Genomic DNA, 221,930 nt, shown 5'->3' with positions numbered 1-221,930 from the left:
AGGTGTTAATTAACTATTGTCAAATTCTTGCGATACAGCGACAACTCAATCACAAGGTACGTAAATATCCTTCACATTCCCGTCACTTCGCTCGACCACCGCCTTTCGCCTTGTTGCCTGTTCATCACCTGCCACACGCGTCTTTCTATCAACCGTGTGACTCACCTGTTGTCGCGACTACATAACCTCTCATGTTGCATTGTTTCATTCCATTCCAACGGTTTTGTGGAAAGCTATCCCCATATCTCACCCTCGCTGAACCGTGTCGCCTTGCCCCGCCCCGGATACGTCCACAGGCACCTTGCCAGTGACGAGCACAGACGAACGCGAAAGCTGACCTGTTTCCTCTATCGCAGTCGACTAGTCTCCCTTAGACATCCTACAGAACGCAAGATCCAAAGAATCAAGATGGCCCAAACACGTGGCGCAACTGGCAATGCGAAGCCTCGCATCTTCACCACTCCATCTACCGAACCAGTCCGCAAGCGCAAAGCCGGAACCACCACCAAGAAGCGCACTGCCAAACCCAAGAGCACCACCGGTGCAGGCGTCACTAAGAAGCGCGCCCCGGCAAAGAGCAAGTCCAGTCTCAAGGACAAGGTCGAGGGCGCAGTCGAGAAAGTCGCCGGAGCTGTCGAGCGCAAGCCCGGCAAGAAGGCAGCAGGCACAAAGAAAATCAAAGGAACAGACGGCAAGACTAGCAAGGCAGTGAAGATCTAGACACTGTTCAGGTATCTCCTGGGATCACGTCTATTCTCCTGCCGTTGTTCATTGTCTATCCTCTCTTGGTGTGAAGGAATTGGGTCGGCGCTCGAGATGATACAAGATATTGGGTTTTTCCTTTTTTTTTCGGAAGTGATGTGATGACGATGCAATGCCATGCAATGGTGTTGTGTGTGCGTGTGTCGTATCAGGCGTGGGAAGATGTGCTTGCTCTCCCTTTTCAGGAATTGAAACTACATTGGGACTTGTGGTCGGAGGCATTCGAACTGTGCCTCTTTGTTTTCTTTTTGGCCGACTGCGAGGCTGAATCACTACGAGTTCAGACGATGGATTGGGGGTTTTTTCAGCATGTGTCGCAGGATCTTGTGGTTGTCATCCGGGAAACAAGCACACTGATAGTTACTAGTCGAAATACCTGCGTTGCAGTCATGTACATGCGAATGCAACCGATTCCAATTCGTCGTCTTTCCACGCCGTTTCTCGTGAATAGACCTCTCGAGTCCATCCCTCAGAGGTCGATATCCTTCTCCTTGGGATGTGCGCTCTCCGTCTTGTCTGGTATTGATGAGACAGACAACAGCACAGGTCCCGACGAGGCTACATCTAGGTAAGTCGAATCTCGAGCCCGCTTCAGTACACCTTTACGAAGATTGTTCCCCAGGTGTACTCACGATGAGTACGTCTTCCTACAACAGTACCAGAGATACTTCTCACCCCCTCGTACTCCAGACGGAATGTCAACCACCCATCTGCACATCTGTGCGCCCCGTGGCAAGCCAATAATGTGGGCAAGGCCCGCCCGGAGCGACGGGGTCGTGGGCTGGTGGGCTGGTGGACCTACTTGGTGGTATAGATACTCGTCCCCAACCGCTACGGAGCACGATTAGTACAATAGTGGCCTCCCCATCTTCTCCAGTCTGGAGCACAGTATGTGACCCTACTACAAGTATTATGGGAAGTTGGACGTAAGGCTGTGAGAAGCGGCCTCAATTGCATCGATGTTTTCTTGTGCTATTTACACAGAAAAGAGGAAAGAGTCTAGGATGCAGACCTCTCCGTGACTCTATCGGACCTCACCCAGATTGATTCGATTCTTTTTTCATGTCAATATTCCCGAAACTTCCCAGACCGACGCCCTGTTTTCATGCCCCATTTCAATAACGCTTTCCATTTTTACACTTTGATGATCATCACATTTCATTCCTGGTCCATTGTTCGTTTCTTTTCTAAAATTCTTAGTGGTCGTTGTTCATAGTAATTTGTTCAAGCTTCGAAAGTCAAGTTGCTATATACAACTGCTTCAATCGTCCAAGCTATCCCTTCTGTCTCGACGGTAGCCACCAGCCTTACCCTGTAAGCTTGGGATGGGATGGTGGTAGGCTTTGGTGTGTTGACTCTGCACGTCAAAATCCAAAGGCGTTGTGAAGGAGCCTGGAACAGTTCGAACTGGGCGTTGTGAAGGTGCATACTTGTTGGGTGAGTTGTACCGTGCTGGGCGGGAAGCACCAGTGTCTGCGTCAGACGCGCCTACACTGAACCCATCCTCCTGGCCGTATGAGAAGTCCCGGCGAGACTGGCGCTTTTCCGGGCTGGCTTGTCTGGATCGATGAGCAGGAGGTGGTGGAGGACCAGCGGCAGATGCTTTGTAGCCATACTCGCTGTTGCTGTGCATGTCACTTGCGCTGCGCTCGGTTGCAGTGTAGTCGGTGCCGTAGAATTTTGCGTCAGAGTCTTTATTCAGACCACCGACTCGAGCGGCCTTCTCGTGACGATAAGCTCGCACATCGTTGTCATGGCCTCCTTCCCACTCTGCTTCTTTAATTTCTCGCAGCTTACGTTCCTTAGCCGTTTCCTTCTTGTTCTTCTTGGACTGCTTCTCCTTGACGATGGGGGCTTCAGATGACATGTCTGTCACCGTCATAGTTTCAGTCATGGCTTCAGTGTCTGCGTTGGTGTGAGCATCTTTGTCAGAGTATCCTTCTCCAACGACACTTCCACCTCCCAGAATCGTGGATTTAGTGGCGTTACTGAGTGTGGTGCCGTTGGGGCCCTTTCGACGAAGGACGGTCGATTTGTATTCTTCCCAGTCACCTTTACGCCATTTGAAACCCCCATTCTTGGCCCAGAAGAAGAACCAAATGGCTCCCAGGACGAAAGCCACCCCGATGATAGCGAAGAGGGCTTGAAGACCTTTCATGTTGATGTCATCTGGCGGAACAGATCCAGATCCCGGGTTGAACTTGTCAGTAGGCTTTGAGTCTCGTGCCGTGAGGACTTTGAACGTGTCCATTGGGGAGAGAATATTAGAGTCATCGCTGATCGGAAGGAGAGGGCTGCTGAGGGGATTCGCATCTCGTTTGTTGAAAGCGCTCGCGCTGAGTTCTGCTGCTGATCGGGCGTCGAGTTCGAGGGAGGAAAATTTGAGGTCGTCGATGTCAGGGTATTTGGAAAGAGATGACACTGGTGCCATAATGATGACGAGATTAGAGCTCAAAGCCCCTCGAGCAATACTCTGGTCAGTGCGAAGAAGTCGAGTGGTGCACAGATGGGGTCGAGGTGGTACGGGCAGAGTTAGGTTATAGCGCACGCTGGCTTCGGGTCTGTGTGCTCTAGGTTTGAGTTTTGACAGTTGTTAATGAGATGTGTAGATTAAGAGTTTGAGAGCACTCACACTGACAACACCCAGAAATATCCACGCAGTTTCTTGCCTTCACTGTAAGTTTCGTGGAGGTTGGTGGTGTGGCTGGGAGACATTAACCAGCGCATGCGAGGCTGAAAATGGAGTACGCGGAAAATGACGTTGTCTTATTTACATTCCACTTCAAGCCTAGCTTAATCACCACGACAACACTCTGCCAGCGAATTAATGCCGCGACTCATCAATCACAGCGATCATTAATACCTCTATGATTTACCAGGCTCGTTTTCGATGCCGGGGGTCGAATGATATATGCAGCTTGGAACGATACGAAGAGCACAAACCACTGGTCAGCGTTTGTCATGACACCAATCGCACTCCTTGTCTAGTTAGGCACAATATTCTCTGCGTGTCAAGATAGCTCTTAAGGCATGGGACAAGGTCTTTGCAGAGTGCATAGTCGTTATCTGCTTGGTGCTAACATCTAAGGTCTCGAGCTTACCTCCTCGCCCATCTCGTGTCCTAATTTCGTACCCTCCAACTGGCTCTCATTCAGTCATACTAGAGCGTTGACCTTGGTGATTCCAGCAGCTACGATCAGTCTCATCTTGAAATCGAGGCAACAAGTTCTCATTCCCATCAAGAAATCGGCGAACATACGATCCCTTCAGGGAAAGCCAAGCCAGCCAACATACTCAAACACACCACGAATACAATTAGCCATGGACACAGGTGGCAATAGCACGGAGCCGAACATGAGTTCCAATGCGATCACGTTACAGACCAGCTTTCTTCAGTCACCCATTCAAGAACGCCGTAGTTGGGTGCTGGTCTCTTGGAGTAGACTGCCAAAGATTCGTGCACCACCTTGGCTTACTTCAACTAGTATTTCACTGAGAAGGAGAAACGCAAGATCACGAGAAGAGAAGTCTGCACGTATGAAACTCTGAACAAGCGTGGGATATCTTGGTTGCGGCTTCATGCCGAGAATTTAGGTCTTTCAGCTTGCGGGATAGACGGGGATATGGTGTGAGTGCTGGTACCTGTGCTGGCAGTGTTATTAATCTTCTTGCGATGATGCAAATTCCACAGCGCTCTCGAGCATGTATGCTTTATGATATAAAAGGAGCTCATCCGGCAAGTACTTTTGAGATCGGCCCGGAGATGAGTTGCGAGGATGGCATAGATATCCAATTGTAAGTCAAGTCATGCAAGCCGCACGCTGTCAATGATGCTTGTGCTCAATATCCATCTATGTGCCTAGACAAAGATAGTGACAGTGAGAAAGTCATCCTGGCCGATGAAACTTGCTCGAGGCCCATGCGAGCAACAATCTGCGAATCATTTACCGTGAATGATGTAGGCGGGGGAGGCGTTCGCAAGAGTGTCGCTGAGCTCTGGCGGAAGAGTCCCTCTGCCAGGTAATTTGGCAGTCAAATGCTTTCCAACAGTCCCAAGTCTCGATACGAGGCTTGATAGCAACGGGCCCACTGAACGGATGTAGTGCAGCCTCGTCATTTATTGCGCTAGCCTATAGTAGTTAGTCTTCTATGCCAAGGTCAGCCTCGTGCCGCGTCTCTGAAGTGCATTGCGCATCGTGAAGCTGCCTTCGCTTTGGCCAGTCCAACATCTTCGATCACGCATTCTCGCCCACAATACATCTTCAAAACTCCTGCATCCCTTCTCATAAATCTTTTGACGAGCCTGTAATAATCACAACCCTCCAATACCCTCGCGGACTAGAGAAAACGCAGGCTTTGTGCCCTCGCCGCAAAGATGCCCGGCTTCGATTTCAGCAATTACAATCGCAATGCTGCCCTCCATGCTCGAGGAGTTCCCCTCCCAAAAGCGACCAGCACAGGCACAACCATCGTAGGATGCATCTATGACAATGGTGTTGTTGTACGTCGATGCTACTCAATGCTTTATACACTATACTAATCCTCTTTGTCATAGATTGCGGCAGACACAAGAGCCACCAGCGGACCCATCGTCGCCGACAAGGTATGTCTTATCTTCAGCTTCTGCGAAGCATTCTGACTGACCTCTCTGCAATAGAACTGTGAGAAGCTGCATTATATCTCTCCCAACATCTGGTGCGCTGGCGCGGGTACCGCCGCGGATACAGAATTCACGACCGCCCTCATCTCTTCCAACCTCGAGCTACACTCTCTATCCACGGGTCGAATGCCTCGAGTAGTGACTGTGATGACGCTGCTTAAACAACACTTATTCAGATACCAAGGTCATATCGGTGCATATCTCGTGGTTGCAGGCGTCGATCCAACAGGAGTAGGGTTGTTCACAGTTCATGCCCATGGATCAACAGACAAGCTCCCCTACGTAACGATGGGTTCTGGGTCATTGGCAGCAATGTCAGTGTTTGAATCAACGTGGAAGAAGAATCTCACCAAGGACGAGGCCGTCAAAATATGCTCTGAGGCGATTATGGCTGGTATCTTCAACGACCTAGGATCAGGAAGTAACGTGGACGTTTGTGTCATCGAGAAAGACAAGCCAACGCAGCTGCTGAGAAACTACATTAAACCTAATGAGAGGGTCAAGAAAGAGCGCAACTACAGATTCGCCAAGGGCACAACCGCAGTATTGAACGAAAAGGTCATCACCAAAGAGGAGATTGGGCGGTATGTGACGGTGCATGAGATTGGCAGTGGCAGTGATTCTGACAGTATGGTTGTGGTGGAGAAGATGGACGTGGATGAAGCGTAGCGGCAAGCAAACTGAAGAATCTTGAAAGATTCCTCTTCGTCATTGTAATATCAAAATGGCGCGCGGGCGTCGAAAGGGATATTGATGCTTCTCGAGCCAGGATTAGGTTCAGTGTATCAGCCATTGCTATGGCAGCATATTGCGCTTTTAGACTTGGGCGCTTCGAGACGTGAAGAATGCACCGTTTGATGGATGCGGCCTTCATTGTCGGCCTTGCCTCTGGACAATCAAATTATGGCGTTCAGGACTCTGTAATCATTCCAACTTGGGCATACCCGCGAGAGTGCTGTAGAGATCGCTTCCTGCTTTCCCTCGTCTCCCCTCTGAAACGTGGTACATCTCGTCCAGTGGGTATCTCCCACCGACGCTCCTAGCACTGCAAAAAGATATGTCTCCGATATCATGATGGGAATGGCAACTTGGCAAGAAGAAAGCGAGGCTTGCGCCGAACTGTTGATAAATGCAATTTGCACAGACACGTGGCCTCCTTCTGAGTAGCTCCACAAACGTGATTTCTTTGGGATATGAATGCGTATTGAGAATTGAAAGTAGACGAGCTACGGGTGATCTACAGAGTAGGACGAGGCGTCTACTAGGCAGGACTGAGAAAAAAGACATATTAACCTCACTGCGTGTGGTGCCAAATCCAACACTACCTCCTCGAGCTTTGGTGGAATATTGGTAGGAGTCCATCCAACACCAGACTCAGGATCGGTACAGAGTCCTACTCTCCAAGTCAAGCTATAGTCGAAATGAACGACCCTGGTGAGAGTCCGCAGGGTGGTAGCGCCACGATACTGCTCATAATGATCCAAGTGGCATCCCGAGCACTTACATTCATCGGCAACCAGTTCCTACTACGCTTCCTGTCGCCTTCACTTCTCGGAATCTCCGTCCAAGTCGAGCTCGTCTCTGTGACTAGCCTCTATTTCGCTCGCGAGAGTCTTCGAGTGGCACTACAGAGACAGCCTGCAACCACATCGTTTTCGAATACCACCACCACCACCAACGGCCAGGCTCAAGGAGGACGAGCAACGCAGACGGTCGTCAATCTCGCGTACCTTGCTGTCCTGCTGGGCTTCATCATCTCGACAGCTTTTGGCTACTCGTATCTACGCGGAGCACCTTCAGAGGTCCTCGACAGTCCATACTTCATCATCTCATTTCAAGTCTATGCTTTCGCAACGCTGACCGAGCTGCTCGCGGAACCTGCGTTCGTGGTGATCCAGCAGAAAGCGCTGTACGCCGACCGCGCTCGTGCAGAGACGCTCGCCGCCACGGCACGTTGTTTGGCTGCATGCATTACGGCCGTCGTAGCTCACGGGGAACAGCTCGCGCCGTCGATCTTGCCATTCGCCGCGGGTCAGTCGGCATATGCATTTGTTTTGTTGGCATTGTACTTCCTGCCCGTGATACGGATCTCGAGAAGTGAGAAGTTCAGCCTCGCCCCACGCAAGATCGTCGAAACTTCTTCAGGAGGACCAACGAGACCTGGCAATGAAGGTGTTGACAGATACTATGCACGGCGATTCCACAAGGCCATCCTAGGTCTAGCCGCGACCATGTACATGCAGTCCATCTTCAAACTCCTACTCACGCAAGGAGATACCCTGATAATGTCGTTTCTCTCCTCTCTCGCCGACCAGGGGGCGTTCGCTCTGGCCTCGAACTATGGAGGGTTACTGGCCCGTCTGGTCTTCCAGCCCGTGGAAGAGAGTAGTCGGAATACATTTGGACGATTACTTTCGTCGCCCAGCACCTCAAGTAATACGATCTCCTCGAGCAAGTCGGGTTCTAGCTCCGCCTTGGACGACGACTCGAGAAAAGCCAACATCCGAGAAGCACTCGCCTACCTATCCAAGACACTACGCTTCTACACCATCCTAGCCCTTCCTCTGGTCAGTATCGCTCCACACGTCCTCCCTTTGGTCGTCGGCCATATCGTCGGGGCAAAATGGTCCAGCACGTCCACGGCGTCGTTGCTCTCGACCTATTGTTACTATATCCCTCTCATGGCGGTGAATGGCATCCTGGACGCATTTGTCACATCTGTGGCCAGTCCGGCACAACTGCGCACCCAGTCCGCGTGGATGCTGCTCTTCACTGGCCTCTACGGGGTCGCGGCGTGGACGATGCTGAAGCGTCTCGACCTCGGTGCCGCGGGCCTGGTGGGCGCCAACATGGTCAACATGGCGCTGAGGATCGTGTGGAGCATCGTCTTTGTGCGGCAATGGGTGCAAGAGCATGACACTGCCGGCAGCGACAGCAGACTAGTGAGAACGACGGTCAGGGAGGGCCTGCCAGCGTCGGCTTCCGTTGCAGTCGCCGGGCTTGTCGCCCTGACACTCAAAGTCCACCCAGCAACCGGAGGAAGAAATGGAAAACTTGATCTGCTGAATCGAGAGCCTCTCGGTTTACTCGGTGCAGGGACTGTCATACTGGGATCGACTATGTGAGTCACTCTATTCTGATTTCGTCTATTCATTCTCCGTCTAGATGGAATCTAACTTTTGATTGTAGAATTTTGGCCGAACGGGCATTCTTACTGCAACTTGTCGAGTCAATCATACCACAACGCCTTGCTGGAAAAATACCAGGTATGACTACAGATCGATCAAAAGGTCAAGCACCGGCCCAAGCTCCAACACCAAGTCATGCAGCGAAAATCAAATGATTCAAAAACACGTATCAGTCGTCAAAGGTGATCTTGGTGGCAGTCTTACCATCCTCGGCTTCTCGATAGAAAGCACCGTACGAATCGTGTTGCTTCTTCTTCACCGTCGTCCCAAATTTCAACAGATCCTCGGGAACATCTTGCTTCGCTGCTTTCAAAACATTGACCAATGCTCCTGCAAGAGGCTTGTCCTGTTCAGTGAACATGGTGATGGCCAGGCCGTCCTTACCAGCCCGACCGGTTCGGCCAATTCTGTGGACGTAGTCTTCAGCAGTCAGGGGGAAGGTCACGTTGATCACGACCTTGACCTCGGGAATATCCAGCCCTCTCGCGGCAACGTCTGTGGCCACTAGCAGGCTGACAGAGCCAGACTTGAAGGACTCCAAACTAGCAATGCGAGCGGACTGAGACATGTCGCCATGAATGCCGGCAACGTTGAAACCTCGTCCGCGAATGAAATTTTCGATCCGCAGGGCCTCCTTCTTGTACAAGCAAAAGACGAGAATGCGATCGTTGCGCTTTTTGCCAGCGGTGTGCTCTTTCAATAATTGTAACAGGCGCTGCTGTTTGAGAGCCCCGTCCATGACTTCGACCTTTTGTACGATCCTCGCATTTGCGCGGAGTTCACCAGAGTCATCGGTGTCGTCCCGGCCAATCGTGATCTTTACAGGCTGTTTCATGAATGTCGCAGCCAACTCGCGGATTGACTTTGGCCATGTGGCTGTGAACATGGCTGTCTGTCGCTTGCTGGAGGAGGGCATATGTGAGATGATGTGCTTGATATCGTCCTCGAAACCTTTGTCGAGCATGCGGTCGGCTTCGTCAAGAACCAAATAGCGGCATTTCGACACATCTACCGTACCGTCGGACATGAAGTCCTTCAGTCTGCCAGGCGTAGCTACAACAATGTTGGCGCCCTGGAGTGTCCGCCTCTGTTCATCCTTGTTTGTTCCACCGTACACACAAACAGGTTTTAACTTGTGGGCTGTTTTGCACAGCTTGTCAATCTGTTCGTACACTTGAATGGCCAACTCTCGTGTTGGTGCGACGATTACTGCTCTTATTCCCTTCTTCTTTTTCAACGCCGAAAGGCGGACAACAAGAGGCAGACCGAAGGCGATAGTTTTGCCACTTCCCGTTTCCGCCACGCCTACGAGGTCTCTTCCCGACAAAAGGAACGGCCAAGCGGCTGATTGGATAGATGAAGGCTTCTCAAAGGATGAGAACACGCTCGAAAATTGGCTGCTCAATTCGGCAGGAAGGTGTGAGAAGGAGAGAATAGGTCTTTGGTTGCTGCTCTGAGGATCATCGGTCTTGACGGACTGCGACGTGAAAAAGTTGTCGACTTCCGACTGAGGAAGGGAACCGAGGGCAGGGTTTGGCCTGTATGTCGCTCCGTCGGTATCATCTTCTGGAGCCGGTGTAGACTCTGCTGTAACATCTGTGGAACTTGGAGTGATATCCTCCAGGCGAAGGGCTTCTTTTCTATCCTTCTTCCTTCGTTTCTTGTCCTGTTTGGCTACTTGAGCCGCGGAGTCGTCGAGTTTGTGTTTACTCATGATGACTGACTATAGCGTATTCGAGCAAAGAGAACGGGTCCTGAGATATGGTTCTGTTGAAAATGGGAACGCAAGAATGAAGCACAAAATTCGTCGGTGCCAGGCACTATCTCCATTGGCCGGTCTCTCTTGAACTTTTTCTGCCGGACAAGTTGAAGGCGGTGAGCGGAGAATTTCTGTGCGGGTTGTGATTGTTGCTCGGACAAAGCCGAGCTTCTGATGAAAATCATTTTCTTTCACTACCTGACTCGGAATCATAGAGCACTCTCATTCTTTTGTCGCTGTCTCTCTCATCGTCGTCGTTCTCTAGCGTTGCCTCTTGCCTAGCCCAAGACACTCCCTGGCTGCGTCCCCGTTTGTACTCGCTCATTAGCAACCTCGTTGCTTGTGAATTATATCACCGGCTTTTCATGATGGCCACGACTAAAACTCCTCTCGAAAGCGTGCAGGCATGCTGGGCTCGCATCTCACAGGCCTCGCCGATCTACCAGCTCACACTCTCTGATGTTGTCTTTGAGGGCGCGACAGAGGGCTCTATGGTTGCGAAGCTCAAGGTCACCGAGAATCACATCAACTCTAAAAAAGGTCTACACGGCTCTGTCTCGGCGACCATAGTCGACTGGGCCGGGGGCATGGCTATAGCTTCCACCGGCCTTGAACAGACTGGCGTCAGCACAGATATACACGTGTCGTATGTTTCGTCTGCAAAGGTTGGCGACACCCTGACCATAGAGGCCAAGGTATCAAGAGTCGGAACGAACATGGGATTTACCACGGTAACCATTTACAAAGGAGAAGGAGATAACAAGAGTGTTGTTGTTCATGGCACTCATTCCAAGTACATTTTGCGTGATCGCCAGGCGAGCAAGACTGGCTGAGAGTGAGAGTCTTGCTACCTGAAAGTTTTTTTTTCCGTTGGCAGGGGCTTTGTGGCCACGGGGTCCTTAAGGGGCATGGAGCATCACATCCAAAAACCGGAATCTTCTTTGCATCAAGCACGGCTCACCTCCATCGTGCTATCTGATTCACTCGGATACCGGAGAACAGCATCACACCTATTGCTTTAGATCTCTATCAATCCCTCTTTCTCCCTGGGTTAGATAGAGAATTATGGCGTGAGACAAGATCCATTCGGCAAGACTTCCCGGCTCGACCTCCCTAGTCAGCATATAATGAATCCAGAAGCGCTGTCTGTTTTTCAATCAGATCTTAATTTCCTAGTTCAAGGTGACAAACGGCCTTGATTAAGCCAATCCGTCCACGGTCCTCCAACCTCTTTGGCCAAGTCGAGTGGCGTCTTTCCTTCGCTGTCCTTAAGACTCCGGATGTCCGGGTTGGCGTTTCGATCTTCTTTCTGCAATCCAAGTCCTTCCATAGCCTGCAAAACTATTGAGGGGAACTTCTCCCAGGAGAGCTGAGATCCCAGGGCCAGCAACAACCAGGCGACTTCTTGTTGTTGATAGCGAATGGCAACGTGTAGACCAGACCCTTCAATACCCTCGAATGTCCCGCGGTATCTTAAGATATCGGAGTGCTCGTCAGTCTCATCATCCTCGTCGACATCCTTGATCATATGGACAATGGCATCAACGTCGCCTTCTCTGCAGAATTCCAGGTAGGCATGACCTTTTCTTTCTTCCGGATACGCTCGGAGGTATGCTTCTTCTGTAGCGGCCGGCAGGATATCATAACCCTCCTGGACACCGCCTTCGTTGCGAAGAGTAACCAAGACTTGTTGCGATCCGCTAGGAGAAAGAGAGGAGATGTCCTTGGAGCAATTGGGGCATTCAGTGATTGTGTAGGCGTCCAAAAAACATTCCCTGGAGAAGGTTAATGTGTATACAACAGCAGCAGTAGTAGATCGTAAAGTCATACCAGTGATAGTGACAACCACAACTCAATTCGACATCGTCTGGTACGCTTGTAACTTGTGCTGCGGCTTTTGAGTCCTCGACGTCGCTGTCGGGCTCGATCTCAATGAAGAGGGACTCCTGACAACTTGAACAGATTTGTTCTGCCATCTTGAGAGAGGTGTGAAGACAATCGAGGTTAGTTGATGGTGTGGCCTGTGAGATTTCTCGTAGTCGCCAGTTGAAAGTACGAAGTGGTTATCGATAAATTATTGCGCCAAAAACTTTTTTGACAGGGATGTTGCGTCTGCGTGTTCACGGACCCGCATTGTTTCATTTCACATGCGGGCAAATCTTGAAGAGGACAAGCTTCAGGGCACCCTTCACTTCGCGACCCAACACCCCGGCTTATGCGGACGGACATATCAAGAGGCGATCCTGGTGACCTTGCCATTGATCATCTTGCAGGTATCGCAACAGCGCCGTATCAACCTTGGTCGCCCTTCTGATCAGGATGCGCCATGGTAACAATGGAGGGACAACCTGACCTTGTCAAAACCCCTGAAGAGAAGTCGGTCGATTCCACCCCTGTCGCTGCAGCGAATCCTCCAACGACCCAGCAATTAACTACAACCGCTGCGATTGATGCGACGCTGCGATTCTTCGCGAACGCAAGCAATGAGACACTGGGGGCCTGCGCGGTCGGTCTATGCGCGTCTACCTATCTCGTCCTGGGACGTGTTGGGCTAGTCTTGATCGGCGCAGTTGGTGGCATCGTGCTTCATGCAACCTGGGACAGCCAACATGGCGAAGGGTCGGATTCGGAAAAAAGTGAGGCAGGCCGCAGGAAGAAAGAGCTCGGGATCGAGGTGGCACACAGACTCCTAGATTGGCGGGATAAAAGGAGAATAAACGACAAAGATGAGGATGTCTTTCAAGACGCCGACCTTGACACTCTCCCTGAAGCCCCGACAATGGACTTTTCAGAATTTCCTCCAGAGACCAGCAAATCTCTCTCGAGCCTGACCGATGCAGTCATTCGGGACTATGTGAAGTACTGGTACACCCCTTTACTGCCCAAGGAGCAGTCATTCCCGGCCAGCTGCAGGCAAACTTTGACGAGATTCATCATATCTTTCTCGAATCATCTTTCACGTAAACGCGCTGCAGACCCATTCTTGGACTTTCTATCCAATTCAACATCGATTGTGATTGTTTTCCTCAGCGAGCTTTCTAATGCCCTGAAGGCTTCTCCCAACAGCGAGGCCGAAACGGCAATCACAACGTATCTGCAGTTTCAGCCTGACAGCAATTTAGCAAATGTCTTGAGCAGAGACCAGCAAGAACGAAAACTGGCGCTTGTAGCCGATGACATTTTGCAGAATTTTTTGGATTCAAAATCATACAATTGTCCCCCTGTCAAGACTTTCCTTCAGCAAGTACTAGCGGGTTTGGTGCTAGAGTCCACGGTCGAAGCCTGTTCAAAGCCGGAATGGATCAATCAATGGATCGTATATTTATTGGAAGACGGCGAGCCGGAGATTTTGAATGCAATCGATGCTGGAGTCGAGGACATGAGTGAGGCCATGGCCAAAGCGCGTCCGGACAAAAAGCCCGGGCAAGGTCACAACCGACGAGTCAGCAGAGCAGAAGAGGCGATGCAAGAAGCGATGCGCGAGGCTCAACGACTGAACGAGATGATCGCCGAAGACGAAGCCCGACGCAAACGAGGCTTACCACCTCAGGAGCACGAAGAGACCAGTTCTGTGGCCACGACCGATGTAGGCATGGCTACGCCAACTTCATCGGATAGCGATCGAAACCGACCCACGTCCTCACTTGATACATCACTGGTCTTCGACATTGATGGAAATGCGGTTCATTCCACCCTTCCCAGCCCAAACAAGTCAGCACCAGTGACTCCAAACAAAGAACAGGGGCAATTTACAGATTTTGAACAGTTAGGTCAAAATGTCCTGACTCCGCCACAGCCAGTGTCTAGTGCTCCAACACCAGTGGAGGTTATGGTTGCCGTGCCATTGACCCTCCAGAACGCCTCCATAACCATTCTCGACATGGGCGATGGTAATGAGAAGGCCACCCTCAAGCAGAAACCCAATAGCGAGTATCTGCTCCAGATCGAGCCTGCATCGCAGCGCTATCCTGGATGGATGGTCACTCGCCGCTATGCTGATTTTGAACCTCTCCACCAGACATTGACGACGATTGCTCGTATCTCTGGTATCCCCGAGTTCGGACAATTATACGCGACGCTCCCTACGTGGAAAGGTCAGACGAGTGTCTCCCTGCTTCAGACTCTGGAGAAATATCTTCGCTTCTGCCTGAAGTTCGAACCTTTGGCCGAGACTGAGGCAATGAAGAAATTCCTGGACAAGGAAACTGGTCTACAGAAGGCGCCTGCTCAAAGTAAGAACGTCTTGGTTCAAGGGGGTGCAGCTCTGGAGAACGTCGGCAAGAACTTCATCAACGTCTTGGGCCAAGGTGGGAAAGGCATTGCTGGCGGCGGTAAGGCCGTTCTGGGTGGTGTGCAAGGAGTTTTCGGCGCCGTGGCGACGGGAGTTGGTGGTGGTCCTAAGAAACAACCCAGGCCTTCACAGCAACTATCTCGGACCGATTCTTCTTCGACGACTTCGAATTACAGATTTAGCCAGGACCTCCCCAGAGGTAGTTCTGAGAGTCTTGACCTCAAAGCTCCCCCGCTTCCGACCCGACCCAGGACAGATACCGTTGGCACTGACCAGCAATCTGTAGCAGCACCTGCTCCGGAGCCAAGCCGTCTGTCGGAGGAGAACATGTATTTCCCACCACCTCCGAGTGTGATCTCGGACGATTATTCTCCCATCACGCTACCCAAGCCTGAGACGCCGCCCCGTCCTCGACAGGATACGATCGTTGCGAAACCTGTCACTCCAGCTCCTGCACTGAACGTAGAAGAGACAAAGACTCCCGCCACGACCAATTTGACCAAGACACCGTCAAGAAGACCGAAGAAAGAAGATGCGCCCATTTCCGAGGAAGAAACTCGTATATGTATTGAGCTCATCTTTGCAGTTCTGACAGAGCTGTACTCGCTTGCGGGTGCTTGGTCCTTGAGGTTGTCCTTGTTAGGTGCCGCAAGGACTTTTCTCTTGCGACCGAATAACCCCCAACTCGAGTCTATCCGGGTCTTGCTGCAAGAGAGTGTGCTCGAAGCCAACTTCTCGGACAAAGGACTAGCGACGCATATCAATAAATTAAGAGAGAACACATTACCAACACCAGAGGAGATGGAAAAATGGCCAAAGGAACTGACGGCGGAGGAAAAGGAGAAGCTACGCGTCAAGGCGCGCAAATTGCTCGTGGAGCGAGGCATGCCACAAGCTTTGACGAGTGTCATGGGAGCGGCGGCCAGTGGTGAAGCTCTTGGGAGAGTATTTGATTGTCTTCAATTCCAGCATGTGGCACGTGGTCTTATCTTTGCTCTTATGCTACAAGCTATCAGGGCGACAACGCAATGAACACCGTTAGGCAGATTTATTGTGCGAGCAACGAAGCAGTGAGATTGCGATATGGATGATGATGACGATGAGAACGGATTGTTCGTCTTGTGTATTATAGTATTGTAACGGCAGTTATTGAGAAGTCTCTATATCAAGCGTTGGGATCACTTTTTTTTTGAAGAGTACGGGGAAAAGACGATTAATACTCGGTATGTAACAATAAATTCCTAGTATACTATTGTATGGTGCAGATGTTTTCGGTCGAAACAGATTGTCCGATCTTTGATGCCGACAGGACTTGTAGCGTAAACTCGTACAAAAGGATGAATGAGTGGATTCAATACTCCCAAGATGATAGACAAGCAGTATGTAGTTTTGGGTGGTGTTGGCCAACGAGGCTGACCAATAGCATCTATGACTCACATGCCGCATTTGGCGTTTTGAGATGCAAGGAATAAAAAACAAAAAAATTTCCACACCCGATCGAGTTCATGATCATGACGGCCGATGAGAGACACACGGCATAGATTCGATCCGACCAACACGAGAGACACTTTGAGACGAGAAAGAAAATCAGTTTCTGCTATTATTTTTTCATAACAACAACATGGAACCATCGCCTTGAACTCGGTTGTATAGTTATCGATCGATTGATACACATCTGATCTCCGGAGCGAGAGCTCCCGGTTCGACGACATCATGCCCAAAGTCCACCTCCTCGACTACGTGGCGGGCAACATCCGGTCGCTGGTGAATGCCATTGAAAAGTGTGGTTATGAGGTGGAATGGATCAAGAGTCCAGAAGACGTCAAGAATGCAGATGTAAGTTACGGTTCTTTTTTTGTTTCTTGTGTCGTGGTGTTTCTGTATGGGAGTATATCTCGTGTCTTTTTCTTCTGAGCTTTACCCATGGACTGGATGATCCGCGCAGTGGTTTTCTTGAACTTGAGTTGAGTTGGTTGCGTTTTTTTCTCTTCTTGCTTCAACAATGATATACAACGTTTTGTTTCCTATTTTCATCGAGAGGAGTTTCTTGGATCATTATCGTCCCTGTCTTTTGGTTTGACCTACGACACAAATCCGCTGGACCAAAGATATTAATCAACGGCGCAAACAGAAAATCATCCTCCCTGGCGTAGGCCATTTCGGTCATTGCCTCTCATCACTATCCTCGGCAGGTTACCTCCCAGCCATCCAAGAACATATCTCGTCCGGGAAACCATTCTTCGGTATATGCGTCGGCCTCCAAGCTTTGTTCGCCGGATCAGAAGAAGCCCCCTCGGTCCCGGGTCTCAACCTCATCCCTACGTCCTTGAAACGTTTCAGCCCGACCAACGCCGACGGCTCACGGAAATCCGTGCCTTGCATAGGTTGGAACGACGCGTCCACATCGACATCCACCTCCCCAACGACATCCGATGCCAGCACGTCCAACCAGACAAGCATGTACGGCCTCAACCCGTCTTCCAAATACTACTACGTCCACAGTTACTTTGCACCCTACACTCCCGGTCATCTCGAACGAGAGGGTTGGACGGTCGCGACGGCACGTTACGGCGACGAAACGTACATTGGTGCCATCGCCCGCGGCAACATTTTCGCCACACAATTCCACCCCGAGAAATCCGGCGCCGCTGGTCTCCGCGTGATCAAGGCGTTCCTCGACGGGGACAAAGTGACGCCCTCGACGACACCTGCGGTTGTTCCGGGCAGCACAACAGTACGCGCAGGTGCAACCACGAAAAGAAACGTAAAGGCTTCGACGAACGGATTGACACGACGCATCATCGCTTGTCTCGACGTGAGGACCAACGACGCCGGCGACCTCGTTGTCACGAAAGGCGACCAGTACGACGTGCGAGAAAAGTCGGAGGGTGGGAACGTCAGAAACTTGGGCAAACCGGTCGAGATGGCTCGGAGGTATTACACCCAGGGTGCGGACGAGGTGACTTTCCTCAACATTACGAGCTTCCGAGATTGTCCCATCACCGACCTGCCCATGCTCGAGATCCTACGGAGGACGAGCGAGACGGTGTTTGTACCCCTGACCATCGGAGGAGGGATCAGGGACATGGTGGACCCGGTGAGCGGACAGAAGGTGAGCGCCCTAGACGTGGCCAAGCTTTACTTCGCCAGTGGTGCCGACAAAGTCTCGATCGGGAGTGACGCGGTCCTGGCCGCCGAGGCTTTCTGGAGTCGCGGCGGGGACGGCGACGACGACACCAGCATCGAGACCATCTCTGCCGCTTACGGAGCTCAAGCCGTCGTGGTGAGCGTCGACCCCAAAAGGATCTATGTCAAGACCGAGGAAGAAGCCCAAGCGGCCAAAACAAAAGGTCACACCGTCATCAAGACCACGGACCAGGACAGCGAAGGTCGAGAATACGTCTGGTTCGCTTGCACCATCAAGGGAGGTAGAGAGGTCAGGGATTTTGACGTTGTCAAGCTCGTGACGGCTTGTGAAAGGTTGGGGGCAGGTGAGATCTTGTTGAACGCCATCGACCGTGACGGTTCGAATCGTGGGTTCGACCTGGAATTGGTGGCCTTGGTCAAGAGTGTCGTGGAGATCCCGGTCATTGCGAGCTCGGGAGCAGGGAAACCCGGGCATTTCGAGGAGGTCTTCAACGCCACCGACGTCGACGCCGCTCTCGGAGCTGGTATGGTGAGTGACTTTTGTTCTTTGTTGCTTCTTGTGTCCCTGGAGACAAAAAAAAGAGGCCTGCACTGACAACTTACTCTCAAACAGTTCCACCGAGGAGAATACACAGTCGCACAAGTCAAGGAGCAGCTCGGCCAGGCCGGGTTACTCGTCAGACCCTTCGAACAGTTTGAGCCGTGATACACCTACCTACCTAGGTAGATAAGACGATGAAACATTTGTTGTGTTACTATTTCAACGGACAAAAGAAACGCTTAGGCTGAATAAACAACATGCTTTTTTCCCCTTCGTTTTATTGCCGTTCAATCAGTCAAGTGCGGCGCTCCCGATTCTCGAGGGTATATCATTGAGGGATGCTATCACGGTTTCAATTCTTCCTCATCCTCATTGCTCTTCACAAAAACGCTATGCTCAGTCATCTGTCAACCCCATGCTATCTGTTAACGTCAAAAGGAAAAAAATTCGTGGTCCTCCCTGGTGGTTCTGGTGATTGCAACTCATCAGAGTCTTGTCTACATTAGAGCTTATGCCGCTTTGATCCTACCTTCATTCCTTCCTTCCATCCAGACAGCTCCGAAGCCATGCCAAGAATCTTCCTTTCTCTCTCTCTATATAACCTCGACGTCTTGGTGTCCCGGAAATTGAGCCCTGGTCGATAGTCGACAAGTCGGCGCATGACTCTATTCTCATGAGAACTGTGGATGACGCGGGTCTCATTTCACGCAGGTCGGTACCGGAGGAATCGGTGATCATGCGTACCATTATGGCCAACCGAGAGATATCGGCGTGTAGTTCCTGGCGACGAAGTGCTTGTGCCACCTTGACATTCTGGGAGAATTTCTTTCTGTTGTTTTTCTAAGTCACTTCAATACCTTGGGAAGGCTGATGCGCTCAGGTGACCATCAGGAAGTCTTTTTCGACTCAACCTTGTCCTGGCCAAGAGATATGATGGTATTCAACATCTTCTCTCGAGTGTCCCGTGTTAGATTGTCGACGTCGGCAGACGTGAGTCCTTTAGTGTCAACAGGGTCAAGCACTAACCATAACCATCACCGTTAGTCGGTGATTTTCAGACGTCGACACAAAAAGCAGAGTGACAAAACAAACCTTTGACTCGTATCGTTCCACTGTTGAATCGTTTGGCCTTGTGGTTCAACACGTGGCTGTAATTCTCCGCCACGATGGGCACGATAGGCACACCAGCTTGAACTGCCAGGTGGAAGGCGCCCTTTTTGAAAGGTAGCAACATGGGTTCCGCCGAGTAACTCCTCGTCCCCTCGGGGAAGATTAGAACGCTCTGTCTCTTCTCCTTCATGGCCGTCGCGGCACCTTCGAAAGCCTTCATCGCCTGACTTCGGTCGACCCGGTCGATGAAGATGGTGCCCGACAATGTCATGAACCAGCCGAGGAAGGGCACCTTGCGCAGGGACTTTTTCGCCGTCACGGAGCAGTGTTGCGGCCAGATCCAACCCAAAAGAAGCACGTCGAGTTCGGTCTGGTGGTTCGTGATGAAGACGGCCGGTCGATTGCTATTCAAAATCTCCTCACCGTTGTCCAGGATGTCGAACTTTATGCCCATGGTGTATACGCCCAGATTCTTGAACGCCTTGGCCGTGGTCCACTGCCCGTAGGCATAGTGCAAGCCCATCAGCTTCAATATCCCCGAAGCGATTGTTCCATAGCTCGCGCAGACGATCAACGTGAGGTAGGCGGACAGCGATCGTGCAATGAACCCCAATATCTGCGGAGGGTTGGGGAGGTACGTGTAGAGGCCGAAGAGGGTCAACATTGTCGTTATGTAGCCGCCGAGGAAGTAGAGGGTCCAGCGGAAGAGGAAGAACATGGTTGCGGCGAGACAGAGGTGGCAGTGGGTGTTTGTTACCCAGCTTGAAAGGGAGAAAGAGAGAGAGAGAGAGAGAGGAGATGTTGGTGCAAGAAATGTCGGCGACGAAGGTGCTTTTCAAAGCCCAACCACCATGCGTTTTTGCCCACCGTGGTCGGCGCTCTCAACGCAAAATGAATGCTAATTGTCCACTCTCAACCCCTCGGACTGGGCGTATTAGATAAATTGAGGTCAAAGAGATCAAAATGGTGTTTCAGTACTTTCAAGGAGAGTTCTCTTCAACATACACACATCCTCAGTCGTATTAACAAGAATAATATAGCTGAGTTCACCAAGAAGCATGAGGAATTCGCCGGTGTGATGTCAAGTCCATCTTGGGCTTTTATTAGCGCCAGTCCAGACTGCCGAGGGGCACATCTTCGCATACATCGCCCCTCTTACTCGCGAGGTACCACTAGGAGAGAGAAGTATGCATAACGACTTGATATTCTAAGACCTACGGCTCTTCTGTAATATCATAGTAAGATCTTGTCTACTTGCTGCAGTCAATAGAGTGACCATGGACTCACTGCGTCTCTATGGATTGCTCCGAGGCCACTGTTGAACCTCAAAATGGTTTTTGTTCTAGTCATAATTCGTTCTTTTTATTCTTCCATCCATAGAAAACGTACCATTCCATCATGGCAGTAATGAAAGAAAATAAACATACGCAGTCTTCTTCATCTCCTCTGCATCCACTGCCTTTACGACCTTTTCATCGTTAAACAAGACCCACTGCTTCTCTGCACCCTCGCCAGGGATTGGCTTGCGAACGAATGCAACGTAATGTCCGGCATGAACACTGGCTCCTTTGTGGCATGCAATGCTTTGTAGCTCGTACCGGGCTGGTAAGGAATCCGACCCAGGCAATACTTTCTGCTGGGCTGGACCAGAGGAGCCATCTTCGCCAAAATCTCCTTGGTCATCCGGATGACTGAAGACCCAGTCCAGAGCACGATTGACATCGCCGCCACACTCCCGAAGTGCTTTGCGTGCCTGAGGGGCACTTATGCCCATATCGCCCAGTTGAGCAATTTTCTCTGAATCGTCGCCAGCACCACCTCCACCAGAACCACCGAGGTTCAATGGCTCGTCGATATCCGGGTCCTCCATGTGCGCAAACAACCAGTTCATGGCTGCATCTGCATCTGAATTTCCAGTCGCATGGAGCGCCTTCTCGCAACGAACTCGAGGAAAGCCCATTCCTTCCAGCATACTGAGAGCGCCTTCGTTGGGTACAAATGATGCTGATGTGCTCGCACCTCCTACATCAGCATCTTCTGGCAATTCCTCCTCGTCGGGCTGCAGCCCGAGGGATTTATACTTGCTGAGATCTATGGGTTGATCCGAAACCTGAACAGGGATATCAAGTTTGGTAGGCACCCAATTGATAATCTCAAACCGGAGGGGATTGATGGCGAGGTTCTTTGGGAACGTCTTGAACTTTGACGATTTCGAGAAACCAGCTTTAGAGCCACACGCAGGACAGGTCAACTCTACGTGAACCGTTCCAGTAAAATTGTCCAGACATTCTTCTAGCGGTACCGCTTCGAATTCGGTCTGGTTCCCAGCATCACCCCCATTCTGGCCAACCGGTTTTCGTCGGGCCGGTACTGGTATTGAGATGTTGTCTTGTTCGTCGCTGCGATATCGAACTCGTTTACAATTGAGACATGCTAGACGTTGTTCGAGGGCAAAGCGGAAGGACTGAACTGGATCTTCTGCCGGTTTTGAGTTGTTCGAAAGACTGACCAGTTTGAACATATGAAGGAGGAACTCAAACGCGTCTTGTTGCCTCATCGTTGAGAACTCCTCATGGCCCCTGCCAATGAGATGCTTGAACATAGCGGGAGAGAGCCCTTTCTGATGCGGAACTTCGGGGGTGTCTGGAGTAGTATGGGCGCAGTTGTCCGGGAGAGAATACCTGCCAGAGAGAATCCCGTCTGCTAACTTTCGCAGTTGTGTTTCCAGGTCTTCCGCAGGTAGATTAGTAGTGGGTGGCGGTTGATCAGGATGATAGTATCGTTGTTGGAATTCTGGCAATGAGAACAAACATTGCATGGTACTTGCAAGGTAGCAACTGTTTCCAATGTTTTTCAACCCAGTGAAACCTGGCCCGAACAGAGGCTTTAGCTCTTTACCATCTTCGGTCGTCATTGAAAAGTCCCATTTGAGGTTCTGCTCAACCTGCATTTCCATCAGACTCTTCTCGGTCTTCTGTCGATCGGCAATATTGATCCCCCAATGAGCAAGATGTTTGGCAAGCTCTGTGTCAACCCTCTCTTCGTCACACGAGTAGCAGTATACATCGGCGTTTCCTTCGGGAGTAATCGAACCTAGTTTCACGGCGACAGGGTGGCTCGACTCTGTTGCATGTGCCAGACCATGAGAATGGCCACCAACACCGCCAAATTGCGCCCGACCACAACCAAGGTTGCCACATGCCAAACAGAGCCAAAGATTCTCCTTGAGATCACATTTAGAACACGAGCCCAGGTCTTGAGATGCAATCTGTCTGCTTTCATGCTGCTCCAGACACAACGTGTGCTCACACGGTGTAAACTCTTGTTCCCATGCCTTGACTTCTTCCTTTCTGGCAAATGTCATGGCATTCAGTACTCCATGAACGATTTCTGGCAGTTTTCCCGAACTCTTGTCCACGTCATCGATTTGACAGTAGTAGCACTTCACCCTGGTAGCCGTGTCATATTTGTCTTCTTCCGTTTCGGCGGCGATGGCCAGTTTTGTCAGCTTTGGTGGGGGTTCATCCCGCTGGACTTCTTTTCGAGTGCGCTTGATGTTGAGGACGAGAGGATGACCCGTAGATGAGTAGTGGAGTAGAGAATGATTTCGTTCACCAGCACATCCTCCGTTGAAGCAGGCCAGGCAGACATCGAGCCCGGCCTCATCGTCAATGGAATCAAAGCACTGTGTACAATCCTCCCGATAGACACTCTGGGTAGGACCTGGAGGTCGTAGGTTTGCTGATTGAACATGTGGACATGCCATATTTGCGACTTTTGAGAGAGAGAAGTGTCAGAATGTAAGGACTGTGGTTTGACGAGAAATGAAGGTGGGAGGAAAGTCGCGAGGGCAATTGTTCTAGGGCTGCGGCGGGCGAGGCTGAGTGTGATGATGTACTGCGCAGGCGAGAATACGCAACTGGTTGGTCCACCATCGTGCATGAGGCTAAGTCCGCTAAGTCCGCACTGGCCCCTCGAATCGTTTGGGTTGATAGATATCACGCTTCATCAACTCACACTTCATCAAACACCACATATCTCATCTCTGTCGTCGCTTTCACATCACCGTCTTGAAAAGGGTGGTGCCACTCTTCATACTCAACGTAAAGATGTCGGCTAACTCAACAGCCTAACGACGCCGCAGCTGGGCGTGCTTAAGAAGCCACGATCGAAGCCAATTACACAACAACATTTACTGGCGCTCATTTAACAGGCTCATCTTGTCACGAATATGGCTCTCTTACAAAACGAGGAGTATGTTGGCCTCAATTCTCTGTCCCCTATGGGTGTCACAACATGGTTTGCTATAACTCTGCTGGTTCGCCCTTGCTAACTCAGTCGGAAACAGATTTGCGATATGGTACTTGCGGACTTCGTATCTGGCCAGTGTTAAAGACGGGATTGCCGAGCGTCTAATCAATGTCAACAATTCAATATTGAATACTCCAGGTTTCCGAGCTGCTGGATGGTCTGCGGATCCTGTTCAACGAACTTACTCTCCGCCAATACCGACATCAATCAACACTGAGTACTTTCAGGCGGGACTCGAACTTCAACTCTCTAACTCCCTGGGCGACCAAGGCGACGAGGTTGACGAAGGTGGATTAGTAACTGGCAGGACCAGCAATGACACGATCGGCCCCGGATTCAATGCAAGGAGGCGGAGGAGAAAAGAACATGTCGAGGATGACGACAGTAGTGATCTTACAGATGAATCCGAAGAAGAAGCTGAAGGTGCGCAACGCGCCGCTCAGCAGATTCGCTTTGCAAAAATGCCTGCTAGAAACAGGGCGGACTCATCTCCTATTCGAGGTGCTGGGCCAGACATCATAACGACCTCTCCTTCAAAACCGAGAACGGACAACAGAAGAAGGACTGGCTCACTCGGAGCTGTAGAAGCCGTCAAAGCTCGTGCCAGAGCCGATACTACTACAAGTAGTGAACTATCCTCTGAAAATGAAGTTGACCCGACTTACTTCCAGCGTCGCCAAGTCAATGCCGGTAAAAAATCTCTATCTGCACCACTCCTTGATGAAGGTGTTATGAGATCAGGAGCAGGACACCGGCATCAGGTACATGATGATTCGGACGCAGAATCGGTGGGATCAGCAATGTCCTCAGAACTAGGTGAAACCGTCGACTCCGCGTCCATTCTGAACACCATTGCAGAGTCAAATTTGCCCTCCTCGCCCCCTATACTGAGCAGTTTCACCGCTTCTGGATCCTCAATTACACGAATTCCCGTCTCAGAATCGCCTAGGAAACAAAGAACACTTCCAGTCCTCCATGAACTACCACCTCCACGACCTATCAGCTTTATTCAGCCCAAGAGTCTGCTTTCGGCGGCCTTGAATGCACAGAAAAAGGCACCTAGCAATCCGCTTCAGGCTTTTGCTGGTTTGTCTGGCAAAGGCAACCCCAATCCTTTGTGGATAAAAATCTATGCGCCTTTCTCGGAAGATGCGGACGAACCCATTGAGATGCCACTGGCCCGAACTTCCAAGGATGGTAATTCCGTGATTGTCGCAGAAGCCATCGGCCTTAGCCTCTGGCGGTATCAGGAAGAGAAGTTAGAGCCTCCCCTTGCTCCAGAACAACTAGATGTTAATAAGTGGACACTGCGAATGGTTGAGGACGGAGAGATTGATGATGACTTCCCGCCCCTTGTTCGTACGCGTCCTATCACTGACTTCACATACAACAACAATCGTGGAGGAAGGGCTAGGTCCAGAGAACGTCCTTTTGACGAATTTGCTCTCGTCGAAGCATCGCCTGCTCAGTTCGAGGCTAATAAAAGAAACACGCCTCAGTTCGCATTCGCGGCGGAAGAGGAACTTGCACCAATGCCAACGCTCGAGCCAGTCGAGACGCAGTCGCAGCTTCAGATGGTACCAAAGCAGGCACAGGCCAGAAATAACCTTCTTCTCGCAGGACAACCGTTCACTTCAGCATTAGCTAACTCGTCGTTAACACCAGCAGACTTGCCTGCCCCTTCCACTTCGCATGCAACTCCACGTATGGGTACGACGAAGACGATCCGAGTACGGTATTTTGATGTCGATGTTGCGGCTCAGACCATGACTATGGAAGTCTCTACAGACAGCTACATAGCTGAAATACTCGACCATGTGTGCAAGAGATGGAATTTCGAGAAGGCTGGTTTCGTGTTGAAAGTCGCAGGGACGAATACTGTTGCACCCCTGGATAGAACAGTCGAAGCCCTAGGAACTCGGTCTGACTTGGATCTTGTGCGAAGACGATTCGGAGCGGGCGTGGCGGCTTTGACAGGCTCCCCAGGCAGTTCATCGCCGAATGCACCCCTCTTGCTGGACATCCAAGGCCCGAAGAAGACCAAGAAAGGTCAGCTACATCACCCGCTGGCAAACAAACAGGACCTAGTGTCGAGCGCCAGCAATTTCAAGAAATACTACGTGATCAGGAAGCAGATGGCGCCATTTGCTCAAGGCAGCCAAAGAACACTCGTTTTCGATGGAGATCTGATGCATGTCATGCATACTGATGCTGGGACGAACTCGAAATTCACTTCGTTCCCCTTCAGCGATATCCTACGGTGTAAAGTCAGCACGAAGCACTCCAAGTTGATCCGGGTTTTTGTTCGCAGGCCGAATGAGAACAAGAGATATGACTTTGAGGCGAGAACGGCAGCGGAGGCCCAGGAAATAGTGGACGAGATTCTCCGTGAGATGAGGCAAACACGGGCATGATATAGAAAATCCCCTATGGAATATTTGAGTACCCTTTACTCATGACCAGCACCAGTCACCTGCATGTGTATGAATGCCATTACAGTACTACGTACTTAGGTAGAGAATGATGACCATCCTCATCCCGAGGATAACCAGAGAACCCTGGTCAGTGCTGGGGGTCGGTTTGGAGGGGTTCGCCAGGTTGGCCCACCTATGAGTTCGGGATGCAATAGCCCAATCTGCGATCAAGTCAAGAGTGACACTCGCAGTGACATACGTGGCTGAAGAGGTGACGGTGAGTGGGCGAACTGGTCGCATCTTGTTGTGTGCAGCACCAAAGAGCTTCCCCGCGTCCAGGTCGAAGACGAGATGTTGAGAAGTCCCATCACCCTACGAGCAGAAGAGGCCCGTCTATTCGCTATTTGTGTCTTACGGATATTCCGTGCTGTAACTCTTCTTGACTGCTTCTTTCTCTGGTGGTCGACCAGTGGCTGTTCGCGATCGCCAATCATTGCATCTCAACTCGGGCCTCTTGAGGGCTCCCGTCCGTCCCAGCTGTTCGATTGACACACCTTGACAAGCTCTCAGTTGCATCTACTACTGCTACTACTTACGTCGACCTTTCCTTCCCAGCCTGCCTCTTCCCGTGGACCATCTTCGCAGCTTACCTTTTGCTACCACTTCATAACAATTTGTTTCCATGTGGTACACTACTTACTGATTAACAATTGCTGCATTACTCCACCCTTGGATTGGCAAGCTTATCGGTGTCAACTGCAGCTTCCCATTTCCCCAAGAAGCGAATTACCTCTATCGATCTGTCCCTGCTACCCCTCCTCTCCACCGTTTCCTCCCTCGTCAATTTTGAGCCCAACCGCCTGTAGGCCTGTCCGAAGGGGTGTGCCATAACCTCAGCGAATAACGCGGATTCTCTGCATACCAGTACCAGGGAACGTGCGCTTCCCCCGGGCGTCCAAATGCCAACCTTTGGAGGCCTCCTCAAGAAGAAGAGGACCAAGGAGTCTTCGGAGGATAAAACGGTAAACAGCGGAGGCAATCATTCGTCCATTCAATACAAGCAGTCACAGAAAACCGATGCGTCGTCATCTGCAGCTTCGCAAACCACCTCAAATGCTCCCACACAAGCCACTTCAGGAGCCACCACACAAGTCACTTCGACTCCCGAGCCTACCACCAAACAGCCCGCAAGCAACGGCACGAACAACATGAACGTAGCCAGTCTCGTTAGCCCCCCTGCGAGCGGCGTGGTGGATGGCAAAGGAGCTACCCGGCAGACCAAGGGCAAATATACCTTGACTGACTTTGAGATGAAGAGAACACTCGGCACGGGTTCCTTTGGGCGAGTTCATCTGGTACAATCAAAACATAACACACGATTCTATGCTATCAAGGTCTTGAAGAAGGCTCAAGTGGTCAAGATGAAACAGATCGAGCACACAAACGACGAAAGGAAGATGCTGTCGCGAGTCAAACACCCTTTCCTTATTACTCTGTGGGGCACCTTCCAAGATTCCAAGAACCTGTACATGGTCATGGATTTTATTGAGGGTGGTGAACTGTTCAGTCTCCTGCGCAAGTCACAGGTAATGTTCCGTCCCTCACCTACCTAGACTATGGCTAACAGACTGTAGCGTTTCCCGAACCCAGTCGCAAAGTTCTATGCCGCCGAAGTGACCCTGGCGCTCGAATACCTACACTCACAGAATATCATTTACCGGGATTTGAAGCCCGAAAACTTGCTGCTGGATAGACATGGCCATATCAAAATTACAGATTTTGGCTTTGCCAAAGACGTACCAGACATTACCTGGACATTGTGTGGTACTCCAGATTACCTTGCGCCGGAAGTGGTGGCTTCCAAGGGTTACAATAAGTCTGTGGACTGGTAAGTTCTGTGCCTTTGCTCACCCGTCTGTGACTCACACGTCAATAGGTGGTCTCTTGGAATCCTGATCTTCGAAATGCTTTGTGGCTTCACTCCTTTCTGGGATGGAGGATCCCCAGTGAAGATTTATGAGAACATCTTGAAGGGACGTGTCAAATATCCGCCTTACATTCATCACGACGCTCAAGATCTCCTTGTCCAGCTGATTACAGCGGATTTGACAAAGCGCCTGGGGAACTTGCACGGTGGTCCATCCGAGATCAAGAACCATGCCTGGTTTGCTGAGGTAACATGGGAGAGACTGGTCAAGAAGGATATTGATGCACCATATGTGCCTCCAGTCAAAGGAGGCGCTGGGGATGCTAGCCAGTTCGACAAGTATCCAGAGGAAACAGAACAATATGGGTCTCGGGGGGAGGATCCGTAAGTTTATGGATATGTCCTGCTGTCGGGAGGGGAATTGCTAACCATTGGTCTTAGTTTTGGACACTATTTCACCGACTTCTAATGAGACACTACCAAGCAAAGCAATACGACGTACATGAATCATCCGTCGACATTCGCTTGGCCAGTATACACCATACTAAGTGGCCGGTGCAGGATCAGAAGGAAAAGTATACCTGCAACAATACACGAATAGGGCATCCCTGAGGCACGACACCTGCTGCAGCTGCTGCAACACCATGTATGTTTTTTGGGCTGGCATTGGGCTCATGATTGGACTGTTTTAATTTGCCGGCCACGCACCTTATGATTGAAGTATCGCGACATTCCTAGTCTTTTGGAGGTGTTGCTGTTTTGAACGAGTTTCTCGTTCCGGGGCTGTGAAAGTAGATGGTTACAGCGATGGAATGGACTTGGTGTCGAGGAGAGCCGGGGATGCCTCTTGAGTAGTAGTGTTTACGATAAGACGACGAGATGAGACGAGATGAGACGGGCAGGCCAGGTTGACTGACGATGGTATCAGCAGATGTGTGTGTGTGTGGGTGGGTAGGTGTGTTGGTGTGTTTGCTCCAGGAGTGCTCGTGTACCTCCTTGCCTCCTTTACCTCCTCATTACCTTAGTTCTGTTCTGTACTCGCCATTGCCGTGGCAAAGAAATCAGGTCTTTTTATCATTTTTTATCACTTGGACCTTTTGCCAGTATCCGCCGCGTGCCTCTGTCCATTTGGGGGGAAAGAAACACAATCTGTACACTCCGTACCCACGACTATCACTTCGAATTACAGAACGGGAAGTCTTCATATGCCATTTTTTTCTCTATTTTTTGATTTTCATGTATTCAGGTATGGTACATATCATGGCTCGGTGTGGACGCTGCCTGAGACAAGTTGATGGGTGCATCTTCCCTCATAAACGTCACCTGCATTCAAGAAGGTCTCCCTAGCATGCCAGATTGTATGATCTGAAGTAGTGGTACAAGATACAAGAATTGGTGCCTCTATCATGTAGGGTAGGAGCTGAGGTTGTACTTGTACACTCAGAGCCAATGTCCCCTCATCAATTCAGGGGAGAGAGCAATGGCAAGAAGGGCCGCAGTGAAGTGAATATCAAGTCACTCTGCAAAGGCACGCCCCACAGTGCTCAGATACAGACTTGGAAGGTTCCGTGTGCATGCAGCCGCAAAGTCCTCTTTGGGGTCTTGTTCGTCCTCTGATCTTTCGGTCACCAGACCAGGGTGAAAGCAGACTCGATGGGCCTCTGGGAGTATGTATCGTTCTCCATATCTACCTCCAGAGCCACGACCGATGGAACACCTTCTCATCAAGCGCCCGTTCTTTTCTTTCCCCGACCTCCTCAACAATGGGAAAGCATAACAAAAAAGAATCAGAACAGTTCCTTTCCGCCAGGTGATCCACCGGTCGTGTTCGCCATCAGAGCGCCTTCCTTCTGCACGCGCGTCACGTACGCTCGGTTCACGACGTTCCAGGCGTCAAAATACTTTTCCATACAGGCCGTCAGGCACTTGTTCTCGCCGGAGGAGAGGCTGGACCCGGGTGGGTTGGACACGCAGTGTTCGAAGCAGTTCTCGTTGACTTTGGAGATTAGGTAGCGCGCGTTGGCTACGTTGGATTGCTGGCTGATGGCGGATTGGATTCGTTGGAGCGTTGCGCTGCCGGAGCCCGAGGGGGACGATTGGCCCAGTGGAGATGAGAATGCGGCTTGGTCTGTGGATGAGGAGGATGAGGAGGACGATGAAGAGTCTGAGGACGAGGAAGAGCCTCCAAACAGACCGCCGAATGCCATTGTGAGAAGGGTTGTGAAGTGGTTTGGAAATAGGTTGGCAGAAGAAATGTGTCGGAGGTAGTAGAGTTGGCAAGTGGTTTGAGAGCACCGAGGTTTGTGACTTTTCGAGGGGCTCGAGGTGTTTTGGAAGCGCAAAATTTCGTAGTGGATCGAGGCCTTATTACTGAGGCGTGCGATACAAGCTGAGAATACTTGATCAATGCTGTAGGTGCGAAGTTGTGGATGGTTGTGGTACAAAGTCACCTGTGGAAGCTTCAAAGAGAACTGAAGAATCTCCGACAAGATTTCTACCATGGCGTCAATGCCCCTAGAATGGCAGGTTTTGCGGGCACTCCTTCTACCGCAAGGCTCACTATTTTACCTGAGTTTTAGGCGTTGGAAGTGCGCGCGGGCTGCGCGGTTGGAGTGACGAGGCTCTCCGCACAGCCTGGCCGCGTTTTATTCGTTCGCAGTATCACGCTCGTAACATCTTCTCGCCTAAAACTGGACACGCTGGTGGTAACACTTATTTACTGTTTGGAGTACAAGCACCACGAGACTCCTGGGTTCTTAAACAAGACATCAATTGGCAGGCGCCTGACTGATTGACCAGGAAAGAAACGTGCCATGCTTGTCAACTTTTGTCCTTAACCAAAACATCTACTGGTCTCGCTCGCAGCAATGATGTGGCTCCCTCAAGCCTGGTCGTCAATATGCCTGCTTCTTGCATGTGCAATTGGCACACGAGCAGCAGTCGAGGCCGATACTTCCATGAAGAGTATCCCTGTAAGTAGTGTGCATCTGCTTTGCTGGTGGTGTTACCTTTTTTTCCTTGCTACCTGTTTTCTAATAATGCTACTTGTCCACAGCTGCGCACGCACAGTCTGGCTCCTCCGTACCTCGACTCTGACATGTCGAGTCGATGGTTCGACTTTGGCGGCGACACCATAATACGAACGGACCAGTACATCCGATTGGCCTCCGATGTGCCCTCCCAGTCAGGATGGTTGTTCTCGAGAATACCTCTCACGGCGACGAATTGGGAGGTGGAATTCGAGTTTTCTATACAAGGAAAGGGACACTTACACGGTGACGGGTTCGCGCTTTGGATCACCAAGGAGAGAGGCCAGCCGGGGCCGGTGTTTGGTCACGCGGATCGATTCGAAGGCCTCGGAATCTTCTTCGACACGTACAAGAACAACAGGCCTGGAGTGGTGTTCCCATACGTGATGGCCATGATGGGAGACGGGCAAACGACTTACGATTCAGCCAACGACGGCAAGGCTAATGAAATTGGAGGATGCTCGGTAAGTACTTGGACAACATCGAAGAGAAGGAAACTCGTCCTCTGTTGGACTAACTCACGGCATTTCATTCACAGGCACGAGGACTGCGCGGTGCATCGATCCCGACCAAAGCCAAACTGACGTATTTCCAAGACAAGTCGTTGTCACTACAGTTGCAGTATAAGTCGACGGATTCCTGGATCGACTGTTTCAGCCTGGAACCAAATGCAAATATGCCTCTGAAGTTGCCCAACACTGCTTACTTGGGTTTCAGTGCGCATACTGGTGAGCTTACGGACAACTTTGATGTCATCAGCGTGGAGACGAGGAACTTGTACAACCCTGTCGCTGCGAACACTGGTAGAAATTCAGCCGCTGCCAACAGAGCGAGCGCACGTGGACGACCTGATAAGAAGACCGGTGGTTGGGGCTGGTTCTTTTTCAAGTTGATCTTGTTTGGTGGACTTGTTGGAGGTGGATACGTGGGTTACAACAAGTACAAGCAGAAGCAGCGATACACTGGATTCTAGACGATTCCACTGTAGCACGCATAGCCAGTCAATATGTACAATGAATGACCAAAAGAAAATGAAATCCGGTGTTTGTTGTGTCCAGTGATGTGCTCTTTCGTTAGCCTTGAATATCTGAATATCTGGTGGTAGATATATGAACTTTAACCGAGGATTTGTCTTGGTGAGACCTAATCGTGAAAACTTGTGAGCTGCTATATTCATCCTATTATATGAGTCGAAAAAGGTGAATGCGCTATGCTCGTATCTGCATATCTCAGCCTTGTCCCAGTGCCGAAGTTCACCCTGCAAGGCTCCGGGGATTATTCGTCACGTGAGGTCATCAAGGTCGATTGATCTTGCAAGTTTCATCACCGCCAATCAGAACGGCGGATTGTTCCATTGTTAAAAGTGCTGGAATTGCGACACTCCAAATCATGATCCGCAGTCTGTGATCAAAGCTGCCCGTGTTTGCCTTGGAAATCATTGCACATTTGCCGCTATTCCCGATCCATCATTCACTGCTCTCTCTGCCAATTCCCCCTTATATCTCTCATCCCTCCATCCGCTTTTGAATCTCTCTCTTCTTTTCTACTTTTAAAACCTCTCCCCACAGCCATCGTTCGTCGCGTACCATCAACTTTTCATCAACCAACCATCAACAACTCATCCCATCCACCACTTTTCATCTCTCAAACACTTCAATCAACATGACTGGACGTAAGTAAATACCCTCACAACATCCAATGATTTATTGGGGTGGTTGTTATCTTCGCACCTCACCTACACCTCAGCTGCGCCCTCGACACGGGTGTGCACGCCACTCCACGTCAGCACCCAACAACACCCACCTGCCCATACACAGACATTAGACATATAGACCACAACATGGCTAACTCAACTTCCATGTAGGCGGCAAAGGTGGCAAGGGCCTCGGAAAGGGAGGTGCCAAGCGTCATCGAAAGATCCTTCGTGACAACATTCAGGGTATCACCAAGCCTGCCATCCGACGTCTCGCTCGTCGTGGTGGTGTGAAGCGTATCTCTGCCATGATCTACGAAGAGACCCGTGGTGTCCTCAAGTCTTTCCTCGAATCAGTCATCCGTGATGCTGTCACCTACACTGAGCACGCAAAGAGAAAGACCGTCACTTCTCTCGGTAAGTCGGAACACCGCAGTGTGTTGAGAATGCAGAACAAAGACTAACATATGATGATGATGCAGACGTCGTCTACGCCCTCAAGCGTCAAGGCAGAACCCTCTACGGTTTCGGTGGCTAAGCTCGTTCGCCTGCTGATGCTCGCATCGAGTCGTTCGACCGCACCTTGCAATCTTTTATGGAGCTTAATGGAATGATGAAATGGCGTATGGGTATTGGATTCACACAAAGACATTTGACAATGGGGTTTGAAATGGGGGGTTCTTTCACACAGAGGAGAGAATTGTATCATTGCTGCTGAGGAAAGATATCGAGCTCACCGTGCCCACCGGTTGATAGACCATCGGCTATCAAGACACATAGTCAATTGTAACAGCAATAAATATCAACCAAATCAAGTTGATCAAACTCATTTAAGAAAATTCTTCTGCTTTTTTATCTGCCTGGTTTTGATGTAGATGGAAATGTGCAAAAACTACTCGGCTGACATTGGGTCTCCAGCGTCCCGAGCTAGACAGGCATCTGCAACTATCCCTTGGGTATAGAACCCCATGCGACTAGTATGAACAAGGAATCAATGCGCGAAGAGATGCAAGTAAGTACTCGTACTCGTACGGAGTAGCTAGAGGCCTTATAGGACCGAGTCAATCAGTATCGATGGTGTGCTTCATTGGAGAGATCCAGACCATCAGAACCCAGCGAAAATTGCGATGCAAGGCAGCAGGAATTCTTTTAGGAGAAGTGTGGCTGATGAAGCCAGTCGCAATAGGTGCTCGAGATTCGCTTCTAGGCTTCCTCGTTCAGGGAGGGTCTCATAGTCACAGGGGACCCCATAGGCCAGGTAACCACGAGTTACTGGACGGAGTGCCTAGTATTTATTAGTAGTACAAATAGTAAGTGCGGGTGTGGCGAAGCTTGCCTCGAATCGGAACTCAGGCAACAGGAATTCCCAGCACTTGGATATACGCGGCTTTGTCCTCACACCCCGCTCCTCAACCAAGCCCAATTACGAGTTCCAGGGTTCAACATCACATCTACTACGAGTACAGCTGAACATTGTCGTTTACTCCATCGCTCTTTTGAGGCATACCACAACTTCACCTCTTGCATGGAGTGACTCGCTGAAACGGAAATCCCCTGTTGGAAATCCCCTGTTGGAAAGCCATCAGCAACATCACAGCCCTCGACATGTTTGCTCGCCGCGGCACCCGACTTCAAGGCCTCTCGAAACTGTATTCCGACGCCAAACAATCATACGAGAATACAAGGGTCAGTCCCGCCGCTCCAAGTATCGCCGAGTCGCCAGAACTCAAGGAATTGAGGCGTGGCTTCCAGATTCAACAGGACCGATTATTGGCATGGGGCTTACATTGGGCCGACAACGGTCCACCAGACTCCAAACATGCTGATGTCGATATCGACAAGAAGATCAATGAAGCTGGACTGGGAGACGTTGTCAGCAGTGTAATCACCGAGATCCAGGGCATCACCGATGAAATTAGGCGAATTGGAGATCCCATGAAAAGATCTGAGAAGAACTTGGCGGCTCTCAGGGATCCTGAATGGACCGTACACGAGATCCGGATTCGAAGAGATTTATTAAACAGACTAACCGAATGTTTGGACCTGTTATACAGCCTCGAGGAAACCAGAGCAGCAGACGAGAAGGGCGATGTAAAACGACAAAAGCATGCCCATGAGTCTTCCGAAGCGAGGTCGAACTCGGATATCTACGACCACCCTCTTCACATCGACTTCGGGAGCCTGGAATTCAACGAATATGCGGCGCAGGCAGCAGACCCACCGCCTTATGATCCCTCGAGCGGTGCAGCCTCGATAAAGGAGAGATCCAGTGCATATTATCGAACTGCATCCCAGCCCGTCTTGGTCGACTACCTCCCTGCCGACACACCGTTATACATCATTGGAAGTGCTGACGATGTATTTGAGGTGCATGAACTAGGCGAACAGTTGTGCAAAAATAATTCCCTCTCGTGGTGCGGCCATTTAAGACTTCTGGGGTTTACAATCAACCCTGCTGGGCCACGTTGCGCCATGGTCTACGCTCTGCCCGAAGGTCACGACCACCGCAGCTTGCAACAGCATCGAACACTGAGCTCGCTCATCACTGCTACTGCAAGCGATTTGAGTCACGACGCCGCTCAGCCTCCATTGGAAGATCGGTTTCGACTGGCTTATAATTTGGCCTTGTCCATCATGGGCTATTTCGCACGCGGCGAGACACACCAGCATATTAATGGCAGCAACTTCCTCGTTCTGGGCTCCAATGAACATGCACCTCGATCAACATTACCTAAAGAAATGAGGTCACCGTATCTGCTCCAGTCATGTCAAGATTTCTTGTCGCGATCTGAAGCACCAGAGTCATTTGCAACACATATCTATAGACACCCTGAGCATGACTCTCGTCTCTCGGAGGTGGTTCCCGCCTACGACATCTACAGCCTCGGACTCCTCCTACTCGAGATCGGTCTCTGGATGCCACTATCGAGATTTTGGAAACCGAAATACAACCGTGCCTTGTTCATGGACAGAATGCAAAGGATCTACTCACCGAAGCTCGCATCTAAATGTGGCAGTAGATATATGCGCGTGGCGAAGCGTTGTTTGGAAGCACCGACCGAATTGCAATACCGAAACAACTACGAAGATGCAGGATCGTTCATGTTACAAGTACTAAAAGATCTACAGCAATGCTGTGCTTTGGACGAGGATTCGCCTCCGCCCTCTGACATCGAGACCTTTGAGCTGTTGTTGATCGAGCAGATGTACAAGGCCGAAACAAAGGTTGACGAGGAGAATTCAAAGGCCAAGATGGCGGACGACGAATATAAACCACCCCTTCCGAGAAGAGAACTTTCAAAACGGAAGATAGACGCTATTCAGCAGCCTGTCCCGGTTGAACCATCTTTACGAAAGTGGCCGCAAGTGGATATTCCTCAAGAAGACCTCGACACATGGAACACGACTTTAATGCCGAAGCTGGGAAGAATGCTGCAAAATGCATTAAAAGATTGTTCGGAGTCTTGTGGTCTGAGTCTTATGATGTTTGGATCCACACCCGAAAAGGCAAGGACGACCATCTGTGTACAATGTCCACAAGTCGCCAAAGTGCGCGATATTATTCGACAAGGCTTGAAGCTGAAGAAAGGCTGGGGTCTTGTTCTCCTGGGTGGCGAGGTTCGGAGAAGCGGCAAGGGAAGAAGCGCCAAACGTTCTGGGTACAGCTCAAGACGACAAAGCTCAAAATCCGCGACAAGAAGACGCCGAGAGCAAAAGTTTGAACAATGTCCATCGAATGGGGCGAGCATTGGCGCATTCAAGGATGACGAGCATCTGCCGCCTGTCTCTTTCGGCGGCACTATTCTCGTTGACGGTGAGCCTTATGGGATGACTGTGCATCACATGCTCGACCCTCCCAGTGAGGACGAGGATGAGGAAGATGCCCAGGGCACGCTTGAACATCCGAGAAGGTCCGCTGGGGATCGCCAAATCCCTAGCGAATTTGCATCTACCGACGACCTTCGGTACATGCAAACTCAGGATGACCTTACACACTTCCCCGACCTGGAAATTTCCGACGAGGACTTTGATGATAGTGACGATGAAAGTCAAGCAAGCACCATTCGACCCGACTATTCCATCATGGACGCGGACGGCAATGAATTCTGGTTCTTAGAAGACTCAACGCCTGAACTTGACGAAGATGATGGATCAGACCGGGATGATGCCTCCTCGTCGTCGAGCGATGATATCGATGACGCAGCTAGCATCGGCGACAAGATTGGCATCGCACCGTATGGTGATGATGACTTCTGCGTAACACAACCTGCCATCGATGATGTTGACGATGACTTCTTCCCCAGTGAGGAAGACCGCGACGACGATCACCTAGCGAGCCACACGTTCGGATACGTCTTTGCAAGCAGCGGTATACGCCGGGTCGTCCGAGGTGAAATGAAGCATGAAGTAGACTGGGCATTGATCAGGATTCAGGAAGATCGACTGAGGGCCGAGAATGCAATGCCTGAAAGGACTACCGCCGCCGCCGCCCCCTCGTCCACAAAAGGTCTTCAGAGACCATTATCTGTAGGGCATCAGTTGCAGCATCCCGTCTTGACCAAGATCACGCCCCTCTCCAAGCTATCTGGCTTGCAGGTCCACTGTCGTGGACGGAGCAGCGGGCTCAAAAAGGGCAGGATATCCCAAGCGATGGCTTTGGTCAAGATGCACGGTCGCGAGAGCTTCAGTATATCATGGTGCGTCGAGGGCGGCTTTGGTGTCCCCGGAGATAGCGGCGCCTGGGTCTACGATCCCATATCGGGAGCGTTGTGTGGCCATGTCCTGGCGTGGGGTGATCGGAGTCGAACGGCGTACATTGCGCCGATGGAGGTTTTGTTCGACGACATCAAGGGCCGATTGGGTGCACAGTGCGTTGAATTACCGGTTCCTGCAGGCCTAGAAATGGAAAAGGGTACTGCTTCGTCAAGTCGTCATGCCGTGACCAGCGTCAATGTTGGCACAGAGAGTGATGGGGCCACCGGAGGAGACGTCGTGGAGAAGTTGAGAAGGTTGAAGATTGAGTCCAAGGAACCGACGATGAGGACGCTCGTGGTGGCTCCGCCTGTATCGTGATAGCGGGCTTGCATCCTTTTTTTCTCTATGTTGCAGGCGATTCGGGGAGGGCGGAGTATCTGGTAGAGCTACAAACAAGGTTACTTACCTTGAGTCGTGGGATTAGCGTCTCGAGAGTTTTCCGATTCTTGATATGTTGATACCATTATATATTTTGGCGGGTCTTCTTTTCGGTACGTACCTAGCGTTTGACAATAGCAATGACTATTACAGAGTTTGATCCTCTGAGAAGCCGACGAAAGTTTTGAAGTTTCAGTATGTCTAATCCTTTAGCCAATGTATTGTGCCACAGCCACAACCACAACCACAACGGCGAGACAGTAGGATAGTTGACCTTGCACCTTGCACTCACATGGGAGCAGAGATATATTTCATTTGGTTGACAATTTTCTTTTGTCATGCACAAAGGAAAGAATCAAGTCCCGTTGATACACGTCTATCTAGAACGTGGAGAGTGCGCAGAGTCACCAAGTACCAAGTATCAAGTACAAGGGTACGGTCTACGAAAAAAAGAAAACGTAGTTAGGTAGCCTACATGGTTTCACCGTGTTGAGTGATGGCTGCCTGTCAGGAGGCGACAATGCGCCCATCGCCTTTTTTTCGTCGCCTTCGTCCTCGATCGCTGCTCGAATCTGCCCCCCAAGAAAAATAAACCTTCCCCTCGTAAAGGTGGAGTCTCGCCAAACAGTACACTTTGAAGATAGCCTCGCAAGACTTTGGGTATTTTGTGTCTGCGTATGCCTGTCGCGTTCAAGGGACGGTGGATCAAGAATCGCCGGTCGTCTCCCGATGCGCATGTCGAGGGCACTTTTAGGAAAGGGGGGCCAAGGCCAGTCGTAGCCTTGCCAGAATTGACTGACGCATCTTCCATTTGCTGGAGCGAGCCGTTTCCTCGTCATCTTTCAGGGCTCAGGTTGCGACCATGTGCTGTATGCATGACTCCTCTGATGCTCGAGCCTTAGATTGCCACGATGTGTGAACTTTCCGAGAGGACATTCTTAGTTAGAAGTTCGACAGATCGTGTCCAAGATTGTGTTCCCAAGCGTTATCTCCGTCCAATATTCAGCTGAGGTCTTCATTGCCAACAGACCGACAGAACGTGTGTCATTTTCATTCGACACATATCGAAGCAGATCCTGATGGCCATTGTATTTCCTTTTCAGATTGAATTTGTCCTTGAACTGTCCTGCAGGTCGCTCAGAGATTGAATACAGGAACAACCTCCTCAATACCGAGGCAGTGGGCAAATGTACGGCCTGGACGGTGTGAGCCTCAGCATGTTACCAAAGGATAACCTTGCATTTGACATGTCTCATTGAACCCTTCAAGGAGGATTTTCTGGCTGTGGCGGAGGAGTGGGAGGTGAATTAGATGATCGCTTCTTCGGTTTGATCAACAGTAGGACGAACATGCCGACAACGAGAAGTAAAAGCAACAGCAGTATCTTCCGTTTTGTGTTGCGGCGTTGATAGTTGGTGGCAACTGTGAGCTCTTTCTCGGCCCCCTTGACATCGACCGCCATGCGCTCCACATTGTAGTCGATCCGGTCCAGCATCGTTCCCTGGTCGATTACCATGGTTTGGAGGTCGCGGAAAATGTCGGCCAGTTCAATGATACCCTTTGCAATGTCATTGATTTCTTGTTCTCTTTGGGCGATGGCAGTATCATTCCTTCCCAAGCGCTTCTGTGCTGTCTGTTGGAGCGTCGATTGACTGAGCCGTTTGTCCACTTCGGACTCCATAAGAGCTGGATCTGTATAAGGGTTCTGTACAGGAGTTGCTGACCGCCCGATCGGTGATTCGAAGCCCCCAAGCGCACGAAGTTTGTTCAAATAACTGCTCTGCTTCTTTCTGAAAGTCGCGCTGACTTCTTGAACTCTGGACGCCAGTGCAGTTTGTATGTTCTGGGCCATGACCTCGTCTCCCTTTTGTAGATTTCCTGTCTGCCTTGCCTCCCCGACCATCTTCTCGATACGCTTGATTGCCTTCTGGCATTCTTGAAAGCCTCTTGTGATCTCGGTCGTCAGACTCTCGATCTCCCGCTCTTCCTGCTGCTTGATAGACTCATCGTCGAACCCGGGGAGAACGTGTTTGGAATGAAGCTTGTCCAGCTTGGCGGCTTTGAGGGTGATATCTTTAAGAATGTCCGAGACTTCATCTTGCACGTCGATCCACCGAGGCGGCAACAGATCCATCTCGATTACAGCATCTCCGTCATTGTCGAATGCGCCAGCGGACATAAGACCTCTGGTCTCTTCGGAACCTTGGTCGGCGAAGCCATTGGAGGTCGCCGGGTACCTGGACCTCTTGGCCGGATGGTGTGTGTAGGACTGCCGGTAGGAGATGTACCTGGGCGCGGGTCAGTGCAGTCCATCATTGCGCGCAGGAGAAGCATACAGATTAGTGCGATCTCTCCACATCTTCAGTCCTTAAAAATGTCCAACGCTTCATAGGCGCGTGTCGGTGTTCGGGAGTGATCTGACAGAAGGGAATCGCATGCTGGTAGGTAAAAGCAAACAGCCAATAGAAGTAATCACCAATTTCATCCGTGAATGCACGACAATCTGGACAGGATATCGCGATGACAAGTTGTCGTTTCTCCCAAGCATTGGCTACTGCGCAGGCAACGGGCATGGCAACTCCATATTAGTCCACAAGCATTTGGGAGTTGGTGGGACTGCGATCACACCGGTGCCGGAGAAACAATATGCCGAAGCGAACCCTTGGATCCTTCGACTGTTTGGTCTGCACCAAATAATGCAATCAAGGGGGGCCAGAAGAAGCCAAGTCCAGGTTCACTGCATTTCACCTTCAGCTACTGTCATAATCCAGACTTTCTCAACGAACCCCTCCTTGATACCTTTACTCTGCGTTTTCGACCCTAAGTGAACCCTCTACCACCCTTATCACGACAATTTATTCTTCTTTCGCAAGACACCCCCCCAATATGGTACGCGCGGCTTGTTGACTATGGCCCCCTCCAGCTTGCGGCTGGCAATTGTGAAACATTGCATGTGTTGTCATACACTGACACTGTGAATTTGTAGGCGGACTCTCTCACCGAAGAGCAGGTCTCCGAGTTCAAGGAGGCCTTCTCTCTCTTCGTATGTGCACATCTCTTTCTGGGTTGCGTGACCAATGCTGACAAGTGCTATGCAGGACAAAGATGGCGATGGTACGTTGCGCCGCCGATACTTCAAGCGTTTGCTCCCCATGAGGACTGACCAAGGCTGCAGGACAAATTACCACGAAAGAGCTAGGCACTGTCATGAGATCTCTGGGTCAAAATCCTTCCGAGTCGGAACTGCAAGATATGATCAACGAAGTGGATGCAGACAATAATGGCACCATCGATTTCCCAGGTACGAGACGGTACACAACAGCCCGAGGTGACTTTGGCTTATATCACACACACAGAATTCCTCACAATGATGGCTCGCAAGATGAAAGACACCGATTCTGAGGAGGAAATCCGAGAAGCCTTCAAGGTGTTCGATCGCGACAACAACGGCTTCATTTCGGCTGCCGAACTTCGTCATGTCATGACCTCGATTGGCGAAAAGCTCACAGATGACGAAGTTGATGAGATGATTCGAGAAGCTGACCAGGACGGTGACGGTCGCATTGATTGTGAGTTCAAATGGTCTAAACATCCTCAGAACTGGGAACTCTAACATTGGCCTGTTTAGACAACGAGTTTGTACAATTGATGATGCAGAAATGAGTGATGACCAGCAATCAAGTATGCGCAGCACGGATCTTTGAGAAGTTTTAGAGCGGCTAAATGGAACGAGTCTCTCCACCAATACCACGGGCAGGGAGCAGCGCATCTTTCATTGCTATAGAGCCGAGGGATTTCCCAGCAGAGAACTTGCTAGGCAAGAAGAAAACAATCAGAGTTATTCCTATTCACAACTCCGTTCCCTCTTCCAGCTCGATCCTCGTGAAGCTCGAATCATTCGTGGGTATCATAGGGCATCGTCTAACATGCAGTCCTGGATTGCAGTAATCAACCGTTGTGAACACGTACACGCATTCAACGGTCTTCAATGTGACTGCAGCCAGTTGAGCATCTGCTGGAACGCCGAAGTTTGTGCTTCTTTGATCGCAGGTGAGTCGTAGTCTCCATAGACGGCGAAGCCTAGAGTAATTAGCCACATAACTTTTAATCGAAATAGCTTCACGACCTACCATGAGGCACATCCGAATACATTTTAATTTCGTGCTCAACGTTGCTCGTTGCGAAATATTTCTTGCCATCTTCCAAGATCTCTGCTGGGAAGAGCGGATCATTTTCTGCAACTCGTTAACGTAACTTTCAACTTCTGCAGATACATCACCGCTACTTACCGACGCAAACCATCGTCAGAGGAGCCTTGACAGCCTTCAAGTCCTCGCGAGTCACAAGAGTCGCATGTGCCACAGCACCTGCTCTGATTAATGGTCCTCTTTTGATCGTGCCCGCTTCTTCATCTTTGGCAGCTTGCCCGCCAATCATCGTGTCCTCATGATCGCCTGCAAGAATGATAGCATACTTTCCGCCGAAGCAGTAGCCAATACAGTAGATGCCTTCACCGTGCGCCACGGCGTCTGCGTACTCATCTTTGGCCGAGTCAACGACCTTCAGCAGAATGGGTAGAACCTTCTCGGGAGTCTGTCTGGCGAGCCACATGTCGACCAAGAAGGACTTGGCAGTCTCTGCGGCTTTTAATTTGAACTGTTCGATGATCCCTGGGTTCTCCTCTGCAAGAATGGCTTTCGAGTTGGGTGCTGGATCACCTTTGAACTGGTCGGGCATGATCACCACGAATCCTTCCGACGCAAACATGTCTGCCTGCACCTGATTGTTGATCGAGTGTACGCCAGTCCCAGCAGTGAGCAAAAGTAACAACTTAGCTGGAGAGTTGGGGTAGTCGGCTGGTTTGGAAATGTAGACATCGATGTCGCCAAACTTTGACAGCTCGCCGGATGGTTGACGATCGTCTGGATTCGGTCTATCTGTGACACAGTGCTCGCCCATGCTCAACCCGGTTTGTGCCTTGGAGTCTTCGTTCGATATCAACGATGGTTCCATGGCATCGGATTCTGGAGCCTTAGTTGCAAGTTCAGGATCAGACATGGTGGTAGTAGTCTTGTACTCGTAACCTCGCTGTTTGTTCCGTTTAGCAGCGTTCTATTTTGCCTGGACGTCGTTCCGAGTGCACAAGCTACATGTGCACGAAAGTCACGGATGTGCGTACCTAAGAATGGTTTAGAAGTGAGATTCAATGTCGAGTCTTTCTTGGGTGACGTTTCTTCCAAGACGAATAACTTGCTGTTTTAGTCACATTCCTTCTGGATGGATTGGGATACGAGCTTTTGTTGAGACAAAATCAAGTGTTAGCGCTCAAAGCATTTGAGAGTTGTAACTAGAACGTTCTAATTTGAAGATGCCTAGCATCTCTTACGGCCAACAGAACTACCATGGCTATCAATCACATCAACGACAACTGCAAGTACAGGATCAACATGCCACTAGACCTAATTCGGGCGGTACTTTACACGCGACGCGTCGCGCGGGGATTTCCAGGCAAACGCAGGCGATATCGCCACAGAACAAACAAATGCGTCTTTTCCTCCTCTTCAAGTTGTACAATAATCATTCAACAACCCGTAACTATCCGCAAACATGAGTTCGAATCCAGCTGCTGCGCTTGCGCGCATCGACGCCGGCTCCCTTCAAGACATCTTTGAAGACAAGCCCGGTCGAATTCAGCAACCTGTCATGCAATGCGTCCAGATCAAGGGTATCGCCGCTAGTTCCGGAGGACCAGAGAGATACAGAGTGATTTTCAATGACACAAGAAATTACATTCAAACCATGCTGGCGGTGCATCAGAATCATCTCGTCGAAGAGAAGATTTTGCGTCGTGGTGTCCTGGTTCAATTGATGGGTTACACTGCGAACAAAGTCAAAACGAAGCGGTAGGTCTGATCATATTTGTACCCATTCTGTACTGACACGGCTCCCTAGAATCCTCATTGTTATGGAAATCAAAGTCCTTGAAGAGTTTGGCGAACACGAGAAACTCGGAGATCCAAAGCCCTTGGAGTTCAAAGCCGAAGAAGAAGAGAAGCCTTTCCCTACCTCCATCTCAAGCAATGGATTCTATGGCGCCAAACAAGAACCACAAAAACAGAGCATGTCTATGCCGAGCCACCCGAAGCCATCTTCATCCAGTGCTCACGCAAATATCTACCCCATCGAAGCAATCTCCCCGTACTCTAATAAGTGGACTATCAAAGCTCGCTGCACAAGCAAGTCAGACATTAAAACATGGCACAATCGTAATGGTGAAGGCAAGTTGTTCAGCGTCAATCTTCTAGATGAGAGCGGCGAAATTCGTGCTACGGGATTCAACGACCAGTGCGACATGTTGTATGACCTGTTCCAGGAAGGAAATGTCTATTATATTTCCAGCCCCTGCAGGGTGACATTTGCAAAGAAGCAGTTCTCGAACCTGCCCAACGACTATGAACTCCACTTCGAGAAAGACACCACCGTTGAAAAGGCAGAAGAGCAGGACGGAGTACCGCAAGTCCGATACAACTTCACCAGTATTTCCGATCTCCAAGCGGTAGAGAAAGACACGACAATCGATGTCATCGGTGTACTGAAAGATATTGGTGAGACGTCACAAATCACCTCCAAGACAACCAGCAAACCCTACGACAAGCGAGAACTTACCTTGGTTGACAACACCGGATATTCAGTGCGTCTGACAGTCTGGGGCAAGGTCGCAGCAAATTTTGACATCCCACCCGAGTCAGTCGTGGCGTTCAAGGGTGTCAAGGTCTCCGACTTTGGTGGAAGAAGTCTCAGTCTGCTCAGTTCAGGTTCAGTGACACCTAATCCTGACATGGAAGAAGCACACAGACTCAAAGGATGGTATGAAGAACAGGGCCGGTCTGGCAATTTTGCAACTCATGCCAATGTTCAAGGTGGTACGAGTAGTGCTGGTGGTCGCAGTGACCCCTTCAAAACAATCTCTCAGGTCAAGGAAGAGCAACTTGGAATGTCAGACCAGCCTGACTTCTTCTCTGTCAAGGCATCCATACAATACATCAAACAAGAGAACTTCTGCTACCCGTCATGTTTGTCTGAAGGGTGCAACAAGAAGGTCGTTGAAATCGATCCTGGCCAATGGCGATGCGAAAGATGCGACAAGACGCACGAAAAGCCAGAATACCGCTACATTATGTCTGTCAATGTCAGCGACCATACCGGTCAATTGTGGGTCAGCTGCTTTGATGAGACAGGCAGGATGATTATGGGAAAGACGGCAGATGAGTTGATGGAGATCAAAGAGGTGGATGATAAGGCCTTGGGCGACATCTTCTCGGAGGCGAACTGCAGAACCTGGAATTGGAAGTGCAAGGCCAAGTTGGACAGCTTCCAAGAACAACAACGGTACGTGATTTTTTGTATTCATCAGTCATTCTGCTTGGACAATATGCTTACATTGAGACCAGGGTTCGCTACCAAATAAACTCAGCGTCGCCATTGAATTATGTGACCGAATCTCAGAAACTCATCGATTTGATCAAGAAATATGGAACGGATTAAGAGAGTATGTGCTGTCACTAGAGATAGCTTGTGGGTTTGCGCGCGACTATGTGTGGCACAGTGCATGGGAGACCACGGCCTCTTTATGCCATAGCCCGAAGACGAAAATCACATTCTGGACGAAGGTAAATTGCTGCCCTAGTCAGTTTTTATGTATGGAATGAAGTGCACCATCAGTTTCTGGAGCTGTACAGTATGAATAGTTTCATTAGTCGTAACCATGGATGGTCTCTCTTGTACTGTGTTGAGATCTTTTGGACATGCGCATCACGTGATAACCGACATGACTACATTCACGCACATAGACGCCCTGTTGATTAGAATATCTTCCTTGTCACCCTCTACCTTTTACTACATGTGTATTAGTGCTTCATCCGTTGCTTCACCTCCATTAAAACCATACACAAGTCGAGACCATTCACCTGCGGGACTCGTCTCAATTCGGAACGAACACAAGGCACAATCTCAGATCCATTAGAAATCAGGACTCTTCGGCTATTCCCCGATTCGTCTCCTCATCAATCACCATTTAAAAGCGCTCCCGCATCGTCATTTCTCAATCTCTTATTCTCTAGGGAGTATACCCTTTTTAAATCCTCGAGATCAGTGAAGTGCCATTCAACAAACCTTTCGACATTCACCGACATACTCCCAAAAACAAGATGGCAACCATGCGCGCGGTCGACATCAAGGGCGGAAAGGGCGGCATCGACAAGCTTTTCATCAACGCTGAGACGCCCAAGCCGACGCCCGAGGGGAGCCAGGCGCTCGTCAAGGTCAAGTACTTTGGCCTGAACCGCATGGACCTGCTCCAGCGCGAGGGCCTGTACCCGCTCCCTCCCCAGGCGGGGCCGATCATGGGGGTCGAGTTCTCGGGCGTGATCGAGTCGTTCGGCAGCGCGCCCGAGCGGGGGTTCAACGTCGGCGACGAGGTCTTTGGGCTCGCGTACGGCGGCGCCTACGCCGAGTACATCGCCGTCAGCACTCACATGCTCGTGCACAAGCCCAAGGAACTCGGCTGGGAGGAGGCCGCGGGGATCCCCGAGACGTGGATCACCGCGACCCAGGCCCTGTACCTGGTGGGCGAGTTCAAGCCGGGGATGAGCGTCTTGTGGCACGCCGGCGCGAGCAGCGTCAGCATCGCCGGCATCCAACTCGCCAGAGCCGACGGTGCGAGTGCGGTCTACGTCACGGCCAGCACCAAGGAGAAGATCGACTTTTGCAAGAGCCTCGGCGCCACCGAGGGCTTCAGCTACAAGGAAGGCGACTGGGCCGAAGCCCTGCTCAAGTACACCGACGGCAAAGGCGCGGACTTGATCGTCGACTTCATCGGGGCCGGGTACTTCAACCAGAACCTCGAGGCCGCGGCGCGCGACGGCCACATCGTCAACCTGGGCATGATGGGCGGCGGGGTCGTCAAGGGCGACGTGGACATCAGCAGGATCCTGAGAAAACGGCTGCGCATCGAGGGGAGCACGTTGCGCAGTCGCGACGAAAACTATCAAGGCCGCCTGAGGGACATGCTGGTCGAACATGCCCTGCCCAGGTTCGTCAAGGGCGAGTTCAAGGTCCCCGTGCAAAAGGTGTTCAAGATGGACGAGATCAAGGACGCGCACAGCCTGCTTGAATCGAACCAGACCATGGGTAAGGTCATTTGTAAGGTGGAGTAGGATTTCTCACCCGGACAGAGACATTGGCCAGTTAGGTTTTTTCACCCAAAGAGAAAATGAAAAAAAGTGATTTCCCCATGTCTTTGATGTGACTCATGCGGTGGTGTGTGAGAAATATACGAACTTGGAAGGGTACAAGAAGCACTTGCTCTCGAAGAAAGTTCGTTAGAGAGTCAACGGGTATGGTGAATGGTCGTTGATGCGGCTGCCTTTAATGAGACGTACTCGCCCTTGACACTGGATCAGATATACAATCCTGCCGTGCTTATCTTGGTGAATTCCTTACTGTGGCCGAGAAGTAATATTTGATGAATCAGGACAAAGTCACAGATTCTCAGCGTTGGTTCGAGATGATGATGTCGTATTTTGTCAAGTGATGACCTGATACTGTGGCTCGGCGCAACCATGGTCGAAAATCTCGAGTAGCAAGTGACCTGCCCGAAGATAAGAAGCCGATCTCAATTCACATGAGTGATGGAGCCTAAGACTTTGGACAAGACATGGGGTTCCAATGGTGAGATTCATTGAGGGTTGTCAAGGAATAGAATGTGAAGTTGTCTCACTGCTTACCCACTCATCTCATTCCAAGTGTAGTTGTCGCGTGTAACATTCAAATCGTTCTTGTATTGTATCAAAGTAGAACCATGATTTGTCAATCACGATTATACTTTGAATGGGTGTTGCCGTATGTGCAAGTCGGCGTGGTCTACAGAACTGCGTTAGTTAAGGGGGTTCTCAGCCTTGCTGCTATTCTTCTCTTCTTGGCGGGAGCAAAAAAAGAGAGGAAAGGCGAGATAGAATCTAAATACACTATTGTACTACAACAGTCAATGTCAAAGAACCTATAAGGAGTTGGCCAGAATTGTCCGTTTTAAATGTCTAAAGCAATTTTGTATTTTTTGGGGGGCAGACTGTATTTCTTATCACAAATCGTACACCCTTGCTTACCGGAGGATGCCACACCCTCCTCGACCGACGCATCTTGTCGATCCTTCTTGTCCAAGCTCTCTTGGCTTTGCTCCGCTCCCGAAGGTGAGAATGAATCCCAGAGGTATGTAAGGAGCGGCCGCACCTGCGCGGAGATGGCGGACTGGACGGTGAAGAATTCCACCACCCACTTTCGCCGCCCGCTCGGTGGCTTCCTTTGGCATGACCGCACAGAGTCTCCTGTGCATCCTCTGCATGCCGACCATCGCGATGGGGGAGAGTCTCCTCCCAGCCCCCCTTGATGGTACGTAGGATTTTCTTGACCATCGACGTAATCTTTCGTTTTGAAGATATATGTCCAGTTCTCGCTTCAGTATAGTTGTCGCCGGGCTCGCACGACAAACTAGTCAGTATGCCCCATCCACTACTAATTGTCTGGCGTCAGGTCGATGACCTCGGGCATTGCCACGTCTTCATCATCGACGTCCGACAAGTGTTCTTCATCGTCGGGATACTCAATGATGCCCTCTACGTCGCTGTACTCAGCATCTACTCGGTGTGTCGCCTTCTGATCTCTGACGTGGTGCCTTGGACAGGTGGTTCCATGACTGGAGACGGAGCTCTCCGTGCCGGCTCTGGCGTGTCCACGAAAGAGGGATCGCTGAGGAGGCCCTCTCTGTGGGCGAATTTGACAAAAGCAGAAGGAGCAGGCCTTTCGCATGGATCCCATGTGTCTTGAGGAGCAGGAGGGGGATAAGGCGTATGTCCAGCATGGGGACCAGGACGAGGATGAGAAGTATGACCAGGAGGATAACAAGCAAGATGTCCTGGAACACGACGACCAGGCATTTCGTACGGAGGAGGACTCATCCATTGACACCGACGTTGGGGAGAATTGGGAGAATTCTGAAATGTGTATTGAGGATGAGGGGTGAAGCTCTCCATTTGGGCGCCACCAAGCTCGAGTGTGCAAATGTTTGGAAGGCTGACTCCTGAGGAGGACGAGGAGAAAGATGAGACTATCTATAGTGGCGATAGTATCATCATTAATGCCTTGAGCCGTGGGGCCAAAATCTTTGCCCTTTTCGTTCAGAATGTCGGTCAAAGCATCACTGGCTTGCTTCTGGCATCAGTATGTCATTGTCTTGCAAGCATTAATCTCCTCGAGGCATGTCGTGACAGTATCTGGATGATACGTCTTAGATCTGAACCCCAACTGGCTCGCAAGATCTTTCATTCTGTGCAGTTGATCATGTATTCGTTTCGCTAACATCATAGCAGACGGGCTCGGTCGAACAACGTCCAGTCAAGCGTCAACAGTCAAAAATCTGAAAGTAGCCATGGAAAATGGCATCAGACGCCGCAATGACCGCGACCGCCTCCGTGTGTCAATGTCGCAAGCAGATTTTCAACACAATGTTCGATACACTGCTCGAACCATCCAAGAGTGGTACACTGGCGCTGCGGACGAGTCAACAAAGTCCAGTCAGTCACAGAACTCGAAGAAATGTACTGCCAGTGGTGTTCTGACACACTATCGACAGCAGTTTTGTGAAAGAGGGTTAGGTAAAGTAGTCGGAAAAGTTTCCAGTTTGAGTGATGAGAAAGGAAGATGTAGAGAAGATTTCCAGGACCAAGAGGGAGGAGTTTTAAAGCCTTTGACAGGTGGGTAGCCCTGCGGGATGGGGAAAGTTTGCTTTGATGTGACGGGTGCGTCGGTCCCTGCGGTCCTTTTCGGTAACCTTGGGTCGACATGATATCAAGGTATGTTGGAGAAATGTTCGGTGGTGTTGTACGTGTAAGGGGTTGTGCTTTGTCAACGATCAATTGACCTTCAACCGGGGAAACTATAGTATCGTGGCATAGTATACACCTTTCACACTCCTGCGCCCGAGATAAAGGGGAAAGGGGGAGGGGAAGGGGGAGGGGGGGGAGAAAAGGGGGCACCGTCCTTCAAATCCTTGATGGAAAAGCAGACGGTTTTTCTGATCTGCAGAACCTTGTGTTGTTTCTTTCAAAATCCCGTATTCTTTTCGAAACCTTCGTTCTTCTTTATTCCTGTAGAAACTTTCAGTCTCGTAGTGAAAACTCGTATCATAGACGGCGGTTTTGCGATATCAAATGATCTTGTCGCCGCAGAATTTTGTGGCATCACGAGTCTATTGACTATCGGCCATAGTATATATAAATTATATATAAATATTGTATTTTTTGATTTCTGAGCATGTCTCGGACGGTTGTTTGGGAACAAATGCTGAGGCATGTCGAAATCGTTGTTTAAATAGGGTATCTTGTGACGCCGATGCTTCTCGAGAGTGTACTACCGTGAGCATAGCCAGACGAGGTGCCTGCGCAATTAGGTTCGTGGTCCAGTAGGACCAAACCTGATCAAAATCTTTCATCCCTGCGTCGTTTGTCTTGACCCGACAACAACAGACACAATGACAACACAACAAAAACTTTGAGCCGATTTCCTCAGAACCACGTCAGAAGTGCCAAAGAGAATTTTTGCCCTAGCTGCGCTATGCCGTGGCTCGCCGACACTGTCAGTATACCTCCCTACTCACTGTCGCCGACCAGGTCGACGACCTCGGCCATTTCTTGGTCAGCCGGATCCTCAAATTCTGCCTCGATGACCTCGGGCATGTCTTGGTCATCAAGATCCTCAAACTCTGCACCAACGTAAAGGTCTCGGGCCTGGCCGTGTCGATACCGCTCCCTGCAGTGCGGACAAGTAGGGTGGTCGCCCAGCCGTATGACCACGCATTCTTTACAGAAAGCGTGCCCGCACGGCAGATAGGCATTCTTGACCTCGTCGTTGCGGCAAGTCCAGCGTAGGTCCTCGACCGCGGTCAGCCTTTCATTCGCCTTGCGACAGTCTGTCGGTCTCGACCTTCAGTCGCTCTTCCGCAACGCGCTTTCGGTCCGTCACATCTCGATGATCCTTGTGCAGTTCACGGGTGGTTTTTCTGCAACGCTTCAACAGGCGTGCCTGTCCGTGGATCTTTCGTCGAGATCGGTCCTGGTTCTGGTTCTCGCTTCCAACAGTTTGTTGGTCGTGACCGCCAGTAGCCCCTCCGCAACATCCTGAAGTGGATGATGACCATGAGACTGATTTTGGCATTATCCCGAAGCACGTGGCGAGCTTTCGAGAAGTTGACAACATCGGATTCGTCTACTTTGGATTCCGCACTGGGGGATATCATGACTTTCTCGTCGTCTTCGTCTCGCACAATACTGAATCCTGTCAATCGCCGCATCATCTTCGGACCATCTCCTCGGACACCTCCGGAGAGAATTCGTTGTGAGGAACTCCCTTGATAACAGACCCACAAATTATGGCATAGGTCTTCGGCGCAGTTGCCATAGGGCCATAGTGTCTGGTCCATTTTTCGGTTTCTGACCGATATATCCAGACCGGTACATGAGGCGGCATTTGATGCATGGAGAGTGGATCTTGAGAATGCTACCTACTCCATTCAGGGCATGAAATGCGCCTCCTTGTCTTTTCGGGTGGTTGAAGGCTTTGAACCGTTCGTCTTTCAGCTCGCGGCTCATAGTGTGGCCACGGTGCGGCCGGCTGCAATAGGGTACTCGCCGGCATGAGTGGAATCTCAACTCGATCGTCTCGTAGCGTTCTAGTTGGCGGAAAGATGAGTAAGGCGAGAAATATATCTGGACGGCGATCCAGAACCTCATAGTATACATTATAAGCTTGCTTCTCCTTCTCATCCTTGATGACCAGCATGAGGACGACTTGCAAGGGGTCGACGTCCTGCTGTGGCCGCACGATGACCTTGACCTCCTCTTCGGGTCTTGTTGTTCTTCCTTCAGTATATATCTTTTAAAGTAGGAAATCTGCTGATGCCGATAGAAGATCTTATTCCAGTGTGACAGAAGTTGGATAAACCTGCAGGCGGCCGTAGAAATAGCGAAGAGATGAGTCTCCATCTAGAGAAATCCTTTTTGCAGTGGAAGGGAGATACAAATAGGCCTTTGTCCACTTCTTCTGTTGGACCAGGTTACTGCGAACTCCAGTGTTGACGAAGACGTTCTCAGTGAGGAAAAGGATGGTAGATTGTAGTTTCTTCTTGTTTGTCAGCGAAGACAAGTAGAGAGAGGGTCATTTAACAGGCGAGGAGAAAAATAGAAACCAGCGTTCGAAGATTTATAACAAGCTTCGGGTTTCGTTGGTCTGTCAATCATTTAGAAGGATTCCATAGATCGAGGCTTCATAGACCCCCAAGGATCTTCTCTTAAAGAGAGTAAAGTTTTGGGTTGTATGATAGGAGGTAGATCAGGAGGAGCTTGCTATGGGATGATATCACCTCCCATCGAAGTAGCAATGTCGTGTATATATATATATATATATATGTATATCTTGTTGGAGTTGCTGTCGATCATTAAGTACCTAGATAATAGGCTTTGGTCGTTTGGTGGTTTGATTGATGGACTGATTGCTCTTGTGAAGATGTACTCGAGCAGTCGCTCTCATCACCTCCTGTAATGGATTCAAGGTGAGGACTTGTCTTTGGACTTGAATTCGGTTTCAGATTCTCAGATCTTGTCGTTCAGTGAAGGTTGTGTCTCAGTACGAGTAGGTGAACAAAGTCAACTTTAACACCGTGTTCATGCATGATGACAGACCTGGAATCTGAATCTCCCAGGATGGAAGCCGTTAGAGGAGTGAGAAGATCCAGTGAACTAGACTAAATTGTCTGCATACTGGACCGACTCGTTGAGGTAGTGGCGAACAAAGAAGGTACAATACTGGGCGATAGTATGGACGTTTGGGTTGAGAGGAAGAAGTAGTCCAGGGTGGAGGAAGAAGAAGAATAGTAGGAGGAGGAAAATGCATGCAGCCTATACATCCTGCCCTGCCAGGCTGCAACCCTATTGTTGAGTTTGTTTTTGCAGACAAGTTTCTCTTTTTTTTTGGTTTTGAGGTATGTTCTCCTGTATAGCGTATATATAGATGGATCGACACGTCAACCGAGATGCGAAAGGAGCTTCGAAAGGCTGACGCCTACAAATTGAGGTGGGATCGAACCCCTACCAAAGTGATGGTCTGGGGTTTTGCGCCAGGACGAGGCGTTTAATTCAAAACCCTATGATTTTTGAGGCTCCAGGTAATTTATGTTCTTGTCCCGGTGTGAGAAAATGACATTTCCGGTCGAGAATACTCTTCTCCAGAGGGGGGGCGGGGCGGAGGAAAGATCGAGCGGTGAAGCATCTTCTAAAAGATGACACCTAGAACAAAAATGTCCAAGTACGATGGTGCAAAAGAAGACCCAACCCGGCAATCGCCAAGGGCTGCACTCCGTAATGAGTGGTAGGATCAAATGTCTCGTAGAAGACACCAATATGTCGAGATGCGAGTATCAACGAGGTCGAAGAGGTTGAACAGTCTCACCGCTTGAGATAGAAAATGGGTTTAGCAAGGAGTCACCACAATAAAAAGTCTCGGGAGCCAAGAGTTTTAGGCGGTTGATCTGGCGATCGGGCGATCCGGTAATGGTGATCAATCTGCCTGGGGGAAAAAAAGGTCCACCACACAGAATCCTCAGTCGACACGTCGCCGAGAGAGGCTGAGGCTCCCGTCGACCTGCCGCGATCTAGCGGCAGCCCGCACTCAAGACATGTCGATTGGCCCACGTATTTCCGAATGCTCGGACTCTCACCGGCGATGGCCACAAATGCACTGGACCTCAACTGTGATCTATTGTCATCTCATTGCCCAACCCCCAGTGGCGCGATCGGTGCCCTCGAGCCAGGAGATGGAGGGAATCCAGGAACTAAGACAGAAGCGAAGAACGGAAAAGCAGGTAACGAGACAGATCCGTTGAAGGTAGTGGGTCTAGTTCAGCATGACACATATTGCACGCCACTATCATCGCAGAAGTATCTTCTGTACTTACACAGAATGAATGGCCCCGCATCAGTCCTCCCTCCTTCGTGCACACGAGAAATTCAATGCTATGGTTCAAAGTTGAACGTCCACAGGTACACTGTCAATTGGTTTCCGACTCCATCGTGGAGTCTCCGAGATTTTGAATCGGTAGTCTCCAAGTCATCTTTCCAGTTGCGACAGACCTAAAGAGACACCACTGTACTGCGTACACAGCAAAGCTCTCATCCAGAGAGGCACAGAAGAGAAGGAGGCAATGGAAAAACAGACCGGACCAATGAAAGGCATTTCCTTGAATAGCTCGGGAAATTGGCTGATCTCTTCGGTCCAAATACTGAACAGTGGGTGTGTGGCCTGGGGATCTGATCTGCTACCGTCGCGAGGCTGAGCCGGCTATTCTTCCTAATTTCGCCATCAGTCGCCACGGGTTCGTACCCGTGCCTGAAGGCCAGGTCTGTCTGCTACAAGGGAATACTACCAAACATATAAGGTTGACTAGATATACGCCATTGTGACTAAGTTGGTTATGAAACGAGGGCGTATAGACACCATCGAGGATGGCAACAAGGATCTTCTTCGCTTATCCCCTTGGCTTCCTTCAATTGATTGATACGAGTAGTAGACGCCACCCAAATGTACTATTAGATTGTATTATCACGCCGTTGGACCTTGGAATAAAGACCTCCCGCAGACGAAGGAAAGACTTGGCAATAGGTAGTTGGATAAAAAGCGAAATCCGAGCTCACAGATTAATTCTACTATCTAATGTTGTCTCTAAGTATCCCCACAAAATATTCGCTATTCCGGTCTCAAGAGATAGGAGCCTTCCTTTATAGACTGGGTACTGTTCAGTGGTCGTCGGAGCTTGTCATAGCTCAACCGACTTGGCAAGGGATCCATCGGATAGACCGATGGTGGTGAATGGAGGGTTCTGTCATCGACGGCTGTCATGTCATCGAACAGCTGGTGTTTTCCAGAGATGGGGATGGTTCCATGAACATTGTCCCACCCTTGACGATCGCCGCCTCCTTGGTAGGCCAGTCGTTGTAGCTGCAGTTTGTCCTCCATCAACCAGAGGTGACGGTGCCATCGCCTGGCGTTACCCCTGTACAACAACAAATTGGTGATCGGACGGAGGACGAAGGAAAGCAGGATGATCAAGCCCGACAAGGCCACGACGATTGCGATCCCCAGCACGCTAAAGTTCTGGTAGGCGCCGCTGCTAAAGACAAGTTGATTGTTGCATCCGGCAGCGTCATACTTGGTGGTGGGAGAGACGACCTCGCCTTGAGTCGTCCCAGGACCGGTGGCGTACTGAACAATGACAGATTGGACGGCCGCGAGAGTTTGTGCAAACCACGTGCTTGTCTCGGTCACCCATTGGTCAATGGGCAGTCCGGGACTGCTGAGGCCAACCAGGACGTCATTGGCTTTCAGCGCGGCAGCGCCACCGGCATTGACCACGTCGAAGATGGCCCATCCGTCGACCGCCTCGAAGATACGGATAGCGGTGCTGAGTTGGTACGGATTCATCGAAAGGTGCGAGCTATCCTCGTCCGTGGAGTTGGCGATCATGGCCTCTTCCACACCAGACAGCGCCGTCAGAGGTGTGCAGACTTGGCTTGAGGCATTGCGTGGCGACGGATTGCAGATTTGATGTTGGTCGATGCAACCCATGGCGTCGATCCAGGAATCAAAAGCATACATTGTAACCTCTGTCAGAGCATCTCGGTTCGTCCCGAAGGGTGTGGTCCTTGCTTGATGAGCCGAGAAGAATGGATCGTCGACAGGGTTCGCGTAGAGTACATTGTTCTGCGCGAGGTAGAAAACAGTTACGTCTGCATCCGTCCTAGCAAGCTCGGGTATAGGTCGCCATGTGGTCTGGTTGGCCCCGGCTTCGGCGTAATAAGCCTGCAGTTGATAGCCAGAGGTACCGACGAAGTATGTGTGCGTGTCGACACCGAAGGTATAATTGGTGTAAACGGTCGGACCCGTGTAGCAACGAATAAATTCATCCACGGCACCTAAGCCTGAGAGGGTGTCGTTTTCCACTCGGCAAAACTTGTCCCCAAAGACGAGGGGCGAACAGACTGTGCGTCGTCGATACTGGACGCGATTCTCCGTGGGAGCATTTATCCCAAGGTCCTCGTGTGAATTCAGAAGGCCAGTGTCAAATGAGATCGCACTCGTAGCACCATCTATGCAAAAGCTGTCGTCAAAAGGGCAGGAAACGTTATGCTGCAAGGTATACGGTAGGCTTTGTCGGGAAAATCTGTTGCACTGGAGAGAGGAGGAGTTCAACGTGTTGTCATAGCAATTTGCTACGTAGTTGGCCGCGCTCAAAGTGTCGTTGACCTTTTTCTGGGCATACATTGCGGTTGTGGCGTAGGTCGTCGCATCACCCGTGGCTTGCCATGTACCGCAGGTGCCGCTTCTCGCCAGCATACGTCTGCTTGCGCTCTTTGTGATTTCGCCCGTGAATACACCCGCAACTGAGAAGCCAGCCAGTATCAGCGACGCCAGAGCAATCGACACATAAGGCCTCGTCAGCCTGACGCCCTGCTTTCTCCACGCCCATACCAGGAGAACCAGATCTGCTATGGTGTTTCCAGCGGTGTGTGAGTTACGTAGGATGATCTGCTGCTGCTGATGGGTCAACTCGTGCCTCTGGAGGGGCTTTCCCGTGCCGAGGTCATGCAGAACAAAGGCTACAGTTTTCCATAACTGTGCGCCTGCGAAAGTGACCAGAATTGCGAGGAATGATTGCAGGTACCCGGAGTGATCTTGGGTCAGCGTAAGGGTCAGACCTGTAGCGCGGCCATGGCTCCAGTCAGTCCAGACGCCGGTGTAGACGCTTGTGGACGACATTGGTGCTATGGTCGAAGGTGATTGCGATAGAAGCTGGAATGAGTGCAAACAAAGTAGCTCCAAAGGTCGCCTCTGCCAAAGACGTGGCAGCGCACGTTTTGATGTGATAAGTAGAGCACATGGCCCACGCCTTGGGCGCCCTCCATCTGGGTGGGGGGTGGATTTGGGTCAATTTTGCTGTCAGTCCCACAGCACCGAGAGTCTTACCGTACTCCGTACTCAGTGGCACCTTTACACTTCAACGAGTTGATTAGCGACAGTAGTGCCAACTAAGGGCCTGCCCAAAAGTTATGTGTCCAACGCCATTGAGGACCATCTTTAGAATTAGTGTCAATTCATAGTGGCTGAGGTCGCCAGCGCCGCCTCCGGAGTGGTCCTCATCATGCACTGATGTGAGGATACCGTACAGGTACAGTGCGACGAACACCGCCTGCCCGTCTCTTCGAGGGTGCGAGATGCCACGACACTGGAGATCCGAGACCGTTCACGAGCCCAATTCGTACAGAGTACAGAACAATTCAAGTGCTCGTACTCCTGGATGTAGAATTTGGATCCGCTCGCTGTTCATCCTAGTACATACGGTCACGGAGTGAACAGACCAAAGACCAAAATGATAAGCTCACCAAGCAATGAACTTCGTTTTACGTACTGTAAGTCATGGCGGCACCGTTCGGATGTCAACGACTTTGGCGCAATTAGTTTCTCGGCTATGGAAGGAACTAGAAGCGGAAATAGAGATTGGAGAGATCAAGATTCGCGAGGGATCGGTGACCACAGTCAGTTCTCTGTCCCTATCGGATTCCTCTTACTAGAACTGCCATAGACGGTAACAACCAAGGCTTGATGGTCCCATATCAACTTCGTTTTCCAAGACCAGGAGCAGCATCAGTCTATGCAATTGAGTGCGCAAGGCATGTGCTTCGTGGACCCTGAGCCGCTAAAATCAAATATACTTCCAAGGTACAAAATAGTACGCCGATCGCATGGCGCCAGATTAGATCCTTCGTGATCAACCGAGGCCCTAAAGGGGGACTCCCTCGATTGAACTGGCATCTGCAAATAGGCAATGGGCATCACGCAGCGCTCCCTGTGGCTCGCCCAGTACTGGAGCGCACTCACCCCTTTACTCTGCCGAGGCTCTCACGAGGCTCCGTCAAGTGCCCGATTAAAGCGGCCTCGCTCCCTTTCCTGAACGAAGATGGGTAAGGGTAATGGGTATTGCAGTACATCGGGGTCTATTGATATCTAACAAGGTTGTTGTGCATAATAGCCATTGCCTTCCGTTGCCCCTCAGATCAGCCCTCAAATAACCTAAACCTTCAATATCCTAAACATCTTCAGTCGCTTCAAGCATTGACCGGTTAGACGCCACGATCCTACCAGCAAGACTCAGGATAGGGGATTTCCATTACCTGCAGACGGAAATTGAAGGCAAGTCCACTCGCCACTCTGTCTTGCACTTGGCTGCTCCATACACCTGTAGAGATCGAAAAACTTTCCCCTGCCAACACTCCTTGTTCATCGGTGGGGTTTGTGTCCGTCACTCTCCCAATACTGTAAGCACGGATGAACTGATTCCCCGGACGCCGCCCTACGCTTTCTCATCGTGGGTTATGAAAACGGTACTGTCAGTCTCCTTTGTGTCGACGATTTGAACAGCTTTATCGACTTGTTCTTCCACAATGCCACGGCCATCTGCTGTGAGATGGACAACGACCTCATCACCGAACAAGGCCCCCAGCTCTTCCATCGGCACCTGTTTAGTTTCTGGGACGTAGAAATAAAAGATGATAAAAGCAATCAGGCACAACCCCATATAAAGGAGGTACATGCGGTATCCGCTTTTTTCCCGCGCGCGGTCAGCTGGACGATCTTTTATGTTTCAACAGGATTCGGCAAGAGAGAAAGGGACAAAGAGAGGGACAGGGAGAGGGACACTTACATCTCCTTAAACGCCACCCCGGACGGAGTGGTAAAGGTGATGGCTCCAACAAAGTAGCCGAAGAAGGACAGAGAGATGCCCTTCGCTCGAATGACGGTGGGAAATATTTCGGCGCACCAGACAAAGGTAGGGGCGTCCACTGCTTGATAGATGACAATATGGATGAAGATGAAAAGAATGCAGGCTGCGAGGCCACCTCGGTTGTCAGAATGAAGGTACTTCCATTGTAGAAGGGCCTCGGTAAGTAGAACAAGGGCCAACAACGGATATCCAATTACTGTACATGCAGAAGATTAGAAGTGATCAGGAGTGAAGAAATTGCGGCGTGTATGTGTGGCCACGTACGTATCAGCCTTCTCCTTCCGACTTTGTCGACAAAAGAGATGACTACGGCCACCAAAGAAGTTCCAATGGTAACGTAAAGCCCTAGAGCACTTTCATATCAGAGCTGATTCAAAAAATGGATCTTTCAAGCCTCCTTACCGTACAGAACAAGAGGCATTACTCCGCTGACACCGAGCGAAGACATAAGCATGGGTAGATAGGCCGCAATACCGTTAACCTATGGGTAAAGTTAGGTTTCAAGTTCAGTCACAGTAAAACATCGTTTGCCTGGGAGGAGAGGCTGACACCTGTGCAGTGTGAAGCAAATCTATTTCTCAAATCGTCAGCATGTCGGCGTGCTCGCAACTTTTTGGGATGATGGAATCGCCAACGTACTGAACACCCATGGCAAGAAGAGCCCTCTTCCTCCACGAGGGCTTCTTGAAGATCTGAATCAATCCAACATTGACTTCCTTTTCGTATTCGACTTGTTTAACAATCTGAGTATACTCAGCTTTCGCTGCGGCTTCCTGGGCATCACTCGGATCATGATGGATCCTTTGTAGGAGTGCCCATGCCTCGTCCAATCTTCCGCGAAAGACCAAATAACGAGGAGTTTCTGTGCGAGAGTATCAGCTGCTGCTACCAATCCCACCAAAGACGACGAGTCAAAAGGTGTTTATCTACCGGGGAGGAAAGCTGTGGCCAACAAAACTATCACTGCAGGAGCAACCGCCAATGCTAGTGGTAGCCTCCACTGTAGAGTGAGGTTCTTGGAAAAGTATGTGCCCACGGCAATCCAGCTGCATCTGTCCAGTAGGTTAGTATATGACCTGAGCTGACATTTTGCTCTCCAGAGGTTTCCTACCACCCCTTCGAGGGGTCACTTACATGACATAACCCATGGAAAAGCTGAGGGTAGTCAAGCCAGCAATGAAGCCGCGCCATTTGGCTGGAGATATTTCGGTCAGGTAAACCGGAACCAGGCAGATGATCATGCCCAGGCCTATCCCATGTAGGATCCGTACGGTAATAAGCATAGGGACATTGACAGCGCCGGCCGCAAGTGATCCTCCCACGAGAGAAAAGCCAGCGGCGACGGCAAGCGCCAATCTGCGTCCAAGCCAGTCGGCCACGTATCCTTGCAAAAGTGCACCCACGGCGGCTCCAAAGTAATAGAGTGCATTGACTGCTCCGAGGATGCTGTTAAACGGTCTTAGCAAAATGATATAAAATCAATCCGCAGATCGTGAGATCGCGTCTACCTTGCAGTGTAAGCCGTCCCAGCTTTCCCGTCGTCAGCAAATAGGTCTGTTCAACGTGAGAGAGAGAGCCTAGACTCACGTTGGAGATCAAAATACTCATAGAACCCTGGCTGTCCCATGCTCGTGACAAAGCTAGCAAAGCCAAAGCCATACGTGAAGCCTCCGACGCATATCACCAGACATACGCCGATGCTGTAGAGTGTGAGCTTGATCATGTTGACCGTCAGATCTGGAGAAGGATTCCCGCCAAGTTGAAGGACTGAAATTTGTTGCATCGCCGGCCAGAAACCTGGGGAAACATCATCATATTTGTATACTGATCCGACAGCTTGGGTTAACAGGAAGTGGAGCTCTAGAACCAAGGTTCCCCAGAGTCTGGATCGCTTGTGAACTGCACCCCATATTTTGCCTTCGCTTTCCTTTTTCGGCTTCCCCCCTTCACTCTTTTTCGGCTTCCAGGTGCCGAAAAATCCGCAATAATGAATACTCGGTACCAGAATTCCAAACATCATGCAGCCTGTAACACTGCCGCGATCTAAGAATCTTGACACACGAGGATCGGCTTAAAATTCACAGAGCCCTCGGACCTCCATGTCCATCTGGTTTTGTTCCGTGATATCTGGCACACTCTTTCTTCTCCTCGCCAAAATATGACGTCGAACCCATCACAAGCAATCTTCGAACATTTTTCCAGGGTGTCATCCATCCTATCCAAGTACGATCTCGATTTAAACACAAGGCGAACGATTCTGGACACTGTCGACGTCCTTGCAGCGGAGCCTCCGCGAGTCACATATCAAGAAGTCCAGTGCCCAGGAACATGCAAGCCTGCCATCTGGTGTGAGCCTCTCGATGCACCTGCTTCGCATGTAATTCTCTATGTCCATGGAGGGGGTGGCTTTACAGGGTCTCCAAGTGCATACCGAAAGCTTGCTGCGCACATTGCATTGGCTTCAGGAGTCCGAACCCTGGTGTTGGACTATCGTCTTGCTCCTGAGCATCCATTTCCGGCCGGGTTGGACGATGTTGTGACTGCATACCAATGGCTTTCGAGGCAAAAGAAGATACCTTCAGAAAATATTGCCCTTGTTGGAGACTCGGCAGGTGCCGGCATTGCGCTTTGCTCTATAATCCGTTTGAAACAGCTCAAGGCCGATCTTCCTGCGGCTGTCGCGGCAGTATGTCCGTGGGTAGACATGGAATTGACGGGGGAAACATACGACTCCAACGCCGACAAGGATGCTATTGGGAGTCGTGCTGGACTTGAAGCGATGGCGGCGATGCTCTTGAACGGAGCATCTCCGAAGTCGCCGCTGGTGAATGCTTTGTACGCTGACTTTTCCGGCTATGTCTCTCTATACATTGTAGGCGCCGGCGATGAGGTGTTTCTAGATGATGCCAGAAGATTAGCTGTACTGGCAAAGGAGAAAGACGTCGATGTTCATTTAGAGATTGCCACAGGTATGCAACACGACTTTGTATTCATGGCAGGACGGGCTCCCGAAGCGGACGCTACGATCCAGCGACTGGGAGATTGGATGAAGCTAAAGCTCCGGTTGAAATGAGCGGTCAAACCGAATAGAATGGCTAATGAGTATAGAAAACGCGGATTATACTATTAGTTCGGAGCACCGCACTCTCAAAAGTATGTAGAAGCCGTGGAAAATATCGGTGCCCGTGTCTACAGGTGAGAGCGCTGAGCCCATGATCAAATGAGACAGACGTCCTTCCCCTATTCTACTTGCTGGGTAGATAGCAACCTATCGTTGAGTAATCTTACCATTCGCTGACTGTATGAGTCCTGATCTTCTCTTCACAATAATATCAGTACGCTTAGAGCGAATCGATGCAAGCCCACGATGTCTTGGGGCTCACTCGCTTCATCAACATCTCGATAGATGACCTTGAATTCTCATACAATCAAGACCGTCCTACTACTTAGAGGATTACCTATCTCCAGCCTGAGGAAAAATTGTCATGTTCCGAGCTGGAAGGAGTTCCGAAAAATCGCAGCACTTCCTTCTAGCTCGGATCTCGGCGTGGACGAGTTGGTGGGTATTTACGTTGGACCGGTCGTCTTCTGACCCTTTTTCGGCACGTTCTTGCCTCGAGGGGCCGGTACTGGCATTATCGCTACCTTATATGGGGAAAGAAAGTCTTGGTTCTGGGGAGACAGTTTGAAAGGAACTTGAAGACCATAGCGTCTTTTTCTTCTCGGGCCGCCTGGGTGCTTTCAATATGGCATTGGCCAAGGCTGCCGAAGTCGGATACAGATGCTCTAGGGCCTTTCCAGAATTGTTGTAACAAAAGTCAGGCATGGCAGAAGAAACATTGAGGGTCTTAGCAATCAACCTTGATTCACTTGAGACACCTAGATCAGCTGCATGCAGAGAGATCGTGTCCCGCTTGTGGCATCACCTTGTCGCTTAGGAGAAAGTATATGTTTCTGGGCGTTGGACCTCGGCCTTCATCGCCCTCCAGACACAGGACATTTTGCCCTTCCCCCTTCCCCAACGCCTCTTTTTCTGGGGTAACGCATCTGGAGCTTGGACTACATATGGCGCTGCGTGGGCCTTCGACATATAGGCTGACAGTGTCAGATCGATTCCCAACCTGCGGACCTGGATCGAAGTGTGTTTTCTTTCTTTTTTCCCTCTGCAAATGAAGGAAAATGAGTTCCACGTCGAGAAGAGGTCGACCGCGGTCGACCGTAGCATGTACGGTCTGTAGGATCCGAAAGATTAAGGTACTAGAAAACCCTGCGACCTTGATGAAATATTTTGTTGATAGACTCATCTTGGTAGTGCGACTTCGTCACGGCAGATGGCAATGTCTGCACACCTTGTCGGGCAGCTGGGAATAGATGTACCGTGCCCCGGAAAGACTACCGTAAAAGGTATGAATGAGCTATAATGCGAGAGACATGATGAGCACACAATACTGAACGTTTTCTCGCTCAGGGACCATGCACAGCCGGACATGGTTGGCATTCGCGAATGTGTTCAAACCCTTCAGTCGATGTTGCGACAATCATCCAACCACGAATATCAACTTGACTCTTCGGAGAAGGACCCTCCCAGTGGTACAGGTAATAATCGAGAGTATCGAGGGACAAAAGTGCTTGGCCATTATGGCTCCAGTGACCTGTCATCCAGCCGACAACAACAAATACAGGCATTGTCTCGGTCGAACCAACTTCCTGCGTCCGCTGGATGTCAGCTTGTCGTTTCAGCTCAGGCTCCAGCGACTGTCGTGCAACCGTCACCGACGCTGGACACTCAGAGCCGCTACGCGACTTCGCTGATGGATATGGCCGCTTTGGAATCTCCAGCCATGCCCTTCCCCCTGAGCATCGACTCCAACACCTTGGAATATAATAATACGGCTGGTCGTGATGGGCCAGAAGAAGAGGAGGAGGAGAAGGAGGAGGAAGAAAAACCCCGTTTTCATCTTGATCCCGAACGAAGACAAGTATCTTATTATGGTCCCACATCTCAGAACTATCACTCGTCTCCATGCGCGGATCGAAATATCCAGGGCCAACCTTGCACAATCGACCCTCTGGAAAGTGTGGACATGGACATCGATCTTGATTCTCCTCACATCAAAAGGGTAATAATGGATTGTTTTTGGAAATCCAACGAGGTGTTTGGCCGCGCCGTGGACCGGGATCTTTTTATGGCTTCTCAAAAGACCGGAGACGCCTCGGAGTATTATTCGAAGGCTCTCGAGGATGTTATTCTAGCTTGTGGCGCACGCAACAGCACATCGGCCGTCATCCGCAGTCTTGGACACCGATATGTCAAGCGGGCGAAGGCAGGCTTGTTGATGCAGCTCGAATCTCCCACCGTTGGATCCATCCTGGGCTTCATGTTGCTGAGCAATTTTGACTCAAGCATGGGTTCTCATCGGGTGGGCTGGACATACGGTGGTAAGTAGGACCCTTCCTAACCAGTAGCACAAATCCATTTCGTCTCTCTCGCTCAGTTCTCTGGGCTAATTCCCCAAGCAGGTATTGGTTTTCTGTTACTGGTCGACCTGGGACTTCATGAAGACTGTTCCGACCTTGTAACCCAAGGCAAACTCACGGAGGCCGAGGCCAGCTGCCGAAAAGATTTGCTGTACTCCGCTTTCATTTACGAGACTGTCGGCGCCTGGTTTCTCGGTCGGCCTCGACAGATCCCCATCTCGGCGGTGAGCTTGAACTTCCCATCGCGGGAGATCTACGATCCGGCAAACACGTCGACGGTGGTCTTCTACAGCTGGGTCCAACTCTGTATCCAGATGGCCTTTGTGGCCGACATTGTCAATGACGCCCTTCCCCTGGACGACCAAGCAATACAACAGCTTTCGCAGCTGTGTGCCAACATTCAATCCTTTCAAGATTCCCTGCCACCGGGTGTGAAGTGGGAAGGCTCGACGATGTCACCCCTGGACTCGTCCGCCTACAGTCTCAATACACAAGCCGCCGCTTTGCAGATTATCATCCACCAGATTCCCACCCGATGCCGCCGCCCGGCAAAGAGAGGCCTGAACGACAACAACAACAACACCAACCCACCGAGAGTTCAATCTCCATCAGCGACATTGTCGGGCTTCGAACCCGAGTTGTCGCAGCGCATCTGCTATGACAACGCAGTGCGTATCGCTCAGTTGGTCCGAATTTCGGTGGAAATCCATGGAGTCGAAAACATGAGTCCGACCATGTTGGATAATATGTTTGTCGCCGCCATGGTCCTAATCCGGCGAAACCTTGATTCAACAGAGCTCCACCAGGACTGGTGGCTGGACAAGGATAGGCAGTGGCTCGTTGTCCTGTCTGAGGCATTGGATGCCGTTCAGAAGCACTTTCCCATGGCTTACCGCATCAGGTTCCGCCTCTCTCGCGCGGTCGAGAACACCCCGATGGATGACATCTTCAATCTGGAAAAGGCGGTGGGAGAGAACTGGGCCAGAGATGAACTGGGGTCATTGGCGGCGGCTCCATTCCGGGCACTTAACTCCAATGATGATATACTCATGGGGGACTTTTTGATGGATTCAACAGTGCAATTCTAGAGAAGTACTCAGTACTTACAACGTTAATCTAAGTCGCTCGATTTCGGTTCGCTTTTCGTACATCTAGAGGGCAAGATGAGCAGCGAATCCGACCAAATAGTTCTTGGCGGGAGAACGAAGCGGTAAGAGATGAGGAAGCGAAATGACTCTGAGCGTCGACCATTCGGGACTATACTCGTACTATACTCCATACTGTGCAACCAACTTCATCCTTTCTCCACAACAGGTGGGATCACCCGCCTCGGACCCCAAATGTCTGACGGATCCACTTGATACAGAGACAAAGTTCCTGGACGATCATGTTCCCCCAGACCGCCGTGGCTTCACAGTGGTGTTTGCGACCCTCATTCACTTTATGCGGATCGTCAGTTTTGAAGCACGACATGTCTTCTTAGTACGAAAAGTAGAGAATGAGAAGTGCGAACGAGATTGTATGTATCGGCCTATGTTTCACTACCATCCATCTTGGACTCTTGGTCAAGTTGCGTGGGGAGACTCTCCTGATGGTCTCTATTCAGGATCTTCACTGTGATCCCAGATGGCTACTCCACATCTAGGGTGTCTTTCAACCACCCTATTTCGTCACAGTGGCCGTAGTGCGTGGAGAAATTTTGGTTGTGGTGGCTGTGCCAAAGCACCAGAGTTGGCAAAGTCCACAAATTCCTGACTGGCTATGTGTTTCTCGAACGCCTCCCTTCCCGTGTAGCGCTCAAAGACGTGGAAATGATTAGGATTCTGATCGTCGCGAGCGATGGCATACTCCAGCGTCCCCGGCTCAGATTTCGTCAGACGGATCAAGATTCGAAGATGCCTTTCCAGGTCTTCGGCACGCCCTTCTTTGGCGTAGAGCTAGACTCGTTGTTAACATAGTGGCGAGACACATCCAAAGATGACCTTCCGGAAGGAAGGAAGGGTTTACTCACATCCGCATATAGCTCGAACTGGTCCTCGGGAATGGGAGGGAACTCAATCGACGACATTTTTCGATTGTGAAAAGCTGTCAAATGTGGTTTTCTTCTGCCTCCAACGGGTGGTCAAACCGACGTGGATAACAGATGGAGGAGCATTTATGTGCTTGCTGGCCGAGTTCGAGTCCCTGGTCAGATGGAGAGCGACGGAGTGCCGATTTGTCTGCGGTGGGGATTATTTAATATACGCAGATGTCGCGGATCCCGTGTGCAAAGCAAAACTGTTTCCCCCGCAATGTTCATGGGGGTTTCCGGATCGCAGGGCCAACTGTTTGGTTGAATCAGGTAGTTCTTACATTGGTTGTACTGTGAAGGACAGACTGACAGAGAAGTAGACCGCATCTCTACCTCCTAGTCTATTCAATTTTCCACCACCGGAAACATTTCAACCCCTTCGCTCTACGAAACCTTTCGTCCAAATTCGTATCCATTCAAACACTGCCATGTCGTCTTCCACAGTCACAGCGATCATGAGAAATCCATCACGCGGTGTGGTAGTGACAGCTGCACTAGGACTAGCAGCCCTGGTCCTCTCGTTCCTGCTGGCCGATCCGACGGCTTTTCTGAATAGATACTATGGCCGAGTACAGAGTAAAGACCTCAAGAACCGATATCTGGGCCACGGAGGTCTGAACAATGGACACTGCTGGATAAACCACGGTTAGTATGAGAGATATATACACGGTCACAACTCTTTAATTACACCGGACAAATCCGAGTACTGACATATACGAAGAGGGACAGACATGTGAAGACGTCAAAATCCATCATGAAACCGACACCGCATTTCTTGGTGAGATTCCATTTTCGCTGGTGGCATGCAACATCTGATATTGTCTACTGAATTCTAGCTTGTGGTGACCCTGTTGGCCGGTCTTTGTTTTATCCTCCAATCAATAACCATCAAGTTTCGAAGCGCAAAGACTTTCGCGAGTATTTCTTGAAATACGACCTCAAAGTAAGTCCGCCACTAGGGCTCCAGACATCAGCAGCCTCCTGGAATACTCACCACAACTTGATGCCCAGGCAAACACCACGACGAAGTTGGAGGTCAAAGGTTGGGACGGGGACCTGGTTCTCCATGGAATCGATATATGGAGATTTAAAGATGACCCATCCAAGGTGCGAAGCATCAGTATTTTCGTGATATAATCAGACGGAAAAGAATTTCCTAACACTGTTTGTCCTAGGTGCACTTGTTTGCCGTGAACCATGGCCGCAAAGGAGAATCCATCACTGTATTCTCCCATAAGCTCGGTTCCAACACTCTGGAATTCGTCAAGGACATCAGCAATCCCCTATTGAAGACCCCTAATGCGGTGACTCCCTCGGGGCCACTGTGAGTTTGGAAAAACACCGTCAAAATTACACCCGCTGACTATAGTAACAAACAAAGGTCCTTTTTCAGCTCCAATGATCATTGTTACTACAATGGCATCCGACGGGCTCTGGAGGATGCTTACGCACCTTTCTCTTGGGCATCCCATGTAGTTCACTGCGATGGGTCTTCCTCAAAGACAACGTGCCGCAGAGTCTCAGGTGACTTCCAATACGCGAATGGTGTTCTTTTGACGGAAGACGGAAAGACTCTTCTAGTCAACGACTTGTACGAGGGGACAACCATTATATACGATGTTGATCCAGTGACCAAGGACTTGATTCTCGAGAGGAAAGTAGTACGTCGAAAAGCATATCAGTTCGAGGTTTTGGAAACGTTCCATTCGCTGACGAAATTTTTTACACAGAGACTTGGGGGAACTCCAGATAATCTAGCAGAGATTCCCATCAGTGGGGACATTGTGGTGCCTGGTGAGTTGAGTTCACCAACACGGATTATTTTGCAGCCTGCCATAAACCGGGCGAGATCTCGCCAGTCAATATCGGTGCACTGGGAATCACTTTTACCTCGCTGACTCTTTGATTTGTTGGCAGTTTTTCCGAATTTAGAGTCTCTGTTCAAACGTGGTTTTGGCCCGGGCGGTCTTGACTATGGAACTCTGTGTGAATCGGCAGTGGTTCGACTGGACAAGGCCAAGGGTTACGCGCCAGAGCTACTATTCTGGGACGATGGCTCCCAGTTGAGTGTACTCACAGGGGCTGCGGTTGACCCTTACCATAAAAAGCTCATTGCTGGGGGGATGTTTTCGAAGGGATTCATTGTCTGTAATATCAGCAACGACTCGACTGGTGTTCACTTTGACTAGTGCCTGGACTTTTTGGTTTGAGGATGGCTAAAAGCCTCTAGGTCAAGGAACGAGTGCCACTTCAATTCCGGATGGGACTATGTTTGACATAGAAACCAAATGTACCTCAGCATTCGGTATTTTGGACCGTTGGACCGGATATGAATGAAATGTCATCTCTAGCGTGCTGGAGACCGGCCTTACCAATGTCGGCCAGGATCAATTCTTTTCCTGCATGATATGCAAATTGTCCTGCTGTAGCTCTGACAGTTCTTGTAGTCAGGTTTCGCAATTTAGCTTCCACCGTACCCCCCAGGGAGCGGAAGGTTACAGGAGACAGCATTTGAGCTACCAGAAGCCGCCCCCTCTTATGAAGGCAACACCGCCACGGAATAGAGAAGCCATTTATGTAAATCTGAGTGGAAACTTTTCCTGGATATCTGAGTTTATGTGAAGAGAGCATAATTGAAGAACGAACCCCTGCAAGTTGTACTGAAAAATCACATGGAGGACGGTGGGGGATTGAAACACTTGCTTGGGGTGCAATTATGGCCTCTATTCATTCAGAAGCAATTGACAGGTCCGAAATACCCTCGATTCCTACTGTGTGGTTCGACAGTGAGCCGACAAGCTACGGAAAAAGAACAGAAGGCCTACCAACTGGAACTCTGAATGCCTCGTCCTCCACAGCGCTCAGTTTTCCCATTTTCAGTACCACTCCAAGGGAAACCATCAAGGATGTTTCCCTCTATGCTCTGAGGCACTATAGGGGGTGGCCTTTCTCAGCATCCTCAATCAGATATGTTGAGGTAACATGATCTAGCTCCGAAGTCTTTTTTGTACCGAGGTCTGTGTCGTTGCTCCCCTGACGGAGTTCCATGTCATCTCTTTCGCCAGGTTGTGAGCTGTTCACGGGAGCTTCGTCGCCGAACAGTACGCCGATTTCTTCGAGACTCAGACCCTTCGTTTCAGGAAACTTGAAGATGATCAAAGGCAGCATAGCCGAGGTTACAACCTTGTTCGCGCCCGAATCAGTCAGTCCTGGGCACACGAAAAGTCTGAATGTTGAATTGTTGACATAGGACTGGCAGAATGACTTACGATGAACACTATATAGAACCGATATCCGATATGATTGAAAGCAGTTCCCGCGGTAGAGGTGTAAACTATGATTTGGAGGTCAGGAAGAAGTCTATTTTCTCAGGCATAGCTGGCGGCAACAAAAAGGGGGGGCCAACTTACTTGTCGTCATTAGGAACAATCCGGCTGTGGAAAACCCCACGCCTTTGGCCCTGACGCTCGTTGGGAAGATCTCACAGCAGTAGACGTAGCTCGAGACATCTAGACCGCAGCCGTAGAACGTCGCAAACAAGAAGATGAACAACAGCGCGAAGCCAGAACCGACTTTGTTTGTGTTTCCAGCACCTCCGTAGCGGGAAACCAAAATAGTCTCCACGATCAGCACGCACACGCATCCGACCTTGTGAGAAGGGTCAACTCAAATTAAACTCGGCGTGGAGGAGGACAACATGATCATACCAAGCAACCAATGATTATCGGTTTCCTCCCAAAGCGGTCAATGATCAATGAATTGATCCAGTTCAAGAATGCCGCCCATGTGTTGTAGAAGGCGAGTAGCATGAGCGAGTTTGCAGGACTGATGCCCAGGTTTCCGAGTATAATAAACTGTTCGGAATCGATGTTAAGACACGAAACTTCTCAGTGGCCTGCTGAGACTTTCTCACCATATAGTTGGCAATAACGAGTACGCCTGTGCTCTGACAAGCCGCTTGTGTCCAGAAACCATACAACATCCGTTTACGAATGGTTGGAGCCTTCATCATTTTCCAGAACGTATTCAGGTCGTCATGAGAACGGTCCCATACAAGTTGAGCCCGGATTTCAGTAAATTCAACCTTGGCATTGACGTGCTGTGGGTCATCGGCATTTGCGTGAAGTTTCTCGAGTACAGATAGACCTAGGTACGTATGGAATCATCAGTGTGTGTGTGATTTCATACAGTCGATGAGCCGGTTTTGAGAGCTTGACACATACCTTCATCGTGTCTTCCATTATTCACAAGCCATCTGGGAGACTCTGGAACCCATGGACTTCCCAAAGCCAGCAATAAAGGTGCAACGCATTGCAAGGCGAGCAACAACCGCCACTGAATCGTTCCGTTGGTTTCATAAAATGTCCCAAAACCGCACCAGTTGGAGACAGCCTAGCATGAGGGTCAAGTTGTCAGTTTTCTCGATAGGACACACCAAAAGCAGGATCAAACTCACGTATCCACAACAAATCACAAATCCGTGGGAACCAACAATGCGGCCACGTTGGGAAGCAGGGGATATTTCAGAGATGTAGATTGGAACCGAGCAGTTGATCCATCCAATCGCCAAACCATTGAAGAACCGACCAACCAGGAACATGGCTATGTGCACCGACCCTGCTTGGACCGCTGCCGAGATCAGACAAAGCAAGGCGGCGATCTGGATGCCCTTTTTCCGACCCATCACATCCAACATCCAGAAAACGCTGAGGGAGCCAATGACTCCCGCAGCGGCGTACATTCCATTGGCAGCACCGATGATGGATCCGCCGTAGTTGCTCGTCGCGACAAAATTCATGTAGGAGTAGAAGGAGGGTTGGCCGATGACGGACCCTATAATAGATGAATTGAAACCGTAGCTAAAAGAACCCAAGGCCACAAAAAAGGCAAGGGCGAAATTGTACCTGTTGGCTTTTGCTTTGTGAGTGGAAGCCATCGTTGGAAGAGTTATCTGATACTAGAGATGAAAAAGGTCTGCCCGGATTCTGGAATCAGACTGCTCAAGGCTGGCGCGCTCCTTTTTATCTACCTTGGTAGTTGGATCGCGGGGGAAAGCTCAGTCCAGATCATATCCATTACAGTCCATACCATGCCCGCGCATGTTCTGGACTACTCTGCCATAATCATGTCTGAAGCAGGGGTGCAATAAATCCCCACCGGCTGTAATTGACCTTCGCATATTCCTGCGTAGTCTGTCTTCGATCATTCAATACTCAATATACCCACCCGCGAAGCATCTCTTTCGGCCATCTCCATCTTTCCAAGAGCAACAGTCCACGCTGGTTCTGATTTATCACCTCTTCCATTAGTGGCTGGACCAGCAGAACTTCCGATTCCGTCCATCAACGGTGTCTAAGTTCGCCTATGGCTGGGATTTAAGCGCACCGAAAGCTTCTAGTAAACCTTTCAACTCCGTAGAGACAGACATTTACAGTGATTGACATATATATCGAAGGAGTAAGAGAAATGAAGGGTGAAACAGTCTCTATTAGCTCTCTGAGGGACCTGGGAAACGGAGGATTATCCAGACTAGAAGCCTGTGAAAGATGTGGCTGGGTCATCCAATCAGGAAACCTGGGAACGTCACAATGACAAAGTTCGACATTGTGCTGGAGTGAAAAGGTTCTTGCTCCCCCATTCATTGTTATTTTCCCGAGATCAAGCAATATTCGGGCACTGTATAAGCCTCTCTTTGTGATCCATCCTACTGTAAAGTAAATCCAGAGTACCCCGAGTCCGCGCAGCTCCAAATCCTTCTCCTGTATTCGGGGAGTCCTGCCGTGTAATTCAATGCTTCCTTCGGTTTCCCTGGAATGTTTCCTCCAAAGTACCAACTGTCACCTTCGATCAGGAGGTGCTTGCCGGTAACGTCGTTTGCAAGTCTTCGCCATTCGCTTTCGGCCTCTGGTGTCGGCTCAATCGATCTGAGATGCCGACTCCGCAAGAACTCGAGACATTTTACAATCCAAGCTCCCTGAGTCTCAGTACACGCTGGACCGGTGGCGAACGCGGTCGGGGCATGCGGGCCATAGACAAAGAAGAAATTTGGAAAACCGTTCGTGGTCATTCCAAGATGTGTGTAGACGCCGCCGGCCCACTTTTCATGAATGGACGTCTCCTCGCCTCGAATGTCAATGTTGGTCATCGATCCCGTGATTGCATCGAAACCGGTGGCGAAAATAACAACGTCAAACTTGTGTTCGGTATTGTCTCTTGTCCGGATGCCTTCAGGTGTGAATTCCGAGATGGGATTTGCTGCCCTGGCCGCATTGACCAGAGTGACATTATCACGGTTGAAACATTCGAAGTAGCCTTGTTCGAGACTGACCCGCTTGGCACCAAATGGATGAGGTGGAACTTCTGGTGCCAGTATCTCTGCAGCTTCTGTGTTAGTGATCCTCGCGAGCGTCTTCTCTCTCCAGAACCGGTAGGCTGCGGTATTGACATCACGGTCCTCCAACAAATCCAGATAATTTCCGAGCCAAAAATGGAGACCACCACGATGAAAGAGCTGCTCCCACAGTTCATTTCTCTCTTGTTCGCTGGCATCTTTTCCCATCAACGGCGTGAAGTCGTACATGAACCCGGCAAAGGTGCTGTCGATTTTCTGCTTGGTATCTGCAAAGTTCTTCTTCAACCGTTCGTTGTCGGCCTCGTTGATGTCACCTTGACCCATGGGCAGCGCCAGATTGGGCGTCCGCTGAAAAACCGTCAAATTGGAGGCCGATTTACTGATAGCTTGGACAAGCTGCACACCACTGGCGCCTGTCCCAACCACGGCTACCCGCTTGCCACTCAGATCAATGCCATCGTCCATGGGCCAGCTGGCAGAATGTGTGGTGATCCCTCGAAAGGACGCCAAATTTTTATAATCTGGTACATGTGGTTTGGCCGCAAATCCCGTTCCCATCACGACATGCTGTGCTCGGAGGACCTCAGCGCCATTCTCAACCTCTACGAGCCACAACTTGTCTGAGGTATCCCAGACCATTGACTTTACTCGGGAGTTGAAGGTCACATCTGGGTCGAGGTTCCAAACACGACTGACGTGCTTGAAATATTGGAAAATCTCATCACGTCCGGGATACCGTTGTGTCCAGTTCCAATCGGCCATTGTCTCCTCGTCGGTGAATTGATAAACCGGAATTTCGGTGTCTACTCGAGCTCCTGGGTAGCAATTCCAATACCAAGTCCCACCGTAGTCGGAGCCTTTTTCAAGCAAGAGGACTGAAAATCCGGCCTTTTTCAGATGGTGCAGATGCCACATTCCGGTAAAACCAGCACCCACGACGATGACATCGTAGAACTTTGGTGAGGTTGTAGATCCCATTGTAGCGCTTTGGAATGATGAAACCCAGACGGGAGCTCCTCTCGATGGTCAACTGGCAGTGAATTTTGTAACGCACAAAATAAATGATACGAAGAAACTGGATCGGTGTTAACAAGCCATTGCCCTCTATCTTGGAACGTTTCCGAGCACATTTCACTCGGGTCTGTACGGAGTATATGGAGAATCTATCCAGAGAGAGGGGTTTACAGCCTTGTGGAGAAGCTATAGGTGGAGGTGGACACGATATGGACGAACAGCACCAAAACCTCCGTCTCTGGAAAAGAATTGAAATTGTCAACAAAGGTCTAGAGAAAATGAGGCGGGGGTAAAATTTGCATCAACCGTTGATACCCTTCCCTCATCGCCGTTGGCATGCCGCCCTCCGCAGATTTTCCCAATCGTCCATCCGTCTGCCTAACAAAGACATGTGTCGACCCTCCCACCGCCTTGACCTGCTCTTCACCTCGTCTGAAAATCCCCACTTCATACATGACGCTGGATTTGCCCAGTCTAACGATCCGTAGTCCACATTCTAGCACGTCTGGGTAGCTAACCGACCCAAAATAATCAAAATATGTGTTTGCGATGATTGCGGCTTGTTCGTGTTTGTTGACTGTGTAGCTACACTCCTCAATCATGTATTCGTTGATGATGCTATCGGCCAGAACTCCATAGATTGGGTTGTTGACATGGCCAAAGGTGTCGTTATCACTCCTAAGTTCAAACAACAGTCAGCACGCGGCTACTAAACACACGGGTGGTCAATTGAATCACCATCGCAACCGGTAGTCTAGATGGTAGCTGTAGTCTGAACGGTTCCGAAGGCGCTTTGATGATAGATCAAGTCCGAGAGTCATAGTTTTTCAGATTTTGTAGAGAAAAAATCTGCCTGTCTATTTGCAATCTCAGTCTCATTCTAAGAAGAGAGTCGTTCGTCTGAACACAGAATGGAATGATTTCAATCCATTAAAGAGACTCGAATCCAATCATATAAGCTCAACACATATAGAGACATCAGCATTTTCCGATGAGTAACTGTGATCCGCCGCGGTGGTGGGGGATTTGGTCTGCGCTTACAGTGGTTAAATGTAGGAGTTGTGAAAGCTCATTAACTGACAATTATTGCCTGGTAGCGCAACTCACTTCATAAATCGTTCGTGAGACTATCACAATGGCACCAGAATTGATATACTCTCCTCCTCCAGGCCTGACAACCAATTTCGACGAATTTCGACAGAGAGTGAACTCAGAGCTTGGCCTCTCCCTTCGAGACTATCATGATCTCCACAAATTATCAGTCGAGAGGCGAAATGAATTTTGGATGTCGTTGTGGCGGTATCTAGATGTGAAGGCCTCGGTCCAACCCACGAAGGCCATCGACGAAACACTTCGAATCGACCAACTGCCAACTTTCTTTGAAGATGCTCGATTAAACTATGCGGAAAATCTCCTTGTCCGATCAGACGAGGGAGTGGCAGTAAAATACCTGTGTGAGAATCAGTTAGACGCACCGAGTGAAGTCACTTGGAAAGAGCTGCATGAAACTGTTCGCATCCTCTCAAATGCTATGCGAAAGTCAAACGTCTCGAGAGAAGACGTCGTTTGCATTATCGGTGGGAGTTCACCTCTATCGCTTGCCATATTCCTGGCGACAGCCTCTGTCGGCGCGATTGTCTCAGCATTCGCCACAGACGCAGGGAGAAAAATCTTGATGGACAAAATGGGACAAGTCTGCCCTAAGATAGTTTTCTCAGAATCGTTCTACCGGTACAATGGGAAGACGTACGATATTTCTGAGAAGATCTCTGAGGTCTTTTCTGTGATAGACAAGGTGCGAAATGCCAAACTCATCTGTACGTCCGAAGTTGCTGCTCCGAAAGGGTGGATGCCCTTGGAGAAATTTCGACAACTTGGTCGGGAAGGGCCACTTCGTTATGAGCAGGTTCCCTTCAACCATCCTCTTCTCCTGGCCTTTTCGTCGGGCACGACGGGCTCGCCGAAGGGTATCGTCCACTCTCATGGTGGCATGGTGATCAGTGGAAAGAAGGGAAGCCGTCTGCACAACAATTTCGGTCCGGGTGACGTCCACTACCATTATACCAACATTGGGTGGATATTGTGGAACTTGATGATTTCAGCCCTCTTCTGTGGCTCGACTGTCATCCTCTACGATGGCTCTCCATTCTACCCTACTCCGGAGAAACAATTGGCGGCAGTCTTTTCTGCAGGGGTTACAGCGTGGGGAGCCAGCCCTCGATACTTCGCGGAGCTCCAAAAGGCCGGAGTTGATCCCAAGCCATATGTCAAGAATCTCAAGTGCATCCTCTCTGCAGGGGCCATCCTCAACGAGCCTCAGTCAAAGTGGCTCAAGGAAGCGTTTGGGCCCGTATGCCAGATGTCTTTTTCAGGTGGTACTGAACTTTGTGGTAACTTCTGTGCCGGCCACATCGGTATGCCCACGTACGCCGGAGAGATGACGGTGAAAGAGCTCGGCATGGACGTTGACGTCTTCACATCAGACGGCAAGCCGGCCCGCCCAGGTGAAAGCGGAGAGCTTGTCTGCAAAAAGCCGTTTCCGAATATGCCAGTTCGGTTTTGGAACGACCCGGACGGGAAAACCTACATGAAATCATATTTTTCGACCTTCACAGGTGTATGGAGGCATGGGGATTTCATTCGAATGAATCCAGAGACCGGCGGATGGTTGATACTGGGCCGCAGTGACGGCGTGCTGAATCCATCCGGCATCCGATTCGGAAGCGCTGAGATATACACTATCATTGAACAGAAGTTTGCTGATCGTGTCGCAGACGCTATCTGCGTAGGTCAGCAGAGAGCTCGAGACCAGAGTGAGCGTGTGTTTCTGTTCATCAAGATATCGACAAAGTGTGACGCAGCCTCCTTGGAACGCGAGGTTCGAGCACAAATTGCGCAAGATCTCAGTCGCCGTCATGTCCCCCAGTTCATTTTTCAGGTACGCGACATTCCTTACAACGCCAATGGTAAGAAGCTTGAGATACCATTGAAGACTGTTCTATCTGAGGGATCTCCGGGTCTGGAAAGGTTGACTTGTCCCGTGGAAGAGAAGTCATCGTTGGCGCAATATCTGCGGTTTCACGAGGTCGAGGTACTACTGGCCAATGGAAACCCTCTGCAGAGCGCTAAACTTTGAGGCATTGTATTTAGCTCCTGCACTATTCACGGTTACATTGTGTCAAGTAAGTATCTAGACGAAAGGGTTAGTGGGAGCGGGCCTGAAAAGGTCTGACGTTGACTGAATTTTTGGTGTAGGGTGGCAGAGGCGGTTTAGAACAAACCCCCGCCGGTATCTGGAATAATGTAATGGCCAACTGTCTGGATTCAGTCCGCGGAACGGATTCAGACAGCCTTGGACTTACTAATGGGATTCTGGAGCAGCGGTCCTGTAGGTGAGCGCATTAACCCCGCTGTTCAACATCAGACCCTGAAGCGATCGCTTTCTCATAAAACCCAAGTGACTGAGAACTGCGATCTTTCGAATGAGTGCACACAGACGTTGTATTGATAGATTAGCCACAAATTCGGTAAAGAACGTGTCACCAATGGGCTCCATTCCGGCGTTCGGGTCGCGGCCTCCGCCATGCTCTGGCTGTGATGTTACGTTTCCCGAGCAGCATATCATGCTCGCTACGATCAACCGCCCCCGTCAGCTGAATTCAATCCCGTACGAACTTCACTGGCAGATGGACGCGTTGTTCAGGTGGTTCGACAAGGAACCAACCTTGCGCGTTGCCATTGTCACGGGCGCCGGCGACCGAGCCTTCTGCGTCGGCTCGGATTTGATAGAAATCGAACGCATCAAAAAGTCCGGCGACGATTCATGGAAGACGGAACCATACAAGTACAACCATCCAAGCACAGGGTTTGCAGGGATCAGTCGAAGAGAAGGGAAGAAACCGATCGTGGCTGCAATCAACGGATACGCATTGGGTGGAGGATGGGAGATTGCCTTGAACTGGTTTGTATACATCATAACTCGATGATGATTCGCTTTCTGGTTGATGAGTTCTACTGATCCCTTTCTCTCTCTACAGTGATGTGGTGATTGCCAGTCCGAGCGCACGGTTTGGCCTTCCCGAAGCGAAAGTCGGACTTTATGCGTACGGTGGAGGCCTCCCTCGCCTGATTCGTACTGCAGGACTTCATGTGGCAAGCGAAATCGCTTTGACGGGACGGACCATCACTGCCAAAGAGGCACTGCATCGGAACCTCGTCAACCGAATATCAGACAGTTCACAAACGCTGATAGACGAAGCATTCGACGTGGCTCGAGAAATCGCTGCCGTATCACCCGATGCGCTCATCATCACGAGGGCAGCCTTGCGAGAAGCATTGGAAGCACCCAGCATCGAGCGGGCCTTCCAAATCACGCACGAGAGGTTCTATGAGAAATTGATGGCTGGGCCAAATTCCGCCGAAGGCTTATCTGCTTTTCGAGAAAAGCGGCAGCCAAAGTGGAAGACTTCGAGACTGTAATCATCGTTGGTAAATAGGTAGAACGCCCATCCTGCCTCCCGATGGTGGGCGTTTTACGGAGTACGAATATGGCGGGCTCATCGCTGATCCACTACCATGCCCTGATTAGGAAGGTTTCAAGGAGGCCCCCCCCACATATATTTTCGAAAAACCCCACCACATTAGTACAAAAAGCCGCCAACGGGTCATTTGAAATGTTTATGTCGAAATCAAAGTAAATAAGCGATACAAACTGGGCAATTGTATTGTAGAAGACTTCCTCCAGGCCCTCGAAGTGTTACCTAAGTAATGTCGTTTTCAGTCTGTGGGAAGAACGCGATCGTGACGGGCGCAAGCTCGGGTATGTGAGCAAGGGAGATTGACAAAAAGGTGTTTCAAATAGCTGATAGCAGACCATGTGTATAGGGATCAATCTGGCGTTTGCACAGCTTCTGGCCCAGAAGAAGGCGAATGTCATTGTCGCCGACATCCAAGAAACTCCTGCCTTCCGAAAGTTCCAGCGAGCCACCACTTCCACCAAGGTGATGTTTCAAAAGACCGACGTATCAGACTGGAAAGACTTGGAGAGACTGTTTGAGTTCGCAAGGTCCGAGTTGGGAGGTGTCGACCTGCTATGTAATGGCGCAGGGGTTTTTGAACCGGTTCGAGCCCGATTTGCTTCCCAGCAATGCAATAACAAACCGAGCAAAGCTAACCTGCCAAATGAGACACAGGACTGGTCAAGCTTCTGGAAAGACACCGAAACAGAAAGCTACAAGTCACTCGAGATCAACCTACAAGGACTTCTCAAGGCATCAAGGATGGCCATTAGGGATCAAACCACCCGATCATTGTCCAAGGGGAAGGGGAGGGGGAGGCGAGCAGCAGCCAGCGACAGCGAGACCGAGACTGTAGTGGGGGTTATTCTCAACATCTCCTCTCTGGCTGCTCAGTACGCACTCTTCAACCAACCGCTGTATTGCACCTCGAAAGCCGCCGTTTCTTCATTCACCCGGGCGATGGCCCCGCTCCACCGGGAGTTTGGAATAAAGGTTGTGGCGATCGCTCCCGGAATGGTCTTGACACCTCTCTGGTCGGAGAACCCGGATAAGATGAGGGCGATTTCCGAGGCAGACGTGCTGGCCACCCCGGAAGAAGTCGCAGAGACTATGTTGACGCTCGTAGAGAGCGACAAGTATGAAGGAGGCACGGTCTTGGAGAAGCTCAAAGAGACGACTCGAGAGGTGCTGGTCGATAGTCCGTTGCCCTCTGGGCCCGGTTCTACCATGACTAAGATGGACCTTATCTACGAGGACACCATTGATCTATTGCTGAATGAGGGTGGAAAGACCGACTCCGCCATCAAATGAGAGGCGTTTCCCAGCAATTATATATCTCACGTACTATCGTCGTATAAAAAGAATGGTTTGAATGCGACTTCTACGTAACCAAGGTGATATTTTGTCACCGGTTGATGATCTTTATCGATACAAATCTGGCTTTGAGCGTCAGTAGTTCATAATTGTCCACAGAACAGAGCGTCGTGAGCTATTAGAGTTTTTTATATGTCCTACAGTTCATCCACTACCACGAACTTTGTGACATCTGGCTAAGAACATGACTGAATCATATCGGTGTGATGGGTTCTGGGTCCTAAGTAAACCCCTGCTCCTCAGCTTGCAAAAGGCTCACAAAGATGTCCGACACGTTAGAAGCCATCTTCCATACTCTAAGCCTCCGGGTCTGGTCCACGCTGAGGCGGAGAACCCGACTTGGTGCCCCAGGATCGCAGACGCTGCCCACTCCATCCAGATAAGTCTTGCCGCCGACTTTAATCCAGTCGCGGACGGCTTTGCTGCTGTGCTGGGGGCTGCAAAAGGACGGCTCGTCCAATTGAATCGAAGGGCCGCTACGCATGGAAATTTGGTGCGGACAGAAATATTTACAACATGCCCAGAGCACAATTCCGCCCAGAAATACCGATAGGGGCTCCAGTGGTGAGTTGAAAGGGTGACGGCGTTGAAGGTAGCACACTTGGGCCGCGTGCCACATAAGCTCTCTGATTGTGTCCGGTTCCGCGCCGAACGCAGCGATCATTGCTGTCTCCTCGGAGGTTCCAGCTTGGCCGACAGGTCCCGATGCGCAGACAGTCTCAATAAAGTTCGTAGGTCCATCGATACTGGAAGCCCTTTTACGTGCGACACGGATGACCAGATCGATGATTTTACCCGCCGCAAACATATGGGTATAGTGTCCAGCTACACCGATGCGGAGAGCATGGCGAAGAGCATATCGACGTGGGTGATCAGCCCAGCTGCACTCATAGACAGAGACGATAGCATATGAAAATTTGGCACGAGCTTCACGGTTGGCGTTTCTACCGTCGTTGTTTTTCCAAATGCCGTTGTATATGCTCGAGTCCAGCTGTTCCTGACAAGCCTGCAGCTCCTGGCCAAAGCAGCGAATCAGCAAACGTTTACCGACGTTATCAAGCTGGCCAATGGTCGAGAGGGATGAATTGTTCAAGAAAGTGACTATAGTTTGCATGGTTGGCGGTCCGCATGGTGCAGCCTGGAATGGACATGCTGCCCAAGCCATTGCTGTTGGTGCTTCCCAATGGAGTTGCTCACAGGGAAACTCTGGCGGCAGCTCCTCGAGCTTTGTGCATGGGCTTTGTTTCGAAAACGCAGAGTACAGGCAGTCGAATTCCTATCGGTAAGGCATTTGGTAAGCAGGGTTTCCAGCCTGCCTTTCATGGGCTGAAGAATGTTCAAAGCCACGAATAAATCAAGGTGTCAACTCCGTCGATCTTGAGCAAACTTACAAACAAAAACCAAACTAGTCTTTTGACTTGTTCTTGGCCAACCCATTCAAGCCAGCTCTGGTGTGCAGTCCGTGAAGGCGATTCTGAGCGGGCAGGTGAAGACTGGCGCACTGTGGACTTCATGTGTCTTCCAATGCTGATGAGGCGTGAACGAGAGGCATCTGTCATCTCGAAAAGGCGCCGCGAGCCCGATCCCATGGCGTGCAAATACTGCAGTAGAAGCGCCATACCGAAATGCGGAGACCGGAGAATTCGAGGATCGTGCTCCCCCTGGAGCATAATTTGTTAATAGCTGTGGCAGGAGGTATGAAAGAAGCAACTGACCATCCACCCACAGGTTCGCCTGCAAAGCTCGCCAAGTGTATCTGCGAATTCAATGGACTGCTCAAGCCCCGAATAGCACGCACCAATCTGGATCACTGATTAGACGGTCTCGATAACTAACAGATAATGAACAACATTCAAAAGACTTACGCATGCCATGGTCAACACTAATATTGCTGGTGCATCCGAAATTTTAAAGGTCGGTTGATGGATTATTGGCCACAGCTATCAGAAGAATATTAGCCATGAAGGGGCCTTGGGGTCAATTCAGACTGACCTCATGAAAATGGAGAAAGTATAAGTTGACAAAGTGGTCGAGGACGTTGGGGCTGGGAAGAGAGTGTGCTAAATCGATGTCCTCCTTCCAAGGCACTCGCAAGAGTGGCAGACTTAGAAGTTGAACGATCCCAACCCGCTTTTCTTCGTCTAATTTGCCTAGTGTATTGAAAAGAGTGTGGCTCTGAGGTGTTGAATTCGTACCACTGTGATAGTTTTTGGCCTTCCGGACATCTTCTGGATTCAGAACAGGGAGGACTATTCTTTCTTCTTCTGCGCCCGCACGGTATTCATACGGCCATGTATGGGTGGTCGCTTCCGAACAATCAGCACGCAATGCTCCCTCAGTGGGAGAGTCTCTGTTGGAATTTCGTGGCTCAGAGGTAGCCGATAACTCTATATCTTCCATTGTCGGCAACGAGACTTCTGCATTCCTCGACTCGAGAGGAAGAGTTGCTGCGGTTATGAGTGGATCGACGTAACTGTCAGCAGCTTCGGAGGTGTCATGTAAGCCCTGCTGGTGCGTAGAAGTTGCAAGGGTGTCTTCTAAACCTTGCATTGGAAAATCAGGCATGTTTAGCTCCGGCAGCATCCCATGTACGGCTGCCGGATCTTCAGATAGTGTCCAGCCAAGAAGCGAAATATCATTGTCAATGTCTATTTTGCGTAAGCTAGCATCCAGAAGCCGGGAAAGAGAATCAATTTGAAATTCGTACCCTCGAAGCGAAGTGAGGCGTTGCCGGAGAAAGGCTGAGTGCCACCAAGCGTGTTCAGAAAGTTGAGGTCGGATTGAAAGGGATTCTGATCATTCATGCGAGTGCTGTTAGCCCCAGAGACTGCCACTACGCCATTTGGATCGCATGCGTCGGTTATGGTGTTCTTCGAGAGCATATCCCATTGCGCATCAAGGGTTGGACTGGTAGACCGCGCAGCTATCCGGGGGTTAAATGACCCATCGACTTGAGGGTCCTCAGCTGCAGTGCCAGCTTCCCGAGATTGGCTCCGCGATCGAGTCGCACCGTACTCAGGACTTTCAAAGTCAGTTAAATGTGAGCAGGGGAGCGGCAGAGCAAGTACCTTTGAGCTATTGGTGGTTTTGGGGCTTTCCTTGGTCGTCCCTTGGGACGCGATTCGCACTTGGTTCCGTGTATAGTGCGATAATGCCGCACGAGCACGTCCCTTGAGGTGTCAGTCCACACCAAAACAGTCGCCACGGCGTCAGCCAACCTTCTGGAAAACTTCCTGCCGCAGGCTCTACAGGTCGATTCAAGAGCACCACGTTTGGAATGCGCTGTCAGCCGATGTCGCTCAAGGTGATCTTGTCGAGACAGGATCCTCCCGCACTCCTCGCAGGGATAGGACTTGCTCTTCGAACTTGTTGGAGCGGCGGGCATAGCGACCAGAAGCCTAGTCTCGCGTCTTCTTTCGTCTCTTGTGGAGATTTGAGTACTCTGGGTAGGTTGAATATGCCGCGGAGGACATTGTAAGGAGGCGGCGGGGGTTTTTGAACCCTGTAGAGGGGCAGCCGACTCCAAGCGGGGGATCCCCACGGGGTCTCGAGAATTCGTACTGTACGGAACGACGACCGGGGTTCGAACGTTAGCCTCCATGATAGTTTCGAAATAGGACGGAAACTGGGGTGACAAGAGACAGAAAGGTCAGGCTTCCAGCTTGTATGCAGGACAAATGCCTACATGTATATGAGTCACTCCCGTACTCCCTATCTTTACCATAACATCGCTCAAAATGTGGAATGTGAAGCATGAAACACCACCTGGCTGCAACTCCAGGGGGTACAAACCACATCACAAGGACAAAGACCATGAAGTCAAAGCATTTTCACATACAGTTCACTACTGAGTACTCCGCACAGAGACTGGAAGGACGTTGAGACCCATAGTCACATCGAATCACGGGCATCTTGAAGTAATAATGGCCAGATCTAGACTATAGCGGCCCCAGCTTCGTCACTCCATGTCTTACAATCATGCAGCTGACTTCGCATTTCTCCAAACGTGACTCAATCATTTGTCATTGTCTAGCCAGATTCCAACGTCGTCCAAGCCCCTAAGAAACATCCCTTATGGTCACGCCTTGGTAGCAGATCGCTTTCTCTTTTCTTCCAAGACTGTTTTCAGCATACTTGCGGCTTCTTTCCTACGCCGTGCCTGGGCCTTCCAACGCTCCTTGTCCTCCGTGGATATTAGTGACAGACCACCACTCTGGCTTGTTCGAAAGTTTCTCGTAGATCGAGCACTACTGCTGAAAGCAGACCCAGGAGTATGATAGATACTGCCAGTACTACCCGGAGTTGATGCTCCATTCACCGATCGCCGAACATGCACTGGAGTGGCGGGGTTCTTGACTGCCTCTCCGGTACTGATCGTTGATGATGCCAGTCCTAGATCCATTTTCTTTAACTGAGATTCGAGGACATCAATATCTGCACTCCTTTGTTCAGCCATTGACATCATTTTGCCAACTGTCTTGGCCACAGCCTCCACAGTAGGCTTCTTCTGTGAAGGCACCCTCCCCAGCATACTGTTTCGCCTGCTGACTGTTTCAGTTGGCGTCGACTGCGCGATCTTCGCTCTTAACACAGATATGCAGTCTTCGACCTGTACTAGTTTGGTTTGCACAGAGGTGAAGGCTTTGCGAAGGTCATGCTGGAGGGAGGCTTGTTCAGCAGAAAGAGGCGCCGTGATACCGTTTTCGGATGACGAAAGAGCATGAATAGTCTTCCGAATCGAGGTGAGTTTCGTCCGTAACTCGAACAGATCTCGCCCAATAAGGGTCTGACACTGCTGAACTTTGCCATCGAAATCGTCAACTTGGCTCTCGGCAAGAAGTTCTGATAGAACCGTCTGTCCTTCGTGAAGTCGTGAAATGTCAGTCAAGAACCACTCATCGTTGAGAGCATCCATGGGTGTTTCAGATTGCAGCACCGACGGCCAAGATTTGTTGGTTGCTTCTGGTTGTTGGTATTTCAGAAAGGCTGACAGTGACCGATAATTTATACCCAGGGTGAAAACCATCGAATTGATATCAGAGTAGAGTCGTTCGATCTGTGCAGGAATGCCAGTCTTGGAGGTCTCTTCGGACGATTTAGGCTGATAAGTGATGAAGTCGTCGAGGTTCAAGCTAGGAGATATAGGTCTGTCAAGCTCCTCTCGTAATCTTTCATCTTCGTCATCCTCGAGTTGCTGGAGTTGTTCTGCCTCTGCCTGCACTTTCTGACGAGCGATGGCTTCACGACGTGCTTGCTCTTTGGCTGCTTCTTCCTCTCTTGTCTTGGCTGCCTGGGCAGCAAGAGTAGATTTTTGATATTCGGCCTTACGTTGATCAACGATTGACCGTCCATGCGCAGGTGCACTGACAGATCGTGCAGACTCTGCTCTGAGCTTCTCGGTTGGTGGAAGATGTCTCACTGGGCTGGGAGATCGAGGGCTCTCATGAGGCTTTGGAGGAGCGAAAATGGGTCCAGTGCCGACCTCACCGAAAAGTGGTCGACTTGATTTCTGCGGTAAGACTTTAGAGGTTACCTTAGTAAATAGGCCTCCTGTCGGGCTTGTCTCTAGACTTCCACCGCCGCTCTTAAACGAACTTTCTGGAGAGGTTTGCAACTGTTCATGTTGCTCTTCTGTCATCTCATCCTCGGGACCAACGTCTCCGGTTAGTTCTTCGCCACTACCTTCAAAGTCTGAGCTGAAGTCGTCCTCTTCGTCCTCGTCCTCATCACTCGGTAGTTCGGGCCGATCTTCGTCATTTTGACCAGCTTTTGGCACAGGCAGAAAATCAGGGGGCAATGGTGCCTCATCAGGAGAGCCTTTCGAGAGATTCGAGGAGCCTGAGGTATCTCCAGAAGCATAGCGAGGTTTGCTTACAGGATCTGGAGGAAGTGGTGCCTGAGGAATATTCTCCATATCGACTGATTCCTCGTCGCTGGGAGGTTCTTCTTTGATCCGGGGTGTTTCTTCAACCTGCCCGAACGTATTCATCGGTTGACTCTTTTGGACACCAGCAGATGGATCATTTGTCGTGGTCGTCCCAAACAGTGTCTTGTGAACGGCTGGTGTCTCCTTCGGCGTAGTAGAGTTGAGTCCAAACGACCAGCCTGGCGTTGATGTAGGAGCTTGCGGAGTCGTCGAGTCTTTAGCTGGTTGACCGAACAAGTTGGAAAGTGGTGGAGCAGGTGTTGCTTTCGACTGACTTAGGGTAGAAGGAGGTGTTACGAGTGTCTGTGGAGGTTCAATTCTTGGCTGTGCAGCAAGATTGCGATTCGTCTCTTTCTCTGAATCAGCCTCACTAACGGCACTTTGTTCATCCATCTCTGCCTCCTTGTCATGCGTTGGTGAAAGAGCACTCTTGGATCCACCCAGCATGTCATCCAAGGCCGCGCCGAATCCGAATCCGCTGGAATCTTTAGGCTTAGGTAGATCATCCGTGGCTGTACCATCTCCTTGGAATGAGGATTGTAATTTGAAAGCACCTGCATTGCCGAATAAGCCCGCCCCTTCTGTAGGTTTTGTTGATCCAAAAGGTGATGCAGTCGACGTATTCGAGCCGAATGCAGTCTTGGCTGACGAATCGAATGTCTTATTGCCACCTGTGGCCGCAAATGGGCTGGGAGTTGCACCTCCAAACGAACCCATGCCCGTTGTCGAGGAAAATGGACTTTGGGTATTCTGATTCGTGTTGCCTCCAGCAAATGAAGCGAAACCACTACCTTTAGAGAAGGAAGCGAAGCCAGAGCTATTTGACGATCCACCAGCATTCGCGAAAGGACTTGAAGTTGAAGGAGCTCCAATAGCTGAAGGCTGGCCAAAAGCGGACCCTGAACCCATGTTGGAAGATTGTCCAAATGCTGGTTGTCGAGCTCCTATTGCGCTGGCTGAGCCGAAAGCCGGGGATGCACCTGAGCCAAGAGGAGTAGCAGCACCAAAGGCAGTGTTTCCAGAAGGGCCTGATGTTGCAGAGCCTGTGAACCCAGTGGTCGCCCATGATGGCTTGTTGGAGGCAATGGGTGAAGAGGTGCCGAATGATTTGGGTGAAGTAGCCCCGAATCCACTTTGAAGAGAGGGTACTCCGAAGCTGCTAGTCTCAGTCTTCGCAAACGGGCTGGGATTGCTGGCCTGGCCGAAATTACCTGTGGCTGGCGAAGCCGTTGACGAGGCATCGGAGGCTGCTTTACCAGACATACCTCTCGCAGCTTGCACATTGGCAAAGCCTGAGAACATGGTCTGCTGGCGGACTGAATCGTTGTAAATAATCCACCATGACACGAGTAACCCTTCGTTGTTCAAAATTACGAGGCTAGGAACAGGTCCGGCGGTTTCAAGTATTTCTGCATCAGATGGAATTGGGTTTGGTACTTTCTCAGTGCTGGAAAGGTCCACAGCCATGCCAATCGGGGAGGTGTCTTGCATGTCAGTTGACAATGGAAGTTGCGCCCGTCGCGTATCATCCTCAATAGTTGTATAGGTGAAAACAGAGGTAACGGGATCCTCTTGGGAGAGAGCCTTTTCGGACTTGGACAGTAGACCAACGTCGCTAGCCGTGCTACTTGCCACTATCAAGAGATCCTGAAGGTGAGGAGGGAAGTTCCGTAACCTCGCAATGAAGTGTGATGTTGGCAGGCGTTCTAAACCAAATGGAGGGAGGACCTCTGGCAGCTTCTGGAAGGTGTAATTTGAGGTTTTAGGCTGCCTGTTGACAATGTAATACTCCGACGGCTGGATGCCATCACTTGTGTCATTTGGAGTGTATGTAATGAAAAAAGTGTCGTTTTCAAGCCAAGATATGCCGGAAACATGTACATTTGCTGGGATAGCCGTAGACTTTGGGATTTGAGCCACAATAGTCCCGTCTGGTTTCATCTGCACAGCTGTACCATCCGCCATTCCAGTGACAAGCTGCTTGCCTCGATTACTCCATGATAGACAGCTGCAGCCACTTTTCAGAACTGGACCATTGCTCCCCGATACAAGAGAACCAGCCTTGAGGTCCAAGAGCACAAGATCACCGCTGGTCAGAATGAGTGCGAACAACTCGGCATGCTCTGTGACAGGATTCGGGACCAACGCACGCAGATTCTGGCTGTCCGTTGAGACTTGCACTGCAGGATTGAGTTCGCCCTTGGTTATGCTGTCGACTTGGAACGCTGCCACCGAGCCCTCTCTCTCGCCAGAGACCACCAATACACTGTCATCAGACGAGAATGCGACATGAGAGAGGCGAGATCGAGGGATCGTAAAATCCGGTTTGATGGATCGAATCGTCCCTCCTTTTTCATCAGGAGGTGATTGGAACGCATCTCGGACTTTATCAGTGTTGTGGAGGTATAGAGCATCAGGCCCAGCAGCGGCTAGAAGCTTCTTGCTAGAAGCAATGCTGAGCAAAGAGGAGGACGGCGCAGGGAGGGCGTCTGATGGCCATGGTGTCGTAAGGAGGCGTACTTTGGCTTCTCCGTTCAGCGCTGCAAGTCCCAATTCATTCGTTTGGATCTCTTGTAGCTCAGGTCCATCCTGTACTGTGTTGCCTCCACCATTGCTTGTGCCAAAGGCCGGTGGTGCGGACGCTGCACTTGCAAAGCTGAAAGCCATTCTCAACTTGGGGAGCTCTGCAGAGAGCGATCGTTTTGCGCAAGGAGCTGAACTTGGGGACGAGACATGCGGAGTTGGTGATGATCGAGAGGGTGTTGAAAAGGTAAAGGAGTGTCGCGGGAGTACCGTAGGCCTCCAGAACAAAGGAGAGCGCTTGTGGTCAGCAATCTTGAAGCCTGCTCATATAGACTAAGGATTGTGAAAGAGAATATTGTAGACCGGGCAGATCAATGCATTATTGACAACATTTCATGAATTCTACCTGCGCTCTAAACTTCCACTACGGGAGTCGCGCCTAAACTTTTGCACCCAGGCGCGTCTGGGTGCCAAGAATGACCCGGAGTATTTTATACGGCGGAGCAATCAGCTATATTATGTCCCTATCCAGTTGGCTCTAGCCGAAATGGGCATATCCTCCTATTTTCGACTAAACGATCAGTATGTCTCACCATCCGGACGAAGATACCGAGATTTCTACATATTGATGCTGATCTAGATATCGTTATGGAAAGTCGGAGGCTTCTGCCAGGAACTGTTCCTCCAACGGATCCCATAGAATCGAAGCATGATCATTGGAACCAGAAAGATGACATTCAGCAGAGCGAACGTAAGCCACGCATATTGATATCCAATCTTGTCACCGAATGGAATCCTAGTAAGTACAGCGATTAGCTTATTGCAATGCGGTTGAAGAAGAGAAGATGTGCCCGTACGCATAAAAGGAAATCGTCATCGAAAAGACGTTTCGGAAGACATTGAGAATGCTTGATATCTCGGAGCTTTGAGGTTTGTAGCACTATGACAATGTCAGTAAGAATGACGCATGGCATAGAAACGCTGATCCATACATCAGTACAGTACGAGTAGGTGACGGTCGTAGCAATCTGCAGGCCAAAGTTCGCGATGCCCATGCCAAATGCGGCTCCTACCCATGACACTGTCTTGTAGTGTGACAGACAGACACCATCGATGATAATTCCGATAGGACATAAAATGGCTAGGACCACAGCGTTAATGCGTGGCTCTGGTTCTCGTCTGCCTCCATGCGACTTGGCATATCGATATACCATCCAGTCCGTAAGCCATCCTGCACTCATTTCACCGAGGAGGCATCCGATGAGTAATGGTATACTGAGCAGCATCCCAGTCTGTGCGACATTAAAATGATAAAGTTTTCGGAAAAGGCTAGAACCTGTTGCGGCAAACATAACCAACCGAAGCCAAACGCTGTCATGTAATAAAGGCCTGGGATGACGATAGAAAGGTATTTTAACATGTAAAAAGGTCTCAGGAAGTCGATAGCTCGGAGTTTGCGCTCTTGCGATCCGGATTGTCTGAACAGAAGTAAATCTCGGAAAGCGCGCTCTCGACGGCCAGTAATAGTCCGGCGGAAGAATAGTGTTTCTGGTAGGCAAAAAAGTGTAAACACCATCGTGCCCAGCTGGATGTACCCCTTCCAACTATTAGATCAAGAGGACACACGTTTGGACGTACTCACGGGGATCAGGAAAGCCCATCTCCAGCCGAGATTCTGAGCAATGAAACCACCAAATAACGAAGCCGCATGTGGCCCATTGGTGAGGAAGAATGTGAAAATACCCATGTAAAATCCGCGCTCATGAAGAAAGTACATGTCGCAGATCGTGGCTGCACCTATGGCGGTAGGAGAACCAGCGCCGATCCCATTGAACACGCGTGTCGCAATTATACCCGACCATGTGTTGCAGTACCCGGCAGCAATGTTTGTCACAGCCGCAAGGAGGTTTCCGCAAATGTAGATGGGCCGTCGACCGTACACGTTGGACAGCGGCACAGTGAGTAACGGTCCTATACCTGCAAAGACAATATATACTGTGAGCTCGTAGGAAGCTTCGACCACAGTGATGTTGAACTGCTTGCTCAAAGGGACGAACGCAGGATTGACGATAGCTCCCGCCATGGGTCCTAGGAAAGAGAGCCAGCTGACTTGCAGCAGAACGAACAATTTGAGCATTGGTGACCAATTCTACAGATCGTCAGTATCCTGGCTAGATGGAAACTATTTGAGCATGCTGGATGGTCGGTGGTCAACTCACCAGAGGGTCGTCCTTGCGTTGTGTCGGCTGAGGAACAAGAGGGAGGCCATGCTTGTCCAATCGAGTGGCGACTGTTGGCGCATCTTCTACCTCCACTTGTTGAGCCTCTTCGACCTTCTCACCAGTGTAAGGTGCTGTCTCCTGGTCTTTCTCCATTTGAACTATCTCAGCCTTTCCCTGATACGAGGCCATTCTCTGTGTGGTCCCAGCTATACACAAGAAGAGGAAGAAGATGGCAATGAGCTGGAAGTCGCATCTTTGGTGAGCCGCATTGATTTCTGCTTGGCAACCGTGGAGATTGGCGGTGCTTGAGGTGCTCCAAAGGCAGGAGATGACCTTGGGACATCTTCACAGCTGCCTATACAAGTAAGAGCAGTGTAGATCCCATGTATCGGTAGTTGTGTTAAGCCTCATCCATGACTCTTGCGATATTTGGGGTACTCTGTGGGGGACGGGGTATCCCCATCAATTATCATCTATTATTTTTCCATGTTGTAGGCCCAAATTTCGGCAATTGTGATTTTCACAGAAATTGCCTGAAAACAGGCTGTTTGGCGAGGCAGGCTAGTTCAAAAGAGAGAGGAAGGTACTTCGATAGAGGAGAAAATCACCTTGTCGAGCTCGTCGTGAGTATTCAGGACTTACCATAAACAACGCCGCCACAAACGAGTTGCAAGCTCGTATCTGAGGGTTATTGCAAGTACCTTTCTACAAGCCTTACGCCCGCACGCTTGGCATATCTTGTTTCGTACAAGGTGTAGGTGTGCCGAAGTAGGCAACACGACGATGCCCGCATCTGTCTATCGTCCTCCTTTTAAGGTTGCTGTGATAGGAGGAGGGATCGGAGGGCTCTGCACCGCCCTATCCCTCAATTACCAATGCGGGAACGCAATTGAGATCGACATCTATGAGCAGGCGCCACAGTACAAAGAGATTGGTGCCGGAGTTGGTATTGGAACCAACGCGGCGAAATTGCTTCACAACATAGGTCTTCGCGAAAAAATCGCGAGCATAGCTGGGAAGCGCAGCGGTATTTGGATCACTTTTCGAAAATTTGATGATGGAAGTGATGTTGTCACTGTGCCCTCTGCTGATACAGATCAAATCAAGTCGTTGCCTGTTCACCGGGCAGAATTCCTTGACTTGTTGGTGGATATTGTCAAAGAGAGGAATGCAGCCACTCTCCATACTGAAAAGCGGTGTCGAACGATTACAGTATGCCAGTCAACAAACATGCCGCCTTTGACCGTATAAGCTGACAAATTCGCAGGAGGAAGGCGATCAGGTCCATATCGAATTTGAGAATGGTACGACAGCCAAGGCGAATTTGGTCATTGGCTGCGACGGTATACACTCAGCGGTGCGAGCTCAATTCGCGAGAGACAATCCAGAGTACAGTGGAAGGATCGCGTACCGTGGATTGGTGCCGATCTCTGAGATCGAGGACTGGTGGGGTTTCGAGACATATTCGGTAACATGGCTCGGGAAAAACAGGCACTTCCTATGCTTTCCTATCTCACAGAACAAGACTTTAAATATTGTTGCATTTGTTGCAGAGAAAGAAGAGAATTTGGGTGACTTGAAGGAAAGTTGGACGGCGCTTGGTGAGAAGGCGGAGGTTTTCGAAGCCTTCAAAGGGTTTGAGGAGAAAGTGCAGAAATTGATTCAACTGATGCCGGAGCAACCGTCGAAATGGCTGATAAACGACCGAAAGCCACTGGATCAGTGGGTGTATCTTGGTGGCAAGGTTGTCCTGTTGGGCGATGCGGCTCACGCTATGACACCACATCAAGGTAAGTGTGGCTTCTCCATCTGAGTCGGCCGTGCTGACATGTGCTGTAGGTGCAGGTGCTGGTCAAGCAATCGAAGATGGCTATATCCTCGGCCGTGCACTTCAAGATTACCTTAGAGCCTCATCGTCCACCAACGAGAGTTCTCTCGAGGCTTGGATGTCGCTATATCAAGACGTACGGCTTCCGCGGGCACAGAAGGTCCAGCGCACATCGCGAGATGCGGTTGAAGTTTATCAGGCTCAAGCAGACATTATGAAGGACCTGCCGTTTGACCAATGTGTGCCAGAGATCCATAAGCGGGTCATCAACAGAATGAAATGGGTGTGGACAGACGACATCGATGCGGAGTATGAACAAGCCATGCGGAATCGAAACGATGTGAAGTAGTACGGATACGAACTTCTTCGAATTGATTTGACTTGACTGGATCCCGTCTGAAGAACAACTTACTACTCAGCGGAATGACATTCGTGAAATGTTATCTCTGGTAAGGGTACAGATGGCACAATCTGGGTACAGCTTTCATTGTGACACCGGTGATTGAATCTTCGCTCAGCATATGGTATTCATATGAAGAATATGTATCGAGTATAAAGAGTCTATTGTACCTGTCTGTAGGTACAGAGTACAGAGTACCTATGATAGCACTAAGAAATTGGTGCCCAATGTGACGGGCGTATCACGTGACTGTAATTTCGCTTGGCGCAAATTCGCCGGGTTTTGACAAATCTCACGGGCAGCGACTTTCCCCAGCTTTTATTACTAGGAAGCCATTAGAAACTTCGCCAGGCGTGTAAAGGAGGACATGATCATCAATTGCAACTTCCCACGTCCCTAATCGTTGGCATTATTTTCTCTCCTCTTTTGCGCCAACTCTCTCTCTCTCCTGCGCATCTCTTCACTTCTTCAACCCTTCCTCACCAGCCTTTATCCCTTTCATCACCCTCGTTGCATCCTTGCTCGAGTTCATGCTGGCTGCCTTTCACGCGACTGCTCCTCCCCTTTCTTCACCGTCCGCTTGTCTTGTTCCTTTGGTTTGAATCACAATCAAACAAAGGCCACTCGAGTTAAGTACAGAAGCATCCTTTCAACTGCTGGGAAGGAGAACGGATATCGGGATCACCCTGAAGGCGTTGTTTTGATCAACTTCACCTCTTCCTACCACCGCATTCACTCTCCTACGCGAGAAAAAAAAAACCACTCACACCTCGCCCACCATTCTACCTACCTGCCTCCTTTCCTGCACCTGCGGCATCTTGAGAGCATAGCGTCTTCCTCATCCTCAGTCAATCCTAGCACGAAGCTCCTGAACACAACCCTTCTCAAGTCTCTGTCGCTCAACTTTGGCATCCTACACCCTCTGCACCTGCAAGCAAGTTTTCTTTCGACATCCCCGGTGTACATAAATCAGTCTATCAAGAGAAAACAAAATTAATAAGGATTCTGAACACAATATTCCGTCCACTTGGGTGATATTTGAAAGTCACACGACATGTCTGCATCACCCACATCCACAACCGCAATGTCCTCAGCAAAGCGACCCCTGGAAGACCCCTCTTCTCCATCCGCCCCAACTGACCTCCCAGAAGCCAAGCGTCCAGCACTTGACAAAGTTGTTAAGGAAGAGGCTGCCCTGGAAGGAGTCGAGCCCAAAGATGGTTCCGTCGCTGAAGATACAAAGTCAAAGGAAATTCAAGGACTCCCAGCACCCGTGACCAACGGCGATGCCGACAATCATACAGAAACAGCAGACTCTTCTGCGACCAATGGATCTGCAACACTGCCCCCTGCAGATGCTTTGCCACTCCCGCCTTCCACATCGCAGATTGATCTTGCCGGCTCTCAGGCGTCAACAACAGCAACCCAAGACGAGTCTCAGTGGATTCATATTCGTGCGGTTATTTCCAGTGCCGAAGCCGCCACTTGTATTGGTAAAGGTGGTGAAAATGTAACACAGATCCGGAAGCTTTCGGGTGCAAAATGCACAGTAAGCGACTATTCTCGTGGTGCTGTCGAACGCATCTTGACCGTCAGCGGAGCTCAAGATGCTGTTGCCAAAGTATGTTCCCAGCTTGGCCCCATACTTTTGCTTACTGAAATCTAACTTTGTGCAGGCCTTTGGACTAATCATTCGTACTCTTAACAACGAACCTCTTGAGGCACCCTCTACCGCACAGTCGAAGACGTACCCTCTACGCCTATTGATCCCCCACATCCTCATTGGATCCATCATTGGAAAATCTGGGGTCCGCATTCGTGAAATCCAAGAAGCATCTGGTGCTCGTCTTAACGCCTCTGATTCATGCTTACCACTCTCCACTGAACGTTCTTTGGTGGTGTTGGGTGTGGCAGATGCTGTGCACATCGCGACATATTATGTCGCTGTGACTCTTGTTGAGCAGCTGACTGAACGTTTCGGTGGCCCTGCCGCCTCTGCCTATGCTACCAGAAGTGGTGGCCCTGCTGGTGTCGTGCCAGGAGGAATGCAAGTTGTGCCATACGTCCCACAACCCGCTGGTGGCCAGTATGGTCATCCAGACATGTATAAGCGACACAACACTCACCCCCCTCAGCGTGTGCCACCACAACCTTATGGTGCTCCTCAGATGCACATCCCTCCCCAGCAACCATATCCTGCTCAAGGAACACCATATGCTGCCACCCCTCGAACACCCAGTTATGGAGGCATGCCTCAACAGCCCGCGCCATATGGACAAATGCCGCCTCAGCCAGGTCCACATGGACAACCCGCCCAGCCAGCTCATGCCATGCCCGGACAGCCCATTACACAGCAAATTTTCATTCCCAACGACATGGTTGGAGCCATCATTGGCAAAGGTGGCGCCAAGATCAACGAGATCCGACACCTTAGTGGTAGTGTGATCAAGATCAACGAACCGCAGGACAACAGCAATGAGCGCTTGGTCACTATTACTGGTACACAAGAGTGCAACCAAATGGCCTTGTACATGCTTTACTCCAGGCTAGGTGAGTCTGCTGCCCACTACTCGTAAATGCCCTACTAACAGCCACCATAGAAAGCGAGAAGCATCGTATTTGAACGGCCGCCTGATATTTTCCTACATTCACAACTCATATTCCATGTGTCAAAGTCTTGCGAAATTGGGATGGATGGCCGAACAAGATTGATTGAACGTTTGCTCTTCGGCCTCTCGCAGGCATTTGAGACAATTGTCCGTAGAAAACTAGCAGCGAGTTGTTGCTAGTCAATGCTGTAACTAGACTCGAGCGAGTCAATTAATATCCTGTATGATCGTGGACAGGGATACGATCCTGAAGTGCGTCTGCGTATTTTCCTCAAGTTCTTTGGTACTACCCCAGGTACCTAAGGTACTTCGGACCCAACGACCATTCTCTACAATCTTGTCGGTTGTCTTCATGGGCGGATGGATTGCGGGGAAAATAATAGCACCACATTCTGTACACATTTGCAGAGGTATTGAATCCCACAAAAATGGAGACTTGGGCAAAGCGTTCAAATTTGATCCAGAGTTTTCCCAATTCCTATCTTCCCCCTCGTCTAGACCTCGTATCGAGCTTTTGGATCTTTTCTCTCAAAAGTTTCCCTTTCATTTCTCATTTTTTTCCGGAGTAGAGATCACATCGACAATGGCATCTTCGTCCCAACTTCACCATGCCCCACCCTTCAGGGCCGAACACATGGGCTCACTCCTCCGACCCCAAAAGCTGCTAGATGTCCGCGCCCAAATCCGCGACGAGGGCATCTCGGAGGAGGCAGCTGGCCTGCCCGCCATCGAGAAGGAGTCAATCGGCAAGATCGTCAAGACTCAGCTCGACCTCGGCTTCAAGGCCGTGAACAGCGGCGAGTACAACCGTACCCGATTCTGGGGTCTGTTTTGGGACGAGCTCGAGGGCACGACCAGACTGCAGGACGCCGACGCCAGCATGTTCCGGCTGTACCACCCGGACGTGGTGAGTCTGATCGAAAAGGACCGCAAAGTCATGCCCGGGGACAGCGTGATCGCCGGTTCAAAGATTCGGTACCCTGCCAACGGCACCAAGAGCAATCTTGCCGAGTTGAAGGAGGTTCAGGCTTTCGTCCCCAAGGAAGAATGGGGAAACATCAAGTTGACCGTCATTACACCTGCTGTGAGTTTTTGCTTCTTTTTTTGGGCCTTCCTCGGTTCCTCACTTGATACGATCTCGCAAAACTCACAAAGGACCATGTACATAGTGGTTCCACATGAGATACAAGCAAGGCAAGGCGTACACCCCCGAAGCCTATTCGAATGATGCCGAATACTTTGCCGACGTCGCAAAGGCTTACAAGGCCGAGTTACAAGTCTTGTACGATGCCGGGTTGAGAAACGTTCAATTCGATGACCCTGGTTTGGCATGTAAGAGGAACTTTTCTTTCCGTCCTTTTTCCCCCCGGGGCTCATGATCTGACGAATTCGAACCAAAAAGATTTCTGTTCCAACGCCTTCCGCAAGGGTTGGGAGGAGGACAAGGACAACGTCGGGACGGTCGACGAGCTTCTGGACGCCTACATCAAGCTGTACAACGACTCCATCGCCGGCCTGCCCGCCGACCTCCACACGGGCGTCCACCTGTGCCGGGGCAACTTCATCGGGGGCCGACACTTCGCCGAGGGTGCCTACGACATCATCGCCAAGAGGCTGTTCGAGAACCTCAACGTCAACACCTTCTACCTGGAATACGACACCGAGCGGGCCGGAGGGTTCGAACCTCTCAAGTTCCTCCCCAGGAACAAGAACGTCATCGTGGGTTGCATCAGCACGAAACTGCGCCAGCTCGAGGACAAGGAGGCCACCAAGGCCAAGATCTACAAGGCCGCCGACTTCGTCGCGCAGGGGTCCGGGCAGACCCGCGAGGAGGCCCTCAAGAGGATCGGCGTCAGCCCCCAGTGCGGCTTCAGCACCCACGAGAGCGGGTACCCCCTGTCCGACGACGACCAGAGTGCCAAACTGGCCCTGGTGAGGAAGGTGGCCGATGAGATTTGGGGTGAGCCGTAGATGACCGCACAAAGTGGTCGAGGGTGACACGAAACATGAGATGTGGCCGAGGAGAGGAAGCTGAAGGCCGGGAGATATATATACATGTGCGTACCCTAGGTTTGTATATGTACAGAAAGGCCATGATGGCAACGAGGTGAGATGACTTTTGGTAACGAACGGACGAGAAAAAAAAACAGAAAAGAATTCTCAAAAGGGGCCCAAGTATATCCCGCTAGAGGAGGGTATACTTTTTGTCTGTCACCAGTGGCTTTTTCAACAAAAAGCTGGAGTTGGACAAATTTTTTCAAGAGACGAACAAAGGACAGCATGTGGTGGTGGCGTGGTACCGGGGAAGTACCTAGAATACGCAGTTACGGTTTCGAGTGGATTCAACATGATACCCCCCAAATATGAAGCGATGAGTATAGTTCGTCCATTTGAGGTACCAATTGTACCTTTGTAGGATGGATGTAGCTGATATGAAATATACAAATGAGAAATGGTAGCTCGGGCTAAAGAGCAATGAGCGCGACCATCATCTTCCCTGTTTTCCCTTTCTCCTTTGGAAAGTCATGTTATGTCGAGTCGTAGCAAACTGATTCCATTTTGACGCCGGTTATATGGCGTGTTGCATGTGCTTCTCCGATCCAATTTCTCATCGTTTTGATAGCTCCAATGCGTTCTAATCCTCTTCACTTGGCTGTGACTGTGGTTTCCGTCTGAAAAGCGTTGCGACTGGCGTGATGCGCAGCTCGTTCGCTCTAGTCAAGAAGTCAGCCTCCCCGTGCTGGCTATCTTATGGTACTCCTCCTCGTTGTATTTATGCTCTTTGATGTCTCGAATCACTTTGTCGAGCAGTCTCTCACGTTCGGCTTGCCTTGGGATGCTCTTGCAGGCAGGCCACCAGACCAGGGAGAACGATGAAATCCACTTGAGTTTGTGAGGCAGAAGTGGCCATGCCTCGGCACCACCTCCGTCAAGCTCCTCAACTATTTTATCGAATCTTTGGTGCAATATCGCTGGGGTATCAGCAGAAGGGCCTTTGCCGAGTCTCAGCGAGTAAAGATGGGTGAGCTTTTCAAAAGCAGAAGCTTGTCGCATTTCGAGACCAGCGTCGTCCCTGAAGTACCTCTTCAAGAGAATCCAATAATCATGCACAATCCCACAAGGCGGCTTGGCTCGGCGATTTCGGCGCCTCGACGCAAAGGTGGGTGTAGTTGTTGGAATGGTGACATAGGTACTCATTGATTGCGCAGAGTCACGTTCGCCTGAGCTGGATTGCTCCATACTGCGTTCTCGAGTTGCCGGCTGCGAGACCTCAGCTGGCTTGACAATGGTTTGGACAGTAGGATCCGGTGCAAAAACAGCGTTGTTAGAGAACGGAGTTTCTCGGCCCTGCATTAATGCTGGCGCGATATTGACAAAACAGTATGGCTCGACGACGGGTGGAATGGTAGGGTTGGTGGACATTGGTGTCACGGTCAGAGTGGCTGGTGCAACTGTCGTCGCTCCAGCTGTCTTTGCTTTAGTTACGGCCCATCTGAGGAGTAATTTGCCATGCTTACCATTGGCCATAGACTTGGTAGTGTCTGTAGCCGCATCTTGTTGGGGGCTACGAACAGTAGTAGCATCTGCTTGTTGAAGCAATGTGGAGTTCGTAGGGGGTTCTTCTCGCTTGATCTCCTGTTTGACGAGGACTCTTCGTACTTCCGTCTCCTCGTCACTATCCTCAGTCAAGTCGATCTCTGTTCGATGGAACATGTCTTCCCGGCGTCGCTTAAGCTCCAGTCGTCTTTTGTCGATATCTACTTGGCGCTGTTCAAGAGCGATCTGAGCCTCCTCATATTCGAATTGATCTTTCAAATCCATCTTGACGCTTCGACGCCTTGGAGCTGATTTGAAGGATGAGAAGCGATTTGAAGGCATATTGTAAGTTCTAGGTTGAGCAGGATATAGAATAGATGGGGAGTGACGAGAAGTAGGTAATTGAGAGACGAGCTTGTGAAACGAACGTGAGAAGAGGTGATGCTGAAGAGAGGAGTCAAGTGAAGTTGGTAAAGAGAAGGGGTCGGTCAAAGGAATTGCGCTCGGAAATGAACATGACGGCAACCTCAAGTGCAGCAGGTATCATCATCAACCCTGCCAGATATCAAAGAGAGCCTGGTTTTCATCGAGAGAGGTACGCATTGAAGCGCGATTTGTGATGTGACACCGTTGGAAAGAAGGCCCTCATTTCTAGTGAATTGCTTGTAGGCATACCTACGAGCCCTTGAGCCTTCTCGCAACTGTAGTCGTATAGCCTACCAAATTCTTCATCTCCTAGGTGTTGTTGGTTTACCTTACCGTCGTGGAGAACCGGCATTCTGTCAACATCTAACAGCAGCGCGGCCGACTCATATCTTCGGAGAGGAAGAGGCCAGTTTTTGATTAGATCACATTTCAAGGACCTCGGTGTAAAGGCCATGGCCAGCTAAAGGTTGTGAAAGATGCTACCGTTGTTATGTACAGTCGGAGTTGAACGGAGAATGACCGAGTCTGACAGAGCATCACGAGTGTCTTGGCAGTCACGACTCCTCTCTTCCCTCCCACAATCCCCAGGAAACATCCACGCCAACTACAGTACATACGGAGTACCATCCGTATCTAACTATGGGGTACTACAATGCTACCTATTACTCGGAAAGTACTTAGCCTCGGACTTGTACCACTGACACCAGACAGGATACGGATACCAGACTTTTAATGGTGCCAGCAGTAGCTCAATATTCTACCAACCTCATACCAAACCAGAGACGATGCCAAGGTATCAACTCGCCAATTCCGCTGATCGTGCGTCAATGGCGCACATGGTCAGAGTCCGTCGCTGACTTTCGGCAATTGACCTTATCCAATCTTGTGGCCATTCACACCATTTCTGATCCTTGTTTTCGGTTCAGAATCGTGTGATACAAGGCAGCATCAGCCATGGATCGCCGCTCAATGACCCGAAATGAAGTTCCCATCCCCCGCGGGGTTCCATAGACATGGAGAGACAACAATCGCCTGGTCGGCCTTGAAGCCGACTACTCGATCAACTGTTGAATGGTTGATCCTTTCCTTAAACTACCGTGCTCGTCTTGCCATTCTCTCGCTTCCTCGTTGCTACAAAGTCTTTCGACTGGCAACTCTTGTTGTTTGCACCTCCCTGATCGAATCCATTTCAATTTGACGTGAATTTATCGGACTCAATATGGCTGGCTCAATGTGGTATACGTTGGGCGTGTCCTGCTTCGCCGCTGTTGGCACCTTCCTCTTCGTAGGGCATATGTCTTGACACTCTTCTTGACTGCTTCTGACCAGCTGCTAGGGCTTCGACACTGGCATTGCGACGACAAGTATGTTTACCCATGCTTGATCTATTCCCTTACATATACTAACGGCAACAGCAATTGCGCATCAGTCATGGATTGACTATATGTAAGTGATCATCAGTCTGTGTGCCAGACCGCGTCGCAGCCCTTCCATATCCCGCTTGATGTCCTGCCCAGAATACTAAGAGCAATTAGGGGCCATCCATCCAAAGGCTTAACCGGAGCCGTACGTTGCACCATGTTGCATGCTTCGAAACGTTACTGAGCTGCTACAGGTCGTTGCCGTTTACATTGCTGGAGAGGCTGTTGGAGCCCTCACCCAGACATTTATTGGTGACGCGTTGGGACGAATTCGCTTCATGCAGCTTATGTGTGTTATTGTCACCATCGGAACCGTCATCCAAACAGCAGCTCAGAATATGGGAATGTTTCTGGCCGGACGCGTCTTGGCTGGGATCGCTGTTGGTGGTGTGAGTTGTTTCCAAACACCCTCGCTGCCTTGAGTTCCATTTGTAACACCATTCTGACATATCAAAAGATGGTCGCAACTGTCCCTATATATCTGAGTGAAATCTCGGCTCCAAAGCATCGTGGTCTCATTGGAGGTATCTCTGGTTGCGGCATTTCGCTCGGGACAATGATGTCGAATTGGGTCGGCTTCGCGTGCAGTTATGCCTCTTACGGTCCGACACAATGGCGATTGCCTCTGGGAATTCAAATTCCTTGGGGGCTCATCCTGTTTACCGGCCTTGCTACGTTTATGCCAAATTCTCCTCGACAGCTTATCAGGAAAGGTAAAATCGAAGAGGCTCGCCGTCACTTTATGCGCATTCGACGAGATCTAAACAACCACGAAGTCCATGAGGAATTTGTCTTGATGCGAGCACAGATCGAATTTGAGATGCAACGTGAGATCAAGTCTATCAAGGAAGTCTTCAAGTTGTTTCGTCACAGAGCTCTTGTCTCGATCGCCGTGCAGACCATGACTAGTCTCACTGGCGTCAACGTGGTAAGTATAACTTTATGCTTGCAGAATCTTTTCTAGCCATTCTGGCCACTTTTTAACAATTGCAGATTCAATACTACCAAACGATTCTCTTCAAATCCCTAGGAATCAACAGCCATATGATTCTAGCCTTGGCTGCCATTTATGGAACACTTGCATTCCTCTCCAATGTACTCACGACGAAGTTCCTGACTGATCAATGGGGTCGACGAAAGATGATTCTTGCTGGTCTATCTGGAATCATCGTCATCGAGATTTACGCCGCCGTGATGCAACGTGAATTTCAAAATACCGACAACAAAGTTGGTAAAGGATTTGCGGTGCTTGGAATCTACTTGTTTGTGGTGACATACTGTATGGTTTCTCCCTCCCACGTGGTTCTGTTGCTAACCTCTGCAGATGGCATGCTGAATAGTACTACTTGGCTATATGGTGCTGAAGTCCTACCTGTCGCTTTACGATCCAAGGTTATGGGCTTGGCTGCAGCATCGCATTTCATTGTTAATGTTGGAAGTAAGTGTGTCTTTTATATTCCCTGTTGACCATTCCTTGGCCACGCATTAGATTGCATTCGGCAGAAATGCTGACAATGATCTTATATAGTCACCGAGGCTGGTCCGTCTGCATTTGCCAACATCCGCGAGAATTATTACTACGTCTTTGTTGGATGTTCAGCATTCTTCCTCGTCTTAGCATACTTGTATTTTCCGTAAGTGATTACTTTCTTTGGTCTGAACCTCATGGATAATGTTTGATGGCCTTTCGTTGGAACCAAAGCTGACCATTCCTTCAAGTGAGACCAAGCAAAGGACATTGGAAGAGATCGCGGCTGCGTTTGGTGACAAGGTCGTGTTGGTCACCGAGACCGATCTCGCCGTTGAAGATGCTGTCATGCATGATAAAGCCGAGACTGTACAGCTTGAAAGCACTCAGGGCAAACCAGTGCAACCTTGAAGAACGAGGAAGAGGACACTGTAACACCCTCAGGAAAATGGAATCCCGCAATCATGATCATTCAACCAGGGGGGTTCGACTTGTACCTAGCATACATGTATATGCATGTGGATGAGAAGTGGTTATCAACATGGAAATGGATAATCAGACTAAATCCCCGCCGTCACTCATCATATGCCTACTGTCCTAGTCCTTTTCCTCGTCTACGGCGTCAACAAAGTTCAATATCTCACGAGCCGTAATCTCGGGCTGTTCCTCCATGAGGTAATGACCACAATCCGGTACAATCACAAGTTTGGACTTTTTCTTTTCTTCAGTCACGGCAAGCACCCTCTCCATGAGTTTACCGGTTGCTTTTTCACCTCCAATTGCGAGGATGGGTACGCCCGAAACACCACCGGCTGCCGAAGCCTCTTCGTACTGTTTGACACTTTGGTCATAAGCACGGTAATAAGCGAACCCGTTGGACATTGCTCCTGGACGAGAATACTTTGCGGCATAGTGTCGACGTTTATCCGCGGTGATGCGTTTGGGATGTACACATTTCATGTCAAAGAACCAATCCATCATTTCTCTCTCCTTCCCCCTGACCAAGATCTCAGGCAGTTCGGGAACACGGTGGAAAGAAAATTGAAACAGACGTTTGTTGACCTCGTCGGGTGGAGGAAACGCGAGAGGTGGGAACGACCCGGGGACCATCCCGTCCAGGAGGGTGACGCTCAGGAGAGAAGAGGAGAATTGACGGGCCCAAGCCGCAGCCACCCAAGCACCCACGTCGTGGCCGATCAGGTGGTATTTTGTGTCGGGACCTCCAAATTCGGCCGCGACGGCGGAGGCGAGTACGGAACTGATGTTGTTGGTGTCGTATCCGCCGCCATGGTCGTCACCGCCGGTCGTCGGAGGTGAAGAGTCACCCGTCCCGGGTAGGTCAAGAACCAAGACAAGGCGGCCGCGGGAGAGAAAAGGTAATATCTCGGTGTATGCTTCTTTCGTTTGTGGCCAACCGGCCATACAGACCAACGGTGGTCTGGAGGAGGCGGTGGTGGTGGTAGAAGAGCCGGCGACGATGGCGTGGATGCCGTGGTTGAGGAATTTGGTCGTGGGTGAAAGTACTCGAGACATGCCGGGCGCGGCGGTGGTGGTGAAGCACTCAAAGACTACAGGACCGAGGGTGGTCAATGTACAGCTGTATACAAGTATAGTATAGTACGAGTCTCGGTGTCTCGATATCAAGTCATAGAAACATCACTTACACGACCTTGTCATCGTTGAGGAGGGACGGAGCGAGTTACAATGAGTGCCCTTTTTTATGTACACACCGAGCATAACAACATCTCTTCGATCATGCCGCCAAGTGACTCATATCAGCCCATGGAGAATTAGATTGTACGAGAGCACGACATTGTGAAAGCAAGATACCCATAAATCCAAATAAAAAGATGGAACGGATCAATCGAGATAGGATAGCGTATAGACGGACACGAAACGATTTCAAAGCCCTCGCGGATCTCAGTGATTCATACGAGGCTGGAGCGGGTATTGCGGAATTTGTGTCTTCGTTGGAAAGAAAAAGGAGAGTCACGTGTCGCTAGATCGAAATAGCATTCAGTTTCGTCGAGGGTCCAGTCTGCTCGTTATTAACGCTGATCGCCGTCTTGGAGAGTTACGACAAGGGAGTTGAAGATCGGCGCTTGTGTTGATGAATGGCGAATGTGGGCTCATACATGTGTGCACGTTGAATACTTGCCGGGGCAGTCGCTAGGGCCAGGAGCCCAGTCGTCTTTTTATCGAAACGCGCCCAGCACCGCCTGATCATACTCCAGCTTCCTCATGTTGTCGTTGATGGGAATCCGACAAGTCACGCACATGGTCAACCGGAGTCGACATCAGAAATTCGAAACCATTTTCAATTTTCTATACATGAGGGACAAGTCAGTAGCCCAGAGGTAAGCTCACTCATACCTACACACAGACCTTCCGGGCCAGGAACAAGACGACCAAATTTATTTGCCTTTCGACACTAAATCTTCGACCTTTTTCCGAGTTTCGCTCGCCGTGTCATCAGCCCAACGGGTCGCCCCCTGTGCGTAAGTTCTGGCTTGCCTCCAAGTTTCCTGCACCGCGTCCCTTATCTGCAAGTGTGTCTCGCTGATTGCCGGCACTCTCTTCTCGTACTCCCAGATCAGGTCCGACGTGTTTCTCATGGTGACCGGTATCAGCATCCAGCCAGCCGTGATGCCGACCGCCAGGGGGAAAGTAGCTCTCACGAAGATGCCCCGGTTTCGAGTGACTATCGACCCGGCCATCGTCGACACCAAGACGTAAATCGCCCCCGGGAGAAGCTGCTCCCCGCTCTCCGGCGAAGGTGCCAGAGACGCGATCGTGTTGGCTAGATTGGTTTCTTTTCTAAAGGCCCAGGTCATGAGGTCGTTGACGCCATTCTCGGCCGAAAGGGACTGTCTGTACAGGAAAAGTCTCGCCGTCTTGACCTGCTCGGCAAGTCTGTCTGTGGGAGTAGGATATGTCGGGTGTGGCTGTTTTAGGGCTGCTGGAGGAGTATCATCTGCCGCGGGAAGTGTCGGGGTCGTAGGAGAAGGTTCATAAGAGGAGTATATGGGTTTCTTGTCTGGTATCTATTTTTGGCAGAAATGTCAATGACCATTCTCTCTCCCACGCGCGCGAGCAGTAAGTAAGGGAGGTGTACATACTTCATCTTTCAAGGGAGCTTCTGCATAAGCTGTCGGGAATCTCAAGGGTGCTTGAGCGACCGCAGCTCCTCCGGCCACGAGTAATGCGGCTTTGGTGGACTGTAATTTGTACTTGGATTAGTGATGGCAACCTCAAAATACTTCGACGAATACCAACTTACAGCTCGCAATACTCGTAAACGCGCCATGGTCTATGGGTGGTGGTTTGGAACTGTACGAAGCAGCTGGCGTGACCTCAAGTTCCCAAGTCCAAGAAAAACATACGATTGCGGCGGCATGAGCTTCAACTAGCGAATCTTCCCCGAATGGTCACGTGCCTGCTTATCTAATTAGAGCTGCTTTTGTCCAATTCCCGTTCCGCTCCGACTGAACATTCACACCACTCTTCAACTCGCCCTTTCACATGGCCTTGTCTAGAATGACTGTGCTAATCATACTCAATATAAGAGCGGCGTACGTCAGCAATATACATCACACGCAATCCAAAACATCACTGGGCACATATAATCTACCATCCATGATCCGACGAGCAGTCCTGATGAACGAAAGGCTCTCGAATGTGGGTGTACTACCCTGGTCCTGGGAAGGGCTCGTCTCGACGACGATAGGCATCATGCCTAGAGGATGTTGAATTCGAAATGTCGACTTCTCCTCGAGATTTACCTTGGCCATGACTGCATTGACCACTGAGCCAGTGATGCGGCTGCACGCCGCGGTACAGATGGCGCCCGTTCCCGCCATTGACGTGTGGCATTTGTTGTCGAGAAACAATCTGGACTGTACATCGCACTCTGGACTCGTGGCAGGAGATACTAGGGCCACCATGGGGAGCATAGGTGATTGTTCGTCCACGAGTTGCCAATCCTTGCACATCCCAACTGCTTGCGCCGCTTTGCCTCGAACCTCTTTGATCCGAGCGATGAGGGCCGTGTCTTTGTCAAGCGTCGATGGCGGTTCGTTCCCGACGATCCCCAAATCCTGAGCTCTGGCAAAGGCAATTATGTTGGCCACGTCGCAGATGGTGTAGCTGATACGTTTGCCTCGAATTTCACATTCGACCGTGACATGTTGAGTTGGGATGACGCCCTTGTTGAGGGCGGCACCTATAACCTGCAATTCATTTTTGCATTCATTAACTAACCGTGCATGAAACAAGAAGACTGGGAATTGGTGTCTTCTCACATTGCTATAGTCCATGAGGATGGGTGCGGCGGTGCCGGGAACTCCATCAATCGCAAATTTTCCAGATTCCAGAAACAGTCCAGTCTCCGGATCGGTTGGGACGTGAGAGATCAATACCTTTTTCGTCCCTGTGTTATAAATCCTCACTTGTTGCGTTTGCACGTCGCCGGGGTCAGGACTGACGCCCGGCCTTTTCTGTTTCACTAGACCTTCGTCGATGGCGAATGGACCAACTCCCGCTGAAATGTTGCCGCAGTTTCCCGTGTATCCAATATAGTCGTTGCCGATTCCGACTTGAGCAAAAGTGTAATCCACGTCGGCTTCTTCACGTTCTGACGGTCTGATGATTGCAATCTTGGACGTCACAATGTGACTGCCGCCCATGCCGTCAATCTGGAGCGGGTCAGGCGAGCCCATCACCCTCCGGAGGAACACATCACGCTTTGGTCCCGGGGCAGGAATGTCTTTCTCGTGAAAAAACAAAGCCTTGCTCGTCCCGCCTCGGATGTATGCGAAGGGGACGGATGGTCTCGAGAGGACCATGTTGGTGGTGAATCACTGACGATGTATTTACGAGTATTCCGTGGGCGAAGAGAATGTTCTTTCTCCGACCGTCCACGCTCTCTTCGATTTTGATAGAGTGAAAGGGTCCTCGAAACTTTTTTCAACAGATTCACTGATGGTGTTTAATCTTGACATACCGTGATAATGTGACAAGTGTTTAAAGAACAGCGAAACCCCGGCAATACTCACACCTGATCGGAAATCCGAATATCGGACTTTGGGTCGGGGGGTCGACACTTTGACCAATAACCAGCATAGAAGCACCTGACTGGGGCTTGTAAAACATATGGACAAGTTCGAACTAGAATTATAAGTATAAGCCTAAATAACTACGTTCCCTGTATGTACTTGTACAAGTCCAATATGCACTGCCCATGCCCTGCCGTCCCAGAAATAAGCAAAAAATCGAGTATCCCCCAAAACCGTATATCACCATAAGGCAAACAGAATTCACCACCCACTCGCACATCATGGTTACATGTCACGAGATGACATGGAACGGACATCTAAGCTAAACTGATCCACCTCTCATTCTCCGTCAAGGCCAACCCACGAGGTAAACTTCCCAACATCAGCCGGTTCGACGATGACGGGCGCACCCCAACGGACGACGGCAAACTACTCGCGGCGATGTATCTCTCCACCAACCGACGAGCATGGTATATACTCCCCAGCTTTCGCGAGTCCTCCAACTGGCCCAACCTCGTGAGTACAAAGTGTCGTTGCTCCTCTGACTCGAGTCTGGAATTCCCCAGGACGAACAAAGGCCACAACGAGGCCGCGCACGTTTCGGGCAGCAGGCGCAATGACGACATGATGCAATCTATCAGTCTTTTGCGACCGAGGGTTCTGGGGGCAGGGATATAGGTGTCCAGTGATGACGTGTCGGTCGGTCGAGGCACTCGTTCTTCCAAGTACAGCATCGCCGCCAGACGTTTGACCTCTGCAATCTGGACGAGCAGAGGTTGGTCGATGCACGAAGACGGGACGCGCTGTTGGAGGCGACGGAGACGAGAGACAAGATCGTTGCGCATGGTGAGAAACTCGGTCGACTCGATCATCGAGGAAGGGTCCGGGGACGTTTGGACTCGACGTGCCAGTGATGAGATTTGGCCTACGATGGAGATCAATTCGCGCGAACAGCCCATCAGAGGGTCGATCTATGTACATGACAGTATTGTGGTCAGCATACGATGCGATTTCAGGGGACGTTATACGATTTAAGATGGTAAAGGGGACATGGGTGGGGCTATCTCACCTCTTCTGATCGAGCGAGGGCAAAGCCATCGCCATCAGAGTCTGACCATCCAGTCCACGCAGTTCCGCCCATCACTTCGTGTGCGACGAAATAGATTTCACAGAAGGCTTTGAGACTATCATCGACTGACGTTCGGGTCGTTAGGTAAGTCAACATTTGTAAGCCCATTTTCAGGTGGGTGATCCAAGATGGTGCGCAGCCGTCTGAAATCTAATGCAGTCACATCAGGTTAGCTATGGCTAGCTCACAACAAGGGGACGGAACCAAAACAAACGTACATCGTAAAAGCAAAACATTAGCGTGGTAGCAAGACTCTGCCAGTCCATATCGTTGGTTCTTAGGTGGTTTCGCAGTCCCTTGATCGCCGCCGTCTTCAATTCCAACGCGTGTCTTTCGAATCGCAAGTCGTCATGGAGACGTAGATGGTTCGCCGCAGCCGCCAGTAATGCGCTTCGGAGAGGTTCAAATTCGTACGCCACAGGTAGCAGGACGTTAAGATACGGATTGTCCGTTTCGCTCAGCGAGCACTGCGGGGACAGGACGTAGATGTAATACGACAATAGATTCGTGTTGATGCCTTGGTAAGGTGAGTGCGCCAGCATCAGAGACAAAGGCGGCGGGACGCCAGTGAGGCAAAGTATTTCATCGTCATCGAGGACCTCATCGACGAAAGTGTCGACGAAATCGTGCCGCTCGACTTCGGTGATTTCGTCTTCCAATGCCTCCGGAAGATTTCCTTCTCGGAAATGCTCGGCGGTGAAGTTGAGAAAGAAGAGCGTGCCGGCATTTTGGGCACTGGTGGGGATTTCGACAAAGATCTGGTCGTCAATAGGTGGTAGTCGTTCTCGCGGTGTTGAAGTCGTGTTATGCCGTGACCAGAGCCCTGAGTATCGCCGATCAGTCAACTCTGACGAATATCAAGATACAACTCGCCTTACCAGCACGACCGTGAGCTATCTTCCTCTGTTGAGAGTCTTCTTCCCAGAGGAGTTTAAAGCCATAATTGCACTCGAGATTCAATCGTTGGCATCGGCTGCAGGTTGGTTGCTCTTCGCTGCATTTGACATGGGCTTCTGTGGGACAATAAACTTATATGAGTATATGCGACGTATAATGTGAAGTTTTGATTTCCGGGCATTATAGCGTCGCTGAGAAAATCCCTCGACTTACTCTTGCATGTGGCACAGCCCTTTCTACTCTTGCATCCGTACTGGTTTCTCCTCTTTCGCATGGGATACGATGATTATTTGATCCGAGAGGGATAGTTCGAGCCTCTTCCCCTAGATCAATTCACAGCATTTGAAAACAGAATCCTTGACTGGTGGTTTGAGGGTCGTAGTTGATTGTAATCATAGAAGGAATCACTGACTCAGAGACGGACATTGGAAGAAGGCAAAAATCCCATTATTGATCTGGACTTGGGATTTGGAGTCGTTGAAGCTAGTCTTGATTTGGCAACCGATTCGCAGCCTCATATCTACTCCACGTGACAGTTTTCCCGGCTTCATTCATCCGTAGGCTGTACGAGAACGAGAACGAGTACGAGCATTGAGAGATTGCACCAAGAAAGGCTTCGATATTCTATCCATTGATTGCTTCCTCTTCACATACGACTAACAGTTCTATTTCCGTCCATCGTACTGCGATCCTAAGGGTGAATCTATCATATGTCTACAACTTCGAAACTCGAGACTTGCCATGACTCTGAACCTCTCTCAGATCCCTGACATTGCCCTCTCTCCACGCAACGGTCGCTTTCCCATTCTGCCCTTCTTCTTCAGCCGCCTTCCACGTCCATCTTGGGTATTTCTGATAGCCGATTTGCACCAACTCCCTAACCCACTCGCCAGCAGTAGGCAAGAACTTGAACATGTGCCCACTATCCGCGCCGGCCAAGATCAGGTCTTGGTACCCGGGGACAAAATCGACGACAAAATCCGAACTCGTTGTGTCCGCGCACCAACACATTGACTTGCGCACAAAGGGTCTCTCGTGGAGCGAGGCCGGGAGCGATGCCTTGACTAACCTACGAAGCTGTGCCTCGTCGACGGCTGGTGGGACCAGGGACGTTGCATTTGTTGGTGGCACCGAACACGAGACCGTCCGTGTGCCGCTTGGCGTGGCTCCCTCGAGGTTTTGGAAGTTCGTCCACCCTCCGCCGTGGCAAGCAAACTTGAGGAGATATTTACCGTCTGTTCTTGATCTTCGTGACGACCGACCCTTTGGTTCTGATGTATCGCTTTGAACACGTTCCACTGACTCGGTACCATCTTCGCGTTCTTTCACGAACAGAGGTTCCATCCAGAACCCCAGTTCGGAAAAGTTCATGACCGGCACACCCGCTAGAGCTTTGGCTTCTGACTCTGTCAATTCGAGATGAGCCACCGACCACGCCTTCGCCGTGACCTGTGAAGCCGCTGCTGATAGAACACGAGGCAAATGTGCACCCATGCATAATATAGTGAGACTCGGCTTGCCAGATGGGTGAGTATGCACCGTACCACTGGCTGCACGTACGCCCGTGACTGACTGCGATTGCGGTGATTCCGTGACAAGCGACGTGATGTGACCGTCTTCGCCCAGCACGAACTTGACACCCAAGTACAAGCAGCGCCGATACGCGAGCCGGATCGCCTGCGACGCCAGCGCGTACCCGCCATGCTTGTTCAAGTATCCTCGCCATTGCTTGTCAAAGTTGACGTTCTTCACCTGTGGTGCAGCGGTATGGATGTCGTGGGGAGTTTGAACAGCTTGAAATGAATCGTCGGGGAACCAGAGACTATCATAGTTTGCCGGCTCTCGCGGCTTCGTGAAATACTCCAGGTCCTTCTGTACGGCTCCCGATTTCGTCGCAGAGCTCGCCACTCTGAGATACCCGACCTCACTGTAACAACTGCGCCATCCGCCAACGTCGTCCGGTGCCTTCCAGAACTCTACGGCTCGCAGGGCAAGTTCAGTGTAGAAGTCATCCTCTGCGTGGCCGATGCCGTACTCGGCTCGGATGATCTTATTCAGATCGTTGCTCGCTGCATACGGTGATGGTAAAGTGGCCGCGCGGTCGAACACGGTAATGTTCTTGTATCCAGCATGGGAGAGATGCAAAGCAGTAGACAGACCAAATACCGAGCCGCCCACTATGTAGATGGAGGTCTCTGGTGCTGCGGGCCTGGGAGAAGTCATGATGTTATTTAGGGTAGAAGGTAGTAGTAGATGGAGAGTTGCCAGAGACCGGCGGGCGGGACTTGCACTTTTATATATATACTTCCTCACGCCCAACCACTACCGGTGGAGCACGTTCTCTTTATGATTTCTCTATGGATTTTGCCAGCGGAGACTATTCATCATTAATGGTGTGATGTATCACCTTAGAGCGCCTTGTTACAGTCTGTCAATTTGTGATTTAGATTATATGTTGGTGTGGTTCTTACGGCCTTGCAATGCCTATAGTTGCCACCCAACCGTCCTATTATCTCGATTACTGGTGGATATCTGGCCATTTCGGTCCTACAAAGATAATTAATGCCTTGATACCCTCAGAACCCCCAACCTTCTTCATGCCAGCTATCTAGTTTGCTATTGACAGGGGTTGACACGAGACTGTCAACTCGAGTCACTTTTCCCGCCGGTAGATTGCCTAAGTAGTATACTTGAAATTCTCCTTCTTGAAGTCGGTAATGTCCTGGAAGACTTCCACCAGATCCTCTTCGCTGGACGTCTGCTCCAAGGCAACCCTCTTCCTATTGAGAGTCAGGCAATAGAGCCAGTATGCAATCATCAACGCGATGCAGACACAGTAGCAGACCAGCATCGCCACGACACCGCCAGTATACCCTGGCGCTTGACTTTGGCGGAATGTCTGGGGACCTATTAAGTTCCCAACAGCGTATCCGATGTATAGGACGGCAAAAGATACGTTCTTCTTTGTGTGACCTGAAGTGTTGGCTTGCGCAAGGGAGATACCGACAGCATAGGGTCCAAAGTAGGTGTATACCAGGTACAAGCCGACGAGTTGGGCACCCACGGCGCTGCGAGGGACACCATAGAGAATGCCAGTGCCGATAATTGGTACGCAGCAAGCAACAATGTTAACCAGGCATCGGCGATTGTTCAACTTCGCTGCCAGCATTGAGAAGACGAAAGATGAGAGCGTAGACATGACTCCAGTGGGCATGGACAGCAAGGATGCATTGACCGGGGTGAAACCAAGGTTTGAAATGATGATACCGCTGAAAGTGGTCAAGCCGCCATTAGGGATATTGATGGCGATGTTGAAGAAGAAAATAAGCCAGGTCTTTGGGTCGATGACGGCCTCGAGGGCTTGGTCCCATTTCCAGACCTTGTTCTCAATACCAGTCTTATTTCCGGCAAGTCTCTGGACCCAGAAAACCTTCTCGTCCCTGTTCAAGAACTTGGCTTCCATTGGAGTCGCTGGGAGGTAGACGAAGACAAAGATAGACCAGAGCATTGAGATAGATCCGATGAGGAGGTAGAGGTACTGCCACTTAGCCAACGGGGCACTGTCGGGAATGTGACCGATGACCCAAGAGAGGAAACCGTTGACTACGGAGCTGGCGGCGGCAAACACCAGTGCGTTTCTGGGAGGTTGTTCATCTTTCTTGTACCAGCCCGCAATCAACAAAGAGATACCGGGGACGATGATGGCTTCGAACATGCCCATTATGAAACGGACGGCCATCATACTGCTCCAATTCTTGCAAGCCGGCATGAAGAGAGCCATGGCAGACCAGCCCATTGAGCAGGTACAGAGATACTTGGCGGATGGGAGTTTATGCAACAAGGCCGAGGATGGAAACATGCCGACCAACGCACCCAAGCTCAAAATCGAGCCGAGCCATGAGTACTGCTGGCCAACAAGGTGGGTGTCCGTACGAAGTCCGTAGATGGCTGCTGTGCTCAAGGCGACTTTGTCGACGGCACCGAGTGTAGCAGTCAAGAAGAGCTGAGATATGTTAGTTGTATTAACACGGCATCACAGGAAGTACAACACACCATGGGAAGCAAGATCCAGTCGATCTTCCGTTTGAGTCTCTTCTCCTGAGCTGCAGTAAGAACAATTTCAGTACCTGCCTCCGCAAGGAAGAGGGCTGCTTGATCTGCCTGCCTGCCACCAACATCTTTGATAGGATGCGTGGTAGTAGTCTCCGTGTTGGAGGCCTTCTCAATGTTGTCCATGACGAAGGAAGTATATGATAGAAAGAAGCGACGGAAGAAGACGGTCTCAAAGTCTGAAAGAGGCTGAAGAGAAGATTGAATGAAAGGCAGTCGAGTCGAGGGGGGCACACGACCTTTGAAATACTTTTTCGCAAGTCCGCTTGATGCTTTCTCCCTCGACAAGCTTGGTGTGATAAGACGTCCCGGTTATCGCCCCCTGTACCGCGTGCTATAGTCTAGATCAATATTGCTCCGGGATACATTTGGGGCGTGCATGTCCGGAAATCGCAAAGCACACGCGGGGAGTCTGGGGACAAAGGAGTGTTGGCAAGATAAATATTTGTTCAAGGAGAAGGTCAACACGACGACCCGAAGAAATACAACACGATCCATTTTCCGACGTTTGCCACTATTGAAGCGGATGGTTGAAGTGGAAGGTCAACACGATGGCCACTCGGATAGCACGAATGACTCTGTCTGGCTCCACCCCATCTAGACTTTGCTGAAGAAAAAAGGGTCCGCGCTCCGCAGAAACGGGAAGGTCAATACGGCAAAGGCGGGACCATGCTTCCAGAAACTGACCTCGTGCCTCTTGCCACGAGGTGGTGGGTTGAAATCGGGGAGGGGGACTCACACCATACTCTTCGTTCCGACATTCTGGGACATACACCGGGGCGTCGTATTGACCTTCCTGCTTGGAACGCAGATAACCGGTCGGCCTGCTCGAGATGTCCTTTATGTTTTATGCAATTCATTGGTTGAAAAGTCACCTATTAACATAAGATGATATAAATGGAGGTCTTCTTGGAAGAACAGCCATTTCTTCTCCTTTGGTTTCCAGAGATCAGACAGCCAAAATGGGTTCGATACAGCAGAGTGTCCCGGTCACCGGTATAAAGATTGCCATTGATCGTGGCGGAACATTCACCGATATCTGGGCTACAGCCAGCGGTCAGCCTGATCTAGTGTTTAAGCTGTTGTCTGTTGACCCTGCCAATTACAGTGATGCGCCCACTGAAGGTAAGGATGGCCAGGAAAACCATGTTCTCAAATCCATGCTGACGGTCTCAATACAGGAATACGTCGAGTTCTTTCAACATATGGCGACAGAGAGATTCCAAGAAATACGCCTTTGCCTAAGTCTAGCATTGAGAGCATTCGTATGGGAACTACTGTGGCCACAAATGCCTTGCTTGAAAGAAAAGGGCGCAGACATGCTTTCCTTGTCACAAAAGGATTCAAGGATCTCCTAGAGATTGGTTACCAATCACGACCCCGCCTCTTCGATCTCAACATCTCAAAGCCTGAAGTGCTATACTCCGAGGTGTGTGAGGTTGAGGAACGAGTGACCATCGAAGGATTTGACGAAGATGTCGATGGCCAATTCAACAGCACTGAAGCTATTCCGGGTGTCCTCGAGATGGGGGCCAATGGTCAACTTGTCAGGATTCTCAGCCCACTCAACGAATCCGCCCTAGAAGCCCAGCTACGAGACCTCAGAGCACAAGGAATCGATACTATTGCCATTTGCTTCGCCCACTCATATGCTTATCCCGAGCACGAGTTGAAAGCTGGCCAATTGGCTGTGCAAGCGGGATTTACTCACGTTTCTCTCTCATCTCAAGTGGCAGCGAATATGATCAAGATGGTACCTCGGGGCAGCTCAGCAACGGCGGATGCTTACCTCACACCCGAGATCAAGAAGTATATTGCTGGTTTCCAGAAAGGCTTCGAGGGCGGCCACCTTGACGATGTCAGATGTGAGTTCATGCAGTCAGATGGTGGTTTGGTCAGATATGATCAATTCTCGGGCCTTAAGGGTATCCTGTCCGGCCCAGCTGGTGGCGTTGTCGGCTATGCCAGGACATCATATGATGAAACCAATCGTATGGCCGTCATCGGGTTCGATATGGGTGGAACAAGTACCGATGTTTCACGATATGGCGGTACTTTTGAACACGTCTTCGAGACAACAACCGCTGGTGTGACGATCCAGAGCCCACAGCTTGACATAAATACCGTCGCAGCAGGAGGCGGTTCTATCTTGGCGTGGAAGAATGGTCTTTTCGCCGTGGGACCAGAAAGTGCCTCGTCACATCCAGGCCCTGCCTGCTACAGGAAGGGTGGCCCATTGACCGTCACCGATGCCAACTTGTTCCTGCGCCGGCTCGTACCCGAATCCTTCCCCAAGGTATTCGGGCCTCATGAGAACGAATCTCTCGACGAAGAAGTCGTGCAAGTGAAGTTCAAAGAACTCACGAAACGCATAAATGCTGAAACGGGCGGCTCACTCTCACCACAAGAGATTGCATGTGGATTTTTGGATGTTGCCAATGAAGCAATGTGCCGACCAATTCGAGCTTTAACAGAGGCAAAGGGACATGCCATCGGTAAGACTTTTACGCCTTCCCTCATCGGACTTGACTCGCTAACTACCTTACAGCAAACCATCACTTGAGCTCTTTCGGTGGTGCCGGTGGTCAACATGCCTGTGACGTGGCATCGAAGCTCGGCATCGATACTGTTGTCATTCACAAATACTCCAGTATTCTTTCTGCCTATGGCATGGCTCTGGCCGATGTCGTCCAAGAGGTTCAAAGGCCATGCAGTCAGGTGTATTCCTCGAAGTCGCGACAAACTCTGTCAGACGCTTTCGAAACTATGAAGTCCCAAGTCAAGTCCAAGATTGCCAGCCAGGGTATGGCCGAATCCAACATCGACTATGAGTACTACTTGAACATGCGATACCAGGGAACTGAAACATCCATGATGACTATGGAGAAAGAGGGATCGGATTTTAAGCAGGAGTTCCTGAAGCGTCATCTGCAGGAGTTCAACTTCATCTTTCCCGACGATCGGCAGATCCTCATTGATGACATTCGAGTTCGTGCAATCGGTAAGAGCAAGGCAACCATCGGTGGAACGGCCGAATTGGCTCACGAGCTCAACACCTTGAGCTTCAAGGAGCCCAAGCAGGCCCCCAACGCGAAGAAGATGGTGTATTTCAAGAAGCAAGGAAATGTCGAGACTCCAATCTACCTCCTCCACGATCTCGTCCCCGGCACTGTTGTTAAAGGTCCTGCAATCATCATTGACGCCACCCAGACTCTTCTTGTTGTTCCGGAAGCGCAGGCAAAGATCTTGTCGTGTCATGTTGTCATCGACATCATGTCTGCCATGAAACAAGATTTGTCCAGTCATGCTGTTGATCCTGCAACACTGAGTGTTTTTGGTCACCGCTTCATGAGTATCGCCGAACAAATGGGACGTGCTCTGCAGAACACCTCAGTGTCTCTCAACATCAAAGAGCGTCTTGATTTCTCCTGCGCCATCTTTGGACCTGATGGTGAGTCACCTCGGTCTTCTGAATTTTGTGAGGGAGCTTTACTGATATTGATCTAGCCGGCTTGGTTGCCAATGCACCTCACGTTCCCGTCCATCTGGGTTCCATGAGCTATGCAGTGAAGTATCAGCACGAGCTTCACAAGGGTAAGCTGACACCTGGAGATGTTCTGGTTTCCAACCATCCCTCGTCAGGTGGTACACATCTACCAGACATCACTGTCATCACGCCCGTTTTTGATGCTCAGGAGAAGGAAGTCGTGTTCTACGTTGCTTCTCGAGGCCATCACACCGATATCGGTGGTCTCGGTGGCACATCCATGCCTCCAAACTCTACAGAGCTGTGGCAGGAGGGTGCCGCAATCCGCTCATTCAAGTTGATCCACAACGGTCACTTCGATGAGGAGGGAATCACCCAGATCTTGCTGGAGCCTGGCAAGTACGAAGGGTGCAATGGTAGCCGCAGGCTCAGTGACAACCTCTCGGATCTCAAAGCACAAGTCGCTGCGAATAACAAAGGGTCCACTCTGGTCAAGGCCTTGATGGAAGAGTATTCTCAGGAAATCGTGCACTTATACATGGCTGCGATCCAGCAGAATGCGGAAATTGCCGTGAGAGCATTCTTGAAGAAAACCCTGAGTGAGCGAGGACCGGTTCTCTTGGCCCAAGATCGCATGGACAATGGCTCTTTCGTGAACCTAAAGGTCAGCATATCTGAAAATGGCAGCGCTGTCTTCGACTTCACAGGCACTTCATGTGAGATGTTCGGTAACATGAATGCGCCCCCAGCAATCACACACTCAGCCCTGTTGTACTGCTTACGACTGCTTATTGGCACTGAGATCCCCATGAACCAGGGCTGTCTGGCACCCACAGAGGTTATCCTCCCCACGGGATCATTCATCAACCCATCCGCGGGAGCGGCTGTGTGTGCTGGAAACACGCAGACATCGCAGCGCATTTGTGACGTTATCATGCGTGCATTCGAAGTTGCCGGTGCATCTCAAGGTTGCATGAACTGCCTGGGATTCTTCGGAGAAGGTGGCCGCGATGCCGAGGGTAAAGCTCTGGCAGGTCACGCCTATGCCTTTGGCGAGACCATTTGCGGTGGATCTGGTGCTACTGCCACTGCTCACGGTGCCAGTGCCGTCCACACTCACATGACAAACACTCGAATCACGGATCCAGAATCTCTGGAAAAGCGTTACCCCGTCATTCTGCGCGAGTTCTCTATCCGTACCGGCTCCGGTGGGAAGGGAATGCGATGCGGTGGCAACGGTGTGGTCAGAGACATCGAATGCCGCGCACCACTCAAGTTCAGTGTCATCACTGAACGCCGGATCACCTCACCTTACGGAATGCATGGCGGTGAAGATGGAGGCCGCGGTGGAAACTACTGGGTGAAGAAGAACTCGGACGGCACAGAGCGATGGATCAACCTCGGTCCCAAGAACATGGTGGCTATGCAGACTGGCGACCGTTGTGTTATTCAGACACCTGGAGGAGGTGGCTATGGTCGAATTGATGCCCAGTCGAGCGAGGAGCAGACACAGCAAATAGCAAAGGTGCAATACCCTCGGGCTATGGGCAGTGTGGCTGCCTTTGCCACGACACAGGCAGAGGCGTCGTAGATGTTAGATGGCGTATATACCCCTTTGATATGAGATAGACTGACTATACAAAAATCGTAATTTGGTACGGAGTATGAGATACATGTTGACTGACTTGGGTGTAGTGATGCTAAACGTCTCTCTTTGCGCTCTCAAGTATTGCCACTAAAGCAGCATCACTTTCTTCCCACAATTGGGTCTTTCCGTATCGGCAGAATCCGGGGATGCTCGGGCCTTGGCGGAAACCCAGGAAAGATATAAAAGCCATCAATAGCCGAGGACATGCATGTGCAACTTCCCGTCACCAGGATGGCTGTAGGTTGTTCAATACCTGCAAAAGAGGAGGATACACAGGTTAACAGTGCCTATACATCCCAGAAACCCCCTGCACAGTACAGCGCTCTTGCTTGGATCTACTTTCTTTGACTTGTGCACCTACGAACCCAACTCGATGCACAAAGCACTGCGGCGGCAACCATGGACTTGTACCAAGTGCCTGCGCCGACAGAAACGACTCAACTCCACAGCTACTGGCACAGCTCCAGTGCAAGATCATGTCTTTGCTTCTGCCTACGTTCATTCGTCCTCGTCACGACAGAGCGATAATGCTCAACTACGCGAAGTCTTCAATGAGCGAGTTAGCTGGCGGACATCCGAAAAGAAGAGCTCGGGCTTGATAGGGAATAACCAGTTGACCAACCCTCGAGGATTTAAGACATTTGCAGAGAAGTCTGTGGCGCAATGCAAGAGACTGGTCGAGAGGACGCTGGCTGCCTCCACAGTCGAGCAGTACAGAGCAATACCAAAAGATCTCGATAGACTTAGTGATCTACTATGTCGGGTCATAGATTTGTCTGATTTCATCCGGGGCATACATCCAGATGCTGCTGTTGCTGCGGCGGCCACGGCCTCTTATTCTCTCATGTTCCAGTATATGAATGAATTGAACACAACCACTGGGCTGAACAAACAGTTGCAAAAGGCATGGGACATGCCGGAAGTTCGTTCTCACTGGACTGAGGAGGAAAGAATGGTGGCCAAGTTATTGATGAAGGACTTTGCAAAATCGGGAATAGATCTTCCCGACAAGCAAAGAAAACAGTTTGTGTCATTATCGAACGAGATTGCACAGATTGGAACAGACTTCGTTAATCAGATGGAGCACGCCCGAGACCATATCTCGTTTTCTACTCAACAACTACAGGGTGTTGATCCGCTGCTCATCAGAAACATGAAGACTTGGGATCGGGCGCAGATACCGGTGTACAGTCCAGCTTCCAAGATGATACTGAACTCAGCGAACGACCCTGCGACCCGGAAACAAATATATGTTGCCGAAAGGACAGCATCACGCTCAACCGTGCGGAAACTCGAGCAACTTCTCCTCCGTCGTGCGGAGCTAGCTAAGCTGACAGGCTACGACAGCTACGCTCAGATGACACTGGCCGACAAAATGTCCAAGACACCCGAGTCCGTGAGTAATTTCTTGGACTCTTTGAACGAGAACAACCGGCCACAGGTCCATAAAGAACTTGCACCGTTATTAGAAATCAAGCGAAAACTTGATCAGGGAGCTAAGTCAGTCGACCCTTGGGATCATACCTATCTCCTGGCAAGATTGGCGCAAGCTGAAGCCAGTGCTGGTCCTCGGACTTCCAGATCACGTCTCCAGGAAAGTGCCAGTGCGTACTTCTCCCTGGGTCATGTCATGCAAGGACTCTCAAACTTGTTCGAGTCTCTCTATGGGGTTCGTCTTGTGCCGAAGGAAAGCGAGCCCGGCGAGGTCTGGCATCCAGAAGTCAAGAGACTGGACGTGTATACAGATAAGCAGCAACATATCGCTACTATGTACTGTGATTTATTTTCTCGCCCAGGGAAGCTTCCCAATCCTGCGCATTTCACGCTTCTTTGCTCAAGAGAAATCTCAGAGGAAGAAGTGCGAGAATGCCAGGAAAGGAACGAGCCATTGAACAATGGTATGCCGACCTATCTGGGGTCTAATGCAGTCTCTGGCGCAACTGCTCATCACCAAATCCCTATCATTGCTCTGGTCTGCGGCTTTCCAGACCCGAGCTCATCTGCAGGCCCTTCACTGTTGTCGGTGCACAGTGTTACCACATTGTTCCACGAAATGGGTCACGCCATCCACAGCATCTTAGGACGAACAACCTTGCAAGGCATCTCTGGCACACGATGTGCTACGGATTTCGCCGAGCTTCCGTCTGTGTTAATGGAATATTTTGCAACAGATGCATCGGTTCTCAAAATGTTTGCCCGTCACTGGCAGACTGGGGCAGTCATTCCGGACGACATGATCACAGCTTTGGCGGATGACAGAACGAAACAAGCTGTGAGAACTGGGGCTTGGAATAATGAAAGCCAGATTTTGATGGCAATCCTAGATCAAGTGTACCATTCCGAGGTGCCGGTAAAAGCACTGCAGATTGGACACTACAACTCCACCGCGGCTTACCATGATGTTTGGAACAAGTATGGGAGTGTTGCCGAACCGCCCGAAACGGCGTGGCAAGGCTTCTTTGGACACTTATACGGCTATGGTGCGAGCTACTACTCATATCTATTCGACAGAGCAATTGCACGTCAAGTCTGGCGAGTCGTGTTTAGAGACGGTGCTGACGGAGGCGCTGTAGACCGATCGGCTGGGGAACATTTCAAACAAGAGGTTCTTCGCTGGGGAGGCGGCAGAGACCCATGGTTATGTCTTGAAGGACTTATGGGAGAGGGTAGAGGCGTACTAGCTGAAGGCAAAGAGGAAGCCATGTTGGAGGTTGGTAGATGGGGAGTCGGAGCATCGAGTGAGGGTTCAATGTGAGAGTATCGAATTGAACCTGTTGAAGATGAAGTCCATTGAACAAAACAATATGTGAATGAAATGACCAGTGTCCTTCAGTGTCATGAATGAATTTATCGGTGCCAACGAGTGTACAGCAGCAGTAGTACTTACGGAGTAGACAGTCGTAGTAAGGTCAATACTCCGTACTCCGGTTCGCCGGACTCGGGATTCGTGTTCGTATTCGTATTCGCCGCCCGCTTACTAAACATTGAGATGATATTATTTCTACCCACGGCGGGACGATCACTCTTTTCAGCATCTCCTCCGCCAACTCTTCTCATCATCCTCGTAAACAAAAATCATCTCAATCGAAGACCGTCCAATGCAGGTCGTCTGGGAGGCAGACACTGCTGCCTTTGCAAGTCGGAAGCGAGCTGCACGGGCGTGCGTACGATGTCGCGCTGCCAAAAAACGCTGCCACCACACCTTTCAGCGTGCTCCGGAACAACAGGCACACTCGGATGGCCTCAAGAGAGTCCTTCCCAATCTGACTCACAAGGAACCGATCCGGTTTGTTGGCGACCTCAACCCGGAGTCGATCCTCACCGACCTGTCATCTCGTGCCAAAGGTGGCACACGCATAAGCCGTGTTGGCACCTGGGTTGAAAGGTCCCGCCACCCGCACGATGAGTTCCCTCCAGAGGACTTGGGCCCGCATGTGCGTTCGTGTAACAAGACGCCCATCAACGTTGAGAAATACGGCAAGTTCGAAGGTGGCCGCCGCGTACTCACTGGCCATCAACGGAATTACTTGCAAGCCGTGGGCGCGTTCAGAGTGCTGCCCAAGGCCACTCAAGATGCACTGATCCCGACATTCATCTCGTGTCTGGATGGCATCCTGCCGATCTTGTACGGACCCAAGCTGCTGAAGGAATGGACCGATGGTTGCTGTTCGATATTCCTCATCCAGGCCATATGTCTGGTCACCTGCAAGACAGAGGAGGCGGCTCCCTTCCTTCGGCTTTACGACGATGGACCACTTCTCGACCCGATACCGTTCGCGAGAAGTCTACATACCGGTCTCGACGCAGCCATGAAGGCAGACCTCGAGCCGGACCGCGTCACCAAAATCCAAATTCTGACATTGATGCATCTGCACAACGACGGACCCGGTGGTATCGAAGAATCCTCTCTGAATCTTTCCCAGGCCATCCACGACGCCTGGTCAATAGGGCTGCACATCCTCACCCCAGGTCGCACGAACAAAGATCAATTCAGCATGCTCTGGTGGACGATATGGGCTTTGGACAAGTTCAACGCCTGTCTCGGTGGCCGCCCCATCATGATTGCGGACCGTGACATCGACATCTCGCCGCCTCCGCTCGAGGACGAGCCAAAATCACAAGTCATCACCATCTGGCTCCGTCTCGGCGATCTACTCGACAAGGTGATCGAATTCTATCGCCCTACCGCCAACCCGGACGATACAGGCTGGGAGACAGAGTTCCCTACATTCGCATCATTGGTTTCAGACATTGACCTTAGCGCCCATCCGCAAGGTGAACAAAGTATGTTGCATCTTTTCAGCGTTCCCCCCATATCCTTTCTTCACATGGAATTTTCGCCTCCTGGGTTTTATTTTCCATTTTTTGAGCAACAAGACTGACCACCCCCCCTAAAAGACATCCTGGAAATCTGCTATCTCGTCATTGCCATTCTGTCATGTCGCGTAGGCGGTCCCACTACACCAAGTTACGCCCGACGCATCAGCGCCGCCGACCGCATCCAACAGCTCGTCTCTGGCGACGGACACAAACACATCCCACCGTTGCCTCTGGTCCCGTACGCCGCCGGGCTGAGTTTGACAGTGGTGTATCGCTGTCTCAGAGACAAAGCCAACATCGACCTCGAACGTGCCAAGGCCGACCTCGCCACGCGCTGCGAGACGCTCGAATCCCTCTCGACGTCCTGGTGGACGGCCGACGCCATGGCCCGCCTCGGTCGCAAGGCCCTCGCGTCTCTCCAGCAGCCCGGGGCGGCAAGACACTCGGTCGCCGGTATCCAGAACGACATGGACGCAGAAGTGTCGGTGTGCAAGTACGGTCCGTTTGACAAAAAGGATGGTCACCACCACCACAACAGCCATGGCGGCCATCACCAACAAAAACAAAAGGCAACAGCCCACAAGAAGCCCGGTGCCTCGGCCGGCGGGAACGCACTACACGTCTTGTCCGACGTCGCGGCTACACGCACGCCTGGCACTTTCACCTTCACCTCTTCATCCGCCGCCGCTCACAATCATAATCTCCACGCTGTACAGCCACACGCCCTCCCACCTACACCAAACTCCTCGGGCCACCACTTTGTCTCACCGTCGACAACAACGTCGCACGCGACGTACCATCATGCGGCACACCACACCGGTACACAATCGACAGATACAATGACACCGCTCGACGCATCGCCTTCTTCTCATCGTTTTGATAACGCCGCCGCCGCCGCCGCCACGATGCCGCAGTCCTCAGGTCTTGGACAAGATCAAGGACACCTTTCTGTCTCCCCGTTCGACCAGTACCAATACCAATTCAATGATTTGGACAACTTGTTCGAAGGCTTTTTTGATCTCAGTATGCCTACCATTTTCCAGGATCCATTGTTTGACGGTGACGCGTTCATGAACGCAGATCTTGGTCTAGGTGGATTCGACGACGGCGACGTCGTCGTCGACGATGCAGCGGCAGCTGATGACGCTACCATGACCGGTGTCGGTGTCGGTGTGGATGTCGATGCCGGTACGTACAACGCGGCGTCAACAGCAGGGCCAGCGTCATCATCGACCAGACCCACACGTCTGAACAACACGAACTCGACCTCGCAGAGTCAAGGAAGCAACATGCTCTATTCAGAACTCAAGTTCAAGAATTGATTGGACGGAAGACACCCAATAAAGAAAAGAGGTGGACACTATACTCTGACCGTCACAGAGATTGACGGATTTGATGAATTTATTCATACATCGAGAAAACTCATAACAGCGGGAATACTAGCGAGGGTATTGACGGACATTCACGGCGACGAGTAACGAACATGGCGCAGTACTGACAGGGAGGTATATGTGGTCACTTGGTACAGGAATATACAACTAATGTTTTTACATTGAGCGAATGAACAACAAATCACTTACTTACCTGTTGAATCCAAAATTAACCCTGTCTCGACAATCGTCATCTTAGTGTGGACATATTGGTGGCTTTGACTTGATTCACCGATACTGGGTAACGAAAATTGTAAACTACTCCGTATTGAAAACACTTTCTGTCATGGGATGGCGAGGACCGACAAAAGCAAGAGACAAAAGCAAGACACTCAGGACAGCATGAATACTTTCTAGTAGTTCCCAAAAAAAGTCTTCATGATTTAGATAAAAACTGCCTATCCGGTAGGAGCCTTCTCGTGTGGTTATTCATTGCTGCGGTGGTATCGAGTCTCGGTGAATTTGATATGGTACATAACTCAGGTTTCTTTAATTTTTTTGGAGACTCTGTAGTTAATTTCATTCTACTCCGTAGTGGTTTTACAATTCGTCATGTTCCTGAGGACCACCGTCATCAGTATCGGCCACAATGGTCTTAGCGGCGTCAACTGCTTCGCTGACAGCGCTCTTGACGGCTTCCTTCACACCAGAACCAGCTTCTTCGGCGACAGTCGTTGCTGCCGGAGCAGCCTTGGCCATCGTGTCGCTGGCGGCAGACGAAACACCTTCCATCGCATCCTCGTCGTCGCTCTTGGCGGCCAGTCCGTCAACGCCGTGCTTTCCGCTATCGCGGATGAAAGCTGCAAGGTCCTCAAGGGTTCGCGATCCAGAATAGTCGACTGGGGAGTCCTTGGCACCAGCTGGGTAGAGCTTGATGGTGGGGAAGCCGGCAATCTCATCGGGCACATCGTTCTGAGTAGCATCGATCTTGGCGACAGTGACCTTGGAAGAAAGATCGGAAGAAGAATACAGCTCGGCCAACTTCTCGTAGGTAGGAGCCAGACTAGATGGACATTGGTCAGTACAATGCATTTTCGAGGGGTTCAGGGGGGCGGAAGTCTTACGCTTTGCAGTGTCCACACCATGGGGCATAGAATTCAACGAGAACGTCCTTGGAGTCGTCCAGAACGATATCCTTGTAGGTGTGAGCGACCACAACCTGGACCGGACCTTCTTGCTTGTCGGGGATTGGCTCGGACTTGATGCTGGGTTCAATCTTGCCGTTGACAAAGTCCTTGACGAATGCACCAATCTTCTTCTCGGTAAGAGAGGTGCCTTCGAAGGGGTATTTTTCATTCTTCACAGTCTCCTGGATCGCGAAGGATGGGAACTTGTCGGTGGGCAGGTTGAGGTTGCCAGCGTGGGCGCCGAAAGCCTTCGCGTCGATGGTTGCAAAGTTGATCTTGCCCTTGTATTTCTCGGCCACTGGTCTCAGGGTTTCGGCCAGGGAAGTACGTTCTTCAGGAGTTTCGGCGAAGATGTAGGCGAGAGGGATACCGGCCTGTTGCATGAATTAGTCTCGTAGCTGGATATCCGGGTGTGTCACACTTACTGCCATGTAGCCAGCATATGTTTCTGGGCCAACCTCACCGACCAAGGGTGTCGATGCAGTCTTGATGAATTTGGTGATGGCCTCCTCTTCAAAAGTCTCACTAAAGGTATTCTTTCCTTCGTCAAAGTCCTTGTACAGGACTACTGCTGGTTGCTTGACACCCTCGGCCTTCGCGACGGCAGCGTCGTTGACGGCGCCAAAGATGTATTCGTCTCTCAGAGACTCGGCGAGTGCGGTATAGGTTTGGTTTGACGTTTTGTCGTCAGCGGAAATGTAAGCTACCACAACGACCTTGTCGGTGGTCTTGAACTCCTCGAGTGTGTCAGAGGTGAGAAGAGATACCGCGGGTAGTTGCTGCTTGGTCATGTATGAGACGATTCTGCCAGCCTTGTTAAACCTTCCGAGGTGGCCTTATGCATTCTGTAAGGCTCTACTTACGCAGGGGCTTTCCTCGCGCCGGGGTATGGCTTGATGTTTTCAAGGCCGCGGAAGACTTTGACAGTAGGATAGCCTTCAACGCCATAGTCCTTGCACAGCTCTCCTTCGGCAGTGCAGTCAACCTTGACCAAAGGAATGTTCTTCTCTTTCAGTGTTGTGGCGGCCTCCTCGTATTCTGGGGCGAGGGCCTTGCAATGGCCACACCAAGGGGCAAAGAACTCTGCGAGAACTAGATCGTGCTCGGAGACAAAGTCTTTGAAGTTGTCGGTCTTGAGGTCGTGAACGTCGCTTGCTGATACAAGCCTAGCGAGGGCAAGGCTGGCCGCAGCCAGGGAAGCGAAGGTGCGCATTATGATGGATCAAAATTAGTGACGGGGTATGAATGCGCAGGGAAAGGAAAGAGAATAGAGAAGGTGTTGCAAAAAAGAAGATGAGCAGTTTGAAGGACAGATAATGCGTCGCCTCAGGGGATTTTTATGGTGAGCAGACTCGGGCCTCTCAGCGACAATACAATGCGGCAACCAGTGAAGCAAAGATCCGCGAGCAGTGAACAATGAGGAGAGGTGTCAACTACTCGTACAGTACGCGCCCTGGTTACCGATCACCAATTACTCCATACTGTACAGGACTCCATAGGCACTAGTCTCCCCCCTAAATGCTTTACGCAAAGTGACAACGGCCCCTGAAACGCCAAACCAGGTACGCGCATGAGGGGCTGGACATCTACAGAAAACGTACGGATATTCTTTGATGTGTACGGATACTGTTGATATACACAGATTAGTAGACCATTGAGGGCAGCAAAGCAATCGTGTCAAAGTCCACCTCGTCATTATCTCAAGGTCAGCATCTAGCCACCTCTCACCCTAAAAGGCAGGACTGAAGAGGCACAGCACCCTCAAAATGTCCATTCGAGAGCCCTTTGACCGACCGAGGATGTATTTCTAAGCAAATGATGACTATTCACTCCCTATAACTTAGCCACAATAATCACAACTGATCTTACTGATCTCAGTCCTCCTCTTCTGATAATACAATAGTCGGTACTGCAGTATATCTGGCACGTTCGGCCTGGCCCTTTCGATGCCCTTCCAGCTCCAGTGCCATCTGATATGCATCGGCCTTGCCACGGTCGACGTCGACCAGTAACATCAGGGGAAGTGGGAGGAAGATGAGCACGGCCAAAAACACGAATGCAGGTCGAATCTCGCCGTATCGATCCGTAATAGCTCCGACAATAGCTGGTCCAAAAATGCTCGATCCTTTGTCGGTAATAGCATAGAGGGCATAAAATGCTGCTTCGAACCCAGGCGGAATCAATTCCCCAAAAAATGCGCGACAGTAAGATGACAACCCTCCAAGCACAAAACCATATATTGCACCAAGAGGGTACATCTCCCATGGCTGTTGAAGTCCGAAGACACCATACCTCTTGACCGCAGGGATGAAGCCCAATAGGCCGTATAATGGTATGATCTCAAACAAACAGATACATGCCACGATTGTTCGTGATGCGCGCAGATTGAAGATGCGTGAAAGGAAACTCCAGTAAAATGCTCCGAGTACACCAGCGATAGTTGCAATCACATTAATCAAGCCCAGGGCCTCGGTTTTCATGCCCAGACTTGTTTTCGCAAACAACACAGCAGTTCTGCATTATGGTCAGTGTGTCGCCATGAAAAGGTAGCATGGTCACTTACCCGCTCACGGTGGCAATGCTATCACTGAGCAGAAACCACGCACAAAGAAAAATCACTATGTCTTTGAGTTTCCTAGCATGGCCGATTGTCTTAAAAAGTGCTTTCCAGGCATATGTGACATATCCAATCCAAGCGTAACGACCCTTCATTTCATCTGGCAGTGGAGGTCCAGGTCGAGGCCGTAGCCATATAGCTGCCGGTATACTGAAAGCAAACCACCAAAGCCCGACCACCATCAGAACCAGGCGTAACGAGAACGTGGTAGATCCGGTGGCAACGACAATCAGGATCGAAACAGTCTGTACAAATAATCCCGCGATATAGCCAATGCCAATGCCATTCGAAGATATTCTTGTAGAGAGCTTGAGCTCAGGAGAAATAGCTGCGGGTGATTCCTCAGCAGGCGGCGCGTTGTCAGGTCGATTTTGTGGCAACAAAGCAGATGTCGAGTTGCGGTCTTCATCTTCGTGGTAGTCATTATCGTCCTCTGGTAACCTATCCTGCCTTGCTTCGCGGGCGATGGAGGGATGGTGGCGCACCAAGAGTGGCAAGAAGGAATTGAGCAACACAAAAGATGCGCCAAAGCACGTGTTTGCTATAATGGCAAACAAGGCCCCCAAAAGGTATACGCTGGGTACGACGCCGATGAACAAGGAGGTTGCTATGGCTCCAGTGAAGGCAAAGGCCAGCAGAAACGTCTTTCTAAACCGACCATGGTCGGCAGCGGCTGACATGCTGATGATCAGCAGTGCCTGGATCAGGACACTGAACGAGAATGTGTACATGGCGAAGCTTGCAGTATTGATCTCGATCCCGAGGAAGTAGATCACACAAGCTGGCAACTCGTTGTGCCGGTGCTTAGGCTCGTCGAAGATAGTGGCATTGGGTGTCGTGCCATGGTCCGTCTGCCAGCCTGCGCGACATGGTGTTGTCTTGTCTTTTAAAAGCACGCCTTGGTCCCTGGCGAGTTGCTCAAGGGTTATGGGAAGAAAGGATCCTATTTAGCAGAATCAGCGTCTTCCGCTCTTTCTTTCTTATCATCGGCTATCACACTTACCCATGGCGCAGATTGCAAACACCTCCGCCGCCCAGCCATAGGAGTACCATCCCCATAGCTCTTTCTCGCTCGTCGGTCGGGTATCCTCATCAGCATATCTCCTCTCGTCTTCCATGTCTGCTAAATCGTCCATCTCGGAATCCGGAACCCCCCAAGAGGAGTCCTCGTCATCGGCTTCGTCGGACGGTGAAGGGGATGCTATACTCGCTCTGTAGTGCGAGTTCTCAAGGAGTAACAAGGGGCGCGTAGAGGATCCTGACTCTTCATGCCTGGGGACCTATGCAATTGGGAGTGTTAGAGGAGATCTGGGAGAAGCTCTTCGAGATCAGGATGTACAATGCATGATCAACAGATGCTGGGTGTTATATGCGAAGTGCGCGGAGGAGTGCCAGTGTTGCGCATGACGATTGGCGGGCTCTGACCATTGTGTTTGGACCCCCAAAGTCCTTCCCTTAATAGTGACACGCCTGCCACCGCCTGGTGCTTACTGCAGGGTCTTCAACCAATCCATGTCAGCGTTGTCACAGAGGAACTCCATATATGTCAATAGTGAAAATAGCTAGACATGTCCTTGGTTCGGAGTACGAGAGTAATCGAATAAACAAACAATTCGCGCTCAACCAGGCTCCATAGATGATAATGGGATGGAGTACAGATAGATAGCTTAGTCACCCTTTGGGCTACTCACTGACGGTACCAACAAGGTCATGTTTAACCAGGAAAACGGCAATGAAACAGAGTGCTCAAAGTGTGGATTTTCATGTCCGTTTTAACTCAATTTAATGACAATCATAGAGGAACTCTGCCACCTGTGGCGAGTATATGAAAACGTTCACTCCCTATTGTTGAGGGCATACGGACTATTCAGTACTTCGTATCAGTACGACTACGAGTACGGAGGATGAGAACCGTATGCCTGCACTAATACGGATATTTGGCCTGCCGCTTTTGGTGGTTCGTCTGGCTCTTCGCCTGCATCTTCCCGTCTTGCCTTGTGCCTCGTCTCCTCCTCCACTCAACCCTCCCAAAACACGTTTCTCGCCGCTCTTGACCTTTGACCTGATCGAGCTGACACTTGTCGCAGTCCAATTGCTGTGCGGTCCAAGCGAGAGCCTCAAAGCAAACCCTGGTTTGGTCTATTTGCTGGTGCCTCTTGCTTTGACCAGCCGACTTTCCGCGCGTTGTCATTCATCACCCGCAATCAAACCCTTCGCAATTCACACCACCACAAATACCAAACAACCACCACTTCATCCTCTACTACGGCTTCGCTCACATACTTCAACGTCTAGATCTGCTTGCCATCCGACTCGAAGCATCTGAAGATTTCCTTTACTCCACAGAAAAGCAACTCATATTGATCTCCGCAAATTTATCCAGCGGCACTGCCGCAGCCTTCGATCCTCCTCCCTTCTTCGCTGTTGGCCTTCCTATTGTTCTACGCCACCACTCGACTCCTCATACCCCTCGGTCCCACCGCTCCTGTTTCGACATCTTGTGAACGAAAAGAGAGATCCTGACACCCTCCACCCTACTATTCCTCTAACCTCTACCAACAAGTTGGTTTGTTAGACAAAAGTCGTACGGAGGTTTTGAGTTGGACTTCACTGGTCGGCCACACGAGCGCGCTTCAAAGTGTGCCGGCCATGCAGCATCTGATGGTATATTTCGCGTCAATATGAACGGGGATAGGCCCATGGTCAATGGCGAGCGCATTCCTAATGGCGTTCAACACTCCCTCGCGAGTTCAACCTCGGATATAGGGCTGCTCAAGGAAGCGCAAAACCTCAAGTCTATTTCTGCCTCAACCAACGAAGATTCGAAACTTCCAGTCAATGGCCAGCATGTCGCAGGTCCAATTTCCGGCGCTGATCCGCTGCGGGATGTCGCGAATGGCCTCGAGCAAGCGTCTCAGGAAATCCTACAACTGGTACCCAAGGACAGTTATCTGCCGATGGCGGCGCTGATCAGTCGAACTTCTCAAATGTGTTGGAATGGCTTGTCCAATCTTGTAGGACAGCTGGCCGAGATTCAAGTCCCCCAACTTCCTCCAGAACAGACCAAGACTTTTGCAAACAACCTCCCGAATAATCAGACAAAAGCAAACCTGGACAAGAAGGATCGGCTGTTGAAATTTGCCAATGAGCAGAAGGCGGATTTCATAAAATTGTTGGTGCTCCTAGACTGGAGCAAACATGTGGACCAAGTCAGCAAGACCATTTCGATCAACTTCTGGTTGATGCGTCGCCGCCAGGCATATTGGAACGCCATTTCGTCTTTAGCATTGCTCAAGCAAGATTCTGCCGGATTCCAAGTTCCTAACCCTGATCTCAAGGTAGCCGCAGAGGTTCTTTCGAAGGGAAAGGTCGCCCAATTTCCCACATTGGGATACATATCGCAAAAAGACCTTTCAACCAAGCAGATTGTCCGATTTCTGAGAAACTTGGACCACGCACTGAGTGTAAAGCTTTCGCTGGCCACCAATCTCCCGTCCCAACTTCGTCGCTTTCGAGTTCACGATGGCCGTGCCACTTTCACGGTCTCGAACGAATTTGAACTTGATGTTTCAATACTAAGCGAGGCTGAGGATGCGCAGTTTCGCATGGTGGATTTTCGGTTTGCCTTCTCGCCGGCGCCCGCCGTCAATGATGCTTTACACTCGGAGATTGAGCGGCTTGCGAACTCCAATATCGACCGAGATGGACTCAATGGTTGTTACCTCTTTCTCCACGAGCTGACTTTATCCTACAAACTGGCCGAATATCACAGACAAGCACTGGAGTTGTCTCGAGGTCAGTGGGCCGGGAATCTACGTGTGGAAATGATTCGTAGAAATCTTGTCATACAATACTGGACGGAGAGACAGTCGACCAAGAGCTGGATTGAATTCGGTATCTCAAGCGGGACAGACGTCGGACACACGCCCGGAAAAGATCCAGTTCCGAGTCTCGAGGTTAAATGGATGCGCAACGGCAAAAAAGTTGATTCTTTGCAATTGTGGTTAGATGATTCCAGACTCTCGTTCGAGGATATACTTCGTCAAGTCATCGCGCAGCATTCCACACAGCTACTCGACAGCATCTACGACAAATTGATCCTTGCACCTCTTTTTGGTGACGGCGAATTAGCCTTGCAACAGGATGCATCCGAAGATGACCCTGACGAGTGTTCTTTGACGATGCAGTTATCTCAGAAATCACAGCTCTCAATCAAGGTCGATGCTGTAAGCGGGAATCTGGTGGTGAGCCCTGTTAGCGAACGGAGTGAACGATTGCAGTATGAGATCAATCGCGTCTACAACGTGGCGGACGAAGTCGTGTCAAAACTACTAAACTTCAGATGCAGCGTCATGGAGGCTGCCATTCTTGCTGCTATTGCAGGTACAAGCTGGGAATCATTACCTGCTTTCAGGCTCACGCAGGCTGAAATAAAGACACTATTCGGACCTTCTATTATCCGAATCAACCTTGTGCGGCAGGTTCAATGGGGTCTAGGATTTTTCCTAGTGGTAACTCATGGACAGAATGGCGATAAGTGGTGGTTGTTGCAGCGGACTTCCACCACGAATACGATTTCACAGGCTCAATTCCAAATTCTGAGCAGTCAGAAAATCGAAGTCGAGGAACGGTTGTGTCCAGCATATTTCGAAAGACTTGCAGAATATGCGACTGGAGTTATCTGCTTGCAGCGCAACGTCGACTTCTTGCGAGATGCAAAGACGAAGTTTGACCTACCCCCATTCCCGATCTTCGAGCAGAACTTTGCACTCCCTGAGTTGACCTTTGAACTCGACATGTCAAAACCGACATTTGCAGACCAGTTACATGCTTTGCAAGACTCCATTCCACCGGCCGCTGTAGCTGTGGCCTCGCCTACATCTCCCAAACGTATCAGACTGCGCTTTGGAGGAGTTGATCGAGCAACGGATCGTGTTTTGACCATTGCCAGAATTCGAGATGGTGCAAGCAAGCGTATCCTACATCGCTTGGACAAGTCCATGCTAGGAGATAATGTCGACCTTGACTCAAAAAGTGGAACTTTGACCATTCGGGTACAAAACTCAACATCTGAAGCAGCAGTTCCCGCCATCGTTGACAAAGCCATGAACTTGGAGAAGAGTCTGGCAATTATGGAACAAGTTTATCGCCTTCCTGCGCTCAAGTTAAAGGCAATCTCGAATTCCTCTTTTACTATCTCCTACCATCATGACGGGCCAACAGAACTTGGTGTGACAATCACAGTTGGTCCCGCATCACCGATACCTCAACTCGAATTCTACCCCCCTGACACCAACCCACATGTACATCTCGCCCCGTACTATCCCAAACTCTTTCAGTCGTCACGAGTACCTTTCTCGACGAAGGTCGGTAATTTCATGACTTCGTTGATATTGACCTACCCTATGGTAGAATACCTACAGGGTCTGCAAAAAAGGCACGGACTGGACGCTCAAAATCCTCAACCAAGATCAGGAAATCCCGAGTCAGACATTCGAGTGCATGTCCTTGTCAGAGGTGTAGCCGCATGGGCAGTCCAGTATTTCACCACACGAGCACGAGCTCCGGCAGATGTCGGGACACAATCACAACCACATCTACTGGCCCGGTTGGAAATCGTACAACACATCAGCACTTCCGACAAACCGATGTGGCTAGTAAGAGCTGCACTCGAAGATTTCCAGTCCTATTCGAGACCATCATATGTTACCCCAGCTCTACGCATCAAACTGCGCCAGGAGATTTTTGCACGATCCGATAATAAATCGAGTTGGCTTGCACTTGACAATGCTGCAGCATGTGTGGCAGATAAGCCTGAACCTCTTCTCTCCTCGATTCATGATGTAATGTGTGCATGGGTCAAACAGCCTCCAGAACCGATCGCAACCCCTGGCCAAAGCACCCAGGCAAGAAAACAGTCCGCCGCAGGACAAGATAATGTTCCAAATGGCACATCCCGACCCAAAGCGGCTGGTAAGCAACAGACGGGTGGGAATGGGATCCCGAACGGGCCGATGAAACAACGACCCTCGATTTCCAATTCGATTAGAGGTGGAAAGGGATCTTCAGGCATATCCAAAAATTCCGAGGTCATCACGCTGGATTGATTCAGCTAGCTTCATGTATAACGGACGAGGCGTTGTTTTTCCTTTTTATGATTTGAGCTCAACGTGCAGGTCGTGGATTTACGCGCAAAAAATACCCCTTTGTGGAATGGGTTTTAATGGCATAAATGGGGGGCTGGGTAATTGAATCGAAATGCCTATGGAGTATTTGAATTCGCAGGTGGCATTACGACCATGTCTCTATGTATGTCTTGAATGAATAGAAGGCTTTTCGTATCCTTTGAAAAGCCACGAATGAGCTAGATATCGCTCCAATTAGCATTGTTATGAGCAACCTTCTTGTATTCTATTTCTCAAGACACTCGTGACATGGACAAGACTGCGCAGTTGACTTTCTCTAATACATTTCTAAAAAGGACCAAATCGGATCTTGTGTATTTTTGATTTGCCAAACAACTTCGTGGCCTCTTTTGTTTGAGCTTTGCCAACCTATGCAGTACGTAGGTACAGATCGGGATACCCAAGACTGCATGCTTCGACAGATCTACGTAGCGACACGGTTGCTTCTGTGTCTCAACACAGGGCGATGTCCCTCTCTATACCTGGATTGCTACTGAAACAATGCTGTCGTCCATATTCAATGGCACTAGTCCCAATTAGGTAGGCAGTGCTCAGCGGGTGAAAGACTGGTGCACGCCGTCATCGAGTCAGAGAGGACAGAGAGCCATTAGAAAACTAAAACAATACCCTTTGCTTGATTTCAGCTGGGTCCTCGGCCTTGATGTTGGGCTCCCGCCAAAGGCTCAGTATTCTCTGCACCATGTATGGAGTACTTTCGAAGAATACCACTGGACGCTATACAATGGGGGCGGCTTCTTGTGGGGCGGCTTCTCAAGGGGCGGCTGCCTCCACCCTCCTCCACCAGCGAATCGAAGCGTTGAATGTAGAGGTATAACTTGGGCTGATCTGTTAATGGGCACATTCCTTTGTAGAATCAGACTCCGTGTCCTGCGATATCCTTTACCTTTTGTTTTCCTTGTTATCTCGTTGCTGTTAAAAGACCCTCAGAGAGTCACGAAATCTCCAAAATCTCGAGAGCCAACAGTTCAGGAACAGAGAATGATTTCTTTCAGTAAAACAGTTCTGCTGGTCATATGTATTTTTATGATCATCCGTCTGCTGAGGACGGGAAGGCGACCGAAAGATTACCCTCCTGGTCCACCGACGCTGCCCATGATTGGAAACGTGCATCAGGTATGAATGACTCTGACGCGCTGGACTCCACGCCTCGTGTACCGAGTACTCTGCTGATTGTTGTGCCGGGAACCTCGTTAGATGCCGACGAAAGATGCACATCTCCAGTTCGAGAAGTGGGCGCGAGAGTATGGTCCAATATACAGTCTCATCCTTGGATCCAAAACCCTGGTTGTGCTTTCTGGCGACAAAGCTGTAAAGGATCTCCTCGACAAGAGAAGCGGCAGGTACTCTCACCGGCAGGAGATGTACATCGGACAGACGCTTTGTAGTGATAACATGAGGATGCTCATGATGGTGCGAAGTTCAGCAGTGGTGAACACCCAACACTGTGATGATTACTGATTATTTTCTTCAGGGTTACACACCACAGTGGCGCAATGTACGTTCGTTCACATCTCGCCGGACCAAAGACCTGTACGATACTGGTCATTGGCGGCAACCTACCAATGTACCTAAGTTGACTTACAGTTACGAAACATTATAGCTTCGCAAAATGGTCCACACCGTCCTCAACGTCACCATTTCCAAGAGATACGTCCCGTATCAAATGCTTGAGAACAAACAAATGTTGTATCAGATGCTGGTTCAGCCGGAAAGGTTTTTGGAAAACATTCGCAGATACTCAAATGCCTTGACGACCTCTCTGGTTTTCGGTTGGCGGACGCACAGCTACGACGACGAGAAAATGAAGCAGTTGTTCGACGGCTTCACCGAATTCGCAAAATTAAACCAGACCGGGACGGCCGCACTGATAGATTTTTTCCCCTGGCTGCGAATGTTGCCAGACTTCGCCCTCCCGACACAAAAGTTTGCCAAGGATATTCACAAGAAAGAGAAGGCTCTTTACCTCGACCATTGGCTACACGCTAAAGACGAAATCAAGAAGAAAACCATCAAGCCTTGCTTTTGCCAGCAGCTCGCCAAGGCCCAAAACGATGAAGGGTTCAGTGACGAACAGGCGGCCTACATTAGCGGGACGCTCCTCGAGGCCGGATCGGATACGACGTCGAGCACACTGTACGCCTTTGTTCAAGCGATGCTGCTGTTTCCGGAGGCCCAGAGAAAGGCGCAAGAGGAGATCGACCGGGTCATTGGGAACCACCAGATGCCGACCATGGATCATGCCTCGGGTCTGCCATATATCCGGTCGTGCATCAAGGAGACGCTCCGCTGGATGCCGACGACGATTCTGGGTGCCGTGCCGCACGCCGTCACCCAAGACGATTGGTACGAAGGGTATCTCATACCCAAGGACGCCGGTGTCATGAACAACGTGTGGGCCATCAACATGGACCCGAAGCGCCACCCTGACCCGCGCGTCTTCAACCCGGACAGGTACAAACATGACAATCAGTGGTTGGCGGATGCGGCGTCGAACCCCGAAGCCAGCGCCCGCGATCAGTTCACGTTCGGAGCCGGTCGTCGCATCTGCCCGGGGATCCACGTGGCGGAGCGAAGTCTCTTCCTCGGCGTGGCACGTTTCTTGTGGGCTTTCAAAGTCGAGCCGGCACTCGATCGCGACAACAACCCGATCTTCCCGGACCCAGATAGACTGACGCAGGGGTTCGTCTGCATGCCAGAGGAGTTTCGCTGTAGCATCCGGCCAAGGTCGCAGCACAAGGCGGACCTGGTGGCCCGAGAATGGGAAGAAGCACAGCGCGAATGTTTAGACCCGGAGACGAAGCAGTGGCGAATTTCGCCTCTGGGCGGCTGAAATGGCTTGCATACAGCTGGGGCACTGGAGCGAAACATTGCAAATCAAGACAGAAGTAGCCTCCATGAAAAATTGGGGCCGATGCGGTACGTTTCTCAATAAACGATTGCATGTGGTTGAACAGTAAACTTTGTTCATCTCTTTTCGCTTTATTTTCAATTCACCATCAAACAATAGCCCATTGGTGCTGAGGCGATCGTTCCCGCAGTGCCACGAGGCGGGTCGATACGAATTCTCCTCACTATGATCGTATCTGTATCAAACTCATAACATTCTCCGAGCTTCTTCACCTGCTGCTCGTTCGATGATATACTCGAGGGCACAGACGGCATCAGAATAAGGGGGGCTGCTCGACAGGTCGTCCTCGTTGTTCATGATGTTGTCTCCCCGGGTACCACTAGAGTATGAGAGGATGAATCTTTTCAACAATGCCCGGGAATCTCGGGTACTGCCCAATGCACAGTCAAAAGCAGCCAGAATCAGTGCCGAGCTCGTGACACAATGATGTAATGTCCAAGGAGTCGTGACGGTCGTCGGGGACAGTTGCTTGAGCGCGATGAGCGCCCGAAGGACCTGCTGTAGATGTCCTCTCATGTCGTCGAGATGTAGTTGCCGCAGCGCCGGATCCACCGAGCCCGATAGTGAGCTGCAACAGAGCACTTCGGCCCGGAAACTGTCGACATAGATGGTGGCCATCAGCTGCTCTACTTTCATGTCAATGGCCCCGGCCTGTTGTGATCGTGTGAGGCGGCCGCGCGAAGCGGCCTCTTCCAGTGCAGCGACCTGCCTCAGAGTCCTGCTGACGATCTCGGGTTCAGCGTCGGCGGGGCTCTCATGTCGCATTCTCACCGTCTGCCAACTCTGTTTTAGCCGAAGAAGGTCGAGCGTGAACTCCCAAAAGGTCACCGGAGAAGTGTGGTGCTGCTGTTCGAGAGGCAGGTCAATGTCGCAATCCCCATTAGGCAAGAAAACAACTGGGATCCGACCAAAGGCGGAGGAGAATTCGTAGTCGAAGAACATTATCATTGACCTGGAATGAAGGGTGGTCAGGATACAGTACATCAGCAAAGGCGGTACTGCCTTTCCGAGGTCCACTTACCAGAGGGGGTGGATAGTTGTTGTCGCAGCCAGTTGACTACCGCGCCCTCCGACGTGCAATCCCAGAGACTGTGCTTGTTGACTGGTGGAAGCTTCACGCCCGTATTAGTGTCCACAGCAACATGATCATGGGACCAGCCTGGGGGGCACATTTACCGAGGACAGCCGAGGCCACACCAGGATTTGAGTCATTTGCAATGGTGAACAGGATCATTAGCGACGTCTGAATAGTTGCGAGAGTGGGTATCCCGTAGTGGTGCGCGAGTCGCAGGCATTCAAACGCCCCAGCCACTTGCAGCAGAGTCAGTCCAGATGAAAGATCAATGAATCATGATCGCGCTCGTGAGACGCGCCGCTGGTCAAAACGTACCGAAAACTCTGGCTTTCAGGACCCGATCTTGAGACTCGGGGCCGGAGAACTGACAACCGCACGCAAGCACCCCGAAGAGAAGGCCGTACCAAGCGGCATCATGAAAGGACCTTTCTTCAGATGCCAACTCAAGCGCAGACTCGATTCCCGAGTCTCCTATCTTTTCCATGAAGTCGCAAAGGCGGCGTTCAAAGCCCTCGGGGTCGAGTAAGAGAGGGTAGAATGTCTGAAGATTCTGTCGGAAACTACGATAATATCTGTTTGGCTCGTTAGTTGGCGAGTTCTTGGTCATGTCACCCTTGAGGCGTCTCCTGGGAAGGAAGTTTGACCTCATGCAACTTTCCACACCGGGAAGTGCTTTCAGGATCTCTGCCACCGAAGGATTCCCAGCGAAAGACCAAAGAGAACCAAATGGGTGCAACGTAGTGCGATTTGTGAGGCCAAAGACAGATTCGACCGTGAGTCCCTCTGGCAAGGACAAGGCGCCGTTGGGCACTTGCTCACCAAGGCATCGGAAAAGCGACGCCGATGATTTCCATCCCAGGAAGATGGTCTCACTCGTTAATTGCTCAGTGTGCCAGGTGTCCTTCAGGCCTGCCGCAACGGCGTCAAGGAACCAGATCAGCCGCGACGACGGCTCGCTGAGCTCATCCACCAAGGAACCTGGCCGCGCAGACTCATCCACAATAGTGACGTGCTTTGTCCTTGGAGACTGCAGCGGCACCGGCGTTGTTGCGGCAGCAGCATGAAATGGCGAGTCAGGCGTTGCTATGACGAAACGATGAGCCACTCTTCTCGACCTTTCTCTATCCAAATCATATTTGCATCAGATCGAGGTATCTTGCAAGGTCTCATCTGCCAGAAGGGCATGATCGTAACTCCCAACTTACCGCTCGGGCGTCAGACCTGTATCGTTGATCTGTAGTCCATTTTGATCCTCATATCGGCAGTATTGGGCACGGCCACGGATCTGGCAGGCTGAGCAGGGGGCTAATCGGTCACATCGGACCTTACGCTCTCGGCAGGAAACGCAGCTCAATGCTTGCCGAATTCGACTCTTCTTCCGTTTCTGCGCATTCATGGCCGCCAGACTTAGTCTTCGTTTCGTAACTGAAAATTGATTCGGGGCTAGAGAATTCAGCAGAATGATTTGGGAGGTATGTACTCCGCAGAGAGTGCCGATATAGCTTGAATGTGGGGCCGCGCTCGTAATCGTTCTTCGGGTTTAAAGGATCGAAAAGAGGAACAGTGTGGATGGGCTAGAAGGTGTCATCGCCTCCTCATTGGATCGTCACGATACTGCTTCGGACATATCAGCCCAGAAAGGACACAAAAGACGGAGTAAGCATATAAGCTTGAGTCATCGCGGCGAAGACGACGCACACAGGAGCGTTCCATCGTGAGATCTATACATTTTCCTGCTGCTGTAGCGACGCTGAGCATTACCGACACCTGCTGGTTGATCAATGATGCCATACCCGTAGGTCTTGCTATGGGATCTTTCCGGACGCCGCGCTGATGCGCTCGCCTCAGGAGTGGATTCTTGGTCCGACAGAAGGATTTTCCCCACCGTGTTGACCCCGGTGAGGCATTTGAAAGGGCTTGCACCAGGTATATATATTCTTGCTCTTGTTAGCGAATCGTAGGAGGCGGTCTTGGAAAGCCGAAGATACGAATCAAGGCCGCTATGTCACACCAGGAAAGCGAGCTCGAGGACCTCTCTGCGCGTACCATCACTAAGCAGACGAGCAATCCCCCTCCTGACGGCGGCTATGGCTGGGTATGCGTTGTCTGCACGTTTCTCATCAACGCACATACATGGGGGATCAACAGCGTAAGCATACCGTCGCATTGTCTCTCTTTGTTTTCGACAAAGACACAAAAAAGTCTGTGTTGCTAATGGCGCTTACTACATACCATACAGGCCTACGGCGTGATCCTCGCCCACTATCTCTCCTCCGACACTTTCCCCGGCACGACAGCTCTCGAATATGCATTCGTTGGCGGTCTGAGTATTTCTTGCTCCATGTTCGTCGCTCCCCTCGCCACATACCTGGGCCGAAAGATTGGCACCCGCTTCGTTCTCAACACCGGCACGATCCTCGAGGTTCTGTCCTTGATCACGACGTCGTTTGTTAAGACCGACTGGCAGCTTTTCCTTGCCCAGGGAGTCTGCTTCGGCCTCGGAATGGGCTTCTGTTTCAGCGGTTCCATCGGCATTATCTCGCATTGGTTCTTGCGAAAACGGAGCTTCGTCAATGGAATTGCCGCTGCTGGCTCTGGCACGGGTGGATTGATCTATTCGCTCGCTGTTGGGAAGATGATTCCGCAGCTGGGATATCCATGGGCAATGCGAATCCTCGGTATCCTGTGCTTCGTGGTCAACGGCATCTGCTGCAACTTACTACGATATCCGCCCGGGGATCATTCCTCGGTCACGGTCGCCAAATCGCCAGATTCAATACCGCGCCACTCTCCTTTCTTGACGTTAAAATTCTTAGCCTTCTTAGCCTGGGCCATCTTGAGTGTGCTGGGCTATGTGGGGTTGCTGTTTAGTCTCTCCAGCTACACGGTGGCTGTCGGCTTTACGCAGCAACAGGGCAGCATCGCGAGTGCGTTACTGAACCTGGGCCAAGCACTCGGTCGTCCCGCTGTCGGATTGCTGAGCGACCGCCTGGGCCGTACTGATGTCGCCTTGGTCTCGACATTTTTTGCTGGGCTTTTTTGCCTTGTGATTTGGGTCTTCGCCAAGTCGATTGGGGTGATCTTCTTCTTCGCCATCGTGGTCGGGCTGAATGCTGGGACGATCTGGGCGAGCGCTGCGCCGTTGGCCGCCGAGGTCGTGGGCCTGCGTGACCTCCATACGGCGTTGGCCATTCTGTGGTTTACCCTTGGAGCACCGACTGCCGTTGCGGAAGTGATAGCTGTGCAACTACGGGACAGCAAGACTGCAGAAAAGCCCTACTTGCGGGCCCAGGTGTTTGTTGGTTTCATGTACCTTGGAGCAGTAGCCTTTTTGATCGTGTCCAGGGCTTCTTTGTCAAAAGGAGGTTGCAGACAGCGAGAAACGGAAAGCAATGTCGATTGATGGGTCTTACCTTATGGACTGAGACGCTTGACCCGCTGTTTGGGGGCTTTTTTGGTAGAAAATTTGTCTAGACTGCATCGTCCAATTCTCGTATTCAGATGTATCCAAAGCATCATCAAGAGCTATCAGTCTCTCGGAGGTGGTTACCTCTTCTTATATTTAGGCAAATGCCGATGTGTGACAAGGCTCAAAAATGAATCCGCTTTCTCACTCCCCATGGGCAGAGGTTCTCTGACCAAGTGAATGGCAGTCTCTCAGAGCTCTGACATCGAGATGCAGTCCATCTGTATGCCCCAGATAGTTGCTTTGAGACGGACGGCCAACATAATCAATAAAACAAACCGACGAAATCTTTTGTCATGGTCCCTCAAAAGAGCAGTTCTCGCCGTTATGGTGCAAGTCTATCACTCTTCGCGCGCTCGAAGCCTCCTTCAGGATATTTTTGCCCTTTAGGTTAGGCTTCAATATTGTGTGCAGAACTATAGAATGACCTTAATTTCATGCATCTGTTATACTTGGTCACCTCGAGAGGATTGGTCCGAAACTACCGCTGTTAGAGAAGGCAAGGCTGACGAGGCTGAAGACCCTGCAATCAACGCGTCACGCGTCTTAATTTAAAGTCTGGGGTGCGCGTCTCAGGCTGCGGAGGGAAGTCAAACCATCAGCACTGAACTCCATTCAAGCACAGTGACGGGTGTTCCGTACGGTGTCATCATATCGATTTCATCTTATCGTCTTTCTTGTTCAGGACGTACATGCTCAAGTCTTTGTGGTTCAGCTCCAGGGTCCCACAGCCTCGCCACGGCACGACCGCAGTGTTTCATTTGTCCGAGTTTCGTGACCAGTACTACCGTCATCTCAGGATACACCACTCCCCCTTTCGCGTGCTACCGGTGCGTAACCTCGTGGCCGCCGCCGCGATGTCGCTCAAACGCAAAGATCCTCCGACGTCGACGGGCGACGGTGCAAAGAAGCAGCCTAAGACGAAAAATTCCGACCTCACCTCATTCTTTGGACCGCCCAAGACGAAGACGAGTAATAATAATGGTACCCTTGCCGGTGCGGCAGGAAGTGTGGCCGATTCCACACCTGTCTCAAAATTCGACAAGGACAAATGGGTTGCAGGGCTGGGCGAGGAACAGAGGCGGTTACTCAAGTTGGAAATTGACACGCTCGATCCCAGCTGGCTGGCGCAGTTGAAGGACGAAGTCACCAGTCGAGAGTTTCTGGATTTGAAGCGGTTCCTGCAAAAGGAGGTTGACTCGAAGACAAAAATCTACCCTCCCTTGGAGGACGTGTACAGCTGGTCCCGCCACTGCCCTCTCCACAAGGTCCGCGTGGTCATCCTCGGACAAGACCCTTACCACGGCCACAACCAGGCCCACGGTTTGTGTTTCTCGGTGCGTCCGCCGACCCCCGCGCCTCCGAGTCTGCGAAACATTTACACGGCCATCAAAAAAGATTACCCCGGGTTCAATCCCCCACCCAAAAACTCGGGCGGTCTGCTCACCCCTTGGGCGGATCAAGGGGTCTTGTTGCTCAACACGTGTCTGACCGTGAGGGCGGGCGACGCGAATTCGCACGCGAACCACGGGTGGGAGAAGTTCACGCAAAAGGTCATCGACACCGTGGTGAAGCTGAGGACCAGAGGGGTCGTGTTTCTTGCCTGGGGCAGTCCGGCGCAGAAACGGTGCGCCGGCATCACGGGGGCCCGGCACCTCGTTTTGAAGAGCGTGCATCCGAGTCCGCTCAGCGCGCACAGGGGGTTTTTTGACTGTGGTCACTTCAAAAAGGCCAATGACTGGCTCGAGAGTCGGTACGGGCCGGAAGGGGTGATTGATTGGAATCTCGACAAGAAGAGTGTGCCGATAAAGGGGCCGTCGAAAGATGTGCAGGAGCCGGTCAAGGTCACGGAAGATCAAGAACGAACCCTGAAAGAAGATGGGCCGGTGACGGAATTGGTCGAGAAGAGCACTAGTGTTGCCAATGGAGAGAAAGAAAAGGACAAGGACAAGGACGAGTTTGAGGTTGACGACGATGATGACGATGCCATTGCTGCATTGGAAGAGGTAGCGAGACTCGAAGCAGAAGCTGATGGGAAGGCCAAGGAAAAGGAATGATCATGTTCTTACGTAGCATGGGCTTTTGTGGTCTTGCTGGAAGGTGAAGTTTGAAGCCATACTGCAGCCCTTTCCAAATGTACGTCTGGGGACATGAGCTCAAACACAGCCAAAGCAGCTTTAAAACGGGAGGGGCCAGGACGATCAACTCCCATGAATCGATGCGGGTGTTGAGTGTGAGGAAAGGCAATGGACCATCTTTTCTTTCATCATAAAGGGGGGAACAAAATCCAAAAAGAAGAAATTTTCGTGGAAGGAATAATAACCACCATGTTGAAAACTCTGGACTCTCCTATCCGGCATCACAATCATCGTCGACACCTTCAACGCCCTTGTCACCATCGAGATGTGGATGTGACGGGGTCTCACATGTGGACAGAGACTGGTCAGTATCCTTCTCAACCGTCAGGAAAGTGTTCCACTCTTTTCTCTCCTTTTTTTTCTTGTCTCTTTCTTGGGCTTCGGATGGTGAGATGGTTTTGGACATGGCCTGAATGGAATGGGAGGGAATGGACAGAATACCTTGTAACAGTAGCCGGGAAAAAAAATTCAAACCACTTCAGGTCACAATTCAACGGAATCGTATAGACTAGGAAATCTTTGGGCAAAAGGTAACGTCTTGCCTCGTTCATTTTGTTAATCATACTGTTCCTGTCTGTGTACCTGGCGACTTGGTTCCATTGAATAACCTGACCTGACCGGGACGTATCGCGACCCTTCACCAATTTCATCCACTCCGTCAAGGAAAAGCGACGAAAAAGTCCTCCCCACCCCCCCCCTTTGGTCCCATGGGCTTGTAATGCTGTCCCAACCCTTGCTGACGTCTCTGCCAAACACCCTTAAGAAAGTAGCAAGTTGAGCAAGTCTACTTAATACTTGTACAATCCCTCCAATAGACCTTTGATCTGAAGAGCCAGGACCTTGGAATAATATCTACACAGAGCAAGATTTCCACCCATGAACCAGAACCCTGTTTGTTTTCAAGTGTCAGTTGATGAGCTGAATTAAAAATGAAAAAGAGGCAACAAGCAGCAAGAAAAAACATACCTGGGTGTCCTGATTTTCTCCAGATTGTCCTCATTTCACCTTCGGAATCTACAATAATCATCACACACACCATGGATCAGTGCTGTACGACAAAAGAGTTTGATACGAAGAAACAAGAAAAATACTCACCATAACCCCAAATATCACCGACTCGGTCCGCAAGTTCATCACCAAAGATTTCTCTTGCTTGTGTTCGCATGTTTGCTATACGAAAGAAAATACACCGATCAGTAACCAGGCACAAGATCAACAACAGACATGAAGGAATGACAAAACTCACAATAACCAGTTGCAAAGATGATCTCATCCGCTTCAAGCTCACTTCCATCCGCGAATCGCAATCCACGAGCCAAAACCTCTTCGATTTCTTGACCCTGCTTGACCTTGATCTTACCGTCGATGATGAGTTGAGAACCACCGACGTCGATGTAATACCCTCCGCCGCGTTGGAAGTACTTCATAAACAATCCCGCATCTTCGGGGCCACGGTCCAATTTGAACCCAGCCTTGGTGAGACCGTCCAAGGTCTTCTTGTCGAATTCGGCCTGTGCGGCCGTGACGTTGACTTGCAACGCTTTGAGGACTTCGCTTGGCAAACTGTGTAGCCACATGTCGGCATCGTCAACTGGTGGTCCGTCTTCGGAGTAAACGCCCTTCAAGCCGATTTCGGTAATGGCCTCGCTGGAAATGACACATGTTGTTGATCGTTGGACAAGTGTGACGTCGTACCCCTTTTCGTAGCTGTCATAGATTTCAGCACCTAAAAAAACAACAGAAGTTTTGGGCAGGAGGAAAAAAAGACTTACAAATCTTGGGCGATGTCGTGGCCGGAATTGCATGATCCCACCACTACGGCCTTTTTGCCCTTGCCTTCTATTCTGGCTCCTCTGAACTCGGAAGAATGACAGAGTACATCGCCTTTGAAATCGGAGAGGCCTTTGATGTGGGAGGGAAAGTTCTTCTTTCCTGAATGTCCTGTGGCTTGAATGACGTGCTTTGGATGAAGTGTGCGAGCCTCGGTGGTTCCGTCAGCCTTGGTCCGCTTGACTTTGACGGTCCATTCTTTCTTGCTTTCGTCCCAAGAAGTCGACTCGAGAGTGGTCTGGACCCAGACATTCAACTCAAGGAGCTTTGCGTATGAATCGAACCATTCCGCCAATTTGTCCTTGGGAGCTTGATCACTGTCAGGTATTTCCAACAATCACGAGTCAATAACAACTTACTGAAGATCGGCCAGTGAGGAGGAAAGTTCAAATACGGCATATGATCTAGACATGGTTAGAATGTTGAGTCTCGGAACATGGAGGAGAAGGCTAAAACATACCATACCAGACCGGATCATGCAGGACGAGCTGGTGATATCGTCGTCTCCAGTTGTCGCCAATGGCATCTTCTCGATCGACAATGAGAGTGTCGACGCCGAGCATCTGTAGTCGAGCTCCTACTGTCAAGCCAGCTTGCCCAGCTCCTGTGAAATGGTTAGAAAGGATAGCAACAATCGACAACTCCAACAGCTAGACATACCAACAATCAACACGGTTGGTTCCTTGCCTTCGAAATTAATCGCGGCAGTCCGTCTTTCCTGCCAATTCTTTCTGTCTGGCTTTCCACCATGCTCGACGCCCTTGGTCCTGCGATGGTAGATTGCTTGTTCATGACCCTTGATGTCGTTCAGGGTGGTGAAGAAGGTAAAGATCTTCCACTGACCATCTTGCTCGGACAGACGAGCCAGACCTCGGCCCTCACCGGCTTTGGAGGTAAAGGTAAAGAAGAATTGCACTCCTTCCACATCTCCTTTACCGTCGAATGGGGCGAAGTGAGGAGCTCGGTAGGGTGTACTGTTGTCGATTTTGATCTCAGTCAAAGGACAGCCATCGGCCAGGAATGCCAAAATTTTGTCACGGCCTTTCGAGGTGTGAAGCTCCCAAGAAACACCTAGATGATCTCGCCAATAGCCATCGGCCAAGAAAAGCTGGGCTATTGCTTTGGTGTCCTCATTTTTGAGAGCCGTGTTGAAGGATTCTACGATCTTAGTGGCAATCTCACTCGGATCTGCAACTTTGGTCTTGGCTGTTTTGGGCCACTTGCATAGTGGGATGTTGACGGAACCAGGCTCACATCGATCTTTGGAGATCGTGAGGCCGGGATTAGTCTGTGATTGGACCTTGACACTCATAGCTAACAAGATACTGGCGATGCTGGTGTATCAAAAAGATGGAAGCAATGAATGATGAAGAAATGACTGGTTTGGAGAGCTCTGTGACGAACAACAGCGTTATATCAGCACATTTAAGTGCTTGTCATTGCGGTTCGGCTCAGCGGGGATAGGCGGATACTCATTTGCTAGAAGCACATCATTCTTTCGGGATTCCCTAAATGAGAAGTCCTGAAAACTGAAGTGGCAACTGACGATGGTGGTGTCATGAGTAAGGAGAAGGAGGACCCCGCAGCTTGATACTAAGGGCTGGTGAGGCGCAGTGTGACGGGGTAGAAGTCCGGCACATGTTATTCATTGCAGCTGCTTGTGGTAGAGAAGAATTTCCTCAACTCCGTCTCCCCGACCGGATTCCCCCACGACCCCCGCGTTCGGACCGGCCACTTGCTGCTGCCGCCGGTGCGGCTCACGTTACCGACTAAGCCGTTTACATGAGACACGTCTCCAGTGGTGAGACACACTTTGATCCGGCGGTTGCACACAATGCATTCATGCTCCAGCATCGAGGGGCTATGCGGTTCAGGTCGACGGTAGTTCACCCACGTGCAGGACGATCCTTTCTGCATGGGAAATCATTCGTCATTGAGATGATACAGTCTGGACAGCAACTCGAAGTTTGCTGCCATGGTGGGACTCGTTTCCACCAGATCAGAAATGTACCTGAGCATCTTTGTACACCACAGCTCGTAACCTGGAGGGAGCGTCTCTCGCAACCGCTCCTCAGCCGAGTTTTTGAACGCATTAAAAATAAACAGCTGGCCAAATAATTGTCCCGCGCAAAAAAACTTTAGAGGCATAAAGTCTGGCATGGTACAAAGCCGATCCCATAGCAAAGCCCAGTCCATTGCAAATCTCAAGGTGCTCGAGCACATCTTCAAGTCATTTTCTGTAGCCGCAACAGGGTTCAGTAGTGCTTTGTAGAGAAAAGGGCGGCCCAGGTGAAACATTGAGATTCGATAGCGTGCTTGGAGCAAGGCTACGACTACAGCATCACTGGGACTGTCGAATACTGGTTCGGGGTCTTCATCTGCAAAACGCAAAGCTTCAGGCAGATTAGCACGCCACTGCTCCCTAGAAGATGTTAGTAATGTACGCGTGCAAGCTATGCATTGGTAGCAATATCTGAGCCGACGGGTCCGCAAACTACTTACAATTGATGCCTCAACTCCTCTGCCAATGCGGTTGAGGGGTTGCTGAAGTAGAGCTCTTCTCGAACGCGACTGAGAATGATTCTCACGGCAATCTGTGCAAGAAAGTGGTAATGGTAGTAAGAGTCGTCCGGATTCTGGGCGCCTGATTTGCTGATATAAGGATATGTGATGAATTTTGGCAAGGGGACAACATCTTCCCACTCCTTGAAGCCGCTCGATGGCAGCTCCAATTCTTGGACGATAACACTTTCAAGCATGAGGGCGCTCCAAAATAGCCGTGAGTGCATATCGGCGACCCATTCGTCCTGGGGATCCGGTGGACATTTCCAGAACGCTGCACAAATAACAAATGCCCGGCTTGTCATCATCCACTCGTCCACTGGCCGCATGACCTGCACAAAGTAAAGGGCTGAGGATAGGTAGAATTGACAGCTCTGAATGTCCCGCTCGCAGAGGCAGAATCCGACACGTTTACGAGCTTCGTTGAAGAAGCTCAGTCCTGGACAGTCTTCCTGCATAATTTGTTGAACCAGAGGTGTGATGTCAGCGTAGTGAGATGTATCGAACCCGCCTTCTCCGAAGGCCTTTAATCCCATGCAACCCAAGGCCATAACGTTTAGGACAAGACAAGACTCGACGTCAAAACCAAATCCCTCACGAACGACCACAGCAAGTGTGTTGAGAAAATAGTAGTCTCTATCGAGGAATGGATATACACGGTTGAAGGTATCGAAATAGGCATTAGAAAGGACTTTGACGCATGTCAGGCTCAGGGTGGACAACCACTCGCCGGTCGGAAATGTCGCAGCTGCTTGAATCGTGGGTTCCAGTGGCGGTCGATTAGATTCCAGATGAGTATGGAACGTTGGTTTCATATCGCAAATGGCCGTGGAAACGCTAAGGGCTAGAGAGGAGTGCACTCCAGGCCAATGTATCGTGCGATGAGCACTGAACGATAGTACGGTTCCGACAGCCGCTGACTGACTCAGAGGTCTGCTTATCTGAGTTTGAGGAGATGTCAATGGCGCATTGGAAAGTGCGGAATCAATATGATAAGGGCTCATTGTAGGGACGTGGTTGACTTCGTGTCGATGATTAGTCTGCGACGATGGACTCGGGGTATTCGTGGCTGAAAGGTGATCAATCTTCGACTCCATCCTCCGCAGAGTATTGAAGATCATGCTCATGGATGTTTCATTCCTACAAGTGACCTGGTAAGTAGGGTTTGGGAGAATATTGACTGAACCCAGGCATACTTGGTAGGTTTGCGCTCGACATAGGTACATTCAATGCCGAGATTTCGACAGAGGCTGCAAGGCATGTCCTCGTCACACCTTGTTTTCTTTGCTCTACAAGCCTCACATGCCTATGATGACAGTTAGCCTTGTGCTAGGAATGATTGCTCTGGTGTATCCGATCAGATCTATTCCATACCTGGCGAGCAATAAAGTTGCGCTGCCTTTTTGCGGGTCTCGAGTCATCGTGGGAGCTCTCCCGGTCTTGCAGGGAGGGCATCTCTTGATCGATCATTTGGGTCTAGTAATGCATGGAAATAACATGTATCAATCGAAAGAGACTCCAGGTACTCCGTACAGTTCGTGTCAACATGCGTCACGTAGTTTGATCATTCTTCAGCCGGATATTGGTGAAGTCTCCTGTACGAGTACGACGGAGGAAAACAATTCTCGCGTAGTTCAAGGATATTATCGGCCATCATCGGTAGGTTCGGCATACTTGCCTTCTAGGAATTTGCCCTAAGCCTTCTAGGTACGCCCAATGCCTAAAGCATCTCGCCAGTCTACTCAATTGCCTCAGCAGCAACTCATTCTGGGATGTCAATATATCTGACATAGCAGAGACGCTTATCAACTAGAATGGGTCGTGCGAATGCTGGCATGAATGCGGCAATGCTTCATTTACGTTAGTATCATCATCACATATCCTTTCGATCAAATGTTAGCAGGACATCACAGTATTCAAGTCGTTCTCGAGTCGACAAGGCATACAAAACAGGCAGGTCGCAACATCCCAGGCTTATCTCGACTTCCCATCGGCACGCGCGTTCCGAACAGGTTTCCGACCCTCTAGCCATGGTAATAAATCTATACACCGCGAGAACCGTTGTTGTATTGCAACGTTTCAGAACCGAGATGTCAAGGTACCATCAACGATATCGTGGGCGGTGAGTGTTGATGAATGCGGGGGTGAGCGATAGGCGTGAGTGACACCTAAAGGCACCCCTGGAGATGGCTGGTTCCCGGCTTACCCAGAGAAGCCTAGGGCACCTGTTCACGCCACACTCCAGCCTTGTTCCGGGGGCGTTCCAGGTATAAAACAATGAGGCTAGTAGCGCAGATCAGGCTGAATCTTGGCACATTTCAGACTTTCAGCCACATTGCGTACTATCGAAGCTCTGACCTGGAATGTCACGGTAGCACTTCTACAAGTCTCCCATTATCTCGCGAAAGGTGAGTTACATTGAGTATCGACACTCGACTATCGATGCTTGTTTGTCCATCCCCTCGATTCGGCGACATGTAGCTTAATTTCACCACGAGGTAGCACGGACTATCCTCCTCACAGCCTGGAAGATCGCAATGCTACTGAGCCCTTTGACGATAAAACCGGTGCAATGCCTCTTTTCTTCCGACTTCGAGCTGACGCTCTGTGCGTACTACTAATCAAGAAAGATGGGTCATCTCCGGGCCACCGCTGTTGTCCTTGGACTCAGCGTTCTCACCAATGTTGTTGATGCAGTCAAGGTCAATCCTCTGCCAGCACCACAATCAATTACATGGGGATCGTCTGGACCAATATCAGTCGGCGCAAACTTGACGTTGAATTCACAATGTGGAGAAATTGTCACTGATGCGTGGAGCCGATCCTGGAACACCATCAGCACCTTGAAATGGGTCCCAGCAGCAGTGGAAGCATCCATCGCCAAGTTCGAAGCCTTTCCTACCGAGACACCATCATCTTACAAGTCCAAACGGGCAAATTCTAGCCTCACTCAGGTTGAGGTCAACATAGCCAACTGCGATGCAGATTTGCAGCAAGGTGTTGATGAGTCGTACACTCTGGCAATTGGGCAGTCCTCGCCGTCGGTCAACATCACCTCAAAGACCGTGTGGGGAGCGCTCCATGCATTCACTACTCTTCAACAAATCATCATTTCAAATGGAAATGGAGGTCTCATGGTTGAGCAACCCGTCTCGATCACAGACCATCCCAACTACCCATATCGAGGCGCAATGATTGACACAGGCCGGAATTTCATCAGTCTGCCCAAGATTCGTGAACAGATCGACGGGTTGGCACTGTCAAAGATGAACGTGCTTCACTGGCACATGGCTGACGCGCAGTCTTGGCCCGTCCAGATGCAAGTGTACCCGAAAATGACTGAGGGAGCGTATTCTCCACAAGACACCTTCTCTCACAATGATATCCGTGGCCTTGTTTCCTACGCCCGGGCTCGCGGAGTTCGTATCATTCCCGAGATTGACATGCCCGGACATGCATCCCAAGGCTGGTCGTCGGTTGATCCGAGCATTGTGGCTTGCGCCGGGTCTTGGTGGTCGAATGGTAAGTCGCTGTTGGTGCCCATCGTGCAGAAGTTTTCTGATGATTTTCCACAGATGACTATGCTTTACATACCGCCCTGGAGCCTAACCCCGGACAACTCGACATCTTGAACAACAAGACTTATGAGGTCGTCAAGAATGTCTTTGGCGAACTTGCCGGCTTGTTTGGTGAGAGTATCTTCCACATTGGTGGTGACGAGCTCCAAACAGGCTGTTACAACTTTAGTACAGCCGTGCAACAATACTTTGCTCACAACAAATCCAGAACATACAATGATCTGGTCCAAATTTGGGTCGACAAAGCCATCCCCACGTTCAGATCAGCTGCGAATAAGACGTTGATGATGTGGGAGGACATTTTGAATGCAACGCCCCATGCTCACACTGTTCCGAAGAATATTATTCTCCAAACCTGGAATAATGGTCTAGAAAACATCCAGAATTTGACCGCCAGAGGGTACGACATTGTGGTGTCTTCATCCGACTTTTTCTACCTTGATTGTGGCTATGGAGGATGGGTTAGCAATGATCCCCGATACAACGAGATGGTAAACCCCAACGCTTCCGTCCCGACATTCAACTACCTTGGAAATGGAGGATCGTGGTGCGCACCTTACAAGACCTGGCAACGAATCTACGACTACGACTTTACCTTGAACTTGACAGCCCAGCAAAAAACCCACGTTCTCGGGACTGAAGTTCCCCTCTGGTCTGAACAGGTCGACGATACCGTTGTGTCGACCAAGATGTGGCCTCGGGCTGCTGCGATGGCTGAACTTGCGTGGTCAGGAAACAAAGATCCCAAGACTGGCATCAAACGGACGACGGAAATGACACAACGAATCTTGAACTTCCGGGAATACCTGGTGGCCAATGGGATACAAGCTGCACCGTTGATGCCCAAGTACTGTTTGCAGCATCCTCATGCATGCGACCTCTACTATAACCAGACGGCTCTGTCGGAGTACTCGACCGCTCAGTGATTCATGTTAGAGGAGCGATTTCAAGTAGTAGTAATAACATACACTTGGCACTGGCTGTACGCACGGCAGAGATTGATTAGGGGAAGAGAGAATAATTATACATTACTTTCACATGTGCACATACACGCAACTCAGTAGCCCACACGACCAAGAAACAATCGAAAGCCTGAAGAAAAGCGTGTGACGGAGTGTGAATAGTAGCGATATTTCAGTTCCGATCGCGGAGACGCAGAGTCGACGTTCCCGAGGTCTGTTTTCGAGACGCACGACATTTCTCCAACCACAGCAGTCCAAAGCACTAGTGATTGATTCCGAGACGAGGGACTTTGCGGGAAGAAACTGAGGGGGCATGGGGAGGTGTTTTTTGTGGAGATCCCCTGGACGGGAGGTGTGTATGGAGGAGGGTCGTCTCCAATGCAGTAGATATACGTTGCCATCACCACCTCCTCGGTGCTATATCATAAAACCCACAGCCCGACGATAGTGGTCTTGCGAGTAAAACAAATAGTGCGTAGAAACCTCACTCTTCAACCATGCCGACAACATCGACAACGACCAACGGCGCCAATGGCGCACACGACTCCCGATCCAACTCGATACCGCCGGTCACAAAGATCCTCGCCTCGTTCGTCGCCGACGCCGACCCCTCGACGTACCTCACCCCGCGCGTCCGCGACAGACTCAAAGAGTATATCCTCGACTTCATCGGGGTGACGCTCGCGGCAGGTTCGACGTCCGACTCGACGCCGTCGTTCCTGCAAGCCGTCACCGCGCTCGGAGGCCGGACGGGATCCTCGACGGTGCTGGGGCAAGGTAAACACTTCACGCCTCAGTACGCGGGGCTCCTCAACGCCGCCCTCGGCCACAGCCTCGACTTCGACGACACCTACGCCAAGGGCACGCTCCACGCGGGGGTGACGGCCATCGCCGCGGGTCTCACCCAGGCCGAAATCAACGGCGACGGCGGCAGCAGCATCGACGACCTTCTGGTCGCCGTGGCCGTCGGGTACGAAATCACCTGCCGGTTGGGTCGAGAGATGGGAAACGACGCCTACGCCCGAGGCTTCCACAACACGTCGACCTGCGGAGTCTTTGGAGCCGTCGCCACCATTTGCGTCCTCAAACACCTCCCCGTCCAAACCGTGCTGGACGCTTTCGGGCTCGCGGGGTCCAAGGCCGCCGGGTCCATGCAGTACCTCGCCAACGGGAGTTGGAACAAGCGCCTTCACCCGGGGTTCGCGGTCCACGACGCCTTCGTGGCCGTGGCCCTCGCCGAGGCCGGCGTGTTGGGGGCCGCCGACATTTTCGAGGGGACGTTTGGTTTCCTGCACGCCTACTCCCCCAAACCCGACAAGGACCTGGGGCACCTCACCTCCGAGCTGGGGGAACGGTGGGAGTTCCTCGACACTTCCCTGAAGCCTTTCCCCGCCTGTCGAATGACCCACGGTTTCATCGAACACGCCACCCGGTTGGGTAGGGAAAAGGGCCACACGAAGGCATCGGACTACAAGACGGTGACTCTCTCCCTGAGTCCCGCCAACGTCAGCGTCGTGGGGGCCCCGATCCCCAACAAGGTCCACCCGGCCAACATGGTCGACGCTCAGTTCTCGGCCTACTTCACCGCCGCCCACAGTTTCTTGTACGGGTCGGGCGCGGGCGTCCAGGCTTACGAACGACAAAAACTCGAGGACCCTCAGATTCGTGAATTGTCCGACAAGATCACCTGCGTGGGGGACGAGAGTATCCGAGAATTCGGATCCAGGATCGAAGTCGAGTACGCCGATGGAAGCAAGGAAGTGGTGGATATCCCCTACCCTCTAGGCGAGGTCCAACACCCTTTCACGAGGGACCAGGTGGACCAGAAATTTTTTAGTCTGGTGAACCCAGTGTTGGGAGAGAAGAGGGCTCTCCGAATAAGGGACGTGGTGAATGAGATCGAGAAACATAATGTACAGGAGATTTTGGGCCTGTTGTACTAAATATCCACTAAAATATACAAGTTTGGCAAGGTATTTTACATTGTACTCTTTCACTCACAAAGTCCATGCAAGTTGATTTCCCAGGCAGGTGAGTACTGTTACTATATACAACCAAGTCTGTAAATGGGCAACAGAATCTCAGTGATAGCCAGAAAGCTAATCTGACGTAGATATTATGGAACTTCGTCTTCTTTCCACTTCGTCCGCTCGAACTGGCGGTCCCTCATAGTTCTTTTTCCCCCAGACGAAGTACCACACGGCCGAAATGGTCACACCGCCGACGAACACCACCGAAGCATAATTCATACCTTCCAGCGTGACCGGGTTGAAGAAGGGGAAACTGAAAACCGGGATGATGAATAAAGTCCAGCCTAGAGGGAAGAAATGAGTCAGCCCAGCTGTAGATGAGAGGATGTGGAACAAGGTTCGGATATCACATTTGCGTGGGGCATTTGGGGCTTCGGGGGGGGGAGGGGGTCTTACATATTGTGATGACATTGCAGAATGCACCCAGCTTCCCAAAGTCCCAAGAGCCTTCTCTGAGGTGAGTGCGGCCGCCGAGGAGGGAAACGATGACGGGCATGACGTAAGAAATGGTCAAAAAGATGACTCCAGAGCCGCTGAAGGCATTGAAGGCCGCAGCAGACCCAAAGTAGATGAGACCCAACAAGATCTGTACGGACATGCTGAGCATCATGGCGTTGAAAGGCACGTCGAGTTTGGGGTTGATTCGTTTCCAGAGTCCAGACCCAGGCATGGCTCCGTCGCGGGAGAAGGCCCAGATGCAACGCGACGCGGCGGTGGTGCAGGCGGTGCCGCAGAAGATGGCGAGGACGATGATTGGAATCGTGAGCGCAAAGGCGCCGCCCTCATTGCCGATGGCCGAGCGAAGAATGAACGGCAGAGGTTGGGCGTAGGGGTCGTTGATGACATCGAGAAGGTCAGGCAGCACGAACATCAACGGCAGGAGAAAGATGATGCCGCAAAGCCAGTTCAGTCCCAGTGCCCAACACATGGCTTTGGGAACTTGCCTGCCAGGGTCGCGGACCTCCTCGGACATGCTAAATAACTGCTGTGAGCACACGCACAAAGACCGAGAGTTACGGGAAAGGCTTACGAGATGATCATGCCGGTGGCAGAGGTCGCATAGGCAGCGTGCAGGAGTCCGATGCAGAATGACCAGCCTGGGGTCCAACCGGTATTGGCTTGAAACTCGCCCAGGGCGAAACTACCGCTGTTTCTACCGTTTTTGGCGATGACAAGAACGCAGATCAGTATGGCAAAGACACCTCCAAATGTCCAGTAGATGGTCATTGTCTAGTTAATCGTTAGGTATATGATGGTAAGTCGCGTTGGGAGGAGAAGGACCGCTAAGGTCGATTGAAAGGAAGACAGATGCGCGGAGGTGAGGAAAGAAATCAGTATTCTTACATCCAGAAGCGGTAGCCACCGATTGCCCAGGGCGGATATGGCATTGCAAGTCAGGGTGATGGCGAGGAAGATCAGATAATACTGGTAGGTCTCTGCGGCAAAGATGCCTTCGCCATTGTCATCCTGGAAGATGTTGATACAACCCACGAAAAAAAGGGTGGTTCCGAAGTTGACAGAAAGAGTAATGATGATGTTGCCTAGGGTGTATGACCAGCCACAAATCCATGCGGTGATCTTGCGGTAATGCGGTGGGGAGAGCATGAATGTCTGATAGTAGACGCCTCCAGCTGTAGGGTAGACCGAGGTGATTTCACCCAGAGACACAGCCAGACAAAGGATAATGGCGCATACTCCGCACCAGCCCCAGATCACAGCGACGGGCCCGCCACCTGCGATAGGATATAAAAGTGTCGTAGCCAGACCATACGGGACAGATGCCAGCACAAAGGACATGAACGCAACCTGGAAGGTGCTTCGACTTCGAACCAGCTCGGCCTGGTAGCCTAGGATATTAAGGAGCTCGTCGGCTTGCTCCTCGCCTGGACCCGCGGCGACACTATGACGGTGCTCCTTGTTCTCGACAGCACCGTCGCCGCGAAGGACACCATTGTCGCGGTGGGCGAGTTCGTGTGTACGAACCATCTCGGACCGGAGTAACAATTGAATGAGCGGCAATCAAGGCTGGAAATCCGAGCACAGGGCACAGAATGGGTCTCGACAGGCAGATCTTGCCTCGGTCGATAAGTTTCGTTCAACTGCCTAGTCACGTCAGAGGTACAGAATATCCGGGGAAGAGAAAAGACAGAACCGAGAGGGTTAAGTAACCAAACCTGTGAGAAGAAATTTTTGAAGTGATCAGCACCACTGGGGGGCATGACGTTTTGCATCATGTCGAAGCTCAGAGGCTTAGCCAGCCCCAAGCAATCCATTGCTACCTCAGATGGAGACCAGAGACTTCAAGGTAACGACGGCCCAGATTTTGGTGTGATATAAAAAACCCACAACGCGTCCACTTGGGCAGATTTTGTCAAAGAAAAGAGCCCGAGCCAAGGTGACCAAGATATGCCAAGGCGCCAAGATACACGTGCCACACATATTACACGTACAGGCGAGAGCGGAGAAGCCCCGCTACCAAGGTACTAATAAACCGTGTTCTTCTTGTAATGTATGCCATCAGCTTATGTACCAGTTAGATAATCATGTTGGCGGACGATAGGACGAGAATTATACGGATTTGACACATTGGAACGTTTAAACGCCCTCGCTCGCACATTCCAACCGCCTTTTCCATCTTCATATCTGCGCGCAGGCCCTGGCGCTTCAGGCGTCATGGTCAATTGTCCAGTTTTCCCTTCTCCTCGTTGGTTCTGTCATGCATCAAAGTGGCCGCAATGCCGTCTGTCATCTTGTGGTCCACGTTTGCAACGAAAAAGTTCACAATGACGCCCAGGCCAGAGAACGCAATTGAGGCCAGCAATACCGTTCGAAATGCAGCCATACTAGCGAATTCGTATGATGTGATGCCGGCCAAGTCGATTGCAGGTGTCGCCCCAGGAACGTCGCCGAATCCCTTTCCCAAGGTTAATGCTGCAAGCCATGCAGGTACACTGGACAGCGGCAGCCCAGCTTTGACAAGTGCCGCTGGCACACGCCTGGCAACTGTCGACTGCAGACGGTTTGTCAAAATGGCAACATAGACGGTGGAAAGAATGCCACCGCCCAACGATCGCATGGAACCGGCGATTCCGCCTGCGGTACCAATATCTTGCTGGTCGTGTACTGCAAATGTGCAAAGAACCGTAGTCACTCCCTCATTCCAGCCGATGCAGTAACACGCCACGAAGACCAGACTAAGCGCCCGACTTTTTGAGGTCGGAGTGCAGGTCGCCACCACTATACCCCCTTGTCAGTGCTGTAACCAGTGGAAGGAAGATTGACTCTACTTACATCCTAGGAACATCCCTCCGAAGAAGAACGCCACAATCACCTGTATTCTGGCCTTCCCAATATGCCGCGACAGAAGACCGGCAGACACTTGACCTGCGACGTACCCCAGGGCGATCAAGCAGGCTAAATAGCCTCCATTCAAGGCTTCGCCTTTCGAGTAGAATTCCTTGACCATGAGAGGCCAGACGATCGACATTCCATAAAACTGTCCAGCGCCCAACGCCAGAGACGCAACACATCCCGAGAAACCTTTGTATAGAAACAGCTTGAGCGGCAAAAACGGGGTCTTCAGGCTGGCGTATATCTCCCACAAAACAAAGGTGGCACCGACCAGAAAGCCAATGATGATCGTCGTGATGACTTGAGCCGACTTCCAGGCGTAGAGACCTCCTCCCCAAGAGATTCCCATCAGAAAGAGCACAATGGCGGCCGTGAATAAGAATGCGCCGACGTAGTCGAGTTCCTTCAGTAACGCCACCAACTGCTTTGCTCCCTGCTTCTCTCGCAAGGAAGGCGGGTGGTAGAAGCAGATGTAGAGTGCCAAAGACACTCCATCCACGCCAGCAACGACATAGAATGAAGTACGCCATTTTGCAGCGGTGTGGAGAATGGCGGCGTTCGCAATAGCTGGACCAAAACCGGACATGGGGAGAATGGCCAGGAACAGAATTCCTATGGCGAGGAACCGGTGTTTCATGGGGACCAGCTCCCCCAGGGCGAAACTGTAGGAAAGTTGTGAAGCTGCTCCCAGTCCACCAAGGACCATCCCCCCGATGACGGTGTTGATACTGTGCGCCGTCGCTACGACAATGGCTCCCACCAGGGCGAAGATTGCTCCGACGATGAAGATGTAACGACGGCCCAATATATCTGATAGGCGGCCGACAAAAGCCTGCCCGACGGCCATGGAAAGTGTGTAGGCGATGGCGATCCACGCGTAATTGTCAGAGGGGCCCAGGTCCTGGTTGATGGTGCTCAACACCGGAGAAGCGACCGAGAAGAGGCCAACTCCAGCCGCAAGCCCAAACCACATTGCAGCAAAGGAGCCTAGGAATCGAGAACTCAGGTAGTAACCGTGTGGGAGCTCGCCGAGGACGCTTGTAAAGCCATGAGTCTCCCCGATGTCGAGGTATTTGCCCTGGTGTGGAACCACAGCTTCAACATCATCGTTCGACCCTGGCTCGACTGCAGGGTCGATGTGGAATGAATCGGGCGTTTCTTTTGATGCCATTATTGCAAATTCACCTGTAATTTTATCCAACAAAGTTTGGACCCCGGATTCTGAGCAACCAAAGACCACATTTTTTTTCCTGGGGGCTGAAACCCCAGACCAGGGACTGTTATATGATGAGAAACGACTACACAATTACACATGACTACAATCAAGAAATTGGTGTTGCGCTGGAGTCAGAAGTTCAAGTCCTTATCTCCTCGGCGATATGAAGTGTTAACGGCGAGGTTCGGTAGGAAGAGGGTTTCCCTACACCTATTTCCTCGGTCGGGGTTTTTAATTGTGGGGAATCCTTGTATGACCTCCTTTCTGAACCTGTGGGGGGCTTCCGCAGGTATAGAAGGCCAGAGCTGTGTTCGTGTCGTGAGGCTCCAGCCCTTTTTCTCACAAACAGTTAGGCTTTTGGAAATCTCAAGATGTTGTCGCTTGGCTTTTACAACGTTCTTCTCTCGCTGTGCTTTGCTGCGGCAGGGGCGGTGAGTACATCCGTTTTCAAACCTTCGGTGGTTCAGTGTTGCTAATCAACCAAAAATGATAGGCGATACTCTATTGCGCTACCCGGATCATTTATAACCTCTATTTTCATCCTCTGGCCAAGTTCCCGGGGCCCAAGCTCGCCGGCGCGAGCGAGATTTGGTACAGTAAATCATGGCAAGTCCTCCCAACTCCCACCGCCCGAGTGATCGTCGGCAGCAGTGACACTCATTCTCGGGAACGACAGGATCGGGGGTCGGTGGCCGTTCGAGATCAACAAGGCCCACGAGCGGTACGGCGACGTGGTACGCATTGCACCAAACGAACTTTCGTTCCGGACGATACGAGCCTTCGAGGACATCTATGGGTTTCAGCAAAAGAAACCCCAATTCTTAAAGTCGGCCTTTTACGACAATCCTGACGAGATGTCTCCCATGGGAGCAGAAAGGGACCCGATCAAACACCGGGAGACGAGGCGTCTGTTCACCCACGCCTTCAGCGCCACGGGACTTCGGGAGCAGAAACCGACCATCATCGGATACGTCGATTTCCTCATACAAAAGCTTTCCAAGGAGGGGGCTGGTCCAGATGGAGTGCTGATCGATCAGGCAAGTGAACCTGGAGTGTTGTTTGCAGTGTCAACTTTTCCGGCTGACGTCAAACCACTCTGGCACACACACAGTGGCTATTGTGGGTCAGCTTCGACATCATCGGCGAGTTGGTGTTTAACGAATCCTTTCACGCGATAGAGAGAGGTAATCAAAGCCTTTCCTTCAGCCTCATCCCACTTGATTCGATTGTGGTGTACTAACAGAAGGCTTTGGCTCGCAAAGGCCAAACGGACTCGATGATGCAGATCCTGGTCAACATCCTCTATGCCGGATCTTTCTTCCAGATCTTCAAAAGATTACCCATCTTGAAACCTCTTGCTCCCTTTCTTCTCCCGTTGAAACAGTTGATGAAGGATCGATCCGACCACCATCATTTCACGCACGAACGAATGCAGCAACGCATCGACAATGAGAACCCTCACCCGGACTTTTTCAGTGATTTGTTGAAAGATGAATCCAAAAGACCCTCGTTCGAGTTTCTCCGGACCAACGCAAGCTCGTTGTTGATTGCCGGCGCCGAAAACCCTGCCATCACCATATCAGCGATGATATACTACCTCTTCACGAGACCCGAAATGCTCCAAGCGCTACAGAAGGAAATCCGAGGGGCATTTCAAAATGACAAAGACATCGACACCTACGATCTGGAGAGTCTCCCACTGATGTCCGCCATACTGAAGGAGACGCAACGCCTATTCTCACCTCTCCCGATCAGCTTACCTCGAGTCAGCCCTGGTTCGGAGGTCGACGGCCGTTACATACCAGAAGGAGTGAGTCCCGCTCGCACTTGCTTTTTTCCCCACTCTAGGCAGCGGACATTTCACGGGGTTAGAAGACCAACTCACTTATTACTTGCGTGTGTTTGTACAGACCGTTGTTTCGTGTCATCAGTACGCCCTCGCTCACAACCGTGCCTACTTCGCCGACGCTCACGAATTCCGTCCCGAACGATTCCTCAACAGGTCCCATTGGCTTTACGACACCAGATACGCCAACGACGATCTGGCCGCGTCCAAGCCTTTCTTGACCGGTCCGCGCATGTGCATCGGCAAGCACCTCGCGTACCTGGAGATGCGCTTGTTGATAGCCAAGTTGGTTTTCAATTTCGACTGGGAGATCCTGCAGACCGTGGGACCGGGCAAGGAGTTGGACTGGATGCGTGACGTGAGGGCACAGTTTCTCTGGTCGCGCCCGAACATCAAACTTCGTTTCATCCCTAGAAATGTCCCAGAAGGGGTGGGAGCCACCTAGGAAGAAAAATTAATGAATGTCGAGGTGCCATTAGCTTCCTTCGCTCACAGCTGACTGACATCCTGTTTGCAGGATATATTTGCCAAACGACGAGGGATTCTAATTCCTGGTCTACTTAAACATCGCTCCCCATTCGGAAACGATGATGTTGCTATCTGTCCATGACTATCTGCCCAACAAATCGAGTAGCACAAATCATTCCTTGATTGACATTTGAAACTTTCCCTTGTAAATCCCTGCTGGGCAGCCTCGAGCTTTGCCATGGCCAGTAAGTACTCCATTTCTACATATTCTTAGGGATGTACTTCTCTCGCCATATTTTGAGTGAAGATTGCCTCTGTTACAAGGTGAGCTAGTAACTCCACGTTCGGGTGTCGAACCTTCCGCAGCCTATTCGATCCTGACTGGCAGTTTAGACTCACTGCACCCTGAAACTGCACGTCCTAGTCCAGTTGGTGCTACTAAAACCGACTGCTCGTGTTGTTTGAAGCCTTAACAACCGTCACACACTCGGCTCAAGTGACCCGATTGAAGCGCAATGACGGCAACTGCCTGCGCTCTCGTACCTCTCATCTCTCGACCACCCTTCCTGACCCTATTGTTATCAGAAAGGAGTTGAAAAAAGGAGACATGAGCACCGTGTCACACGTCAACCAAGGTTCGGCTGCCTGGCTGAAAGGTGACTTCCCACGCGCAATCAAGATATTCGAGGATGCAATTCGAGACCGGGAAGAGCTCTTCGGCTTTCATGGACCAGGAAAACTTCCGGTGAGGCTACTATATTTCCTACATGACGACCCTCGTCGCTTGTTATGATGTGAACGAATATCTCAACAGTTGTGGGCGTTTGTGGTATCGAAGACAGGAAAAGGGGATCAAACCCTCTCTGTACGGCCGGTGGGTTAGGGGGATGGTCCCGGTAGTTTGGTACCCCTTCCGAGATGGGCATCACCAAACCCGAGTTCTTTTCCGGGGCCCCCATGACTTGATTGAGAAACCAAGTCTTGTAGACCTCCAAGCGGCGCAGACCCTCTTGGTGCTGCTCTTGCGTCACTCCTCTACCCAGGTTCCATCGCCTCACTTGGTTGTTCTCACTCGAGTTCACAAGGTAGGATGAAGTCAGTGTGGATGAATGAACAGGTGACTATCTTGTTCTGTCTGAAACCTAGCCACGACATTTGAACAGCCTGATATTGAGCCGTATACAAGCTACTCTTCAAAGCTTTGCTGCTTCATCTTTTGTTCTCGTGGATCCACCAACAACTCCGGTCACTTTACGGCCACTTAGAAGGAATTCCGGATATTCGAATTCCCCAGCACCTACTGACCCATCTTTTAGGTGCCACGTACCTCCATCAACCACCAATACTGTACCGGTAACAAAATTGGCTGCATCAGAGAATAAATAAACCGTTGCATCTGCTATTTCTTTAACAAAGCCCCACCGGCCAAGGGGGGTTCCTTTTTTTCTGGATTTCGTTTCCCCATTGTTTGGGTCTCCTCCCTCCTCAGCTTCCTTTTTGTGACTCTTGGATAAACGATTCATACCTTCAGTACCGGCTATAGGACCAGGCGCTATCACGTTCGAGGTTACACCAAAAGGTCCATACTCAATCGCCACGTTGCTGGATAGAGCGTCCACTCCTGCTTTTGCCACAACTGCGTGAGTTTGTAATTGACGACCTGTGTAGTGCATAGTGGCAGACACGTAAATGATTCTTCCTCCAGGGCCACCAGCATAACCGCCACCTTCGGGTCCATCGCTGCTGTCGTCGTCGTCGGCCACCGACTGTCGCCTTGGAATACTAGAATATGAATTGTGTCTTTGAGCAGATTCGACAAGTTTTGGCATGGTAAGTTTTGTGACGTTATAAGACCCAAGTAAATCTATGTCGATGACCGTCTTGAATGCGTTTGTCGATAACTGTGACATGGGGGCAAGGAAATTGCCAGCTGCTCCAGCTCTGTAGATACACAGAACTTATGGGTCAACAATATCTGCGCATACGAAGATGTTTCGTGATAGAACGCCAAGGTTGGTTGGGATAAGGGACCAGGAGGGCTTCTCACTTACATTACAAAGTCGATCCCTCCCAGTTCAGTCACACATCTGTCAATTGCTTTTTGAAGGTTTTCCACGTCTCTGACATCCACGTTCCCGATCCCAAGGACTTTGCTACCAGTTCGAATCGATGCTATTTCCTTTGCGACTCGTTCTGCCTTTGTGGCGTTGCGACCCACGATGCACGCGTTTGCACCCAGATAGACAAGAGCCTTGACTTGTCCAGAGCAGATGGTCCCAGTGCCTCCGGTACAAAACACCACTTTGCCTAGAAAAAGGTTCTCTTTCCAAGAATTGGAGAGATATGTTGCTGCTGCTGTCGTTTCCGACATCTTTTCGTTTCGGGAATCAAGGACACGCACGGTTTGGGCAATGGGAAACAAAAACTACAACGAGATGTTGCAACTGATGTTTGCTTTTATCCGTCTGTCTGTATGTGTTTCGTCATTTCAGGTACCAAATCTTCTTCTATAAACAGACAAAGCTAGTAGTACATGGTCTAACAGAATGAAACTTGTGCTGTTTACAGAATGCTGGACCCACCGACCACCTGACATGGTCGAACCCATCTTCTCGGCTCTCCGGCCCAAGGTCCAATTTGAGAAACAGACGCTCCTCGGCCTGATCTATGTCATCGTAACACCCCAAGCCGAGGAGGATGGCCGTTCACTATCTCCTGAGGGAGTCTGTGTGCTCCCAATGATAACGTGTTGCCAACGATGCCGGGCTCTAAACTGGACCTAAGCACATGGATCACCTTTCCACATCTACTCTGTTGTTTGTTTGGTCTGAAATACCGTTGCCATCTTGAGAGGCTTACATGCTCTCTCTCTCTGATCTCGCCCTCTTTAAAAAAGGCAGGATATACCTTGTAGCCCGAATCCCGTCCTCCTCATCTATATCTTAGAGAGCAATTAGCAACATCTCGTTCACTCCCTTGATTGAAGAAAAAAAAAATCCATGGCCTGTATGTGAAGCTCCCAAATCTCCCCGAGAAATCCATTCTCCATTCTCCTTGGAATAAGAATCCTTCCATGTGACAAGACTTTGAATAACTTAGGCAGCTGCAGTGACAACCGCATGCTCCATTGCAGGGATGCTCGCAGCAGCAAGCTACTTGGACGCGCGTTTCTTGATCGGCCACGATATCCAAGACAACGCCGTTCTCGACACATGGCGGAAAGCCAACGAAAAGTACGTGGCAGGCTGCTTTGGCAAGAATCGGATGACAACATCGTACCACCGGATAAAGAGGTGGGCTCAGGACCCGACAACCTCCAGTAATCTCTTCCTCATCTTCGAAGGCCGGAGCTGGACCTATGGGCAGATCTATCTCGAAATAACGCGCGTGGGCAATTGGCTCATGACCGAGCTTTCCATCGGCCGCGGAGATGTCGTACCCCTGGATGGAACGAACAATCCTGAATTCCTCCTCATGTGGCTCGGCCTGGAAGGCATAGGCGCGACTCCAGCCTTCATCAACTCCAATCTGGCGGACCGACCCTTGGCTCACTGTGTGAAACTATGTCGCGGAAGTCATCTTTTGGCCGACTCAGCCGTACGCAGCCTTCTGGAACGAGGTGATCCGTCTGCGTCAAAAGAGCTCGAGGATGCTGGATATCAGGTCGTCTATTATGATAGGGAAACTGTCGATCTCGTTATGTTGGACACCACCTTTTTACCTGATGCCCGTACGGAAGGATTGAGGCCTGATTCTCCCTCCTGTCTGATATTCACCAGCGGTACGACCGGCTTGCCGAAGGCGACGGTTGTGACACGGGCTCGGGACGTCCTTGCAGGCTGGAAAGTGTCCAAGTACCTTGGTCTGCGCCCCAAGGTTCGGATGTACACTTGCCTGCCCCTCTACCACGGCGCAGCCAGAGGCCTTTGCTTCGTAGCCAGCATACATGCTGGCAGTACGGTCATTCTTTCTCGAAAGTTCAGCCACAAGACTTTCTGGCCAGAAGTCAGACATCATAACGCCGACATCTTTCAATACGTGGGCGAGCTCTGTCGATATTTGCTCAATGCAGCCGAGGAACCCACAGATAAGCAGCACAATGTAAGGATGGTATGGGGTAATGGCATGAGACGAGGTGAGTTGGCGCGCCCCCGGAGAGACTTCACCCCAAACCGATCACCTTCAATCTTTCCTACCGACGATTTTCGGATTCTCCGGGCCTGGACTGAGTAACGAGTTGTTCTGACGTTTGCAAAATCTCAATGCAGATGTGTGGGATTCCTTCCGTACGCGCTTCAATATTGACACCATCAACGAGCTGTATGCCGCAACTGATGGTTTGTTTGGCTCGTATAACAACAATCGTGGAGACTTTGGAAAATATGCCGTCGGGAAACGAGGGTTTCTATGGCATATGACGAACGGCGCCAACGAAAAGCGCATTCGAATAGACCCTTTGACAGAGGAAATAATACGAGACAATCGTGGATTCGCGTTCCCATGCCGAACTGGGGAGTCGGGTGAAGTGGTTTGTCGTGCTGATCCAAAGAATCCCGGGAAACTGTTCGCAGGATACTATGGGAATCCCAAGGCCACAGACAAGCGGATACTCCGCAATCTTTTCGAGCCAGGAGACGTATGGCTTCGTACAGGAGACATGATGAGAGAAGACGCTGATGGGTGCTTGTATTTTGTCGATCGCCTGGGAGACACGTTTCGCTGGAAATCGGAAAACGTCTCGACGAACGAAGTGGCCGACGTCCTGGGTCAGATGGAAGAAATAGCACAGGTGGCTGTATATGGAGTTCAGCTGCCTCTTGCAGATGGTCGTTGTGGTTGCGCCGCTGTTGTGCTGGCTGACAAATTTCAAACCAGCGAAAACTTCAACTGGGACAGACTTGCAGCTTCTGTAACGTCAGTCCTTCCTCGCTACGCTGTGCCAGTTTTTGTCAGACTCGTCAAAGAGCTTCCGCAAACGGGAACGATGAAGATTCAGACTGGAAAATTGAAAGAGGAAGGGATCAGTGAGACTCTTTTGAAGAGTCACGAAAGTGAACCTGGGAGTTCAATTTACTGGATGGCCCCTGGACAAAAGACATATACCAAATTTGGCATAAAGGACTGGAACGCCTTGAAGTCGGGGAGTGTCAAGCTGTGAGAAGAGGATTGCAATCTCGAACTGCTAGGCAATTGCTATCGACTTTTCTCCAAGCAATGATACTGCGAAGGCCAGCTAAGCAGACCATCTCGATAAGACAACAAGATCCCATATCATGAGCTCAATAATCCTGTTCACTGAAAAGGTAGACCTCGTCAGAGGGAAGCATCGACGGAAAGTTCTCTGACGAGAAGTCAAGTTGCCCAAGGTCCTGTAGCATATACCACCAATCGTCGACCTCTGGAAAGTTCAGCAACTGATCTATATCATAGTCTGCGGAAGTATTATATCGCTCGGTTTCCCGGAGAGGATCTTGTAGGATTGCTTGCGGCTGTTGCGGCTGTTGTGAGTTGTCTGAGATATTTTCTCGGCTAATTGGTCCAACGGCCGCCTGAGAATTCGAAGTTTTCTGCTTCTGAGTCGAAGTGACTGGCGATAGTGCTTGATCTTGTTTTCCCGTAGACAGAAATTGATCATGGGCAGAGACCAGACTACAAAGATCCGATGGTCGTATATCATCATCACCAGAAGTTAGATTCGATATCGAATCTACAAAAAGACTTTTGTCAGCAGATCGCCAATTGCTTGGTCCAAGCATGGAAGGAACACATGATTTCGAACCTCGTAGTTTGAATTCCCGCATGGCTTTCATCATGTATAGTTTTATATGGCCCATGTCAAAGCGGACATCGCGAATGCGGAGGATGGTGGCGAAGCATCTGAGGGCATTCCCCTTCCCTAAGCTAGACGAGTTCCGAAGTCTTTTGTTCAAGCTCATCAACATGAACGGTATGTCCACAGTACTCAGCCTGTATCACTATTATCTCAGTGTGTGAAAACCAGAAAAGTGAGGACGGAAACGAACGTGCTGAGCGATAGATATTCTGCTGAATTGTTTTGTACCAAATGTTTAAAACATTCCGTGATGGCATCGACAGCATCTGTCAACTCTGAGTGACGGTTTTGCAGATGAGTCCTATGAACCTTTTCGGGAAGTCTCAGATGGCTAGACAAAAGATAGCCATGATAGTTGCATATGGCTATTCGAACATTGCTAAGCAGTAGGATCCATGAGTAAAGGTCGCTGGTATGGAACCTGGATTGGGACTTACTGATAATGCAAGAGGAGTGACGTGGCATAGAGTGAGATCGGTTGTCGATCGCTTTTCGCCAGTGATTCCAAGCGAGGCAACGAAGCTCTTGCCCAATTGTCCAACGGCGCTTTGGCAGTTTCCAGTACCTCAAGGACATTGGTTGAATTGTCTTCTTGATTTGACAGTTCCGAGGAGCGACCACTTCCCGAGTAAAACAACGAAGAAAGGCCGCTCAAAGATGTGGCAAGATCGCATTGGACGGTGACCAAGTTGCAAAGGATAATTTTGCTATCGGTATCGAAGACTTTGGAAATGGCAACTTCGGGTTCGAGATCATCCATAGTGATCCTGTCCTGACTGAAATCGAATTGCAGAGTGCTTATCTGCATTGGCCGACGAGCACCCATTGATATGACTCTGTCACGGAGAATGCAACACCACCACAGTCGCTTCAATGCCTCGCGCTCCTTCTCGGACAGTTTTGATTTCGAAGAGGAGTAGCGATGAGCATTCAGCGAGATCGCGCGCTGGGTTGCAACGGCCAACCATGTACTGTTGGACAGCTGGTCTTGTTTTGTTGCGTGGAAAGAGAGTAATAATGCAGCCTGGCACACAATGAATGGGTCGCGCTCAATCTGGAAGTCATAGAGCAGCTAAAAACGGAAGACGAAGTCAGCGTGGGCTCCCTCGAGCTCTTGAAGGGTATCTAGAACCTTGGCTTCACGATATAAGGCTTCTCGGGCCTGACCATACGAATCATAACCGCATTGTCGGATAGCATCAATTGGCAAAAACTGGATCGTGTTAGCGGAACATCCTCCCAGCGGATAGACATGTGTCAACTTACATTACATGTGGCACACATCAAGGCCTTCAGCAACAGCAACGAGACGTCTGGCCTCGAGCTCACCCGGTTCCAGTATGCAGCACCAAAGTCCGCTTCATCAACGATAGGTATGGTGTGATGCATGTAGAGGAAATAGTGGTTGACAAACATGTCTAGGACTTCTTTTTGTGGCAAATGAAGACATCCACTTGAATCGAGAAACATCACCGTCTCGTTGTTCAAATTCTGGAGGTTGGAAGCCGAGACATTAGAATAGTATGAAAATGGTAGGCGCATGGTGCGTTTGGGAGCTACTGTAGGGAATGGAGGTCAGCCAGTTCACTCATGAAATGCAAAAGGGAGTAATAAGACTGACAAATTGACTCCGAAGAACGAGCCCATGGATGTAAATGGCTTGTTGGTTGCGATGACTGCGTGTATTCACCTAATTCGGGCTCGATGTCGTCCACGCTGGCCAAAGAACTCCCATCCGGGGATCCCGATAGGTGTAAGTCTTGAGAAGATATCTCTCGAATCGGCCCTCCGCAGGCTGTTGAAAGGGATTGTTGTGTTGGCGCTGGGACTTGTGCTGATGGAGAAGTAGATTTGCTGGGTAGTAAAGGGTATATTGTAGGATTGTACACCTCGCAAGAAACGCCGTCTAGTCGACAATTTGTGCAGGGAGGAGCCACAAACGCGACATCACATCGCACCTTTCGCTCATGGCATCTGTTACACGCTCTGCGAGCGCGCTTTCTCTTCTTGCTGGCTAAATTTGTTGTTCCACTCAATGGTTGGGAAGCTTTGCGTGTAACAGACATGCGCTGAGCCATTGTTTGTGAGACCGGTAGTCGTCGTAGTGAAAGAGATATTTGAGAAGCACGTAGCTGCGGAGGAAAGTGTCTGTCAGTTTATTGAGTCAAAAATCCGGGCCTGTCAGTGTCACCAAGGCCCACGTTCCCCAGATTCCCCAGGAGGCTACTGTAGAGCTGTGAACTAGGTCCCACCAGGTTAGTCTTCTCAAGAGGCTGTCCGGGACCAGGCTTAAGCATGCCCATCGCACTGGAGAATCCTGGTCAACGATTTTGTTCCGTCCTATTCGGTCTTAGTCCTTACTCTTTTGCTCTCTATTCGAGGGAAGCATGAAGGAGAAGGTTCGACCTACCAGTAGAAAGTCCGCACGGCACAATGTCTAGAGGTCTGTGGCCTGGTCAGACCATCGCTGGCCTAGACCTGTAACGCCGAGAGTCTGTTTGCAATGTAATCTTCCCTGGAGAGCTTGCCGAGGTTCGCAGCCGAGGTCTGCTCTCGGTCTACCCTCGTTGATGGACACTCATCCATCAGCGATGGCGTTAGGACTTGTGCTCAGTTGCCTCCTCGGTGATGGAAGAATTAAATCGTCAGGCTGAGGCTCACTCCACGCGCACTATTGTGTTGTCAGAATGAAGTTTTAAGAAGGATATCGGCCATGGAGCCCCATGCGGCCGGCACCGACAACTTGTCTAGGACTGACTCGCTCCAATATTGTTCAATTGAACATGGCACAACAACGACTTCAGCAAATTGCTGGACATGGAAATTTTCCTCGAGGTCTGTTGGAAGGAAAGACTGCCATTGTGCGCGAATTTTCGTAAACACTCTCAAAGAAGGCTAATCTAACTTGGCCGTTTAGATCACCGGATCAGGTCAAGGAATCGGTGCTGAAGCTGCGAGGCTCTTTGCTAATGAAGGCGCCAAAGTTGTGATATGCGATGTCGACAGCAAAAAGAGCAGCGCTGTTGCCGATGAAATCTGCGCTTCGTTCCCTGGTCGCGCCATCTTCGTCCCAGGCGATGTAACGGATCCAGTTTATCTTCAAAATCTCGTCACGAAAGCCGGAGAATTTGGTCAGGGCAAAATTCATATCATTGTAAACAACGCAGGGTTTACCTGGGATGGTGTTATTCATAAGCTGACCGACAAGCAATGGGAGACGATAATTGCCGTTCACAACACTGCCCCCTTCAGGCTGATTCGGGAAGCATCGCCCTATTTCCGGGTCAAAGACAACGATGTCCGAGTCATCATCAACATCTCGAGTGTGGCCGGCACCCATGGAAACGCTGGTCAGGCTAATTACTCTTTGGCGAAAGCTGGGATGATTGGGTTGACCAAGACAATTGCGAAGGAATGGAGCCAGGTATGCGCCTCTTGTCTAACGAGAGAAACTCAAGTCCTTGCTTACCTGACTTCAACAGTTCGGCGTTCGCGCTTGCACAGTTGCCTATGGACGCATAGAAACGCGCTTAACCCGTGCTAGGGAGGAGGGGGCCTTTATGGTCACACCCGACGGACAGCGTGTCGCCCTTGGAATTCCAGGTGCACAGCTTGCCAAAGCAAGCAGCTCCGCCAAAAGCTCGTACGTGCATAACACTCTTGAGCGTGCTGGGACCGTCGCAGAGGCTGCAGGGGTTATTCTAGCAGTCGCAAGTCCGTACTTCTCCTACGTCAACGGCCAGACGATCGAGGCGACTGGAGGCATGTTTCTGTGAGCTTACTGTTCTGGAGATGAGTATTGGAAGGGACGAATGGATGCATAGAATAGCAGCAAGCATCTTTCTGGCACTCAATGTATGATTCAGGACATCAATGACATATATGGCATCCATTGTATTCATCAGATCTCTAGCCTACCAAGACTTTCGTACAGCAATCCACTTTATGCCGAATCCACATTACTTGTCGACTTCGAACATCCTGCACGACCTCAAATTTGAAGAATGGGGAACTCTCCTTCATGCAGTCTCATACCCGTACATGGGATACTCCAAGAACAAAGCCACCTCCTTCTGGTACGAACCCACACTCAACTCGGGAGTGTAATGGGTCCGCTTACACCCCTTGGGGACTTGCACACCCTTGAACCGATCGGCAATCCAATCCAACCAGACCTGTTGTCCGGCATACAGCACAGGCACATGCGTGACGCCCTCGAACGTGGCGTACTCCAACGCACCATCCGCGTACTTGGAACACGTCTCGTTGACGGCCGCCGTTGTCCCGTTGGGATTCACAGACGGGTCCGCCGTGCCCTGGAGGACCAACATGGGTCCGGCGAACGGTTTGCCGCCGTTGCGCGTCAGATTGTCCAGGGCGTTGAAATACCACGTCTGGTTCCAGTCATCCTTGAACAGGTTCGGCTGGCTGAGCAGCTCGAGGGCGACGGACTGACAGCCCTGGAGACCCTGGAGGAGTTGTTGCGTCTGCACGCCCTTTTCCGTCAACCACGTCGAGAGCTGGAAACTTTCAAACACGGACTTGACGCCCGTGCCGACGCGGACGAGCATCGAGTTCAGAGGTCCCGAACTGCTCATGTTGCTGTTCGATGCTGGACTGATGGTCGTGGTGGGCGACCCCGCGATCGTGCCCAGGTAGCCTTGGACGGGGTTTTTCGCCAGATTCTGCGCCGCTCCCCACGCCGCGCCGCCACCTTGACTGTGGCCCATGACGACGAACTCCTTGCTCAAGCTGGGCCATGTCTTTTGCGCCGCTTGCACCGAGTAGATCAGGTCGTTGCCGTGCGCGGGGCTGGAGAGGTATTGGTGCTCTATGAAGTTGCCCTGGGCGTCATGATCGACGCCGAGTCCGGCATAGTCGGGCGCGACGACCACGTAGCCTTGTAGTGCTAGGACGAACGGGGCACTGTATTGATACCATAAGTTGCGGATGTGAGAGGGTCCGCATTCGGCGCTCCAGCCGCTTGTCCCGTGGCCCCAGACGACCACGGGCAGACCGGTGATGTTGTCGAAGCGGCGAGGGAACCACGGCCAGAGCACATATGCCGATGCCGGGATGGTCGTGCCGTTGAGGTTCTTGGTCATGAAAAGCATCCGGGACAGTGCGACATCTGGAGGCACGGTGTAGAGTGACGTGTTTGTGAACTGCTCGACTTTGATCACGGAACCAGCTGGAGCGTGTGAAGAATTGGACGGGATGTCCGTGTAGAAAGGGTCGAGCTGGGCTGAAGATGCAGCCCAATTGGATCTTTCAAAATTGACAGCTACCAGGATGGCATCGGATAATTCATCGGAGAGGTTCGCTTTGGCAATCAGAGACTCGGCCTGTGAAGGGTTGAGTTTGCCGTACGTCGCATTGAACGTGGTGTTTTGAGCTTCAGCCGGGTTCTGTATCTGCGACTGAGCACAGCAGAGCGAGATGAGGAACAAAGTCCAAGCTATAACGAGCATATTGGGCATCATTCTGGAAGACTGTTTCGAGATTCCTAATTCATGGCAATTTCGCACTCACCTCGAAGAAGGAATCTAGCAACCGTTACATCGTCACGCCCATGGGGGTTCCATGTCATGGATATATACCATGCCCACCACCATGACGTTTAGCATAAATGGGTTGTGTCGGGCATTGTGCCGACAGCTCCATCGGTTCTTTTCATTGATTGTAGCAAGACTTCCTCCGATCAAAGACCTCGAGCCGTGTAGATCAAGGAGCTTAACACCGCTACCATTGCCGATTGAGCCGTGTGACTCCGCAGAGAAAACAAAGCTATGAGGTCTCGATGTGGAGAGTCTAATGCGGAGTTCTTGTTGTATATGGATATGGAGGTGGATGATTGTTAATATATTCGACGTCAATGATGGATACAAGTTGCGTCGCTCAGAATCTGCCATACATAAAGTACCGTGATACTCCCCCGTAGAGAGTATCCAAGCATTCCGAGTGCAGTGCCGATATCGCAACAACACTTCGCCGTACTAGTATCAACACTACCTCAGAAGTCAGCGATAACGATCCCTCATCAACGATGAAAAGTGTATGAGGTTATCGTTTGCTTCCTCAGTTCATACCAAGGAATGCAAATGCAGCATATCTTCCGATTCCAACGACAATATACAAGAAAGATGGGATACATTTCTAAACGAGCACTTGACAACCTCGTACCGAACAAGCTCCAGGAGATCCGATCTTATTGCTTCCACAACCAATATGATCAAGCCACCAACCCGGACGGCATTGTAGCCCTTGCTATCGCAGAGAACAAGCTCATGCGAAATGAGATCTGCGAGCACATCAACAAGAGCATGAACATCAATCCGTGGCATCTGACGTATGGGCAAGGTCCGAATGGAGATCCTGCCCTCCGTCGCACGCTGGCAGAATATGTCAACCAAGTCTTCAACCCGTCGACACCAATCAAAGACAACCATATCTGTATATGCAACGGTGCTGGTAGTGCCGTCGACAACCTCTCCTTTTGTCTAGGAGAGCCAGCGGACGGCATCCTTGTCGGGCGACCATTATACGTGGGTTTCTTTCCCGACATCGAAGCTCGAGCAAAGTGAGTGCGTGTTTCCATCCCCTTTCTTTCAGACACGTACCATCCCGTGCCTTTGATCCAGTCTGATATCCGAACCCAATCTCTCCAGGATCAAACCTGTTCTCGTTTCGTTCGGGGCAGATGTGAACCCAACATCGGCCGCCGCAGTCTCGGCGTACGAAGACGCCCTCCATCGGTCCAACGCTTCAGGCACAACAATCCGGGCGATCCTGATCTCCAGCCCGCACAACCCTCTCGGCCGCCCTTACGACCCTGACTTCCTCACAGGCATCCTGAAGCTCTGTTCCAAGTACGATATCCACCTAATATCCGACGAGGTCTACGCCAAATCGCACTTTCCGAGCAAAGACATTCCCGACCCACCGCCATTCGTGTCGGTGCTCTCCTTCCCGCTCGAACGGTACATCGACCCGTCTCTCGTGCATGTCATATACGCCATGAGCAAGGACTTTTGCGCCAACGGAACTCGTATAGGCGCGCTGATCTCACCGTTCAACACGCAGCTCATGCGTTCGTTTCGGTCTGTGGCGAGCTTCACCAGAGCGTCTCAACTCGCGGAGCACGCCTGGCTCAATATGTTCAACGACAAGATGTGGCAGGAATGGTACTTTCCGCTGTTCCAGTCCCGAATGACCGACGCTTATGCATACACGACGTCCTACCTAAAGGCGAATGGCATCCCGTACAACCCCGCTAGTGTGACCAGTTTCATTTGGTTGGACTTGTCACGCTGGTTGAAGGAAGATAGTCAAGATGCCGAACTGGAATTGAATTGGCGCATGGCCAAAGGAGGAGTCTGGTTGGCCATGGGTGCTAGCTTCGCCAGTGAGAAGAATGGCAATTTCAGATTAACATTTGCGTCCCCGAGGGAAGAATTGACGATGGGTTTAGAGAGGTATGTGAATACCCAACGAGATATGACGAGACACTCACCATATACGCCCTAATTTATAGATTGATTCAGGTTCTTCAAGAAGTCGATCAAGAAACAAGACGGTGAGAACACTCTACCACAAAACACCACACCAAAGATCAGTAAATCACTCACTCAGCACGTGTTACTACTCTGTAAGGGTAGACTGCAATGCTATTGGATACGTTCAAAGACCACCAATGACCCACGGAAAGCAGAAGGGGTAGTGTTAAGCATACTCAGTCATAATAAGACGGACCTCCCTTGAAAACCAATGTCCCGTATCATATCATTGCGACCTTCAACACAATACCATTGCTAATAATGCAATCAAGCATCGCCCTGAATATGTTGGAAGCCTTTTAACATTTGCTGACCATCACATCTACTAAAACTCGGCGCCAGTGTATACATCATCGAGGAACCTGTCTGTTTCAACCTGGATATCCAAACGCCTTGTTGGGCTGGCGCACAGGAAAAAATGATCTGCTCCATCAACCGGATAGTAGACGACATTGACACCCGCTTCCTCCAATGCCGACACAAGGAGTTCACTCTGGGGAAATGGAACAAGTCGATCCTCAGTGCCATGGGCGACAAAGAATGGACAGGTGGATGACGTGATGTATGTTGTTGGGTTCGCTCGCTTAACTTTGTCCTCGTTCTCTTCGATTGGCCCTCCGATAAACTTCGACTCAGATGAGTTGGGATGATTGTGTTGCTGACTACCAGGCAAGGCCTGGTTGTCCATCAGAAGGAAATCAATCGGTGCGTAGTATGCCACTACGCCTTGGACAGCGCTTGAGGTATCCAGATGGTCACCAACGTCAAACTCCTTGGTGCCACCCGTTGCTCCCAAAAGCGCAGCAAGGTGGCCTCCTGCACCTTCTCCCCAAGCTACGAAGCAATCAGAATCGAGGCGGTAGGTTTCGTCGTGGGATCTTAACCAGCGGACGGCAGCTTTGCAGTCTTCGAGAGCAGCAGGGAAAGATGCATCCGTGCTCAGCCGATAGTCAAGAGAAGCCACAGCGTATTTGATTCCTCTGAAATGTTTGGGCATCAATTCAGACTCCTTGCTACCATAGCGCCATTCCCCGCCATGGATGTAGACAATAACAGGTCGCAAGACGGGCCCTTTGGCAGGAAGGTAGAGATCGAGTTTTTGTCGGCGATGACCATTCGAGACATAGGATATATCGTGGATTTCTTCAAACTCCATCTTTGGGAACGTGGTTGCCCATCAAGAGCCGTGGTGCTGGGTCGATGTCTGGAGACTGGAAGGGATGCTTGTCGAGGAACGAGATATGACCAGGAGATTGGCGATCAAGTATCCGGGATCTGGTTGATGGAGGACAGACAACGTCAGATTGGGAGTCACAAGGTTGTGTCACCATTACACAGAGACGTATCAGATTTATGAAAAGAGGTTCTGTGGATCATATCAACTGGAAGAAAGAATTGTGGACGATTAAGAACTGATGGACAGTGGTTGAAGGACTTTGAATGGTAAGGGCGAAGAGTGAAGGATTGATCGTGTTATATTCGAGGAAAGAAGGATAGGGAAAGGCGCAGGACGAGGAAACCGCATTCACGGCCGTCATCAGTGTCATTTCTTTTCTCGAACTTCAATGAACACTCAGCGACTTGGTGGATTGAGAAACTTGTCAAGTTCATCGACTGTGAATGTGAATAGATTCAGTGGATGCACAGCAATTCAGGTGTTAGTCACGTGTTGCACGTGTTGCATTTCTGTCCGGCTTCATCTCCATTTCACTCACATTCCAGACTCACAGATTCATATAACTCTTTGCCCTGGCAGAAAGCACACCATGCATGAAGAGTTGTTCATGACGCGAGCATTCCGGCAATACGACAACGCAGAAACACTCTGCTCATTATCCCAAAATCAGGTGGCACAAGCACCCATGACAGGTCTTGAGGAGATACAGAGTGTGTGTGTCGAAAAAAAATCAGCAAACAAAGGTCAGCCTGGCTCTGATACTCCCCAGTACTGCGCCTCTGAACAATCTCGCTGGCCCACAGTTGCGCCCAGATAGAGAGGGATGCATATTGGCGCCGTGCCTATCCCTCGCTAAATCTATATGTGTGGAACTTCCAACCACCTTGAACGTTGCACAAGCCTTTTCAAGTTTGTCCACTGATCAGGTCACTGACCATTATCCAGGTGATCTTCTCGCCTCGGCCCGGTCTTTGAGCTCTCCGTAATCCCACCTACGAGGCTAGAAGACAAGGCCAAGTTAACAGCAGCATGCTTGATGTGTTGGCGCGACATCCATACCTGCATGTCTGATCAACCATAGCGCCTCGGTGTCGAACAATACTGATGCTGGAATTCCCATGACTGTCCTCTGTTCAATTCTTTCAAATGGTAAGATGAGCCAGCAAGGGTCCCATTCGATAATATTTCCAAGAGGATACTGAGCAAAACCACTCACGCTCGAAGCCACCATTCCCAGACCTAGGATAGCGTGCATGGCCGTGCGAGTCTGGGTTTCATTGCCAACAGATGTGAGGATCAGCAAGGTGCCAGTGTACGGCGTGCATATATTCGGAGTTACGGCAAGTCATTGTCGGTGTATGGAGTGTTTGTTGCATGAAGGTCTACATGGTCGAGGAAGGACGATCAGGCCGCCTTATCTACAAGATCACCGTCCTTGGCCGCCGTAAAACTTCCCATCATGCCGGCTGGGGCTTTTCCAAGGCAAATGGCGGCGCCGAGCCCTTCTTCCCTGAATACGCCAGTCGAGTCGGGGAGAGCCCCGGAAATTGTTGCGGTACACCCCGGCCCAGCCTTTTGACAATTGAATAGGCAATCCTTTGGAGCAATTCACCTTGAATCATAGGGGCCCTAACTCACCTAGACTTGATAGTGGATCGCGGAAACAAGAAGCCAACTTCCTCGCGAGTGAAGCGTTTCTTCACTATCACGAATGAGACCACCACAACAACACGACCTTTCAGTGTCCCTAAAACTCAATCCCCAGACTGCCCCCGCAGGACAAAGGGCTAATGAAATGCTCTACCGGTTTGCTGGAGAGTCAACTTGGCTTTAAAACTACGCTACAGCCTCGGGTTTGGCATGCATTGGGGTAGCTGCATGAGACCTTGTTCGAATTCTTATACCCTCGCTTTTTTCATCGCTCTCTAGGAATTTTGACTTTCATTTCTCATCAAACGAACGCAGTCCATCATCTGTGAACCAATTCTGCAGAGATGGGCGTAGGAAAACGCAGGTCTGCTCATTCGAGCATTTACAATAGGCTCGTAACTGTGGCTGTTGCTTTTGGGTCTATGGTACGTGATACATTATTCCTCGCTGACAACACAACGACTGACCTTCGCGGTAGACCTATGGGTATTGCTCAGCCATTATTGGAAGTACCATTGGCCAACCCGGGTGGTATGAATTCTTTGACCTCCCCATGCAAGGAGAACCAGGTTACGGCGGCAAAACCACAAATGCCATTGCGACTGCCAATGGCCTCTACAGTGCTGGTGGAGCAGTCGGGTCTCTCTTCATCATGTGGTCAGCCACTACTCTTGGTCGCAAGAGAAGCATCCAACTTGGTGCTATCCTAGCCATCATCGGCGGTGCCTTCCAGTAAGTATTAATGTCCTTGTTGAAACTATGCATTGCTAACAGACTCAAGGGGTGGTGCTGCAGCCTTAGCGCAAGTATACACTCTCCATCTACAACTCTCAACACACTAACTCCTCCACTCCAGTATGTTCCATGTCGGTCGAGTTATTTCAGGTTTAGGGATTGGTATACTGGTGACGGCTTGTCCGATGTATCTTTCTGAATTGGCACCACCCGAGAACCGAGGATGGCTAGTGGGTCACCACGCCATCTTCCTCGTTTTTGGCTACATGCTCTCAGGGTGGTTAGGCTATGCCTGCTATTTCGCAACAGACAAGAACGCGTCTTTCGCATGGCGATTTCCTCTTTGCATCCAGACACTGCCACCGCTAGTGCTGATAATCACATCGATCTGGATCCCACGATCACCTCGATGGTTGTTGCAGCAAGGTAAAATCGAAGAAGCGTGGAAAGTCATCCAAGCCCTCCGAAAATCTCCCGACGACCCAGACGATCTCGTTGCAAAGGAAGAACTCTACCAAACCAAAGAGCAAATCGCACTTGACTCAGCGAAGCTCAAAGCTATCGGTTACGGTCCCTGGATGGCATGCATCAAGAAGAAGAGCTATCGCAAAAGGATGATTATTGGATTTCTGACTCAATGGGGTGCCGAGTTCGCTGGACCTTTAGTGATTGTATGTTTTCTGCTGCCGGTTTTTTTTTTCTACACGAGCAAAATTAACCATGATTGCCTCCACAGAACAACTATTCCGTCATTTTGTACACGAATCTGGGTCAAAAAGGCTCGATGCCTTTGCTTCTGTCTGCTCTCTGGCTTACGACTGCTGGCGTCATCTACAATCCCGGTGGGGCGTGGTTGCATGACAAAGTCAACTCCCGCCGATGGATGTACATGATTGGCACCGCAGGTTGTCTCGTCACAACATCATGCCTCTGCGCCATGATCGCAACCTATGCCGGAACGACAAACCAAGCCGGTAACGCTGCTGGTGTCTTTTTCGTCTTCTTCTACCTCACCTTCCAGGGCACCTTTTGCGATACAACCATGTACTTGTATGTCAGCGAGATCTTCCCGACCGAGATTCGTCCGATCGGTATGGGATTCAGTTTGTTTGGCCAATTCGCCGCGACCATCATTTTGCTACAGACCGCCCCGATCGGGATCAACAATGTCGGTTGGAAGTATTACCTTGTCATTGTCTGTTGGTGTATCGTCTATCTGCCGATGATTTATTTCTTCTGGCCCGAGACAGCACGATTGAGTCTCGAGGAGATTTCGGCCAAGTTTGGAGACGATGTGGCTGTTCATGTCAATGACGTGAGCGAGGAACAGAGACGAGAACTGGACGAGTTTCTCAAGAGTAAAGACATTGTCCATTCGGATGTTTCGGGGGTGAATGATGGACAAAGACAAGAACCTACTGAGATTAGTGAGAAGGGTATGAAGGTGTGATTGGCCTGCGCGTGGATTTTATGGTGAGATGGAAAGGAGAAAAGTTGCAAGTCTTCCTGAGCTGGTCCGATACGCTGGTGATGTCGTTGTAAATTGTACTCCGTAATAGTATCTTGAATCAATCGATTTTGTTCCAAAATTGTTGATGGAATCCATCAAAGTATACTTACTTACACTTGGTATATACTGACGCACAATCAAGACTGTATGGCGTTTGATGTGTCGAGTGGTTTGTGTCTTTTTTATTCTTGATTGAACCAAATATATATCCATACCTAAATACTTGGGAATCTCTCGTATCTCTAGAGCATATCCATATTCTTGTCGTCCTTGTCTCTCATTCGGGGTGGGTGTTTTCATACCCATCTCGCCAACCTTTTTGTCTCTCTCTCTCCCTTCCCTGTTTTTCTTTCCTCTTTGCTCGACTTAAAAGATGGCGATACAATTTGGTGGACTCGAAACCCCTCCCGGCATGTTGAACGGTGAACTCGAAACGAAAAATTCCCACCTATTGTGTGAGGAACACAATTTGCTCAAGTCTTCAAGATCAAACAATTCACCAATTGGCATACCCCAACCTGACAATAAATATTCATGTAGAAATATTCCAGGTATTTTTTCGACTTGACTTTCATCATCACCATCTTCTTCTTCTTCACCACCACCCCCACCACCACCAGCAGTATCTTTAGGTCGTCTTCTTCTTCTTCTCCTTCTTTCATAACTCTCCTTTGGTGGATAAACTTCAAAAGAAATCGCGTCACTCGCCACGGCCGAAAACCCCGTGTCCCATAACCATCTCAACATCTCTTCCGTACCTTGGACGCCGGAATGTCGAGGATTCTGGGATTCTGCATACTCTTGCTTTTGGGTGGCGGTCATTCTCGTGTCCCATTCTCTCGTGACACCGATACGTACAAACAAAATGTCACCTCTTTTGAATTCGACCCTTTGTTCGGTCGCAATCTCCAACAACACCGAAAGGGAAATCGCAAAATCACCGAAAGTCGAATACTCCAAACCTTTCCGGTCGGCATACCTCACAAAATCCAACAATACACCGCGGCCACATATCCCTTGTTTGGCCCATTCGTGGATCCCGATCCGTCGACACCAAGGGTCTTTGATTTCGGATTTCGTTACACCTCCATAGAACAATCTTTCCTCCGAACCCGTCCCGGCGCCAGTCTTGCCCACCTCGTCGTCCAAGTTTCGTCGCAGCGGTTGTGAAAAATGTCTCAGTCCGTCCCATTGACTGCTTTGCTGTGGATTAAACGTATAAATGTCGTCAAAGGCGACACCGTCCAACAGTTCGACAATCTCGTGTCGACAAGGCGATCGGCCAAAGTTTGCGATTTCCAACTTTGTCAATTCCCACCCCAAACTCACCCGCCGGCCGGTTCGGACGCACGTCGAGGCCGCCGAGGCCACGACCTCGGGGGTCAACAGGACCAGACGGCCCAGCCCTTCTTCCCTCGAACCCGGTTCGCCGGGCCACACTCGTTTCTTGTCGGGGAGGGAGTCAAACGGCAACAAATGTTCCGGGTGGATTTCGACCGTCTCAAAGTCGTGATTGTCGCTTGAAGCCATGACGTCTGAGTCTGGAGCCCCAAATGTTGGCACTCTGGAATTAAATCAAAGGCAGCCAAACAAGGACAAGACAGAAAAGGAAGATGGTCAAGGCGAGCGATAGCAGTCTCAGGTCATACACAGTATATGTTCTGTCCAAAGTAATAACTAAAATGTCAGAGATGACAAGTGTCCAACCAACCAGTAGGTAATCTCGCAAGAACTGCTACATCCAAACGACGATCGATTCGAACTCTGGACCAATGGTTCTGAACAAACAGGATCACCACTTACTTCGAATCACAACCATTCGACCTAAGCAAGCTTGGTTGAAGTTGGCATTCCATCCTAAATTTCGACTCCACTGGTTCCCCCGCGTGGTTCGTGAAAGCTGGTGTAATACTTCGGACGTGCCACAACACTGAAGAAACGGTATTGCGGGTGGTCATCATCTCGATATTGATCCACAAGATAGGAAAGCCCGATCCAGACACTTCTGGAATTTTCATCCGTGGAAGGGCTTTTGCACCAGACTCGTCCAAAACGACCGTGGCGAACCCAGACAGGTGTCTCTGAGGTGGGATGAAAAGGTAGCCTGATCGCCATACTCGTAAAGCAATGCCTCATCAGCATATCATAGAGTCCAGCCAAGGCAGCTCGTCCCTGTCGAAGGTGAGAAAAAGTCGCCTGACCTGGCCACAGACCACTAGTCCATAAGATCAAAGCTCTCAAGGATTCGGATGAACTTCTTGGCAAGACCCCAATATCTCAGCTTTCGCAACATCGTCTGAGCCTCATGACTTATGGCGTTCAACCCTCCATTGCTGTAGACGTTTTTAACCAAACCGATGCTTGCATACCCTCCATGTTGGATCCAAGTGGCGATGGCAGCCTTTTGGCCTGCTACCCGATTGGAAAGGTCCAGTCGAACTGGAGAAGAATCGAGGTTGGAGTCGGACGACGGTTGAGGTCCAAACTTAGCAAAGGCTAGAATGAAGATGTAGCCCATGAAAACCCGCATGATCTCACATGGCGCCGAGACAAGGTACTCGTTTGCCACTGCGATGATTTGTGCCGCGTGCCATGCCAAATTCCGGGCCTTCTGAGGGTTCTTTACTAAAATTGCACCGAGTCTTCGTCTAGCTGACACGGCGCTGGGGTCAGGAGACTTTGTTTGTGAAGCCGAGGTCCGGAAGATGTGGACGATCAGGTCCATAGCTTCGTCGGCACTATACAAATGGGAGTAATGACAGATGAGGGACGCAAGGCTGCGATGGGTGGTCAGCTTCCACGTACTCGGAGGGGACCATCATGACTTACTTGTAGTGGATCAATTCGGCCGTAGTGGCCGGAGTATACATGGATTCGCAGATTGTGTTGAGCCCATGGAGAAGCATAGACTTGGTATGTTGCTGAGCGGCAGACATAGAAGGCAATTTGAGGTACTCATTGGTCGCCATAATGTCCAACTGCTTCAGGTCCCACAAAAGGCGGCCTATATACTGCGCACAGAGTCTCTTACTCCAAGCAGGTAAATCCAAAGGGACCTCCTTGCCGGCCAGCAAATTGCGAAGGATACTTGACGTTGGGGCTCCTCGCGCGGTCAGGGAAACTCGGGAATGCAGTACATTCCATGCTTGAGCCGAAGGTGCATCCCATAAAGGCTCGGCGCATGGCAGATGGCTTGGAAGTTCAGTAAGATCAACAGCTCCCCTCTTTGAGGTCAGAGTGCAGAGACTGCAATCATATTCGAACACCGACCATGCAATCCGCTTCTCTTCCTCTTGATCCTTCCAACGTAACCATTCATTCGTGGCATTAGCGACAGTCAAGGCATCTCTGATATCTTCGTCCTCGACCTCCGTGCTGACACGAGACTTCAGAATGCCCATTCCTCGGAGACATCCAATAAGGATACCCCTGTTACAGTCGGCATTCTGATACAAACGCCTGTTGCCGGAACCCAAGGAGTAAATTTGGTGCAGACAGCAAGCGATCAGATAAGCGGGTTTGTAGAAGTTGGTGCTATCGGAACCACCCTATACCATTGTTATTACTGTAAGTAGACGGTCGATTGAAAATACTTGCCAGCCAAGCGATCATTTGAATGCACATCTCACTCAGCGAGGAGGCTTGTTCGGTCCCCTGTCGGTCATCAGAGTACATGGCCCCGATACATGACATTGACGCTAATGTCACCGTCGGCACCTGTGCCATATTAAAAGTAGGGATATGCACTAGAGGCAACACAGCATGAAACTCGGTAAAATATAGATCCAATGAGTTCTTCAAGACATCCATAGCACTCATCATATTCATGTCTGCCGATTCAACATCGGGTAGGCATGGCGTGGATAGAAGTTGCACCAGACTTCGTATAATGCTGCCGCTGTCACTTGAGGTGATAGTGCCTTGGAGGATATCCCGCAACGGTGGCAGTTTATGTTTCTGTGGTTCGGGATTTCTTGTATGATCGAAAGGCCATTGTTGAGTCCCCGTTTGTGAGTCTGTACGTTGGGCTGCCGTACTCATATTGTCTTTGGGTCTCGAGTGCTGCATTCCGACCGCATGAGATGACGGTAATCTGCCCATAAGAGCTTCAGAATCTCCCAGCATCATTGGTTGATTAGGTAAATATTGGAAAGATCCAGGAGAATAAATCTGACCCATGGATTGTGCCCTGGCATCGCTCTTGTTTGGAGAATCCAGCTCCAGACCCAGCCAGTCAAGACCTCCTTCGGCCATGCCGGCAATCCTGGGTGCCGAATTCGAAGGAAAGAAATTGAACTCTGCCGGGAGGTACGCATTCTCACATGCTATGTATGGCTGAGTGAACGTTGCGTTGCCATCTGTTGGACTCATGGTAGCAAAAGATGTCATATCCGTCGTCATGATGGGGGGGCCATTCGCATCCGAAGTTGACTGAAAGTATTGAGCAGTCTCAGAGTACGCTTGAGGCCCTGCTGAACTCTGAGGATGAGTGTGAATATATACATTGTTGGCTTGAAGGACCGGCATGTGTGAACTGGCAGGGTCTTGGTAGGGATTCGAAACATCAAATCCATTGTTCTCGCACATGGCCTGCTCCTTGACTGGGAGTCCATCTGCGGTGTTTGGTTCTGTTTTCTCTTGTGATGGTTCGGTCCCCGCCTCGGTCGTAGACTCGTCAATTGCATATTCACAGGCAGCGCCAGACTTTGTGCAAGGCAGACACGGCTGATCCCTGTCACACTTCAATTTCTTCTTGACACAGCGAAAGCAGCTTTTCTGGGCCGTTCTTTTCCGACTGATGTATGCCTGATGCGCGGTCCGCAGGTGCCGTAACAGGACATCGTTGCGGGAGAACTGGCGTCCACACTCGGTACAGGTAAAGTGGTCACGGCGAGCAGGAGGTAGGTGGGATTGTAAATGACGAGCCAAGTGGCTTGGTCGAGCGACAGCAAGACCGCACTCCTGGCAGCAAAGGACTCGTTTCTTGCTTTCAGTCTGTGTCGGAGTCAGGAAATGTGCGCATCTTAATGCTTGAGCTGCGCTTGGATCCACGAACCATGGTGACCTCTTAGTCCTACTGCCAACGTATACATCAGATCAGTAGCAACCCAGTGCTAAAGGCCATGCAGCTAACCCTTGTCAACCGAAGAATTATCTCTGCAACTTGGTGAGTGGCCCATAAGGATCGAAGGTATCTTGGGATGGGGAGCCCAAAGTGACTTGGATATAGGAGGGTTCGTGTAGGCGAGCGAATTGTTTATGATGGCTTTGACGAGGAATCAGGATTGAATGTCGAATTGCGAATAGGTTGCTATCGTCTGCAAGAATGACTGTTGTTGCTAACGTACCGTAGATTTTGTCAACGCCGGGATGACGGTTGTGGAAGATCTTTGGAGGGCAACGGCATAGCCTAAGATACCTAATGGTGAGCCCTACCGAAGCTGGGGAAGAAGTATCGAGCAGGTGCCCAAAGGGAGTCACTGGAAATGATTTCCAGGTGCATCGGGGGCCCCTGTCTAGGCATCTCCGGGTGATGTTGGTGGCCTAATCAGCCAAGCTACTGTGGCGTCCTCAATGATTGACAGCTGGGCAGAGAGGCCCGGCTGGAGCTCGTAAAGCTCAACGGCGGATCCGTCACCAACACCACAATCCCCATACCTCGTATTCCTCCTCCTCAGAATTCTGGTCTTCCACCAATCTGATTCAGATGCAGATGAGCTCCAGCCATTCACCGAGACTTCATCGTGCATGAATGTTGCATTACCTCCTCAATTCTCCGAGAAAACCTTCGAAATCATGATGTCAAGGACTGGGACAGTCAACGCTGTCCGGCTCGCAAGTCGGAGCGGGTTCTCTTGAGAAGAAGGCTGACCAGGTAAGGGATGAGCTATGGAAACTACACTGTGTCACTTCGTCGATGTTCCCTGGGTTCATGAGATCTACAATGATTGCTTGTTCAACGACGAACCTGAATTGCTTTAATCTGATCACGATCTACCCAATTTTGGGCGTCGACTCCTTCTGATCTCCCCAGGACTTGCATGCTCCGGGAGTGCCACCACCTGAATGAGGAGGACGAGTTTTCTCAAATGTTGCAATCGACGAGCATATCGAGATCCTGGTTTGTGGTATTGCCTGAGGTACAGTTCGGAAGCGCAACCAGGTATTCTACTGGTTGTTACAACAGGAGTGTTCAGAATTAACATATATTTTATAGTTGTGTCTCAGTGATTTGCTTTCAACCTCTTCAGCTTCATAGATGACACCCATGCGCGCCTCCGGCAAGTTCCCTTGTCGAATTGCGAATTCTACTCGGCTCCCTCGCTTCGTAACTTGCCGTATCCCTACATCTTTGCCTAGCCTGTACGCTTTCTGGAGTCTATACACATCGGCCACCGTCGACCTAGATTCCTGTCAGACCTATCACAACTGTCCTATGGTGGTCACTTACCTCTAGGTTTACACCGGTGATAAACTCGGCCTCATCGCTGGCCAGGTAGCAGCAAGCATTGGCCACATCCTTTGGAGTACTGCCGCGTCCCAGGGGAACTGTCGAGACAAACCCAGCTCGGTTCTCCTCCGTATCTGGCTTTCCAATGAAAAGGTGAGTTCTGCAGAATAAGTCAACATAGATCTAAGCCGCAGAGTTCTAAGTCAACTCACAAGCCAGTGCTTCCAACCACAGGGCAGACGGCATTGAACCGAATCTTCTGTGGACCGTACTCGACAGCCATAGTCTTGGTTGCATTACTGACAGCTGCTTTGGAAGCGTTGTACCATGTGAGGCCGGGACGTGGTCGAATGCCAGCGGTCGATGCTATGTTGATGAAAACCCCTGGCTTTTTCTTCTCCAGAAAGTATGGGACAAGGACGCTGCTTGAAAGAAATATCGACTTGACGTTGACATTCATGACCAAGTCAAAGTCTTGATCGGTGACTTCGACGGTCGGCTTGTTCTTGTAAGTGGTTCCAGCATTGTTGACGATGACATCGAGGCCGCCGAATTCGTCCTGGGCAAATTTCAACAGTGCCTGCCAATGCTCTCGCTTCGTCACATCGGTCAGCATAGAACGACATCCCAGCTCTTTTGCTACAGCTTCAGCTGCATCTTTGGACAGATCTGCAATAATGACTTTGGCACCCTCGCCAACGAATTTGGTTGCTATGCCTTTGCCGAAACCGCTGGCTCCTCCTGTCACTATCGCGACTTTACCTTCGAGTCGACCTTGTCCCATGTTGGCGTATCTTTGTTGATGTCTGTCCTCTTCGGAGTCCTAGATCAGATGATTGAAAATGCTATGCTCAATGTTTACTTGAGATCGATTGTGTGAAAGGGGCTTTTTTAACCATCAGCTCAACATGAAGCCCCCGCACATAATCTGTATCCTCGGGTGAACACACAGCGGCGTCCAGAAGCCAAGGGTCAAAAGCCAAAGGCACCCCACGGCTCAGGCTGACCCGGACTTGTCCACTTGGGGGGGTTGTCGAGGAAAGTGGCACAATCCGATCCCCAAGAACGATCGACTTGTGAGACCTGTGTGGTAAGGGAACTCATATTTGCCATGTTCGGGGTGTTCATTCGGATGAGTAGCCAGTTCAGGACGAAATATCGATCAAATGGACGTTGCAGAGGATTAAACGGCACAATATCTGACTACATGCATCAATTACCGGTGATACGAAGGTGGCCGGCCTAACCACACTACCAAGAATCACCAGTTCAGATCCAGACGTATCACTCAGCATAGTGATATGCGACGATCGTCTCACAAAGTCGTACATGCTAGATCCATGGTCACATATGATTGACGATGATGTTTCAATATGATGCACTCTATCCCAGTTTCTACTGAGAGCTACCACGAACACTTCGCACAGCACCCCGGATTCTGCTTGACCGAGGATATAACAGTGCGGGGAATTAAATCTCGAGTTTACTTCCCTACATCGAAGGCACAGGCTGGTACCGGCCGGAGAACATTGACCGAGTTTTGGGGATATCGATTTACTCTTGGGCATATTTTGATTGAAAAGATTTCTAACGTGCAATACCCTATACAGATCAAAGCCAACAAAGGATCAAGATGGCGTTTTCTTCGAGTAAAACCATCAAAGCGTCCGAGATCCAACAACACAACAAAGTTGACGACATCTGGATAGTTGTCAATGGAAGGGTGTATGATATGACCAGATTCGCACCGGAACATCCAGGTGGAGTAGAGATCATCTACTCGTATGCCGGACGAGATGCTTCTCAAGCCTACAACGAGATACATGAACCCAATCTCATAAGAGCCAATCTCCGCCCGGAGGAGATACTAGGGGACCTAGATCCGACTACAAGTTTCCCAGAGGCCTCAACAACAAGCTCAGGATCAGCAGTGCCTCCAAAGGAGGGAGAGAAGCCACCTTTGGAAACGCTACTCAATCTGAACGACTTTGAAGAGGCGGCTCAACACTCGATATCAAAGAAGAGCTGGGCGTTCATTTCTGGGGCATCCAACGACAACATAACCCGAGACGCCAACAAGAACTTCTACCAAAAGATTTGGTTTCGACCTAGAATATTGAAAAATGTGGCCGAAGTTTCGACAAAGGCTTCAATGATGGGTTGCAATGTTTCCCTCCCGTTGTGGATTTCTCCGACCGGTATAGGTAAAGCTGGTGGACCAGAAGGTGAGATTGCTTTGAGTAAAGCAGCATCCGAGACTGGTATCATTCAAACTGTACGTATGGGGCAAGATAGGCAGACCCGCCCTGTTCTTCGTGTGGTAAGAGTTGTACTAACCGCATGCCTTGTACTGTGTGTCCTAGATATCAACCAACGCTTCATTCCCGCTGGAAGAAATCCTCTCCGCCGCACCTGGTCAACCGTTCTTTTTTCAGTTATATATCAACAAGGACAGAACAAAAACCGAAGAGCTCTTGCGCACGGTCAACAATAAACCACAGATCAAGGCACTTTTTGTGACTGTCGACTTGCCCGTGGTTTCGAAGAGAGAAGCCGACGAACGTATAAAACACGAACAGTTCTTGTCTTCCGGTTTGAGTGGTTCTTACTCTTCCAGCGACAACAAAGGTTCGGGGTTGGCGAGAAGTGTGGGATCCTTCATCGATCCGAGTTTCGAGTGGAATGACCTAGCCTGGCTACGAAACAAGACAAAATTACCCATCGTCCTCAAGGGTATACAATCCGCAGCCGACGCCAGATTGGCCATGCACATGGGTTGTCAGGGTGTCGTGGTGTCGAACCACGGAGGTCGAGCTCTGGACGGTGCACCGGCCGCCATCGTCGTCCTTCTCGAGTTGCACAAGGAGTGTCCCGAGGTCTTTGATTACATGCAGGTCTTTATCGACGGGGGCATACGACGAGGATCGGACATCTTGAAAGCTGTTTGTCTAGGTGCGAGTGGTGTAGGTATAGGTCGGTCGTTTTTGTACGCCTTGAATTATGGTAAACCAGGTGTCGTACATCTCATTAATAGTAAGTTTTTTTTTCTGATTTCCTGTCTGACCCCGAAACCACCTCGCCTCTCCCCTCGCCTGACCCTTCAACTTCTCTTTCTTTCCTACGGCTTTGATGGGTACTGATATGCGCGTTATGTTGCGTCGTATAGTATTAAAAGATGAGGTCGCCACGGCAATGCGTTTATGTGGACTCAAGTCCCTCGACGAAGCAGACCCAGGATTCGTCAATACCGCCGAGCTTGACGTTTTGGTCGCAAGAGGTTTCGGACACCCTTATGCGAGGAAACATACGATGAAGAGAAGGCCTTACCACTTGTGACCAAGCGGCGATTCATGGCTGCTATGCTACGATACGACGACACTTGAAGAAGGATTCAAAGCAAAATTACGAAATACACCAAGTGATAATACACAACATACAAGGAGAAGGTGATGATGGTCCAGTCAGGAAATCTTCTTTGATGTCCCCAGATAATCCCTAGAGATCAGGGTAGCTCCTAGTGACGCTAGATTTCAATCTCTTTAACGTTTACATATATCGTTCAAGATCTTTAAAGTTGCTATGCTGGATGCTCCCTGTACGCCATAATAGCTTTACGCCATGCCGTGACGCCTTTGAATGTCAAGACCATATAACCATCATCACTATCGTCGCTAGTCCTTCTTTGCCTCGGGGAACTTCTCGTTACTTTTCTCTTCCTGGTTTTTGGGTTCTTGATTCTTCTGTTCCTTGACCTTTGGCGTCTCCTTTGGGGTCACTTCTTTGGCCTTTGAGGTCTCCTTGGGGATCTCCTTTGGGGTCTCATCTTTGGCCTTGGGGATCTGGCTCTCTTTGGCTTTTTGGGGTTCTTCCTTTGGGATCTGCTTTGAGGACTCCTCCTTCTTCTTCTCGTCGGCAGGCCCACCCGCCTTGTCCGGAGCATACCATGTCCTGGCGAAATGGTGCTGGATGTAGCGCAACCCGTACGCCGGGTCCCCCGCGTGGCTGTGCTTCTGGTGTCCCGCGAACCCGTTGATCGGCAACACCAGCACGTCCCCGTACAGCTTCGGTTCGCGCTGGTCGTGCAGCGTCGACCACGTCACGTTCTGGCCCTGGTCGTTGAGCACCTGCATGACGGCGTCGGTGATCATGCCCGGCCCCGTGGCCTCGAGGGTCTCCATCTTGTCCAACGCCAACTCGCCCAGCGTCACCCGCTTCCGCCGGGCCATGTACTCGAGGTTGCTGATCACCCGCTGCACGGCGACTTCGAAGATGGGGTGGCCCGGTTTCGACATCAGCGTCCACTGGCACAGGCCGATGGGCCGCACAAACATCCGGTACGTGTGGTCGTCGTACTCGATGCCGATGATGGCGTTGACCGTGCTGGCGCCCAGGTCGATCGGGATCCAGCGATCCGGGTGCACGAGGTTCGACGTGTCGATGTCGCTGTACACGCCGCCCGCGGCGAGCATGACAAGGTACCGCAAGAAATCGGCCTTGAGGACTGGCGCTTCGAGACTTTCCCAGAACTTGACGATGGAGGGTCTCGATGACGCAAAGTGTTGTTTTACGAATGCCAGAGCGTCGGATTCTAGATAGCGTCACGAATCAACATCGAGTTCTGTGTTTGCGTGTGTGTGCACTTGGCCCGATTCGAGAAACCAAGTACTGGCTGAGTACGTACCTTTCAACAACTTATACTCGAACCCCTTCACCTTCTCCCACGTTTCGGTTCTCTCGGAAAACCTCTCGGCACCGTGCTCGTCTGGACCCAGCCATGCTTGCCATACCGTCCGGGGAAACCGTGAAGGGTATGACTTGGATGGCGTGAATGTCGATTGTAGTGCGTGGGCGAGGTGTTGACCTTCATCGAGCTCCATGTCATCTCTGTGCCTCGAGCCCGAGACCGTCTCCGAGAGGCTCTGGCTGTACTGAACTGATAGTGACTTTATCGATGCCAATTCCGTTTCCGAAGCTCGGAAGGCAAAGTACAACATGCATATCGCAATGGCCACGAAGGTCGTGTACTTGGTCATACGGCTGGTCGACGACATGGTTGATCTTCGCGCTCTATGTAGCGCCGCCTGCCTGTCCACCAAGACACTCTCGAGAAGATGAGAACCGATGACGAGAAAATCCCGACTCTACCGAGCCAAGAATCGAATTAACCAGCCAACCTCGACTTCGTCCTCGAGATTCAGACAATCTTACTGGACTAAAATCGACTTTTCTGGTGCCAAACTGCACAGACTTCACGGACAGTGCCCCCCGGTACGCAAGCGAACGTACTTGTGATAAGTGTCACAAAGGCGCGTCTCTCTCAACTGAGGCCTAATACCAAGGGCCCAAAGATAGCCAGGTTTGGCATCGTGTGTGTGAGAGAGAGTGAGCCAAGATGTGCCGTCAAGGGGATGGTACTGTTGATAGGGACGACTTTGGTTCCCCTGTGAGCCGACCAAAGGAGTAACTTAGAGTTTGTGAAAGCAACTTTTGTCTGGCAAGATAACAATGAAAAAGCCTCTCCCTTGATCGCGTCGATTGGCTGCCACTGGGCTTCTTTTTGACGTTTCCAACGACCAGTCTGGCCGGACCGCCGGCGACGAACTCATCGACGCGATTAGGGGTCAATTACTTGACATCTGTCAACAGTAGTACTGTGTGGGCCGTGCTTGGGGAGTGATTGCACACAATCGTGGGAAAAGGATCTGCAGGCGTCGTGAATATCATCATCTCGAAGATTGAGGAGAGGTATATATAAAAGCCCAGAAATCATCAAAGTGAAGTTCCAAGAGCCTTGGTCGGGTTTTACGTGATTGTACTGAATTGTATGTTGTGATGGGAACCATCAGTGATGGCAGCCCGGCCAAGACGATGCTGACTTGGACCCCTGTCCGTCTCGAGGCTACACAGTGGGCCAGCCACCAGGGACTGGCCTCCCGAGACTCACTAATTCCATCAATAAATTAGCCTTCTGCGGGAGCGTGTCGTTTGATAGATCGCCAGGGCACTGATAGTTCAAAAAAAAGTACATGTTGTCGTTTGCCCCCTTTTCCCTAAACCAAAAACCTCGGTGCTCACACATGGCGAACGTCAAGACCCAGGACCGTACCACTTGCTCGCCATCTCGGTTGTTGGTAACAGCAGATGACAGGACCTAAAGCCCACAGTCGCGCACAGTTGACACGTAGTAGATATGTGCTCCGACAACTACCATTCGCATTGATGTTTTTGTAGTCCATCGACTGGATTTCTGTAACTCTCGAGTGTTTTTCCAGCAGTAAAGTCCTCTCTCTTTCAACAGGGTAAAATCGGCACTTGCAACAGTTCCCAGCAGAGTCAATTTGATGCTTGCCTCTTACCAATCTAGAGCAATATGATGTTTTGGCAAAGAGATCCTCCTACCGCACATTGACACCCAAGGGAGACTGTTCGAAAGGCGACAGGCGAGAAAGGAGGCCCGTTCGCAAGATGTTTGGAAAATCGAGTTTGAAAATCGTCAGCCTTGTCACCACCACGATATGTGCCATCACGATCATTTCCGACTTCATTGGCATGCTACATCGTCCCCAAGCTCTCAGTGGTGCTACCAGCAGCATAGGTACCAAAGTGCCACGATCAAGTATTGCGAAGCTTTCAATGCTCTATGGGGAGCCTAATCCCCTCTATGAACGGGCGCTGGCCGCCAATATTCCGCACAACAAGAACTTCGGATACAGCATGTATGTGCTGAGAGAAAAGACTCTTCCAGGCTATTGGTCCAAACCGGCATACATTCTGGACCAGTTGCTTGCTGAGTTGGCACTGCCGCAGGAGGAGCGGCTAAAATGGTTGGTGTAGGTGCTAAGATGCCTTTGATCGAATTGTTCCTTTGCTGAACTGGATGATAGATGGTTCGACGGAGATATTGTCTTGATGAACCCGAAGATTCCTTTGGAAATCTTTTTACCCCCGGAGGACAAATGGGGCCATATTCATGCGTTGGTTACCAACGACCATCGAGGGCTAAACAACGGCGTGTTTTTCTTGCGTGTGCATGAATGGTCGGTATGGCTGATGACGGCCACTCTGGGATTGGAAATCTATGAGCCTGATACTGAGCTGGAGTTTGGCGACCAGTCCGCAATGGGAATCTGGGTGCTGGAGGTAAGTGTGATGTTCGTCGTCGTGTCAACCTTGGGTTACTAATAATCTGTATAGGAGAGATTCCGTGCAAACATCATGCATGTGCCACAGAGGTGGTTCAATGCATATGCTGGTAATCGTGGTGAGACGAATGGATTGTTCGCGGATCCTTTGGCACCACAGTCGAAAGTCCATGCCAATTCGATCAAAGAGGGAGACCTGCTTGTCCACCATGCTGGTCACAAATCTCTCAGAGCACAACGCATGGCACCGTGGATGGACGTTGCTGAGCAGCATCTGCCACAGTGGGAGTTGGAGCTGGAAGAAACAACATACCAGCAAGAAATCGCCGATTTTTGGAAGACTGAGGCGCCAGAAGAAAGCCAACGAGTCGACAAGATGATTAAACAGGAAGAAAAGAAGAAGGCCGACAAAAGAAAGACACAAGCGAAGATAGAAGTAAAGGCGGAATAAGGCGTATTGCGAGGGAACTCGACAACTAGAGAAACAGTCTTCAACATGAGAATGGACTTTGAGAGGGTTGCACTGGGAGGATCTATTTTACCTTCGATGAGACCGGATTGTTACAGAAGAAGAGGATGGAATGATTTTATATTATAATGACTTGATGAAGTAAGGTTGATGGTGTTGTTGAGCAAGGAAGAAAGAGTACGAGGAGTGAGGAATGTGGTTGGTGCAGGATGCTGGCATCAACTCACCTGCTCATCTTCAGCATCGCCTCGAGGCTATAGACAGTTTGCTTACGGGGAATTCCGGGGCCTGTGTAGCCGGATAAACAAAATTTAGGGGCAACCTAACTGGGTCATAGGCCTAGAACAGACTTGTTACGAGCCGATAGAGGCCCTGGAGAGTGCCTTGTTTAGGGACCTATGGGCACTGTACAATAAGCCTAGTAGGCCCATTAGGCAAGGATTCTGCATCGTCAGCTGCTCCTCCCAACAAACACCATCAACACCCTTGCCGTGGTTTATTTATTTCTTCTCCTAGCCGTCTATTTGTAATTCGTCTCGCTTTTGACGCGTTCATATCTGCAATCTCACTCGGCTACAACGGAGAAAGAAGCGCGCAGTTTGATCGATGAATCTGTTGTACATCAATCATGATACGTCGCCACCTCTGGCCTCGTGGCACGCGTTGAATACCAAACCAACAAAAACCCCCTTAATTGTGACACACTACATACCAAGACGTCAAATTTGCTGGTTTCCTCCCTTCCCGAGAAACATCTGTCTTCTGACCCCCAGCAGTTTTGCAGATCTCAAGGGATCAAACCACGAGTTGGAATGCTTACCAGGATCCAGCCACCGTTACACTACTCGTACTGAAGAGTCGATGGAGAAGTTACGGAATGATCTTTTCAACACCCAACAACTACCCAAGGTACTGACTCACTCGTACATTCATCACAACATATGTACAAGTCTACCAGTTGTTTCCCGTCAACGCTTTCCTCCTACATTCCACTTTCCCTAGGCGAAGACATATGTCAGACTGAGTGCAAGGACTCACGTCTTTGCTCTTTTGAGCCCCGAGTCCCTGCTCCTGAAGCCCCAAAAGACTCTTTTTGCCCCCCGACATCCCTACGCCGACGAGCAGTGGCCTCCTTCCCCAGATGTCGGACCACCCGAGGACCATGAACTAAACTGATTGAGACGAACTTGGTCGAATTCCAAAATCCTCATTAGATCGGCGTTGGCCGTTCTCCAGAAAACGTTTTCCACCGATTAGACTTCACATCTTGGTTCCTTTGCCACGTTGTATCTTTTCTCCCCAGTTGCTCATCTACAGCAAAAAGAGGTGCTGTGATACTATGGTGTGATGGCTGAAAAACAACACCACCCTCAGCAATCTCAACATGGCGGCTTCGACGTCGACCACGAAGCTCATTACAATGAGACCGTGGCGGCGGGAACAGCGCCCTTGGGTCCCATATCGACGGCAGCACAAGCACACCACGATCTCACGTCGACCGTCGTCGACAAGGTCCCCGTGTGGTACGGCAGCCTGTCCAACGTCCGGTCCTTCGGCCGCTTCAACCCCTTGACCAGCTTCAAAAGAATCATGTACGCGTTGATCCCAAGCTTCATCACCACCCCGTCAGCCACGACACCGTCCAAGTCGGGAATTTCAGCGCTCGACGGCCTGCGAGGAATTGCGTGTCTGTTTGTGTTTGGGGAGCACTATGTCATCTGCTACCAGTCTCGCGACACGCAGGTTTGGATTATGAGGGTGCCCTTCATCCGGCTCATCTACTACGGCAAGGCGGCCGTGTTTCTCTTCTTCGTCATCTCAGGCTACGTGCTCAGCGTCAAGCCGTTGCGACTCATCCGGTCCAAGTCGTACCTCGAGCTACACAAGACCATCTCATCCAGCTTCCTCCGCCGCGCCATCCGTCTTTACCTGCCGTGTCTGATCGCGAGCTTCATTGCTTGCAATTTGACGAGCCTGGGCTTCTTCGACAATGCGTCTGTGGTCTACAAGCACTTTTCGCAATTCATCTTCTTGAAGGAGCGCCCGCCGCCACGCGTGAGTTTCACGTCACAGTGGCGAGGGTATCTCAACAACGCCGATTTTATTTTCAGTGGCACGATCCCCTGGGACAAGGACACCAACGTGCTTAATTACCACTCGTACGACGACCATCAGTGGACGATCCCCAAGGAATTCCAGAGTAGCATGGCCGTCTTCGCCTTGTTGGTGACGACGTCCCGGATGCGCCCTTTCTTCCGTATGGCCACCATCTTCTCCCTGGCCGTGTACGGCATGTGCACGGCTCGTCTGTACACGGCGCTGTTCTTCGCCGGCATGGTCTGCGCTGAGCTCGACCTCATCCGTGCCGCGTACTACGCCGACTACCAAGCACACCACGGCGGCCGCGGTGGACTGCTGCACAAGGTCATGCACCTCCCTGACGCGTGGTACAAGTGCATGTGGATTTCCCTGTTCACGGTCGGCGTATGGATGATCTCGTCGCCTCAAGAAATCCAGCGCACCCCAAACTACCTGCCTGCGTTGTTGGCCAGCTGGGGCATCTGGTGGCCCGATGACAAACTCCTCACTTTCGGTTCGATCCTCGTGGTCTGGAGCGTGGCCACCTGCCCATCGCTCGGCCCGCTGTTCAACAACCCCTTTGTCGCCTATCTCGGCAAAATCTCCTACGCTCTGTACCTCGTCCACGGAACCGTGATCAAGTCGATCGGGTACAATGTCCTGCCCCGAACTCTGCGCCTCGCCACGGGTGCCGGCGCCGACGTCGAATTGAACGCCGAGTGGTGGGCCACGGTCTCGAACTCGAACAAGGTCGTGGCGTACCTTTTGGGTTTGAGCTGCGTGGGAACCGTGTGTTTCTGGATGTCGGATCTGTTTTGGAGGTTTGTCGACATTCCGTGTGTGAATTTCGCCCGGGCCGTCGAGAATTACTTGACGCGCGGAGCAGACACAAATGAGGAATCATTGATGTTGTTGCCAAGGTCGAACCCGAGAACACCGTCCGTGGGTGGTGTTGGTGGTGTTGGCGGTGGACAACGTGCTGTGTCTCTCAACAACGGTGGATCGCGTGATGTGTCTTTGTCGTCATCGTCGATCGAACAGCATCAACATCAGCAATACAGTTCCAATCCCGTGTCGCCGGCGACGAGCAACGCCATGGCTGCACTGGGTGTGCAGAATCAAAAGAGGAAGAATGGTTGAAAATTGAGTTGCGAGTTTTGTTCGGTTCGGAATTGGAATACTTTCTGGCACACGGAAATCTTGCAAAGCATCGGAGAAAGGGGCGAGTTCGCATCGTCGTGTGTATTTATTTTTATCGTTAGTTACGTGGCAACAGAGATTGTGATTTCACGTTTTCAGACCGCACATTCGATAAGTGTCTACAAGAACATGGATAACGACCAAGGGTAAAAGTAATTCCAGCTTCATGTTGTCCCAGTTTCTATTTGTCCATTTGGTCCATTGTCGGACGAGGTACTGTATCTGTATGTTCGATCAAGGATATAAAAAAGTATAAAAAAGGTGTGAGTCCTCGATGTCGCCCGCCCTTCTCGAAACCGCCGCGCCTTACGCCATGAGTAAGGATACCACTAGGCAGTCATAATCGATCCAGAATCCGTATGACAGGTCATATATGAGAGGGATGAAAGTCAAAAGCCCAAAAATACCAAAGGTCTCAAACGCCCTGTAATGAAGTGAAAAATAACGTATGCCGGCCATGCTTGGATCCAGACTCGAACTCGGTCGTCGTCGTCGTCGTCGTCGATTATGGATGTCCATATTCCCAAGCGTCCACAACATCATCCTTTTCCAATTGACTCTCAACGTCGTCAAACTCGGGTCTCTTTTCTCCATATTTAGGTAGCGCTTCTTTGTCGACCATGGCTGCTTTGCCCTCCTTGGCGGCCTTTGCGGCGGCAACGGCGGCGGCCTCCTTTTTCAATTCGAGCTCTTCCTCTTCCTGTTCCGTTTGCATGGTGGCCGCCTTCTTGAGTTCGGCCAACTCTTTGGCCTTGGCCGCGTTTCTCTGTGCCCTCTCCTCCTCTCTCCTCCTGGCGGCTTCGTCCTTTTCCGCCTTCTTTCGGGTCTCTTCTTCCTCGATGATCTTGTTCCTCTCTTCCTCCTTTTCTCGGTTACGTTGGTCTTGGTTCTGGTTGTGCTTGTCCGAGTTCACCCGGACGTACTCCAGGGCCGACTCCTCCAGGCAAGCTCGGATGTCCCAACCCACGGCGTTGGCTCGCTCGAACGGGTCGACCACCCTGACGCGAGCGTCGAGCCAGTCGTCCGCGACCTTTTCGATGGCGGGGAACTCTTCGATCTGGCTGGCGCCGGCGGCGCCGGGTCCGGACTGGCCAAAGTATCCCGCCAGAGAAGGTAGGGTCCTCAAGAGGTCCCAAACGCCACTCAACCGAAGAACCTGAACGGTCGAGTCGTCCACCGAAAGGGTCAGGGTCATGATGTCCGTCTGGGCCCCTCGGTTGTCGTGGGCGTTCATGTCCCACCTGGCTATGCTGTTGGTGATCATGATACGCCCGGCAGTGCAGACGTCGGTCACCGTGGGTCCGTCCATGACCATGTTGGGACCAAAGTCGACGGCTTTGGACCCATAACTCAGGTAGAAATGTGTCGTGTTGGTGACAATCACGCCCAGTTCGGGTCTGTAGACGGCCATGCCGCAACCACCCGCATTCTCAATGTGAGTCCGGGGAAAGGCCGCGAAAGCCTGCACGCCGGCCGCTCCAAAGGACGTGGAGTGCTTGTGGGAGAGTGGGATGGGCACAAGTTGCGTCCCTCCGCGGAGACTAGCGTCGTGATCTTCGTGGTAGCTCAAGAGCTCCGGGGTCGTCGTCTGCTCGTACACAATGTCGCACATGCCGGAGATCAAGTGGCATTTTAGGACCGTCAACGGCTGGAATCGCCAGATGAAGTGGATGTGTTGACTCGGTTGACGCGTCGCGGTCATCGAGTCGTCCTCGTCACTCTCCCGCACGAAGAAAGGAGCCCAGTTCTTTTCTGTTTGTGCACGTTCTTCTTGTCCCCGAATGGTCAGGATACGCGAGCGTTGCGAGAACGGCCGGAAGACCCAGATGGCTCGCTTCCAGTCTGATTGTGTCGAGATCATGTTGAACACCACCACTGGCTCGGCGCCCTGGACACCTTCTTCGATGATGATGCGGGCGTCTTCGGGTCCGTACAGCGCCCCGGCAATGTCGTACTCGGTCTTTGTGTCGAAGATCTTGGGGAAGACAATTTCCTGGTCCTGCCATTTCAGTCTGTACCGATCGAGGTGGATCCAAGATTCGCTGAAGATTTGGCCTCGAAGGAAACTGATGAGGCAATTCTCGTTTTTCCCGTTGGGATGGTACATGACCCGCGACACACAGAGGTAGACGCCGTAGTCCTGCATGAAGACACAGGCCGTGGCAAGTCTATCCCATGACATGTCGACGATCTGTGACAGGGGGAATTTGTCTTCCCCGATTCTGCCGACGGTAGGTCGGTAGTTAACCATGGGATGTTTGTCGAGGTCTGCCGCAATTTCCATGAGGTTGTCGTGCAGGAAGAACGACTCCTGTACTCCAACTTGCGCCGAATGGGCGAGCGACGAACATGACAAATTTTTGGCAATATATTCTCCTCCAGGGATACCGGTGTTGTCGAAACCGTGTATCCGGTATGGAGTAAAAGCTCCTCGTTCTTCGTAGTCGAATTGCGTCTCGAACTCGAGGACGTCCTCGGCCGAGGAGGAGTCTGACGGTTCTTCGATACTCTTTCCATACTCGTCTAGCGCAGGTTGATATATCTCGCCCGACGACGAGGCTCCTGGGGATGAGGTTTCTGATGTCGTCCCAGGTAACACCTAGATAAATGCACTTAGCCGGGGGGATTCTTTCACATTATAGATAAAATGCCGCCAATATCCTTACATCACCGAGTATATTCTCGCGTACGTAGTACGCCTGGTGAACGAGTAACGATAGTAACACTAACGTTGTACAGGCGAACAGTATGCGTCTCGTCACCAATGGTCGTAAATTCACGTTGAAAGAGGGACTGGCAGGCCTTGGGCCTTTTTCGGATAACATGTCTTGTGGTCGACTCTTGTTTAGATTTCGTATCTTCGCCTGCTAAACGGACGACACGACACGACAATGAAGCTTCCGAAACAAAAGAATAGAAAAAAGAAAATCATACGACGCAGGACTAAAGCCAAGCAAATCCGATAATAGCCCCCAGTGCGCTGCCATAACGAAGATTCAAGGTGGCCAGGGAAAAAGGGTCAGTGGGCACTGGGTTGCATGATTTGGTGTAGAGGCTGTCAATGGTGTTTTGACTGCTCTGTGACACTTACGCGTGGGCTCACCTTGTAGAGATTATTGCGTTGGCGTCGTCCATTGACGCGACGTGTATCGTATCTCTTGCGATAGAGGTTTGCGTCATAGAGAGATGGTTGTGCACGGTTATATCAGCTAAATTAGTTCTCTGGTGTTTTTGTAGATGGCATTTTGTTGTTTTCTTGCATACGAGGAACAGAAGTAGTAGGGACGTTCCGGAACCTGATGCAAAGCCCTCCAAACCCTGGCGCTTGAATTGAGTGAGCCTCGGTAGGATCAAGAGGGAGCCTCTTAGCTGCCATCGCCGGGCCGGAAATATGGGATCTCCAGCGGACAGGATCATCCCACAAGTAAAAATCCAGGGACGCACATCGTGGCTGTGAGGATTCAAGAGGATTGTACGGTATCATGGCAAAGAAATTCGAAGTGGAGGTTTGATGGGCAAAATCCCCTGGATCGATAGCAAGGGGCATTGGAAGGCCTGGGCCCATTCTCGTCTGATACATCTTGATTTGTTCATTGCACCGTGGTTGACAGGTTGATGGGGCTGTCAGCGGTCGTGCTACTCGTTCCCCTGAGCATTTGACATTCATCTTGGTGAAACAAGTGGTCTTTCTGTACGATAGTGGGCGGAGATGGTCGGCGCAAATCTCTCCTCTTCAAAAACATCACAAGAGATAAGGTGAGATTGCGATGGCGAACTTGTCGATCGATGATGTCGACACCGATTCCGTTCAAGAATATTTCAAGAGAGGCCGATGCGTGTCGAGTTCCTAAAGATCCACCGTACGACCAAGCCCATCAAAGATTTCTGTCGAGTATAGAGACCATTCTCCGCAATATCTTCCTTAGTCAGCGAGTCCATCAACTATTTTATCACACCTTCAATTCACTCAACACTTTCCAACAACTACTCTCACATACTGTCTATCCCTCCCTTCACAGGACAACATTATACAACACTCCTTGGTGCAAACATCCACCTAAACAGTCACAGATAATTGATACTTGATATATTACGGTTTCCAAATTTTGTTCAACAATGGAACTCGTAATCTGAACACAAAAGGCCTTCCTTCATCGTACCCAAAATCCCTTCTGAAGGTCATTAGCGCAATGTTTACCAGCATGTCGCCTGTGACCTTTAGCAATATTCTGGAGAGAGTCGGGAGTAATGGGTGGTAGGGTTCGTGTCGCATCGGTGTTGCTCCTTTAAAAATCAGGCTACCTTGGTTTTCTATTCCCGTGATCCCTTTGGGGGTTATGGGATGAGTTTTTGTTATTGTTCGCCAAGAGAGATTTCGGTGATTCACTCAGACCGAGTGAATGTCCATGCTATTAATATTACCTGCTTACTATCTAGGCTCTTGCGTGATGAGGTTCTTTCCAGACCGTCGTCCTCAATCACTAATTGAACGGGTATGATGCGTTCCACTGGGCGAAACTGATGTTCGGGTACAGAGCCAGGGATGGGTCGATGATGGGAACATTGGACTCGTCGTCGTACGTACCATCCCAGCAGTACTTCTGCAAGCACTTCTCGCACTGATCAGGTCGAGTGATATTCAACTTGCTCAGGGTTCTGTCCACTGCAGCGCAGCCAATGCATTGAACCCAGTCTGACTCGAGAGTGCTATTCCCTTGGGTGACCACGTCCCAGCTGTTGATCAAGATTTCCTGCATCTGAACTGCTGTGAAGGTTGTCTTGAACCAGGTGTAGTTGGTGTATCCGCTGTACGGGGTGTTCATCATCTCGAGAACAATTGGACTGCTGAGGTCTCTCGTCGTGGTGTACTCTGGGTTGCAGCCAAAGAAGACGGGCTTTTGAGTGTAGTTGCGCTTGATCATGGTGGCAGGAGGAGGAATCTCGGGGAACGGTAGGCCATTGCGACGAGCCTGGATATAGGTATTGTAGAGGTTGGTTCCGTTGTTCCAGCCGTATGGGTTCGCGTCCTCATCATTGTCCCAGGAGATACTGTAGCAAGTCAATGTCTTATACTTATAATACAATCAGGGGGGAAGATCTTACATGAAGTCGACATTCCGGGCTGGTTGAATCATTGGCCAAAATGGTATGGACTGACCCATCTCCGATCCATCGGCGAGGCTGAGTGTGGCAGGCTCGGGCCCTTTGGTACCCGGCATACCCGCGAAGGGATTCGGTATGATGGGAGACACCGTCTGTTGCTTGGTAAGGTTGAAGTACTCTTGGAATGCATCGAACAAGCTCTCGACGGTTGCTGCAGGGAAGTCTGCACGTTTTGCAAGGCTGTGCTCCGCGGCGTTTGATCTCTTGGAAAATTGCGCCAGTGTTCCATTGGACAAGGCTTCGATATACCAGAAATTGAATGCAGATGCTGCAAGTCCCATGATGTAGCTATGGGAGAGATCAGTCTCATTGTTCCGAGCGGTGTAAGTGTTCCAAGGAATACATACCTGGCACGGTCGAAACCAACCACGCAGGATGAGCTATTGCCCGCCACTTTTCCATCTTGGAGTGTTGTTCCCAGGTATTCCATGGGCGTAAATCCTGTCGCGGATCCTGCAGATCCTAGCCAGGTACCAAATTCAAATGGCGTCATCTCAAACTAGGAACCCAATGTCAGCTGTACAACTCCTGAAGAGAGGCTCTTGAACCTACCAGGCTGGCATTCGCATAGGGAACCTTGAAGCCGAAAAACTTGATGTCATCATCGGTAAGTCTGGCGGCCTGGAAGATGGGCATTGGCATGGAATGATTCACGAAATTGCTGAGGTTGCGAACGCTCGAGAGTGTGACATTGAGGCCACCATTCGGAGGTGGCAGGAACTCATAGCCAAAGCCCAACCCGAGGTAATCTGACACGCCGACATCGAATCCTGCCTGAAACTTTGCGCCAATATCTTCGAAGATTACTGTATCGTTCGCGGCGTACATGCTGTTGTTGGGTTGGTTGAAGAGCCGATCAATGTCAGTATGCCAGTTGGCCACCATGTCGTTGACGGTTGGGAAATTGTAAGTAGCCAGGGACATGGGCGGCCACGCTCCTCCCGAGAGGCCCGCAAAGTACGTGAGACTCTGGAGCAGTCCACCGGTGCGTTGGTCGATGGCATCAGAGAAGCGACCATCGAAGGCTCTCAAAGCCCCTGTGCCTGTGAGCGACGACGCCCAGCCGCCCCCGCTGATAGCCATGCCGATGACGGGGACACCAGAGTTCTGGTTCTTCTGCATGGCCTTTCGCAATCCAGAGACATCCAGGCCTGAGATGTTGAGACGTTCAAGGTAGTCGCCAAAAGCATCGACGACAACACCTTTACGCCCCTTCACCCAGTCCCGTTCTTCGTCAGACAGACCGTTTGCGGGTCTGATCCATTGCTCCTTGGCGGGACACTGTTTGTACACGGGAGCGTAGCTGTCAAAGCTGTATGCGGAAACGGTGGTGCCGAGCGCTATGAAGGCAATTAGCTAAGAACCACCGACGAAGAACAAGAAGAAGGAGGAGATTCAGTACCTGCCACAGGCAACATCAAGTCACGAAGAAACCACATGGTGCTGGTTCTGGTGTTCGTATTCGCTGTCTATCTGAAATGAGAGCGTATGAGAAAAGTCGTCTGCACCTTTTTCGAAAGGACCGGCACCACGTACTTAAAAGCCTTCCAGCTGCCGCACTGTTCAGTTATACATTTGTTGGAATTGATGTCATCGCTTTTCTTGAGATGCTGGCCAGGGCCAAGGGTATCGGGACCCAAAAACCATCGTGCTGAATGGTAGCCAATGGCCAGCAGATGCATCCTGGAGGGAAAGCTTGTATGGCTGGAGCTCGCGCATGATGCCAAACGGGGATCTCTGCGGCCGGGTGAGGCTGTTACGTCGGTCACTCGTGCGAATGACTTACAGCATGTTCCGCGCGGCTGGTGGCCTTAAGCCCCAAGAGAGCCTTGCGTTGATTGGAAAACCAATGTGAAATTGCACTTTTGGTGGCACAATGGACTTCTCAATTGGGAAATCCATTCGATACTACGGAGGGCGGGGATTAATAAAAATGAGTCCAACTGCTATCGGAAAGTATCACGAGCTGAACGGCTGAAGAAAACTACCATCTCCATAGAGTGGGCTCCTCTCATCGACCGGAGAAGTGGATCTGGGTACTTCTTCTCACTCGCCTGGGTTCGCCGACTTGCGTAAGCAAACACGAGGGTTGTTGGCCAATGCTTCCATCAGGCTTTCAATGGTGGTGAGTTCTAGTTCCCTCTCCCCGCAGAGTTACAATAATAAGAAGGGGGAGTGATCGGGGATGGTTGTCAGTGCGTCCGTAACTATTTTTGTCCCGGCGTATACAAATTGGGCTAGATGCACTAGGGTGCTCAAGGCAAGGACTTACAAACACGGGATGTTTACAGACTTTGAGCTTCTCTCGAATACAACTTCAGGCGTCGTCATCATCTGATTGAGACCTTTTCTTTTTCCAAAGAGACTTTTGTGACTTACTGTCAGCACAAAATTCGCAGCCTTGTTCTGATCAACCAAAAGGTCACTGCCTGATCATGGCCAAATTCGGATGGCCATTGCAACGACAAGAGGCCGAGATGTATGTCATTCTCTCGGTCCTATGGTAAGGCACATTACTTGCTGGTGACAAATCCAGTCATGCAAGGCTGGCTTACCTGGCGGATATAACGGTCGAATTGGCTCACCGTTCATGTCAGCCGTTGTCCGCGAACTGCAACAACATGCTATTTATGAGTAAGACTATAAGTTGAGAAGACAGATATAAAGACAGTTCAAGCCATGCGAGTTGTAAGGATGAGTTCCATCTGTCAACCTGTCCTTCTCAGCACCTCGATTCCGTCTCGGCAAGAGTGAAAGTCAAAGCCAAAAATGTCCAGGCCCAGGCATATCGCAATCGTTGGTGGTACAGGTCTGCTCGGTTCACCTGTCGTCGAAGCATTCCTGCGGAAAAGGGACGTGTTCGACCTCACGCTCATCACCCGAAGTACTTCAACCCACAAACCACCCTCGCATGTCACAACTGTGATCGTGGATGCACTCGATGACGTGTCGGAGAGCAGTCCTCTCGTCCAAGCACTACGGGATCAGGACGTCCTGATATCGACTCTGAATTCCGCCGTGGCAGTGAAGCGTAAGTTCTGGTAATCTGTTACTACTTCTCCTTCTACTTCTACCATCACCACCTAGGTGGTGCATCCTCGGCAACGTTTTCTCCTCCACATGTTCTTGCTGATAATTCGTTGTATCAGTGGAACCAAGGTTGGTTGAAGCCGCCATCCAAGCTGGGGTCACACGCTTCATGCCGTCCGAGTATACCTTTGATGTCACTCACGCGACAGCACGGGAACTCGGAGAGGGCAACCTTATCGGTGAACGCGTATCTTGGGCTGACAGGTTGAGTGAAATCGCCGCTGAGGGATCGATAACCTACACGGCACTCGTCACGGGTAGCTTTCTCGATTGGGGCCTCAAGGGTGGCATGTGTGGGTTCGACCTGGCGCATCAAGAAGCAGTACTGTACGACAAAGGAAAACACGCAGCGACAGGATGCACGGTCGAGTTCGTGGCGAATGCCATTGTGGCTTCCTTGTTGCTCCCAGATGACGAGACGAGGAACCGGCGCATCTACGTTGCCGAAGTGGAATATTCCGGTCTAGAAGTGCTCGAGATATGTCAACAAGTGACAGGTAACGAGTGGAAAGTCTCCGATGTGAGTGTACAGAGTGTTTTGGAAAAGGGTCGGCAGCTCCAGGCACAAGGGAACCTGAGAGGAGCGTATCTGAATTACGCTGTGGCCTTGAACTTCAACGGTTGTGGAGCCGTTGACCTCAAGACCGGTCTGGACTTTGGCCGGACACTTGGCCTTCAGAGACAGAGTCTGGAGAGCATCATTCGACATGCAATTGGGGATGTTACAGAAACACGCAGGGAGTCGCCGTCTCGAGAATAAACGATACAGGACCATCATATGATACTTTTAGCATCCGGAATTATGAGCCACCAACTTCCATTATTGTCTAAATACCAAATGCAGTAGGTATTTAGGGCACCTCTATCGACAGTACGTGCACTCGTACCTCCCACAGGTACCGGACCGTATTTCGTTGGCTGTGTGTCTGTGTGACCTGCTTTCCCCAAAGGAAGAACCCCATCATTACCACTTTTAATCCCAAATACCCCACATTGTTTCTCCAGATCAGTTGTTGCTCTCTCTCTCTCCCAGAGGAATGGTCACAGTAGGTAATAATGATGATGATGATGATGAATGACTTGCCGACCATTTTACTCCGTTGTTAGTGGTTTGATTCTTTCCTAGAAACGATATAAGAGTCTATTGATTGCTCGTCCATAAACAAACGGAATCTCTTAGGCTCTCGTTCCTCTTTTTCTCTCTGACAAGTACTTTTTTCCCCGACAAGCATACCTGCAAGAAGACGCAACCATGTCGTCCGACCCTAAACCGTGGGTCATCATCGTAGGGGCCGGCCCATCGGGACTCCTGTTGGGTCTGTTGTTGGCCAAACGAGGTATCCCCGTCCAACTGGTCGACCTGACCTACGAACTCGACAGGAACCCGAGGGCGACTCACTACGGCCCTCCGGCGATGCACGAACTCAACCGCGCCGGCGTGGTGGGGGAGATGCGCGAGCAAGGATTCCTCCCCAACTCGGTCTGCTGGAGGAAAATCGACGGCACGTACCTCACGGGGGTCGACATGAATGTCATGGGAGACTACCCAGACCGCATGGTCTGCCTGCCCCTCAACAAACTGGGCAAGATCATCTACGACCACCTCCAACGACAACCTTCCGCCACCGTCAACTGGGGTTACAAGGTCGTCTCCCTGGGCCAGGACGACGACAAGGCCTGGGTCAACGTCGAGACCCCCGAAGGTCCCAAAAAACTCGAGGCGAAGTACATCGTCGGCTGTGACGGCGCCAACAGTCAAGTCCGACGGTCCTTGTTTGGAGACTGGGAATTCCCCGGCAAGACGTGGGAGAATCAAATTGTCGCTACGAATGTAAGAAAAACTGACTCACCAGTCAAAACACACCCCCCTTGATGTTATTATTTACCCACGCCTATATTACCGCCTATCGTGTGGTCTCGTGTCATGACTAACAATTCATCTTGTGGGCACAACAACAGACATACTACGACTTTGAACCGTACAAATGGCTAGATTCCAACTTCATCATTCACCCCGAACACTTCTTCATGGCCGCACGTATCGGCACGGACGGGTTATGGCGTATTACTTATGGTGAAAAGCCGGGCCTCACCACCGAACAACTTCGTGAACGTCTACCGATGAAATTCAAGACCTTTTTGCCCGGTCATCCGGAACCCGATCAATACAACGTCGTCAACTTCAGCCCCTACAAGATTCATCAGAGATTGGCTCCCAAGATGAGAGTTGGGAGATTTTGTTTGGCTGCTGATGCTGCTCATTGTAAGGTTTTACTTTTCTTTCTCTCCCTCGACACCTCTCTCTTTCTCTCCCGTGGCCCTTTTCCTTCACGTCTTGGTATCTGCGCTGACCTCATCCAATCAGTATGTAACCCATTCGGCGGTATGGGTCTGACGGGTGGGATCGTCGACATTGGTGGTCTTTATGATTGTCTCGTGGGCATTTACGACGGTTTGGCCGACGACTCTATCCTGGACAAGTACTCGGAGATCCGGATGAAAAAGTACAATGAAATCATCAACCCGATCTCGAGTGACAACATCTTGAGGTTGTTCGACCAGGACCCCGACACCGCCATGGAAAAAGATCAGTTCCTTCAGATGTTGAAACGCGCAGAGACGGATCTGGAATTCGCAAAGGAGATGCAAAACGGCGCAAACGCACTCATGCATGATTTCACTCAGTACTACTCCAAGAAACCGGCCGCCACCACCAACACCACCAGCGAAAAGGTGGGAGCGGTGGCGTCAGAGGTGCCATTGCCTCAGGCCGTTGCGACTGGAGGTGTCAACTGATTATTAAATCGATTGTGAAAACAGAAAAAAAAAAGAAATCTCTCAAGACATATATGTACAGAAGTCGTACGGAGTAGTTGTGATGTGTTTTACTTTATCTACAATTCACCCGTCATGACTTATGTGTAGGTATGTAAACTTTGCTCTTTACTTCGCAAGTAAAGCATCGTGTAAACAAGGCCGCTTCTTCAATTGCCGGCCAAAACGGCTCTTAGTTCATCAGCGTGGTGTGTGTACATGGTGTGTGAATCGTCCGTAGATTAGTTACACCTTGACGTCGTGGATTTGTTCTTCACCGGCATGACTATCCTCGGCGGGGGAAAAGACCTTTCCGAACCTGAAATGGGCAAGATCACTCATGGTCCTCGTGGTGTTGCGGAGGTTCTGTCGGACCAGCTCGCCCGTGGGTTGGCTGAAGATCAGGTCAATCTCTTCGAGGGTCTTGTTCTTGGTTTCTGGCATGAACAAGATCTGGTAGATCCACCCGAGCACGGCGATCCCCCCGTAGAACCCGAGGGTCAACCCGGTCTTGGTCATGGCCCGCTGCATGTCCAGGAAGAAGTAGGTGACGAGCCAGCTGCAGAAGAACAAGTTGACGTCGGTGGACTCCATGCCGTAGGACCTCAGGTACGTCGGGAAGACCTCGGACGGCAAGACCCACGTCAGGCAGGCGTACGAGCCGAAGAAGCCATTGTACAGGATGATGCCCGTCAGGTACAGGCCCTCGGTGGCGACCAAGGTGTGCGTCTGGTAAGAGACACCCACCAGGATCAGGCCGACGAAGAAGCACGGGAGCATCATGTTGGCCCAGAATCGACGGCCGTACTTTTCCATGAACAAGACGCCCGGGATGGTACCGAGGAGCAACGACCCGCCCCCCACGAGTGACATGAAGACCGACTGTTTCTTGTCGAAGCCGATTTGTGACATCAAGGTACTCATGTAGTACATCTATGAAAGGGACACGTCAGTATGTGTTGTCCGAGACTGCAAAAATTGACAAGCAGAAAAGAGCAAGTAACGTACGATGGCATTGATACCCGTCAATTGACCCAGGGCGATCATAATGTTTGCATAAACGATCGATCGTCTCGCGCGCGGTACGGTAAAGAAGTCGAGCCAGACGAATCTCTTGCGTTTTGTGTCGCCCTCTCTAGCTTCGTGGTCGAGAGCGTGGTGCATGATGAAGAATTCCTTGCGGTCCTCTTCCCTTTCAAGACCTCGGATGCGCTTCCACACGGCAAAAGCCTCGAGGGTTTTGCCCTTGTGCATCAACATTCTGGGAGACTCGGGCATCCACATCATTCCGACCAACATGATTGTGCTAAAAACCAACGATGAGCCGAGCATGTATCGCCACCCACCAGAGTGGACGTTGACGAATATGGCGGCCACCACGTAGCCTATGACCTCACCGAAGGCGATCATGAACTGGTACAAACTGACCAGGTTGCCACGGTACTTTTTCTCGACGGACTCGGCGACGTAGACGGGGACGGTACCACCTTCGAGGCCCAAGCCCATGCCCAGGATGACACGAGCGGCGACGATCATGCCGAAATTGATGGCTCCGGCCTCGAGAGCGCCGCCAATGGTGTAGAGAATGAGGGAGATGATGATGGCCATTTTCCTCCCGACGAGTTCGTTGGTCGGACCTAGGATGAGAGCACCGCCGATGGCGCCCAGTGGCACCGCCGAGCTGGTCAAGCTGACTTGTGAGGTGCTGAGGTGTAGATCGTCGGGCATGTAGAGCAGCGCGCCGGAGATGACACTCTGGTCCAGACCCGAGAGCATACCACCCATGGAGGCGAAGCCGACGAGGAGCCAGGTGAAGTGACGGGGGTCGTTGAAGGATATCTGAGGGTTGAGGAACGAGCTCTTGATGGGGTTCTCGGCCAATGCAGCCTCGAACTCAGCAATCTCGTCGTCGACTATGGCGGTTTCGTCGGCGAGTTTCATGGCCTGCGCCTCGCTGAGCCTTCGGGACGCCATGGACATTTGTCGGGCGGTCACAGGCTTCGAGGTATCGTTGTCGATCTTGTCATGTTCGAGGTGTGCGAGGGTGGTGGAGTTGTCGACTCCAGGCTTTTCAGGGTTGGCCATGGTGGGATTATAACAGGCAGTAGTACTCTCACACGAGGACTGATCGTATAGAGTTCATCGAGAGGGTGTCAAGTATGGAGAGGAAGTCCCGTCTTTATACTTTGAGCACAAAACAACTCCTCTGGAGTATTTCTCCAGTGGATATCCCATGTCTCCGGAGAGGAGGTGGGTTGAAGCCTCGAGGTGCGATGTGTGTCGCCAACCCTCAGTCGTCAGGGCGGATGTGTACCCGGTCAATCAGATCAACAAGTTGCATCGAGAATGGGCACCGCGGTGAAAGTCTCGCAGAAACACGGCCATCCAACAAGGTGATCCATGGGACTTGTGAGTGGGGTTGTTTTGATGTTTCGATGGACCGGCAAACGATCGGCCATGCAAGAGAAGGATCATAGAAGCAATTCATCAAGCTTTTTGCCGTGGGTGGAGGCGTTAAGTATCCGCCATATCCGTAGTCCAGCATCTAACTCGCCGAAAACCCCCTGCTTGACGGCCCTTGTTGCAGCCTTGCTAGACCCAAACCGAGGCTGATATGGAGATCAACGAAACTTTGTCAGTGGCGACCAGCCTCTCATATGGCTCGTGCTCGTCGTCATCCTTTTCCTGATCATTTCCATTCCATCAAGGTGCTGAATTGCCGACGTCGGCGACTGACAATCTTCCATTGTGGTAGAGAATATTCTTCAAAGCACAATTCATCAGCCGATAGAGCCGTTGTAACAGTCGCATGGATGCCCCTTGTACTGAGTAGATGTGCATATATTATAGTGAACATGCGAGCGATTCTCATGTGCATAGTAACCACCCGTGAGTTATATTTTTATAGCATCCCTAGAAGCCTTAATCCTGCCACCATCTAGGCCTACACTCCGTGCTTCTGCGGATCAACTACGTTTTACTCATGAACAACATCAAAACCGCCTTTTGCGCGTTCATACCACACTTTGGCCCCGGCTTGGGCTTCAACAATAATGGCCCATTATTTACGGAGTACGACGTTCCGTACAAGACATGAATAATAAATCTCTTCAAGGTTTTGCACCGACATGATGATTCCCCACCGAGCCGGGATTAAATAAGTGGCGCCTCAGTACACAACAAGGTACATGTCAGCGAGACAATGCCTTGTCCATTTAGAATGAGAAGAGCTGTACTCCCGCGTACAGCGGATAATAACATACCCGGCTCAAATATCTTTCGTTCTTCTCCGGTATGCGCTTGCTGATGGTGACTAGCGTTTTGGACAATTTCTCCGGGTGCTACACGTCAACATCTAGACTTGAGTTACAAATGACCTAAAGCGCTCCTGTTCAATCAATGCCTTGACATGGTCATGGTTCCTGGGAGTCGCAAGTACAAAAACCCTGGAAGGAACAATGTTTTCACTGTAAGCAATCCGGAACTCCTCGGTCCGCGACACGACCCCCGGGCTTGAATCTGGTGAGCTCCCTTCTCTCCAGCCTTGACCACTTTAGCTATGTGAGGAAATCCAAGAGGCAGGAGATCTGTACCTTATGACAGAATAAATAATTGGATGTCCTCTTCTACCGTAATATCACACATGGCTCATGTCCTTGTGACTACCACCCGTTACGTTACCATCTGGGTCGGTCAGCTATTATTCGACTACTATATAAGTGTTTAGTGTTAGTCATGGATCTTGCCAGCTCTACAAGGCTTGAAATGTATAATTCATTAATCGTGCGACTGCTGCTCAATAATAATTGGGCTGCCCTGAGACGCAGTCCGTCCTCAACTGAGGAGTACCTATCCTATACTCCGTACTAGATAGTGCCGACCAATGCTGATACACTATCTATGTTTAGAGGTTTCGGTTTCCGGCCATCCAACAGTAATATTCTTCATCGTGTCCTCCGTCGTATTATTCATTTGTAATTTCGGGGTTTCCACTTGGACAGCCTACTCAGCGTGACCATGGACAGTAAGGTAAAATACTCGCGGTCGTCGTTGATCCGATGCACAAAACTTGATGGTCATATCCAGATACGAATACGAGTAGGACGTGAGAAGTACAGTATAGTAAAAGGACGGATTCTAATAAACTCCAAAATTTGATATTCCTCACTTCGATCAAGGACCTCATATCCACCAGATTCGCTGACCAAGTCTAATGGAGTCACCACAAATCTCCAATATCGTATCCGTGCTTTAATTTCTCCGTACTATGGTGGTGACGATGAACCAGAACCAAAAGAACTCACGGAGCGAGTAAAGCCGACGATAACCGTCATCCCAAGACGAGGATCTAACCGAGAGCACTGTTTTCTCTTATTTACAAAACTAATACCCCGTCAAGTACGGGAGTAAATGATATTGGAACTTGACAGTAGTAGTAATAGTGGTAGTAGTAGTAGTAGTAGTTTGTGAGCCGGAACTAAACTCATCACCCCGAATTTCAGGCAACGAGAACAAAAAGAAGGTTGAGATGGTAAGAAAAAAAAGGTGGTCGATGACTCAGAAATGCATGTCATTGGCAACTCCGATACACACAACAACATCCAAAGGGCGCGATCTTGCATACCTATACGCGCTACACCTACGTCAATACTGATACTCACCTTCTCCAACTGTAACAGAGTACTCTAGATGTACATATAAAGATCGAGACTGATACAGAGTGATAAATCTGCCCTTTCTTGGTAGGAAGAGACAAATACGAGTACAAAATCCCAAGGACGAATCCGACAATTCTATACAAAATCTCCTAACCATGGCTCTGCTACCTACATTTGAATTACCCAAGGCAAGTCCTCTCTCGCTCTCTTCTCTCTGCAACATGACCATATCTTCACATCACTTACAGAGTAATAATACATTTGCATTTTGTTTTATTTTTTTTAATTTTATTTACATCAATTAATCAATTCACAATAGTATGTTGAAGGTCGCGCCCATGAAGCCAAATTTGCTCTCGCAGGTAGCGCTACACCATACCTTTCCATCAAGGAATTGATCTCGCTATCTTCCGAGCCCGAAAAGACAGCCCAAAACTTGGACGCCATTACCTCTCTGAAGTTCGGCGGCAACTTGCACTTGGGAAGACTGGAAGTACGCTCCGCGATCGCGAATTTGTACAACGGAAGTATATCGCCGGATCAAGTCATGACGGCGGTGGGCACGACCGGGGCCAACTCGACCGTGTTCACATCTCTTCTTACTAGCGGTGACCATGTCATTGCACTGTTTCCGACCTACGGACAACTCTCTGGTCAACCCAGAGGTTTTCCCTGTCAAGTTTCATCCTGGAACTTGGACGTCAATGACAATTGGAAGTTGGACATCAATCAGCTCAAAACCTTGATCAGACCAAACACGAAAATGATTGTGCTCAACAACCCAAATAACCCGACCGGTACTTACATGGACGCCGACATGCAAAAACAAATCTTGGACGTCGCCAGCAAGCACGACATTGTAGTCATGGTGGATGAGATCTTTCGACCGCTCTACCACGGCGGAGAAGAAGTCCCCCCTTCATTCGTCGAACATGACTACACCAAGGTCGTCGTGACGGGATCCATGAGCAAGGCGTACGGCTTGACGGGTGTGAGGGTAGGTTGGATCGTTACAAAATCCAAGGACCTACTTGCCAGGTTCCTCAACACGAGGTTTTACGCCTACACTTCCGCGAGTGACATCGACGAGGTCATCGCCGCAGAGGCCTTGAGCGAGAGGTGTCGTCCGGCCATCCTCAAGAAACATTTGGGTAACGCCAACGATAACCTGCCGTTGTTGGAAGCCTTTGTCAACAAGAACAGTGACATGGTGTCTTGGACGAAACCGACGGCGGCGGCGACCGCCTTCATCAGACTCTCATGGAAGGGAAAACCGATCGACGACGTCGAGTTTTGTCAGGCCCTCTTGGATGAGGAAGGGTTGCTGTTGGCTCCAGGTAGTTTGTGCTTTGGAGAAGACCGTCAAACAGAACTAAAGGGTTTCGTGAGGTGCCATTTCACGCTCCAACCAGAGAAGCTGGTCCCGGCTCTAGAGGCTTGGGAAACCTTTCTTCAAAAGAGGCGCGCCTCGTTGTCGTAGTGTTATAGTTTCCTCTGTACATCGACATATTTTGCGTCCACTCAAGGAATTGCTGGTGGGTCAGCGCAAGCCACCAATTTTTGCCATACCGATAAATCGTTATTGAAGGAGGCCCCCGTGTGCGGAAGCAGAACCCCAGGAGGGTTGACAATTCCCATTACGAGTACAGGAGTGATAGTCATTCTGACTCCGATCAGAGTAAGGTTGCAAACTACAAGCCTTGGAATTATCGTTGGATGGAAAAAGCCAGCCTTGTTCTAAACTGGTGGATTGTATAGCTTGACAGCAGCGTGGAGAAGACATCTCTGTGTTTGAGAAATTGGCAGTCACGATCTAAGATCCTGAATGTTAAGTGAGCCCTCTTCATGCTTCGAGTGCTCGTTGGCACGCGTCGAAAGCCGGAAGGCCTCACCACTCGACTGACGGGATAAGGAAGAGTTTCTATTATCGGGCTCACCGTCCAGACTGCCTCCCCACCTTCATCAGCCTCAGGAGGCGGGAAACAGAAGAAACTTGGCCTGGATGAAGTTATCAGAGGTCAGTCTTGGCCTTGTGCGTGACACACATCGCCCGGGCGGGTGGGACGAGTGACCGAATTCGGAAGGCGTTTGAAAAAGATACAAGACGCCGCATACTAAAATAACAAGACCCCCCCCCCATCAACCCCTTAGATCTCAGCCCTATCTTGATCAAAGCCACCACACGGCACACATCAATCATTCCTCTTTTCATCAGGGGCGAGATGAAAAGGCCAACTGGGTGACCCGTTCGTCATTCGTGCCCGTCCAACTGACTGACGACAGCCGCATCAGCTGTCAAAGCTATGCCGGCATTGGATTATCAGCGTGCATTTATTTGGCCATCTCAGGGCAAGTTTTGACCATTCCAATTCAAGTAACCGTTTGAACCCCCCTTCGTCAAGGGCCTCGACCTATGCCATGTTCAATGACAACAAAAAGGCCTGCGGCAAGCGCAATATTCTCAATCATTAGCCATTCCGTACTCCATTTTACCATGTGCTGAAAGGCGCGTACATCGAACGAAAAAGCCAAGGTCCCAAATTGTGGCTACAGTCCAGCCGATGACTGGGAACTTGATTCATTCAGCCAGCCAGCCTTGCACCTTGCTACGTCTCCCCTATGCTTGACATCTCTCATGGGCCGTGGTTGCAGAGCGGTAGATATGCAATATAACGTAGAGGGAAAAGAAATATATATATCTACTGACTGCCGGGGATGGCAACTGACAAATCCACCAAGACCATAATTGTCCAGCATAATTCTTCTGTGAAGTTTTTTGGTATATAGTTTTCCAACATGGCCCAAGCACTCAGAGACACTCCTGCAGGACATTTGTTACGCCTGATCGGCTTCAGATCATACCTTTCATGGCCCGAGGAAGCTCCCAACTTCGAACCTCGACAAATGCCAGCCATTGCCAAAGAGATATCGTCGTCCAGTGATGATCTCGAAAAGACCTTGTCCAAAATCTCCGCCAGGGTCGGCACAAAAACCGATGAGGGCAGCGACATCATCACAAACAACAAAAAGTTATCCCGAAAGGAACTTGCGGACGCCATCGTGGTGACCTTTGCAGAAAACGATCAAGACAATCCTCGCAATTGGCCCCAAAGGAAAAAGACGTGGACGTTGACTCTCGTCAATGTTTACACCTTTGTCGTTTACCTCACCGCCTCCATCATCACTCCCGACGTCGAGTTCATCATGCAGAGATACAATGTGTCCATTGTCGTGGCAAGTCTCGGGCTGTCCATGTACGTCGTTGGCTGTAAGTGTCCGTGTTTCTGGCTGGGTTGGGTGGCTGCTAATGTCAATCAGACGGTATGGGTCCCATGTTCTTCTCACCTCTCAGCGAAGTTCCGAGCATCGGAAGAAACCCACCTTACCTTTACTCCTTCACCATCTTCATCGTCATGTCGATCGCTCTTTGCTTTGTCGGCAATTTCCCCGGATTGATCGTCCTTCGATTCTTGCAAGGCTTCTTCGGGAGTCCTTGTCTAGCCAGCGGCGCTGCTTCGATCGAGGACGTCTACGATATGTACGGCGCACCCTACGGATACATGTTCTGGGTGGCATCCATGTACTGTGGACCTGCGTGAGCTTTCCTTCTCCCCTCCTCCACAAACCACACACTGACTTTCTTCTGGTAGCTTCGGACCTCTCCTGGGCGGTTACGCCGTCATGAACAACTGGAGGTGGCCGCTGTACGAGACGGTCATCATGTCTGGCATCATTCTACTTCTCCTACCTTTTCTCCCGGAAACAAATCCCAACACCATCTTACTTCACCGGGCACAACGGCTGCGAAAGGCGACCGGCAATGACTTGTACCTGGCACCTTGCGAGATGAGATCTGCCCCTTTCGGTGCTGCGTTGAAAGAAGCCATGATCAGACCCCTGGAGATCAGCGTCAAGGACCCGGCCATCGGCTATGCATGTGTGTACGGCGCTCTCGTGTACGCCACCTACTATTCCTTCTTCGAGGCGTTCCCTCTTGTGTATCTTGGCACATACAAGATGTCCCTAGGAGCCATGGGTCTGATCTTCACCAACATTGTCGTCGGTTGTATGTTTGCCGTCGTGTGCTATTACCTTTACCTTCGACGGGTCTTCATCCCAAGAGCCAAAAAGTATCACGAGCAGAAAGGCGAGCCAGTACAGCAAGAACAGTGGCTTCTGCCTGGCTTTGTCGGCGCTTGGGGTCTGCCCGTCGGACTGCTGATCTTTGCTTGGACAGCTCGTGAAGACATCCACTGGATCACTCCGACCGTCGGCGTTGCCATCTTTTGTGCTACATCATTTTGGATGTTCCAGAGCATAGTGTGCTATGTCGCATTGGCGTACCCTCGTTACGTCGCTTCGCTGTTTGCTGCCAATGACTTCACCAGGTCCATGACTGCAGCGGCGTTTGTACAATTCTCACGACAAATGTATGTCAATCTCGGCATCTCGAAGGGGGTGTCGCTGGTGGTGGGATTGTCGGTGATTGGAATCATCGGCATGCATGGCCTTTATCATTTTGGCGCGCAGTTGAGAGCGCGAAGCAAGTTTACTGGTTGATTGATTTGATTCAGCCTTTGTGAGATGAGTGCAGGAATCTGGTCTGTCGTAATGATTGTCGCGAATGAATACAGCAATGACTTTTTGAACTTGTTTAATAATTTGTTCCGTGTCGGGCCAAGATCTTCAAGAGACTCTTCCTTCCCTCACTTGCCACACTGGCCGTCCCCATGACACGAGCCTTGGAGCGAGAACCGGGAAAAGTGTAGCCAGGCAGTCAAGTCTCGGATCTCGGCACCGATATCCGAGTGTCGATTTTCCAGCTCCGACAGCTCCCAGGAGGCATTGCTTGATGTCAAGTTAGAATGCTGGAAACGTGACTGATAGCTGCAATTTGATTAGCTCAGTGGGTCGTAGTATACCTTAGGAAAGTCGCTAGAATGTGAAAGGAGTGTGTTGTCGTGTGTGCCGGGCATTCTCGGATCATACCCATACGCGGCGTGGGTGAAGCGGTGCCAAAGCGTGCACGGATTTGGTGGTCCGATGGCAAGAGTCCCTTTGCTTCAAATGATATTAATCTGAATATTCGCGAGATGCGGCCTAGACAAGATTAACGAAGAAGAACTCTCAAGACTTGATTACCAAAGGACTATGGGCAGCATGGCGGCTGCAAAACTCCACATGGAAATAATTGCCTGATTCTGTCCCAATTTGCTGCAGATGGAGGGACTTATTGGTGGGTTATGGATGGTGGTGTTCGGAGTACCTCGTATGTTGCTGGGCTCCGGCTCGTCGGCTAAAAAAATACTGCTCTCCACGGATCCCTTGATTTGGGCAGTAATATAGGCCGTCATCCCCAGTCCCCGAGGGTCCGGCGTCTTGATCGAGACACCGCAAAGTGGACACGGACACGATGGTGCCCGACTGACCACCAGCTTTTCGCCCGCCCTTGCTTTAAAGACCTTCGGATGCCGTTTTTTCGTGTGGTGAGTGATTTTTCGCCCATGTTTCCTTTGTCTCAATACATTCCCTCACTACCAAAATTCCCTTGAACATGGCCACAGAGACACCTGACACTGTCGTCGTCAGTGTCGTCACACCAGAAGAAGACAATGTTCCAATTTCCGAAAAGATAAACCTTGATGATCTAGCGCAGGCGAAAGGACAGCAGTCCGATAGCCACCCAAATACACAAATCCAGGTGAAACAGTCGGCTTCGAAATTCAGTCGTCTGCGCACGCACCTCTCCAGTCCCATCCGAGTCGACCTATTTGCTGAAATCGAGCTCCTCATCGTAACCTTCTGCACCGGCATTCAAGATGTGACCACGTTCCCAGACTATCACTGTTTCGCATCTAACCAGACGGGCAAGTTGGCAATCTCATGTCCCCAAGACACTCGCTCCAGGCTGATAAGAACAAAAAGGAAATACCGTCATGTTCGCAATGGCCGTCATCCTACCTGAAGCTACACATGACCTGTTCATCACCGCCAACATCGGTATGAGTCTCGGCTGCTTTCTCCTCGCAGGATACATTACAGGCCAACTGAGTCATATAATTGGACCTCGAAACCGTGCTTGGATCGTATCCTGCAACTTCTTCCAGACAGGGTTGATCTTTATCGCGGCAGCACTGCAATACAGTTATGGTGTTCACGTCGAGGGTACACACACGGTCATTATAATCGGGTTGTTGGCGTTCGCGGCAGGAAGCCAGGTCGTGCTGAGTCGGAGTTTGAGTATGACAGAAATCAGTACGGCCATGGCCACGGCGGCTTGGGTCGATTTGCTCATCGACAAGAACCTGCTCGCTTTGAGGAACAGACCTCGGACAAGACGTGCCAGTTTCCTTGCGGCTCTCGTTTCAGGCGGCTTCTTCGGTGCGTACATCTATCGCGTAGTTGGAAGTGAGGCAGCTTTATTGCTGTCTGCGGCTGGTAAGCTTATGGTGACGATAATGTTCTTATTCAACGGGGCTGAGAAGCCGAAAGTGGCCCAAGTTTCTGTGTGAGGATGTGAATCTTGGTTGTGGCCACAAGAGGCGGAACATCTGTCAATTTCAGCGTTGCATTTCTGTATATCAGCGGATATCATCATTCATGATTAGCGTAGTGTTCGGAGAGTATAAGCATCTGGTATTCCAATTTCTGGGTTGGAAAAGAGATAGATATATCGGATCTGTAATGTGAGACCTTGGTCCTTAGATAGGTAGTGGTATGCATAGAAATAGATCTGCTTCCATCGAGCATCGACGGCTGTTGCACGGCCGCAGGGCATACGATGCCAAAATCACATTGCATGCCTGGTCTCATGAGACACGATTTGATGCCTTGAAACTCATTCTGTGTAAATTGAGGGAATATTTGAAGAAACGAGGACTGAATTCGAAAAATGCCAGTCAATGGAAAGGCTTGCATTGCGCCATACTGCACCCCATGTATTGTGTGCATCGCCGTAATTCAACCCAGCCCGTTGTGAATCGTTCTTTGGTCTGAATCGCGGTCATTCTCACTCATGATTCAAGAAATCCCATTACTGACTTCCTGGACGCCTTCGTATCAGATATATCTGCAAGTCGCCCACCTGGCCTTTCCCATTCAACGATGAAATGACTCCTTGTGCGCCAACCGCAACCATGGCTCTCCTTGACGCCTAGCACGGTACCTGCGCCTTTCGGCCTACACCCGGTTCCTCCTCCACGCCTTTACAGAGAGATGATGTGGGAGTGGGAGGGCAGCGGATAAATACTGACGACTGGAATACATATGCACTCAAGGTTTAGTGTCTTTGGTTTCGACGACAAAGATACAGTCGGTATAACCCATAAGTCCGGTAGTCCTTCAAACAACCAACCAATGTCTCTATCATATTGTTCTTATGGAGGGTACTCGAAACAAGGCACAATATGCATCAAGCCATTTCAATCCCTCGAATCATCGTCATCATCAATCTCTTTCCTCAACAGCTCAATCTGGTGTTTCAAGTTCCGCCAAAGGACATAATCGTCTAAGCCCTTCTCTTTGCTTGTCTTGATCATCTGTCCGTCCACCAGGTCAATCATATCCCAAGCATCCTGCAAGTCGTCTACCTCATTAGTGTCCATTCGCTCGCCACCGTCGGGATCTCTCGCGATAGACAACAACGCGGTCACGAACGTCTCTTGAATGTACGCAAACGAGAACCCATCCGTGAGCTTCGCTGCTGCTGGACAAATTGCATCCGGGAACTCAACGTCCTTATTGTCGCTCAATTTCTTCTGCCAATACTGGCAGTACTGCACCCTCTCGTCAAAGTTTGGGTTGGGGAACAGGAACTTCCGATCAAATCGAGACGGCCGCTTTGCAATGCCGGGGTCAAGACGATCGATGTGGTTTGTGCTTCCTATCATGAACACGCCTTCGTTTTCAGACACTCCATCCACGGCGTTGAGGAAGAAACTGCGCAGTTCGTCGGTGACGAGACTGTCGAGATCTTCAAACACCAAATAACACGGCGCCTCTCGTCGTGCCATGGTAAACACGCTCTCAATGCTGAACTGGTTCAGGAGCAGCTTGACGTAAAGGGTCGGAATGGATGGGATGCGTTTGTACAGAGTCCGCATGGTCGCTTTGATCGAGAGTGTCTTGCCATTCCCTGGGGGACCGTAGAAGATGACACCTCGTTTCCACGGTACGCGAAGACGGTGATATTGTTCGCGAGAGCTGAAGAATCGGTCGACAAGCTCGACGAGGTCTTTTTTCATGCCTTCGTCGAGGATGACGTCTTCCCATCGTGATTTCATGACGCTTTCGTACAGCTGGGAATCTTTGTACCAGTATCCCTCGAAGACCCAGACTTCATCGTGAAGTGATGCTTGCCAACGACCGACTGTTGCAATCAATGTCTCAACGGCAGACTTGTCGCCTAGAATGTACTGGTTGCGGGTCTGAGGCCAGGCCTCTGTACCGTCACGGCCGTCGACAAGGTAGACTAGAAAAGTCATGTTCTGCCATTTGTACAGGTAAGATTCGAAGAAGGCCTCTTCCGCCACCACCCCATTGCCTCCGTCGAGACGTTTGAGAGGTGGCATAAATAAGGTCCATTTCAGTGAATCGGGCCAGTAATTTGAGTCGCTTTGTGCCGATTCAATACTGGCATTACCTGTGGCTGCGTAGGCTTTTAAATTGCTGTTCCATTCGGGAACAACAGTGATATGGATGCCTGAATGTTGAATCTTGAGACGGCTAAAAATGTGTGCGTCTGTGTTCACGCGTTGGGCCCCGGCATTTTCGAAGAACCTCTGAGCGACAGAATTCGAACTTTTGGCGTCACATGCCTTGTGAGAGCCCTTATTGTTGTCTGAATGTTGCTCCATCATAAAAAGTCTCGATTTTTG

At 50.6% G+C, this 221,930-nt stretch overlaps 74 protein-coding genes across 76 annotated transcripts; 36 read left to right on the top strand and 38 right to left on the bottom strand.

Moving 5' to 3' along the window:
* Positions 1–408: 408 nt before the first annotated feature.
* PV06_03763 (uncharacterized protein) lies at positions 409–720 on the top strand (the record flags this gene model as incomplete). Its single annotated transcript, XM_016404578.1, has 1 exon — positions 409–720. One exon carries the CDS (start codon positions 409–411, stop codon positions 718–720), a length of 312 nt encoding a protein of 103 aa, XP_016265583.1.
* A 985-nt stretch (positions 721–1,705) lies between these two features.
* On the bottom strand, positions 1,706–3,473 carry PV06_03762 (uncharacterized protein). The gene has a single exon (XM_016404577.1). It carries the CDS (start codon positions 3,191–3,193, stop codon positions 2,024–2,026), a length of 1,170 nt encoding a protein of 389 aa, XP_016265582.1. The 5' UTR covers positions 3,194–3,473; the 3' UTR covers positions 1,706–2,023.
* A 1,509-nt stretch (positions 3,474–4,982) lies between these two features.
* Positions 4,983–6,339, top strand: PV06_03761 (uncharacterized protein). Its single transcript, XM_016404576.1, has 3 exons — positions 4,983–5,263; positions 5,318–5,365; positions 5,420–6,339. Exons 1-3 carry the CDS (start codon positions 5,138–5,140, stop codon positions 6,089–6,091), a joined length of 846 nt encoding a protein of 281 aa, XP_016265581.1. The 5' UTR covers positions 4,983–5,137; the 3' UTR covers positions 6,092–6,339.
* A 504-nt stretch (positions 6,340–6,843) lies between these two features.
* Positions 6,844–8,547, top strand: PV06_03760 (uncharacterized protein; the record flags this gene model as incomplete). The annotated part of the gene is made up of 1 exon (XM_016404575.1): positions 6,844–8,547. The coding sequence occupies one exon, from the start codon at positions 6,844–6,846 to the stop codon at positions 8,545–8,547; it is 1,704 nt and encodes a 567-aa protein (XP_016265580.1).
* PV06_03759 (uncharacterized protein) lies at positions 8,530–10,386 on the bottom strand. Its single transcript, XM_016404574.1, has one exon. The coding sequence runs from the start codon at positions 10,322–10,324 to the stop codon at positions 8,780–8,782; it is 1,545 nt and encodes a 514-aa protein (XP_016265579.1). The 5' UTR covers positions 10,325–10,386; the 3' UTR covers positions 8,530–8,779.
* A 185-nt stretch (positions 10,387–10,571) lies between these two features.
* On the top strand, positions 10,572–11,526 carry PV06_03758 (uncharacterized protein). Its single transcript, XM_016404573.1, has one exon. The coding sequence runs from the start codon at positions 10,735–10,737 to the stop codon at positions 11,200–11,202; it is 468 nt and encodes a 155-aa protein (XP_016265578.1). The 5' UTR covers positions 10,572–10,734; the 3' UTR covers positions 11,203–11,526.
* On the bottom strand, positions 11,388–12,404 carry PV06_03757 (uncharacterized protein). The gene is made up of 2 exons (XM_016404572.1): positions 12,200–12,404; positions 11,388–12,144 (listed from the first exon to the last, which is right to left on the bottom strand). The coding sequence occupies exons 1-2, from the start codon at positions 12,343–12,345 to the stop codon at positions 11,547–11,549; spliced, it is 744 nt and encodes a 247-aa protein (XP_016265577.1). The 5' UTR covers positions 12,346–12,404; the 3' UTR covers positions 11,388–11,546.
* A 201-nt stretch (positions 12,405–12,605) lies between these two features.
* Positions 12,606–15,867, top strand: PV06_03756 (uncharacterized protein). The gene has a single exon (XM_016404571.1). It carries the CDS (start codon positions 12,696–12,698, stop codon positions 15,690–15,692), a length of 2,997 nt encoding a protein of 998 aa, XP_016265576.1. The 5' UTR covers positions 12,606–12,695; the 3' UTR covers positions 15,693–15,867.
* Positions 15,868–16,187: 320 nt separating this feature from the next.
* PV06_03755 (imidazoleglycerol phosphate synthase, cyclase subunit) lies at positions 16,188–18,591 on the top strand. Its single transcript, XM_016404570.1, has 3 exons — positions 16,188–16,496; positions 16,792–18,336; positions 18,421–18,591. The coding sequence occupies exons 1-3, from the start codon at positions 16,374–16,376 to the stop codon at positions 18,511–18,513; spliced, it is 1,761 nt and encodes a 586-aa protein (XP_016265575.1). The 5' UTR covers positions 16,188–16,373; the 3' UTR covers positions 18,514–18,591.
* Positions 18,507–20,498, bottom strand: PV06_03754 (uncharacterized protein). Its single transcript, XM_016404569.1, has 2 exons — positions 19,441–20,498; positions 18,507–19,369 (listed from the first exon to the last, which is right to left on the bottom strand). The coding sequence occupies exons 1-2, from the start codon at positions 20,174–20,176 to the stop codon at positions 19,236–19,238; spliced, it is 870 nt and encodes a 289-aa protein (XP_016265574.1). The 5' UTR covers positions 20,177–20,498; the 3' UTR covers positions 18,507–19,235.
* A 167-nt stretch (positions 20,499–20,665) lies between these two features.
* PV06_03753 (uncharacterized protein) lies at positions 20,666–23,326 on the bottom strand. The gene has a single exon (XM_016404568.1). The coding sequence runs from the start codon at positions 23,222–23,224 to the stop codon at positions 20,855–20,857; it is 2,370 nt and encodes a 789-aa protein (XP_016265573.1). The 5' UTR covers positions 23,225–23,326; the 3' UTR covers positions 20,666–20,854.
* Positions 23,327–23,481: 155 nt separating this feature from the next.
* PV06_03752 (uncharacterized protein) lies at positions 23,482–26,297 on the top strand. The gene is made up of 2 exons (XM_016404567.1): positions 23,482–23,712; positions 23,807–26,297. The coding sequence occupies exons 1-2, from the start codon at positions 23,690–23,692 to the stop codon at positions 26,181–26,183; spliced, it is 2,400 nt and encodes a 799-aa protein (XP_016265572.1). The 5' UTR covers positions 23,482–23,689; the 3' UTR covers positions 26,184–26,297.
* A 355-nt stretch (positions 26,298–26,652) lies between these two features.
* PV06_03751 (cAMP-dependent protein kinase type 2) lies at positions 26,653–29,187 on the top strand. Its single transcript, XM_016404566.1, has 4 exons — positions 26,653–27,769; positions 27,818–28,071; positions 28,120–28,494; positions 28,552–29,187. The coding sequence occupies exons 1-4, from the start codon at positions 27,143–27,145 to the stop codon at positions 28,577–28,579; spliced, it is 1,284 nt and encodes a 427-aa protein (XP_016265571.1). The 5' UTR covers positions 26,653–27,142; the 3' UTR covers positions 28,580–29,187.
* A 121-nt stretch (positions 29,188–29,308) lies between these two features.
* PV06_03750 (uncharacterized protein) lies at positions 29,309–30,560 on the bottom strand. Its single transcript, XM_016404565.1, has one exon. It carries the CDS (start codon positions 30,315–30,317, stop codon positions 29,898–29,900), a length of 420 nt encoding a protein of 139 aa, XP_016265570.1. The 5' UTR covers positions 30,318–30,560; the 3' UTR covers positions 29,309–29,897.
* A 240-nt stretch (positions 30,561–30,800) lies between these two features.
* Positions 30,801–32,181, top strand: PV06_03749 (uncharacterized protein). Its single transcript, XM_016404564.1, has 3 exons — positions 30,801–31,082; positions 31,166–31,603; positions 31,678–32,181. Exons 1-3 carry the CDS (start codon positions 30,978–30,980, stop codon positions 32,110–32,112), a joined length of 978 nt encoding a protein of 325 aa, XP_016265569.1. The 5' UTR covers positions 30,801–30,977; the 3' UTR covers positions 32,113–32,181.
* A 367-nt stretch (positions 32,182–32,548) lies between these two features.
* Positions 32,549–33,671, top strand: PV06_03748 (histone). The gene is made up of 3 exons (XM_016404563.1): positions 32,549–32,811; positions 33,004–33,249; positions 33,315–33,671. The coding sequence occupies exons 1-3, from the start codon at positions 32,802–32,804 to the stop codon at positions 33,368–33,370; spliced, it is 312 nt and encodes a 103-aa protein (XP_016265568.1). The 5' UTR covers positions 32,549–32,801; the 3' UTR covers positions 33,371–33,671.
* Positions 33,672–34,191: 520 nt separating this feature from the next.
* Positions 34,192–38,120, top strand: PV06_03747 (uncharacterized protein). The gene has a single exon (XM_016404562.1). The coding sequence runs from the start codon at positions 34,438–34,440 to the stop codon at positions 37,903–37,905; it is 3,468 nt and encodes a 1,155-aa protein (XP_016265567.1). The 5' UTR covers positions 34,192–34,437; the 3' UTR covers positions 37,906–38,120.
* PV06_03746 (uncharacterized protein) lies at positions 38,023–40,521 on the bottom strand. Its single transcript, XM_016404561.1, has 2 exons — positions 40,302–40,521; positions 38,023–40,253 (listed from the first exon to the last, which is right to left on the bottom strand). The coding sequence occupies exons 1-2, from the start codon at positions 40,322–40,324 to the stop codon at positions 39,230–39,232; spliced, it is 1,047 nt and encodes a 348-aa protein (XP_016265566.1). The 5' UTR covers positions 40,325–40,521; the 3' UTR covers positions 38,023–39,229.
* Positions 40,522–40,702: 181 nt separating this feature from the next.
* Positions 40,703–42,012, top strand: PV06_03745 (calmodulin). Its single transcript, XM_016404560.1, has 6 exons — positions 40,703–40,854; positions 40,952–41,008; positions 41,064–41,079; positions 41,141–41,266; positions 41,322–41,534; positions 41,594–42,012. The coding sequence occupies exons 1-6, from the start codon at positions 40,852–40,854 to the stop codon at positions 41,626–41,628; spliced, it is 450 nt and encodes a 149-aa protein (XP_016265565.1). The 5' UTR covers positions 40,703–40,851; the 3' UTR covers positions 41,629–42,012.
* On the bottom strand, positions 41,668–43,264 carry PV06_03744. Of its 2 annotated transcripts, XM_016404559.1 has the most exons (4): positions 43,145–43,264; positions 42,255–43,053; positions 42,096–42,200; positions 41,668–42,045 (listed from the first exon to the last, which is right to left on the bottom strand). In XM_016404559.1, the coding sequence occupies exons 2-4, from the start codon at positions 43,021–43,023 to the stop codon at positions 41,951–41,953; spliced, it is 969 nt and encodes a 322-aa protein (XP_016265564.1). In that variant the 5' UTR covers positions 43,024–43,053; positions 43,145–43,264; the 3' UTR covers positions 41,668–41,950. The 2 variants fall into 2 exon arrangements, with proteins under 2 accessions (XP_016265564.1, XP_016265563.1); XM_016404558.1 differs by having other exon boundaries at positions 42,255–43,264.
* Positions 43,265–43,491: 227 nt separating this feature from the next.
* PV06_03743 lies at positions 43,492–45,725 on the top strand. Of its 2 annotated transcripts, XM_016404556.1 has the most exons (3): positions 43,492–43,868; positions 43,918–45,354; positions 45,417–45,725. In XM_016404556.1, exons 1-3 carry the CDS (start codon positions 43,573–43,575, stop codon positions 45,508–45,510), a joined length of 1,827 nt encoding a protein of 608 aa, XP_016265561.1. In that variant the 5' UTR covers positions 43,492–43,572; the 3' UTR covers positions 45,511–45,725. The 2 variants fall into 2 exon arrangements, with proteins under 2 accessions (XP_016265561.1, XP_016265562.1); XM_016404557.1 differs by having other exon boundaries at positions 43,918–45,725.
* Positions 45,726–45,860: 135 nt separating this feature from the next.
* On the top strand, positions 45,861–47,780 carry PV06_03742 (uncharacterized protein). The gene has a single exon (XM_016404555.1). The coding sequence runs from the start codon at positions 46,173–46,175 to the stop codon at positions 47,178–47,180; it is 1,008 nt and encodes a 335-aa protein (XP_016265560.1). The 5' UTR covers positions 45,861–46,172; the 3' UTR covers positions 47,181–47,780.
* A 754-nt stretch (positions 47,781–48,534) lies between these two features.
* On the bottom strand, positions 48,535–48,956 carry PV06_03741 (uncharacterized protein; the record flags this gene model as incomplete). Its single annotated transcript, XM_016404554.1, has 2 exons — positions 48,535–48,643; positions 48,688–48,956. The coding sequence occupies 2 exons, from the start codon at positions 48,954–48,956 to the stop codon at positions 48,535–48,537; spliced, it is 378 nt and encodes a 125-aa protein (XP_016265559.1).
* Positions 48,957–50,666: 1,710 nt separating this feature from the next.
* Positions 50,667–50,911, bottom strand: PV06_03740 (uncharacterized protein; the record flags this gene model as incomplete). The annotated part of the gene is made up of 2 exons (XM_016404553.1): positions 50,667–50,779; positions 50,821–50,911. The coding sequence occupies 2 exons, from the start codon at positions 50,909–50,911 to the stop codon at positions 50,667–50,669; spliced, it is 204 nt and encodes a 67-aa protein (XP_016265558.1).
* A 532-nt stretch (positions 50,912–51,443) lies between these two features.
* Positions 51,444–52,058, bottom strand: PV06_03739 (uncharacterized protein; the record flags this gene model as incomplete). The annotated part of the gene is made up of 1 exon (XM_016404552.1): positions 51,444–52,058. One exon carries the CDS (start codon positions 52,056–52,058, stop codon positions 51,444–51,446), a length of 615 nt encoding a protein of 204 aa, XP_016265557.1.
* Positions 52,059–54,751: 2,693 nt separating this feature from the next.
* On the bottom strand, positions 54,752–57,478 carry PV06_03738 (uncharacterized protein). Its single transcript, XM_016404551.1, has one exon. It carries the CDS (start codon positions 56,881–56,883, stop codon positions 54,814–54,816), a length of 2,070 nt encoding a protein of 689 aa, XP_016265556.1. The 5' UTR covers positions 56,884–57,478; the 3' UTR covers positions 54,752–54,813.
* A 996-nt stretch (positions 57,479–58,474) lies between these two features.
* Positions 58,475–60,923, bottom strand: PV06_03737 (uncharacterized protein; the record flags this gene model as incomplete). Its single annotated transcript, XM_016404550.1, has 10 exons — positions 58,475–58,724; positions 58,826–59,102; positions 59,171–59,251; positions 59,309–59,387; positions 59,456–59,477; positions 59,546–59,768; positions 59,837–59,958; positions 60,041–60,352; positions 60,415–60,436; positions 60,494–60,923. 10 exons carry the CDS (start codon positions 60,921–60,923, stop codon positions 58,475–58,477), a joined length of 1,818 nt encoding a protein of 605 aa, XP_016265555.1.
* A 141-nt stretch (positions 60,924–61,064) lies between these two features.
* PV06_03736 (uncharacterized protein) lies at positions 61,065–61,979 on the top strand (the record flags this gene model as incomplete). The annotated part of the gene is made up of 1 exon (XM_016404549.1): positions 61,065–61,979. The coding sequence occupies one exon, from the start codon at positions 61,065–61,067 to the stop codon at positions 61,977–61,979; it is 915 nt and encodes a 304-aa protein (XP_016265554.1).
* A 1,414-nt stretch (positions 61,980–63,393) lies between these two features.
* Positions 63,394–65,472, top strand: PV06_03735 (uncharacterized protein; the record flags this gene model as incomplete). The annotated part of the gene is made up of 2 exons (XM_016404548.1): positions 63,394–64,345; positions 64,427–65,472. 2 exons carry the CDS (start codon positions 63,394–63,396, stop codon positions 65,470–65,472), a joined length of 1,998 nt encoding a protein of 665 aa, XP_016265553.1.
* Positions 65,473–79,786: 14,314 nt separating this feature from the next.
* PV06_03734 (uncharacterized protein) lies at positions 79,787–83,097 on the bottom strand (the record flags this gene model as incomplete). Its single annotated transcript, XM_016404547.1, has 7 exons — positions 79,787–80,988; positions 81,104–81,373; positions 81,428–81,514; positions 81,578–81,652; positions 81,705–82,360; positions 82,420–82,733; positions 82,781–83,097. 7 exons carry the CDS (start codon positions 83,095–83,097, stop codon positions 79,933–79,935), a joined length of 2,775 nt encoding a protein of 924 aa, XP_016265552.1. The 3' UTR covers positions 79,787–79,932.
* A 467-nt stretch (positions 83,098–83,564) lies between these two features.
* On the bottom strand, positions 83,565–88,529 carry PV06_03733 (uncharacterized protein). Its single transcript, XM_016404546.1, has one exon. The coding sequence runs from the start codon at positions 88,303–88,305 to the stop codon at positions 83,791–83,793; it is 4,515 nt and encodes a 1,504-aa protein (XP_016265551.1). The 5' UTR covers positions 88,306–88,529; the 3' UTR covers positions 83,565–83,790.
* A 268-nt stretch (positions 88,530–88,797) lies between these two features.
* Positions 88,798–90,572, bottom strand: PV06_03732 (uncharacterized protein; the record flags this gene model as incomplete). Its single annotated transcript, XM_016404545.1, has 6 exons — positions 88,798–88,957; positions 89,019–89,101; positions 89,154–89,453; positions 89,498–89,758; positions 89,804–90,310; positions 90,381–90,572. 6 exons carry the CDS (start codon positions 90,570–90,572, stop codon positions 88,798–88,800), a joined length of 1,503 nt encoding a protein of 500 aa, XP_016265550.1.
* Positions 90,573–92,942: 2,370 nt separating this feature from the next.
* Positions 92,943–95,666, top strand: PV06_03731 (uncharacterized protein). The gene is made up of 3 exons (XM_016404544.1): positions 92,943–94,232; positions 94,288–95,161; positions 95,212–95,666. Exons 1-3 carry the CDS (start codon positions 93,666–93,668, stop codon positions 95,232–95,234), a joined length of 1,464 nt encoding a protein of 487 aa, XP_016265549.1. The 5' UTR covers positions 92,943–93,665; the 3' UTR covers positions 95,235–95,666.
* Positions 95,655–97,670, top strand: PV06_03730 (uncharacterized protein). The gene is made up of 3 exons (XM_016404543.1): positions 95,655–96,304; positions 96,390–96,552; positions 96,623–97,670. Exons 1-3 carry the CDS (start codon positions 95,804–95,806, stop codon positions 97,189–97,191), a joined length of 1,233 nt encoding a protein of 410 aa, XP_016265548.1. The 5' UTR covers positions 95,655–95,803; the 3' UTR covers positions 97,192–97,670.
* Positions 97,671–97,855: 185 nt separating this feature from the next.
* On the bottom strand, positions 97,856–99,042 carry PV06_03729 (uncharacterized protein; the record flags this gene model as incomplete). Its single annotated transcript, XM_016404542.1, has 3 exons — positions 97,856–97,934; positions 97,979–98,687; positions 98,739–99,042. The coding sequence occupies 3 exons, from the start codon at positions 99,040–99,042 to the stop codon at positions 97,856–97,858; spliced, it is 1,092 nt and encodes a 363-aa protein (XP_016265547.1).
* Positions 99,043–100,136: 1,094 nt separating this feature from the next.
* On the top strand, positions 100,137–102,574 carry PV06_03728 (uncharacterized protein). The gene is made up of 10 exons (XM_016404541.1): positions 100,137–100,468; positions 100,520–100,547; positions 100,599–100,629; positions 100,719–100,749; positions 100,799–100,993; positions 101,062–101,532; positions 101,598–101,883; positions 101,929–102,042; positions 102,133–102,238; positions 102,324–102,574. The coding sequence occupies exons 1-10, from the start codon at positions 100,403–100,405 to the stop codon at positions 102,481–102,483; spliced, it is 1,488 nt and encodes a 495-aa protein (XP_016265546.1). The 5' UTR covers positions 100,137–100,402; the 3' UTR covers positions 102,484–102,574.
* A 28-nt stretch (positions 102,575–102,602) lies between these two features.
* PV06_03727 (uncharacterized protein) lies at positions 102,603–103,640 on the bottom strand. Its single transcript, XM_016404540.1, has one exon. It carries the CDS (start codon positions 103,603–103,605, stop codon positions 102,670–102,672), a length of 936 nt encoding a protein of 311 aa, XP_016265545.1. The 5' UTR covers positions 103,606–103,640; the 3' UTR covers positions 102,603–102,669.
* A 142-nt stretch (positions 103,641–103,782) lies between these two features.
* On the bottom strand, positions 103,783–105,431 carry PV06_03726 (uncharacterized protein). The gene is made up of 3 exons (XM_016404539.1): positions 105,353–105,431; positions 105,192–105,290; positions 103,783–105,116 (listed from the first exon to the last, which is right to left on the bottom strand). The coding sequence occupies exons 1-3, from the start codon at positions 105,377–105,379 to the stop codon at positions 104,487–104,489; spliced, it is 756 nt and encodes a 251-aa protein (XP_016265544.1). The 5' UTR covers positions 105,380–105,431; the 3' UTR covers positions 103,783–104,486.
* Positions 105,432–105,662: 231 nt separating this feature from the next.
* Positions 105,663–107,050, bottom strand: PV06_03725 (uncharacterized protein; the record flags this gene model as incomplete). The annotated part of the gene is made up of 2 exons (XM_016404538.1): positions 106,374–107,050; positions 105,663–106,301 (listed from the first exon to the last, which is right to left on the bottom strand). The coding sequence occupies exons 1-2, from the start codon at positions 106,914–106,916 to the stop codon at positions 105,663–105,665; spliced, it is 1,182 nt and encodes a 393-aa protein (XP_016265543.1). The 5' UTR covers positions 106,917–107,050.
* A 178-nt stretch (positions 107,051–107,228) lies between these two features.
* Positions 107,229–109,568, bottom strand: PV06_03724 (uncharacterized protein). The gene is made up of 5 exons (XM_016404537.1): positions 109,366–109,568; positions 109,134–109,268; positions 108,474–109,078; positions 108,196–108,405; positions 107,229–108,097 (listed from the first exon to the last, which is right to left on the bottom strand). Exons 1-5 carry the CDS (start codon positions 109,424–109,426, stop codon positions 107,444–107,446), a joined length of 1,665 nt encoding a protein of 554 aa, XP_016265542.1. The 5' UTR covers positions 109,427–109,568; the 3' UTR covers positions 107,229–107,443.
* A 298-nt stretch (positions 109,569–109,866) lies between these two features.
* On the bottom strand, positions 109,867–111,375 carry PV06_03723 (uncharacterized protein; the record flags this gene model as incomplete). Its single annotated transcript, XM_016404536.1, has 1 exon — positions 109,867–111,375. The coding sequence occupies one exon, from the start codon at positions 111,373–111,375 to the stop codon at positions 109,867–109,869; it is 1,509 nt and encodes a 502-aa protein (XP_016265541.1).
* Positions 111,376–111,665: 290 nt separating this feature from the next.
* PV06_03722 (uncharacterized protein) lies at positions 111,666–113,680 on the bottom strand. The gene is made up of 2 exons (XM_016404535.1): positions 113,206–113,680; positions 111,666–113,155 (listed from the first exon to the last, which is right to left on the bottom strand). The coding sequence occupies exons 1-2, from the start codon at positions 113,386–113,388 to the stop codon at positions 111,830–111,832; spliced, it is 1,509 nt and encodes a 502-aa protein (XP_016265540.1). The 5' UTR covers positions 113,389–113,680; the 3' UTR covers positions 111,666–111,829.
* A 544-nt stretch (positions 113,681–114,224) lies between these two features.
* Positions 114,225–118,340, top strand: PV06_03721 (uncharacterized protein; the record flags this gene model as incomplete). The annotated part of the gene is made up of 4 exons (XM_016404534.1): positions 114,225–114,387; positions 114,444–115,757; positions 115,811–116,713; positions 116,770–118,340. 4 exons carry the CDS (start codon positions 114,225–114,227, stop codon positions 118,338–118,340), a joined length of 3,951 nt encoding a protein of 1,316 aa, XP_016265539.1.
* Positions 118,341–118,627: 287 nt separating this feature from the next.
* Positions 118,628–121,284, top strand: PV06_03720 (uncharacterized protein). Its single transcript, XM_016404533.1, has one exon. It carries the CDS (start codon positions 118,771–118,773, stop codon positions 121,150–121,152), a length of 2,382 nt encoding a protein of 793 aa, XP_016265538.1. The 5' UTR covers positions 118,628–118,770; the 3' UTR covers positions 121,153–121,284.
* A 141-nt stretch (positions 121,285–121,425) lies between these two features.
* Positions 121,426–124,554, top strand: PV06_03719 (uncharacterized protein). The gene is made up of 2 exons (XM_016404532.1): positions 121,426–122,681; positions 122,796–124,554. The coding sequence occupies exons 1-2, from the start codon at positions 121,496–121,498 to the stop codon at positions 124,037–124,039; spliced, it is 2,430 nt and encodes an 809-aa protein (XP_016265537.1). The 5' UTR covers positions 121,426–121,495; the 3' UTR covers positions 124,040–124,554.
* Positions 124,513–126,672, bottom strand: PV06_03718 (protein disulfide-isomerase domain). Its single transcript, XM_016404531.1, has 4 exons — positions 126,138–126,672; positions 125,700–126,078; positions 125,212–125,648; positions 124,513–125,150 (listed from the first exon to the last, which is right to left on the bottom strand). Exons 1-4 carry the CDS (start codon positions 126,485–126,487, stop codon positions 124,688–124,690), a joined length of 1,629 nt encoding a protein of 542 aa, XP_016265536.1. The 5' UTR covers positions 126,488–126,672; the 3' UTR covers positions 124,513–124,687.
* A 263-nt stretch (positions 126,673–126,935) lies between these two features.
* On the bottom strand, positions 126,936–129,324 carry PV06_03717 (uncharacterized protein). Its single transcript, XM_016404530.1, has 4 exons — positions 129,231–129,324; positions 128,895–129,171; positions 127,838–128,834; positions 126,936–127,788 (listed from the first exon to the last, which is right to left on the bottom strand). The coding sequence occupies exons 2-4, from the start codon at positions 129,025–129,027 to the stop codon at positions 127,149–127,151; spliced, it is 1,770 nt and encodes a 589-aa protein (XP_016265535.1). The 5' UTR covers positions 129,028–129,171; positions 129,231–129,324; the 3' UTR covers positions 126,936–127,148.
* Positions 129,325–129,924: 600 nt separating this feature from the next.
* PV06_03716 (uncharacterized protein) lies at positions 129,925–134,287 on the top strand. The gene has a single exon (XM_016404529.1). It carries the CDS (start codon positions 130,573–130,575, stop codon positions 133,996–133,998), a length of 3,426 nt encoding a protein of 1,141 aa, XP_016265534.1. The 5' UTR covers positions 129,925–130,572; the 3' UTR covers positions 133,999–134,287.
* Positions 134,288–135,291: 1,004 nt separating this feature from the next.
* On the top strand, positions 135,292–136,927 carry PV06_03715 (uncharacterized protein; the record flags this gene model as incomplete). Its single annotated transcript, XM_016404528.1, has 3 exons — positions 135,292–135,507; positions 135,569–135,592; positions 135,698–136,927. 3 exons carry the CDS (start codon positions 135,292–135,294, stop codon positions 136,925–136,927), a joined length of 1,470 nt encoding a protein of 489 aa, XP_016265533.1.
* A 3,140-nt stretch (positions 136,928–140,067) lies between these two features.
* Positions 140,068–141,527, top strand: PV06_03714 (uncharacterized protein). Its single transcript, XM_016404527.1, has 2 exons — positions 140,068–140,229; positions 140,320–141,527. Exons 1-2 carry the CDS (start codon positions 140,083–140,085, stop codon positions 141,481–141,483), a joined length of 1,311 nt encoding a protein of 436 aa, XP_016265532.1. The 5' UTR covers positions 140,068–140,082; the 3' UTR covers positions 141,484–141,527.
* A 652-nt stretch (positions 141,528–142,179) lies between these two features.
* On the top strand, positions 142,180–143,603 carry PV06_03713 (uracil-DNA glycosylase; the record flags this gene model as incomplete). The annotated part of the gene is made up of 1 exon (XM_016404526.1): positions 142,180–143,603. The coding sequence occupies exon 1, from the start codon at positions 142,239–142,241 to the stop codon at positions 143,601–143,603; it is 1,365 nt and encodes a 454-aa protein (XP_016265531.1). The 5' UTR covers positions 142,180–142,238.
* A 189-nt stretch (positions 143,604–143,792) lies between these two features.
* Positions 143,793–144,191, top strand: PV06_03712 (uncharacterized protein; the record flags this gene model as incomplete). The annotated part of the gene is made up of 1 exon (XM_016404525.1): positions 143,793–144,191. The coding sequence occupies one exon, from the start codon at positions 143,793–143,795 to the stop codon at positions 144,189–144,191; it is 399 nt and encodes a 132-aa protein (XP_016265530.1).
* Positions 144,192–144,392: 201 nt separating this feature from the next.
* PV06_03711 (uncharacterized protein) lies at positions 144,393–147,128 on the bottom strand. The gene is made up of 8 exons (XM_016404524.1): positions 146,175–147,128; positions 145,975–146,118; positions 145,874–145,918; positions 145,457–145,823; positions 144,931–145,391; positions 144,780–144,854; positions 144,651–144,698; positions 144,393–144,573 (listed from the first exon to the last, which is right to left on the bottom strand). The coding sequence occupies exons 1-8, from the start codon at positions 146,824–146,826 to the stop codon at positions 144,473–144,475; spliced, it is 1,893 nt and encodes a 630-aa protein (XP_016265529.1). The 5' UTR covers positions 146,827–147,128; the 3' UTR covers positions 144,393–144,472.
* On the bottom strand, positions 147,108–149,710 carry PV06_03710 (uncharacterized protein). The gene is made up of 4 exons (XM_016404523.1): positions 149,451–149,710; positions 149,273–149,382; positions 148,017–149,216; positions 147,108–147,936 (listed from the first exon to the last, which is right to left on the bottom strand). Exons 1-4 carry the CDS (start codon positions 149,544–149,546, stop codon positions 147,438–147,440), a joined length of 1,905 nt encoding a protein of 634 aa, XP_016265528.1. The 5' UTR covers positions 149,547–149,710; the 3' UTR covers positions 147,108–147,437.
* Positions 149,711–150,537: 827 nt separating this feature from the next.
* On the top strand, positions 150,538–152,670 carry PV06_03709 (uncharacterized protein). The gene is made up of 2 exons (XM_016404522.1): positions 150,538–151,598; positions 151,652–152,670. Exons 1-2 carry the CDS (start codon positions 150,707–150,709, stop codon positions 152,578–152,580), a joined length of 1,821 nt encoding a protein of 606 aa, XP_016265527.1. The 5' UTR covers positions 150,538–150,706; the 3' UTR covers positions 152,581–152,670.
* Positions 152,671–154,572: 1,902 nt separating this feature from the next.
* On the bottom strand, positions 154,573–156,966 carry PV06_03708 (uncharacterized protein). The gene is made up of 4 exons (XM_016404521.1): positions 155,991–156,966; positions 155,677–155,876; positions 155,043–155,620; positions 154,573–154,930 (listed from the first exon to the last, which is right to left on the bottom strand). Exons 1-4 carry the CDS (start codon positions 156,630–156,632, stop codon positions 154,716–154,718), a joined length of 1,635 nt encoding a protein of 544 aa, XP_016265526.1. The 5' UTR covers positions 156,633–156,966; the 3' UTR covers positions 154,573–154,715.
* A 2,618-nt stretch (positions 156,967–159,584) lies between these two features.
* Positions 159,585–161,504, top strand: PV06_03707 (uncharacterized protein; the record flags this gene model as incomplete). Its single annotated transcript, XM_016404520.1, has 6 exons — positions 159,585–159,644; positions 159,707–159,809; positions 159,865–160,235; positions 160,325–160,397; positions 160,476–161,023; positions 161,124–161,504. 6 exons carry the CDS (start codon positions 159,585–159,587, stop codon positions 161,502–161,504), a joined length of 1,536 nt encoding a protein of 511 aa, XP_016265525.1.
* A 1,216-nt stretch (positions 161,505–162,720) lies between these two features.
* PV06_03706 (uncharacterized protein) lies at positions 162,721–163,898 on the bottom strand (the record flags this gene model as incomplete). Its single annotated transcript, XM_016404519.1, has 2 exons — positions 162,721–163,468; positions 163,579–163,898. 2 exons carry the CDS (start codon positions 163,896–163,898, stop codon positions 162,721–162,723), a joined length of 1,068 nt encoding a protein of 355 aa, XP_016265524.1.
* A 2,908-nt stretch (positions 163,899–166,806) lies between these two features.
* On the bottom strand, positions 166,807–168,902 carry PV06_03705 (uncharacterized protein; the record flags this gene model as incomplete). Its single annotated transcript, XM_016404518.1, has 6 exons — positions 166,807–167,234; positions 167,307–167,494; positions 167,551–167,739; positions 167,798–168,432; positions 168,493–168,573; positions 168,627–168,902. 6 exons carry the CDS (start codon positions 168,900–168,902, stop codon positions 166,807–166,809), a joined length of 1,797 nt encoding a protein of 598 aa, XP_016265523.1.
* A 1,241-nt stretch (positions 168,903–170,143) lies between these two features.
* PV06_03704 (uncharacterized protein) lies at positions 170,144–171,136 on the top strand (the record flags this gene model as incomplete). The annotated part of the gene is made up of 3 exons (XM_016404517.1): positions 170,144–170,221; positions 170,278–170,784; positions 170,843–171,136. The coding sequence occupies 3 exons, from the start codon at positions 170,144–170,146 to the stop codon at positions 171,134–171,136; spliced, it is 879 nt and encodes a 292-aa protein (XP_016265522.1).
* Positions 171,137–171,379: 243 nt separating this feature from the next.
* On the bottom strand, positions 171,380–172,847 carry PV06_03703 (uncharacterized protein; the record flags this gene model as incomplete). The annotated part of the gene is made up of 1 exon (XM_016404516.1): positions 171,380–172,847. Exon 1 carries the CDS (start codon positions 172,841–172,843, stop codon positions 171,380–171,382), a length of 1,464 nt encoding a protein of 487 aa, XP_016265521.1. The 5' UTR covers positions 172,844–172,847.
* Positions 172,848–173,503: 656 nt separating this feature from the next.
* PV06_03702 (uncharacterized protein) lies at positions 173,504–174,887 on the top strand (the record flags this gene model as incomplete). The annotated part of the gene is made up of 2 exons (XM_016404515.1): positions 173,504–173,940; positions 174,029–174,887. The coding sequence occupies 2 exons, from the start codon at positions 173,504–173,506 to the stop codon at positions 174,885–174,887; spliced, it is 1,296 nt and encodes a 431-aa protein (XP_016265520.1).
* Positions 174,888–178,087: 3,200 nt separating this feature from the next.
* On the top strand, positions 178,088–180,026 carry PV06_03701 (uncharacterized protein; the record flags this gene model as incomplete). The annotated part of the gene is made up of 4 exons (XM_016404514.1): positions 178,088–178,168; positions 178,222–178,475; positions 178,600–179,149; positions 179,215–180,026. The coding sequence occupies 4 exons, from the start codon at positions 178,088–178,090 to the stop codon at positions 179,926–179,928; spliced, it is 1,599 nt and encodes a 532-aa protein (XP_016265519.1). The 3' UTR covers positions 179,929–180,026.
* A 231-nt stretch (positions 180,027–180,257) lies between these two features.
* PV06_03700 (uncharacterized protein) lies at positions 180,258–181,518 on the bottom strand (the record flags this gene model as incomplete). The annotated part of the gene is made up of 1 exon (XM_016404513.1): positions 180,258–181,518. The coding sequence occupies one exon, from the start codon at positions 181,516–181,518 to the stop codon at positions 180,355–180,357; it is 1,164 nt and encodes a 387-aa protein (XP_016265518.1). The 3' UTR covers positions 180,258–180,354.
* Positions 181,519–182,203: 685 nt separating this feature from the next.
* On the bottom strand, positions 182,204–185,047 carry PV06_03699 (uncharacterized protein; the record flags this gene model as incomplete). Its single annotated transcript, XM_016404512.1, has 4 exons — positions 182,204–182,765; positions 182,818–183,536; positions 183,586–184,983; positions 185,045–185,047. The coding sequence occupies 4 exons, from the start codon at positions 185,045–185,047 to the stop codon at positions 182,204–182,206; spliced, it is 2,682 nt and encodes an 893-aa protein (XP_016265517.1).
* A 1,109-nt stretch (positions 185,048–186,156) lies between these two features.
* PV06_03698 (uncharacterized protein) lies at positions 186,157–187,223 on the bottom strand (the record flags this gene model as incomplete). Its single annotated transcript, XM_016404511.1, has 3 exons — positions 186,157–186,399; positions 186,440–186,599; positions 186,652–187,223. 3 exons carry the CDS (start codon positions 187,221–187,223, stop codon positions 186,157–186,159), a joined length of 975 nt encoding a protein of 324 aa, XP_016265516.1.
* A 2,676-nt stretch (positions 187,224–189,899) lies between these two features.
* PV06_03697 (uncharacterized protein) lies at positions 189,900–191,906 on the bottom strand. Its single transcript, XM_016404510.1, has 2 exons — positions 191,121–191,906; positions 189,900–191,027 (listed from the first exon to the last, which is right to left on the bottom strand). The coding sequence occupies exons 1-2, from the start codon at positions 191,488–191,490 to the stop codon at positions 190,111–190,113; spliced, it is 1,287 nt and encodes a 428-aa protein (XP_016265515.1). The 5' UTR covers positions 191,491–191,906; the 3' UTR covers positions 189,900–190,110.
* A 781-nt stretch (positions 191,907–192,687) lies between these two features.
* PV06_03696 (uncharacterized protein) lies at positions 192,688–194,246 on the top strand. Its single transcript, XM_016404509.1, has 3 exons — positions 192,688–193,269; positions 193,324–193,579; positions 193,634–194,246. Exons 1-3 carry the CDS (start codon positions 192,905–192,907, stop codon positions 194,030–194,032), a joined length of 1,020 nt encoding a protein of 339 aa, XP_016265514.1. The 5' UTR covers positions 192,688–192,904; the 3' UTR covers positions 194,033–194,246.
* A 708-nt stretch (positions 194,247–194,954) lies between these two features.
* Positions 194,955–197,407, top strand: PV06_03695 (uncharacterized protein). The gene has a single exon (XM_016404508.1). The coding sequence runs from the start codon at positions 195,398–195,400 to the stop codon at positions 197,267–197,269; it is 1,872 nt and encodes a 623-aa protein (XP_016265513.1). The 5' UTR covers positions 194,955–195,397; the 3' UTR covers positions 197,270–197,407.
* Positions 197,408–197,480: 73 nt separating this feature from the next.
* Positions 197,481–200,227, bottom strand: PV06_03694 (uncharacterized protein). The gene is made up of 2 exons (XM_016404507.1): positions 199,996–200,227; positions 197,481–199,928 (listed from the first exon to the last, which is right to left on the bottom strand). The coding sequence occupies exons 1-2, from the start codon at positions 200,152–200,154 to the stop codon at positions 197,835–197,837; spliced, it is 2,253 nt and encodes a 750-aa protein (XP_016265512.1). The 5' UTR covers positions 200,155–200,227; the 3' UTR covers positions 197,481–197,834.
* An 8,191-nt stretch (positions 200,228–208,418) lies between these two features.
* Positions 208,419–210,765, bottom strand: PV06_03693 (uncharacterized protein). The gene is made up of 2 exons (XM_016404506.1): positions 209,405–210,765; positions 208,419–209,329 (listed from the first exon to the last, which is right to left on the bottom strand). Exons 1-2 carry the CDS (start codon positions 210,479–210,481, stop codon positions 208,643–208,645), a joined length of 1,764 nt encoding a protein of 587 aa, XP_016265511.1. The 5' UTR covers positions 210,482–210,765; the 3' UTR covers positions 208,419–208,642.
* Positions 210,766–213,037: 2,272 nt separating this feature from the next.
* Positions 213,038–214,668, top strand: PV06_03692 (uncharacterized protein). The gene is made up of 2 exons (XM_016404505.1): positions 213,038–213,242; positions 213,374–214,668. Exons 1-2 carry the CDS (start codon positions 213,210–213,212, stop codon positions 214,532–214,534), a joined length of 1,194 nt encoding a protein of 397 aa, XP_016265510.1. The 5' UTR covers positions 213,038–213,209; the 3' UTR covers positions 214,535–214,668.
* A 3,928-nt stretch (positions 214,669–218,596) lies between these two features.
* PV06_03691 (uncharacterized protein) lies at positions 218,597–219,752 on the top strand. The gene is made up of 2 exons (XM_016404504.1): positions 218,597–218,921; positions 218,980–219,752. The coding sequence occupies exons 1-2, from the start codon at positions 218,609–218,611 to the stop codon at positions 219,564–219,566; spliced, it is 900 nt and encodes a 299-aa protein (XP_016265509.1). The 5' UTR covers positions 218,597–218,608; the 3' UTR covers positions 219,567–219,752.
* A 722-nt stretch (positions 219,753–220,474) lies between these two features.
* On the bottom strand, positions 220,475–221,909 carry PV06_03690 (uncharacterized protein; the record flags this gene model as incomplete). The annotated part of the gene is made up of 1 exon (XM_016404503.1): positions 220,475–221,909. The coding sequence occupies one exon, from the start codon at positions 221,907–221,909 to the stop codon at positions 220,476–220,478; it is 1,434 nt and encodes a 477-aa protein (XP_016265508.1). The 3' UTR covers position 220,475.
* Positions 221,910–221,930: the final 21 nt, after the last annotated feature.

The sequence above is a fragment of the Exophiala oligosperma genome (assembly GCF_000835515.1).
Source record: "Exophiala oligosperma strain CBS 72588 unplaced genomic scaffold supercont1.3, whole genome shotgun sequence".
In the NCBI taxonomy this organism is placed as follows: domain Eukaryota; kingdom Fungi; phylum Ascomycota; class Eurotiomycetes; order Chaetothyriales; family Herpotrichiellaceae; genus Exophiala; species Exophiala oligosperma.
This window is presented reverse-complemented; position numbering and strand designations above follow the sequence as displayed.

What these genes read in the sequence shown, in the direction of transcription:
- PV06_03762 (XM_016404577.1), bottom strand. Translation starts at nt 3,193, where the DNA reads ATGGCACCAGTGTCATCTCTTTCCAAATACCCTGACATCGACGACCTC.
- PV06_03761 (XM_016404576.1), top strand. Translation starts at nt 5,138, where the DNA reads ATGCCCGGCTTCGATTTCAGCAATTACAATCGCAATGCTGCCCTCCAT. An exon ending in TCTATGACAATGGTGTTGTT is followed by an intron (nt 5,264 to 5,317) that starts GTACGTCGATGC and finishes TCTTTGTCATAG; the next exon opens with ATTGCGGCAGACACAAGAGC. An exon ending in GACCCATCGTCGCCGACAAG is followed by an intron (nt 5,366 to 5,419) that starts GTATGTCTTATC and finishes TCTCTGCAATAG; the next exon opens with AACTGTGAGAAGCTGCATTA.
- PV06_03759 (XM_016404574.1), bottom strand. Translation starts at nt 10,324, where the DNA reads ATGAGTAAACACAAACTCGACGACTCCGCGGCTCAAGTAGCCAAACAG.
- PV06_03758 (XM_016404573.1), top strand. Translation starts at nt 10,735, where the DNA reads ATGATGGCCACGACTAAAACTCCTCTCGAAAGCGTGCAGGCATGCTGG.
- PV06_03757 (XM_016404572.1), bottom strand. Translation starts at nt 12,345, where the DNA reads ATGGCAGAACAAATCTGTTCAAGTTGTCAGGAGTCCCTCTTCATTGAG. An exon ending in TGTGGTTGTCACTATCACTG is followed by an intron (nt 12,145 to 12,199) that starts GTATGACTTTAC and finishes AACCTTCTCCAG; the next exon opens with GGAATGTTTTTTGGACGCCT.
- PV06_03756 (XM_016404571.1), top strand. Translation starts at nt 12,696, where the DNA reads ATGGTAACAATGGAGGGACAACCTGACCTTGTCAAAACCCCTGAAGAG.
- PV06_03755 (XM_016404570.1), top strand. Translation starts at nt 16,374, where the DNA reads ATGCCCAAAGTCCACCTCCTCGACTACGTGGCGGGCAACATCCGGTCG. An exon ending in AAGACGTCAAGAATGCAGAT is followed by an intron (nt 16,497 to 16,791) that starts GTAAGTTACGGT and finishes CGGCGCAAACAG; the next exon opens with AAAATCATCCTCCCTGGCGT. An exon ending in CCGCTCTCGGAGCTGGTATG is followed by an intron (nt 18,337 to 18,420) that starts GTGAGTGACTTT and finishes ACTCTCAAACAG; the next exon opens with TTCCACCGAGGAGAATACAC.
- PV06_03754 (XM_016404569.1), bottom strand. Translation starts at nt 20,176, where the DNA reads ATGTTCTTCCTCTTCCGCTGGACCCTCTACTTCCTCGGCGGCTACATA. An exon ending in TGGAACGATACGAGTCAAAG is followed by an intron (nt 19,370 to 19,440) that starts GTTTGTTTTGTC and finishes GGTTATGGTTAG; the next exon opens with TGCTTGACCCTGTTGACACT.
- PV06_03753 (XM_016404568.1), bottom strand. Translation starts at nt 23,224, where the DNA reads ATGGCATGTCCACATGTTCAATCAGCAAACCTACGACCTCCAGGTCCT.
- PV06_03752 (XM_016404567.1), top strand. Translation starts at nt 23,690, where the DNA reads ATGGCTCTCTTACAAAACGAGGA. An exon ending in GCTCTCTTACAAAACGAGGA is followed by an intron (nt 23,713 to 23,806) that starts GTATGTTGGCCT and finishes AGTCGGAAACAG; the next exon opens with ATTTGCGATATGGTACTTGC.
- PV06_03751 (XM_016404566.1), top strand. Translation starts at nt 27,143, where the DNA reads ATGCCAACCTTTGGAGGCCTCCTCAAGAAGAAGAGGACCAAGGAGTCT. An exon ending in GTCTCCTGCGCAAGTCACAG is followed by an intron (nt 27,770 to 27,817) that starts GTAATGTTCCGT and finishes AACAGACTGTAG; the next exon opens with CGTTTCCCGAACCCAGTCGC. An exon ending in GGGTCTCGGGGGGAGGATCC is followed by an intron (nt 28,495 to 28,551) that starts GTAAGTTTATGG and finishes CATTGGTCTTAG; the next exon opens with TTTTGGACACTATTTCACCG.
- PV06_03750 (XM_016404565.1), bottom strand. Translation starts at nt 30,317, where the DNA reads ATGGCATTCGGCGGTCTGTTTGGAGGCTCTTCCTCGTCCTCAGACTCT.
- PV06_03749 (XM_016404564.1), top strand. Translation starts at nt 30,978, where the DNA reads ATGATGTGGCTCCCTCAAGCCTGGTCGTCAATATGCCTGCTTCTTGCA. An exon ending in CTTCCATGAAGAGTATCCCT is followed by an intron (nt 31,083 to 31,165) that starts GTAAGTAGTGTG and finishes ACTTGTCCACAG; the next exon opens with CTGCGCACGCACAGTCTGGC. An exon ending in ATGAAATTGGAGGATGCTCG is followed by an intron (nt 31,604 to 31,677) that starts GTAAGTACTTGG and finishes TTTCATTCACAG; the next exon opens with GCACGAGGACTGCGCGGTGC.
- PV06_03748 (XM_016404563.1), top strand. An exon ending in AAAGACCGTCACTTCTCTCG is followed by an intron (nt 33,250 to 33,314) that starts GTAAGTCGGAAC and finishes ATGATGATGCAG; the next exon opens with ACGTCGTCTACGCCCTCAAG.
- PV06_03747 (XM_016404562.1), top strand. Translation starts at nt 34,438, where the DNA reads ATGTTTGCTCGCCGCGGCACCCGACTTCAAGGCCTCTCGAAACTGTAT.
- PV06_03746 (XM_016404561.1), bottom strand. Translation starts at nt 40,324, where the DNA reads ATGTGGAGAGATCGCACTAATCT. An exon ending in TGGAGAGATCGCACTAATCT is followed by an intron (nt 40,254 to 40,301) that starts GTATGCTTCTCC and finishes ACCCGCGCCCAG; the next exon opens with GTACATCTCCTACCGGCAGT.
- PV06_03745 (XM_016404560.1), top strand. An exon ending in TGGCACCATCGATTTCCCAG is followed by an intron (nt 41,267 to 41,321) that starts GTACGAGACGGT and finishes TCACACACACAG; the next exon opens with AATTCCTCACAATGATGGCT. An exon ending in CGGTGACGGTCGCATTGATT is followed by an intron (nt 41,535 to 41,593) that starts GTGAGTTCAAAT and finishes TGGCCTGTTTAG; the next exon opens with ACAACGAGTTTGTACAATTG.
- PV06_03744 (XM_016404558.1), bottom strand. Translation starts at nt 43,023, where the DNA reads ATGTCTGATCCTGAACTTGCAACTAAGGCTCCAGAATCCGATGCCATG. An exon ending in TCTGACGATGGTTTGCGTCG is followed by an intron (nt 42,201 to 42,254) that starts GTAAGTAGCGGT and finishes AACGAGTTGCAG; the next exon opens with AAAATGATCCGCTCTTCCCA. An exon ending in GTATTCGGATGTGCCTCATG is followed by an intron (nt 42,046 to 42,095) that starts GTAGGTCGTGAA and finishes TAATTACTCTAG; the next exon opens with GCTTCGCCGTCTATGGAGAC.
- PV06_03743 (XM_016404556.1), top strand. Translation starts at nt 43,573, where the DNA reads ATGAGTTCGAATCCAGCTGCTGCGCTTGCGCGCATCGACGCCGGCTCC. An exon ending in AACAAAGTCAAAACGAAGCG is followed by an intron (nt 43,869 to 43,917) that starts GTAGGTCTGATC and finishes ACGGCTCCCTAG; the next exon opens with AATCCTCATTGTTATGGAAA. An exon ending in AGCTTCCAAGAACAACAACG is followed by an intron (nt 45,355 to 45,416) that starts GTACGTGATTTT and finishes CATTGAGACCAG; the next exon opens with GGTTCGCTACCAAATAAACT.
- PV06_03742 (XM_016404555.1), top strand. Translation starts at nt 46,173, where the DNA reads ATGGCAACCATGCGCGCGGTCGACATCAAGGGCGGAAAGGGCGGCATC.
- PV06_03738 (XM_016404551.1), bottom strand. Translation starts at nt 56,883, where the DNA reads ATGTCGTCCACAAGCGTCTACACCGGCGTCTGGACTGACTGGAGCCAT.
- PV06_03733 (XM_016404546.1), bottom strand. Translation starts at nt 88,305, where the DNA reads ATGGCTTTCAGCTTTGCAAGTGCAGCGTCCGCACCACCGGCCTTTGGC.
- PV06_03731 (XM_016404544.1), top strand. Translation starts at nt 93,666, where the DNA reads ATGTCTGCATCACCCACATCCACAACCGCAATGTCCTCAGCAAAGCGA. An exon ending in CTCAAGATGCTGTTGCCAAA is followed by an intron (nt 94,233 to 94,287) that starts GTATGTTCCCAG and finishes AACTTTGTGCAG; the next exon opens with GCCTTTGGACTAATCATTCG. An exon ending in CATGCTTTACTCCAGGCTAG is followed by an intron (nt 95,162 to 95,211) that starts GTGAGTCTGCTG and finishes CAGCCACCATAG; the next exon opens with AAAGCGAGAAGCATCGTATT.
- PV06_03730 (XM_016404543.1), top strand. Translation starts at nt 95,804, where the DNA reads ATGGCATCTTCGTCCCAACTTCACCATGCCCCACCCTTCAGGGCCGAA. An exon ending in TGACCGTCATTACACCTGCT is followed by an intron (nt 96,305 to 96,389) that starts GTGAGTTTTTGC and finishes CCATGTACATAG; the next exon opens with TGGTTCCACATGAGATACAA. An exon ending in CGATGACCCTGGTTTGGCAT is followed by an intron (nt 96,553 to 96,622) that starts GTAAGAGGAACT and finishes CGAACCAAAAAG; the next exon opens with ATTTCTGTTCCAACGCCTTC.
- PV06_03728 (XM_016404541.1), top strand. Translation starts at nt 100,403, where the DNA reads ATGGCTGGCTCAATGTGGTATACGTTGGGCGTGTCCTGCTTCGCCGCT. An exon ending in TTTCATTGTTAATGTTGGAA is followed by an intron (nt 102,043 to 102,132) that starts GTAAGTGTGTCT and finishes GATCTTATATAG; the next exon opens with TCACCGAGGCTGGTCCGTCT. An exon ending in TTAGCATACTTGTATTTTCC is followed by an intron (nt 102,239 to 102,323) that starts GTAAGTGATTAC and finishes CATTCCTTCAAG; the next exon opens with TGAGACCAAGCAAAGGACAT.
- PV06_03727 (XM_016404540.1), bottom strand. Translation starts at nt 103,605, where the DNA reads ATGTCTCGAGTACTTTCACCCACGACCAAATTCCTCAACCACGGCATC.
- PV06_03726 (XM_016404539.1), bottom strand. Translation starts at nt 105,379, where the DNA reads ATGGCGCGTTTACGAGTATTGCGAGCT. An exon ending in GTTTACGAGTATTGCGAGCT is followed by an intron (nt 105,291 to 105,352) that starts GTAAGTTGGTAT and finishes TACAAATTACAG; the next exon opens with TCCACCAAAGCCGCATTACT. An exon ending in AAGCTCCCTTGAAAGATGAA is followed by an intron (nt 105,117 to 105,191) that starts GTATGTACACCT and finishes TGCCAAAAATAG; the next exon opens with ATACCAGACAAGAAACCCAT.
- PV06_03724 (XM_016404537.1), bottom strand. Translation starts at nt 109,426, where the DNA reads ATGCGAAAGAGGAGAAACCAGTACGGATGCAAGAGTAGAAAGGGCTGT. An exon ending in GGGCTGTGCCACATGCAAGA is followed by an intron (nt 109,269 to 109,365) that starts GTAAGTCGAGGG and finishes ATTGTCCCACAG; the next exon opens with AAGCCCATGTCAAATGCAGC. An exon ending in CCCTCGCTCGATCAGAAGAG is followed by an intron (nt 108,098 to 108,195) that starts GTGAGATAGCCC and finishes TCATGTACATAG; the next exon opens with ATCGACCCTCTGATGGGCTG.
- PV06_03722 (XM_016404535.1), bottom strand. Translation starts at nt 113,388, where the DNA reads ATGGACAACATTGAGAAGGCCTCCAACACGGAGACTACTACCACGCAT. An exon ending in ACTGGATCTTGCTTCCCATG is followed by an intron (nt 113,156 to 113,205) that starts GTGTGTTGTACT and finishes AACATATCTCAG; the next exon opens with CTCTTCTTGACTGCTACACT.
- PV06_03720 (XM_016404533.1), top strand. Translation starts at nt 118,771, where the DNA reads ATGCACAAAGCACTGCGGCGGCAACCATGGACTTGTACCAAGTGCCTG.
- PV06_03719 (XM_016404532.1), top strand. Translation starts at nt 121,496, where the DNA reads ATGCAGGTCGTCTGGGAGGCAGACACTGCTGCCTTTGCAAGTCGGAAG. An exon ending in CCATCCGCAAGGTGAACAAA is followed by an intron (nt 122,682 to 122,795) that starts GTATGTTGCATC and finishes CCCCCCTAAAAG; the next exon opens with ACATCCTGGAAATCTGCTAT.
- PV06_03718 (XM_016404531.1), bottom strand. Translation starts at nt 126,487, where the DNA reads ATGCGCACCTTCGCTTCCCTGGCTGCGGCCAGCCTTGCCCTCGCTAGG. An exon ending in CATATGCTGGCTACATGGCA is followed by an intron (nt 125,649 to 125,699) that starts GTAAGTGTGACA and finishes TTCATGCAACAG; the next exon opens with GCCGGTATCCCTCTCGCCTA. An exon ending in TGGTGTGGACACTGCAAAGC is followed by an intron (nt 125,151 to 125,211) that starts GTAAGACTTCCG and finishes ATGTCCATCTAG; the next exon opens with TCTGGCTCCTACCTACGAGA.
- PV06_03717 (XM_016404530.1), bottom strand. Translation starts at nt 129,027, where the DNA reads ATGGACGATTTAGCAGACATGGAAGACGAGAGGAGATATGCTGATGAG. An exon ending in GTTTGCAATCTGCGCCATGG is followed by an intron (nt 128,835 to 128,894) that starts GTAAGTGTGATA and finishes TCTGCTAAATAG; the next exon opens with GATCCTTTCTTCCCATAACC. An exon ending in AGCATTGCCACCGTGAGCGG is followed by an intron (nt 127,789 to 127,837) that starts GTAAGTGACCAT and finishes ACCATAATGCAG; the next exon opens with AACTGCTGTGTTGTTTGCGA.
- PV06_03716 (XM_016404529.1), top strand. Translation starts at nt 130,573, where the DNA reads ATGAACGGGGATAGGCCCATGGTCAATGGCGAGCGCATTCCTAATGGC.
- PV06_03714 (XM_016404527.1), top strand. Translation starts at nt 140,083, where the DNA reads ATGTCACACCAGGAAAGCGAGCTCGAGGACCTCTCTGCGCGTACCATC. An exon ending in ATACATGGGGGATCAACAGC is followed by an intron (nt 140,230 to 140,319) that starts GTAAGCATACCG and finishes CATACCATACAG; the next exon opens with GCCTACGGCGTGATCCTCGC.
- PV06_03711 (XM_016404524.1), bottom strand. Translation starts at nt 146,826, where the DNA reads ATGAGTGTCAAGGTCCAATCACAGACTAATCCCGGCCTCACGATCTCC. An exon ending in CACGACATCGCCCAAGATTT is followed by an intron (nt 145,392 to 145,456) that starts GTAAGTCTTTTT and finishes AATCTATGACAG; the next exon opens with CTACGAAAAGGGGTACGACG. An exon ending in CATCTTTGCAACTGGTTATT is followed by an intron (nt 144,855 to 144,930) that starts GTGAGTTTTGTC and finishes TCTTTCGTATAG; the next exon opens with CAAACATGCGAACACAAGCA.
- PV06_03710 (XM_016404523.1), bottom strand. Translation starts at nt 149,546, where the DNA reads ATGATCGATCAAGAGATGCCCTCCCTGCAAGACCGGGAGAGCTCCCAC. An exon ending in GCAACTTTATTGCTCGCCAG is followed by an intron (nt 149,383 to 149,450) that starts GTATGGAATAGA and finishes CTGTCATCATAG; the next exon opens with GCATGTGAGGCTTGTAGAGC. An exon ending in GTCGAGCGCAAACCTACCAA is followed by an intron (nt 149,217 to 149,272) that starts GTATGCCTGGGT and finishes GGTCACTTGTAG; the next exon opens with GAATGAAACATCCATGAGCA.
- PV06_03709 (XM_016404522.1), top strand. Translation starts at nt 150,707, where the DNA reads ATGGGTCATCTCCGGGCCACCGCTGTTGTCCTTGGACTCAGCGTTCTC. An exon ending in CGGGTCTTGGTGGTCGAATG is followed by an intron (nt 151,599 to 151,651) that starts GTAAGTCGCTGT and finishes GATTTTCCACAG; the next exon opens with ATGACTATGCTTTACATACC.
- PV06_03708 (XM_016404521.1), bottom strand. Translation starts at nt 156,632, where the DNA reads ATGGTTCGTACACACGAACTCGCCCACCGCGACAATGGTGTCCTTCGC. An exon ending in GGTGGCTACCGCTTCTGGAT is followed by an intron (nt 155,877 to 155,990) that starts GTAAGAATACTG and finishes ACGATTAACTAG; the next exon opens with ACAATGACCATCTACTGGAC. An exon ending in CTGCAATGTCATCACAATAT is followed by an intron (nt 154,931 to 155,042) that starts GTAAGACCCCCT and finishes TCTTCCCTCTAG; the next exon opens with GCTGGACTTTATTCATCATC.
- PV06_03697 (XM_016404510.1), bottom strand. Translation starts at nt 191,490, where the DNA reads ATGTCGTCGACCAGCCGTATGACCAAGTACACGACCTTCGTGGCCATT. An exon ending in CGAGTATAAGTTGTTGAAAG is followed by an intron (nt 191,028 to 191,120) that starts GTACGTACTCAG and finishes GACGCTATCTAG; the next exon opens with AATCCGACGCTCTGGCATTC.
- PV06_03696 (XM_016404509.1), top strand. Translation starts at nt 192,905, where the DNA reads ATGTTTGGAAAATCGAGTTTGAAAATCGTCAGCCTTGTCACCACCACG. An exon ending in GAGCGGCTAAAATGGTTGGT is followed by an intron (nt 193,270 to 193,323) that starts GTAGGTGCTAAG and finishes ACTGGATGATAG; the next exon opens with ATGGTTCGACGGAGATATTG. An exon ending in TGGGAATCTGGGTGCTGGAG is followed by an intron (nt 193,580 to 193,633) that starts GTAAGTGTGATG and finishes TAATCTGTATAG; the next exon opens with GAGAGATTCCGTGCAAACAT.
- PV06_03695 (XM_016404508.1), top strand. Translation starts at nt 195,398, where the DNA reads ATGGCTGAAAAACAACACCACCCTCAGCAATCTCAACATGGCGGCTTC.
- PV06_03694 (XM_016404507.1), bottom strand. Translation starts at nt 200,154, where the DNA reads ATGTTATCCGAAAAAGGCCCAAGGCCTGCCAGTCCCTCTTTCAACGTG. An exon ending in GCGAGAATATACTCGGTGAT is followed by an intron (nt 199,929 to 199,995) that starts GTAAGGATATTG and finishes GCATTTATCTAG; the next exon opens with GTGTTACCTGGGACGACATC.
- PV06_03693 (XM_016404506.1), bottom strand. Translation starts at nt 210,481, where the DNA reads ATGGCCAACCCTGAAAAGCCTGGAGTCGACAACTCCACCACCCTCGCA. An exon ending in TGACGGGTATCAATGCCATC is followed by an intron (nt 209,330 to 209,404) that starts GTACGTTACTTG and finishes TCCCTTTCATAG; the next exon opens with ATGTACTACATGAGTACCTT.
- PV06_03692 (XM_016404505.1), top strand. Translation starts at nt 213,210, where the DNA reads ATGGCTCTGCTACCTACATTTGAATTACCCAAG. An exon ending in CTACATTTGAATTACCCAAG is followed by an intron (nt 213,243 to 213,373) that starts GCAAGTCCTCTC and finishes AATTCACAATAG; the next exon opens with TATGTTGAAGGTCGCGCCCA.
- PV06_03691 (XM_016404504.1), top strand. Translation starts at nt 218,609, where the DNA reads ATGGCCACAGAGACACCTGACACTGTCGTCGTCAGTGTCGTCACACCA. An exon ending in TTTCGCATCTAACCAGACGG is followed by an intron (nt 218,922 to 218,979) that starts GCAAGTTGGCAA and finishes AAGAACAAAAAG; the next exon opens with GAAATACCGTCATGTTCGCA.